This window comes from Protomyctophum parallelum (genome assembly GCF_964188405.1).
Source record: "Protomyctophum parallelum genome assembly, chromosome: 13".
In the NCBI taxonomy this organism is placed as follows: domain Eukaryota; kingdom Metazoa; phylum Chordata; class Actinopteri; order Myctophiformes; family Myctophidae; genus Protomyctophum; species Protomyctophum parallelum.
In genome coordinates, this window is record NC_139708.1 from 32,766,596 (window position 1) to 33,054,953 (window position 288,358).

The window sequence follows — 288,358 nt, forward strand, 5'->3', positions numbered from 1 at the left end:
TTAAGTAGGAAGCTAACACTCCTGAAGTCCAGCCATGTCGTTGTTAGATCGTGTCGGATTGAAACCATGACATATTAAGTCGAGTCCCCCCACCCTCCTCCTCCTCCTCTATTGAGGCAGGGTGGTCCTCATGAGCCCGTCTAGTGTGTGGGACTGTCACAACAACTTGACCCCCAGAACCGACGTTTCTAACATAATTCTGCACAGACACACGTTCAGACACACATGTGCGTGTTGGCATAATATGCACACAGATGGGCACGCATGCAACACACATATATGCGTGCAGATGCAGAATGCATGTACGCGCCACACACAGCCTACTCACACACACTCGCTAACCCCTGTCCCATCTGCAGGGGTGAGGGTGCAACGCTCCCCGAAATAACAAAGCCGCCATTGACACTGACCCTAACCTTCCTCCCACATCCCTCCATTCATCCCTCCATCCCCTCGGCCCTCATCTCCCTCCCACGTTGCCCCGGACCGGCAGCGCTGCTGGCCACGGGGCTCGGAATGCGGTTCAGGTGCAGGACGGTGCTGTTTCCAATTACCAGGGTATAAATTAGCGTGGCTCTCCGCTGTCCTTTCTCCAAACATCGCTGTCTCCTCATCCCTGTCCACCCCTCCACACTTCACTCCGATGCTGACCTCCCCTCTATCGCTTCGCCACATAAATTTCCCCCCCTTTATGGCTCTGTCGGCAACCCCTGTACTCCCCTAACTCACACTGCGGGCTCTGTTAATGCACAGGGCATTTGGTGTAAAACCCTCCATTGTCAGTCAATGAGAGTATAAATCCAAGGACATATAGGCTATATACTGTATATATATATATATATGTGTGTGTGTGTGTGTGTGTGTGTGTGTGTGTGTATGACTTTGAGGGGAATATGCCTCCCGGTTTTACCACAAGTCTGGTTGCCGTAACTCAGCTATATCTCACAGAAGACAGGGATGGACGCGCGTGCGGCTGCGTGTCACGACAAGCTGTGCAGCGTGTGACCGTGTGGTTTAAAGTTGATATTCAATTACTCAAAAGTCAAAATCCATGCACGCGGAAATGTAGCCTTATTCCTGGATGTATTACACGGCGTATTTGCGAGCTCTTTTCCACAGGTCAGTCTGTTAAATGGAGTGTTATTTTTCCAGGGCAGAGAGATCAGCCCCCAGTGTAGCCAAGTAGGACCTGAGGTCAGCCTGGCACTGAGAGTTCACATCTGTTCAAATAAATCCTCCGCTGTGCCATCAGCAGTAAAAACACACACACATGCACACACACGCACATGCACACGCGCGCGCGCACACACACACACACACACACACACACACACACACACACACACACACACACACACACACACACACACACACACACACACACACACACACACACACACACACACACACACACACACGCACACACGCACACACGCTCATGCAGATGCACATGCATGCGCACATAATTCAGAATCCATACACATGCACACTTGAACAAACGCGCAGACATGAATACACGTGTGTAATGCAGAATCCACACAGAGTCACAGACACACGTGCACACACTCATGTGCGCACACGAGCACGCGCACACACACACACACACACACACACACACACACACACACACACACACACACACACACACACACACACACACACACACACACACACACACACACACACACACGCATTGACACACATTTGGCACACAAAAACGGCATTGTTGAGGCAGGGACGTAGCAAACAAAGCGTGTGATAATATTTCATCATAACTTTTTGTGTGGCTTTTCTTTTTCCACAAGCATTCTCGTCGTTGACACCTGTCAGCCGTGTGTGTGTTTTTTTCTTCCCGTTTGTCTTTACGAGTGCGGGCTGCTGTTACACAGAGAACACAGCATGCAGGGGGGAAATTTACAGAGCGTGTTCTCCCCCCCCCGGGCCGTTCACCGCTCACAGGGATCAAGTACTCCCAAGGTGCCCCCCTTACACCCCTACACACACACACACACACACACACACACACACACACACACACACACACACACACACACACACACACACACACACACACACACACACACACACACACACACACTAGTACCCACTAGCGCTGATGCTATGTCTTTTACAGAACCTCAAGACCTCAGCGTGCCCTCTGAGCGTTCTCTTTATGAGCCCCAACTCATCCCTCGACTTGCAGAGAAAACAAGGCTGGAGCAGATTTTTATAGATCTCTGGAGGGAAGGAGAGAGGTTTGGAGTGGTCCTGCTGCTCTCCGGGCATCCGAGAGGAATGAGGAGGAGGAGGGAGAGGAGAGAAGAGGGTATATGGGTGGTGGTGGTGGTGGTGGTGGAGACAGGAGGACTGATGGAGGAGGTCACGCCGTTTCAACACTGTTGTCCGTCATGACAGTGGTTCTCAAAGTTCTAAATGTCAAGGGCCCCTAAAGGCCTAAATTAATATGTATTCGGCTGTGGACCCCATTTGAAAAGATTAGCCTACGTGCCAGCTAGGAACCCTCATTCAAGATTTGAGTAGGTTAAAAATGTTTACAAAATATCTCTGTTGTCGGGAAGAAACCTCTTAACTCCAAATTGTTCATTTTTCAGGAAATGAAAATTATACGTTTTTCAGGAAATTAAGAAAACCTTATATTTTCAAAACAAAGCAATACTGCCCCAACAAAGTTTGTGTTGTGAGTTTATATATATTGTAAATGACCCAAGGCACTGTATTTTGTCTTTGTAATTATTTGCATGCAGGGGTTTTTTGGTTTTGAGTCCAGTGTGTGGCTGAGAGCCTGGTAACTTTCCACTGGGGGTTTCCTTGATTGGTTATTGCACTCACCTGGCTGCTCAGAATCAGAAGGAAATGTTTGAGGCAAGCAGCAGCAACAGTTTTATCTTAGCACCCAGCTAGAACGGGAACAAGGTAATGTGTTTGTGTTTTATGATTCTGTGCATTTACTTTGGATATGTTTATATTAACAGAGAGGTGTTGCTTTCATGTAAACATTGTGTTTATTCATGATTATGTTTGTGTGTGTGTGTTTTAAAGGCCCATTCTGTATGATATTTTTTTATGACCTGGTTTGTAATGTTTGTACAGTATGTTGTAAGAGCTCATTTTATCTAAACAGACGTAAAGGGTGTTCAATAGCACTGATTTATGCAAAAACCTAAAAAATGGAGTTATGAGGTTTCCTCCCGACAGCAACAATATTCAACATTATTCACATTTTCTCCATATTTCTTGGAAATAGCAGGTGCACCGGTTAACAGATTTTTATGCTATGTTAACTCATTTTGTGAGATCGCCGCAAGGACCCCTGGCGGTCCCCAGCACCCACTTTGAGAACCACTGTGACGTCTGCAGCAGAGGAATATGCACTGAGGTACCACAAGCTTCAGAGGAGTAGAAGTAACGAGAGATGGAGAGAAAGAAAGAGAGGTGGACAGAGACATCGAGAAAGAGGGATGAAGAGAGTGACACAAACAGACTGAGGGATGGATAGCATGCAGACACATGGAGGGCGTAAACTCCCATGCATGCGCGCTCACGTGCGCTCCCTCCTCCACTGTAGTCCCATGCCTCTTAAGATAAACACAGTGGTTCACTTAACAGCTTTCACCTCTCCCCTCCCCTCCATTCATCCTCCACTCCATCCCTCTCTCCTCCTCTCCATTCTCTGCCTCTAAATCTCAGTCCCTGACTCACCCATACATTCATTCTCACTCTCACTCTCACTCCCTCCCTCCCTCCCTCCCTCCCTCCCTCCCTCCATCTCTCTCTCTCTCTCTCTCTCTCTCTCTCTCTCTCTCTCTCTCTCTCCTATGCTCCAGATGTCTGGCCCGGCAACAGTGCAGTGAATGAGGGGGGGGGGGGGGGGGGGGGGGAGACACACGGTTAAGAAGTAGGGGTCTCCAGCGTGGACTGGAATGCTGCCCCCACCATCCATCTCCATCAGCGTAGACGCATTTGTTTGACTTGAGATGTGATTATGTTTTCTCTTCCCCACACCTGCAGCTTCCTCTGAACCCCCACCCCCCCCCCCTTCAGAAAAAACCCCTTGGATCCCAGACCCAGACCCGTGTTCTCTCTCTCTCTCTCTCTCTCTCTCTCTCTCTCTCTCTCTCTCTCTCTCCCTGATCAATCACTTCGGCTTGGAAAAATACTGATCCAGCTGCCACCGGTGGCTGATTCCCAGCCACGTTTTAATGTTCTCTGCTGGTGGCTCTGACGAGGGGCCGGGGGACGTGTGTGGGAAAACGAGGGACACATGAGCAACATCCTGAGCAGTAGTTTTGTGTTTAAAGAGCGCGCCAACAAACACTCCAGGGCCAGGACGTGTTAGAATCCAGTGAAGTCATGCGATGAAGTAATCATGCTCAGTTCGTTGTTTGTCATCACCATTGGCTGACTGATCATTATTAGGCTGTCGCCTGGGGGCATGAATGATCCCATGCTCTTCATATCAGGGTACGTTTTGATGTTGAGACGTGTGTTCAAGTGCCATTACTCTTCACCTTAATGGCCTGATGTCATCATGCGATGAAAATACAAGCTCACAACATGTTGTGAACTTTATCTTGTAGATTGGCTATTTGTGTTGCACAAGACCAGTGTACGACATCATGTGTATAAATTACGGAAAGCGTAAGCCCTGACTCACACCTTTCGATCTAGCATACAACATTGATGCATGCTAGATGTATGGGACTTGTTTACTGATGCAAGCTCCCAATCAAAAACGACAAAGTTGGCCCAGGCCGTAGCGTAACGGTCTGGGCACCGGACTGGTGATCCAGTCGCGGTGTGCCGCGGGTTCGACTCCCGGACCCGACACGGCCTTTACCGCATGTCATCCCCCCATCTCTCTCCCGTTTCCTGTCAGCCTACTTTCTATCCCTTAAAAAAATCAATAAAGGCGTAAGCCACAAAAAAATATCTTAAAAAAAAAAAAAAAAAAAACGACAAAGTTGGTGCTATTTCCATTGACTATGCATTGGGCTGAAGGATTTAGAACAGCAGTTGTAATAGACATTAGTTAGTAGCAGTATTGCACGCTCTGCTTGCGCACAGATAGGCCATGTGTGGCCTACTTGTGTGTGAGGCGCAAGTTGGCATCTCGAGAGTGCATTTCTAGTTTCAGTTTGTAATAAAAATAATCAGGCATGACATTCGTGTGATAAGCATACGTTTGCCACAAGAAATGAAAAGTTTCACAAATACATACCGTTGCTATTACCAAAGCACAGACATACCGTCTTATTTCCTAGCTTTGCCATTTTTGCAGAGACTTTAGGTACAGGCATGTGCCATTTTGTGTGCCGAATTTAAATACACCTATACTTCACAGACACCATGGATACTGACGTGATAATGACCACTAGAGGTTCAGGCAGCGTCACTGCCTTCACATCTAAAGATTGGGCCGCGTTGCGTCCCTCACTGAACCAACAGTGCCCACTTGTCCGGTTAAGACTCACCAATGGCTTCCGCGTGCGGTTATAGGTTAAGGTTTGGGGAAGGATGTCGGACCAAAGTAGTGTTATGTCGGAATGTATGTTAGTAGACCAAAGATATATATGCACCCAGGATACTGATATGACACTAATCACGCCCACTAATTTGAAGCCAATTACAGCCTGATAAACAGTATGAAATCTAAAAACGCTGTTTGGCGCTCATTTTCACATGACTCCCAAGATCATTTGTACCTACTTTTGTAGTAGAAAAACCTTTCTACCTCCCATCATCCGGTCTAGTGCATGAGTTAGCAACCAGTCCTTCAGGACACTAATGCTTATACGTAAATAATACATATACGATGATATTGTAAGCTTGTGATCTGCTATATCATCATTATGACAAAGTATAAATCAGGCTTTAGCCACTGAATCACAAGACACAGTCTACTTGTTCTTGAAGAGTATTTGAAGCTGTCCCATGGGATGTTGGATTTCAGAGTAACACAAGCTGAACACACAGCTTTGACCTCTGGAGCTTTGTGCTCAACCCACTCAGCCACTGACACCAAAACACACTTCCTTTCCTTTCTTCAACCGTTTTTTAAGCTTTCCCCCAGGCACAATGGCTTCCAAAACACGACTTTTACATTGTTTGGCTATAAACAGGCCAGGAACAAACAACCTGAGCATCTTCATCCAAGTCCTGAACACACTGACGCCAAGACAACTTCTGTTTGTGGTATTCTTAAGCTTTCCCACTGGGATAAGTTGTGCTTACCGGTATATTATTCAGTCAGTCAGCCAGCCAGTCAGTCAGTTTCTCTCTCTCTCTCTCTCTCTCACATACGCACACACGCACACATTTAACATCTTTATTTGCATACACATTTAACAAGAAATTCTTGAACACAAACAATAGTAGATGCGCAAACTTGGAAATCTGTGCTTCAGGATACAGATCTCGGGTACAGGAAGCATCGCCTTCTCCATAATGGCGACTGCCAATTATCGCAGACACTGAACAGAATTTTGCCAATGCCTTATAGCTCTCGGCTTGTGTCTTACTGCAATCCCCCCCTGCAGTCCCCTCACGACTGATTTATGGACATTGCCGATGCTTCCAAATATGAACACAAGTAGAAGAACACTGGAAAGAGATGGAAAGCGGAGGAGATTCTCAGAGAGCATGGTGGCACTCTGTGATAAGCTGCTGTCTAAGTGAGCCACAGGTTATGGGTTCAAGTCTAGCTGAGTTCCTTCCTTCTACTCTTCTACTCTCCAACATGTGGACCACATTTTGGAGAATAACACCCAGAAGAACAATGGAAAACTGAGGAAATTCTCAGAGCATGGCTCTCTGTGATAAGCTGCTGTCTATGTGAGCCACAGGTTGTCTGTTCAAGTTCAGCCCATAACCCATGGCCTCGGATGGCATACTATAGAATGCTGTTTTCTACATTTTTGAGGATTCGAAATAAAAGACGGGACAGACGGCATATTATAGCATTCCGTTTTTCATCATTTTTGAGGATTTGAAAAAAAAAGACAAAAATCACTCCGACACCATGGATTATAGCCCATGGTCTCGGAGTGATTTTCGTCTTTTTTTCAAATCCTTGTTTTTCATCATTTTTGAACATGGGCTATAGCCCATGGTCTCGGACGGCATACTATAGCATGCCATTTTTCATCATTTTTGAAGATTTGAAAAAAAAGACGAAAATCACTCCGAGACCATGGACTATAGCCCATGGTCTCGGAGTGATTTTCGTCCTTTTTTAAAATCCTGGTTTTTCATCATTTATAGCTCATGGTCTTGGAATGATTTTCCTCTTTTTTTCAAAACCTATTTTCTCATTTATAGAAAATTTATATTTATATCATTTATAGCCCATGACAGTTACAGGTATGGTTTGTGCGATATGATGGCATTTTTACTGTTGAAAGAAATGTAAATTAATGTGATTGCTGTTGGACCTGTAAATTACAACAAAACAAACTAAGGCACTGGTTTTGGTACTTCCTGGTTTACCAGAACGGGGTTCAACTCCCTGCGGTTCCCTGCTCAATTTGTTGTATTTAAATGGTTTATTTTTATATTGTGTTGCCGTTTCATAGATGATAACCCAGTGACAAGCCCGAAGGGGTTCCTTGCCCCTTATTGTGTCTGTTTTTCTCTTCTCCTTCCGCCAAAAATAGCAGGTCTGGCTGAACCGTGGTGTCGGGTTTTCGCGAAACTTGGCAATATGGTAGAGGGCTATGCCAAACGGAAGCGGAAACGAAAGCCCACCACCATTGGCCAAAGGGTGGCGCTATAGCACTAAAACTGAAAATGCAAACTTTAAACAGGAAAAGCTCAGGAACCGTTTTACCGTGAGCAATACAACTTTGATACACATGTGTGTCCTTCATGCCGAACAACCTTCGTGTTCATCGTCTCGGAGCGCATGCTATAGGGTGCCATTTTTCACGATTTAGGAGGATCTGAAAAAAAGCTGAAAATCACGGAAAAGCGAAAGGCTATAGTCCATGGTCACGGACCTCATACTGGTCAAGGTCTTTTATACTGCTCAAGGTCATTGATATTGGTCAAGGTCATTGAGGTCACCTATAGTGAACGATTCTTCATCATTGTTGAGGATTTGAAAAAAGGTGAGAATCAAGGAAAAGCGAAAGGCAATAGTCCATGGTGTCGGAGGGCATGCTATAGTATGTTGTTGTTTTTTACGATTTCCGAGGATTTAAAAAAAAAGGTGAAAATCGCGGAAAAGCGAAAGTCTATAGTCCATGGTCACGGACCGCATACTGGTCAAGGTCATTTATACTGGTGAAGGTAATTTATACTGGTCAAGGTCATTTATACTTGTAAAGGTCATTTATACTGGTCAAGGTCATTTACTAGTCTTAAGAAGGTCATTTATACTGCTCAAGGTCATTGATATTGGTCAAGGTCATTGAGCGGCGCGCTATAGTGGTATAGAAGGTGAAAATCGCGGAAAAGCGACAGGCTGTAGTCCATCGTCTCGGAGCGCATGCTATAGTATAGGGTGCCATTTTTCACGATTTCGGAGGATTTACAAAAAAGGTGAAAATCGTGGAAAAGCGAAAGGCTATAGTCCATGGTCTCAGAGGGCATAGAGCTGCCATTGAGCCCCATTATAAATGTCTCAAATTTGAAAGCCTTATAAGTGAAACGTTCCAGCATGTGTCTCCACAGTAAGCTGAATAATAAAAAGTGTGAATGGAGTTTCTTGGTGAAAGTGATTTTTTGACGTGCCAAAATCTGCCATTGAGCCCCATGTTAAAAGTCTCAAATTTGAAAGCACTATATATTTCTAAAACTATGACACCTTTCAAAGATTCCTTTTCAGGCAAACATGTCCACCGTAAGATGAACCTAAGTAGGCCAGAATGGGGTTGGTAGGTTTAAGTATGTAAGACTAGTAGCATGCCAAAGTTTGTGCTATTGCCATAGAGAATGCATTGGGCGTTTAAGTTAAATAACTCAGAAAGTACAAAACATTTCAAAGTAAAACGTTCCAGCATGTGTCTCCACAGTAAGCTGAATAATAAAAAGTGTGAATGGAGTTTCTAGGTGAAAGTGATTTTTTGACGTGCCAAAATCTGCCATTGAGCCCCATGTTAAAAGTCTCAAATTTGAAAGCACTATATTTCTAAAACTATGAAACATTTCAAAGATTCCTTTTCAGGCAAACATGTCCACCGTAAGATGAACCTAAGTAGGCTAGAATGGGGTTGCTAGGTGTAAGTATGTAGGACTAGTAGCATGCCAAAGTTTGTTGCGGAGGATGAGACATCATCCTCTGCAACACCCATTCTCATACACCGCTATACTTTTAAGTAGGTTGCGGTAGAGAGAACGTCTGGCATGGGCTATAGCCCATATCGTACGGCATACTATAGCACGCCGTTTTTCAACATTTTTGAGGATTTGAAAAAAATGAAAAAATGAAATAAACGATGGCTTATATCCCATCATTTTTTTAATTAAAAAAATAATAATCCTAATTTTTCATCATTTTGGACCATGGGCTATAGCCCATATCGTACGGCATACTATAGCACGCCGTTTTTAATCATTTTTGAGGATTTGGAAAAAATGAAAAAAACGATGGGTTATAGCCCATCGTTTTTTGAATTTTTTGAAAAAAAAAAAGAATCCTAGTTTTTCATCATTTTGGACCATGGGCGCCCATATCGTACGGCATACTAGCATGCCGTTTTTCCACATTTTTGAGGATTTGAAAAAAATGAAAAAAACTATGGGTTATAGCCCATCGTTTTTTGAATTTTTGACTTTTTTTTTTATCCTCGTTTTTCATAATTTTGGACCATGGGCTATAGCCCATATCGTACGGCATACTATAGCACGCAGTTTTTCATCATTTTTGAGGATTTGAAAAAAATGAATGAAAAAAACGATGGGTTATAGCCCATCGTTTTTTGAATTAAAAAAAAAAAGATTATCCTCGTTTTTCATCATTTTGGACAATGGGCTATAGCCCATATCGTAGGGCATACTATAGCACGCCGTTTTTCATCATTTTTGAGGATTCGAAAACATTTAAATGCCAAAGTTTGTTGCGGAGGATGAGACATCATCCTCTGCAACACCCATTCTCATACACCGCTATACTTTTAAGTAGGTTGCGGTAGAGAGAACGTCTGGCATGGGCTATAGCCCATATCGTACGGCATACTATAGCACGCCGTTTTTCAACATTTTTGAGGATTTGAAAAAAATGAAAAAATGAAATAAACGATGGCTTATATCCCATCATTTTTTTAATTAAAAAAATAATAATCCAAATTTTTCATCATTTTGGACCATGGGCTATAGCCCATATCGTACGGCATACTATAGCACGCCGTTTTTAATCATTTTTGAGGATTTGGAAAAAATGAAAAAAACGATGGGTTATAGCCCATCGTTTTTTGAATTTTTTGAAAAAAAAAAAGAATCCTAGTTTTTCATCATTTTGGACCATGGGCGCCCATATCGTACGGCATACTAGCATGCCGTTTTTCCACATTTTTGAGGATTTGAAAAAAATGAAAAAAACTATGGGTTATAAACCATCGTTTTTTGAATTTTTGACTTTTTTTTTTATCCTCGTTTTTCATAATTTTGGACCATGGGCTATAGCCCATATCGTACGGCATACTAGCATGCCGTTTTTCCACATTTTTGAGGATTTGAAAAAAATGAAAAAAACTATGGGTTATAGCCCATCGTTTTTTGAATTTTTGACTTTTTTTTTTATCCTCGTTTTTCATAATTTTGGACCATGGGCTATAGCCCATATCGTACGGCATACTATAGCACGCAGTTTTTCATCATTTTTGAGGATTTGAAAAAAATGAATGAAAAAAACGATGGGTTATAGCCCATCGTTTTTTGAATTAAAAAAAAAAAGATTATCCTCGTTTTTCATCATTTTGGACAATGGGCTATAGCCCATATCGTAGGGCATACTATAGCACGCCGTTTTTCATCATTTTTGAGGATTCGAAAACATTTAAAAAATTAAAAAAACGATGGGTTATAGCCCATCGTTTTTTGAATTTTTGAAAAAAAATATATCCTCGTTTTTCATCATTTTGTATGTAGGACTAGTAGCATGCCAAAGTTTGTGCTATTGCCATATAGAATGCATTGGGCGTTTAAGTTAAATAACTCAGAAACTATAAAACATTTCAAAGTAAAAAGTTCCAGCATGTGTCTCCACAGTAAGCTGAATAATAAAAAGTGTGAATGGAGTTTCTAGGTGAAAGTGATTTTTTACGTGCCAATGTCTGCCATTGAGCCCCATTGTAAATTTGAAAGCACTATATTTCTAAAACTATGAAACATTTCAAATATTCCTTTTCAGGCAAACATGTCCACCGTAAGATGAACCTAAGTAGGCTAGAATGGGGTTGCTAGGTGTAAGTATGTAGGACTAGTAGCATGCCAAAGTTTGTTGCGGAGGATGAGACATCATCCTCTGCAACACCCATTCTCATACACCGCTATACTTTTAAGTATGTTGCGGTAGAGAGAACGTCTGGCATGGGCTATAGCCCATATCGTACGGCATACTATAGCACGCCGTTTTTCATCATTTTTGAGGATTTGAAAAAAATGAAAAAATGAAAAAAAAACGATGGGTTATAGCCCATCGTTTTTTGAATTTAGATTTTTATTTTTTTATCCTCGTTTTTCATCATTTTGGACCATGGGCTATAGCCCATATCGTACGGCATACTATAGCACGCCGTTTTTCATCATTTTTGAGGATTTGAAAAAAATTAAAAAATGAAAAAAACGATGGGTTATAGCCCATCATTTTTTGAAATTTTTTTTAATCCTCGTTTTTCATCATTTTGGACCATGGGCTATAGCCCATATCGTACGGCATACTATAGCACGCCGTTTTTCCTCATTTTTTGAATTAAAAAAAAAAAGATTATCCTCGTTTTTCATCATTTTGGACAATGGGCTATAGCCCATATCGTAGGGCATACTATAGCACGCCGTTTTTCATCATTTTTGAGGATTCGAAAAAATTTAAAAAATTAAAAAAACGATGGGTTATAGCCCATCGTTTCTTTAATTTTTGAAAAAAAATATATCCTCGTTTTTCATCATTTTGTATGTAGGACTAGTAGCATGCCAAAGTTTGTGCTATTGCCATATAGAATGCATTGGGCGTTTAAGTTAAATAACTCAGAAACTATAAAACATTTCAAAGTAAAAAGTTCCAGCATGTGTCTCCACAGTAAGCTGAATAATAAAAAGTGTGAATGGAGTTTCTAGGTGAAAGTGATTTTTTACGTGCCAATGTCTGCCATTGAGCCCCATTGTAAATTTGAAAGCACTATATTTCTAAAACTATGAAACATTTCAAATATTCCTTTTCAGGCAAACATGTCCACCGTAAGATGAACCTAAGTAGGCTAGAATGGGGTTGCTAGGTGTAAGTATGTAGGACTAGTAGCATGCCAAAGTTTGTTGCGGAGGATGAGACATCATCCTCTGCAACACCTATTCTCATACACCGCTATACTTTTAAGTATGTTGCGGTAGAGAGAACGTCTGGCATGGGCTATAGCCCATATCGTACGGCATACTATAGCACGCCGTTTTTCATCATTTTTGAGGATTTGAAAAAAATGAAAAAATGAAAAAAAAAACGATGGGTTATAGCCCATCGTTTTTTGAATTTAGATTTTTATTTTTTTATCCTCGTTTTTCATCATTTTGGACCATGGGCTATAGCCCATATCGTACGGCATACTATAGCACGCCGTTTTTCATCATTTTTGAGGATTTGAAAAAAATTAAAAAAACGATGGGTTATAGCCCATCATTTTTTTAATTTTTTTTTATCCTCGTTTTTCATCATTTTTGACCATGGGCTATAGCCCATATCGTACGGCATACTATAGCACGCCGTTTTTCATCATTTTTGAGGATTTGAAAAAAATAAAAATAATTAAAAAACGATGGGTTATAGCCCATCGTTTTTTTATTATTATTATTATTTTTTTGAATCCTCGTTTTTCATCATATTGGACCATGGGCTATAGCCCATATCGTACAGCATACTATAGCACGCCGTTTTTCATCATTTTTGAGGATTAAAAAAAAAAAGAAAAATTAAAAAACGATGGGTTATAGCCCATCGTTTTTTTTATTTTTGATTTTTTTTTAATCCTCGTTTTTCATCATATTGGACCATGGGCTATAGCCCATATCGTACGGCATACTATAGCACGCCGTTTTTCATCATTTTTGAGGATTTGAAAAAAATGAAAAAATGAAAAAAAAACGATGGGTTATAGCCCATCGTTTTTTGAATTTAGATTTTTATTTTTTTATCCTCGTTTTTCATCATTTTGGACCATGGGCTATAGCCCATATCGTACGGCATACTATAGCACGCAGTTTTTCATCATTTTTGAGGATTTGAAAAAAAATTAAAAAATGAAAAAAACGATGGGTTATAGCCCATCATTTTTTGAATTTTTTTTTAATCCTCGTTTTTCATCATTTTGGACCATGGGCTATAGCCCATATCGTACGGCATACTATAGCACGCCGTTTTTCATCATTTTTGAGGATTTGAAAAAAAAAGAAAAATTAAAAAACGATGGGTTATAGCCCATCGTTTTTTTAATTTTTGATTTTTTTTTAATCCTCGTTTTTCATCATATTGGACCATGGGCTATAGCCCATATCGTACGGCATAGCCTACTATAGCACGCCGTTTTTCATCATTTTTGAGGATTTGAAAAAAAATAAAAATTAAAAAACGATGGGTTATAGCCCATCGTTTTTTTAATTTTTGATTTTTTTTTAATCCTCGTTTTTCATCATATTGGACCATGGGCTATAGCCCATATCGTACGGCATACTATAGCACGCCGTTTTTCATCATTTTTGAGGATTTGAAAAAAATGAAAAAATGAAAAAAAACGATGGGTTATAGCCCATCGTTTTTTGAATTTAGATTTTTATTTTTTTATCCTCGTTTTTCATCATTTTGGACCATGGGCTATAGCCCATATCGTACGGCATACTATAGCACGCCGTTTTTCATCATTTTTGAGGATTTGAAAAAAAAAAAAAAAAAAAAAAAAAACGATGGGTTATAGCCCATCGTTTTTTGAATTTAGATTTTTATTTTTTTATCCTCGTTTTTCATCATTTTGGACCATGGGCTATAGCCCATATCGTACGGCATACTATAGCACGCCGTTTTTCATCATTTTTGAGGATTTGAAAAAATTTTAAAAATGAAAAAAATGATGGGTTATAGCCCATCATTTTTTGAATTTTTTTTTAATCCTCGTTTTTCATCATTTTGGACCATGGGCTATAGCCCATATCGTACGGCATACTATAGCACGCCGTTTTTCATCATTTTTGAGGATTTGAAAAAAATAAAAATAATTAAAAAACGATGGGTTATAGCCCATCGTTTTTTTTATTATTATTATTTTTTTTTAATCCTCGTTTTTCATCATATTGGACCATGGGCTATAGCCCATATCGTACGGCATACTATAGCACGCCGTTTTTCATCATTTTTGAGGATTTGAAAAAAAAATAAAAAATAAAAAACGATGGGTTATAGCCCATCGTTTTTTTTATTTTATTTTTTTATTTTTAATCCTCGTTTTTCATCATATTGGACCATGGGCTATAGCCCATATCGTATGGCATACTATAGCACGCCGTTTTTCATCATTTTTGAGGATTTGAAAAAAAAATAATAATAAAAAAACAATGGGTTATAGCCCATTGTTTTTTTAATTTTTGAAAAAAATTATATCCTCGTTTTTCATCATTTTGGACCATGGGCTATAGCCCATATCGTACGGCATACTATAGCACGCCGTTTTTCATCATTTTTGAGGATTTGAAAAAAATTAAAAAATTAAAAAAAACGATGGGTTATAGCCCATCGTTTTTTGAATTTTGATATATATTTTTTTATCCTCGTTTTTCATCATTTTGGACCATGGGCTATAGCCCATATCGTACGGCATACTATAGCACGCCGTTTTTCATAATTTTTGAGGATTTGAAAAAAATGAAAAAATGAAAAAAACGATGGGTTATAGCCCATCATTTTTTGATTTTGGATTTATTTATTTTTATCATCGTTTTTCATCATTTTGGACCATGGGCTATAGCCCATATCGTACAAACATTTCAAAGATTCCTTTTCAGGCAAACATGTCCACCGTAAGATGAACCTAAGTAGGCTAGAATGGGGTTGCTAGGTGTAAGTATTTAGGACTAGTAGCATGCCAAAGTTTCTGCTATTGCCATAGAGAATGCATTGTGTTGCGGAGGATGAGAGGAATGCTCTCATCCTCCGCAACACCCATTCTCATACACCGCTATACACCGCGAGGATATGGGCTATAGCCCATATCGTACGGCATACTATACTGTAGCACGCCGTTTTTCATAATTTTTGAGGATTTGGAAAAAATTAAAAAATTAAAAAAACGATGGGTTATAGCCCATTGTTCTTTTTTATTTTTGAAAAAAATAATATCCTCGTTTTTCATCATTTTGGACCATGGGCTATAGCCCATATCGTACGGCATACTATAGCACGCCGTTTTTCATCATTTTTGAGGATTTGAAAAAAATGAAAAAATGAAAAAAAAAACGATGGGTTATAGCCCATCGTTTTTTGAATTTAGATTTTTTTTTTTTTATCCTCGTTTTTCATCATTTTGGACCATGGGCTATAGCCCATATCGTACGGCATACTATAGCACGCCGTTTTTCATCATTTTTGAGGATTTGAAAAAAATGAAAAAATGAAAAAAACTATAGGTTATAGCCCATCGTTGTTCGAATTTTCTTTTTAACCTTGTTTTTCATCATTTGGGAGCATATCGTACGGCATACTATAGCACGCCGTTTTTCATCATTTTTGAGCCCCATTGTAAATTTGAATGCACTATATTTCTAAAACTATGAAACATTTCAAAGATTCCTTTTCAGGCAAAATTGTCCACCGTAAGATGAACCTAAGTAGGCTAGAATGGGGTTGCTAGGTGTAAGTATGTAGGACTAGTAGCATGCCAAATGTTGTGCTATTGCCATAGAGAATGCATTGGGCGTTTAAGTTAAATAACTCATAAACTACAAAACATGAAAATAAAAAAAAGTTCCAGCATGTGTCTCCACAGTAAGCTGAATAATAAAAAGTGTGAATGGAGTTTCTAGGTGAAAGTGACTTTTGACGTGCCTATAGAGCTGCCATTGAGCCCCATGTTAAATGTCTCAAATTTGAAAGCACAATATTTCTAAAACTATGAAACATTTCAAAGATTCCTTTTCAGGCAAACATGTCCACCGTAAGATGAACCTAAGTAGGCTAGAATGGGGTTGCTAGGTGTAAGTATGTAGGACTAGTAGCATGCCAAATTTTGTGCTATTGTCATAGAGAATGCATTGGGCGTTTAAGTTAAATAACTCATAAACTACAAAAGATAAAAATAAAAAAAAGTTCCAGCATGTGTCTCCACAGTAAGCTGAATAATAAAAAGTGTGAATGGAGTTTCTAGGTGAAAGTGACTTTTGACGTGCCTATAGAGCTGCCATTGAGCCCCATGTTAAATGTCTCAAATTTGAAAGCACTATATTTCTAAAACTATGAAACATTTCAAAGATTCCTTTTCAGGCAAACATGTCCACCGTAAGATGAACCTAAGTAGGCTAGAATGGGGTTGCTAGGTGTAAGTATGTAGGACTAGTAGCATTCCAAATTTTGTGCTATTGCCATAGAGAATGCATTGGGCGTTTAAGTTAAATAACTCATAAACTACAAAAGATAAAAATTAAAAAAAGTTCCAGCATGTGTCTCCACAGTAAGCTGAATAATAAAAAGTGTGAATGGAGTTTCTAGGTGAAAGTGACTTTTGACGTGCCTATAGAGCTGCCATTGAGCCCCATGTTAAATGTCTCAAATTTGAAAGCACTATATTTCTAAAACTATGAAACATTTCAAAGATTCCTTTTCAGGCAAACATGTCCACCGTAAGATGAACCTAAGTAGGCTAGAATGGGGTTGCTAGGTGTAAGTATGTAGGACTAGTAGCATTCCAAATTTTGTGCTATTGCCATAGAGAATGCATTGGGCGTTTAAGTTAAATAACTCATAAACTACAAAAGATAAAAATAAAAAAAGTTCCAGCATGTGTCTCCACAGTAAGCTGAATAATAAAAAGTGTGAATGGAGTTTCTAGGTGAAAGTGACTTTTGACGTGCCTATAGAGCTGCCATTGAGCCCCATGTTAAATGTCTCAAATTTGAAAGCACTATATTTCTAAAACTATGAAACATTTCAAAGATTCCTTTTCAGGCAAACATGTCCACCGTAAGATGAACCTAAGTAGGCTAGAATGGGGTTGCTAGGTGTAAGTATTTAGGACTAGTAGCATGCCAAAGTTTGTGCTATTGCCATAGAGAATGCATTGTGTTGCGGAGGATGAGAGGAATGCTCTCATCCTCCGCAACACCCATTCTCATACACTGCTATACACCGCGAGGATATGGGCTATAGCCCATATCGTACGGCATACTATACTGTAGCACGCCGTTTTTCATCATTTTTGAGGATTTGGAAAAAATTAAAAAATTAAAAAAACGATGGGTTATAGCCCATTGTTTTTTTTATTTTTGAAAAAAATAATATCCTCGTTTTTCATAATTTTGGACCATGGGCTATAGCCCATATCGTACGGCATACTATAGCACGCCGTTTTTCATCATTTTTGAGGATTTGAAAAAAATGAATGAAAAAAACGATGGGTTATAGCCCATCGTTTTTTGAATTAAAAAAAAAAAGATTATCCTCGTTTTTCATCATTTTGGACAATGGGCTATAGCCCATATCGTAGGGCATACTATAGCACGCCGTTTTTCATCATTTTTGAGGATTTGAAAAAAATTAAAAAATTAAAAAAACGATGGGTTATAGCCCATCGTTTTTTGAATTTTTGAAAAAAAATATATCCTCGTTTTTCATCATTTTGTATGTAGGACTAGTAGCATGCCAAAGTTTGTGCTATTGCCATATAGAATGCATTGGGCGTTTAAGTTAAATAACTCAGAAACTATAAAACATTTCAAAGTAAAAAGTTCCAGCATGTGTCTCCACAGTAAGCTGAATAATAAAAAGTGTGAATGGAGTTTCTAGGTGAAAGTGATTTTTTACGTGCCAATGTCTGCCATTGAGCCCCATTGTAAATTTGAAAGCACTATATTTCTAAAACTATGAAACATTTCAAATATTCCTTTTCAGGCAAACATGTCCACCGTAAGATGAACCTAAGTAGGCTAGAATGGGGTTGCTAGGTGTAAGTATGTAGGACTAGTAGCATGCCAAAGTTTGTTGCGGAGGATGAGACATCATCCTCTGCAACACCCATTCTCATACACCGCTATACTTTTAAGTATGTTGCGGTAGAGAGAACGTCTGGCATGGGCTATAGCCCATATCGTACGGCATACTATAGCACGCCGTTTTTCATCATTTTTGAGGATTTGAAAAAAATTAAAAAATTAAAAAAAACGATGGGTTATAGCCCATCGTTTTTTGAATTTAGATTTTTATTTTTTTATCCTCGTTTTTCATCATTTTGGACCATGGGCTATAGCCCATCGTTTTTTGAATTTAGATTTTTATTTTTTTATCCTCGTTTTTCATCATTTTGGACCATGGGCTATAGCCCATATCGTACGGCATACTATAGCACGCCGTTTTTCATCATTTTTGAGGATTTGAAAAAAAATTTAAAATGAAAAAAATGATGGGTTATAGCCCATCATTTTTTGATTTTTTTTTTAATCCTCGTTTTTCATCATTTTGGACCATGGGCTATAGCCCATATCGTACGGCATACTATAGCACGCCGTTTATCCTCATTTTTGAGGATTTGAAAAAAATAAAAATAATTAAAAAACGATGGGTTATAGCCCATCGTTTTTTTTATTATTATTATTTTTTTTTAATCCTCGTTTTTCATCATATTGGACCATGGGCTATAGCCCATATCGTACGGCATACTATAGCACGCCGTTTTTCATCATTTTTGAGGATTTGAAAAAAAAAGAAAAATTAAAAAATGATGGGTTATAGCCCATCGTTTTTTTAATTTTTGATTTTTTTTTAATCCTCGTTTTTCATCATATTGGACCATGGGCTATAGCCCATATCGTATGGCATACTATAGCACGCCGTTTTTCATCATTTTTGAGGATTTGAAAAAAAAATAATAATAAAAAAACAATGGGTTATAGCCCATTGTTTTTTAAATTTTTGAAAAAAATAATATCCTCGTTTTTCATCATTTTGGACCATGGGCTATAGCCCATATCGTACGGCATACTATAGCACGCAGTTTTTCATCATTTTTGAGGATTTGAAAAAAAATTAAAAATTAAAAAACGATGGGTTATAGCCCATCGTTTTTTTTATTTTATTTTTTTATTTTTAATCCTCGTTTTTCATCATATTGGACCATGGGCTATAGCCCATATCGTATGGCATACTATAGCACGCCGTTTTTCATCATTTTTGAGGATTTGAAAAAAATAAAAAAATAAAAAAACAATGGGTTATAGCCCATTGTTTTTTTAATTTTTGAAAAAAATAATATCCTCGTTTTTCATCATTTTGGACCATGGGCTATAGCCCATATCGTACGGCATACTATAGCACGCCGTTTTTCATCATTTTTGAGGATTTGAAAATTTTTTAAAAAATTAAAAAAAACGATGGGTTATAGCCCATCGTTTTTTGAATTTTGATATATATTTTTTTATCCTCGTTTTTCATCATTTTGGACCATGGGCTATAGCCCATATCGTACGGCATACTATAGCACGCCGTTTTTCATAATTTTTGAGGATTTGAAAAAAATGAAAAAATGAAAAAAACGATGGGTTATAGCCCATCATTTTTTGATTTTGGATTTATTTATTTTTATCATCGTTTTTCATCATTTTGGACCATGGGCTATAGCCCATATCGTACAAACATTTCAAAGATTCCTTTTCAGGCAAACATGTCCACCGTAAGATGAACCTAAGTAGGCTAGAATGGGGTTGCTAGGTGTAAGTATTTAGGACTAGTAGCATGCCAAAGTTTCTGCTATTGCCATAGAGAATGCATTGTGTTGCGGAGGATGAGAGGAATGCTCTCATCCTCCGCAACACCCATTCTCATACACCGCTATACACCGCGAGGATATGGGCTATAGCCCATATCGTACGGCATACTATACTGTAGCACGCCGTTTTTCATAATTTTTGAGGATTTGGAAAAAATTAAAAAATTAAAAAAACGATGGGTTATAGCCCATTGTTCTTTTTTATTTTTGAAAAAAATAATATCCTCGTTTTTCATCATTTTGGACCATGGGCTATAGCCCATATCGTACGGCATACTATAGCACGCCGTTTTTCATCATTTTTGAGGATTTGAAAAAAATGAAAAAATGAAAAAAAAAACGATGGGTTATAGCCCATCGTTTTTTGAATTTAGATTTTTTTTTTTTTATCCTCGTTTTTCATCATTTTGGACCATGGGCTATAGCCCATATCGTACGGCATACTATAGCACGCCGTTTTTCATCATTTTTGAGGATTTGAAAAAAATGAAAAAATGAAAAAAACTATAGGTTATAGCCCATCGTTGTTCGAATTTTCTTTTTAACCTTGTTTTTCATCATTTGGGAGCATATCGTACGGCATACTATAGCACGCCGTTTTTCATCATTTTTGAGCCCCATTGTAAATTTGAATGCACTATATTTCTAAAACTATGAAACATTTCAAAGATTCCTTTTCAGGCAAAATTGTCCACCGTAAGATGAACCTAAGTAGGCTAGAATGGGGTTGCTAGGTGTAAGTATGTAGGACTAGTAGCATGCCAAATTTTGTGCTATTGCCATAGAGAATGCATTGGGCGTTTAAGTTAAATAACTCATAAACTACAAAACATGAAAATAAAAAAAAGTTCCAGCATGTGTCTCCACAGTAAGCTGAATAATAAAAAGTGTGAATGGAGTTTCTAGGTGAAAGTGACTTTTGACGTGCCTATAGAGCTGCCATTGAGCCCCATGTTAAATGTCTCAAATTTGAAAGCACAATATTTCTAAAACTATGAAACATTTCAAAGATTCCTTTTCAGGCAAACATGTCCACCGTAAGATGAACCTAAGTAGGCTAGAATGGGGTTGCTAGGTGTAAGTATGTAGGACTAGTAGCATGCCAAATTTTGTGCTATTGTCATAGAGAATGCATTGGGCGTTTAAGTTAAATAACTCATAAACTACAAAAGATAAAAATAAAAAAAAGTTCCAGCATGTGTCTCCACAGTAAGCTGAATAATAAAAAGTGTGAATGGAGTTTCTAGGTGAAAGTGACTTTTGACGTGCCTATAGAGCTGCCATTGAGCCCCATGTTAAATGTCTCAAATTTGAAAGCACTATATTTCTAAAACTATGAAACATTTCAAAGATTCCTTTTCAGGCAAACATGTCCACCGTAAGATGAACCTAAGTAGGCTAGAATGGGGTTGCTAGGTGTAAGTATGTAGGACTAGTAGCATTCCAAATTTTGTGCTATTGCCATAGAGAATGCATTGGGCGTTTAAGTTAAATAACTCATAAACTACAAAAGATAAAAATAAAAAAAGTTCCAGCATGTGTCTCCACAGTAAGCTGAATAATAAAAAGTGTGAATGGAGTTTCTAGGTGAAAGTGACTTTTGACGTGCCTATAGAGCTGCCATTGAGCCCCATGTTAAATGTCTCAAATTTGAAAGCACTATATTTCTAAAACTATGAAACATTTCAAAGATTCCTTTTCAGGCAAACATGTCCACCGTAAGATGAACCTAAGTAGGCTAGAATGGGGTTGCTAGGTGTAAGTATTTAGGACTAGTAGCATGCCAAAGTTTGTGCTATTGCCATAGAGAATGCATTGTGTTGCGGAGGATGAGAGGAATGCTCTCATCCTCCGCAACACCCATTCTCATACACTGCTATACACCGCGAGGATATGGGCTATAGCCCATATCGTACGGCATACTATACTGTAGCACGCCGTTTTTCATCATTTTTGAGGATTTGGAAAAAATTAAAAAATTTAAAAAACGATGGGTTATAGCCCATTGTTTTTTTTATTTTTGAAAAAAATAATATCCTCGTTTTTCATAATTTTGGACCATGGGCTATAGCCCATATCGTACGGCATACTATAGCACGCCGTTTTTCATCATTTTTGAGGATTTGAAAAAAATGAATGAAAAAAACGATGGGTTATAGCCCATCGTTTTTTGAATTAAAAAAAAAAAGATTATCCTCGTTTTTCATCATTTTGGACAATGGGCTATAGCCCATATCGTAGGGCATACTATAGCACGCCGTTTTTCATCATTTTTGAGGATTTGAAAAAAATTAAAAAATTAAAAAAACGATGGGTTATAGCCCATCGTTTTTTGAATTTTTGAAAAAAAATATATCCTCGTTTTTCATCATTTTGTATGTAGGACTAGTAGCATGCCAAAGTTTGTGCTATTGCCATATAGAATGCATTGGGCGTTTAAGTTAAATAACTCAGAAACTATAAAACATTTCAAAGTAAAAAGTTCCAGCATGTGTCTCCACAGTAAGCTGAATAATAAAAAGTGTGAATGGAGTTTCTAGGTGAAAGTGATTTTTTACGTGCCAATGTCTGCCATTGAGCCCCATTGTAAATTTGAAAGCACTATATTTCTAAAACTATGAAACATTTCAAATATTCCTTTTCAGGCAAACATGTCCACCGTAAGATGAACCTAAGTAGGCTAGAATGGGGTTGCTAGGTGTAAGTATGTAGGACTAGTAGCATGCCAAAGTTTGTTGCGGAGGATGAGACATCATCCTCTGCAACACCCATTCTCATACACCGCTATACTTTTAAGTATGTTGCGGTAGAGAGAACGTCTGGCATGGGCTATAGCCCATATCGTACGGCATACTATAGCACGCCGTTTTTCATCATTTTTGAGGATTTGAAAAAAATTAAAAAATTAAAAAAAACGATGGGTTATAGCCCATCGTTTTTTGAATTTAGATTTTTATTTTTTTATCCTCGTTTTTCATCATTTTGGACCATGGGCTATAGCCCATATCGTACGGCATACTATAGCACGCCGTTTTTCATCATTTTTGAGGATTTGAAAAAAAAATTAAAATGAAAAAAATGATGGGTTATAGCCCATCATTTTTTGATTTTTTTTTTAATCCTCGTTTTTCATCATTTTGGACCATGGGCTATAGCCCATATCGTACGGCATACTATAGCACGCCGTTTTTCCTCATTTTTGAGGATTTGAAAAAAATAAAAATAATTAAAAAACGATGGGTTATAGCCCATCGTTTTTTTTATTATTATTATTATTTTTTAATCCTCGTTTTTCATCATATTGGACCATGGGCTATAGCCCATATCGTACGGCATACTATAGCACGCCGTTTTTCATCATTTTTGAGGATTTGAAAAAAAAAGAAAAATTAAAAAATGATGGGTTATAGCCCATCGTTTTTTTAATTTTTGATTTTTTTTTAATCCTCGTTTTTCATCATATTGGACCATGGGCTATAGCCCATATCGTATGGCATACTATAGCATGCCGTTTTTCATCATTTTTGAGGATTTGAAAAAAAAAATAATAATAAAAAAACAATGGGTTATAGCCCATTGTTTTTTAAATTTTTGAAAAAAATAATATCCTCGTTTTTCATCATTTTGGACCATGGGCTATAGCCCATATCGTACGGCATACTATAGCACGCAGTTTTTCATCATTTTTGAGGATTTGAAAAAAAATTAAAAATTAAAAAACGATGGGTTATAGCCCATCGTTTTTTTAATTTTAGATATTTTTTTTAATCCTCGTTTTTCATCATATTGGACCATGGGCTATAGCCCATATCGTATGGCATACTATAGCACGCCGTTTTTCATCATTTTTGAGGATTTGAAAAAAATAATAATAATAAAAAAACAATGGGTTATAGCCCATTGTTTTTTTAATTTTTGAAAAAAATAATATCCTCGTTTTTCATCATTTTGGACCATGGGCTATAGCCCATATCGTACGGCATACTATAGCACGCCGTTTTTCATCATTTTTGAGGATTTGAAAAAAATTAAAAAATTAAAAAAACGATGGGTTATAGCCCATCGTTTTTTGAATTTTGATATATATTTTTTTATCCTCGTTTTTCATCATTTTGGACCATGGGCTATAGCCCATATCGTACGGCATACTATAGCACGCCGTTTTTCATCATTTTTGAGGATTTGAAAAAAATGAAAAAATGAAAAAAAACGATGGGTTATAGCCCATCATTTTTTGATTTTTGATTTTTTTTTTTTTATCATCGTTTTTCATCATTTTGGACCATGGGCTATAGCCCATATCGTACGGCATACTATAGCACGCCGTTTTTCATCATTTTTGAGGATTTGAAAAAAATAAAAATAATTAAAAAACGATGGGTTATAGCCCATCGTTTTTTTAATTTTTGATTTTTTTTTTTATCCTCGTTTTTCATCATATTGGACCATGGGCTATAGCCCATATCGTACGGCATAATATAGCACGCCGTTTTTCATCATTTTTGAGGATTTAAAAAAAATAAAATAAAATAAAAAACGATGGGTTATAGCCCATCGTTTTTTTAATTTTTGATTTTTTTTTAATCCTCGTTTTTCATCATATTGGACCATGGGCTATAGCCCATATCGTACGGCATACTATAGCACGCCGTTTTTCCTCATTTTTGAGGATTTGAAAAAAATAAAAATAATTAAAAAACGATGGGTTATAGCCCATCGTTTTTTTTATTATTATTATTTTTTTTTAATCCTCGTTTTTCATCATATTGGACCATGGGCTATAGCCCATATCGTACGGCATACTATAGCACGCCGTTTTTCATCATTTTTGAGGATTTGAAAAAAAAAGAAAAATTAAAAAATGATGGGTTATAGCCCATCGTTTTTTTAATTTTTGATTTTTTTTTAATCCTCGTTTTTCATCATATTGGACCATGGGCTATAGCCCATATCGTATGGCATACTATAGCATGCCGTTTTTCATCATTTTTGAGGATTTGAAAAAAAAAATAATAATAAAAAAACAATGGGTTATAGCCCATTGTTTTTTAAATTTTTGAAAAAAATAATATCCTCGTTTTTCATCATTTTGGACCATGGGCTATAGCCCATATCGTACGGCATACTATAGCACGCAGTTTTTCATCATTTTTGAGGATTTGAAAAAAAATTAAAAATTAAAAAACGATGGGTTATAGCCCATCGTTTTTTTAATTTTAGATATTTTTTTTAATCCTCGTTTTTCATCATATTGGACCATGGGCTATAGCCCATATCGTATGGCATACTATAGCACGCCGTTTTTCATCATTTTTGAGGATTTGAAAAAAATAATAATAATAAAAAAACAATGGGTTATAGCCCATTGTTTTTTTAATTTTTGAAAAAAATAATATCCTCGTTTTTCATCATTTTGGACCATGGGCTATAGCCCATATCGTACGGCATACTATAGCACGCCGTTTTTCATCATTTTTGAGGATTTGAAAAAAATTAAAAAATTAAAAAAACGATGGGTTATAGCCCATCGTTTTTTGAATTTTGATATATATTTTTTTATCCTCGTTTTTCATCATTTTGGACCATGGGCTATAGCCCATATCGTACGGCATACTATAGCACGCCGTTTTTCATCATTTTTGAGGATTTGAAAAAAATGAAAAAATGAAAAAAAACGATGGGTTATAGCCCATCATTTTTTGATTTTTGATTTTTTTTTTTTTATCATCGTTTTTCATCATTTTGGACCATGGGCTATAGCCCATATCGTACGGCATACTATAGCACGCCGTTTTTCATCATTTTTGAGGATTTGAAAAAAATAAAAATAATTAAAAAACGATGGGTTATAGCCCATCGTTTTTTTAATTTTTGATTTTTTTTTTAATCCTCGTTTTTCATCATATTGGACCATGGGCTATAGCCCATATCGTACGGCATAATATAGCACGCCGTTTTTCATCATTTTTGAGGATTTAAAAAAAATAAAATAAAATAAAAAACGATGGGTTATAGCCCATCGTTTTTTTAATTTTTGATTTTTTTTTAATCCTCGTTTTTCATCATATTGGACCATGGGCTATAGCCCATATCGTACGGCATACTATACTGTAGCACGCCGTTTTTCATAATTTTTGAGGATTTGGAAAAAATTAAAAAATTAAAAAAACGATGGGTTATAGCCCATCGTTTTTTGAATTTAGATTTTTTTTTTTTTATCCTCGTTTTTCATTATTTTGGACCATGGGCTATAGCCCATATCGTACGGCATACTATAGCACGCCGTTTTTCATCATTTTTGAGGATTTGAAAAAAATGAAAAAAACGATAGGTTATAGCCCATCGTTGTTCGAATTTTCTTTTTAACCTTGTTTTTCATCATTTGGGAGCATATCGTACGGCATACTATAGCACGCCGTTTTTCATCATTTTTGAGCCCCATTGTAAATTTGAATGCACTATATTTCTAAAACTATGAAACATTTCAAAGATTCCTTTTCAGGCAAAATTGTCCACCGTAAGATGAACCTAAGTAGGCTAGAATGGGGTTGCTAGGTGTAAGTATGTAGGACTAGTAGCATGCCAAATTTTGTGCTATTGCCATAGAGAATGCATTGGGCGTTTAAGTTAAATAACTCATAAACTACAAAAGATAAAAATAAAAAAAAGTTCCAGCATGTGTCTCCACAGTAAGCTGAATAATAAAAAGTGTGAATGGAGTTTCTAGGTGAAAGTGACTTTTGACGTGCCTATAGAGCTGCCATTGAGCCCCATGTTAAATGTCTCAAATTTGAAAGCACTATATTTCTAAAACTATGAAACATTTCAAAGATTCCTTTTCAGGCAAACATGTCCACCGTAAGATGAACCTAAGTAGGCTAGAATGGGGTTGCTAGGTGTAAGTATGTAGGACTAGTAGCATGCCAAATTTTGTGCTATTGCCATAGAGAATGCATTGGGCGTTTAAGTTAAATAACTCATAAACTACAAAAGATAAAAATAAAAAAAAGTTCCAGCATGTGTCTCCACAGTAAGCTGAATATTAAATAGTGTGAATGGAGTTTCTAGGTGAAAGTGACTTTTGACGTGCCTATAGAGCTGCCATTGAGCCCCATGTTAAATGTCTCAAATTTGAAAGCATTATATTTCTAAAACTATGAAACATTTCAAAGATTCCTTTTCAGGCAAACATGTCCACCGTAAGATGAACCTAAGTAGGCTAGAATGGGGTTGCTAGGTGTAAGTATGTAGGACTAGTAGCATTCCAAATGTTGTGCTATTGCCATAGAGAATGCATTGGGCGTTTAAGTTAAATAACTCATAAACTACAAAAGATAAAAATAAAAAAAAGTTCCAGCATGTGTCTCCACAGTAAGCTGAATAATAAAAAGTGTGAATGGAGTTTCTAGGTGAAAGTGACTTTTGACGTGCCTATAGAGCTGCCATTGAGCCCCATGTTAAATGTCTCAAATTTGAAAGCACTATATTTCTAAAACTATGAAACATTTCAAAGATTCCTTTTCAGGCAAACATGTCCACCGTAAGATGAACCTAAGTAGGCTAGAATGGGGTTGCTAGGTGTAAGTATTTAGGACTAGTAGCATGCCAAAGTTTGTGCTATTGCCATAGAGAATGCATTGTGTTGCGGAGGATGAGAGGAATGCTCTCATCCTCCGCAACACCCATTCTCATACACCGCTATACACCGCGAGGATATGGGCTATAGCCCATATCGTACGGCATACTATACTGTAGCACGCCGTTTTTCATCATTTTTGAGGATTTGGAAAAAATTTAAAAATTAAAAAAACGATGGGTATATGGGTATAGCCCATTGTTTTTTTTTATTTTTGAAAAAAATAATATCCTCGTTTTTCATAATTTTGGACCATGGGCTAAAGCCCATATCGTACGGCATACTATAGCACGCCGTTTTTCATCATTTTTGAGGATTTGAAAAAAATGAATGAAAAAAACGATGGGCTATAGCCCATCGTTTTTTGAATAAAAAAAAAAAAGATTATCCTCGTTTTTCATCATTTTGGACAATGGGCTATAGCCCATATCGTAGGGCATACTATAGCACGCCGTTTTTCATCATTTTTGAGGATTTGAAAAAAATTAAAAAATTAAAAAAACGATGGGTTATAGCCCATCGTTTTTTGAATTTTTGAAAAAAAATATATCCTCGTTTTTCATCATTTTGTATGTAGGACTAGTAGCATGCCAAAGTTTGTGCTATTGCCATATAGAATGCATTGGGCGTTTAAGTTAAATAACTCAGAAACTATAAAACATTTCAAAGTAAAAAGTTCCAGCATGTGTCTCCACAGTAAGCTGAATAATAAAAAGTGTGAATGGAGTTTCTAGGTGAAAGTGATTTTTTACGTGCCAATGTCTGCCATTGAGCCCCATTGTAAATTTGAAAGCACTATATTTCTAAAACTATGAAACATTTCAAATATTCCTTTTCAGGCAAACATGTCCACCGTAAGATGAACCTAAGTAGGCTAGAATGGGGTTGCTAGGTGTAAGTATGTAGGACTAGTAGCATGCCAAAGTTTGTTGCGGAGGATGAGACATCATCCTCTGCAACACCCATTCTCATACACCGCTATACTTTTAAGTATGTTGCGGTAGAGAGAACGTCTGGCATGGGCTATAGCCCATATCGTACGGCATACTATAGCACGCCGTTTTTCATCATTTTTGAGCATTTGAAAAAAAAATTAAATTAAAAAACGATGGGTTATAGCCCATCGTTTTTTTAATTTTTGATTTTTTTTTAATCCTCGTTTTTCATCATATTGGACCATGGGCTATAGCCCATATCGTACGGCATACTATAGCACGCCGTTTTTCATCATTTTTGAGGATTTGAAAAAAATTTAAAAATGAAAAAAATGATGGGTTATAGCCCATAATTTTTTGAATTTTTTTTTAATCCTCGTTTTTCATAATTTTGGACCATGGGCTATAGCCCATATCGTACGGCATACTATAGCACGCCGTTTTTCCTCATTTTTGAGGATTTGAAAAAAATAAAAATAATTAAAAAACGATGGGTTATAGCCCATCGTTTTTTTTATTATTATTATTTTTTTTTAATCCTCGTTTTTCATCATATTGGACCATGGGCTATAGCCCATATCGTACGGCATACTATAGCACGCCGTTTTTCATCATTTTTGAGGATTTGAAAAAAAAAGAAAAATTAAAAAATGATGGGTTATAGCCCATCGTTTTTTTAATTTTTGATTTTTTTTTTAATCCTCGTTTTTCATCATATTGGACCATGGGCTATAGCCCATATCGTATGGCATACTATAGCACGCCGTTTTTCATCATTTTTGAGGATTTGAAAAAATAATAATAATAAAAAAACAATGGGTTATAGCCCATTGTTTTTTTAATTTTTGAAAAAAATAATATCCTCGTTTTTCATCATTTTGGACCATGGGCTATAGCCCATATCGTACGGCATACTATAGCACGCCGTTTTTCATCATTTTTGAGGATTTGAAAAAAATTTAAAAATTAAAAAAAACGATGGGTTATAGCCCATCGTTTTTTGAATTTTGATATATATTTTTTTATCCTCGTTTTTCATCATTTTGGACCATGGGCTATAGCCCATATCGTACGGCATACTATAGCACGCCGTTTTTCATCATTTTTGAGGATTTGAAAAAAATGAAAAAATGAAAAAAACGATGGGTTATAGCCCATCATTTTTTGATTTTTGATTTTTTTTTTTTTATCATCGTTTTTCATCATTTTGGACCATGGGCTATAGCCCATATCGTACGGCATACTATAGCACGCCGTTTTTCATCATTTTTGAGGATTTGAAAAAAATAAAAATAATTAAAAAACGATGGGTTATAGCCCATCGTTTTTTAATTTTTTAAATTTTTTTTAATCCTCGTTTTTCATCATATTGGACCATGGGCTATAGCCCATATCGTACGGCATAATATAGCACGCCGTTTTTCATCATTTTTGAGGATTTGAAAAAATAAAAAATAAATAAAAAACGATGGGTTATAGCCCATCGTTTTTTTAATTTTTGATTTTTTTTTTAATCCTCGTTTTTCATCATATTGGACCATGGGCTATAGCCCATATCGTACGGCATACTATACTGTAGCACGCCGTTTTTCATAATTTTTGAGGATTTGGAAAAAATAATAATAATAAAAAAACAATGGGTTATAGCCCATTGTTTTTTTTAATTTTTGAAAAAAATTATATCCTCGTTTTTCATCATTTTGGACCATGGGCTATAGCCAGTATCGTACGGCATACTATAGCACGCCGTTTTTCATCATTTTTGAGGATTTGAAAAAAATGAAAAAAAAACGATGGGTTATAGCCCATCGTTTTTTTTTGTTTTTTTTTATCCTCGTTTTTCATCATTTTGGACCATGTGCTATAGCCCATATCGTACGGCATACTATAGCACGCCGTTTTTCATCATTTTTGAGGATTAAAAAAAAAAAAAAAAAAAAAAACGATGGGTTATAGCCCATCGTTTTTTGAAAAAAAAAAATCCTTGTTTTTCATCATTTTGGACCATGGGCTATAGCCCATATCGTACGGCATACATACACATACATACATTGTAAATTTGAATGCACTATATTTCTAAAACTATGAAACATTTCAAAGATTCCTTTTCAGGCAAAATTGTCCACCGTAAGATGAACCTAAGTAGGCTAGAATGGGGTTGCTAGGTGTAAGTATGTAGGACTAATAGCATGCCAAATGTTGTGCTATTGCCATAGAGAATGCATTGGGCGTTTAAGTTAAATAACTCATAAACTACAAAACATGAAAATAAAAAAAAGTTCCAGCATGTGTCTCCACAGTAAGCTGAATAATAAAAAGTGTGAATGGAGTTTCTAGGTGAAAGTGACTTTTGACGTGCCTATAGAGCTGCCATTGAGCCCCATGTTAAATGTCTCAAATTTGAAAGCACTATATTTCTAAAACTATGAAACATTTCAAAGATTCCTTTTCAGGCAAACATGTCCACCGTAAGATGAACCTAAGTAGGCTAGAATGGGGTTGCTAGGTGTAAGTATGTAGGACTAGTAGCATTCCAAATTTTGTGCTATTGCCATAGAGAATGCATTGGGCGTTTAAGTTAAATAACTCATAAACTACAAAAGATAAAAATAAAAAAAAGTTCCAGCATGTGTCTCCACAGTAAGCTGAATAATAAAAAGTGTGAATGGAGTTTCTAGGTGAAAGTGACTTTTGACGTGCCTATAGAGCTGCCATTGAGCCCCATGTTAAATGTCTCAAATTTGAAAGCACTATATTTCTAAAACTATGAAACATTTCAAAGATTCCTTTTCAGGCAAACATGTCCACCGTAAGATGAACCTAAGTAGGCTAGAATGGGGTTGCTAGGTGTAAGTATGTAGGACTAGTAGCATTCCAAATTTTGTGCTATTGCCATAGAGAATGCATTGGGCGTTTAAGTTAAATAACTCATAAACTACAAAAGATAAAAATAAAAAAAAGTTCCAGCATGTGTCTCCACAGTAAGCTGAATAATAAAAAGTGTGAATGGAGTTTCTAGGTGAAAGTGACTTTTGACGTGCCTATAGAGCTGCCATTGAGCCCCATGTTAAATGTCTCAAATTTGAAAGCACTATATTTCTAAAACTATGAAACATTTCAAAGATTCCTTTTCAGGCAAACATGTCCACCGTAAGATGATCCTAAGTAGGCTAGAATGGGGTTGCTAGGTGTAAGTATTTAGGACTAGTAGCATGCCAAAGTTTGTGCTATTGCCATAGAGAATGCATTGTGTTGCGGAGGATGAGAGGAATGCTCTCTTCCTCCGCAACACCCATTCTCATACACCGCTATACACCGCGAGGATATGGGCTATAGCCCATATCGTACGGCATACTATACTGTAGCACGCCGTTTTTCATCATTTTTGAGGATTTGGAAAAAATTTAAAAATTAAAAAAACGATGGGTTATAGCCCATTGTTTTTTTTATTTTTGAAAAAAATAATATCCTCGTTTTTCATCATTTTGGACCATGGGCTATAGCCCATATCGTACGGCATACTATAGCACGCCGTTTTTCATCATTTTCGAGGATTTGAAAAAAATAATTAAATTTAAAAAACGATGGGTTATAGCCCATCGTTTAAAAAAAAAAAAAATCCTTGTTTTTCATCATTTTGGACCATGGGCTATAGCCCATATCGTACGGCATACTATAGCACGCCGTTTTTCATAATTTTCGAGGATTTGAAAAAAATAATTACATTTAAAAAACGATGGGTTATAGCCCATCGTTTTTTGAATTTTTGATTTTTTTTTTTTATCCTAGTTTTTCATCATATTGGACCATGGGCTATAGCCCATATCGTACGGCATACTATAGCACGCCGTTTTTCATCATTTTTGAGGATTTGAAAAAATAAAAAAATAAAAAAACGATGGGTTATAGCCCATCGTTGTTCGAATTTTCTTTTTAACCTTGTTTTTCATCATTTGGGAGCATATCGTACGGCATACTATAGCACGCCGTTTTTCATCATTTTTGAGCCCCATTGTAAATTTGAATGCACTATATTTCTAAAACTATGAAACATTTCAAAGATTCCTTTTCAGGCAAAATTGTCCACCGTAAGATGAACCTAAGTAGGCTAGAATGGGGTTGCTAGGTGTAAGTATGTAGGACTAGTAGCATGCCAACTTTTGTGCTATTGCCATAGAGAATGCATTGGGCGTTTAAGTTAAATAACTCATAAACTACAAAAGATAAAAATAAAAAAAAGTTCCAGCATGTATCTCCACAGTAAGCTGAATAATAAAAAGTGTGAATGGAGTTTCTAGGTGAAAGTGACTTTTGACGTGCCTATAGAGCTGCCATTGAGCCCCATGTTAAATATCTCAAATTTGAAAGCACTATATTTCTAAAACTATGAAACATTTCAAAGATTCCTTTTCAGGCAAACATGTCCACCGTAAGATGAACCTAAGTAGGCTAGAATGGGGTTGCTAGGTGTAAGTATGTAGGACTAGTAGCATTCCAAATTTTGTGCTATTGCCATAGAGAATGCATTGGGCGTTTAAGTTAAATAACTCATAAACTACAAAAGATAAAAATAAAAAGAAGTTCCAGCATGTGTCTCCACAGTAAGCTGAATAATAAAAAGTGTGAATGGAGTTTCTAGGTGAAAGTGACTTTTGACGTGCCTATAGAGCTGCCATTGAGCCCCATGTTAAATATCTCAAATTTGAAAGCACTATATTTCTAAAACTATGAAACATTTCAAAGATTCCTTTTCAGGCAAACATGTCCACCGTAAGATGAACCTAAGTAGGCTAGAATGGGGTTGCTAGGTGTAAGTATGTAGGACTAGTAGCATTCCAAATTTTGTGCTATTGCCATAGAGAATGCATTGGGCGTTTAAGTTAAATAACTCATAAACTACAAAAGATAAAAATAAAAAGAAGTTCCAGCATGTGTCTCCACAGTAAGCTGAATAATAAAAAGTGTGAATGGAGTTTCTAGGTGAAAGTGACTTTTGACGTGCCTATAGAGCTGCCATTGAGCCCCATGTTAAATGTCTCAAATTTGAAAGCACTATATTTCTAAAACTATGAAACATTTCAAAGATTCCTTTTCAGGCAAACATGTCCACCGTAAGATGAACCTAAGTAGGCTAGAATGGGGTTGCTAGGTGTAAGTATGTAGGACTAGTAACATTCCAAATTTTGTGCTATTGCCATAGAGAATGCATTGGGCGTTTAAGTTAAATAACTCATAAACTACAAAAGATAAAATAAAAAAAAGTTCCAGCATGTGTCTCCACAGTAAGCTGAATAATAAAAAGTGTGAATGGAGTTTCTAGGTGAAAGTGACTTTTGACGTGCCTATAGAGCTGCCATTGAGCCCCATGTTAAATATCTCAAATTTGAAAGCACTATATTTCTAAAACTATGAAACATTTCAAAGATTCCTTTTCAGGCAAACATGTCCACCGTAAGATGAACCTAAGTAGGCTAGAATGGGGTTGCTAGGTGTAAGTATGTAGGACTAGTAGCATTCCAAATTTTGTGCTATTGCCATAGAGAATGCATTGGGCGTTTAAGTTAAATAACTCATAAACTACAAAAGATAAAAATAAAAAAAAGTTCCAGCATGTGTCTCCACAGTAAGCTGAATAATAAAAAGTGTGAATGGAGTTTCTAGGTGAAAGTGACTTTTGACGTGCCTATAGAGCTGCCATTGAGCCCCATGTTAAATGTCTCAAATTTGAAAGCACTATATTTCTAAAACTATGAAACATTTCAAAGATTCCTTTTCAGGCAAACATGTCCACCGTAAGATGAACCTAAGTAGGCTAGAATGGGGTTGCTAGGTGTAAGTATTTAGGACTAGTAGCATGCCAAAGTTTGTGCTATTGCCATAGAGAATGCATTGTGTTGCGGAGGATGAGAGGAATGCTCTCATCCTCCGCAACACCCATTCTCATACACCGCTATACACCGCGAGGATATGGGCTATAGCCCATATCGTACGGCATACTATACTGTAGCACGCCGTTTTTCATCATTTTTGAGGATTTGGAAAAAATAAAAAAATAAAAAAAACGATGGGTTATAGCCCATTGTTTTTTTTTTTTTTTGAAAAAAAAAATATCCTCGTTTTTCATCATTTTGGACCATGGGCTATAGCCCATATCGTACGGCATACTATAGCACGCCGTTTTTCATCATTTTTGAGGATTTGAAAAAAAAAGAATAATAAAAAAACGATGGGTTATAGCCCATCGTTTTTCGATTTTTTTTTTTAACCTCGTTTTTCATCATTTTGGACCATATCGTACGGCATACTATAGCACGCCGTTTTTCATCATTTTTGCCATTGAGCCCCATTGTAAATTTGAAAGCACTATATTTCTAAAACTATGAAACATTTCAAAGATTCCTTTTCAGGCAAACATGTCCACCGTAAGATGAACCTAAGTAGGCTAGAATGGGGTTGCTAGGTGTAAGTATGTAGGACTAGTAGCTTGCCAAATTTTGTGCTATTGCCATAGAGAATGCATTGGGCGTTTAAGTTAAATAACTCATAAACTACAAAACATAAAAATAAAAAAAAGTTCCAGCATGTGTCTCCACAGTAAGCTGAATAATAAAAAGTGTGAATGGAGTTTCTAGGTGAAAGTGACTTTTGACGTGCCTATAGAGCTGCCATTGAGCCCCATGTTAAATGTCTCAAATTTGAAAGCACTATATTTCTAAAACTATGAAACATTTCAAAGATTCCTTTTCAGGCAAACATGTCCACCGTAAGATGAACCTAAGTAGGCTAGAATGGGGTTGCTAGGTGTAAGTATGTAGGACTAGTAGCATTCCAAATTTTGTGCTATTGCCATAGAGAATGCATTGGGCGTTTAAGTTAAATAACTCATAAACTACAAAAGATAAAATAAAAAAAAGTTCCAGCATGTGTCTCCACAGTAAGCTGAATAATAAAAAGTGTGAATGGAGTTTCTAGGTGAAAGTGACTTTTGACGTGCCTATAGAGCTGCCATTGAGTCCCATGTTAAATGTCTCAAATTTAAAAGCACTATATTTCTAAAACTATGAAACATTTCAAAGATTCCTTTTCAGGCAAACATGTCCACCGTAAGATGAACCTAAGTAGGCTAGAATGGGGTTGCTAGGTGTAAGTATTTAGGACTAGTAGCATGCCAAAGTTTGTGCTATTGCCATAGAGAATGCATTGGGCGTTTAAGTTAAATAACTCATAAACTACAAAACATAAAAATAAAAAAAAGTTCCAGCATGTGTCTCCACAGTAAGCTGAATAATAAAAAGTGTGAATGGAGTTTCTAGGTGAAAGTGACTTTTGACGTGCCTATAGAGCTGCCATTGAGCCCCATGTTAAATGTCTCAAATTTGAAAGCACTATATTTCTAAAACTATGAAACATTTCAAAGATTCCTTTTCAGGCAAACATGTCCACCGTAAGATGAACCTAAGTAGGCTAGAATGGGGTTGCTAGGTGTAAGTATGTAGGACTAGTAGCATGCCAAATTTTGTGCTATTGCCATAGAGAATGCATTGGGCGTTTAAGTTAAATAACTCATAAACTACAAAAGATAAAAAAAAAAAAAAGTTCCAGCATGTGTCTCCACAGTAAGCTGAATAATAAAAAGTGTGAATGGAGTTTCTAGGTGAAAGTGACTTTTGACGTGCCTATAGAGCTGCCATTGAGCCCCATGTTAAATATCTCAAATTTGAAAGCACTATATTTCTAAAACTATGAAACATTTCAAAGATTCCTTTTCAGGCAAACATGTCCACCGTAAGATGAACCTAAGTAGGCTAGAATGGGGTTGCTAGGTGTAAGTATGTAGGACTAGTAGCATTCCAAATTTTGTGCTATTGCCATAGAGAATGCATTGGGCGTTTAAGTTAAATAACTCATAAACTACAAAAGATAAAAATAAAAAAAAGTTCCAGCATGTGTCTCCACAGTAAGCTGAATAATAAAAAGTGTGAATGGAGTTTCTAGGTGAAAGTGACTTTTGACGTGCCTATAGAGCTGCCATTGAGCCCCATGTTAAATGTCTCAAATTTGAAAGCACTATATTTCTAAAACTATGAAACATTTCAAAGATTCCTTTTCAGGCAAACATGTCCACCGTAAGATGAACCTAAGTAGGCTAGAATGGGGTTGCTAGGTGTAAGTATTTAGGACTAGTAGCATGCCAAAGTTTGTGCTATTGCCATAGAGAATGCATTGTGTTGCGGAGGATGAGAGGAATGCTCTCATCCTCCGCAACACCCATTCTCATACACCGCTATACACCGCGAGGATATGGGCTATAGCCCATATCGTACGGCATACTATACTGTAGCACGCCGTTTTTCATCATTTTTGAGGATTTGGAAAAAATAAAAAAATAAAAAAAACGATGGGTTATAGCCCACTGTTTTTTTTTATTTTTGAAAAAAATAATATCCTCGTTTTTCATCATTTTGGACCATGGGCTATAGCCCATATCGTACGGCATACTATAGCACGCCGTTTTTCATCATTTTTGAGGATTTGAAAAAAATGAAAAAATGAAAAAAAAACGATGGGTTATAGCCCATCGTTTTTTGAATTTAGATTTTTTTTTTTTTATCCTCGTTTTTCATCATTTTGGACCATGGGCTATAGCCCATATCGTACGGCATACTATAGCACGCCGTTTTTCATCATTTTTGAGGATTTGAAAAAATAATAATAATAAAAAAACGATGGGTTATAGCCCATCGTTTTTCGATTTTTTTTTTAACCTCGTTTTTCATCATTTTGGACCATATCGTACGGTATACTATAGCACGCCGTTTTTCATCATTTTTGCCATTGAGCCCCATTGTAAATTTGAAAGCACTATATTTCTAAAACTATGAAACATTTCAAAGATTCCTTTTCAGGCAAACATGTCCACCGTAAGATGAACCTAAGTAGGCTAGAATGCATGGGGTTGCTAGGTGTAAGTATGTAGGACTAGTAGCTTGCCAAATTTTGTGCTATTGCCATAGAGAATGCATTGGGCGTTTAAGTTAAATAACTCATAAACTACAAAACATAAAAATAAAAAAAAGTTCCAGCATGTGTCTCCACAGTAAGCTGAATAATAAAAAGTGTGAATGGAGTTTCTAGGTGAAAGTGACTTTTGACGTGCCTATAGAGCTGCCATTGAGCCCCATGTTAAATGTCTCAAATTTGAAAGCACTATATTTCTAAAACTATGAAACATTTCAAAGATTCCTTTTCAGGCAAACATGTCCACCGTAAGATGAACCTAAGTAGGCTAGAATGGGGTTGCTAGGTGTAAGTATGTAGGACTAGTAGCATTCCAAATTTTGTGCTATTGCCATAGAGAATGCATTGGGCGTTTAAGTTAAATAACTCATAAACTACAAAAGATAAAATAAAAAAAAGTTCCAGCATGTGTCTCCACAGTAAGCTGAATAATAAAAAGTGTGAATGGAGTTTCTAGGTGAAAGTGACTTTTGACGTGCCTATAGAGCTGCCATTGAGCCCCATGTTAAATATCTCAAATTTGAAAGCACTATATTTCTAAAACTATGAAACATTTCAAAGATTCCTTTTCAGGCAAACATGTCCACCGTAAGATGAACCTAAGTAGGCTAGAATGGGGTTGCTAGGTGTAAGTATGTAGGACTAGTAGCATTCCAAATTTTGTGCTATTGCCATAGAGAATGCATTGGGCGTTTAAGTTAAATAACTCATAAACTACAAAAGATAAAAATAAAAAAAAGTTCCAGCATGTGTCTCCACAGTAAGCTGAATAATAAAAAGTGTGAATGGAGTTTCTAGGTGAAAGTGACTTTTGACGTGCCTATAGAGCTGCCATTGAGCCCCATGTTAAATGTCTCAAATTTGAAAGCACTATATTTCTAAAACTATGAAACATTTCAAAGATTCCTTTTCAGGCAAACATGTCCACCGTAAGATGGAATGCTCTCATCCTCCGCAACACCCATTCTCATACACCGCTATACACCGCGAGGATATGGGCTATAGCCCATATCGTACGGCATACTATACTGTAGCACGCCGTTTTTCATCATTTTTGAGGATTTGGAAAAAATAAAAAAATAAAAAAAACGATGGGTTATAGCCCATCGTTTTTTTAATTTTTGATTTTTTTTTAATCCTCGTTTTTCATCATATTGGACCATGGGCTATAGCCCATATCGTACGGCATACTATAGCACGCCGTTTTTCATCATTTTTGAGGATTTGAAAAAAAAAGAAAAATTAAAAAATGATGGGTTATAGCCCATCGTTTTTTTAATTTTTGATTTTTTTTTAATCCTCGTTTTTCATCATATTGGACCATGGGCTATAGCCCATATCGTATGGCATACTATAGCACGCCGTTTTTCATCATTTTTGAGGATTTGAAAAAAAAATAATAATAAAAAAACAATGGGTTATAGCCCATTGTTTTTTAAATTTTTGAAAAAAATAATATCCTCGTTTTTCATCATTTTGGACCATGGGCTATAGCCCATATCGTACGGCATACTATAGCACGCAGTTTTTCATCATTTTTGAGGATTTGAAAAAAAATTAAAAATTAAAAAACGATGGGTTATAGCCCATCGTTTTTTTAATTTTAGATATTTTTTTTAATCCTCGTTTTTCATCATATTGGACCATGGGCTATAGCCCATATCGTACGGCATACTATAGCACGCCGTTTTTCATCATTTTTGAGGATTTGAAAAAAAAAGAAAAATTAAAAAACGATGGGTTATAGCCCATCGTTTTTTTTATTTTTATTTTTTATTTTTAATCCTCGTTTTTCATCATATTGGACCATGGGCTATAGCCCATATCGTATGGCATACTATAGCACGCCGTTTTTCATCATTTTTGAGGATTTGAAAAAAAAATTAAAATGAAAAAAATGATGGGTTATAGCCCATCATTTTTTGATTTTTTTTTTAATCCTCGTTTTTCATCATTTTGGACCATGGGCTATAGCCCATATCGTACGGCATACTATAGCACGCCGTTTTTCCTCATTTTTGAGGATTTGAAAAAAATAAAAATAATTAAAAAACGATGGGTTATAGCCCATCGTTTTTTTTATTATTATTATTATTTTTTAATCCTCGTTTTTCATCATATTGGACCATGGGCTATAGCCCATATCGTACGGCATACTATAGCACGCAGTTTTTCATCATTTTTGAGGATTTGAAAAAAAATTAAAAATTAAAAAACGATGGGTTATAGCCCATCGTTTTTTTAATTTTAGATATTTTTTTTAATCCTCGTTTTTCATCATATTGGACCATGGGCTATAGCCCATATCGTATGGCATACTATAGCACGCCGTTTTTCATCATTTTTGAGGATTTGAAAAAATAATAATAATAAAAAAACAATGGGTTATAGCCCATTGTTTTTTTAATTTTTGAAAAAAATAATATCCTCGTTTTTCATCATTTTGGACCATGGGCTATAGCCCATATCGTACGGCATACTATAGCACGCCGTTTTTCATCATTTTTGAGGATTTGAAAAAAATTAAAAAATTAAAAAAAACGATGGGTTATAGCCCATCGTTTTTTGAATTTTGATATATATTTTTTTATCCTCGTTTTTCATCATTTTGGACCATGGGCTATAGCCCATATCGTACGGCATACTATAGCACGCCGTTTTTCATAATTTTTGAGGATTTGAAAAAAATGAAAAAATGAAAAAAACGATGGGTTATAGCCCATCATTTTTTGATTTTGGATTTATTTATTTTTATCATCGTTTTTCATCATTTTGGACCATGGGCTATAGCCCATATCGTACAAACATTTCAAAGATTCCTTTTCAGGCAAACATGTCCACCGTAAGATGAACCTAAGTAGGCTAGAATGGGGTTGCTAGGTGTAAGTATTTAGGACTAGTAGCATGCCAAAGTTTGTGCTATTGCCATAGAGAATGCATTGTGTTGCGGAGGATGAGAGGAATGCTCTCATCCTCCGCAACACCCATTCTCATACACCGCTATACACCGCGAGGATATGGGCTATAGCCCATATCGTACGGCATACTATACTGTAGCACGCCGTTTTTCGTAATTTTTGAGGATTTGGAAAAAATTAAAAAATTAAAAAAACGATGGGTTATAGCCCATTGTTCTTTTTTATTTTTGAAAAAAATAATATCCTCGTTTTTCATCATTTTGGACCATGGGCTATAGCCCATATCGTACGGCATACTATAGCACGCCGTTTTTCATCATTTTTGAGGATTTGAAAAAAATGAAAAAATGAAAAAAAAAACGATGGGTTATAGCCCATCGTTTTTTGAATTTAGATTTTTTTTTTTTTATCCTCGTTTTTCATCATTTTGGACCATGGGCTATAGCCCATATCGTACGGCATACTATAGCACGCCGTTTTTCATCATTTTTGAGGATTTGAAAAAAATGAAAAAATGAAAAAAACTATAGGTTATAGCCCATCGTTGTTCGAATTTTCTTTTTAACCTTGTTTTTCATCATTTGGGAGCATATCGTACGGCATACTATAGCACGCCGTTTTTCATCATTTTTGAGCCCCATTGTAAATTTGAATGCACTATATTTCTAAAACTATGAAACATTTCAAAGATTCCTTTTCAGGCAAAATTGTCCACCGTAAGATGAACCTAAGTAGGCTAGAATGGGGTTGCTAGGTGTAAGTATGTAGGACTAGTAGCATGCCAAATTTTGTGCTATTGCCATAGAGAATGCATTGGGCGTTTAAGTTAAATAACTCATAAACTACAAAACATGAAAATAAAAAAAAGTTCCAGCATGTGTCTCCACAGTAAGCTGAATAATAAAAAGTGTGAATGGAGTTTCTAGGTGAAAGTGACTTTTGACGTGCCTATAGAGCTGCCATTGAGCCCCATGTTAAATGTCTCAAATTTGAAAGCACAATATTTCTAAAACTATGAAACATTTCAAAGATTCCTTTTCAGGCAAACATGTCCACCGTAAGATGAACCTAAGTAGGCTAGAATGGGGTTGCTAGGTGTAAGTATGTAGGACTAGTAGCATGCCAAATTTTGTGCTATTGTCATAGAGAATGCATTGGGCGTTTAAGTTAAATAACTCATAAACTACAAAAGATAAAAATAAAAAAAAGTTCCAGCATGTGTCTCCACAGTAAGCTGAATAATAAAAAGTGTGAATGGAGTTTCTAGGTGAAAGTGACTTTTGACGTGCCTATAGAGCTGCCATTGAGCCCCATGTTAAATGTCTCAAATTTGAAAGCACTATATTTCTAAAACTATGAAACATTTCAAAGATTCCTTTTCAGGCAAACATGTCCACCGTAAGATGAACCTAAGTAGGCTAGAATGGGGTTGCTAGGTGTAAGTATGTAGGACTAGTAGCATTCCAAATTTTGTGCTATTGCCATAGAGAATGCATTGGGCGTTTAAGTTAAATAACTCATAAACTACAAAAGATAAAAATAAAAAAAGTTCCAGCATGTGTCTCCACAGTAAGCTGAATAATAAAAAGTGTGAATGGAGTTTCTAGGTGAAAGTGACTTTTGACGTGCCTATAGAGCTGCCATTGAGCCCCATGTTAAATGTCTCAAATTTGAAAGCACTATATTTCTAAAACTATGAAACATTTCAAAGATTCCTTTTCAGGCAAACATGTCCACCGTAAGATGAACCTAAGTAGGCTAGAATGGGGTTGCTAGGTGTAAGTATGTAGGACTAGTAGCATTCCAAATTTTGTGCTATTGCCATAGAGAATGCATTGGGCGTTTAAGTTAAATAACTCATAAACTACAAAAGATAAAAATAAAAAAAAGTTCCAGCATGTGTCTCCACAGTAAGCTGAATATTAAATAGTGTGAATGGAGTTTCTAGGTGAAAGTGACTTTTGACGTGCCTATAGAGCTGCCATTGAGCCCCATGTTAAATGTCTCAAATTTGAAAGCATTATATTTCTAAAACTATGAAACATTTCAAAGATTCCTTTTCAGGCAAACATGTCCACCGTAAGATGAACCTAAGTAGGCTAGAATGGGGTTGCTAGGTGTAAGTATGTAGGACTAGTAGCATTCCAAATGTTGTGCTATTGCCATAGAGAATGCATTGGGCGTTTAAGTTAAATAACTCATAAACTACAAAAGATAAAAATAAAAAAAAGTTCCAGCATGTGTCTCCACAGTAAGCTGAATAATAAAAAGTGTGAATGGAGTTTCTAGGTGAAAGTGACTTTTGACGTGCCTATAGAGCTGCCATTGAGCCCCATGTTAAATGTCTCAAATTTGAAAGCACTATATTTCTAAAACTATGAAACATTTCAAAGATTCCTTTTCAGGCAAACATGTCCACCGTAAGATGAACCTAAGTAGGCTAGAATGGGGTTGCTAGGTGTAAGTATGTAGGACTAGTAACATTCCAAATTTTGTGCTATTGCCATAGAGAATGCATTGGGCGTTTAAGTTAAATAACTCATAAACTACAAAAGATAAAATAAAAAAAAGTTCCAGCATGTGTCTCCACAGTAAGCTGAATAATAAAAAGTGTGAATGGAGTTTCTAGGTGAAAGTGACTTTTGACGTGCCTATAGAGCTGCCATTGAGCCCCATGTTAAATATCTCAAATTTGAAAGCACTATATTTCTAAAACTATGAAACATTTCAAAGATTCCTTTTCAGGCAAACATGTCCACCGTAAGATGAACCTAAGTAGGCTAGAATGGGGTTGCTAGGTGTAAGTATGTAGGACTAGTAGCATTCCAAATTTTGTGCTATTGCCATAGAGAATGCATTGGGCGTTTAAGTTAAATAACTCATAAACTACAAAAGATAAAAATAAAAAAAAGTTCCAGCATGTGTCTCCACAGTAAGCTGAATAATAAAAAGTGTGAATGGAGTTTCTAGGTGAAAGTGACTTTTGACGTGCCTATAGAGCTGCCATTGAGCCCCATGTTAAATGTCTCAAATTTGAAAGCACTATATTTCTAAAACTATGAAACATTTCAAAGATTCCTTTTCAGGCAAACATGTCCACCGTAAGATGAACCTAAGTAGGCTAGAATGGGGTTGCTAGGTGTAAGTATTTAGGACTAGTAGCATGCCAAAGTTTGTGCTATTGCCATAGAGAATGCATTGTGTTGCGGAGGATGAGAGGAATGCTCTCATCCTCCGCAACACCCATTCTCATACACCGCTATACACCGCGAGGATATGGGCTATAGCCCATATCGTACGGCATACTATACTGTAGCACGCCGTTTTTCATCATTTTTGAGGATTTGGAAAAAATAAAAAAATAAAAAAAACGATGGGTTATAGCCCATTGTTTTTTTTTTTTTTTGAAAAAAAAAATATCCTCGTTTTTCATCATTTTGGACCATGGGCTATAGCCCATATCGTACGGCATACTATAGCACGCCGTTTTTCATCATTTTTGAGGATTTGAAAAAAAAAGAATAATAAAAAAACGATGGGTTATAGCCCATCGTTTTTCGATTTTTTTTTTTAACCTCGTTTTTCATCATTTTGGACCATATCGTACGGCATACTATAGCACGCCGTTTTTCATCATTTTTGCCATTGAGCCCCATTGTAAATTTGAAAGCACTATATTTCTAAAACTATGAAACATTTCAAAGATTCCTTTTCAGGCAAACATGTCCACCGTAAGATGAACCTAAGTAGGCTAGAATGGGGTTGCTAGGTGTAAGTATGTAGGACTAGTAGCTTGCCAAATTTTGTGCTATTGCCATAGAGAATGCATTGGGCGTTTAAGTTAAATAACTCATAAACTACAAAACATAAAAATAAAAAAAAGTTCCAGCATGTGTCTCCACAGTAAGCTGAATAATAAAAAGTGTGAATGGAGTTTCTAGGTGAAAGTGACTTTTGACGTGCCTATAGAGCTGCCATTGAGCCCCATGTTAAATGTCTCAAATTTGAAAGCACTATATTTCTAAAACTATGAAACATTTCAAAGATTCCTTTTCAGGCAAACATGTCCACCGTAAGATGAACCTAAGTAGGCTAGAATGGGGTTGCTAGGTGTAAGTATGTAGGACTAGTAGCATTCCAAATTTTGTGCTATTGCCATAGAGAATGCATTGGGCGTTTAAGTTAAATAACTCATAAACTACAAAAGATAAAATAAAAAAAAGTTCCAGCATGTGTCTCCACAGTAAGCTGAATAATAAAAAGTGTGAATGGAGTTTCTAGGTGAAAGTGACTTTTGACGTGCCTATAGAGCTGCCATTGAGTCCCATGTTAAATGTCTCAAATTTAAAAGCACTATATTTCTAAAACTATGAAACATTTCAAAGATTCCTTTTCAGGCAAACATGTCCACCGTAAGATGAACCTAAGTAGGCTAGAATGGGGTTGCTAGGTGTAAGTATTTAGGACTAGTAGCATGCCAAAGTTTGTGCTATTGCCATAGAGAATGCATTGGGCGTTTAAGTTAAATAACTCATAAACTACAAAACATAAAAATAAAAAAAAGTTCCAGCATGTGTCTCCACAGTAAGCTGAATAATAAAAAGTGTGAATGGAGTTTCTAGGTGAAAGTGACTTTTGACGTGCCTATAGAGCTGCCATTGAGCCCCATGTTAAATGTCTCAAATTTGAAAGCACTATATTTCTAAAACTATGAAACATTTCAAAGATTCCTTTTCAGGCAAACATGTCCACCGTAAGATGAACCTAAGTAGGCTAGAATGGGGTTGCTAGGTGTAAGTATGTAGGACTAGTAGCATGCCAAATTTTGTGCTATTGCCATAGAGAATGCATTGGGCGTTTAAGTTAAATAACTCATAAACTACAAAAGATAAAAAAAAAAAAAAGTTCCAGCATGTGTCTCCACAGTAAGCTGAATAATAAAAAGTGTGAATGGAGTTTCTAGGTGAAAGTGACTTTTGACGTGCCTATAGAGCTGCCATTGAGCCCCATGTTAAATATCTCAAATTTGAAAGCACTATATTTCTAAAACTATGAAACATTTCAAAGATTCCTTTTCAGGCAAACATGTCCACCGTAAGATGAACCTAAGTAGGCTAGAATGGGGTTGCTAGGTGTAAGTATGTAGGACTAGTAGCATTCCAAATTTTGTGCTATTGCCATAGAGAATGCATTGGGCGTTTAAGTTAAATAACTCATAAACTACAAAAGATAAAAATAAAAAAAAGTTCCAGCATGTGTCTCCACAGTAAGCTGAATAATAAAAAGTGTGAATGGAGTTTCTAGGTGAAAGTGACTTTTGACGTGCCTATAGAGCTGCCATTGAGCCCCATGTTAAATGTCTCAAATTTGAAAGCACTATATTTCTAAAACTATGAAACATTTCAAAGATTCCTTTTCAGGCAAACATGTCCACCGTAAGATGAACCTAAGTAGGCTAGAATGGGGTTGCTAGGTGTAAGTATTTAGGACTAGTAGCATGCCAAAGTTTGTGCTATTGCCATAGAGAATGCATTGTGTTGCGGAGGATGAGAGGAATGCTCTCATCCTCCGCAACACCCATTCTCATACACCGCTATACACCGCGAGGATATGGGCTATAGCCCATATCGTACGGCATACTATACTGTAGCACGCCGTTTTTCATCATTTTTGAGGATTTGGAAAAAATAAAAAAATAAAAAAAACGATGGGTTATAGCCCACTGTTTTTTTTATTTTTGAAAAAAATAATATCCTCGTTTTTCATCATTTTGGACCATGGGCTATAGCCCATATCGTACGGCATACTATAGCACGCCGTTTTTCATCATTTTTGAGGATTTGAAAAAAATGAAAAAATGAAAAAAAAACGATGGGTTATAGCCCATCGTTTTTTGAATTTAGATTTTTTTTTTTTTATCCTCGTTTTTCATCATTTTGGACCATGGGCTATAGCCCATATCGTACGGCATACTATAGCACGCCGTTTTTCATCATTTTTGAGGATTTGAAAAAATAATAATAATAAAAAAACGATGGGTTATAGCCCATCGTTTTTCGATTTTTTTTTTAACCTCGTTTTTCATCATTTTGGACCATATCGTACGGTATACTATAGCACGCCGTTTTTCATCATTTTTGCCATTGAGCCCCATTGTAAATTTGAAAGCACTATATTTCTAAAACTATGAAACATTTCAAAGATTCCTTTTCAGGCAAACATGTCCACCGTAAGATGAACCTAAGTAGGCTAGAATGCATGGGGTTGCTAGGTGTAAGTATGTAGGACTAGTAGCTTGCCAAATTTTGTGCTATTGCCATAGAGAATGCATTGGGCGTTTAAGTTAAATAACTCATAAACTACAAAACATAAAAATAAAAAAAAGTTCCAGCATGTGTCTCCACAGTAAGCTGAATAATAAAAAGTGTGAATGGAGTTTCTAGGTGAAAGTGACTTTTGACGTGCCTATAGAGCTGCCATTGAGCCCCATGTTAAATGTCTCAAATTTGAAAGCACTATATTTCTAAAACTATGAAACATTTCAAAGATTCCTTTTCAGGCAAACATGTCCACCGTAAGATGAACCTAAGTAGGCTAGAATGGGGTTGCTAGGTGTAAGTATGTAGGACTAGTAGCATTCCAAATTTTGTGCTATTGCCATAGAGAATGCATTGGGCGTTTAAGTTAAATAACTCATAAACTACAAAAGATAAAATAAAAAAAAGTTCCAGCATGTGTCTCCACAGTAAGCTGAATAATAAAAAGTGTGAATGGAGTTTCTAGGTGAAAGTGACTTTTGACGTGCCTATAGAGCTGCCATTGAGCCCCATGTTAAATATCTCAAATTTGAAAGCACTATATTTCTAAAACTATGAAACATTTCAAAGATTCCTTTTCAGGCAAACATGTCCACCGTAAGATGAACCTAAGTAGGCTAGAATGGGGTTGCTAGGTGTAAGTATGTAGGACTAGTAGCATTCCAAATTTTGTGCTATTGCCATAGAGAATGCATTGGGCGTTTAAGTTAAATAACTCATAAACTACAAAAGATAAAAATAAAAAAAAGTTCCAGCATGTGTCTCCACAGTAAGCTGAATAATAAAAAGTGTGAATGGAGTTTCTAGGTGAAAGTGACTTTTGACGTGCCTATAGAGCTGCCATTGAGCCCCATGTTAAATGTCTCAAATTTGAAAGCACTATATTTCTAAAACTATGAAACATTTCAAAGATTCCTTTTCAGGCAAACATGTCCACCGTAAGATGGAATGCTCTCATCCTCCGCAACACCCATTCTCATACACCGCTATACACCGCGAGGATATGGGCTATAGCCCATATCGTACGGCATACTATACTGTAGCACGCCGTTTTTCATCATTTTTGAGGATTTGGAAAAAATAAAAAAATAAAAAAAACGATGGGTTATAGCCCATCGTTTTTTTAATTTTTGATTTTTTTTTAATCCTCGTTTTTCATCATATTGGACCATGGGCTATAGCCCATATCGTACGGCATACTATAGCACGCCGTTTTTCATCATTTTTGAGGATTTGAAAAAAAAAGAAAAATTAAAAAATGATGGGTTATAGCCCATCGTTTTTTTAATTTTTGATTTTTTTTTAATCCTCGTTTTTCATCATATTGGACCATGGGCTATAGCCCATATCGTATGGCATACTATAGCACGCCGTTTTTCATCATTTTTGAGGATTTGAAAAAAAAATAATAATAAAAAAACAATGGGTTATAGCCCATTGTTTTTTAAATTTTTGAAAAAAATAATATCCTCGTTTTTCATCATTTTGGACCATGGGCTATAGCCCATATCGTACGGCATACTATAGCACGCAGTTTTTCATCATTTTTGAGGATTTGAAAAAAAATTAAAAATTAAAAAACGATGGGTTATAGCCCATCGTTTTTTTAATTTTAGATATTTTTTTTAATCCTCGTTTTTCATCATATTGGACCATGGGCTATAGCCCATATCGTACGGCATACTATAGCACGCCGTTTTTCATCATTTTTGAGGATTTGAAAAAAAAAGAAAAATTAAAAAACGATGGGTTATAGCCCATCGTTTTTTTTATTTTTATTTTTTATTTTTAATCCTCGTTTTTCATCATATTGGACCATGGGCTATAGCCCATATCGTATGGCATACTATAGCACGCCGTTTTTCATCATTTTTGAGGATTTGAAAAAAAAATTAAAATGAAAAAAATGATGGGTTATAGCCCATCATTTTTTGATTTTTTTTTTAATCCTCGTTTTTCATCATTTTGGACCATGGGCTATAGCCCATATCGTACGGCATACTATAGCACGCCGTTTTTCCTCATTTTTGAGGATTTGAAAAAAATAAAAATAATTAAAAAACGATGGGTTATAGCCCATCGTTTTTTTTATTATTATTATTATTTTTTAATCCTCGTTTTTCATCATATTGGACCATGGGCTATAGCCCATATCGTACGGCATACTATAGCACGCAGTTTTTCATCATTTTTGAGGATTTGAAAAAAAATTAAAAATTAAAAAACGATGGGTTATAGCCCATCGTTTTTTTAATTTTAGATATTTTTTTTAATCCTCGTTTTTCATCATATTGGACCATGGGCTATAGCCCATATCGTATGGCATACTATAGCACGCCGTTTTTCATCATTTTTGAGGATTTGAAAAAATAATAATAATAAAAAAACAATGGGTTATAGCCCATTGTTTTTTTAATTTTTGAAAAAAATAATATCCTCGTTTTTCATCATTTTGGACCATGGGCTATAGCCCATATCGTACGGCATACTATAGCACGCCGTTTTTCATCATTTTTGAGGATTTGAAAAAAATTAAAAAATTAAAAAAAACGATGGGTTATAGCCCATCGTTTTTTGAATTTTGATATATATTTTTTTATCCTCGTTTTTCATCATTTTGGACCATGGGCTATAGCCCATATCGTACGGCATACTATAGCACGCCGTTTTTCATAATTTTTGAGGATTTGAAAAAAATGAAAAAATGAAAAAAACGATGGGTTATAGCCCATCATTTTTTGATTTTGGATTTATTTATTTTTATCATCGTTTTTCATCATTTTGGACCATGGGCTATAGCCCATATCGTACAAACATTTCAAAGATTCCTTTTCAGGCAAACATGTCCACCGTAAGATGAACCTAAGTAGGCTAGAATGGGGTTGCTAGGTGTAAGTATTTAGGACTAGTAGCATGCCAAAGTTTGTGCTATTGCCATAGAGAATGCATTGTGTTGCGGAGGATGAGAGGAATGCTCTCATCCTCCGCAACACCCATTCTCATACACCGCTATACACCGCGAGGATATGGGCTATAGCCCATATCGTACGGCATACTATACTGTAGCACGCCGTTTTTCGTAATTTTTGAGGATTTGGAAAAAATTAAAAAATTAAAAAAACGATGGGTTATAGCCCATTGTTCTTTTTTATTTTTGAAAAAAATAATATCCTCGTTTTTCATCATTTTGGACCATGGGCTATAGCCCATATCGTACGGCATACTATAGCACGCCGTTTTTCATCATTTTTGAGGATTTGAAAAAAATGAAAAAATGAAAAAAAAAACGATGGGTTATAGCCCATCGTTTTTTGAATTTAGATTTTTTTTTTTTTATCCTCGTTTTTCATCATTTTGGACCATGGGCTATAGCCCATATCGTACGGCATACTATAGCACGCCGTTTTTCATCATTTTTGAGGATTTGAAAAAAATGAAAAAATGAAAAAAACTATAGGTTATAGCCCATCGTTGTTCGAATTTTCTTTTTAACCTTGTTTTTCATCATTTGGGAGCATATCGTACGGCATACTATAGCACGCCGTTTTTCATCATTTTTGAGCCCCATTGTAAATTTGAATGCACTATATTTCTAAAACTATGAAACATTTCAAAGATTCCTTTTCAGGCAAAATTGTCCACCGTAAGATGAACCTAAGTAGGCTAGAATGGGGTTGCTAGGTGTAAGTATGTAGGACTAGTAGCATGCCAAATTTTGTGCTATTGCCATAGAGAATGCATTGGGCGTTTAAGTTAAATAACTCATAAACTACAAAACATGAAAATAAAAAAAAGTTCCAGCATGTGTCTCCACAGTAAGCTGAATAATAAAAAGTGTGAATGGAGTTTCTAGGTGAAAGTGACTTTTGACGTGCCTATAGAGCTGCCATTGAGCCCCATGTTAAATGTCTCAAATTTGAAAGCACAATATTTCTAAAACTATGAAACATTTCAAAGATTCCTTTTCAGGCAAACATGTCCACCGTAAGATGAACCTAAGTAGGCTAGAATGGGGTTGCTAGGTGTAAGTATGTAGGACTAGTAGCATGCCAAATTTTGTGCTATTGTCATAGAGAATGCATTGGGCGTTTAAGTTAAATAACTCATAAACTACAAAAGATAAAAATAAAAAAAAGTTCCAGCATGTGTCTCCACAGTAAGCTGAATAATAAAAAGTGTGAATGGAGTTTCTAGGTGAAAGTGACTTTTGACGTGCCTATAGAGCTGCCATTGAGCCCCATGTTAAATGTCTCAAATTTGAAAGCACTATATTTCTAAAACTATGAAACATTTCAAAGATTCCTTTTCAGGCAAACATGTCCACCGTAAGATGAACCTAAGTAGGCTAGAATGGGGTTGCTAGGTGTAAGTATGTAGGACTAGTAGCATTCCAAATTTTGTGCTATTGCCATAGAGAATGCATTGGGCGTTTAAGTTAAATAACTCATAAACTACAAAAGATAAAAATTAAAAAAAGTTCCAGCATGTGTCTCCACAGTAAGCTGAATAATAAAAAGTGTGAATGGAGTTTCTAGGTGAAAGTGACTTTTGACGTGCCTATAGAGCTGCCATTGAGCCCCATGTTAAATGTCTCAAATTTGAAAGCACTATATTTCTAAAACTATGAAACATTTCAAAGATTCCTTTTCAGGCAAACATGTCCACCGTAAGATGAACCTAAGTAGGCTAGAATGGGGTTGCTAGGTGTAAGTATGTAGGACTAGTAGCATTCCAAATTTTGTGCTATTGCCATAGAGAATGCATTGGGCGTTTAAGTTAAATAACTCATAAACTACAAAAGATAAAAATAAAAAAAGTTCCAGCATGTGTCTCCACAGTAAGCTGAATAATAAAAAGTGTGAATGGAGTTTCTAGGTGAAAGTGACTTTTGACGTGCCTATAGAGCTGCCATTGAGCCCCATGTTAAATGTCTCAAATTTGAAAGCACTATATTTCTAAAACTATGAAACATTTCAAAGATTCCTTTTCAGGCAAACATGTCCACCGTAAGATGAACCTAAGTAGGCTAGAATGGGGTTGCTAGGTGTAAGTATTTAGGACTAGTAGCATGCCAAAGTTTGTGCTATTGCCATAGAGAATGCATTGTGTTGCGGAGGATGAGAGGAATGCTCTCATCCTCCGCAACACCCATTCTCATACACTGCTATACACCGCGAGGATATGGGCTATAGCCCATATCGTACGGCATACTATACTGTAGCACGCCGTTTTTCATCATTTTTGAGGATTTGGAAAAAATTAAAAAATTAAAAAAACGATGGGTTATAGCCCATTGTTTTTTTTATTTTTGAAAAAAATAATATCCTCGTTTTTCATAATTTTGGACCATGGGCTATAGCCCATATCGTACGGCATACTATAGCACGCCGTTTTTCATCATTTTTGAGGATTTGAAAAAAATGAATGAAAAAAACGATGGGTTATAGCCCATCGTTTTTTGAATTAAAAAAAAAAAGATTATCCTCGTTTTTCATCATTTTGGACAATGGGCTATAGCCCATATCGTAGGGCATACTATAGCACGCCGTTTTTCATCATTTTTGAGGATTTGAAAAAAATTAAAAAATTAAAAAAACGATGGGTTATAGCCCATCGTTTTTTGAATTTTTTAAAAAATATATATCCTCGTTTTTCATCATTTTGTATGTAGGACTAGTAGCATGCCAAAGTTTGTGCTATTGCCTTATAGAATGCATTGGGCGTTTAAGTTAAATAACTCAGAAACTATAAAACATTTCAAAGTAAAAAGTTCCAGCATGTGTCTCCACAGTAAGCTGAATAATAAAAAGTGTGAATGGAGTTTCTAGGTGAAAGTGATTTTTTACGTGCCAATGTCTGCCATTGAGCCCCATTGTAAATTTGAAAGCACTATATTTCTAAAACTATGAAACATTTCAAATATTCCTTTTCAGGCAAACATGTCCACCGTAAGATGAACCTAAGTAGGCTAGAATGGGGTTGCTAGGTGTAAGTATGTAGGACTAGTAGCATGCCAAAGTTTGTTGCGGAGGATGAGACATCATCCTCTGCAACACCCATTCTCATACACCGCTATACTTTTAAGTATGTTGCGGTAGAGAGAACGTCTGGCATGGGCTATAGCCCATATCGTACGGCATACTATAGCACGCCGTTTTTCATCATTTTTGAGGATTTGAAAAAAATTAAAAAATTAAAAAAAAAGATGGGTTATAGCCCATCGTTTTTTGAATTTAGATTTTTATTTTTTTATCCTCGTTTTTCATCATTTTGGACCATGGGCTATAGCCCATATCGTACGGCATACTATAGCACGCCGTTTTTCATCATTTTTGAGGATTTGAAAAAAAAATTAAAATGAAAAAAATGATGGGTTATAGCCCATCATTTTTTGATTTTTTTTTTAATCCTCGTTTTTCATCATTTTGGACCATGGGCTATAGCCCATATCGTACGGCATACTATAGCACGCCGTTTTTCCTCATTTTTGAGGATTTGAAAAAAATAAAAATAATTAAAAAACGATGGGTTATAGCCCATCGTTTTTTTTATTATTATTATTATTTTTTAATCCTCGTTTTTCATCATATTGGACCATGGGCTATAGCCCATATCGTACGGCATACTATAGCACGCCGTTTTTCATCATTTTTGAGGATTTGAAAAAAAAAGAAAAATTAAAAAATGATGGGTTATAGCCCATCGTTTTTTTAATTTTTGATTTTTTTTTAATCCTCGTTTTTCATCATATTGGACCATGGGCTATAGCCCATATCGTATGGCATACTATAGCATGCCGTTTTTCATCATTTTTGAGGATTTGAAAAAAAAAAAATAATAAAAAAACAATGGGTTATAGCCCATTGTTTTTTAAATTTTTGAAAAAAATAATATCCTCGTTTTTCATCATTTTGGACCATGGGCTATAGCCCATATCGTACGGCATACTATAGCACGCAGTTTTTCATCATTTTTGAGGATTTGAAAAAAAATTAAAAATTAAAAAACGATGGGTTATAGCCCATCGTTTTTTTAATTTTAGATATTTTTTTTAATCCTCGTTTTTCATCATATTGGACCATGGGCTATAGCCCATATCGTATGGCATACTATAGCACGCCGTTTTTCATCATTTTTGAGGATTTGAAAAAAAGAATAATAATAAAAAAACAATGGGTTATAGCCCATCGTTTTTTGAATTTAGATTTTTATTTTTTTATCCTCGTTTTTCATCATTTTGGACCATGGGCTATAGCCCATATCGTACGGCATACTATAGCACGCCGTTTTTCATCATTTTTGAGGATTTGAAAAAAAAATTAAAATGAAAAAAATGATGGGTTATAGCCCATCATTTTTTGATTTTTTTTTTAATCCTCGTTTTTCATCATTTTGGACCATGGGCTATAGCCCATATCGTACGGCATACTATAGCACGCCGTTTTTCCTCATTTTTGAGGATTTGAAAAAAATAAAAATAATTAAAAAACGATGGGTTATAGCCCATCGTTTTTTTTATTATTATTATTATTTTTTAATCCTCGTTTTTCATCATATTGGACCATGGGCTATAGCCCATATCGTACGGCATACTATAGCACGCCGTTTTTCATCATTTTTGAGGATTTGAAAAAAAAAGAAAAATTAAAAAATGATGGGTTATAGCCCATCGTTTTTTTAATTTTTGATTTTTTTTTAATCCTCGTTTTTCATCATATTGGACCATGGGCTATAGCCCATATCGTATGGCATACTATAGCATGCCGTTTTTCATCATTTTTGAGGATTTGAAAAAAAAAAATAATAAAAAAACAATGGGTTATAGCCCATTGTTTTTTAAATTTTTGAAAAAAATAATATCCTCGTTTTTCATCATTTTGGACCATGGGCTATAGCCCATATCGTACGGCATACTATAGCACGCAGTTTTTCATCATTTTTGAGGATTTGAAAAAAAATTAAAAATTAAAAAACGATGGGTTATAGCCCATCGTTTTTTTAATTTTAGATATTTTTTTTAATCCTCGTTTTTCATCATATTGGACCATGGGCTATAGCCCATATCGTATGGCATACTATAGCACGCCGTTTTTCATAATTTTTGAGGATTTGAAAAAAAGAATAATAATAAAAAAACGATGGGTTATAGCCCATTGTTTTTTTAATTTTTGAAAAAAATAATATCCTCGTTTTTCATCATTTTGGACCATGGGCTATAGCCCATATCGTACGGCATACTATAGCACGCCGTTTTTCATCATTTTTGAGGATTTGAAAAAAATGAAAAAATGAAAAAAAACGATGGGTTATAGCCCATCATTTTTTGATTTTTGATTATTATTTTTTTATCATCGTTTTTCATCATTTTGGACCATGGGCTATAGCCCATATCGTACGGCATACTATAGCACGCCGTTTTTCATCATTTTTGAGGATTTGAAAAAAATAAAAATAATTAAAAAACGATGGGTTATAGCCCATCGTTTTTTTAATTTTTGATTTTTTTTTTAATCCTCGTTTTTCATCATATTGGACCATGGGCTATAGCCCATATCGTACGGCATAATATAGCACGCCGTTTTTCATCATTTTTGAGGATTTAAAAAAAATAAAATAAAATAAAAAACGATGGGTTATAGCCCATCGTTTTTTTAATTTTTGATTTTTTTTTAATCCTCGTTTTTCATCATATTGGACCATGGGCTATAGCCCATATCGTACGGCATACTATACTGTAGCACGCCGTTTTTCATAATTTTTGAGGATTTGGAAAAAATTAAAAAATTAAAAAAACGATGGGTTATAGCCCATCGTTTTTTGAATTTAGATTTTTTTTTTTTTATCCTCGTTTTTCATTATTTTGGACCATGGGCTATAGCCCATATCGTACGGCATACTATAGCACGCCGTTTTTCATCATTTTTGAGGATTTGAAAAAAATGAAAAAAACGATAGGTTATAGCCCATCGTTGTTCGAATTTTCTTTTTAACCTTGTTTTTCATCATTTGGGAGCATATCGTACGGCATACTATAGCACGCCGTTTTTCATCATTTTTGAGCCCCATTGTAAATTTGAATGCACTATATTTCTAAAACTATGAAACATTTCAAAGATTCCTTTTCAGGCAAAATTGTCCACCGTAAGATGAACCTAAGTAGGCTAGAATGGGGTTGCTAGGTGTAAGTATGTAGGACTAGTAGCATGCCAAATTTTGTGCTATTGCCATAGAGAATGCATTGGGCGTTTAAGTTAAATAACTCATAAACTACAAAACATGAAAATAAAAAAAAGTTCCAGCATGTGTCTCCACAGTAAGCTGAATAATAAAAAGTGTGAATGGAGTTTCTAGGTGAAAGTGACTTTTGACGTGCCTATAGAGCTGCCATTGAGCCCCATGTTAAATGTCTCAAATTTGAAAGCACTATATTTCTAAAACTATGAAACATTTCAAAGATTCCTTTTCAGGCAAACATGTCCACCGTAAGATGAACCTAAGTAGGCTAGAATGGGGTTGCTAGGTGTAAGTATGTAGGACTAGTAGCATGCCAAATTTTGTGCTATTGCCATAGAGAATGCATTGGGCGTTTAAGTTAAATAACTCATAAACTACAAAAGATAAAAATAAAAAAAAGTTCCAGCATGTGTCTCCACAGTAAGCTGAATATTAAATAGTGTGAATGGAGTTTCTAGGTGAAAGTGACTTTTGACGTGCCTATAGAGCTGCCATTGAGCCCCATGTTAAATGTCTCAAATTTGAAAGCACTATATTTCTAAAACTATGAAACATTTCAAAGATTCCTTTTCAGGCAAACATGTCCACCGTAAGATGAACCTAAGTAGGCTAGAATGGGGTTGCTAGGTGTAAGTATGTAGGACTAGTAGCATTCCAAATGTTGTGCTATTGCCATAGAGAATGCATTGGGCGTTTAAGTTAAATAACTCATAAACTACAAAAGATAAAAATAAAAAAAAGTTCCAGCATGTGTCTCCACAGTAAGCTGAATAATAAAAAGTGTGAATGGAGTTTCTAGGTGAAAGTGACTTTTGACGTGCCTATAGAGCTGCCATTGAGCCCCATGTTAAATGTCTCAAATTTGAAAGCACTATATTTCTAAAACTATGAAACATTTCAAAGATTCCTTTTCAGGCAAACATGTCCACCGTAAGATGAACCTAAGTAGGCTAGAATGGGGTTGCTAGGTGTAAGTATTTAGGACTAGTAGCATTCCAAATGTTGTGCTATTGCCATAGAGAATGCATTGGGCGTTTAAGTTAAATAACTCATAAACTACAAAAGATAAAAATAAAAAAAAGTTCCAGCATGTGTCTCCACAGTAAGCTGAATAATAAAAAGTGTGAATGGAGTTTCTAGGTGAAAGTGACTTTTGACGTGCCTATAGAGCTGCCATTGAGCCCCATGTTAAATGTCTCAAATTTGAAAGCACTATATTTCTAAAACTATGAAACATTTCAAAGATTCCTTTTCAGGCAAACATGTCCACCGTAAGATGAACCTAAGTAGGCTAGAATGGGGTTGCTAGGTGTAAGTATTTAGGACTAGTAGCATGCCAAAGTTTGTGCTATTGCCATAGAGAATGCATTGTGTTGCGGAGGATGAGAGGAATGCTCTCATCCTCCGCAACACCCATTCTCATACACCGCTATACACCGCGAGGATATGGGCTATAGCCCATATCGTACGGCATACTATACTGTAGCACGCCGTTTTTCATCATTTTTGAGGATTTGGAAAAAATTTAAAAATTAAAAAAACGATGGGTTATAGCCCATTGTTTTTTTTATTTTTGAAAAAAATAATATCCTCGTTTTTCATCATTTTGGACCATGGGCTATAGCCCATATCGTACGGCATACTATAGCACGCCGTTTTTCATCATTTTCGAGGATTTGAAAAAAATAATTAAATTTAAAAAACGATGGGTTATAGCCCATCGTTTAAAAAAAAAAAAAATCCTTGTTTTTCATCATTTTGGACCATGGGCTATAGCCCATATCGTACGGCATACTATAGCACGCCGTTTTTCATAATTTTCGAGGATTTGAAAAAAATAATTACATTTAAAAAACGATGGGTTATATCCCATCGTTTTTTGAATTTTTGATTTTTTTTTTTTATCCTAGTTTTTCATCATATTGGACCATGGGCTATAGCCCATATCGTACGGCATACTATAGCACGCCGTTTTTCATCATTTTTGAGGATTTGAAAAAATAAAAAAATAAAAAAACGATGGGTTATAGCCCATCGTTGTTCGAATTTTCTTTTTAACCTTGTTTTTCATCATTTGGGAGCATATCGTACGGCATACTATAGCACGCCGTTTTTCATCATTTTTGAGCCCCATTGTAAATTTGAATGCACTATATTTCTAAAACTATGAAACATTTCAAAGATTCCTTTTCAGGCAAAATTGTCCACCGTAAGATGAACCTAAGTAGGCTAGAATGGGGTTGCTAGGTGTAAGTATGTAGGACTAGTAGCATGCCAACTTTTGTGCTATTGCCATAGAGAATGCATTGGGCGTTTAAGTTAAATAACTCATAAACTACAAAAGATAAAAATAAAAAAAAGTTCCAGCATGTATCTCCACAGTAAGCTGAATAATAAAAAGTGTGAATGGAGTTTCTAGGTGAAAGTGACTTTTGACGTGCCTATAGAGCTGCCATTGAGCCCCATGTTAAATATCTCAAATTTGAAAGCACTATATTTCTAAAACTATGAAACATTTCAAAGATTCCTTTTCAGGCAAACATGTCCACCGTAAGATGAACCTAAGTAGGCTAGAATGGGGTTGCTAGGTGTAAGTATGTAGGACTAGTAGCATTCCAAATTTTGTGCTATTGCCATAGAGAATGCATTGGGCGTTTAAGTTAAATAACTCATAAACTACAAAAGATAAAAATAAAAAGAAGTTCCAGCATGTGTCTCCACAGTAAGCTGAATAATAAAAAGTGTGAATGGAGTTTCTAGGTGAAAGTGACTTTTGACGTGCCTATAGAGCTGCCATTGAGCCCCATGTTAAATGTCTCAAATTTGAAAGCACTATATTTCTAAAACTATGAAACATTTCAAAGATTCCTTTTCAGGCAAACATGTCCACCGTAAGATGAACCTAAGTAGGCTAGAATGGGGTTGCTAGGTGTAAGTATTTAGGACTAGTAGCATGCCAAAGTTTGTGCTATTGCCATAGAGAATGCATTGTGTTGCGGAGGATGAGAGGAATGCTCTCATCCTCCGCAACACCCATTCTCATACACCGCTATACACCGCGAGGATATGGGCTATAGCCCATATCGTACGGCATACTATACTGTAGCACGCCGTTTTTCATCATTTTTGAGGATTTGGAAAAAATTAAAAAATAAAAAAAACGATGGGTTATAGCCCATTGTTTTTTTTTATTTTTGAAAAAAATAATATCCTCGTTTTTCATCATTTTGGACCATGGGCTATAGCCCATATCGTACGGCATACTATAGCACGCCGTTTTTCATCATTTTTGAGGATTTGAAAAAAATGAAAAAATGAAAAAAAACGATGGGTTATAGCCCATCGTTTTTTGAATTTAGATTTTTTTTTTTTTATCCTCGTTTTTCATCATTTTGGACCATGGGCTATAGCCCATATCGTACGGCATACTATAGCACGCCGTTTTTCATCGTTTTTGAGGATTTGAAAAAATAATAATAATAAAAAAACGATGGGTTATAGCCCATCGTTTTTCGATTTTTTTTTTAACCTCGTTTTTCATCATTTTGGACCATATCGTACGGCATACTATAGCACGCCGTTTTTCATCATTTTTGCCATTGAGCCCCATTGTAAATTTGAAAGCACTATATTTCTAAAACTATGAAACATTTCAAAGATTCCTTTTCAGGCAAACATGTCCACCGTAAGATGAACCTAAGTAGGCTAGAATGGGGTTGCTAGGTGTAAGTATGTAGGACTAGTAGCTTGCCAAATTTTGTGCTATTGCCATAGAGAATGCATTGGGCGTTTAAGTTAAATAACTCATAAACTACAAAACATAAAAATAAAAAAAAGTTCCAGCATGTGTCTCCACAGTAAGCTGAATAATAAAAAGTGTGAATGGAGTTTCTAGGTGAAAGTGACTTTTGACGTGCCTATAGAGCTGCCATTGAGCCCCATGTTAAATGTCTCAAATTTGAAAGCACTATATTTCTAAAACTATGAAACATTTCAAAGATTCCTTTTCAGGCAAACATGTCCACCGTAAGATGAACCTAAGTAGGCTAGAATGGGGTTGCTAGGTGTAAGTATGTAGGACTAGTAACATTCCAAATTTTGTGCTATTGCCATAGAGAATGCATTGGGCGTTTAAGTTAAATAACTCATAAACTACAAAAGATAAAATAAAAAAAAGTTCCAGCATGTGTCTCCACAGTAAGCTGAATAATAAAAAGTGTGAATGGAGTTTCTAGGTGAAAGTGACTTTTGACGTGCCTATAGAGCTGCCATTGAGCCCCATGTTAAATATCTCAAATTTGAAAGCACTATATTTCTAAAACTATGAAACATTTCAAAGATTCCTTTTCAGGCAAACATGTCCACCGTAAGATGAACCTAAGTAGGCTAGAATGGGGTTGCTAGGTGTAAGTATGTAGGACTAGTAGCATTCCAAATTTTGTGCTATTGCCATAGAGAATGCATTGGGCGTTTAAGTTAAATAACTCATAAACTACAAAAGATAAAAATTAAAAAAAGTTCCAGCATGTGTCTCCACAGTAAGCTGAATAATAAAAAGTGTGAATGGAGTTTCTAGGTGAAAGTGACTTTTGACGTGCCTATAGAGCTGCCATTGAGCCCCATGTTAAATGTCTCAAATTTGAAAGCACTATATTTCTAAAACTATGAAACATTTCAAAGATTCCTTTTCAGGCAAACATGTCCACCGTAAGATGAACCTAAGTAGGCTAGAATGGGGTTGCTAGGTGTAAGTATTTAGGACTAGTAGCATGCCAAAGTTTGTGCTATTGCCATAGAGAATGCATTGTGTTGCGGAGGATGAGAGGAATGCTCTCATCCTCCGCAACACCCATTCTCATACACCGCTATACACCGCGAGGATATGGGCTATAGCCCATATCGTACGGCATACTATACTGTAGCACGCCGTTTTTCATCATTTTTGAGGATTTGGAAAAAATAAAAAAATAAAAAAAACGATGGGTTATAGCCCATTGTTTTTTTTTATTTTTGAAAAAAATAATATCCTCGTTTTTCATCATTTTGGACCATGGGCTATAGCCCATATCGTACGGCATACTATAGCACGCCGTTTTTCATCATTTTTGAGGATTTGAAAAAAAAAGAATAATAAAAAAACGATGGGTTATAGCCCATCGTTTTTCGATTTTTTTTTTTAACCTCGTTTTTCATCATTTTGGACCATATCGTACGGCATACTATAGCACGCCGTTTTTCATCATTTTTGCCATTGAGCCCCATTGTAAATTTGAAAGCACTATATTTCTAAAACTATGAAACATTTCAAAGATTCCTTTTCAGGCAAACATGTCCACCGTAAGATGAACCTAAGTAGGCTAGAATGGGGTTGCTAGGTGTAAGTATGTAGGACTAGTAGCTTGCCAAATTTTGTGCTATTGCCATAGAGAATGCATTGGGCGTTTAAGTTAAATAACTCATAAACTACAAAACATAAAAATAAAAAAAAGTTCCAGCATGTGTCTCCACAGTAAGCTGAATAATAAAAAGTGTGAATGGAGTTTCTAGGTGAAAGTGACTTTTGACGTGCCTATAGAGCTGCCATTGAGCCCCATGTTAAATGTCTCAAATTTGAAAGCACTATATTTCTAAAACTATGAAACATTTCAAAGATTCCTTTTCAGGCAAACATGTCCACCGTAAGATGAACCTAAGTAGGCTAGAATGGGGTTGCTAGGTGTAAGTATGTAGGACTAGTAGCATTCCAAATTTTGTGCTATTGCCATAGAGAATGCATTGGGCGTTTAAGTTAAATAACTCATAAACTACAAAAGATAAAATAAAAAAAAGTTCCAGCATGTGTCTCCACAGTAAGCTGAATAATAAAAAGTGTGAATGGAGTTTCTAGGTGAAAGTGACTTTTGACGTGCCTATAGAGCTGCCATTGAGTCCCATGTTAAATGTCTCAAATTTGAAAGCACTATATTTCTAAAACTATGAAACATTTCAAAGATTCCTTTTCAGGCAAACATGTCCACCGTAAGATGAACCTAAGTAGGCTAGAATGGGGTTGCTAGGTGTAAGTATTTAGGACTAGTAGCATGCCAAAGTTTGTGCTATTGCCATAGAGAATGCATTGGGCGTTTAAGTTAAATAACTCATAAACTACAAAACATAAAAATAAAAAAAAGTTCCAGCATGTGTCTCCACAGTAAGCTGAATAATAAAAAGTGTGAATGGAGTTTCTAGGTGAAAGTGACTTTTGACGTGCCTATAGAGCTGCCATTGAGCCCCATGTTAAATGTCTCAAATTTGAAAGCACTATATTTCTAAAACTATGAAACATTTCAAAGATTCCTTTTCAGGCAAACATGTCCACCGTAAGATGAACCTAAGTAGGCTAGAATGGGGTTGCTAGGTGTAAGTATGTAGGACTAGTAGCATGCCAAATTTTGTGCTATTGCCATAGAGAATGCATTGGGCGTTTAAGTTAAATAACTCATAAACTACAAAAGATAAAAAAAAAAAAAAGTTCCAGCATGTGTCTCCACAGTAAGCTGAATAATAAAAAGTGTGAATGGAGTTTCTAGGTGAAAGTGACTTTTGACGTGCCTATAGAGCTGCCATTGAGCCCCATGTTAAATATCTCAAATTTGAAAGCACTATATTTCTAAAACTATGAAACATTTCAAAGATTCCTTTTCAGGCAAACATGTCCACCGTAAGATGAACCTAAGTAGGCTAGAATGGGGTTGCTAGGTGTAAGTATGTAGGACTAGTAGCATTCCAAATTTTGTGCTATTGCCATAGAGAATGCATTGGGCGTTTAAGTTAAATAACTCATAAACTACAAAAGATAAAAATAAAAAAAAGTTCCAGCATGTGTCTCCACAGTAAGCTGAATAATAAAAAGTGTGAATGGAGTTTCTAGGTGAAAGTGACTTTTGACGTGCCTATAGAGCTGCCATTGAGCCCCATGTTAAATGTCTCAAATTTGAAAGCACTATATTTCTAAAACTATGAAACATTTCAAAGATTCCTTTTCAGGCAAACATGTCCACCGTAAGATGAACCTAAGTAGGCTAGAATGGGGTTGCTAGGTGTAAGTATTTAGGACTAGTAGCATGCCAAAGTTTGTGCTATTGCCATAGAGAATGCATTGTGTTGCGGAGGATGAGAGGAATGCTCTCATCCTCCGCAACACCCATTCTCATACACCGCTATACACCGCGAGGATATGGGCTATAGCCCATATCGTACGGCATACTATACTGTAGCACGCCGTTTTTCATCATTTTTGAGGATTTGGAAAAAATAAAAAAATAAAAAAAACGATGGGTTATAGCCCACTGTTTTTTTTTATTTTTGAAAAAAATAATATCCTCGTTTTTCATCATTTTGGACCATGGGCTATAGCCCATATCGTACGGCATACTATAGCACGCCGTTTTTCATCATTTTTGAGGATTTGAAAAAAATGAAAAAATGAAAAAAAACGATGGGTTATAGCCCATCGTTTTTTGAATTTAGATTTTTTTTTTTTTATCCTCGTTTTTCATCATTTTGGACCATGGGCTATAGCCCATATCGTACGGCATACTATAGCACGCCGTTTTTCATCATTTTTGAGGATTTGAAAAAATAATAATAATAAAAAAACGATGGGTTATAGCCCATCGTTTTTCGATTTTTTTTTTAACCTCGTTTTTCATCATTTTGGACCATATCGTACGGCATACTATAGCACGCCGTTTTTCATCATTTTTGCCATTGAGCCCCATTGTAAATTTGAAAGCACTATATTTCTAAAACTATGAAACATTTCAAAGATTCCTTTTCAGGCAAACATGTCCACCGTAAGATGAACCTAAGTAGGCTAGAATGCATGGGGTTGCTAGGTGTAAGTATGTAGGACTAGTAGCTTGCCAAATTTTGTGCTATTGCCATAGAGAATGCATTGGGCGTTTAAGTTAAATAACTCATAAACTACAAAACATAAAAATAAAAAAAAGTTCCAGCATGTGTCTCCACAGTAAGCTGAATAATAAAAAGTGTGAATGGAGTTTCTAGGTGAAAGTGACTTTTGACGTGCCTATAGAGCTGCCATTGAGCCCCATGTTAAATGTCTCAAATTTGAAAGCACTATATTTCTAAAACTATGAAACATTTCAAAGATTCCTTTTCAGGCAAACATGTCCACCGTAAGATGAACCTAAGTAGGCTAGAATGGGGTTGCTAGGTGTAAGTATGTAGGACTAGTAGCATTCCAAATTTTGTGCTATTGCCATAGAGAATGCATTGGGCGTTTAAGTTAAATAACTCATAAACTACAAAAGATAAAATAAAAAAAAGTTCCAGCATGTGTCTCCACAGTAAGCTGAATAATAAAAAGTGTGAATGGAGTTTCTAGGTGAAAGTGACTTTTGACGTGCCTATAGAGCTGCCATTGAGCCCCATGTTAAATATCTCAAATTTGAAAGCACTATATTTCTAAAACTATGAAACATTTCAAAGATTCCTTTTCAGGCAAACATGTCCACCGTAAGATGAACCTAAGTAGGCTAGAATGGGGTTGCTAGGTGTAAGTATGTAGGACTAGTAGCATTCCAAATTTTGTGCTATTGCCATAGAGAATGCATTGGGCGTTTAAGTTAAATAACTCATAAACTACAAAAGATAAAAATAAAAAAAAGTTCCAGCATGTGTCTCCACAGTAAGCTGAATAATAAAAAGTGTGAATGGAGTTTCTAGGTGAAAGTGACTTTTGACGTGCCTATAGAGCTGCCATTGAGCCCCATGTTAAATGTCTCAAATTTGAAAGCACTATATTTCTAAAACTATGAAACATTTCAAAGATTCCTTTTCAGGCAAACATGTCCACCGTAAGATGAACCTAAGTAGGCTAGAATGGGGTTGCTAGGTGTAAGTATTTAGGACTAGTAGCATGCCAAAGTTTGTGCTATTGCCATAGAGAATGCATTGTGTTGCGGAGGATGAGAGGAATGCTCTCATCCTCCGCAACACCCATTCTCATACACCGCTATACACCGCGAGGATATGGGCTATAGCCCATATCGTACGGCATACTATACTGTAGCACGCCGTTTTTCATCATTTTTGAGGATTTGGAAAAAATAAAAAAATAAAAAAAACGATGGGTTATAGCCCACTGTTTTTTTTTATTTTTGAAAAAAATAATATCCTCGTTTTTCATCATTTTGGACCATGGGCTATAGCCCATATCGTACGGCATACTATAGCACGCCGTTTTTCATCATTTTTGAGGATTTGAAAAAAATGAAAAAATGAAAAAAAACGATGGGTTATAGCCCATCGTTTTTTGAATTTAGATTTTTTTTTTTTTATCCTCGTTTTTCATCATTTTGGACCATGGGCTATAGCCCATATCGTACGGCATACTATAGCACGCCGTTTTTCATCATTTTTGAGGATTTGAAAAAATAATAATAATAAAAAAACGATGGGTTATAGCCCATCGTTTTTCGATTTTTTTTTTAACCTCGTTTTTCATCATTTTGGACCATATCGTACGGCATACTATAGCACGCCGTTTTTCATCATTTTTGCCATTGAGCCCCATTGTAAATTTGAAAGCACTATATTTCTAAAACTATGAAACATTTCAAAGATTCCTTTTCAGGCAAACATGTCCACCGTAAGATGAACCTAAGTAGGCTAGAATGCATGGGGTTGCTAGGTGTAAGTATGTAGGACTAGTAGCTTGCCAAATTTTGTGCTATTGCCATAGAGAATGCATTGGGCGTTTAAGTTAAATAACTCATAAACTACAAAACATAAAAATAAAAAAAAGTTCCAGCATGTGTCTCCACAGTAAGCTGAATAATAAAAAGTGTGAATGGAGTTTCTAGGTGAAAGTGACTTTTGACGTGCCTATAGAGCTGCCATTGAGCCCCATGTTAAATGTCTCAAATTTGAAAGCACTATATTTCTAAAACTATGAAACATTTCAAAGATTCCTTTTCAGGCAAACATGTCCACCGTAAGATGAACCTAAGTAGGCTAGAATGGGGTTGCTAGGTGTAAGTATGTAGGACTAGTAGCATTCCAAATTTTGTGCTATTGCCATAGAGAATGCATTGGGCGTTTAAGTTAAATAACTCATAAACTACAAAAGATAAAATAAAAAAAAGTTCCAGCATGTGTCTCCACAGTAAGCTGAATAATAAAAAGTGTGAATGGAGTTTCTAGGTGAAAGTGACTTTTGACGTGCCTATAGAGCTGCCATTGAGCCCCATGTTAAATGTCTCAAATTTGAAAGCACTATATTTCTAAAACTATGAAACATTTCAAAGATTCCTTTTCAGGCAAACATGTCCACCGTAAGATGAACCTAAGTAGGCTAGAATGGGGTTGCTAGGTGTAAGTATGTAGGACTAGTAGCATTCCAAATTTTGTGCTATTGCCATAGAGAATGCATTGGGCGTTTAAGTTAAATAACTCATAAACTACAAAAGATAAAATAAAAAAAAGTTCCAGCATGTGTCTCCACAGTAAGCTGAATAATAAAAAGTGTGAATGGAGTTTCTAGGTGAAAGTGACTTTTGACGTGCCTATAGAGCTGCCATTGAGCCCCATGTTAAATGTCTCAAATTTGAAAGCACTATATTTCTAAAACTATGAAACATTTCAAAGATTCCTTTTCAGGCAAACATGTCCACCGTAAGATGAACCTAAGTAGGCTAGAATGGGGTTGCTAGGTGTAAGTATGTAGGACTAGTAGCATTCCAAATTTTGTGCTATTGCCATAGAGAATGCATTGGGCGTTTAAGTTAAATAACTCATAAACTACAAAAGATAAAATAAAAAAAAGTTCCAGCATGTGTCTCCACAGTAAGCTGAATAATAAAAAGTGTGAATGGAGTTTCTAGGTGAAAGTGACTTTTGACGTGCCTATAGAGCTGCCATTGAGCCCCATGTTAAATATCTCAAATTTGAAAGCACTATATTTCTAAAACTATGAAACATTTCAAAGATTCCTTTTCAGGCAAACATGTCCACCGTAAGATGAACCTAAGTAGGCTAGAATGGGGTTGCTAGGTGTAAGTATGTAGGACTAGTAGCATTCCAAATTTTGTGCTATTGCCATAGAGAATGCATTGGGCGTTTAAGTTAAATAACTCATAAACTACAAAAGATAAAAATAAAAATAAGTTCCAGCATGTGTCTCCACAGTAAGCTGAATAATAAAAAGTGTGAATGGAGTTTCTAGGTGAAAGTGACTTTTGACGTGCCTATAGAGCTGCCATTGAGCCCCATGTTAAATGTCTCAAATTTGAAAGCACTATATTTCTAAAACTATGAAACATTTCAAAGATTCCTTTTCAGGCAAACATGTCCACCGTAAGATGAACCTAAGTAGGCTAGAATGGGGTTGCTAGGTGTAAGTATTTAGGACTAGTAGCATGCCAAAGTTTGTGCTATTGCCATAGAGAATGCATTGTGTTGCGGAGGATGAGAGGAATGCTCTCATCCTCCGCAACACCCATTCTCATACACCGCTATACACCGCGAGGATATGGGCTATAGCCCATATCGTACGGCATACTATACTGTAGCACGCCGTTTTTCATCATTTTTGAGGATTTGGAAAAAATAAAAAAATAAAAAAAACGATGGGTTATAGCCCATTGTTTTTTTTTATTTTTGAAAAAAATAATATCCTCGTTTTTCATCATTTTGGACCATGGGCTATAGCCCATATCGTACGGCATACTATAGCACGCCGTTTTTCATCATTTTTGAGGATTTGAAAAAAATGAAAAAATGAAAAAAAACGATGGGTTATAGCCCATCGTTTTTTGAATTTAGATTTTTTTTTTTTTATCCTCGTTTTTCATCATTTTGGACCATGGGCTATAGCCCATATCGTACGGCATACTATAGCACGCCGTTTTTCATCATTTTTGAGGATTTGAAAAAATAATAATAATAAAAAAACGATGGGTTATAGCCCATCGTTTTTCGATTTTTTTTTTAACCTCGTTTTTCATCATTTTGGACCATATCGTACGGCATACTATAGCACGCCGTTTTTCATCATTTTTGCCATTGAGCCCCATTGTAAATTTGAAAGCACTATATTTCTAAAACTATGAAACATTTCAAAGATTCCTTTTCAGGCAAACATGTCCACCGTAAGATGAACCTAAGTAGGCTAGAATGGGGTTGCTAGGTGTAAGTATGTAGGACTAGTAGCTTGCCAAATTTTGTGCTATTGCCATAGAGAATGCATTGGGCGTTTAAGTTAAATAACTCATAAACTACAAAACATAAAAATAAAAAAAAGTTCCAGCATGTGTCTCCACAGTAAGCTGAATAATAAAAAGTGTGAATGGAGTTTCTAGGTGAAAGTGACTTTTGACGTGCCTATAGAGCTGCCATTGAGCCCCATGTTAAATGTCTCAAATTTGAAAGCACTATATTTCTAAAACTATGAAACATTTCAAAGATTCCTTTTCAGGCAAACATGTCCACCGTAAGATGAACCTAAGTAGGCTAGAATGGGGTTGCTAGGTGTAAGTATGTAGGACTAGTAGCATTCCAAATTTTGTGCTATTGCCATAGAGAATGCATTGGGCGTTTAAGTTAAATAACTCATAAACTACAAAAGATAAAATAAAAAAAAGTTCCAGCATGTGTCTCCACAGTAAGCTGAATAATAAAAAGTGTGAATGGAGTTTCTAGGTGAAAGTGACTTTTGACGTGCCTATAGAGCTGCCATTGAGCCCCATGTTAAATGTCTCAAATTTGAAAGCACTATATTTCTAAAACTATGAAACATTTCAAAGATTCCTTTTCAGGCAAACATGTCCACCGTAAGATGAACCTAAGTAGGCTAGAATGGGGTTGCTAGGTGTAAGTATGTAGGACTAGTAGCATTCCAAATTTTGTGCTATTGCCATAGAGAATGCATTGGGCGTTTAAGTTAAATAACTCATAAACTACAAAAGATAAAATAAAAAAAAGTTCCAGCATGTGTCTCCACAGTAAGCTGAATAATAAAAAGTGTGAATGGAGTTTCTAGGTGAAAGTGACTTTTGACGTGCCTATAGAGCTGCCATTGAGCCCCATGTTAAATGTCTCAAATTTGAAAGCACTATATTTCTAAAACTATGAAACATTTCAAAGATTCCTTTTCAGGCAAACATGTCCACCGTAAGATGAACCTAAGTAGGCTAGAATGCGGTTGCTAGGTGTAAGTATTTAGGACTAGTAGCATGCCAAAGTTTGTGCTATTGCCATAGAGAATGCATTGGGCGTTTAAGTTAAATAACTCATAAACTACAAAACATAAAAATAAAAAAAAGTTCCAGCATGTGTCTCCACAGTAAGCTGAATAATAAAAAGTGTGAATGGAGTTTCTAGGTGAAAGTGACTTTTGACGTGCCTATAGAGCTGCCATTGAGCCCCATGTTAAATGTCTCAAATTTGAAAGCACTATATTTCTAAAACTATGAAACATTTCAAAGATTCCTTTTCAGGCAAACATGTCCACCGTAAGATGAACCTAAGTAGGCTAGAATGGGGTTGCTAGGTGTAAGTATGTAGGACTAGTAGCATGCCAAATTTTGTGCTATTGCCATAGAGAATGCATTGGGCGTTTAAGTTAAATAACTCATAAACTACAAAAGATAAAAATAAAAAAAAGTTCCAGCATGTGTCTCCACAGTAAGCTGAATAATAAAAAGTGTGAATGGAGTTTCTAGGTGAAAGTGACTTTTGACGTGCCTATAGAGCTGCCATTGAGCCCCATGTTAAATGTCTCAAATTTGAAAGCACTATATTTCTAAAACTATGAAACATTTCAAAGATTCCTTTTCAGGCAAACATGTCCACCGTAAGATGAACCTAAGTAGGCTAGAATGGGGTTGCTAGGTGTAAGTATTTAGGACTAGTAGCATGCCAAAGTTTGTGCTATTGCCATAGAGAATGCATTGTGTTGCGGAGGATGAGAGGAATGCTCTCATCCTCCGCAACACCCATTCTCATACACCGCTATACACCGCGAGGATATGGGCTATAGCCCATATCGTACGGCATACTATACTGTAGCACGCCGTTTTTCATCATTTTTGAGGATTTGGAAAAAATAAAAAAATAAAAAAAACGATGGGTTATAGCCCACTGTTTTTTTTTATTTTTGAAAAAAATAATATCCTCGTTTTTCATCATTTTGGACCATGGGCTATAGCCCATATCGTACGGCATACTATAGCACGCCGTTTTTCATCATTTTTGAGGATTTGAAAAAAATGAAAAAATGAAAAAAAACGATGGGTTATAGCCCATCGTTTTTTGAATTTAGTTTTTTTTTTTTTTATCCTCGTTTTTCATCATTTTGGACCATGGGCTATAGCCCATATCGTACGGCATACTATAGCACGCCGTTTTTCATCATTTTTGAGGATTTGAAAAAATAATAATAATAAAAAAACGATGGGTTATAGCCCATCGTTTTTCGATTTTTTTTTTTAACCTCGTTTTTCATCATTTTGGACCATATCGTACGGCATACTATAGCACGCCGTTTTTCATCATTTTTGCCATTGAGCCCCATTGTAAATTTGAAAGCACTATATTTCTAAAACTATGAAACATTTCAAAGATTCCTTTTCAGGCAAACATGTCCACCGTAAGATGAACCTAAGTAGGCTAGAATGCATGGGGTTGCTAGGTGTAAGTATGTAGGACTAGTAGCTTGCCAAATTTTGTGCTATTGCCATAGAGAATGCATTGGGCGTTTAAGTTAAATAACTCATAAACTACAAAACATAAAAATAAAAAAAAGTTCCAGCATGTGTCTCCACAGTAAGCTGAATAATAAAAAGTGTGAATGGAGTTTCTAGGTGAAAGTGACTTTTGACGTGCCTATAGAGCTGCCATTGAGCCCCATGTTAAATGTCTCAAATTTGAAAGCACTATATTTCTAAAACTATGAAACATTTCAAAGATTCCTTTTCAGGCAAACATGTCCACCGTAAGATGAACCTAAGTAGGCTAGAATGGGGTTGCTAGGTGTAAGTATGTAGGACTAGTAGCATGCCAAATTTTGTGCTATTGCCATAGAGAATGCATTGGGCGTTTAAGTTAAATAACTCATAAACTACAAAAGATAAAAATAAAAAAAAGTTCCAGCATGTGTCTCCACAGTAAGCTGAATAATAAAAAGTGTGAATGGAGTTTCTAGATGAAAGTGACTTTTGACGTGCCTATAGAGCTGCCATTGAGCCCCATGTTAAATGTCTCAAATTTGAAAGCACTATATTTCTAAAACTATGAAACATTTCAAAGATTCCTTTTCAGGCAAACATGTCCACCGTAAGATGAACCTAAGTAGGCTAGAATGGGGTTGCTAGGTGTAAGTATGTAGGACTAGTAGCATGCCAAATTTTGTGCTATTGCCATAGAGAATGCATTGGGCGTTTAAGTTAAATAACTCATAAACTACAAAAGATAAAAATAAAAAAAAGTTCCAGCATGTGTCTCCACAGTAAGCTGAATAATAAAAAGTGTGAATGGAGTTTCTAGGTGAAAGTGACTTTTGACGTGCCTATAGAGCTGCCATTGAGCCCCATGTTAAATATCTCAAATTTGAAAGCACTATATTTCTAAAACTATGAAACATTTCAAAGATTCCTTTTCAGGCAAACATGTCCACCGTAAGATGAACCTAAGTAGGCTAGAATGGGGTTGCTAGGTGTAAGTATGTAGGACTAGTAGCATTCCAAATTTTGTGCTATTGCCATAGAGAATGCATTGGGCGTTTAAGTTAAATAACTCATAAACTACAAAAGATAAAAATAAAAAAAAGTTCCAGCATGTGTCTCCACAGTAAGCTGAATAATAAAAAGTGTGAATGGAGTTTCTAGGTGAAAGTGACTTTTGACGTGCCTATAGAGCTGCCATTGAGCCCCATGTTAAATGTCTCAAATTTGAAAGCACTATATTTCTAAAACTATGAAACATTTCAAAGATTCCTTTTCAGGCAAACATGTCCACCGTAAGATGAACCTAAGTAGGCTAGAATGGGGTTGCTAGGTGTAAGTATGTAGGACTAGTAGCATTCCAAATTTTGTGCTATTGCCATAGAGAATGCATTGGGCGTTTAAGTTAAATAACTCATAAACTACAAAAGATAAAAATAAAAAAAAGTTCCAGCATGTGTCTCCACAGTAAGCTGAATAATAAAAAGTGTGAATGGAGTTTCTAGGTGAAAGTGACTTTTGACGTGCCTATAGAGCTGCCATTGAGCCCCATGTTAAATGTCTCAAATTTGAAAGCACTATATTTCTAAAACTATGAAACATTTCAAAGATTCCTTTTCAGGCAAACATGTCCACCGTAAGATGAACCTAAGTAGGCTAGAATGGGGTTGCTAGGTGTAAGTATTTAGGACTAGTAGCATGCCAAAGTTTGTGCTATTGCCATAGAGAATGCATTGTGTTGCGGAGGATGAGAGGAATGCTCTCATCCTCCGCAACACCCATTCTCATACACCGCTATACACCGCGAGGATATGGGCTATAGCCCATATCGTACGGCATACTATACTGTAGCACGCCGTTTTTCATCATTTTTGAGGATTTGGAAAAAATTAAAAAATTAAAAAACGATGGGTTATAGCCCATTGTTTTTTTTTATTTTTGAAAAAAATAATATCCTCGTTTTTCATCATTTTGGACCATGGGCTATAGCCCATATCGTACGGCATACTATAGCACGCCGTTTTTCATCATTTTTGAGGATTTGAAAAAAATGAAAAAATGAAAAAAAACGATGGGTTATAGCCCATCGTTTTTTGAATTTAGATTTTTTTTTTTTTATCCTCGTTTTTCATCATTTTGGACCATGGGCTATAGCCCATATCGTACGGCATACTATAGCACGCCGTTTTTCATCATTTTTGAGGATTTGAAAAAATAATAATAATAAAAAAACGATGGGTTATAGCCCATCGTTTTTCGATTTTTTTTTAACCTCGTTTTTCATCATTTTGGACCATATCGTACGGCATACTATAGCACGCCGTTTTTCATCATTTTTGCCATTGAGCCCCATTGTAAATTTGAAAGCACTATATTTCTAAAACTATGAAACATTTCAAAGATTCCTTTTCAGGCAAACATGTCCACCGTAAGATGAACCTAAGTAGGCTAGAATGGGGTTGCTAGGTGTAAGTATGTAGGACTAGTAGCTTGCCAAATTTTGTGCTATTGCCATAGAGAATGCATTGGGCGTTTAAGTTAAATAACTCATAAACTACAAAACATAAAAATAAAAAAAAGTTCCAGCATGTGTCTCCACAGTAAGCTGAATAATAAAAAGTGTGAATGGAGTTTCTAGGTGAAAGTGACTTTTGACGTGCCTATAGAGCTGCCATTGAGCCCAATGTTAAATGTCTCAAATTTGAAAGCACTATATTTCTAAAACTATGAAACATTTCAAAGATTCCTTCTCAGGCAAACATGTCCACCGTAAGATGAACCTAAGTAGGCTAGAATGGGGTTGCTAGGTGTAAGTATGTAGGACTAGTAGCATGCCAAATTTTGTGCTATTGCCATAGAGAATGCATTGGGCGTTTAAGTTAAATAACTCATAAACTACAAAACATAAAAATAAAAAAAAGTTCCAGCATGTGTCTCCACAGTAAGCTGAATAATAAAAAGTGTGAATGGAGTTTCTAGGTGAAAGTGACTTTTGACGTGCCTATAGAGCTGCCATTGAGCCCCATGTTAAATATCTCAAATTTGAAAGCACTATATTTCTAAAACTATGAAACATTTCAAAGATTCCTTTTCAGGCAAACATGTCCACCGTAAGATGAACCTAAGTAGGCTAGAATGGGGTTGCTAGGTGTAAGTATGTAGGACTAGTAGCATGCCAAATGTTGTGCTATTGCCATAGAGAATGCATTGGGCGTTTAAGTTAAATAACTCATAAACTACAAAACATAAAAATAAAAATAAGTTCCAGCATGTGTCTCCACAGTAAGCTGAATAATAAAAAGTGTGAATGGAGTTTCTAGGTGAAAGTGACTTTTGACGTGCCTATAGAGCTGCCATTGAGCCCCATGTTAAATGTCTCAAATTTGAAAGCACTATATTTCTAAAACTATGAAACATTTCAAAGATTCCTTCTCAGGCAAACATGTCCACCGTAAGATGAACCTAAGTAGGCTAGAATGGGGTTGCTAGGTGTAAGTATGTAGGACTAGTAGCATGCCAAATTTTGTGCTATTGCCATAGAGAATGCATTGGGCGTTTAAGTTAAATAACTCATAAACTACAAAACATAAAAATAAAAAAAAGTTCCAGCATGTGTCTCCACAGTAAGCTGAATAATAAAAAGTGTGAATGGAGTTTCTAGGTGAAAGTGACTTTTGACGTGCCTATAGAGCTGCCATTGAGCCCCATGTTAAATGTCTCAAATTTGAAAGCACTATATTTCTAAAACTATGAAACATTTCAAAGATTCCTTTTCAGGCAAACATGTCCACCGTAAGATGAACCTAAGTAGGCTAGAATGGGGTTGCTAGGTGTAAGTATGTAGGACTAGTAGCATGCCAAATTTTGTGCTATTGCCATAGAGAATGCATTGGGCGTTTAAGTTAAATAACTCATAAACTACAAAAGATAAAAATAAAAAAAAGTTCCAGCATGTGTCTCCACAGTAAGCTGAATAATAAAAAGTGTGAATGGAGTTTCTAGATGAAAGTGACTTTTGACGTGCCTATAGAGCTGCCATTGAGCCCCATGTTAAATGTCTCAAATTTGAAAGCACTATATTTCTAAAACTATGAAACATTTCAAAGATTCCTTTTCAGGCAAACATGTCCACCGTAAGATGAACCTAAGTAGGCTAGAATGGGGTTGCTAGGTGTAAGTATTTAGGACTAGTAGCATGCCAAAGTTTGTGCTATTGCCATAGAGAATGCATTGGGCGTTTAAGTTAAATAACTCATAAACTACAAAACATAAAAATAAAAAAAAGTTCCAGCATGTGTCTCCACAGTAAGCTGAATAATAAAAAGTGTGAATGGAGTTTCTAGGTGAAAGTGACTTTTGACGTGCCTATAGAGCTGCCATTGAGCCCCATGTTAAATGTCTCAAATTTGAAAGCACTATATTTCTAAAACTATGAAACATTTCAAAGATTCCTTTTCAGGCAAACATGTCCACCGTAAGATGAACCTAAGTAGGCTAGAATGGGGTTGCTAGGTGTAAGTATGTAGGACTAGTAGCATGCCAAATTTTGTGCTATTGCCATAGAGAATGCATTGGGCGTTTAAGTTAAATAACTCATAAACTACAAAAGATAAAAATAAAAAAAAGTTCCAGCATGTGTCTCCACAGTAAGCTGAATAATAAAAAGTGTGAATGGAGTTTCTAGGTGAAAGTGACTTTTGACGTGCCTATAGAGCTGCCATTGAGCCCCATGTTAAATATCTCAAATTTGAAAGCACTATATTTCTAAAACTATGAAACATTTCAAAGATTCCTTTTCAGGCAAACATGTCCACCGTAAGATGAACCTAAGTAGGCTAGAATGGGGTTGCTAGGTGTAAGTATGTAGGACTAGTAGCATTCCAAATTTTGTGCTATTGCCATAGAGAATGCATTGGGCGTTTAAGTTAAATAACTCATAAACTACAAAAGATAAAAATAAAAAAAAGTTCCAGCATGTGTCTCCACAGTAAGCTGAATAATAAAAAGTGTGAATGGAGTTTCTAGGTGAAAGTGACTTTTGACGTGCCTATAGAGCTGCCATTGAGCCCCATGTTAAATGTCTCAAATTTGAAAGCACTATATTTCTAAAACTATGAAACATTTCAAAGATTCCTTTTCAGGCAAACATGTCCACCGTAAGATGAACCTAAGTAGGCTAGAATGGGGTTGCTAGGTGTAAGTATGTAGGACTAGTAGCATTCCAAATTTTGTGCTATTGCCATAGAGAATGCATTGGGCGTTTAAGTTAAATAACTCATAAACTACAAAAGATAAAAATAAAAAAAAGTTCCAGCATGTGTCTCCACAGTAAGCTGAATAATAAAAAGTGTGAATGGAGTTTCTAGGTGAAAGTGACTTTTGACGTGCCTATAGAGCTGCCATTGAGCCCCATGTTAAATGTCTCAAATTTGAAAGCACTATATTTCTAAAACTATGAAACATTTCAAAGATTCCTTTTCAGGCAAACATGTCCACCGTAAGATGAACCTAAGTAGGCTAGAATGGGGTTGCTAGGTGTAAGTATTTAGGACTAGTAGCATGCCAAAGTTTGTGCTATTGCCATAGAGAATGCATTGTGTTGCGGAGGATGAGAGGAATGCTCTCATCCTCCGCAACACCCATTCTCATACACCGCTATACACCGCGAGGATATGGGCTATAGCCCATATCGTACGGCATACTATACTGTAGCACGCCGTTTTTCATCATTTTTGAGGATTTGGAAAAAATTAAAAAATTAAAAAACGATGGGTTATAGCCCATTGTTTTTTTTTATTTTTGAAAAAAATAATATCCTCGTTTTTCATCATTTTGGACCATGGGCTATAGCCCATATCGTACGGCATACTATAGCACGCCGTTTTTCATCATTTTTGAGGATTTGAAAAAAATGAAAAAATGAAAAAAAACGATGGGTTATAGCCCATCGTTTTTTGAATTTAGATTTTTTTTTTTTTATCCTCGTTTTTCATCATTTTGGACCATGGGCTATAGCCCATATCGTACGGCATACTATAGCACGCCGTTTTTCATCATTTTTGAGGATTTGAAAAAATAATAATAATAAAAAAACGATGGGTTATAGCCCATCGTTTTTCGATTTTTTTTTAACCTCGTTTTTCATCATTTTGGACCATATCGTACGGCATACTATAGCACGCCGTTTTTCATCATTTTTGCCATTGAGCCCCATTGTAAATTTGAAAGCACTATATTTCTAAAACTATGAAACATTTCAAAGATTCCTTTTCAGGCAAACATGTCCACCGTAAGATGAACCTAAGTAGGCTAGAATGGGGTTGCTAGGTGTAAGTATGTAGGACTAGTAGCTTGCCAAATTTTGTGCTATTGCCATAGAGAATGCATTGGGCGTTTAAGTTAAATAACTCATAAACTACAAAACATAAAAATAAAAAAAAGTTCCAGCATGTGTCTCCACAGTAAACTGAATAATAAAAAGTGTGAATGGAGTTTCTAGGTGAAAGTGACTTTTGACGTGCCTATAGAGCTGCCATTGAGCCCAATGTTAAATGTCTCAAATTTGAAAGCACTATATTTCTAAAACTATGAAACATTTCAAAGATTCCTTCTCAGGCAAACATGTCCACCGTAAGATGAACCTAAGTAGGCTAGAATGGGGTTGCTAGGTGTAAGTATGTAGGACTAGTAGCATGCCAAATTTTGTGCTATTGCCATAGAGAATGCATTGGGCGTTTAAGTTAAATAACTCATAAACTACAAAACATAAAAATAAAAAAAAGTTCCAGCATGTGTCTCCACAGTAAGCTGAATAATAAAAAGTGTGAATGGAGTTTCTAGGTGAAAGTGACTTTTGACGTGCCTATAGAGCTGCCATTGAGCCCCATGTTAAATATCTCAAATTTGAAAGCACTATATTTCTAAAACTATGAAACATTTCAAAGATTCCTTTTCAGGCAAACATGTCCACCGTAAGATGAACCTAAGTAGGCTAGAATGGGGTTGCTAGGTGTAAGTATGTAGGACTAGTAGCATGCCAAATGTTGTGCTATTGCCATAGAGAATGCATTGGGCGTTTAAGTTAAATAACTCATAAACTACAAAACATAAAAATAAAAATAAGTTCCAGCATGTGTCTCCACAGTAAGCTGAATAATAAAAAGTGTGAATGGAGTTTCTAGGTGAAAGTGACTTTTGACGTGCCTATAGAGCTGCCATTGAGCCCCATGTTAAATGTCTCAAATTTGAAAGCACTATATTTCTAAAACTATGAAACATTTCAAAGATTCCTTCTCAGGCAAACATGTCCACCGTAAGATGAACCTAAGTAGGCTAGAATGGGGTTGCTAGGTGTAAGTATGTAGGACTAGTAGCATGCCAAATTTTGTGCTATTGCCATAGAGAATGCATTGGGCGTTTAAGTTAAATAACTCATAAACTACAAAACATAAAAATAAAAAAAAGTTCCAGCATGTGTCTCCACAGTAAGCTGAATAATAAAAAGTGTGAATGGAGTTTCTAGGTGAAAGTGACTTTTGACGTGCCTATAGAGCTGCCATTGAGCCCCATGTTAAATGTCTCAAATTTGAAAGCACTATATTTCTAAAACTATGAAACATTTCAAAGATTCCTTTTCAGGCAAACATGTCCACCGTAAGATGAACCTAAGTAGGCTAGAATGGGGTTGCTAGGTGTAAGTATGTAGGACTAGTAGCATGCCAAATTTTGTGCTATTGCCATAGAGAATGCATTGGGCGTTTAAGTTAAATAACTCATTAACTACAAAACATAAAAATAAAAAAAAGTTCCAGCATGTGTCTCCACAGTAAGCTGAATGATAAAAAGTGTGAATGGAGTTTCTAGGTGAAAGTGACTTTTGACGTGTCTATAGAGCTGCCATTGAGCCCCATGTTAAATGTTTCAAATTTGAAAGCACTATATTTCTAAAACTATGAAACATTTCAAAGATTCCTTCTCAGGCAAACATGTCCACCGTAAGATGAACCTAAGTAGGCTAGAATGGGGTTGCTAGGTGTAAGTATGTAGGACTAGTAGCATGCCAAATTTTGTGCTATTGCCATAGAGAATGCATTGGGCGTTTAAGTTAAATAACTCATAAACTACAAAACATAAAAATTAAAAAAAGTTCCAGCATGTGTCTCCACAGTAAGCTGAATAATAAAAAGTGTGAATGGAGTTTCTAGGTGAAAGTGACTTTTGACGTGCCTATAGAGCTGCCATTGAGCCCCATGTTAAATATCTCAAATTTGAAAGCACTATATTTCTAAAACTATGAAACATTTCAAAGATTCCTTTTCAGGCAAACATGTCCACCGTAAGATGAACCTAAGTAGGCTAGAATGGGGTTGCTAGGTGTAAGTATGTAGGACTAGTAGCATTCCAAATTTTGTGCTATTGCCATAGAGAATGCATTGGGCGTTTAAGTTAAATAACTCATAAACTACAAAAGATAAAAATAAAAAAAAGTTCCAGCATGTGTCTCCACAGTAAGCTGAATAATAAAAAGTGTGAATGGAGTTTCTAGGTGAAAGTGACTTTTGACGTGCCTATAGAGCTGCCATTGAGCCCCATGTTAAATGTCTCAAATTTGAAAGCACTATATTTCTAAAACTATGAAACATTTCAAAGATTCCTTTTCAGGCAAACATGTCCACCGTAAGATGAACCTAAGTAGGCTAGAATGGGGTTGCTAGGTGTAAGTATTTAGGACTAGTAGCATGCCAAAGTTTGTGCTATTGCCATAGAGAATGCATTGTGTTGCGGAGGATGAGAGGAATGCTCTCATCCTCCGCAACACCCATTCTCATACACCGCTATACACCGCGAGGATATGGGCTATAGCCCATATCGTACGGCATACTATACTGTAGCACGCCGTTTTTCATCATTTTTGAGGATTTGGAAAAAATTTAAAAATTAAAAAACGATGGGTTATAGCCCATTGTTTTTTTTTTTTTTTTGAAAAAAATAATATCCTCGTTTTTCATCATTTTGGACCATGGGCTATAGCCCATATCGTACGGCATACTATAGCACGCCGTTTTTCATCATTTTTGAGGATTTGAAAAAAATGAAAAAATGAAAAAAAACGATGGGTTATAGCCCATCGTTTTTTGAATTTAGATTTTTATTTTTTTTATCCTCGTTTTTCATCATTTTGGACCATGGGCTATAGCCCATATCGTACGGCATACTATAGCACGCCGTTTTTCATCATTTTTGAGGATTTGAAAAAATAATAATAATAAAAAAACGATGGGTTATAGCCCATCGTTTTTCGATTTTTTTTTAACCTCGTTTTTCATCATTTTGGACCATATCGTACGGCATACTATAGCACGCCGTTTTTCATCATTTTTGCCATTGAGCCCCATTGTAAATTTGAAAGCACTATATTTCTAAAACTATGAAACATTTCAAAGATTCCTTTTCAGGCAAACATGTCCACCGTAAGATGAACCTAAGTAGGCTAGAATGGGGTTGCTAGGTGTAAGTATGTAGGACTAGTAGCTTGCCAAATTTTGTGCTATTGCCATAGAGAATGCATTGGGCGTTTAAGTTAAATAACTCATAAACTACAAAACATAAAAATAAAAAAAAGTTCCAGCATGTGTCTCCACAGTAAGCTGAATAATAAAAAGTGTGAATGGAGTTTCTAGGTGAAAGTGACTTTTGACGTGCCTATAGAGCTGCCATTGAGCCCAATGTTAAATGTCTCAAATTTGAAAGCACTATATTTCTAAAACTATGAAACATTTCAAAGATTCCTTTTCAGGCAAACATGTCCACCGTAAGATGAACCTAAGTAGGCTAGAATGGGGTTGCTAGGTGTAAGTATTTAGGACTAGTAGCATGCCAAAGTTTGTGCTATTGCCATAGAGAATGCATTGTGTTGCGGAGGATGAGAGGAATGCTCTCATCCTCCGCAACACCCATTCTCATACACCGCTATACACCGCGAGGATATGGGCTATAGCCCATATCGTACGGCATACTATACTGTAGCACGCCGTTTTTCATCATTTTTGAGGATTTCGAAAAAATTAAAAAAAACGATGGGTTATAGCCCATTGTTTTTTTTTATTTTTGAAAAAAATAAAAACCCCTTTTTCATCATTTTGGACCATGGGCTATAGCCCATATCGTACGGCATACTATAGCACGCCGTTTTTCATCATTTTTGAGGATTTGAAAAAAAAAAAAAAAGAAAACGATGGGTTATAGCCCATCGTTTTTTGAATTTAGATATTTTTTTTAATCCTCGTTTTTCATCATTTTGGACAATGGGCTATAGCCCATATCGTACGGCATACTATAGCACGCCGTTTTTCATCATTTTTGAGGATTTGAAAAAAAAATAAAAAAAAATAAAAAACGATGGGTTATAGCCCATCGTTTTTTTTTCTTTTTTTTTTTTTTTAATCCTCGTTTTTCATCATATTAGACCATGGGCTATAGCCCATATCGTACGGCATACTATAGCACGCCGTTTTTCATCTTTTTTGAGGATTTGAAAAAATAATAATAATAAAAAAACGATGGGTTATAGCCCATCGTTTTTTTAATTATTTTTTTAACCTCGTTTTTCATCATTTTGGACCATATCGTACGGCATACTATAGCACGCCGTTTTTCATCATTTTTGCCATTGAGCCCCATTGTAAATTTGAAAGCACTATATTTCTAAAACTATGAAACATTTCAAAGATTCCTTTTCAGGCAAACATGTCCACCGTAAGATGAACCTAAGTAGGCTAGAATGGGGTTTCTAGGTGTAAGTATGTAGGACTAGTAGCATGCCAAATGTTGTGCTATTGCCATAGAGAATGCATTGGGCGTTTAAGTTAAATAACTCATAAACTACAAAACATAAAAATAAAAATAAGTTCCAGCATGTGTCTCCACAGTAAGCTGAATAATAAAAAGTGTGAATGGAGTTTCTAGGTGAAAGTGACTTTTGACGTGCCTATAGAGCTGCCATTGAGCCCCATGTTAAATGTCTCAAATTTGAAAGCACTATATTTCTAAAACTATGAAACATTTCAAAGATTCCTTCTCAGGCAAACATGTCCACCGTAAGATGAACCTAAGTAGGCTAGAATGGGGTTGCTAGGTGTAAGTATGTAGGACTAGTAGCATGCCAAATTTTGTGCTATTGCCATAGAGAATGCATTGGGCGTTTAAGTTAAATAACTCATAAACTACAAAACATAAAAATAAAAAAAAGTTCCAGCATGTGTCTCCACAGTAAGCTGAATAATAAAAAGTGTGAATGGAGTTTCTAGGTGAAAGTGACTTTTGACGTGCCTATAGAGCTGCCATTGAGCCCCATGTTAAATGTCTCAAATTTGAAAGCACTATATTTCTAAAACTATGAAACATTTCAAAGATTCCTTTTCAGGCAAACATGTCCACCGTAAGATGAACCTAAGTAGGCTAGAATGGGGTTGCTAGGTGTAAGTATGTAGGACTAGTAGCATGCCAAATTTTGTGCTATTGCCATAGAGAATGCATTGGGCGTTTAAGTTAAATAACTCATTAACTACAAAAAATAAAAATAAAAAAAAGTTCCAGCATGTGTCTCCACAGTAAGCTGAATGATAAAAAGTGTGAATGGAGTTTCTAGGTGAAAGTGACTTTTGACGTGTCTATAGAGCTGCCATTGAGCCCCATGTTAAATGTTTCAAATTTGAAAGCACTATATTTCTAAAACTATGAAACATTTCAAAGATTCCTTCTCAGGCAAACATGTCCACCGTAAGATGAACCTAAGTAGGCTAGAATGGGGTTGCTAGGTGTAAGTATGTAGGACTAGTAGCATGCCAAATTTTGTGCTATTGCCATAGAGAATGCATTGGGCGTTTAAGTTAAATAACTCATAAACTACAAAACATTAAAATAAAAAAAAGTTCCAGCATGTGTCTCCACAGTAAGCTGAATAATAAAAAGTGTGAATGGAGTTTCTAGGTGAAAGTGACTTTTGACGTGTCTATAGAGCTGCCATTGAGCCCCATGTTAAATGTTTCAAATTTGAAAGCACTATATTTCTAAAACTATGAAACATTTCAAAGATTCCTTCTCAGGCAAACATGTCCACCGTAAGATGAACCTAAGTAGGCTAGAATGGGGTTGCTAGGTGTAAGTATGTAGGACTAGTAGCATGCCACATTTTGTGCTATTGCCATAGAGAATGCATTGGGCGTAAGTTAAACTAGAAAGCAGTTCCCTGCAGAAACTGCGTGGGCTCGCCAAAAGACGCAATGTATATAATGTACAGTAGAAAATGTATTAAAGCTGAAGGAAAAGTTTAAAAAAGAATGTATAAAAATTGGTAAAAAGAATAAGCATAAATAACTGCATAAAGCGGAATAAAGTATGTGGAAGTAGTACGATGCCCAAAAAGTGGCAGAATAAAGTAAGTAAAGTATTACTGTCTACTAATGATTTGTAATGTATGAATAATGCTTTACAATGTATTCTTGATGAATTAAGAAAAGGTAAAAAAGAAAAAGAAAAAAAAGAGTACATCCAATGGAGTATACATATAAAAGCATCCATGAGCTTAACAGAAATAGCATACTTTTACATGTAAAAAGAAGGTTCAAATAGCATATAGGCCTATCTTTAAAAGCATAAACACAATGATTATTGATAATGGTCTAAGATTTTTCTTTAAATGTAAAAAAATAATAATATTAAGTTCTTTATTAAAAGCCCTGTAATTAAGCCCTTATATGTCTCAGCTGTGGAAGTGTAAAAGCCTGCCAGCACTATGACTGGGAGTGGCGCGCAACTTGAAGGTCTGCTATTTTACAATGGTCCTGAATGGGGGGAAACTATGCCCGAACAAATTGCTCTATCGCAAAAAGTAAAAGTCGAATGCAAATATTTTTTTCGCTGTGAGTGGCCTGAGATATTGAGGTACACCATGTGCGATTGTGGTGTTGGTACGATCGAAAATGTGGTTATAAGAGCGAGTTAAGAATTGTCATTGCGATAATTTCCTCGTAAGAATTTTACAATGGAGGTCAATGAGCAGCTTGACTGTATTTGTGTCACTTAAAAGGCCGTAGTTCACATTCTGTATGTCTCTGTGCTTTGGTGGTCACATTGTGTGAAAGAGGACATGTGTGGCTACAAAATGACCAAAGAACATGCGTGTAAAATGAATATTTTGGCCGGGACGACAATTAGTTTGGTAAATTTTCAAGGAAAGATTTTCTGTCTTCCGCACTCTAGTCAAAGAAGCCCCGCACTCTAAGTTGGCACTAATTAGGCGAAACGGCCTGCGATTGAACTGCGATTTCGGAAAAAACGTTTAACGTATTCGAATACGGTTTGAACCACGAAAAAGTATGAAAAATAAAAAAAATAAAAAAACGATGGGTTATAGCCCATCGTTTTTAGAATTTTTGAAAAAGAAAATATCCTCGTTTTTCATCATTTTGTATGTAGGACTAGTAGCATGCCAAAGTTTGTGCTATTGCCATATAGAATGCATTGGGCGTTTAAGTTATATAACTCAGAAACTATAAAACATTTCAAAGTAAAAAGTTCCAGTCTCCACAGTAAGCTGAATAATAAAAAGTGTGAATGGAGTTTCTAGGTGAAAGTGATTTTTTACGTGCCAATGTCTGCCATTGAGCCCCATTGTAAATTTGAAAGCACTATATTTCTAAAACTATGAAACATTTCAAGTATTCCTTTTCAGGCAAACATGTCCACCGTAAGATGAACCTAAGTAGGCTAGAATGGGGTTGCTAGGTGTAAGTATGTAGGACTAGTAGCATGCCAAAGTTTGTTCTCATACACCGCTATACTTTTAAGTATGTTGCGGTAGAGAGAACGTCTGGTATCGTACGGCATACTATAGCACGCCATTTTTCATCATTTTTGAGGATTTGAATAAAAATAAAAAAACGATGGGTTATAGCCCATCGTTTTTTTAATTTTTGAAAAAAAAAAACATCATTTTGGGCCATGGGCTATAGCCCATATCGTACGGCATACTATAGCACGCCGTTTTTCATCATTTTTGAGGATTTGGAAAAATATATATATATCGGAAAAGCGACAGGCGGAGCGCATGGTATAGGGTGCCATTTTTCACGATTTCGGAGGATTTGAAAAATAGGTGAAAATCACAGAAAGCGACAAGCTAGTCCATTGTCTCGGAGCGCATGCTATAGGGTGCCATTTTTCACGATTTCGGAGGATTTGAAAAAAAGGTGAAAATATCGGAAAAGCGACAGGCTATATAGTACATCGTCTCGGAGCGCATGCTATAGAGTGCCATTTTTCACGATTTCGGAGGATTTGAAAAAAAGCTGAAAATCACAGGAAAGCGACAGGCTATAGTCCATCGTCTCGGAGCGCATGCTATCGGTTTTCATTTTTCACAATTTTGGAGGATTTGAAACAAAGGTGAAAATCATAGGAAAGCAAAGTCCATCGTCTCGGAGCGCATGCTATCGGTTGCCATTTTTCACGATTTCGGAGGATGAAAAAAAGGTGAAAATCACGGAAAAGCGACAGGCTATAGTCCATCGTCTCGGAGCACCTGCTATAGGGTGATAAATCATGTAAATACAACACATTGAGCAGGGCACTGCAGGGAGTTGAACCCTGTTCTGGTAAACCAGGAAGTACCACACCAGTGCCTTAGTTTGTTTTGTTGTAATTTACAGTTCCAACAGCAATCACATTCATGACATTTCACCATGGTCTATAGCCCATGGTCTCGGAAGGCATGCCGTTTTTCATCATAAACACACACACACACACACACACACACACACACACACACAATTTTAGACATTAGATGGCAAAAAAAATAAAAAACTAGAACTGCACTCTGTCGAGTGCATACTTGCTTGTTGCACACTAGTAGTGGCCAACTAGTGCGCAAGCAGAGCGCGCAAGTACTTTCGACCGCTGTAAACTGTCAAATATCACTATATCTGTGAAGGAACGTTTGAAATGTATAATTATTAGGTGTAACTATTTGCTACCTACCTACTTTATGCATATATGCATATTATGCAGATCAGGCACAATTTGCTATTTTATTTTACTGATTATGTATACAGTAGGCTATACGTATGACTAGCTCTAAATGATGACGTAAGACATACATATACATATACATATACTATATAGAGTATGTAGTTGTAAGTTGATTAGCGGTATACTGTGGTTACTTTGCGCCAAAAACCGCGACAGCCAACCCGCCATTTTATGCGTATGCCAATAAAACAGCAGATTTGTGCCTGGTTTGCTGGGACCAGACTACACAAATGACCATATTTCTTACGTCATCATTGAGAGTTAGTCATACATATACACACCACGTACTCTGGTCCCAGCAGATCAGGCACAATTTGCTATTTTATTTTACTGATTATGTATATAGTATACGTATGTCTAAATGATGACGTAAGACATACGTATACATATACATATACTATAGAGTATGTAGTTGTAAGTTGATTAGCGGTATACTGTGGTTACTTTGCGCCAAAAACGCGACAGCCACCCGCCATTTTATGCGTATGCCAATAAAACAGCAAATCTGTGCCTGGTTTGCTGGGACCAGATCACATAAATGACCATATGTCTTACGTCATCATTGAGAGCTAGTCATACATATACACACCACATACTCTGGTCCCAGCAGATCAGGCACAATTTGCTATTTTATTTTACTGATTATGTATATAGTATACGTATGACTAGCTCTAAATGATGACGTAAGACATACATATACATATACTATATAGAGTATGTAGTTGTAAGTTGATTAGCGGTATACTGTGGTTACTTTGCGCCAAAAACCGCGACAGCCACCCGCCATTTTATGCGTATGCCAATAAAACAGCAGATCTGTGCCTGGTTTGCTGGGACCAGATCACATAAATGACCATATGTCTTACGTCATCATTTAGAGCTAGTCATACATATACACACCATGTACTCTGGTCCCAGCAGATCAGGCACAATTTGCTAGTTTATTTTACTGATTATGTATATAGGACACGTATGACTAGCTCTAAATGATGACGTAAGACATATGGTCATTTATGTGATCTGGTCCCAGCAAACCAGGCACAGATTTGCTGTTTTGTTGGCATACGCATAAAATGGCGGGTGGCTGTCGCGATGAACGAAGACTGGGCGAAATTATTACTTGCGCGCTCTGCTTGCGCAAGTAACAAGTAATAACCCTGAGGGCGAGAAGCAGGCGAGGTCGCGTGCATGCATCCGCCTCGTTGATGGCAGACTGCTGGGCGAGCGCTGGCGCTTTGGCTTGGGGGGGTTAGATGTGTACAGGGTTTAATGAGGTCAGATCAACATACAGTATGGAATGTCAGAACAGGACACAGAGTGTACAGGGTTTGATAAGGGCCCAGGTAGGGCCGGGCCTGTTGAGAACTCGAGTTTTCGCCGGCTGCCAGGCGCAGCTGCACTAATAACTTTGGGGTAGGCCCATCTAGAGTTTTAATGGACATGTGAGCCGTTGAAAACTCTAGTTTTCGCTGGCTGCCGGGTGCGGCTGCACTAATAACTTTGGAGCAGGCCCGTCTAGAGTTTGAAATTTTAATGGACAGGTATGTAAAAAAGGAGACATCGAAGAAGAGGATGGATGAATGGGGAAGGATCAACATATGGAATGTCAAAAGAGGTTCTGACATATATCCATATATGGAGATCTAAGAGTTTGAGGTTTGAGGTCAGATGTAGAGTTGCTGGCCAATATTGATGACATCAGGGATCTCCATTTTGGGCTTAACTGCGACAGCAGGTTGCATTTACTATGACATCAGGATCTCCACAGCTCCATCCCTGATGATGTCACATGATGTCACAAGACCTGGGCACCATATGTGCCCGACACGGGAAATGCACGATTCCATATTTAACTGAGACCTTTGGTCGCAATAAGCGATTACATTCAAAGACGTTTGGTCATGTTTAAATTGACATGTTTAAATTGTTGATGTTTCATATTAATTGTTGATGTGGAGGATATCAGCCTCCTTTGCCTCCAAATCATGAACTCCACATGACACACAAACTGCCTTTGACTGACTGCTACGTCTGCAGGCCTCGGGGAGGTGTAAGATCAGGCATAAGTATCACTTACACGGCTAAAGTGGAATCCGAACAATCTCATAAACCCCCTTTCAGTGTGATGATGATGACGACGACGATACCCCCCTTGATCTGCACACACATTGTGTCGCTTGACAAACTGTGGTTCAGCGTGGATCAAATGCGCCTATAACGTTTGAATTTATCATGCACCCTCATTAGTCAATGGCACTCAGCAAGTTGTAGTGTCTAATTCTGCAGGGCGAGGAGGGAGGGGGGCCAAACATAGCTCCGTTAAGTTTCAACGCGGTGGGCCGCCCCCGCCGCTGGAAGCCTCTCAAGCCCTTCCAGACATCTGACAACAGACGCGTTTATTTATTGACTTCATTTGGCTTACGGGGCGGCCTTTACTGCTCCCCGAAGCAATGCTGAGTTAATGTAGATCTGAACATCGGAAGACAGAGAGAGAGAGAGAGAGAGAGAGAGAAAGAGAGAGTGCGTGTGTATGTTTTCCCTCCTTTAAAACCCATTCCTAAGTGTTTAAACACCCGGTGTAATGACGCGCTGTTGTGGAAGTGAAAGACCATGCAGGACTTTTTTTCCCCCTTTTTTCCCTCCAAACTGTCCCTGTGGGCTTTTCCTCTGCACAGAGGAGAGAGTGAACAACTGAGGTCAGAGATTAGAGAGAGTAGGAAGACCTGTTAATCAAAATGAATGAGCACCTCTCACGGTCCCTGCGTCGACATGCGGCCACATGGCCATTCAGAGTCAGAGCACCCTGCTCTGCCTCAGGCACCACAGCTCCAATGTAAAGAGAGACTCCAGACTCTCTCTCTCCCACCTCCCGCACACAGCGTGCAGCTTGCACCAAACCAAGGCGGCTTGGCTGCAGTAGACAGTCTATCAGTTGTTTCCTGAATGCTCGGCTCTCCAGCATGTTGCACACATCAGGTCTTATAACAGGGTCACAATAACATGCATGGAATGAAACCATTACATGCCATCTTTTCCCCCCTTTCATTATTACTATTGAGTTCGGATGAAAGATAGTAAGTGGGATAGCAGGGTTTATTTCGCAGAGTTTTTTATAAAAAAAATTACAACTTTAATGGCTCAGAATTCAACTAAGCCCAAGTGAAATATGAGTATCATTGGCCAAGAAAGCTAGCGTAGAACATGAGTGTTTTCATAGGCTCTACGGAAATCATATGAACTTGGAAGAGCAGAGCACATATTATAATGATCATTTCATTAAAAGAACCATAATTATCGGTGGCTATGGTTTGTATTTCCCAACAGTTATTATTACGCGACTGTCTTATGCCTTTTGAGGCTCATCTTGTTTTTGCTGTTTCTTGTTTTGCTTTTGATGGAGTGAAGTGATTGAATTTAGTCTCTGTCTGTCTCTCTCTCTCTCTCTCTCTCTCTCTCTCTCCCCTACTGTTGCTCCTACTGCGTTTCACAGAACGCCTTCGAAAACCCAGCAGCTTTTTCAAATTTGGGGCTTGCGACACTCAGCCAAAAGCCGCAAATTACCCCCCTCCAGCAGCAGCGAATTAGGAACAATTTTGTGTTCGCTATAAAAAAAAGAGAGAGAGAAGGGAGGGAGAGAAGTGAAGGGAAAATATAGCTTACACCAGGGACCACCAACAGAGGCACGATGGGATGAACAGCTCGCTGGCCGACGGTTTGGGTGGCAGGGTGGTGCTGCAATGCTGCAGCCCCACTGATCTTCACAGCAATCAATCCTATCATGCACATTTACATAACAGAGCACAACATCCATTATCCGACGTAAAGGCCTGAATTATTGGATTTATGTTGGTGTTGCAGGATGTTTGCAGGGCCTGTGAATTGGCTTTACATCTCCCTGAACACACAGAGACCTGCAGCATTGTTATAAGATAACAGAAATGCAGAGACAGACAGACAGACAGACAGACAGACAGACAGACAGACAGACAGACAGACAGACAGACAGACAGACAGACAGACAGACAGACAGACAGACATCCTTGCAGTTTGATCATGACACAGAGATATGGGGTGACAATTCACTGCCTGGACCATTCCATTCCTTCTGCTCTTCTAGGAGGGTGGGATTTTTTATTTCCCTGCTGTGCGGTTGGTCCTTAACTCCAGAGCATTAACGTAAAAGAAGGAGGAAAAAAGGGGGTATTTTTTCTTGTTTCTTACAAAGCGTGAGGTTTGGCATGCCCACTTAATCTGCTTCCACTGAGCCAGTCCATGTTTTTCCCATTCTGGTACTGCTCTCTATTCCCCCCTTTTAAAATCCATTTCCAAGTTGTAATATGCCACTGCAGACGTTATTGAGTGGAGAAAACCAAATGTGATCTGGAGAGAGGGACAAAAAGAGAGTAAAACAGAGAGAGAGAGAGAGAGAGAGAGACCAAAAGAGAATTGGAGAAGAAAGAGAGGAAAGTGACAGAATTAGAGAGAGGAAGAGAGAGAGAGAGAGAGATGGAGAAAGTGTGAGAGAGAAAGTCCAAGTGAGTGAGGTCTCCAGCTGTTAACGGCCTCGATTCCTAACTCCACCTCTCCTCCATGGCGGTGTCTGCATGGTGCAGCAACGCGGCCCACTCTGTCTTGGTCAGAGATCAGTGAGACAGGGCGGGCCACATCCAGGCTGGGGTTACTGACTGTGTCACTCTCATTAAGCCGTGCACAGCCAGGCCAGGACTATATGAGTGTAACAAGAGCTCGCCTGGCTATGGTCTGACCCCTCTCTGACACATCTTGGCCCAGATGTTAATTGTGTTTCCTGTACTCCTTTTGATTAAATGACAGCGAGTTTTAAGTCTTTGTTTGTACGGCTAATGGCTCTCATTTGGCGCAATAAGTGGTTTCAGGGGCTGCCGTGGGTGACATCAGCATCCCGCTGCCTTTGATCTCAGGCATGTAAAGGGTGAGCAAGTGAGCGTTTCTTCTTCCTGGCCCATGGCTTTTTGCTGAAAGCAGCAGTTGGTGGCCTAGTACCTGCGGCGTGGGCAAAGTCTTTCTGAAGTTCTGCAGGCGGTAACGCCCGGGCGCACGCTCATGCGTGAACCTTGAGAAGAGGGTGTTTTGCTTTGCACGACTCCCCCCCCCCCCCCCCCCCCCCCAAGACACGTGCCACCCATTGGAGTGCCCGGCCTGCATGGGCAGGGTAAGGGCATGAGGTCGCCAGCTGGAAAACAGCTGGAGTGCCAGCAGGAAGATTGAAAGATCATGTAGCGGAGTATACGGAGGAAGAGGGGGGTCAAGACCCAATGCCACCCAATGAACTGCATAAGCGGCTGTAATGCAGGCTCTGTGTATGTTTGTCATACAGATGTCGTAATGAGGAGAATCTGCAATAAAAACTGTGGGGTTTCTGATGTTACTTGTTGTTGCCGTTTGATATCTGCATCTTATTACAAGTGGAAGTTGTGCATTTCCTCAGGAATATGGCTTTTGGAACAAGGCCATGCATGGTTAGTCAATCAAAAGGACACGCTGAGATGTTTAACAAAACTAGAGCCTATTCAGACAGAATTATTAAGGAGCAATATACAGTACAGCACGTACGCATTGTACAGTGTATCTTGAAATAAGCCAGGATGGCACAGACAAATCACAAGCTGATTTCTGAATCGTTCCCTCTACACAGATGATCACATAATTTGCTTGTCATGCTGTTCTTTTTTCTTTTGTCTGTCCCTCTCTGTCTTTTCATCTTCATTCTCCCCTCTACTCCTATCTGCAGATCCGTCTCTCGGTCTCTCCTTCTGCCCCTCTCTCTAGCACCCTCTCTCTCTCCCTCGTTCCCTCGCTCCCTGTGTGTGCGTGGCTAAGGTGTGAGATCATTTTCCTTCTGGGTGGCTTTCCTGCTATATGTCACTGTCATCTGCTGGCACTGGGGCTTGAGGGGGGGTCCCTTTTCCAAAAACACACCGCACTCCGCTCCACCACCGCGAGCATAATAAATTCTTGGGCACGAGACTGGAGAAGGGGGCGCACCAGCAGAGCGCCGTGTTTTACTGGGCTTGGCAGTGCAACACATGGGCCGGTGAGAGAGGGGGGTGAAGATTTATAATTGAATAACTCTCCAAAAGCAGGGCAGCAGGGATCGGCCCTGCCAGGAAAAGCAAACGCCAAGGAGCGAGCGAGGCCTGTGGAAGTCAGCCATTAAAGTGAGAGGAGGGGGGCACCTCGGCTCTGATCTGCTTCAGCAGAAAGGTGCTAGATTTACTAAGGCTAACTGAAAAACCACAACACCTATTTAGTATAAGCCTCTCTATTCACGCCACTCCGAGGCGCTCTGGCCTCCGTGCAATGCGTCCAGCTGAAATCACGCCACAGGCTGGCTCGGTTTCTGTTTTTTTTCCGTTTCAGCCTGCAACGGCCTCACAGCCCACCCTCAAACAAAAGCGGCCTATAGGAGGGACAAAACATTTGAGGGGAATTTATTCCAAATCGTGCATTTCAAACCCACAGAAACAACATAGGAGCATTGTGTTATTTTCCCTCCAACCTGCCTGAACTTGCAGGGGGTATCCCAGAATGCACCGCTCTCCTGCCTATATGACTTGGCATCGTGGCTGTTGAAGCTGAGCGAGGGGAGCGAGGTAGCAAGGCGGGGGTGCTGAGGGAATTAGTTTATCTTGCCTGTTTGGCTTGGCATTAACAACCGGAGAATGGGAGCGTGGCACAGCGGCAGAGTTAAGCATGAATGGACTTCTGACTGAATTGACTCACTTTTCCCAGGGAAAAAAAAACCTGTCTGTACATCAGAGGGAAGATATGAGTTATGATAACTCATAACCGATAATCCACGTGGAACTGAGCAGAAACACTTCAGCAGTGCAACGTAGCACGCACCATTGATCAGTTGTCACATAAACGTACATTCATCACGTCCACCCTTGTTATAAATAACATTTATGTGACATTGATTAGAGTTTTCAGCAGTGACGTATTCAATTTAAAGGCCCTGGGGGTCTGTGTTGGTACATTTTCTTAGGCCTTTGGTTGTTTGTTTTATTTTACAGATTACAGTACAGTTCCAGGAAAGTGTGCTCTGTCTTAAAATGGGGATTATGCTAAAATGCGGAATGAAGAACTGGGCGAATTCTCACTGCTAAACTCGTACAGATGCAGAAGCATATTTACCAAAACGCCCTCCGTCACCTTCAATGAGGCATGAAGGAACGAGGGCCTGACGCAACATATCAAGCAGACGATTGGCAACTTTTACCTCCCCTAGAGTGAATGATTGATGGTTAATGATGCACACTGGCAGTTTACACTCCGTTTTTCTCACACATTCTTTCACACATGCACACACACAAATGCACGCATGCATGCATGCAAGTATGCATGTCGCTCGCTCGCTCGCGCACACACACACACACACACACACACACAGTTGAATACATTTACTGATCTTTAGCATATATGAATTAATGACACACTCCCACACGCACGCACCCACGCACCCACCCACCCACCCACCCACCCACCCACCCACCCACCCACCCACACACACACACACACACACACACACACACACACACACACACACACACACACACACACACACACACACACACACACACCGAACTTCTCTTTGCTGCCTCTCTAGGTCGTCCTCAGACGAGCCTGGTGGCATGTTAATTCTAATACTCACTGAGAGTCTGCTACGGACCTACTGGTTCATAATGAGAGGTATTGATGGCAGACTATACTGCTATGTCTGACTCATCCCTGCAGTGGAAGACGATGCTGAACTACGTATACATCAGACCAAATAAACAACCTGCATGTGTGTGTGTGTGTGTGTGTGTGTGTGTGTGTGTGTGTGTGTGTGTGTGTGTGTGTGTGTGTGTGTGTGTGTGTGTGTGTGTGTGTGTGTGTGTGTGTGTGTGTGTGTGTGTGTCCACACATGCATTATTCCATGTGTGTAATTTCAATCAATGACATATACGGTATTGCCAAGCATAGAATGCATACAAACACAAAGCTAGGGTGGTTTGTATGTCTAAGCCTATCTCACACTCATACAACATCCAGAGAGTTTTAATTTAGTTTAAATGTAACTCTGAAATGAGACGTGCAAGGGTCAATTTTTACGTCTTCAGAGTTAAATTAAACATACATGGTATATTAACATTTCCTATCAGATCCATTTTAATGGCAAATATGTTGAGGTTTATGGTGTGAATCGCATAGAGGGTCAATTTAACCACCGTTCTCACCACACCGTTTAAGATTAGCACTAATAATAGACAATGGTACGGAGTTATGAATCTTTTTTTAAAGAAAAACAATAAAAATCCAACCTCGAAAAAGGATCAAATAAAACATGCAATAAAATCGAGCGAGTCTCTACATTTCCTGGGAGGAGAGTGAAAACACACAAAGAGAATCATTGTGTGTGTACATTTGTACTCTTCCTTTGCAAGCGGGGTGACTTAACAATTGGCCATCAGGTAACAATCTTTTTATTTGTTTCAGTCCTTCGCTTGGTGCCAAAGCCTGCAGAAGGACTGCAGCAGAGAGCGTGGTATATATGATCCATCAGCCACGTCCAATAATTGGAGAGCAGTAATCCATCTAAAGCAGACTTTACAATAGAATTGAATAAATACTTCCATGCTCTAAAACATAGAATTATTTTATTGCTGTTCAAGTAAATAAAAAAAGAAATGTCCAAATAAATCTGTGCATCTGCACAAGCCAAATAAAGAAATGATTAGAAAGTGCTTTATACGCGACAGTGTTATAATGCATGGAACATATAGTTTCAGTGATGAAATCTGAATTTATAGACTAACTACCTCTACCGGTATGCATATTTCCAGATGAAGCATGTTGAGGTCTAAAATATGTGTATGCTTATTGTTCTACTGACTACACAACTGTATATGTTCTGTATACATACAATGGAACACAAAAAAAGGAAGAAGAAAAAATAATTTCATAGATTACGACTATATAAAATATTGTTTCTCATTCTGTAATTCATAACTTAAGCTTGCCAGTGAAATAAATAAATTAGTGTGTCCTTATCACAGATTGTTTCATAATAAATTATATGTTTTATATATATATATATATATATATATATATATATATATATATATAAATAACACAAGTTGGCATATAGTCTATGTTTAAAATTATTTAATATTGTATAGGTTATTAAATGTATTGTTAATCATAGCATTACATTATCCTGAACATTATTCTCCATTAAAGTTTATGGAGTTCAGTTTCAAGTTTTTGTCTTTTGAGGTAGGCCTATATAGCTACTTTTTGAAGATCACATATAATTGGCTTTGGTCAAAGCGAAATTCATACACAACTTGCTGTTATAAGTAGCCTGCCTAATACCTCCATAAGTATGGCTTTTCAAGATTCTTGCACATCTTAAAGCTCTCTGAGGCCTACCGATGTATATTTAAACACATATTTGAATAGATCGTCAACCGGCAAATATTTGCATGTGGCGGAGCATTTTATATGCTCCATCAAGATCATGCCCGCCGTTGCTAACATATTTTCAGCGATATCCCAAAAATCCCTTGCGGGAAGGTTTTGGAGGTAAACGACCAAATAGCGGGTTTATGATTACCTCACAATCCGACATGAACAGATGAAGTCTTTGACATGAAATGTGTTGTACAGATTTTTTCCCATCTTGGTTTGGGAACTTGGAGAGCGGTGTGTGGCCCCGGCACTCCGGCAGGCAGAAAGTATAAGGCAATTATAGGCGTGCACTGCACACATAAAGTCTATAGTAGTTTGATGTAGATTATATGAATGCAATGCCACTGATTGAACGCGACCGGCGCACACACGCACGCGCGTGTACACACACACACACACACACACACACACACACACACACACACACACACACACACACACACACACACACACACACACACACACACACACACACACACACACACACACACACACACACACACACACACACACACACACACACACACACACGGGTAGGCCTAATGATCATATATGACTGCATGTTGAGTTGTTGATTTTAATGATCATTGGCAATTGGCATGACCTGACCGAGTATCATATAGCCAGTCAATTTATCTCCATGCCTCCAATATCGGGTGGAAACCTTGTATGTCCAAAACGTTCCTATTTTATTACTTATTTATTTATTTTAATAAAAGGACTCCAGGAGTGAAAAATACAAAATAGCTTATCTGCTATTTTCAGCCTATATACACTTGTGCGATACTTATCATCAAGTATAGGGCATTGCGGGGGAAAAGCATAAAGAAGTTGAAATGGAGTTTATGCCTGACAGCAACGAACTCTAAGGTGGCCTGTGGCTTGAAACAGTGACGTGACGGTGCGTCCATGTGGGTCTTTAACCGTGACCTTCACCAATTAAACCTTATTTTATAGCTACTTTGTCATAAATTATGATGGTGTCGCGCGCATCGGAAATATATCAAGCTGCACGTGTTGCATGGGCTTTGTGAGCTTGTAGATCAAAACGTTTTGCTATTTTTGGACATTTCTTTAAATGTTTGAACATTTGGCCAAATGACATGCATGTCCAAAGTAAGGACGCCATGTTGAAAGTGGTTTATGGCTATATTGGCTATATTCAACAAGTACAAAATCCCACTTGTTTAGATATCTTAATCTCGCAAAGCATGTTCGTTTGTTGTATAAATATTTTTCTGTATATTGGCATGACACATTTCCCTCAATTTCAAGTCAGCCTCACTTGTCAACTCATCAAAGATCTCTTGGGCATTTTCTATATTATTAACTTGGTATTTTGCAAACGTTTGTCATTTTTATTATTTTATTATTATTATTCATGACAATTGTGCATTTATTCAATAGCCAATTGAATGAATGTGCGTCATTAAAGGCGATATAACAAATGTATGCTAATAAAGTAATAGGCCTAAACTAAATTTCAGCCAAATTCCTATAAATAAATAATAAAATATGTAAACAAAAATATATATATGAGATGAGTGAGTAATTAAGATTTATTTTTAACATTTTAACATGTATAGGCTTCAAAACTTGAATAATATTGAACCTATATTTGAATAATAAGATGCAACTGAAAGCATACATTTAAATAATCATTTTTTATTTTATTTCTTTCCAAAAGAAATTCTGGGAAACTCGTCAATTAAATATTTGAACGAACAACTATATTTCATAATCAAATAAAAGCGCCACATGTTAAAATAAAAAACGTGCCAGCAATGTAGGGAGGAATTGCTTTAAGCATATCTACAACACTCAGTCTCATTTTAGTATTTTACAAATCCGTCCAATTTCCAACACCGGTGGAGTGTGCTTCTTCGACTGTCCCTTAATTCCTGAGAGATTACAAACGAAACAATGATTAAACTCAGAGATTGACATAACAAGAAACTATTCATGAGCACTATTCAAATGTTTGACCAGGTCAGACGTGGCGCGCTGAGTCTGTAATTTGTGATATTCTTGGTGTAAACTGAGGAGATGCGGGGACGCCGCCGGGTGGAACAGCGCGTGATGGGAAGGGTAGTGTGGCGCGCTGGAGCTCAGGGGAGACGGGAACGCTGGACACTGCACCGGGGAAAAGGGCTCCACCACGGCGGAGGGATGAAGCTGCTGGGACTGCAGGAACGCCTTGGCCGCGAGGGCATTCCGGGAGAAGAAGTTGGAGAGCGCCGGCAGGATGCTGCTGACAGGTGGGATGGTGGCGGGGCCGCACGGCGAGTGCACGTGGTGATGGAAGCCCAGCGGGTATAGCTCCAGGCTGGGTAGCTGCAGACCGGCCGCGTTGAGTCCGTACGCGTGCGGGAAGTTGTGGTATCCGCTGGGCTCCAGGTGCTGCTCCTTGAGGACTCCGAATCGAAAGTGTTGCCGCTTGAACCTCTTCCTCCGACGCAGAAAGCTCCCGTTCTCGAACATATCCGACGAGTTGGGGTCCAGCGTCCAGTAGTTGCCCTTGCCCGGGTTGCCGGGCTCCCTGGGCATCTTGACGAAGCAGTCGTTGAGGGACAGGTTGTGTCTGATGGAGTTCTGCCAGGCCGGGAACTTCTCGCGGTAATAGGCGAAGCGGTGGCTGATAAAGTCACATATCTCGCTGAGAGTGAGCCGCTTCTTAGGACTCTGCAGTATGGACATGGTGATCAGAGCGATGTAGGAGTACGGAGGCTTCACCGACGTGGGACTCTTGGTCTTGTTCGCAGGACTGTCACTGGACTGTGGGCTGTAGCTGTCCCTGTCCTTGTTGCCCTGGCTACCGGAAGACACCGCCGACGTCTCCGTGTCGGGGTCTTCATCCACGGCTAAGTGGTGGTGCTCCTCTCCGCTCTCCTTGAGCCCCTCTCCCACCACGTCGATAACAATGTCTTCCATGAGGTCGAAGTCCAATGTCATAGTTAGTAGAGCTCCGCGGACAGAGCCAATCCCACCTGACAACAGGTGGCGAGAATGATAGTTATGTTATTGAAGAGGGACAGATGTTTACGCGCAAGTCATCTCCATTCACAAAAAAAGTGAACGTACAATCCGCGCACGGAGCCTCCTCCTACTTTGCTAAATCGACAAAACAACCTTTCCAAGCCACAAGACATCCGCACCGACGCACCGCAATCCAAACGGATATCCTACCTTTTTTACGCGAGAAAACGGTCGCGGGGAATGTGTGTAAAGCGTATAAAAGTGTCCGTCTTCCCTAGATGTCCAGCATCTTCTGGATCCTTTGCTGCCTTTCCTGTTGGAGCTTCAGCGATGTGTGGGTCGGGTGGCTGTGATGTCATGTTGAGCCACGAGGAAACGGCTCCTGACCAATGGAAACGACGCAGAGGTACCAGGGAGCGCTACCAGCCAACAGCCCATTCTCATCATCCCATCAATCAAAACTTACAGCTCCATTCAGTCAAATGCCTCTTTACGCATGGAATGACAACGAGTCTGCATGTGTAGGCTATTTGTCAGAAAGAATTTAGTCTGTAACCGCAAAAAAATGTTAATTTAAGTTAAATTAATTAACAAGGTAAACGGTGAAATAGTATAATATATAGGGCTAGTATAGTGCAAGAATATACGCCAAAGCTAGCCTACAGTATATATACTAAAAAGTAGAAATAAGAAAAGAGTATTTTCCTGGAAATATTTTCAAGTGATAATTTCTGTAACTTTATATTTTGGTTAATTAACTGCATTATTTGGCCTTGCGTAACGTTCCATTTTAAAATAGGCTTTACGCAAAATAATTAGGCAATCTAAACTAAAGACAAAACAAAATAAAAAACACCCCTAAAAGTGTGTCTGCTTGTGTATATTAATCTATAACAACAACAAAGGAAACAGGAGAGATATTTAGCGAATTGCAGTATATATCTGGAGAGAGACATCTCACTCCCTCTGCAGGGTGCAGCGCGTGTCAAAGGGGAAAGTAATCGACGCGAGCCAGAGGCTTAAAGCCTAAGCTATAAACACTGTGCTGGATAGCCACGTTTACGCACAATTATATGTTATCAGTAAACCTACAGCAAGGGATAATGCGGCAATGACTGATTTTGTAGTGACGTTAAAACAATAATTTGTACAGTGTATAGCCCTCTCTGAATAAAACTAATAACATGCGGATTTATTATATTAAATCAACTAAAATGCACTGGGCGGTTTATATTTTCCATGGAACGGGTACAATGTATCGTAGAAATAAAAGACAGGACTATATTGCTACATTTCACCATATGCCAAATGGGGAATAAAAAAAACATTTGTTCTGGTGCATAACCTGTTCATTTTGGTCCTGAAACCCTATACGCCCTGTGCGCTCTATTTGAACGCAAACCGACTAAAGTCCCCCTAAACCTGTCAGATTATCTTCTTTAATAATGGGCGACTGAGACCATGGTAATATTAGGGATGAAAGTAATAGATTTTCACTTGCCCAGACATAAAAGGCGAGTCGGGAGTGGAGGGCGCTTTTGGTATTGTTCGAAGGCCCCTGGTTGTTTGTGTTTAATGATGGGACCCTTTGTTGGGGATTCCCACATTTCCTCCCTCTAATCGTATTGATACCTCGGGGCAGCGGCCGACTGGGGCGGGTGTGGGTGGGCCACGGCACCGACAAAGCTGCAGATGATTTCCCAAATTCATCACGCATGTCCCGAGATTGGAAACAGGCCCAACACTGTGGCTGAAAGCGAGTTGTGTGGTTTCAGTATCTGAAGAGGGTTAAAAAAAGAAATCCGGCTGCATTTCCACAGATAGGTGCAATAAAGTTTTTTTTACCCTTGGAAAATAAGAGGGGGGAAAACAAAGAAATATTTAAATGCCCAATGCCACATTTTGAACCAACACTATGCCGTTGGTATTTCATCAAAAACGCATGTTGTGTGACTAAGAAAAGCTTTTCCAATATTGTTTTTTCTTAGGTTATACTCTGAGAGTAGCTAATGCATGCAATGCACAATAAGAGTCTTAAGTCAAATGGGTCAGATACAATTAAATCATTCATATTAAATCATGCCTATTGGCTAAATGTATATACAGGCCTATAATAGGTGTTAGCGAGGTAATAAAGGTGGTCACGCGGTGGTCACATAACCCAAACCGGTGATAAATCGTTCGTCGAGCATGGATCTCGTCCCTCCTGCATGACATTTTTGGGCATATTTCTTTTTATACTAGAACGAGCTGAGCCTGTGACTGAAGTTGCAGTGTTTTACTTCTTCATCTAAACTTCCCGTTCCGTCAAAACCATTTGCACGGTCCCGAGTCCCGAACGTGATAAAAAACAGAGTGTGGTTTTCATTGAGAAAATGTCGAGACAACTTCAAAGAACTATAGGTTGTGTTTTTTGGGGGGCATTTTCACATAAACACCTCCTCGTATATTTTAAAAACTTGGCAATGCTAAATAAACAATAGCCTAAGCCTATATATGCCTATAGGCCATAGTTCAAATCGACAAGAAACAAACGCTATATCTACCCAACATCTATCCATCCATTGATTGATTGATTGATTGAATAGTTTATTAGACAGAAATGTAAAAAACAGCAACAGAGTATAGTCAAACATTTAGTCCAAAAGGAATCGCAAAAAAAGTCCTTGCGGTCTTGTTTCCATGCATTTAGGCCCTATATGCAATCAATTCATAGACATGACATGAAGAATAACAACAAAATTCAATATCATCATCCATCCATCCAATAATCATGTCTGTCTGTATATGTCAGTGTCTGTCTCTCTGTCTGTCTGTCATCTATACCATAATGTGTGTGTGTGTGTGTGTGTGTGTGTGTGTGTGTGTGTGTGTGTGTGTGTGTGTGTGTGTGTGTGTGTGTGTGTGTGTGTGTGTGTGTGTGTCTCTCTTTTCAGATTATACAGCTAATATACTTGTTATCATCATGTTGCTGATGAGGACAGTAGAGCAGTGACCATTTGAGAGTATAAGTTGTACATTCAACCACAGTCTGGAAGAAGCATTCCTTAGGCTTAGTGCTAAAGTAGACTACCAACGGATGCTATTATAGGCTACAGCTTGGTTACAAATATAAACAGCTTGTGCTCATATTTGGAAGCCTCGGTAATGTCCATACATTTGTTGTGAGAGGCCTGCAGATTGCAGGAATGCTAGAGCTTGGCTAAATTCTGTTCAGTGTCTGTGATAATGCACTTGGCAGTCGCCACTGGAGGAGACAATGCTTCCTGTATCCTGAAACACGTATTGTTGGGCTTCCCAAGTTTGTGCATTCACTACTATTTGTGTTCAAGAATTTCTTGTTAAATGTGAACACAGAGAAAGAGAGATTATTTTGTGTGTGTGTGTGTGTGTGTGTGTGTGTGTGTGTGTGTGTGTGTGTGTGTGTGTGTTCTTAATAAGTATAGGCTACCATTAAAAAAATCAGGCCTATATTTCCCATAGCCAATGCAAAACATATGCATGGTGGGCCTGCAAACACTGAACAAGACTTGGATGGAAAGACTATAGAGTATCAGCAAACAGACTCAGAAATTGTCATAGTGTTGTTGGGTACTTCTGGAGAGATTCATTCTATAGTGCCCAACAATTTATGCAGACCTTGTTGTATAATTATCATTATTAGTTATGATTATAACAAACAAAAACACTTACATACATGAGCTTGATGTTTGCCTTGATGCCTTAAATTGACATCCAGCACCTGCAGCCTAAATACAGGCAAGAGATGTGCACACAAGCCTCTCTGTGAACGATACTGTATAGCTTGTCACTGTGTTCCTTTGTTATTTGAGTAGCCTACCTGATATATTATAGTATTGCGATACTTTAAATCTAATATCTTTATTGCTATTTGGATTCCGGGATGGGTACACATGTTTATTTTCTATTCTTTGCAAAGCCAGACAATTGATGAGTTGAGTTGACTGTTGTGTCCTCACTTGCCCTTAGCCTATCAGTGTGTAGATGGTGAACTAAACGTATGTGTGTATACTGTATACATAGGCATGCATATGCCCATTCCCATTATGTCCTGAAAATACAGAGGAGCTTTTTCAGCATCACCAGTGTGCAGACTATTTTGTAACCCAAAATGTACCATATTATAGGTTAATTAATTATTATCTGCAAGGGACCCTGGAATGAGAATGAGAAGATAGGTTTTGGTTTATATTATTAAATTGTCTAATTATCATAATTGTAGGCCTGTAAAGAAAACAAAAATAGATTTGTTTATTGAAAGATTAGGCTACTTGTAAAAATGTCAAGTGAATTGAAATATAGTAAACTAAACTTTAGCCAGCCTACTCCCTCGACCTCACTTTGAAAACCACTGCGTGACTGCGTCTTGTTGTTTTGAAAGTCCATGTGTGAACCTCATCAGCTCAATTGCTAGACTGGGCCTGTCTGACTTATACAACCGACCTTAAATTTGATCATAATTTACACGTCGGCCATTTTGCTCTTACGTCATACCAGGAGGATGGAACCCCCCCCCCCCCCAGGTATGACGTAATGCAACCTCCTGTAGGCCTATATATACATAGTGTATATGTCGCAGTTTGTGTCCATTGGGTTTTACAAGATAGACCGACGTTACCATCTCTTCGGATGTGACAGCCACAGCAGAGCAACACAACTGAATATCCCCTGAAAGTGACCACAGGTTTACAACAACAGCAGCCCAAGAGCCCACAGGCACACTGCACAGTGAGTGCACAGTCTGTCCAGTGCTCAGTAGAGAAATGAGGCGAGTTAGGCCGACTAAATGGAGAACGCCGCCATCTGGTGGGGTACAAGTAGCCTACATTTCAGTTTTTTTAGTTCAGTTTATTTATTTTGGTCATTAAAACAGATTAATACAGTGCCTGCTTTGGGGTTTTTTTTTGCAAAAGAAACATTGACCAAAAAGGTGTAGGCTGAAGCCTAAGCTTATTGTGCCTACCCTTCTAACATATAAATGGCTTTCATAGGTGAAATAATACAACAAAGTAAACACAACAGATCTAAGCTAACTAGATAAAGTGGGGGCACTCGGGGGGCACAGGTCTCCACCAGGGCAGGTCAGGTTGTGGCCCCCTGGTGGCGCTATAATAGGCCAATGTGAAAAGGGTGCCATTTCTTTTTATGCCTTGGATGGAGGCATTTTTTCCCAAAAATGCTTTTGCTAAAATCCACCTGTTGGTGGCGCAATAACAGGCCAATGTGAAAAGGGTGGGATATATTCCTCAGCCTAGTAGGAAAGTCTGTGAAAGATTTCACGTAAGTTGCTCGTTCATGATTTGAGGCATTTTGTTCAAAACGGGCCAATCCTGCAAACTTTGAAAGCCAATGTTAGCCAATTACGATGGAATATGAAATATTGGACAGACCGTCTTGAACACATGACTGTGTAACGATTTGCAGGGTTTTTGGACAGAATCTGGAGGAGTAATATCCAAAAATGTGTTTTACAAAAGTTGGCCTCCTGGTGGCGCTATAACAGGCCGTTCTGGAAAATTTGGGGCAGAGGTTCATCGTTGGCATGAACCTCTGGAGTGTGTATGCATCGACCGGGTTAACGGTGCCAGAGATTAGCTGTACACAGACGGACGGACGGACGGACACACACACATGCACACGCTCACGCACACACGGAGTGCAAAACATACTCTCTCCCCAATGCCTTTGGCCTGGTGGAGACAACAATGTGTAGCATAGGTAGGACAAAGGCTACTAATACTGCTAGATATTGTGTTCTTCAGAAGTAGTAAGGTCCTGTAAATAATGAACACAGTAGCTATTCTGTTTTCTTTTCGTCTTTCCAACTGGGATGCATGTGAATTACTCATTTAGACGGTGACCTGTATTTAACAGATCATAACCAACAACCTGATCTCAGAAAAAGTAGGTTGTAGTCAAAAAGAGCAGATTGGTCTCACATGTGACAACTGACAAGCTGATTTAACTGATTATAACAATAAACATGTTGTGTTTTCTGTCTCTTCAGTCACAGATTAAATCAACATCATCATCATAGTCTTCAAAAGGATCAAAACAGACCTCTGCCTCGGGGATCAGGCCACTCTGTGACTCAGACTATACAGGACTCAATGAACCAACCTTGAGTGTAAAATAGAAACTTCTAAATAATTACTTCAAAGTTTGCATAGCCCTACTAAGCCTACTTCTCCAGCCTGGTAGAGAATGATGGGGTCCATTACACATTAAGTTCCTGAGTTCACCACGAGGGGTACTAAGCCTACTTCTCCAGCCTGGTAGAGAATGATGGGGGCCATTACACATTAAGTTCATTGAGTTCACCACGAGGGGGCGCGCGTGCATTGGGAATAGGATTGCAATGTACTGTGTTGCTCTTCTCTCCCTCCCTCTCTCTCCCTCCCTCTCCCTCCCTCCCTCTCTCCCTCTCTCCCTCTCTCTCTCTCTCTCTCTCTCTCTCTCTCTCTCTCTCTCTCTCTCAATTCATTTCAATTCAAAGGAGTTTTATTGGCATGAGAAAACGTTCACATTGCCAAAGCAGAAGTGGAAAAAAATAAAACAATGTATTTACAAATAAATATTGGATATAAATAGGAATTAAATAAAGGTGTAAACAGAGCTGTGTTATATTAACACTTTGGGTAATACTATCTTGTGAAACTATAAAAAGATTGTGCATTTTCTATCAGAGATAGTTATACAATATACATCCATATAGGAGACGTTAGCTTTATACTTTTGATAAACAGTGTACACAGCTGTCACAGCAGCTCTCTCTCTCTCTCTCTCTCTCTCTCTCTCTCTCTAATTCCTTGTAAAGAGCCACTGCAACTGCATGATTACTGGACTACCAATTAAACATATACATTTCACGTAGGATGCAACCGCAGACATAGTGTTTGTTTAATGGTTTCAATGGCTGTGGGTATTATAGGGGTAATATAGTCATGATGTCACTTCTCTCTCAGACCTCAGGATCTACTCTCTAGGTGACGAGTTACCCTGGTACCTCAGCCAGGAAATCTGTCTGGACCACATAACCTCATTAAACTGGGTTTGATTCCGCAGCTCAAGCATGTATCCAACAGACACTGTGCTGAAATAATATTTATTAAAAAAATATTGAATGTAAACGTAAGTTGGTTATTTGGAATTCATCTCTATTCTTTAAAACAGAAGACTCAAGATGAACAGGTGTCTGTCCTTCACATGCTGAGGTCAGTCCACGTTGCACTGGGTCAGAATGTTCAAATGCACCATGCCAATCAGCTGACCTCAGTCACTAGTCTACTGTTTCATGCACATGTTCGCCACCACGCCAAGCCAAAATGTCTGTGGACACTACGGTTGAACAGTCCCTTTATTATGTTCTATTGCGAATGGCAGCGTGGTTTGTCGACAGTATAGTGTTCCTGGCTGTTGTCAGAGCTCACGCAGGGCCTGATGAGGGAAGGAATGCAGATGTTTTGCTTTCAAAAGCTCAGCGTGCGTCAACAGGGACTGACAGTCAGAGGGGTCAAAGGGCCGGCTGTACAGCGGTGAGCGTGAGCCTGTTGTTAACACGTAGACTGAGAGAGAAAGCAGCCGTGGTGTTATGACTGGGCTTTACAGGGCGAGGAGAGAAGAGAAAGTAAATGTTTGTCTCCTGGAGGCCTGCCGAGTGCGCAGCCTTGGCGGATGAGGGATAGAGATAAGAGCTGTGTGATAGACTATAGGCCTTGGCTTTGCCATACCATTTATTCACTTCCTGTATCCTCCCCTCTATCAGAAAAGGATCCTCAGATGGGATGCCAACTTTATATCGTTATCGTGCATGGCTGCGACAGCGAGTTGCAGCGTGTCTCTCAGAACCACACGGCAAAGTTCAGTGGAAGAGAAAAGGTATGATGATGATTTGTTTGTCCTGAGATTTCCCTGAGGCCCAGAACAAAGGGGCGAAGCCTGAGAATGACTGATGACACAGGGTTTTCTCATGTACGTGGGTAGGCTTTAGGCCCGGGCAACCATGTACAGTTGATCCTGGCGCATAAACACACCCAGCAGGGCTTCCACCGCACGGTTCCTTTCATGAGGCTCTGCAAAGTTTGGATTTGAGAAACCTCGGGGTCAGTGGGAGAACGGACCACCTGGTTTTAGTAATCCGTAAAAACACAATTGTAAGGTAGTATGCTTTGACTGGAGCCGTCAGGGGGAAAGGATGTATGGTCAAATTTCCCCTCTTGCTACAGTATGCAAAATCACTTAACAGCTGGAGCAGAAGGTCTGAAACTATTCTCAGATTCTTTCGTAGTTCTCATTTTCTTTCATTTTCATTGGCTGCTGTATCATTGACACATAATTGTTGCTATGTGCAGAGTTAAATTGTAACATATTGTGCTCGTCAGTAGCATAGTAGTGGCTTTTAGACTTCTGGGATCACATGCTGGTCTGGGCTTCCTACTGTGTACTGTCTAGATCAGGGGTTTTCAACTGATTATGAACCAGGGACCACCACCCTGACTGAGAATCAACCTGGGGACCACCACCCTGACTGAGAATCTACCTGGGTACCACCACCCTGACTGAGAATCAACCTGGGGACCACCACCCTGACTGAGAATCAACCTGGGGACCACCACCCTGACTGAGAGTCAACCTGGGGACCACCACCCTGACTGAGAATCAACCTGGGTACCACCACCCTGACTGAGAATCAACCTGGGGACCACCACCCTGACTGAGAATCAACCTGGGGACCACCACCCTGACTGAGAATCAACCTGGGTACCACCACCCTGACTGAGAATCAACATGGGGACCACCACCCTGACTGAGAATCAACCTGGGGACCACCACCCTGACTGAGAATCAACCTGGGGACCACCACCCTGACTGAGAATCAACCTGGGGACCACCACCCTGACTGAGAATCAACCTGGGGACTGGCCACCCTGACTGAGAATCAACCTGGGTACCACCACCCTGACTGAGAATCAACCTGGGTACCACCACCCTGACTGAGAATCAACCTGGGTACCACCACCCTGACTGAGAATCAACCTGGGTACCACCACCCTGACTGAGAATCAACCTGGGGACCACCACCCTGACTGAGAATCAACCTGGGGACCGGCCACCCTGACTGAGAATCAACCTGGGGACCACCACCCTGACTGAGAATCAACAATCGACCATTGCTGTGTTGGGAGGGGGGATATGGTCGTGGTGTGGGGGAAATATATTAACCTTCCATATTAAACTCATGTTGCTGTTCATTTGAGTAAGCAGACACTTGCGATTGATTATGGGCACATTTCCTGGGGACTCAACCAGGCAATCCGGTACGGTTTCCCTTGAGATTCTAACTCACTTTTCTGTGGAAGTTCTTGACATCCGACTTCCCAGTAACTGACAACATCGACGCGTCATCATTTGTCACCAGATCATTTACTGCATTGTTTCTCAACTTGTGTTCAATACAATAAATTCAAATACGAATCTTCACTTTCCTACATTACTAAATGCATCGTCAGGGACCACATTCAACACCTTCACGGACCACCAGTGGTCCACGGACCACCTGTTGAAAACCCATGGTCTAGATGAAGAAAAACAATGGTGGTAAATGTAATACTCCCTTTTTCACACACACACACACACACACACACACACACACACACACACACACACACACACACACACACACACACACACACACACACACACACACACACACACACACACACACACACACACACACACACACACACACACACACACACACACACACACACACACACACACACACACACACAGCATTATGACAACGTTGTCAGTCTGTCAGAGTATAGAACCACAGCAAATCAGAAGAGTCTTGATCATGTGCATGAGGACTGCTTCCACCCCCCGTCATGAATACCGGTAGTTATATAGAGCAGCAACTGTTCCTTGGGTACCCTGGGAGGTCATGATCCCTGGGTAGTGTGCGTGTGTGCGCCTGTGCGCGTGCCTGTGCGTGTGGTTAGAGGTCAAACCTCTACACTGAGGGGCCTGTTGTTCTTCTAACAGGACTTCCTAATTCTACAACAGCCTCATTGGCAGAGTGACGCATGCACTTACCACTCACACATGTACAGTATGCAGGAAACCTCAAACTGTTAATGCAGTGTTTCACATTCTATGGTCTGGCCGGGCCCCCCTTAAAGGGGCACAATGATCAGATGTAGCATGCTGCACAAAATCATAGCTAACTCTCACATGTAACATCATTGTGGACAAATAAAGAAATAGGGGTTGTAGATCACCTATTTTGTCTATTTGTCATAAAAAAAATGATCTGAAAATAAAGCTGAAATTGCTCAACTGCACACAGGTCTGACAAATAAGGTTATACAGTTTGCTAAAAATGGAAAACTGGCACCACAATTCATCATGCTTTTAGAGCCTGTACACCTGACCCACCCCCCCCCCAACATATGCGCGCGCGCGTGCACACACACACACACACACACACACACACACACACACACACACACACACACACACACACACACACACACACACACACACACACACACACACACACACACACACACACACACACACACACACACACACACACACACACACACCCCCACACACACACACACACACCCACACCCACACCTCCTGACCCCCCCCATCTGTGATGGCAGCACATTCCAGGGCCCGTTCCGTGCGACATAGACAGATACCTTCCACATGTGACATTCCTTCTCCACAGCCACCTGGCTCTCTATTTCAGGTCCCCAACTGGGCCTTCATAAAACAGTGAAAGAAGATAGATACTTGGCTCCCCCGAGGCTACATAGGGGTCCATACTCCATAGTATTGATGTCACCATCAGTGTTATATTTTAAGGGGCACAGCATTGGAAACAGCCCTGTGCCCCATTGTACGCTATGTGCGTTTTAACGTTTTCGATTACAATTATTTGCAGCAGCAGCAGACCTACTGGAATGTCCCTTCATCTGATACAAGTGAAATGATTGATGTAGAAGGAATGTCTCACAGCCTGTGGTACTGTATCACTTTCAGGAGGTTCTGTGCCGAGTCGAAACCCGTTGTCTGGCGGCGTAGACATGATGCTGATTGTCCACAGCTAATGTCTTAACCACGCTATTTGTGTTGGAGCGAGACTGTTGATGTTGCAGATGTGCAGGAGTTTGAGTGATGAGAGATGAGAGAGATTTAAACTGATGTTCTGAGTCTCTCTCTCTCTCTCTCTGACACCATCCTCTCAATGCCTGGTAAAGTCATTCAGACGAAACCCTGATGCACTACAACCACAGTTCTACCAAAGTATAAGGTATGCATTACACAGACCATGTACGCTGTAACTCATCCAGACTGGCCTCACTTTCCCTCTCCATCTACCAGAGCCTAATAGAGTCCTGTTGAGAGACATCAGGAATAATCTATGTACCTGACTGTACTGTACTGTAGAATGTCCTCTTCCTCGTTCAAGGGCTAGAATGAGGAAAGGGAATGACTTTGATCAAAGTCAGATTTCTTGCAAATGTGTATGCGAGAGAATACACTCAGCTACATATTTGCGAGGTTAGGAACAGCTGAACCATCGCGAGCTGAATTTGACAGCCAAGTATTGTATTCCAAAAGTATCACCACATGGTAGGCTTCACTACAGGTAGCAGCTGTAACACTAACATTCACTGACAAATTCATGCACTGGGACTCAGGATTGGTTCCAGTGAGTGTGTCACAGTGCTGATAGTTGATGACGGGTAACAGTGCTAACTGATTCACCATGGACTCCCGTTCTTCTTCTGGGGTCTGAGTGACCCGTGATAGGAAATCCAGGTCACATTGTCTGCTTACTGTAGAAACAACAGAGGCATACATGCGTGCAATCGCCCACGTAGGTATAGGCGCACGCGCACGTGGGCGGGTGGACGGACGCCATGCACCCTCTTCCAAACCAACTCTCTCTTCCTCCCTACCCCTTTCATCCAATCTTCTGCTACACACAAACAGTAGCTTACTTGTTAGAGAGATTGAAGTTACAAGTTCACCAGTCTCCATTCACTGGTGTATATAATTTAACCCAGTGATTCCCAACCTGTGGTTGTTGCAAGTGATGGATAAAAATTTATATGTTGTTTACATGTCATGTCAAGTTGGTCACTTCATCATATTCTGTTTGTCAGCACAGATAGGCCCATATCATCATTTATCCTTGGCATAGGCCTGGTCCAGTGCTTACAGCGAGTCTCTCTCTGATGCCCTGTGGAAGTCCCTTCCGCAGCCCTCTAGCGATTTTCTCACTCCCGTGCGAGTGTTTACAATTCCCAGCAAATAAACAAAACGACGTAACTACTCACCGACACATATCCTGCTAGACCTTAAGGTAAAAGTCTATTCTCGAAGCTGGGAAGCATCTCAGGTCCCCAGCTTCTCTCTAAAATGCACTTTGTGCCATTTTAATAACGCAATGTACCCTGAATTTACCGGGCAGAGTCATTTCTTCTACTATGTCATTTCCGGGTTTTGCCTGCGCCGATCTGGTTGGATTAATTTTATTTAATGATTAAAATAGTGCATTTTAGAGAGAAGCTGCATGGGCACCTGAGATGCCTCCCAGCTCCGAGAATAGACTTTTACCAAGGTCTAGCAGGCTTTGTTTCGGTGAGTAGTTACGTCGTTTTGTTTATTTGCTGGGAATTGTAAACACTCGCACGGGAGTGAGAAAATCGCTAGAGGGCTGCAGAAGGGACTTCCACAGGGCATCAGAGAGAGACTCGCTGTAAGCACTATATTATATATATTATATTTATTTATATTATGTATTTCCTGATGCCAGGCTCAGATTTATTGAAGTCTCCATACTGCCTGCCGGCAGCCACAAACTCACAGTAGTAGCCCTGTTTTGATTTAATTCTACATACAGCTGCTCTGATATCAGCAAGTGTGACCTTGGCTAGAGTGGGAGTCAGGGAGTGCTTTTCTCTGTCAAGAGTTCACAGTGCAGGGAAAGTTATCAGCAGGTTGCCATAGCAACGCCAGCTTGCACGCTCTCCCGGCTCCAAGCGGGAACAAGGATTAATGTGCACATGAATCATCTCCAGCCAATGAACTAATGAATGAAATCAACAAACTGATGTCAGCTTTTAATTTATTGTATTGACGACAAGTTGAGAAACAATGCAGTAAATTACCTGGTGACGCGTCAATGTTGTCAGTTACTGGGAAATTGGACGTCAATCAAGAACTTAGGGCCGATTCATACTCCTATTTTAGAGCCGAATAAAAGTCGGTTCGGCTCTGTAGAGCCTACAATTTGACGTCATTTGAGGTTCGGGGGGGCGGGTACCGTCCTAAAGTCGGCTCTTCGGTGCTACTGAAAATTTCTGACGAGCCGAAATCATTTCGGCACTACAGCGCCGAAACAGCGGTAAAATAGGAGTATGAATCGGCCCTTACACAGAAAAGGGAGTTCGAAACTCAAGAGAAAACTACCGGATTGCCTGGTTGAGTCACCATTATAAGGAAAGGTAAAATCCCCCCTCCCAACACAACAGTGGTCCCCAGGTTGATTCTCAGTCAGGGTGGTGGTCCCTGGTTCATAATCAGTTGAAAACCCCTGCTCTATGAAGTTTGCATTATTTCATACAGAGGGATGGTCTTCCTGCATGCTAGGCCTTGGGCCTGTTGCACCTTCAATGGTACCCATGGTGGACTATGCATGGCAGGGTCATCCTCTTCCCTGAGCCATGCCTAAAACTGACCGCATACCAAAAATAAATATTCAAAGTTTTGCTGCGGGGGTCATAAGCTGAGGATCACTACTCATGGATGTTTCATCCCTTATCCTGGTAGTGAACAGGGACGTCTCCCTGACACCTCCTGCAGCTCAACTGATTTTGATGTTACAGTATCTTTATGTTTACACACCTTTCTGCCTTTCTGGTCACGTTTCACTTTTCTGGCAGAAAGTTGTTTATAAAGAAAGGTGGGAGCTCAGTGGCCCAGTGGTAAAGTCCATGCCCTCCACCATGGAGGTTCAGGTTGTGAGTTCGAATCCACTGTGATCAGTGTGATGCATACGGCTTTATAGGGCGTCTATGCTACTAAAATAAAAATAAAGTTGTTCAAATGGAAAAAAGGAACATAGCTTAAGAATGTTGCTTCCTTCTTCTACTCTGTTGTTTTCGTTGGTATAGGTTTTTGTTTTTACAGTCTAGTCCAGACTGTTCGAAACACATGAAGGGAAATTTTAACGTGACTTGACATGACTTGATGTATGGTCTTCAAGAATGTAACCCTAAGGACAATAATAGAAGCCCATATGCATGCACGCAGAGGCAAAAATATACACACCGAAAAACACACATGCACACAAGCACGCACACACACACTTGACACTTGTACAAACACAATTTGCTTTCTTACATATATTTCTGAAGAAAAAACAGCTCACAGTGGGTGCACACAGTCACACCCATCTCTCTGCCACTGTGAGGCTGTGATGTTGCTGTGTCACAGATGGACAGGTTATAACAAGCTCTGCATGTCAACACGATGGTTTTACATTCTGTTGACACTATTTCATAGATAGGAGGCCTGGAACTTGAGAGAAAGTGGTTTTGTGTCCAACTCCCAAGTCCCAACACATCTACACAACAAAACTTTTGGAAGTTTATTGTGCTCAGATTTTGGCTGGTGATGCTCGTGTGTTGTGTTTGTGTGAGTGTGTGTGTGTGTGTGTGTGTGTTTGTGTGTGGGAGAATGGCAATGCGTGAAATGCAAATGAGCAGAGACATGCCAATTGTGAAGAAATGTCCCCCCCCAAAGGCTATGGTTCCAGTGAAGTCCAAGCTCGCTGCGCCTTTCCAACAAGACGATGGAGCCAAGAAAAGCACAGATGAAAGGGAAGAACTCTTATCATCTGATAGCGTTAATGACTTCCAGCTGTGACACCATCCATTTCCAACGTCGTTTTCGGTTTTGGGGGAAGGAAGTGATGCTAGGCGATGCTGGCCTTGCTTCACTAACATCACTATGAGATGTTCCAATTATTTGTCATACAATCTTGTTTGCCTCATTCTTCCCTGATTGTTTGAGGGGAGCACATATATAGCTGGACTTGCAGTGTTTGCGTTTTATTTGTCTCGTCCAATCACATTCTGATTACAGTGATACACGCCAGAGCCGCAAGTAAATCACTGCCCCAAGTACTTTCCACAATCACTCTGTGATGCACAATGATGGTGCCTTCAAAACAGCAGTGATGTGTGTATCAATCAATGTGTGTGTGTGTGTGTGTGTGCGTGTGTGTGTGTGTGCATGCACGTGTGCGTGTGTGTTCGCGCGCGTGTGCGTGCGTGTGTGCATGAAAGTGTGAGTTATATAAGTTGCCTGTGCATTCAGATGTATTAATGTAGTGGTTCGCAAATACAGCTAGAGAGCGTTCCAGGGAGTGCCCAGCAAAATGAGGAACAGTTTTTTAACACATAATCACTATTAAAGGACCACTTCACCACTTTTCAACCTATCTTCATATAATAGGTCCTCATTAATAATCATGATAAAATGGCACGATTTCTTTCCACTCAGTCTGTGTCTCATAGGAGGGCTGTGGGCAGTTCAGAAACCGTCTTCCAGTGACATCATCATTAGGCAGATGTTTTTTTAAACAAGATTTGTTTACAATAATCTGAATAATGTTTAGATTTTCATTATCGTGAGAATAATATTCTCTTCCATTTTCGCATTGCAACTTTTCAGGACTAGAAAGCCTGCAATTTCTATTAGCTTGGATTCCCCATCGATGATGTCACTGGCCCACAGCCCTCCTATGAGACACAGACCGAGTAGATTTTTTTTTTTCATAATTATTAGTGAGGACCTATTATATGAAGATAGGTTGAAAAGTGGTGAAGTGGTCCTTTAATCTTTTTCGCTATTCAAAAATAGCTGGGCTTGTATAGATATAGTATTTCTGGTAGGGCCGGGACTAATTGCGATTAATTACGATTAATTAACTACAGAAAAATTAATGCATTAAAAAAAATTACGCATTTTAATCGCACTATTTTTTTCACCGCGGAACGTTGTCACTGGACAGTTTATCCGATGGTAGCGTGGATTACAGCACAGTTGTGTGTAATTATTCAATAAAGAATTATTACCCCTATTACTACAAAAACAATGTTTTATTGCTTAAACTTATGTATTCACTAGTATACCAAAATCCATTTGAAAAAATTGCTTTCTCACTGTTCTCGGGTCAAATAATGATATGCGATTAAAATGCGATTAATCTAGATTAATTAATCGCAAAGCCTCTGATTAATTAGATTAATTTTTTTAATCGAGTCCCAGCTCTAATTTCTGGAAAATGTAAAAAGAAGAAAAAAAAGATATTCTCTTATGGCGGTCCCTAGGCACAACATTCTTTTCAAATGGGGATCTGCAGTCAAATACATGAAAACGTTTGAGAAATACTGCAATAATGTGGTCGTGTGCGTGTACTTAAACCATTTTAAGACTATAAATTGTATAGTCTAAAATGGTTTATGTATGTTTGCATGTTGTAAAAAGGTGTGCGTTTTGCTCGGCATGTGCTCTTTCTGATCCCTTACAAGGGGACAGAGTAATGCCCCTCATCTCCCCTTCACCCAGCACCACACGTGTTCTCCACACAATGAAGACATTGAGCGGCCAACCCGTGCACCCTGGCACCCGTAAATCCACTGCACGGTTCACAGGAGAATTCCTGCAGTCTGTCTGGCCTCATACTACTGATCTCAACTGGGTTTAACTTACAGTACACACTCACGCGCATTGCACACACGCACCATCATGCACACATGCCCATTTACCACTGACCTTTCAATGATATCTGTGAAAATGGGACATCTGTGGGGAAATGAAAAATCTTTGCATACACAAGTTGGACCAAATGTTGACAGTAAAGATGTCATACAGCACCAATGCTGCCACAAATCATCACAGAGGAGATGCTGATGCGTGCAGCATGCGCTGCACTGTAGCACGCTGCTCTTCCCAAGCGGACGCATGCCGAAACGGATTTTACCCCCAGAGCTCTCAGCTGTCTGCTACAGAAATATATCTATATCTATATATCAGAGCTGATGATCACACCGCTCCACGGAACACCTATTGTAAAAGACCTGCTGTTTCTCATCTGTGAAAACATACACTGTGCAGACGTCCGTCCATACACACACACACACACACACACACACACACACACACACACACACACACACACACACGTGTGTGCATGCACGCACACACACACTTGTATGCACGCACGCACACGCACACACGCACACACACACACAAACACTTGTTGTTTTACTATACTTGTGAGGACATCAAGAATTTACCATATCGATTTTATGAATGTCATTCTAACTCTAACCCCAACCTAATTGTAAGCCAAACCAAGTGAGTAAGCCATCTTTTTTATCCATAAAACAAAACATTTTCTTGCAAGGAATTAACATATTCTGCTATATTTCTGGGGACATTTGACCCTCTCAACTGTAGTAATAAAAGTACACATACATGTACAGAAACAAACACACACACGCACGCACGCACGCAGCACACATACATTTGTATAACTTTCAACTTCAAATATGCCTTTCTGGCTTTCTCCATTTGGCAGGAAAGCTTTCGTCACATGAGACCAAAATCCCTCACACTACACCAGTTATGTGCTCTACAAATCTACATAATTTCCACAGCATTCCTTCTTTTGACTTTGGCATTGTGAAAAGCCAGGAGTTATCTTTTCTTCTGTCTTTGTAAGCCCACCATCCATCTGTCTGTCTGTCCGTCCGTCCGTCCGTCTTGTCTTTACGAGACGAGTCATGTGAGAAAAAGCGAAAGGGAAGTAAAACAGACCAGAAGTTCAAATAAACCATGGATGTTTGAAGTTCAAGTGACCATAAATCACCTATGTCAATGGCACATATTTGCTCTCAGTGTTGCGACCGCACTCCACTGACATGTAATTGATGTTTTAATCCCAGCAGTCTATTTAAAGCTTTACTCCCTGCCTTTCCTCAATGTTGAAGGACTCTTAAAAAAGTGGCATTTAAAAAAAGAACTGTTAGGGCTGCTCTGAGTGAGTAATAGAGTATGTATCTGTATCTGAGCAATTGTGCATGCGTGCGTGCGCGTGCGTACACCTACACGCTGTACAGTGACTGCATGGGCTACATTTATTTTTAGCTCAGCTTAACTTTGTGTGGGCAACACACTCTATGATTGTTTACTGTATAAGCATGTGTTGTTTTCAATGGGTGTGGATGTGTGCGTTACTGTGCGCGTACACATATGTATGTATGCTGCGTCTTTGTACATACATATAGTATATACATGTTTTATGTTGGTGTGAATGTGCGTGTGTGCGCACATGCATGTGCACATGTATGTCTTTCTTTGTCAGCGCGTGTGAGTGTAGCAGTGGTGATTAGAGGGAGGTACTGAGGCTGTACTGTGTTTCCCTTGGGCCCGTTCACCCTGTTATTTTCCCCCTTCTAGCCTGCAGCACCCAAATAAGGAGGGCGGGTGAATGACCTCCCTCCCACACATCGACCACAGGGAGAATGAGGCACCCGTTTTGAAACACACACACACACCCCTCTAAATGTCCCTGAAGGGAGTCGCCTGATTCGCACACCCCTTCAGGCGTCACAGAGTGACCCCCAGCAGAAATCCGAGGCTTATTAAAACAAGGCATATTAAAAAGGGAGCTATACTCCTCTGTCTCTGTCTCTCTCTCTCTCTCACACACACACACTCTCTCACACTTTGCTGTAGGGACAATCATGAAGAGTTTGTGCCAGGGACCCCCAGAAGAGAAAATATGTGTACACATTTCTTCCACATTTGTTTAAAAAAAATGAACGTCGATCTACAAGCTCACCATGCATTCTAATATGACAGGATGTTAGCTGTGTAGAATAGCCAACAGAGTTAAAGTGTAAAACAGGGTTAAAGTGGTACCGTTAAACTGATTTTGATACTATATATATAACTTTTTTGCTGGGGACCCCCTGGAATCCCTTCAAGGGCCCACTTTGAGAACCCCTGCTTTAACAGAGGCAGTTAACATGCTCTCCTCACAACATCACCCATCTGGACGCATGGAAGTCGTCAGTAGAGATGAACTGATGATGACACTGCTGCAGGGTCGAGGCCTGATGTCCTCTGAGGATTTAGGCTGCTTCCCAAATAGGAAAAGACACAAGAAAGCGTGGGTTAAGCCTGAGTTATTATACTTGACTGCGCGTGGGTGTCACACACGGAATACAGCCGATCTATGCACACATTGCATTATCCTGCGATGCGTTGTGAGCTTGTAGATCTGGTATGTTCGATGCGTGACATCCACTGCACACAACTAAGTATAAATCAGTCTTTATATAGTTAGGGGGGTGCCCATATTGACCTTTTATAAAGGCTTTCTCAGGGAAAGGTCTTCCGCTCTTTCTATTGCTGCCTTCTTTCAATGTTTTTCTTTCTTTCTTTCCTTCCCTTTTTCTTTCTATTTCCCTCCCACATCTGAGGCTCGTCCAGTTTCTCCAAAGCACCAAACATTATCCAGAAACCCCTTAAAGCAAGGCACCACCGCAAAACAAACAGGCAGAGAGTCTGGTCCAGTCGGGGCGCTCTGCGAGGGGGGGGGGGGGGGGGGGGGGGAGTGCCTGTGAAGGAGGGTGGAAGGAGGAAAAAAACAAAAGCAAACAAAAAAGAAATTACCCCACAGACAGAAACACTAGATTCCGTTTTGCTGAAAGTTTGAGGTTCGGGGCCATTTACTTTTAAGAGAGTTAAAACAATACCGGACACAGGGGAGGGGGCTGCACTCATTTGCTACATAATGGCTAGTAAAGGACGACGCGGTCCTGCCGTCTGCAGTTCGCGGTCAGATGCTTCTGACGGAACCCAACGTTCTGGGGTTTCCGAGTCTTTCCGAGTTCAAGATGCAGCTCCAAGCCTTCTGGTGTGCAGGAACTCACTAACCGCAGGGTCAGAGCTGTTGGAATACCAGAGGGACTCGAGACAAACGCAAAGCAGGAATAATGGGTTTGCTCATGAATGCCAGGGAGCTGAATGTGCTGATCAGGACAATTCTGTCTGTGCTTGAAATGATTGCTTCCCCTACGAACATCAATATTTTAAGGTTGCATTTGGCCATTGTTTTAACATAACACATTTCATTATACTGACTTAGTATTTCCAGGTTAGTCCAAGGTGTAGCCTCGGTACCAAGCTTTCATTTTTGTTGGTGCAAAAATTGAAAGCCTGGAGGAACGCATTGGCCGCTCTGGTCTAAAAGTGGGAGTCAACCCTTCCGGGTGGGCGTCGCTCCAAATGATGTGACGTAGCGCTGCACTAGGGGGGAGAGGAGGGGCCGGGGGTGACGGACAGATCGATGAGATCCAATCAGGGCGTGCGCAAATCTCAGCCGCGACCCGCCCCTCTAGACCAGAAACCTAACACGTTAGCTCAGGCTAGTCCAAGGGGTAACCGGGTCAACACAAAACCATTACTTAATTTCCACTTTCTAATTCTAATTTAGATTAAACAGAGACCAAACTGAAGTAATTGTTTTTGGAGCCAAGGAAGAGAAAATAAATATCACAGGGAACAGCTTCAATCGGTTATGTTAAAAACCACAAACCATGCAAGCCAGAATTTGGTGACTTAGACCTGCACTTTAGAATCAAAAGCCATTACAAAGTCAGGCTACTAGAATATATCAGGGAAGGGAGCTCTGGTGGTCGCAGTGGTAAAGTCCCTGCCCACCACCACAGAGGTTGTGGGTTCAAATCCACCGTGGTCGGGCTTCTAGATGAATACAGGGAGAGTATAGGGAAGCTGGGAGGGGAGAGTGACACTGGTACGTAATCCTGCAGGCACCTCTCAGTGGGGAGTGTTGGGCGGGAGGAGTAGACCCTATGTCCTCCTATAGGGGACTCCTCACTGGCACGTGAGTCAGTAGGACACGAAAGCAGTGACAACTAGAAAGGTCGCAATCTTTCAAAATTGCAAAGTGTGGTTGCCACAGTTGCTTACATAGGCCCCTCCCACTAATATTGCAAGCCAAGGCCTGTTTTGAAACCGAATATACAAAAGATATTTTGACACTACTTTTCTTTCACTTAAAGGACGAAACTGATGACAAAAAGATACAAAAAGAGAGAACTATGACTCATTTCGACTTCATGTTGACATATCCGTGGTGCAGTAGATCATATCATGAAGATGCGGTCCGGTCCCATTTAGACCTGAAGACATTTCTGCAAATGTCAGTTTTCTGAAATCCTATGTTTCTATGTCAGTCATTCTTAAAGTTTTTCATGTCAAGGACCCCAAAAATATATGTAATTGCTCACCGACCCCCATCTGAAAATGTTGTTCCAGGGACCCCCCATGAAGCAAAGATTGAGTTAAAAACGATCGCTCTGACAGAATATATATTCAAAGATTTGCACCACATTTTCACGATTTTTCAAAAATAGCAGACCTACAAGCTCGTTGCGTGGCACTCGGTGCCTCGTTATGAGCTTGTAGATCTGCTATTTTTCAATAGCTAAAGTATAACATACTTCTTAAAACACCAATATACTGTACAGTACTATGCTGCATGCATAAACATACAATTTGATAGCATACAGTAGAATAGATCACCCAGGTTTTATGGTTTTTCAATCCCCACACGTGTGCGTGCGTGTATGTATAAGTGTTGCAACACTTAAAATGTAGAATATGAAACGGTAATATCATATATCGTATCGATATCACAATATTTGGCATAAATACAGAGATATGAAATACAGAAGTTTACGGAATGTATTGTAGTTGATAGGGCTCACGTGAGTACATAACCACGTGACCGGGCTGTTTTATGCCCCCTCAATGTCGCAACTCTGTCTATACTCTATGGCTTGTAATCCAAACGTACACGTGTGTGTGTATAGGGATAGGGTGGCCTGGCTGGGTGTATGACTTGACTACCGCGGCCTGAATGATTCAGCCCTGCAGCCCTGGTGTGAGATATGATCTGGACACTGCAGATGTCAATATGAAGCATTAAGCATTTTAACAGGGTAACTTAACGATACACCCCCTCTAGTGCTAAAACCTTAATTTAGTTTTCCCTTTGGCATGGAAGTACCTTAGGGTCATAGGAAAAGTTTTATCCAAAGAGACGAGCTGCATCACCCTTCATTACTGAAATATACACGTTTTTCAAAATGGCCGCCACCATTTACAGCAATACAGCATAGCCCGTATCTTTGCTTCTGTTAAAGCTATAATAATAAAATTGATGTCAAATTGTACATTTTTGGAGCCAAGTAATCAAATTCAATAGGTTTCAAGGCAAAATAAATAAATACAAATAAAACAATCTCATTACCATAACAACAAAAAAATTGCTCATTTCCACTCATCATCATACATCATCAGCCAATCAGCTGAGCACATTCCGTGCTCATACATACACACGTACACACAAAGCTGTGCATATAGGAGTGCCGCTCAAAAAAACAATGTTTTTCTCATTACCATCACAATTGTGGTAAAATATGCACATGTAATTAATCAAATAAGTCTCAACAAGGTGACATAAAATTTCGCCCAGCATTGCACAATACAGCGGTTTCCTGCTGAGTACCATGGCCTCAGATTTGGAGATGCTGATCCTCTTCCTATGGCGACCAAACACTCGACAACAAACTAATCCAGTGAGAGTTGAAGGTCTCGGACCGAAGGTGCCATCAGGACCACATAATCTGCAAAAAGCAGTGAAGCAACCCTTAGCTCCCCGAAGCGTAGGCCTATACCCTCTCCTCGACGACTGCGTCTCGAGATCGTGTCCATGAATATCACAAACAGGATAGGTGACAATGCACAGCCTTGGTGGAGGCCAACCCCCACCACAAAAGAATATGACTTACTGCCCAACACACGGACACAGCTCTCGCTTTGGGTGTACAGATATTGAATGGCCCTCAACAAGGACCCCCTCACCCATATTTCTGCACCCTGCATCCACAAAACACATGTAGACCGGGTAACATACGCCCAGGCCTTTTCCAGGATATGTGCAAGAGTGAAGAGCTGGTCAGTTATTACACGACAAGGACGGAATCCACCTTGCTCCTCTTGAATCTGAGGTTTGACTATCGGCCAGACCCTCCTTTCCAGTACCTTGGTGTAAATTTTGTCAGGGAGACTGAGCAATGGGATACGTCTAAAATTGGCACAGAACCTCTGGTCCCCTTTCTTAAAGAATGGCACAACTATCCCAGTCTGCCACTCTTTAGGCACAGTATCAGACTTCCACGCAATATTGAAACGATCCATCCATCCATCTTCAACCGCTTATCCGTAGTCGGGTCACGGGGGCAACAGCCCACCAGAGAGCTACAGACTTCCCTCTCCAGAGCAACATTAGTAACTTCCAAGTGTTCCAAGGCCAATGAATGGTTGTGAATGAATGGATCTCCTCCCAGTGGGACGTGCAACGAGGACCTCCCTATAGGGAGACACCCAAAAGGCATCCTAACCAGATGCCCGAACCACCTAAGCTGGCTCCTTTCCAGGCGAATAAGCATCGACTCTACTCTGAGTCTCTCTTGTGTGACTGAACTTCTCACCCTATCTGTCCCTATGTTGAAAAGATGTGTCAAGTGTCAACCAATCCCCTCAACACCCAGAGCCTTCAGCATTTCTCAACGGATCTCACCAACCTCTGGGGCTTTGCCACTGTGGAGTTGCCTAACTGGCTGCTTCCCGTCAGAAATGAAGAGTGTTCTTATTTGTCTCTTTGAATAATGTCTTTCTTATTGCCCTTATGCCCTATAAGGTAAAAGCGTGGGAGGGTGTAAGTTACCCTGTTAAAATGTATTTTTTTGAATGACATTTGCATATTTGTCCACCCACTGTCATGGTAATTAGTGATTTTGTATTTTTTGCATTGAAAACTACTCAATTAATTCCTTTGTTGAAACCAATATTATAGCTCTAACAGAATGATATGAGCTATGTTGTATTGCTGTAAATGGCGGCAGACATTTCAGAAATGAAGAGTGATCATATTTGTCTCTTTGAATAATTTCTTTGCAATGTTACTTCCATGCCAAATGGAAAACTAAGTACGTTATAGGGTGGTGGGGAGGGGGTGGAAAGTTACCCTGTTAAAACATGTTTCTTCTAATGAAATGATCATATTTTACCCCTGTTGTCATGGTAATGAGAAAACGTATTGGATTTTTTTTTGTCTTGAAACATATTTAATTGGATTCCTTGACCCCATAAATGTACACTTTGACACCAATTTCATCATTTTAGCTCTAACAGAAACAAAGATATGGGCTATGTTGTATATGGCAGCGGCCATTTTTAAAAACACATGTATTTCAGAAATGCTGCAGTTGATTCACAATGCTGCTGATCAAGTCCTCCCCTAGACTGAAAGTGGATCAAATTACTCCAGTTCCCAGAGTTTTTACACTGGCTTCCTGGACTGTCAAACGATTGATTTAAAAATACTACTGCTGGTTTATAAAACATTCAATGGTCTAGGGCCAATAAACATTTCTGATCTTCTGTTTTACATTATGAAGCTATGAACCATCCAGTCCTCAGGTCGCCTGAGACAGTTCTGGCGATTTCTGTCGCCAGAACTGCAGGTCTCCAGCAACTCTTCTTTCTATTCTTTTAAATAAAATGTGATGCTGCCTTTTATTGTCTCCACCAGGCCGAAGGCATGTGGGGAGAGTATGTTTTGCACTCCGTCCGTCCGCGTGTCCGTCCGTCCGTTTGTGTGTGTGTCCGTGTGTCCGTGAACAGCTAATCTCGGCCACCGTTAACCCGGTCGATGCCATATTTTGCACACACACTCCCTGGATGCCAACCATGAACCTCTGCCCCAAACTTTCCAGAACGGCCTGTTATAGCGCCACCAGGAGGCCGCTTTGTGCAAAACAAGTTTTTGCACAGTACACCTACAGATTTTGTCCAAACATCACGCAAATTGGTACACAGTCTCTCTAGAGCCATTCAACGAAACGGGTCTTTCAGATTTATCAGACTCCATCCTGATTGGTTAAGATTGGCTTCCAAAGTTCACAGGAGTGCTCAGTTTCAAACAAAATGCTGCAAATCATGAACACATCGCGTGATTTCCCTGAAATTGTGCACCCACATTCCCACTAGGCAGGACGAAATGCCACATGAACAATTTCAACTCAGCCTCAAGGTGGCGCTATAACTGGCCGAAAAGTGTTTTTACCTCTAACTGCACGGATCTGTGGATAACCTGGTGGAGACCTGTGCCCGGAAGGGCACTTTTTCTAGTTTTGTATTCATTTCTTGTGCTGCACGGTAACTTTGTTATATTTGTATCCGTTTTATTTGAGTTTAGTCTTATTTCTATTCTGTTAAATATTTTTCATTGTATTGAAATGTCTTTGTAAAATGTGTTTATTTTGCACTTTCTGTTAATGCTCTTAATGCTTAGTGTAAAAAAAAACACACTACATTATTAATTAATTTAAAAACTCCAATTTAGCATAGAATGTCAATTAGAATAACATCCAATTGACAGCAACAACCTGAGATTAGAATACAAAAGGGACTGACCATGACTTTGTATTTATGCTGAGTTAAACAGTGTTTATCTCAGTGGGGGGTAACCTGCATTTGAAAGAGGCATGTTTTAGAGTCCCAGGGTTCCCATTCTGTCCAGAGGGACTGTGTTTACCCTGAAGAGAGACTCCATTAACAAATTAAATAGACATTATCACCTATATAGATATCATTAACACAGTGTCCTAAGCCTCCAGCCTTAACTGATTCAGATGTCTATTATGTAGAGCAGTGGTCGTTGTGAATTTAGGAGACCCTCGGTGTGGTCATAACAGTACTGGGCGGTGTGTGACAATTCAGTTGAAGTAATCCTCTGTGTAAAGCAGCAGGCCCGGGAGAACAAGATGTAGGCAGTATCATGCGACAGGTTCACAAAGTTTATTACACACAGGGATTATATAGTGATAAAAAGAGAAGGATCCGGGCACACAAAGTTAAAAAATGAGGAACGCCTTTATTAAATTAAAAGGCAACTGCCAACATGTTTCAGGGCAAGAAGATGAAGACCTGTTAGGTCGAAACATGTTGGCAGTTGCCTTTTAATTTAATAAAGGCGTTCCCAATGTTTTTACTTTGTGTACCCGGATCCTTCTCTTTTTATCATGTATTGATCCTGTTTCTTTTCTCAGGGAATATATAGTGTTGGACACATGACGTGACCATGAACATGGTGTGTAAAGTACGGTAATCATATTTGAACTGGGGACCCCCCACCCTAACAAACACTTGAAAGTGTAGAAGTTGTGGCATTGACTCGGTTTCACAGCGTTGCGAGGCGTAGATCGGCTATTTTCACAAATGTTGCCTCTTTCTCATGGTATTTGACAATTTGGCCAATGTTTGACCAGTTTTTATATTTTGCTGATTACTTTTGATGCAGTAACGGACCTCTTGTATCTTTTCTTTTCCTTTTTGAGGTATTAAAAAGGCATTACATTGTCCTACAATTGTCACTTCACTGTCATATGGGGACCACATTTTAGCTTGTAGACAATGTAGAGCTATTTTCAAATAGTGAAAATAGGGGTTACATTTTTTATGCAGATCCCCTTGAACACCCCCAAGGACCCCACTTTGAGAACCACATGGAGGGTAGATTTAACTTCACTAAACATGAATCTCATTATTAATTATTACAATTTGAGGTAATCCCAAGACTTTTACTTGCAATACAGTTGTTTAGCATGGAATTACATATAATATTACATTCCATTTATGATAGAAGCACAGCACTTGGAGATGACCATTCCTTGAAAAACACAAGGGAAGTAAATGGTCCTCTCCTAACGTGGCGGGGGCTAACGAGGCTGTCAGGTCACACCACCACTGGGAGCTCCGTGCCTTGTGTTTTCCCACAGATATTCTATACAAGTCCCTCAGCACATGTCAGCATTCCTGCTGGAACCCCCAAAGTAGCAGCCACAAATTCCTGGAGTAATTCTGCAATTGGCGGGTGAACTGCTGTTCACTCACACGCACACACACATGCGCAGTGCGCACACATACACAATTACACATACACAGTATTACACAGAATAAACACACACTTCACAAAACTGCATGTGTAATTCCCTGTGATTTAACACACTAGACCTGTAGGTGCCTGTCGGCTACTGGCCTACTTGAGAACGATGCAACTTGAGAACCTAATAATACCCGTTGTCAACTTGTCATAGCACCCGTTTTAACTATCTGTCTGTGTCCCACATGGAGATGGAGATCTCTGTATCTGCCTGTGTGTGAAAAGGGGACTGGTTAAGTAGGCTAATCAATTGTCAGGTGTGGGGTTGCCATGGCAATCAATTGGCTGAGGCAGAGGCTGGAAATTGCACAGGTGATGGGATTTAGGCTGATTAGGCCCACTGGCAGAGCCTGAGCAGAGCCTTTTGTGGTGGTTCTGGAGAACCGTGGGTCCAACTAACTCGACACCGAGCACTGCACTCCCTGTGGGGGTGTGGAACGCGTGTGTCGAATATGAAGTCGGTGGGGCAAACGGTTCTCGAGTTACATGCATTACAACCGTACACACACACACGCAGAGACGTGGCGCATTTATAGTAGGACGACACCGGTCAATGTTCTCCAGTAATTTCTTACATTAAAGGTAAAGGTAGAAGTTACTAATTATCAAAAAAAATGAACTTCCCTGTAGTATTACCCTGCATTAACAGTCTCATGCTGCTAATTGTCATAGCACCTGAACAAATATGGCCTCAACTTAGAGTATAAATATAATAGAGACGTCACCGAGAGGAAACCCTGAGGCAAAATGGACATAGTGGCCCAATTTGGTATTGCAGCTCGAGCCAGTGCTGGGCCGTTGACTATCCTTGCGCACGTTCATGTTATTGGGGTGATGACACGTGCGCACGTTCATGTTATTGGGGTGATGACACGTGAACGCTATGTTTCATACATGAACGCGCGCAAATGGCGCAATGATAGTCAACGGCCAGCACGTTCACGATTTGGCCCAATCCATCCCAGAATGTACTACCGGGAAGGAGGAGTGAAATCGCCTCATGCGCTTTTGAGCAACTTAATGCAAGTGGATGGGAGGAGAAATCCGGTGACGTCTCTATTAATATATACTCTAAGGGCCTCAAATATTCTGCCAAGTTTATTCTATGATATGGGCATTTTGTCTGGGATTGAATTAGACTTGATATTACAGTGTGTGTGGTGACTGGTCACCATGCTTCTAACCCTATCCTTCTTACACATCAAAACTACATCATGCCAAATACTTTACTGCCAGCAGTGTAATGGTGTGGAGAAGTGGACACACTTGGTGGCCCATGCTGTAAACTATGGGCAACTGGCAGCCGAGGAACACATGCAGCCCCCACCAGGTTTGAAAAGTCATGTCCACTATGGTGTAAGGAACCTTAATAAATATTTTTAAAGCTTTGGAGCATGACCCAGTGTGCAGACCTTACTTTTGTTATATCGTTACTACCTCTGCCCAGCACCTGGCTTTAAGTGAGTGGATGTGCGTGCTTTATTGTACTTTTCTACAAAGAGAAAAAGACCACTGCTCCACCTCCCGGGCCACTGCTCAAGGGATGTCACAGCCGAACACCAGTCAGGTGACTCAACATCTAATGCTATGTTCACACTGGTAACTACAAAGCTACAGTACAGTCTACCAATCATATTGTGTGTGTGTGTGTGTGTGTGTGTGTGTGTGTGTGTGTGTGTGTGTGTGTGTGTGTGTGTGTGTGTGTGTGTGTGCATGCTTTTTAAAGAAACCTAAAAAACACATATAGGTTTAAAAAGTAGGCTTAGGCTACTTACAAAAACAAACTAAACTATAGTCAAGCTAAAAATTAAGCATGAGGTGGCCTTGATACATAATGTTTATTTATTTATTTGACAGGGACAAAGCTCATTAATCAACATCAGTCAGTTTTCACATCCATGTAAATGGGCCAGAGTAAAGGTCCCCACACACCGAGCGCGAATTCGGATTTTTAAGCGGCGTTTCTCCATCGGTTTTCCGAAAAACGCAGCCGGTGTGCAACCACCTTTAGTCATAAGCTAATTTACATTGACACTGGGATGTGTACATGACAGTGAGGTAATTGCCACCACAAGGTGTTTGTATTCATGTAAGTCACATGTGCATACATTGCACATTAGAACATATAGTAGTACTACTCGCATCTGGATTATGTATAACATGTAGTCACGTAGACTCGTAGAGTGACAGGCGCAGACATGTAGAACGTTAATCAGGGGTTCACTAATGCACTACTCTTATCTGATGTACCTACGGTAGAGACGACACTAAACAGACTGTGATTCCTGATAAGATTCTTCAGCCGACCCCAAACAAGGCCGTTGCTCTGCTCTGCTTTGGCCCTGAGGGGCCCGAGTTTCACTCACTTTCACTGCATTCTGTCTTGGTTAATCACGACATCTGTGACGCTTAATGCATACTTTGTTGTATGATGGGGGTCGCTTGCCGAAAATAGCAGATCTACAAGCTCACAACGCATATGCATCCACGATGCGTTGGCAGCTTGTATATTGGCTTTTTGTCACTAGACACAGTCATACAAGAAAGTATAAATCAGCTTTAACGTGGCAGAAGGAAGCCTCGTGTTCTCAGTTTGGTAAATAGACGGATTACATTATAAAATAAACTGCACTTGATTAATAGCATGGCTCTGTTCAGAGGAGATTACTGGAGCCTGTCCGTGTCTGTGGGGACAACAATGATACTACATCGGCACGTAAGATGAACAACAGAACAATTGGGGGTGGGTTCAAAGGGGGCATGTGAGCTTGCACAAAATGACATCATGAAGTAAAGACAAGTGATCAGAGATACATGTTCTCACAACGTTTGAAGTGGGTGATGTAACGCCTCGTTCTTGTGTTCCCATCGTGTGTGAGGTTTACTGGCCCCAAGTTCCCCCTTTAAAAGGAATCCATAAATACCTACAGTTTCCCAACATAAAAACCCAAAATGAAGTTTCCAATGTCACTGGGGACGTTGTTTCAGCAGAGAAAGGATATGTGCCAGAACCTCGGCTTTGTGACGTAAACACATCCGTCTAAAGTGCTCAGTGTCAGGGCTTCGCAGAAACCAGATCTGCCAGGAGACCGACTGATAGCTGCTATCTAAGGTCTGTATAGGTCCTGTCTGGCTTCCTGGGTCGCTCTGTGAATATTCTAGAACAGTAATCGGCGCCTCATTATGGAAATGACCGTAATTACCATCTTATGACTGACTAACAAATACATTCACATCATCAACAACCAACTGGTAATTATGACTAGGAACTTTGTATTTTGCCGATAACTCAGAAATAATCAGACTAGGTGGTAAACAGTACATTTGTGTCTTAAGACTACACAAACATGGAAGCCTCGAGTCAGCGGAAGCCCAGTGTAGGCCTACCCATCAAGTACAATAATTTCCCCACATAAACAACTCTATCATACAACAAATCAGCAATATCTCAGCTCTAGCTAAGCATGCATGTGTATATACATCATTTTGAAAACTAGAGTTGGCAGTGGCCATTGCTAAGTTAAACAAGGTTACCTTGGTCTATTGGAAGATATTTAGGCCAGTCAATCTAAGATTTGACCCAAAAGAAATTGCAATATTAATTGTTCAAGGTTTTTTATGATCCTTTACTATTATATATACATTTTGGATCATGGTAAATTCAGGGGTCTAAAGTTGAAGTACCATTAAAAACCTATAAGGCGGAGAAAAAAACCCTAATTTTAATTATGCTTTAAGAAGCATGTAATGTGTCAAACTAGGGGGTTTTCATGATTCTGACTCCATTCCAAGCATTCATTTTGCACAAAAAACACTCCTTGGGCTAAAAACAGCCATAGCCACTTGCCCAAATGTGATGTGATGTGATGTAGGATCATAAAAACCTTGACCGATTACTATTGCAATTTCCTTTGAGTCAGGCCCTTTTTTAGCTTAGATTGACTGGTCGAATTGGCACTCATTAGAATGCCTCTAAAAAAAACTGTGCTATAATGTTCTATAACACACAGTAACAACTGAATTAAGACACCACAGAAACAACAAGACCATGAGCAGTGAGCTGGAAAAAGCTTTTCCTCAGGCAATAAGATTATGAACGAATGACACTCTAGGATGGTTGCCTGTATGTAGGGGCAGCCACAAACACAATCACACAACACACCCCTCGATAAACTCTCAATATTTATACAGCACATGACACATTGCAAACTCTACACACAAACATAAGCACACATTAGTGCACATAAAGTATATGCATTTCATTCAAAGGTAAGTACAAAAGGGAAAGTTATTTCATCAGGTAAGCTGGTGTGTTTACACAAAACTTGAAATACAATGCAAGCTAAAGAAACCACCACTGGCCCAGAGTTTCACTGATCTCAAATTGTCAATGCAGAGGAGGAAAATAACAAATAATTGTGCTCGTGTACATACTGTATAACAGTAAAAGGAATCTTGAATCTAGAAATGTGTGTTAATATTTACAAATATTTTAGTCAAGTTGATTTGAGTTACTCAATACAAAGAGTTTCTTTGATAATGCCGCCTTGAAGTATTAACCTGTGGTTTGATGCAAAGTTTGGATGTAAGGATGTTGGTCAGTCAGTCAGTCATATACATCAAACACATTCACACACCTGATAGGCAGCCAACAGAGACCGAGTCATCTCTAAACAAATGACACGCTTTCTGTTTGCTGTCAGGATTCTTTGTGGTTTGGTCTGAGGGTGGCAACAATAGCATTTAGCTCAACACTGCAACATTGGACCCATGTTTTCACCACCCGCTTACACTCTTTGGGTTAAAGTGACACAAAAGATTTCGCAGTGTTACAAGGTCAAATTTCACATTATGTTCTTTTCCCAGTGTAGTTTCTTGTCTGTGAGTGTGTGTGTACGTATGTGTACGTGCGGGGGTCGTGCGTGCGCGCGTGTGTACGTGTGTGTGTGTGCATGTATGTGTGTGCGTGTATGTGTGTGCGTGAGCAAGATTACAGTAATGTAGGGGGCATCGTTGATGAGTCACATGTGCTGAAACTCACCCAGCAGGAATGCAAGCAACTGCAGGCCCCTCAGCCACTGGCACTGCAAATAAAAAGGTACAATATGTCAATAAAAACCATTATGTAATCAAGTTGATAAGTAAAGACACATTTACACATCGTTGCTGTCAGGCAGAAACCTTGTATCTCCATGCTAATTTGTAAATGAATGTCAAGGTCACAATACGTCGGTTATTTTGACTATTTTATATTAAAAGAAAAGAATAATAATAATAAAGGAATGGTTTGGTTCACTAAGAACAGGACAAAGACTTATTTCTATAAAAGATTAGGTTACAGGGAATGTCAAATCAGTAAACGAAAGCAACAAAAAAAAGCATGTTAGTTAATCACATGAACCCTAGCAGTCCTATTCTGGGAATGTCATAATAGTACATTCTGTGAAAATCGTGTACATCCAGCAAAGATTTCACATCTACAAGCTCATAAAGCTCAGCAATGAGAATTGGTATAGAGTGGAAAAAGGAGGGGCCCCACGTACGTGCCCCTGGGGGACCCCAGTCAACAATGTATATAGGTGGTTAAAGCTTTCATTTGTCATGGTTGACAGGTTACATAACGGAATAAAAATAAACGAAGAATGTGTTTTTGATTTTCTCTTTCTTTGTTTGGAACAAGGTCATTGAGGGACAACAGAGACTATGTAATGAAGCAGTGATGAGGGATTTGCCTGTCTCTGGAGCTAAGGAGGTTTTCCTTTGCCAGTAACACAGCAGGACAGTGAGGGAAGGGAACAGAGAGAGGAAGAGAAAACAGAGAAAATGACAAAGGACGAGAGAGAGAGAGAGAGAGAGAGAATGGAGCAGATAGAGGGAAAGAGACAGAGAGAATAGATACTGTAGAAACAGAGAGAGTCAGAGAGAGCATGAGTGAAGTAAAGAGACATTCAGAGAGAGGAGAAACATTGAGAGAGACTGAGACGATAGAAAGGGCAGAGAGAGAATGGGAGAGAGAGGTGGTTCATTTTGGCAGTGTGTTCTGCGGTTCCACCTCCACACTGTTGCAGAGAGTGCAGAGTGTTTCCTCCAGACCTGGCCGTGTGCCTATCCAAACAACCCGTCCCGTCCATGCCTTCCCCTGGCCCGGCGACCCCTCAACTGCACCCCCGACGTCACGCAAGGCTGCAGCTGCTTCCCAAAAACCAAAGGAAGAGACGGTGCCCCGTTTTAAAAGATGCCTCAGAAGGAGATATTTTTGCCCGATCACCCTTTGCCCCCGTCTACTGAGGGGGAGGGAGAGAACATGAGCCTCCATCTACAGCTGGAAGGTCAGCCTTCCTCTGGGACAATGCGAGGATATGAGTGTTTGATGAAAAGACACGATAAGGGACTGTGCTCATGCATGTGTGATTGTGTGTGTATGTGTGTGTGTGTGTGTATATATATAGGTACGTATGTGTGTGTGCATGCCTGTGTACGTGTGGACATGTATCATGAATGTATTTGCACGTGTGCTGGAGGGAGGAGATGGTTGCAATTCTCCAGACTTGAATCTTTTCGTGTCCTCTAGTGTCAAAGTGTTGCATGTTTTCGTTGTTGTTGTGGAATGTGGATAAGATGATATTGTTGATACTTTCTTATACTTTCTTATGCCCTGTTGTTATGTTAGGGTCGGCCTACATCACAGACTCCCTGTTGTTTCATGTTCTTTCACAAGCCCTTAGAGATCAGTGGTACTCAAAGTGGGAAACATGCATGTGTATGTGTGGCGACCCCGTTTTTCCTACCCAGTTCCACAGCCGTCTGCCTTGACAACTGTGTGTGCTGACTGCTGCGGGCCCGGTGTGGGCTAGCCCCTCCCACCCCTCACTGGTGCGAAACTGGGTAGGAAAAACGGGGTTGCACGTGCGTGCGACTGCGTGTGTGTGCGTGCGTGTGGGCGGGCGGGGGGGGGGGGGGGGTGATAACTCTGTAACCAGTTTGAAATATGACCGTGCCAGTTGCAGGTCCCAGATGTGGGACAGTATTATAAACATGACAAACGGCCCTCTATACCCCCCATGTTTCTTTAGCTATAAACTGAAAATGATTTTGTATAACAACTGTTTATGAGTTTTTATGGTGTTCAGGGGCTCCAGGGCTTGTCTTCCGGCCGTCACATTTTACAAACAGTTTACATTGCCCAGTAGTGGCTTCTGCATACACCAAACATACACCAACATACATCAAAATTACATGGTTTCATGGCATTGCATAGTTCTCATGCTCTGGAAATTCAATGCGTTGTTCCCATACACAGTAAAATCCACAGTGTTAAAGGTACACAAAGTTTTATGTCCCCTCGCGAGATAAATGCAACACCCAGGATTTGAACCAAGGTCTCCCATGTGGGAAACCAAACCAAACCAAATCTAAGAGATAAGAGATATTGGGCTCATGAGCTTCAGGTAGGGCTACCTGTCAATCTCTAGGTGTCCAACACCAGGGTCTGGTGTCCAACGAATACCGGAGAACTCGCCAGTTTACCAAGTCGCCACAGCGAAAATTCTTCATCAATGTCTTCATCGTTATGCTAAAATGCTGTGTAGTATGTCAAACCCACAGATGTTATAGTTCATTTCCAAAGTGATCAAATTATTTTGTGCAATTAAATGGTCAGCTAGATGATGATAAAAACATGAGTATGTGAATACCAATGGTAAGTAGGCCTACCATTTAAGGAATTGTTTACAAATGAATTACAATGTTTTGGTACTTTGATGTTTAAACTTTTAGCATTCCTACTTTCTCTAGTGTTAACTCTAAACAACTATTCTCTCTCTCAATTCAATGCAATTTAAATTAAGGTGAAGTAAAACTAAAATGCTCTAAATCGCGGCGAGTTGGTACCTGTCCAACCATTGCAGATGTGCTAGTATACAGATTGGTTAAAATAACCAGATTGCAGCTTTAATTTATCAATATGTATCTCTGAGAATGTACAAATATAACCAAATGGACCCTTAGTCATTAGGGTGCATTAAGGCTTAATGCACCTTTCTCATATATGGTTCCACCTCCAACGTCAGAAGTCACATACCTGCCACATTTCCTGTCAAATGAGAGGACATTTCCATACGCTTCCCAGAGTAGTGTCACAATGATGAGCAAACACACATCCTTCCGTGCTTATATATTATCTGCTCCCTGAACCCACATCAAGGCCTTGGCCTGTCCTCTCAAACAATAGACTCAGGAATCCCGCTCTGTTTTCCACGAGGCATCAGGTAATTTAGATTAGCTGTATCTCACTCTGTCTAGACACAAGTCAATGCTATCACTTGTGGTAGTGTGCTGTTAATGGCCATTTGAAAGTGATTGTCTGGGAGTGACACAGCAAACAGTTTGCAGGCCTGGGGAATTTTAAGTGGGATTTGCCATTACCAGGGTTTTGCTTTCTTGTAAGTGAGAAGCCTATCTTGTAAAATGGGAAATAAATGGTTATAAATGAGAGAGCTCTCTCCCTTAAACAGAGGAAATCACAGATAGGGAGAAAGGGAGAGTAAGACAAGGAGAGGAAGATTAGCCACTAAAGTCTATTGCTCAGGGTCCCCCTGCATGCAGGGATCTGTACTTGGCCCCTCCTTTCCCCCCCTCTACATCAAACCTTTTCATCGAAAATAGCCGATCTACAAGCTCACATTTGTGTTGTGACACGTTCACCTATTTTCGCAGAATGCCTGCTTATTAGGATGTCATGTCCATCACTTTTTTTAATTAAGAAAAAAAAACTAAACAAAAAGGAGCTAGGAACTTCTCCTGTGGTCCACCCATTCCTGGTACAATAAAGGTCCAGTGAAAAAATCCCATTGTGGGTGTATGGGATTTTTCTTTAATGAAATTCACCCGAACACCTGCCTGGGATTTGAGCAGGGAAAAAAACCTACATTCTATGATGTCACTGAGCATCATGAAGCGGTACTGAAAGACCCACCCACCAGGGTTAAAGTGGTTACCCTGCCACACACTGTGTGTTAATTCCAGCATGGTTGTGGTGTGGTGATTTTAGCAATAGATACTGTATACTATTACTTCTATCAGAGATCAAGGAGCAAGGAGACTGGACCTTAGACCACACCCAGCACACCCACTCATTCCACTTTACAGACAGGAGCAAATTGGTAAATAATGACTTCCTGACTTCCTGTGAAAAAAAGCATTGCAAACGTAATACCATTTCCTTCCATGTTCTCTTATCTTTCCTCTGGGCCAGTGCACTCCGTGCAGCAAAATAGTTAGATGTGTCAGAAAAGTCCAAAGCAAGCAGTCATTTTGTTTCACGATTGGTCACACTCTTGACTTCCTTACCGATGTCCATGTGCAGTAATAGGAGTGGAAAACATGAAAAGAAAAGGTAAAGAAAGGGCGGCAAGGGAGCGGTTGAGGGTGGATAAAGTGGGCCCTGCAGTTTTTTGATGTTTTTGTTTAGTTTTTGGTTTTGCGGTGGGAGCAGGGGGTAATTCTACCATACTTTTATATGTAATCATCTGGCCACACATCCAGAGTGACAATATGAGTGGCTAACCAAGCTTTATTGTGTGTTCCAGCCCTGCCTTCAGTCGGCAGGTCATGAGAGAGAAAGTCATATTTTATGAGGGGTTTTCAAGCCTGGATTATGGTCTTTTTTTTGTTTGCCACTTGCTAACCACTATGCTTACTTCCTTCAGAGGAAGTAGAGATGAGAAGAACTGACGCAGTGTTCATAGACGTGTGATTGGGTCCTATAGAGGTGAAAAGCATGTGACAAGCTAGCCCCATCTGTGACCTCACCCTTTGCTGTACTGTAGCTCCGGGACTCATGAGTTCACCATCCACATTTTTAGGTGCTAGTATTTTTGACCTATTTTAGTTTTTTATTATTATATTATGCTGTAATACAACAGTTTGAATCAGGTGTTCATTTCTATTATAAAAAAAGAAGACAAAAAAAAACATTGCTATGGACTGGCAGAGCGCTCTTTCATGTTTTGTATTGTGAATTAAACGGTTTAAAATTAAATTAAAAGGTTTGCAGCAAGACAAAGCAACACCGATACGATGCTCATTGTGGTCTGAAAGGTACGTGTGAAGTGAACAGGAAGACGTCGTCTGACTGCTGCAGACAGAAGGGTATGATCAATCATGAAAATAATAAAAGATCATTCTGTGTTGAGATACTAACACGAAGGCGAGGTGGATGTTTTGGACATTTTGAACACACCCATTAAAGGTCTGGCCCCAAAAAACCTGAACTTTGAACATTCAGTATAGATTTTCTGTTGTCTGGGGTTTTATGAATATTAGCCTCAAAAGGTGCTCTGATTTGCCTGTGGATGGTGATGTCATCAGAAGAATCAAGATGCATTTCAACTAATGAAAAGTAAAAAATATCTTTCTATATTGCTGTGCAATGCATCCCTGTTCTAAATAGCACGCTGCAAAATTAACTCGGTGTAAAACTGGACCTGTCTAATTGGAGAGATTACTGTGTGCAACTTCAAAAAAGTAAACAAAACATACGCATAGGTTGTATTCAAGTACCACAAATAGCTGCAACAGCAATAGAACAGCCAATGGTGTATTTGTGACGCAGCAACATTGCCCTGATGTGCTGTGTAATTAGTCCATTCTAAAACTAGTACAGTCAAACAGCTCATAAACTCATGGGGGAAACGGACACACCCACCTCACAACAGAGTAGCCTACGGTTCCCAAAGTGGGGTCATTGATGGAGTTCCAGGGGGTCCCCAGCTAAATGATAGTTTGGAACCAAATGGACCCTTATGGGTCTGTAACTCTGAGAGTGTACAAATGGAACCAAACGGACCTGTTAGGGTCCATTTGGTTCCATTTGTACACTCTCAGAGTTAAATTAACATTGATTTTACAACATAAATTGGGGGTCCCAGAGATAGAAATGCCATTAAATGGGGGTCCGTAGACTAATATGCATGTCAAACTGGGGGTCCTTGAAATTAAACGGGTTGAGAATCACTGCTAGAGCCGTAAAAACTGGCATATCATTTCAAATGGGGGTCCGTGGGCTAATTAGTGGCAATTTGGGGGTCTTTGACATGAAAAAGTTTTGGAAACACTGGCCTACACAGTAAAAAATCCTCATGTACATATCACCTACTTGATGTACAGTGCGTATGCATATACATTATCTCTAATTTAGCAAATTCCCCTTTGCTGCTAAGATGTTTTTAAAGAGGGTTAGAATACCTTTACATTTTAAACTTATTTTTAATATAATCTTATGTTTTGTATTAATTTGTTTTAGATACTGTGTGTATTTGTTTATTATTATTATTACTACTACTATTATCTTTTATATTAGATTGCTGTTGTGACCACAGTCTTGTGGAACATTTTGTACCTGTATATGAACACCTCTTTATTCTCTTGATTGATTCTTGAATTTATCCCATTTGGAACTCTAAGTTAAATTAAAAACTCTTGAAATCCTGTGGAAAACAGCCACACCCACGCCAAAGCGGAGTGGGCTAAAGAGGCCAGTGACACTGTTAACATCTCTGCCTCAGCATGAGCTCCATACAATACACTGGCCAGGAAAATGTCACTTCCCCCATGCTGGGATGCTGTCACTGAATACAAATACACCAGGCTGCAGCTTCCAGCAATGAATAAAAAGATGTCATGACTCATCACCATTAAACAACGGTTTCTAATCTACAGTATGTCCAAGCGCGGCAGGGTACTGATCTAGTCCAGTACGGACTTAAATCCATAGTGATCATACCAAACATTACCCACAATGATTTTTATTAAAACCTTAAATAAAAAGCCTGGGGGACACATTTCTTTCAAGTGATGTCAGAGAAGCAAGTTATCATTAACAGACCGTGGGATTTTGTCTGCAATCTGACCTCGTCTTGCCTCAGTAATTTCTTGAAGGTGTTTCGGATATAGTGATACATTATACAACCCCTCCGGCCTTCATACATACTTGCCAGACAGGTTTGTCATTCATTCATATTTTCTTAATTTCTTAGCAAGGACAGCACACATCGATTCAAATCTCTATTCTGTAAAGTTACACAACTTCACATTTTTCCAAAATGTGCCAATTCACTCAGACACTATGAGTGAATTGGCACATTAATGAATTGCATTTTCATGGCGCTTTTCTATGCACTACGTGCCTACTCAAAGCGCTTACAATGGTTCATTCATTCATACATTGGGAGGTGAAGCGGCAACCAGTCGACGCCAGCGTCCTCACTTCCCACATTCACACACCAATGGTGGCAACTCATTGGAGGCAATGTAGGGTTCAGTGTCTTGCCCAAGGACACTTCGACATGTGGACAGGAGGAGCCAGGATTTGAACCGCCGACCCATGGATCATTGGACGACCTCCTGAGCCACAGCCGCCCAGAATTCACCCAGAATAGGCCTATGCCAATTCACCTTCTGGATTGGCATATTCAGAATGTGAAAACAGACATGGATTTGCCATGGACTTTTTGACGCAGCATGTTTCCCTCACATGCCGTCAGTGTCAGGTGAAGATATTCAGTGGAGGGGAAAAAAATAGCAGACCAAGAATAGAGCCCTGGGGGACCTGGTCAACTAAATATACAGGATTTAAGCGATTAAGTGATTATGTTGTTTTGTTGCTGGCACACAGAAACACCTAAAACTAGAAAGGTCGCAATCTTTCAAAATTGCAAAGTGTGGTTGCCACAGTCGCTTACATAGGCCCCTCCCACTAATATTGCCAGCCAATTACAATGTCACGTCACCCCTGTGATCATGCATAACTACTTCGGAGGAGATTTATATCCCAAAAATCATGTTTTTGCGACAAACGGTAAGGGCCCCAGCACGAAAACGGACGAAAACGGCCTGTTTTGAAACCGAATACAAAAGATATTTTGACACTACTTTTCTTTCACTTAAAGGAGGAAACTGATGACAAAAAGAGAGAACTATGACTCATTTCGACTTCATGTTGACATATCCGTGGTGCAGTAGATCATATCATGGAGATGCGGTCCGGTCCCATTTAGATTTAGAATTTCTTTCCTGACGCAAATGGGCGTGGCCTATATGTGGAAATGCATCATGACCCAAGGAATCCATGGAAAAAGAAAATTTGATGTTACGACTTACGGTTCAAGAGTTCTAGGGAAAAACGTAAACTGGGCTGTTATAGCGCCACCATGAGGCCGACTGATGTATTTCCTTTTCAATTAATTTTCATAATTATTATGAACCTCCCTCCCAAGTCTTGTAAATATAGCGCTTACGGTCTCCAATGGAAAAAAAATACTCGAGTGTGTGCGGAAAAAACTGTGGGAGGAGTAGTGCGGCAAAGTATCGCTCATTTACAATAACAATAGTCTGGTTGCCCTGTTAGGGCAACCACACTAATGAAACACACCCGCAATTAATGTTACTAACTTCAGCTGTGTTTACCCGTCAAAATGGGTGCATGCAGTGCCAGTGAATAGTGCCCCCCTTCCTACTAAGACAGCCATTCATAGCAAGTCAAAACAACCAAGTAGGGAACGAAATGTGGTGATCTCCTGTGGGAAATGAGCTGACGATGCAACGAAGACCAAACAATATGGGCAAAATACAATCAGGCACAAATAAAAAAAGGAAATGCATCAGATGGCAGGGCCTTTCGGGGACAGGACATTTTGACATGATAACAATGTACTGTTTGCTGACCCCTAAAAATTAAGTTCGGAAGTTCAGTGGAGATCCTCATCTCTCTTTTCCTGGTCTTATCATGAACTGATAGCCTATAGCTGAACTGGAAGAGCAGTGCAGGAAGGCAGCCTGGCTGTGGGAGACAAATGTATGAGGGGGAGATTCCAATTCACATTTTATATCTACTGGGAGTTCAAAGGTCCTGTGAGAGAAAGGAGTCCTGTTTACTGATAAGTTGACAAACAGAGATATTAGAGAGAGTAGGTGCTAGGTGGAGCTATCATGCAGATCACCACTTGCAAATGGCAAGTGGCGGTCAGGTCTGAATACAATGAGTGCATATCAGCCAGTCAGCAGGAGGCTCCAAGATTCAAGATGCTGTAATTTGTTACTCATTATACAAGTACTGTATGTGCAATGAAATGTTGTGTGTCCTGCTCCATTAGAGGTTCTTCTAAGAGATCAAGGTCAAGGTAAACTTTATTGTCCACAAGGGAAATTTGTCTTGGGCTTTCACCCCAGCTACAGCCACACATAAAACATCAATGACAGACAAAAATACATTACAGTAAAAGGCATTCATCGGCATGTGTGAAACCGCAGTGGAATTGTGCTTTGAATGCAGTGCACCTTACATCATGTGTAACAATGGAAACGCCTGCTCCACCCAGAACACCTCACCATCTATATCAAACCAATGTGGTTAAGTCATTACAAAGTCCTGAGTTCATGCAGAGCCAAATAAGGCAACCCACAGAATGGGTTCAAAATGGTGCATTGTGAGCTTATACTGTAGATTGGCTACTATCGTTATATGATATATAAACAGAGAGTAAAAAGAAGAATGTACAATCTATCCGCAATTTAAAAAAACAACAACTATATAATAATGTGCACAGCCAAATCCCTGCTTTACAATGGACATCAGTCAGGGTAAATAAGTGCAGGTGTCTAATCCATAGATTCGCAAATTATGGGTTATACTATAATATGCTTCCACTTACAAATAGAAATGAATGGTTTCTCCATAGTTGTAGGCATCATTCTAGATGGTAAAATAGTTCTTAGAAACTGAGCAAAGGTGAAGGGACAGCATGTGCTGTATGCTGCTATTTGTGTACAGGTGGCAGTGACCTGCCACATACATTTCAATGGTAAAGTGTGAAGTGTCACAGTAGCTGAGTAGCCACTGTATGCATATATTTTGTAAGTGCATGTACTGTGTAGACAGCATCATGCAATCTCTCTACTGTAAGGTGTTATTGCTACTGCTTTAAATATGTCTACCTAATAGCTAAAGCACTGACTAAAAAGGTGATGCCAAATGAAGCATAATGTGTGAGATAGTGTGTGAAAGAATGTCTAATGAAATTTCAACTAATAGGTGTAGGACCCAAATGGCAACTTTGATAAAAGAATAGTCTTATTTAACACAATAATAGCCTGTTCTGGCTCCAACTGGTTTCACAGATTTTGATTTCAAGATCATGTAAATCCCTTGGGTCTCCTATTATGCCTGCAATGGCAAGAGGAGGCAAATCAGATGAGATATGTACTGTACCTGTTTAACGCTGACCACCAGACCAGTTTCAAATGAAACCTTTTGGGTCTGTAACTCAGAGAAAGTACAATAATTGGAACCAAATGGACCAATACATAATTATATAGTTATTATAAAGACGATTTCAAATTATCAAGTATCATTATCAAGTGGGGTCCTTGGATATTAAAATGGTTGAGAATGGCTACAGTACTTAATGAGAGTATCATACCCTGCAGACGTACAGTAGTCTGGTCTGCACACACGGCTCAGCTAGTCAGCCACATAAAGCCATGGGCTGCTGCTCAGTGTAAATATTTCACCTCTCATCGAAATACTCCCTCTGTCCCCCTTTTTTTTAACTGGCACAAAGACCAGCTGGGGAGTCTGCGAAAACAAACCGCCGCTTTGTCTTTTCTCAGTGGCCCGGTTTGCATTGCTCTGCATCAGCCCTTTCATTTCACAGGTGTGTCTGCTGTCCGCCAGCTGAAGCCCCAAATTTGTCACTGTGCTATTGTCTGTGCTCACTGCTCTGACAATGACACCCGTTTGCGACTCAGTGGCAATTACTGTAGTGTAACAAGAGTTTGTCTGGGACCGAAGGGGACATGCGTGCCTGTCTGTTTGTTGGTGTGTGTGTGACGTGTGTGTGTGTGTGTGTGTGTGTGTGTGTGTGTGTGTGTGTGTGTGTGTGTGTGTGTGTGTGCATGCGTGTGTGTCTGCGTGTGTGCGTGCGTGTGCACTGTGCATGCAAGGTTACCTGTATTTAAATGCTCATTAGTGTGTGTGTTGTAGTAGTCATAAAGGCAATGGGCTTCTACCCTCTCTTTATGGCCACAGTCTCAGCTATTCAGTGAGGCCGGGGCACAGCCAGGAATTCATGAGTAATGTACATGTGATTAATGAACCCACTCTTGTTACTTCACTGAATAAGAGACCATAGAAAGAGGGAAATTGTAACATAACAATAATAAACCATATTTATGAGTCAGTGTGTTACAATTTAACATTTGGGGATTTTGGTCTTTTAGCCTCTTGTCCGGAGAGACTTGTAAATAAGAAATAAAGTGGAGTTAACGGCATGAACCCTAAGCCAACAACAGGGCAAACCTGGTATCTATCTAAATAACATTGTAACCATCTGTCTAAGTAAACAGCATAGATAATATTTCTCACCAATATATACATATTCTTTTTACAAGAACAGGCCTTTGGGTAAGTTGAGTGTGAGGCTGTGGTGGTACATTGCAGCATGTGTGGCTCTGGAGATAAGCGGCGAAAACAAATCACTGTTCCACTGACAAGAAAACACATAAGTAGTGCTGAGAAACTGGGGCACCACTCCCCCCCCCCCCCCCGTTTTGATTTCTGTAAATGAGTCAAAACCAAAGGGCGGAAGCAACGTACGTATACTGTATGTTTGATATCTGCCGCTAAGTGATGTCTCTATAGCTTCTATATCTGCTGCTATATATGTATTGTACTGTATATACAGTATCTGCTACTGCTGCGTGTCTCTACTTGCACAAGAGACTGATATTCTGCCATTCTTTATTTGTAATTTGACCACTCAACTGTCTGTATATTTATTGTGTCTTGATATTTGAATTGTTTCCTTTGTTTTGTCCTCAATTTTAAGATTATTTATGGGAGCTTGTACAAAAAACAATCTCAATTTTGAACACCTGTAAACTTGTGATCTTACAATAAAGTTGGAATTGAAAAATAATTTTGGGGGGGGGGGGGGGGTTTTATAATGGGCATGTTGTGGTGCATCTGTGTTGTGCGTTTCCTTCCACTTGTTGCCATACAAACGGAGGATAAGTCAGGAGCTCCTAATAACACATGTTGGTCACTCTGCCTTCGTTTCCTGAGGAAATGCCCCTGGTTCCAGCTTGCATCCCACCCCCAACCAGCTCTAAAATATTCTCATAATGAACGATGGCACCACGGGTGAGGGGAGAGGTCTAGTTGCTTCTTTCTCTCTCTACTGGGGTTCTTACGTTTGTAAAGGAAGAGAGGGAGGATGAGTTTTGCTTCAGGAGTGAAATTAAATAATGTTCCTTCAAGTGTATCCAACCACCACAGTTCCCATAGCCGACATTGTATACCCATTTCCTGTCTGGAGCAGTAATTAAGGGAAACTCGACCCTCAAATAGTTACTTTCACAATCTACTATAAATATATGTCAGTAGAAGGAAAAAGCAACATACCTCATCCTTGGTTTATACCCCACACAGAGACACACACTCACATACATACAATACAGCTCTGTTACAGTGTTTAACTGTTAGACTAACAAAAAGGACAACTTTACAAGTACATGATTTAAGTACTGTAGTAGAAAAACAGAAATCGGCATTCATCAGCAGAGTGATTATTAAGGGCCACATATAATTGCTAGAGTCAAGCAGGCTAAGGCTAATTTAATATATTAGATTGTATTAGATTAGAATAGATTGATACGTATGTTGCCATGCTGTTGTATGGGTGAACAGTCAAAGTCAGATGACTATATGCAGTTGGACGGACCCACAGATCTGGAACTTGTGACAGACCGTCTTATAACACACATGATGGAGGGAACAAGACTTGGATATGAGGTGATAAAAATAAAAGAGGTTTAGGGTAATTAATGGACGATTTTGTATAAAATCCTATGAGTTTGATTTTATTTCTCCTTTCCTTTGTGAATAATACATGTGTATTATTTTAATGTTCAGAATAACTGCTTTTCTTTAACAGACCAAATTAGCAGAGCATGATTCAATGAAAGTTTTATCCTCAGAATTTCTCCTTGGTATCAGTGATGCCCCCTCCCCTCTCCAAGTTGTTTGCATGCATGCATGAGGTAGATAATCTTACCACATGAGATAGCTTGAATATGAAGTTAGCTAAACATTAACAAGCCTTTTTCAGGTGGGCATAGATACCGGGTATGGGCTTATTGGGTTTGTTTATGGTATAAGTCTAAGTCATTGTGCATACGGGTTTATGTCTGAGTCAGAGTGACATCCTCCCATTAGGCAATTTTAATATAGGATAGGTGGAATTGTCAGTCCAATCTTTCTCTCTGTCCAAGAATATCAAAATAATTTTCCGGGACAGATATTATTTCTGGTAGGCCATCGTTAAGTTTAGGTATGGCTTTATTTTGATAGCAACTATGAGAGAGAGTAGGACAGGATGTCACAGGAAAGACAGACCAGATCAGATCAGAACAGAGATCCTCATCATCGGCCCCGAAAGTATCGCTAATGCCATTCGGATATCCCTGGGCCCTTTGGTTTCTAATATTAAAGACTCTGCTAGAAACCTTGGTGTCTTCTTTGATAGCCGCATGAACTTAGAGTTTCATGTAAAGAAGGTCACCCAAGTCTTGTTTCTACCACCTACGTAATATCTCTAAAATAAAACCACTCCTCTCCACTCAAGAGCTAGAAAGAATTATTCATGCTTTTATCTCTTCCCGGCTCGACTACTGTAATGGACTACATACTTCCCTCACCGCGCCATCTATTCACCAACTACAGTTAATTCAGACAAGGGCCTACTGAAAATTCTGGCGACTAAACGGATAACTAAGGGTGACCGGGCATTTGCCGTAGATGCTCCCACACTGTGGAATGCCCTCCCCCTTTCTATAAAGAATGCAGAGTCTGTTGAAATTTTTAAGAAGTTGCTGAAAACATATTTATTTCGTTTGCATTTTTACCTTTTTGTACAGGCCATTGTTTTGTTGTTTTTCGTTTGCTTTTCTTCTTGTTGTGTTATTAATCTTGTGTTTTATTTTGATTGTTTTTTACCTTGTTGACCACTGTACAGCACTTTGTTACTTTTGTTTTGAAAAGTGCTTTATAGATAAAATGTACTTACTTACTTACAGACAGATTGGTTGGGTGTTTTAAACTTAGATTAAGTAATCCTTGCATGAGGCCCATAGGGCAGAAGCCTATCTCCTGTTTCTGTAGCGTAAGGCAGCTTGATGTACAAGTACACCCCCTGGACATGACGCTAGTATGTCACAGGGACTTACCCCCAATCCAACCCTTGATGCTGAGTGCCAAGCAGGGAGGCACTGGGCCCCATTCTTCTACTTTGGTATGACCCAGCCGGGGATCAGTCTCAGGGCGGACACTCTAACCATAAGGCCACGGAGCTGGTAAGTTTAGATTAGGCACATGGTTAAGTTTAGGCATAGGTTTAGTATGATTTAAAGTTTAGTTAAGGTTATTCACTGTAGTATGGTTGTCCATTTTCAACCTGGCACCCCTATTTTGGGCATTTCATTGTAGCCGGAAACCAAAAGTCTCATGCCACATGACATGTTGCATGGTGATGTGTTGTGAGCTTGTAGTTTAGCTATTTTCTCTGATCTGTTGTACAACAAAGTAGCCTATGCTGGGTATAATAATTAGTTTTCCATCTCTCCGAGGAGCCTTGAAGAGACATCAGATCACTCCTCAATTCTGTTGTTGTAAGCTCACAGGTGCTTTGATGGAAAAAAATAGAATTCACATAAACAAGACTATAACGTGCATGAATGCTACAGCAAAGAGGTGAACTGCTTGAGGGACAAACAGCGTTCCTACGAACGAAGGTTATATATCCTTTGAGGAGCGACATGTGCTCGCCAGACACGCTCCTCTTTCTACGCCGTCTCCCACATACTTGGATGCTAACCGTTTACCACATGTCAGTGGGGATGGAGTGAGGCTCCTCCAACTAAAGATGGTTTGGAAGCATGGACATCTCATTAAAACCACTGGCATCCAAGTGGAGTCGAACCCCAACTCTCCTCCCCAAGCCTGCCTCCCTTAAGCCCTCAGAAGCGTCCCAGTAAAACCTCCTTTTTCAAACAAACCCACTCTCATCTTATTCTTTAGACATCATTTAACTCCAACCCCGTCGTCTGTTTACAGTGATTAAAGTGGGCCTGTCTTACGCTGGTGAGAGAACAGTGTGTAAACATATGATTCATAATTAGTGAAAGGGGAGAAGATGGAGGGCGAAAAAAGGATTGGGAGAAATTTGGTTTGAATTGATACAAAACTGGGATACTAGAAACCTTTCCAATGAAGGATCAAGGAAATATGGGGTCCCAAATGGTAATCAGGATAATAACAGCCAACATATGTTCAAATAAATCGCTGTCTCCACCGATGATACATTGCTCAATTCAACCCCAACCGATCAGCAAAAATAAACAGGAGGATGAGGTTGTACAGAAAGACTTAATTACCAAGGAATATCAACAAAGAGCGTAATGCAATATGACTGTTTGGCACGGCACAGTTCCTCATGTCGAATTGTTGAGATGAGGTAGGATTTGGAGGAGCTTTCCGAGGATAATTAACTCGTGGACGACATTTGCGCTTCCATGGCCCCTCTCCCGGCCCAAGGCAGATTGCTGTAGGGGTTTGTGACGCAGGCGGGTATACAGTTACACTGCACCGCTATAGGGAATGGAAAGAATATGCTCCTTGTCCCCTGGATGCGTTTTACAGTGGGATATTTCACATAACTCCACAGTAACACCGCTGGCGCTCAGGCACAGCAGGGGTTGCTGGGGGTCCCCTGGCTGCCATGTGTCGGGCCCCATCACCGCTCTACCGCCCAGGGCTACAGTACGCGCTATACGGTACAACGTAACTGGGTCCCACAGCTGTTCCTCATCTCCTATGCCTTGTCTCTTTCCAACACGTATGTGTTTGACATGATACACGATCGAGGAGAGACCGCCATGACATGACAGTCAATCTGCTGAAGTAACTAGAACTGCTTTGTGTAGAGGGAAGTAGTCATCTTAATTGCTGCTGGGGGTGGAGGTGGGAGGCACTAATAGTCATGTAGAGTCAATGGTACAGCTGTATGTCTGTAACTTCATGCTAAATCACATGTATGAAGTGTTGAGACTCCACGCCAGTATAATAACTCAGAGAGACTGTACAATGAAGAATGTGTGAGTTTGAGTGTGTGTGAGCCATATGCAATGTGCATTATTGTGTATGTGTGAGTGGTCGCCAGACTGAGCAGGCTCAAATAGGTTCCAGAGGGTGAACATGTGTCAGCCAATAACAACACAAAGACATGAACAAGCTGGCCAATCCACCTCCTGTATATGGGTTTATCAACTTTACTCGCACCAGAGACAACCGCCAAGCTATTGTACCATATTAAGAATATTTTTACACTTAATCTGTTCCTCATGCTTAACCATGATAGAATAAAGCAATCTACTGTATATGCTCACAACGTGTCAATCTTCGTTCCTACTCTCACCTATGGTCATGAAGTGTGGGTCATGACAGAAAGAATAAGTTTATGAATACAAGCGGCCAAAATTAGTTTTCTTCAACGGGTGGCTGGCATCTCCCTTAGAGATAGGGTGAGAAGTTCAGTCACACGAGAGAGACTCAGAGTAGAACCGCTGCTCCTTCGCCTGGAAAGGAGCCAGCTTAGGTGGTTCGGGCATCTGGTTAGGATGCCTCTGGGGCGTCTCCCTAGGGAGGTCCTCGACGCACATCCCACTGGGAGGAGACCCCGGGGCAGACCAAGGCGCAGTTGGAGGAAACACATCGCCTTGGAATGTCTCGGAATCCCCCAGGAGGAAGTCACTAATGTTGCTCTGGAGAGGGAAGTCTGGAGCACTCTGGTGGAGCTGTTGCCCCCGCGACCCGACTACGGATAAGCGGTTGAATATGGATGGATGGACAACGTGTCACGATGCAATGTGTTGTGAGCTGTAGATCTGCTATTTTTAGACAGTTTATAGTCTTTACATATACCCAAAATAGGGACACGAGTTTGAATGTGGTTCATAACTTCATACTCATGCTTCACAGTACAACGGAGAGGAGAACCAGCAGAATGGGGAGAAATGGATCAAAATGACCTCTGTTCCTACATCAAATCCCCTGTCTACCATTCCCAAAACCACCCTCATCTTTTCCTCGTTAGACTTCACCGAAATGATGAAACTGCCTTCACACACTTCAAAGTGTCCAAACAAAGAACATTTTGCATTGTAAATCCAAGTCAACCGACGTGCTTCCCAACAGCCCAATGTTCCCTCTCAAGTCTTTTTTTTTTAACAAGAAACCAGAGATGGGAATAACAATACTTTTGGTTTCAGTTAAGTACAGGATCAGCGGAACGTGCCCGGCTGAGGCGCTCTCTGATGGTCTGGCTAAGCCAAACAGCATGCTGGTTCCCCCTGCATGGGCCCTTCACCACTCGCTCACAGAGCGCTCTTGTAATGACCGGTTCATGCTCTGCTTTTAGGAAAGTGCTGTGAAACGATACTAGGGCCCAGGGCTGTATGTTTAATTCAAAATATACTTCTTGTATAGGCAGAGAGAGAGATTGACATGCATGGGCAGATAATCACACTAATACAGTACTATGTAGCTTCTAACTACTGGCAGCGTGGATGATAGTAAGTCCATAATAGAACTATAATAATACATAATAATAAAGAATATTAAGTGAGAATCATCAAACTGAAGAAGAATATAAATACAAAATAAAATCTCAAATGAGCACAAGAATAAAAATGTGATCAAAACAAGGCTCAACGTGTATGAAATGCGTTTTCTATTGTTTTCATTTGGAGGGCTTCTTGCGAGTTCATATTCACATTAAAGAGCTTCATCAAAATAATAATTATTTATTTGATTCATTACCTTGCTGCTTTTGGTGAGTAAATTGTTATTAACAGACTAATTTGTTTGGTTTCCTGTGGTGGAAGACAGTTTCCCATGGCTCTCCTCATTCATTATGAATTATTGTTTGAATAGCTTGAATAGCTCACCACATGCTTCTGGCAGACAGAGCCAATCTATTTGTATTCAAGTATTATTGTAATAAGAGTACTGGGATATCTGTTTATTTGCCAGGCCCAGCACTATAAAGGAGAGTCAATCTTTGACAGTTTCTGAGATAAATTAAGAAGTGATATGAATAAGTGAATCTAAATTTAAGGCAATGTTTGTAGTTATTACATTCATTCAGTCGTATAAGTAATACAACCTTTTCTTTAAATTAGTGAAGATCTGCTGGACTGTTCAAATCGGAGAAATGCTGAAAAAGTCAAGGTGTTCTTTGGTATACCGGGTGAAGTCAAAGGAAAAACTATGGCTAATGCATAAAAAGCACCTACATGTTGCAGCACACGGCCTTCAAGGTGCCTAAACATTAGTGAAGAAAAAAACAAGACATGCTACATGTATGCTACAAAATAGCCTATAAAACACATGCATAAGTGAATAACTGCAACACTGACGAGCCTGAACAATGAAGAACTTGTAATTACTTGCAATGTGATTTAACGATAAAGATTGATTCTGATCAGCAGACATTACTACACGAACATATTAATAAAAAGTATTTGTAAAAGCACCATAAATAGGTGAAATCATAGGTTTATTATAATAATAGTTTATAATAGCAGGTGAATAAAATAAAATAAGAGGAAAAACCCAAAGACAATGTACACTGCAAATATATCTATACACACCATGAGTAGTTTAAAAGAGTGCAGGTCGCACATCTCCTAGCCATGATGCAATCATTTAAATGAAGAGACACCAATGTTTCGACAGGGTAGCAGACCATAAACCAAATAGAAAATAAAATATATTTTGAAAACAAGAGGCAGGCATACTAAAAATTAAGGTAAAGCTCACATCAGCACAAAATATACACAATCTCCCCCTTATACATAATAAATTACTTGTTTGAATAGATTTCACTAGTAACACAATTCTCTGCCGACAATATCTATTTTGTTGATTGCCCAGATGTGGAAGTGAGTTCCTAACTTCCTATGGTGCCAAAATGTATTTCAGTTCTAATGTAAACAACAATCCTTTTCTATAATACAGAGAAGCCAATAGCCTGAAGTAACAGACTTTTCATAGATTCTCACTTGAGGCCATAGAACTGAGAGGCCATAAAACACAGTCGCCCTGGGCACAAATCCAGCGACCTTGGAACGGTCTCTACCTGGTATTCCTAAACATAACCTCAGTAAACTATGCTTAAACCTAGCCTTATTCATAACCTTAACCTCAGTAAAACGATGCCATAACCTAACCCTATTCCCAAACTTAACCTCAGTAAAACTATGCCTAACCCTAAACTTATTTGTAATCTTATCCTCAGTAAAATAAATACAAGAATACAAGAAACGCCCCAGCGTGCGGTTGGCGGGGAACAAATGGTGGCAAGCGTGCATGGGGTGGGCCTTCTGGTTACCGTTTGTTCGCATCGCAACAAATACTACAAATGTGATTTGTGTTTACATATTCTGTGTTCATGTTTAGCTTGAAAAGAGCAGTAGTTACAGGGGTTGGGGGTGAACTCGGTGCCCCCTCTCTCTATTGCATTTCACCTTATCAACCTTGTGACATTCAGCTGCTTGTTTCATAGAATAGTCTTCCTGACAGGAAGCCAGCCTCTCGCGCCGCGGCCTCAGGCCAACACACAAACGCGGTCTACTTAACAGTCTTATTTTTATTGGAGGTGAAACGTTTATACAATGGTTTGGTGAATAAAGATGTATGTGCTGATTGGCCGGGGGGGGGTGAATGTTGAAAGGTAGGGCTATAGAATACACACAATGGGGTGGTGTAATAGGGTATTTTTAACCATGACGCTAAATACTATGACACCGCAATTGCATCCTTTACTATGTTGGTGAGATCGTCTCAATTTATAGGCCCTTCTGGCTATTCCAAGTATCTGTGTAATAGATATATGGGCTATTGTATTACTAATTTGCCTCTACCTGTTGGCTGCCTGGCTTCCTTGTGATAGAGTCCTATAGGCTTTCATTCAGCGCTGTAGTCAGCTGACACACAGGTGGAAACATTCATAAGTCTCTTGCAGGAAAAGCACCAAATAAAAAATCACTGTGTGGCTCGAATGAACAGAGAAATGGTTCTGATCAACACTGGATCACTTGAGCAGCATCATACATGGATTTCTACGTTTCATCTCCTGTAAGTGGTACCAGGGGGAAACCCCAATGGCCCAAGGTCGAAGGGCCAATTGCAGAGGAAGGATGTTGGATTTTCCCACCCGTCTTCGTCATGAAAACAAGCCACGCGGTTCATCATTTCACCCCACGTTCCTCCACCCCATACAGCAGCCTGTGAGGAAGTGAGCGGAGCTCTTCCGAGAATCGACCTCCCCCCGTAAACAAGTGGAGTCGGTGGGCCGTTGGTGTTTGGCAGTGAGAGTTTGAATACATCTCACCAGGCCTTAGCTCACTCTCATGACTCACCCCTCCCAGACCACCAACCCCCAGCCTGTCCGCCCGCCCCCACCTCCACCCCACCCTCTTCTCCAATGTGGGAACTTTCTTTCTTCCATCGTTTGCTCCAAGATGAACTCATCCCAAAACTGCCGCGCTGGGAACAAAACAACCTTTCATGAGGCTCTGCATCTACATCTCTCAAAAATCACATATGTAATATAGCATGACCAAACCCGTCACTGACCACTGCGTGGTACCCAGTGAATTGTAAAGGGCAGCCTGTCTTTTGGGGAGCATGTGAGTCACGGGCGAAGATGACGTGCAAGATATTGGATGGTGTTGCACGGCTGACCTCACAGTCAACAGTACAAGAAAAGAATGCCTTTCTCTTTCTTGCTTGACCCTGTCTGCCCTGAAGGCTTATCAAAGAATGTAGGATGGACAGAGAGTGATAAGTTGTTTAGGGGGAGGGTTAAATGTTGCAAGCGTGAGAATGAGGGCGACAAGAATTCCAAAGAGTTCACCCGTGAGACCAACATGAAACATTGTGTTGGACATTGCAGCTCTCGTTTCCATTGGTTTAGTAGCTGCTCCAAGGAGGTAGAACCATTCTGAGGGGAGCATTCTGAGTGACTGAGCAAACCATACACATTTTGATCCGGAGGCCAGCGCACACCAAAACACGATTATGCACAGATTGCGCTGTTAATCTTGAGCGACAGGCGTTATGATGTTTTGACAAACACAGCTGTTGAGTACATTGAGTCCAAGTCATGAATATGCAGGAAAAGCTCAAACAAAAGACATATCTGCTTTATCTAAAAATGGAAGCCGTTGCCGGCAGCTTTCAACAAAACAGAATAACTCTCCAACATGATTAGTGGAGATTTAGAGGATATGAAGAGGTTTGTTTTTGCCTATAGACAAAATGACATTCACATATGCAGGGTTTATGTATATAATAAGAGTGGCCCCAAATGGCAGCCTCTTCCTGTGTTTATTTGTAGCAGAACATCCCCACTGATTTCTACAGCGTCGACCCCAACAAAGGTTTTTCCGTCTCCTGTCTCCTTAAGAGAGAGAGGGGGGGGAAAGGCGGAAGAAAATCTACTTGGGGAAAGATTAAACAACTTTGTTGTAAGCAATGAAATACATGAATGCATTCTACTCTAATTTAGATTTTTTTTCTCTCTTTTTTTTTAACTGAGCAGAGACTATAAAGACCGCCTGGCTTTAACACAAAAGGGAAACTTCAAGAGTGCTTTTTCCTTGTAAAACATGAGGTCGGGATCACGGCACGCTATTAGACAATCAGCTCTGGTAAACGATTTTACCAGTTCTAAACACCCACTATATAGACCGCATTATACATAGGCAGCACTTTGTGCTATCATTTGATGACCTTATTTAAAATGGAAAGAGTTGACTGTCCACTCTTTTGATACATTTTTATTTACAGCATATTTAAATCCTGCGTGTTAATTTAACTCGCAATATTTACACTCAGTTACACAGTTGAATTGGGGCGTAGGCCTGAATGATGGTGATGTTGAATGGGGTTGCTCTCATACGAATGGCAATGAGTCTGCTTGAGACTGGCCGGCAGTGAGATGCTACAGAAGACTCATGGGTATCTCCTATACCCAACATGTCACAAACGAGGAAGTACGGCAAAAGATCAGCCAAGCCATCGGCCGACATGATGACCTTCTGACCATTGTCATAAAGCGTAAACTGAGGTGGTACGGACACATCACCAGATCCTCAGGCCTTGCAAAGACCATCCTGCAAGGCACCGTACGAGGTGGCAGGAGAAGAGGTAGACAAAAGAAAAGATGGGAAGATAACATCGGAGAATGGACACACTTGAAACTCAGCGAGGCAATGAGAGCTGTCGAGGACAAAGCGGGATGGAGAGAGCTGGTCAACAGATCGTCTGTGGTGCCCCAACGACCCTACGAAGTTACGGGATAGGTGAGGTGAGGACACAGTTGAATTAACCTACAGAGAAGGGAGAAGGTTCTGGTGGGATTCGAACCCATGCAGTGGCTCCAGAGAAAGGGCTCGTTACTTGACGTACTTAATTTTCTGTGGTATTGCATTTCCATAAATTTAGCTACTTGTTTTTCATGACAGAGAAACACGTGACTCACATAAAAGGTTTTGAAAGAGGACAGACACTGTTCCAGAAGACGTTGCTTTGAGTGAAAAAGCCTATATGTAAGGAAGGGAATAAAAGGGCAGAATTTTAATACAATGACTGGAGGCATCAATGCCTGCTGAGGACCAAGTGTTTCAGTCAAGAAGGGGATGGTGGGGTGTGGGGACAGACATGCAGAGCCTCTGGGTGCCAGAAACGGAGCTGCTAGGAGGGTAGTGAGGGTCATTTTTGCCATGACAATTAGTACAGTGGAGTGGACATAACAGTAATGGAAAGGAAGCAACTCCAGGATTTTCATATGTTCCTCTGATTTCCTGTCACTAGGGAACTGGTGCTGAGGTCATGGTTCTGCAACAGCTGCAGCGGTGTCATCGAAAACCTGGACTAGGACAGAGCTATTTTTAGGATTCCCATAAAACATCAGCTTGTTGGATGGTATGATACACCGACATTTTAATTAAAAACATTTGTGCTTCTTTCTGTCTCTGGGATAAACAAGAGACACGCACGCACGTGCACACACACACACACACACGCTCATAATAAAAAAATACAATAAAGAATGTCTTATTTTTCTTCATTAAAACTGTATCTTACAGTGAAAGCATGCTCTAATCAGTGCTTCGTTAGAAAAACACTAACAGTTGACTGTAGGAAACAAAGATGTGTGAATGTCATTGTTTCCCTGTGTGAAGCTGTGTTTTCGAACTGTAAACAAGAGGTGGGATTGTTATTCTCAGGTGAGAAGAATGTTTGGCACCAAAAGAACACTGTCACTCTGTAACATGTTGTAGTCTGATCGCAAGGCCTTCATATGGAGTGTGTGAATTAAATGTAATATTAGTCTAAATTAATAATATTAACATCATTTATGTAAATACATATTTCCAACAGCAACTAAACAGTAAAGGGGGGGGGGGGGAGTTAATTTAATTTAATTCAGGGAGTGTACAAATGAACACTGGATTAACACTGGAAAAACATTAAAAAAAATATATATATATATTACTTCTAACAAAAACAAGCATTTCCGAACATGCCAGAGACCAGACAGACAACATGTAGGCCCCCACTGTCCACACAAACAGTAGCCTAAATAAGCAGCCTATCGGGAGGAGGGTTCAGTCCTAAGTGACTTCCTCTCTGGAAGAACACTAACGTCATAGGAATAAATCACCTTGTGCCAGAAAAGCACTGGACAGAAAGTACTGAATACAAAACACCTCCTAGCCAGTGGATTGTTTGGCTGCAGCCTGGGGGAGGTGGGATAGAAGTGGTGACTGAGAAAATACATGAGTGGGGAGTCCTGCTGTCCTTTCTCTGTGTGTTAACTAATCAGGGGTGGTGCTCTGAGCTCTTGTCATGGTGTCCCTGTGGGGGGTTAAATGACACTTGGTTGACGATCCTGCTGAAGCACACCTCTCAGCCTCAACAACGGTGTCGCTGGGTGGGCCGAGAAAGATCGGGGGTCAAGGGGACAGAGAGCAAGATGGCACTTAAAAGTTAGCACCAGTCTTCCTCAACCATGCAGACAGCTGCCCACTGTAATTCACTTAAAGGGTTCAAATGGAGAAACCTTCTGACCCGAGACAAGCAGGTGAGGTGAGAAGGGTCGTGTCAGCTCATCACTTGAAGGTTAAAAAAGAGGAACATTTCTGCCAGGGTACAGAGGGCAAAACTATTTATAGATCGAAGCATTTGGACAAAGAGGCCTCAGAAACCAAGACAACCTAGGGCTCTGAATCTCTCAAATCCAATGATGTTTGCATGCAAACAGGATTTATCGTTAAAATAAAAGCTGGTCCCGATGTGGAAGTGAGTAACTTTGACGATGACGTCCAGGCTCCACGTCAGTCTGGAATGCACAATGCCAGTGTCGATTCCATCCAATGACTTCATCGATGTTTCTTAAGGATATCCCCCACTTTTCTAGGCACAATGAGGGAGCTTCCTGTTTAGAGAAAGTCCAGTCCAGCCGTCACTCACCCACCCTTGACTCACGCAATCTCCACACTCTTCTGTAGCCAAAGTTGGTTTCAATGCCTTTTATAAAACCTTGTATGTAAACACAGGTTTGATGTTGTGGCAACAATCTGTAATGTGTGTGCGGATGTACCACATCAAACATTATGTAACAAAAAATTAGAAAATATTTTATTTCCGCACACCATCGTACAACAAATAAAAAATACGTCTTGGTCTTGGATTACATTGGACATTGGATTACATTGGACATTGTGTAAAATAAATGTAATGTGTCATAAAGAAAAGAGCATTTCTCCAATATACTCTTTTGAGTTTTGTTATTAATGCAAGCTGCTGTATACTCCCACAGCTGCTCTATAGGCTACATCTCCTTACAACAGTCGTTTACCGGATTTTGCTCTTTGTGCTAAATAACCATAAAACCGTCATTACCCTTTTCATGTCATGCACCCCTTTGTCATGCACCCCTTTTCATGTCACGCATGAACCCCTGCTTTAGAAGCTTGTCCATAATCTCTCTGTATTAACCTTATGGCACCGAAGGAGTTTGTGAATGAGTTTGCCCCACTGAAGCAGTTGAAACTTGAAAAAGGCCATATTTGGAATGGGATCAACAACTATCCTTGCCCTGGTCCTATATCGCCTTATATGTCCTAGTCAAGTGGAAGATACAGCTTGCCTTATCACTCTCTGCATAGCCTTACATATCTGTTAGAAGCTGTTTCCACACCAGGCAGTGATACTCCCTGACAGGATGCTCTCGACAGTGCTTGTGAAATAAGTCATTAAGATCTCTGGAGATATCCTAAGTATTTTTTCCACCTTCATATTTGTAGCAGTAAAACCGTAACAAAGAAACAATAAAGAATAGCAGTAATAAACAATGACAAATAATGATAAAGAATAGCATTAATATGAGAATAATTGGTGATCAGTCATGTCAGGCCAATCACTGTTGTAACAAAGAAAAAGTAAATTAAAGGGATATTTCAATTTCAAACAAAATAATCACACCAGTGTGAAGTGAGTGGTGCAACTCCGTGTGGGGGTCCCCGGGGGTGGGGTTCCAGCGTGCCGCCCCGCGTCCGAAACGTTTGAGAAATGACAAAGTTACCGTGTGCCGGTCCCTCTACTGTACTGTACTGTCACTGTACTGTACTGGCACACCCGAAATCAGATATATACAGTTAATGTGTGTGTGTGTGTGTGTGTGTGTGTGTGTTAGGTTGCGCACAAATGGTGAAAAACAACCATGCTGTTTTCGTGCTCATACCCATCCAGGCAGGCACCCACCCATGCAGCCAGCCACCCACCCATAGCTCCGTAGTGGTTGCACCACTCAAATATATATATATATAATTTTCATTCCAGTTAATGTTATTTGAAAGTGAAATATACTTTTAACTAACAGGGCTAATAGATCCATGCACATTGTGCAAGTATAAATGAGATACTTGTTCCAATTACCTTCATTGGGATGGTCAAATCAGCAGCAGCCATGGTCCAGAATGAGCTCACACAATTGATTTGATCAGTTTGCCACTTCTGTTGAAGAGAAACATTCATTGTCAGAATTTTAAGAATCCTTCTCATTTTACAACAGGAACTAATCATTACAGTTTTGTTGTCCTTGAGTCAACATGGACTTTTGAATTTTTTAATAACACAGAACTAAATTAAAGTTCTTAGAGATTTGGTGACTTTTAAAGCCCAACCCGCATCGATAAATCCCCATGCAACATGTAGTTTTGTATTGAGTTGTGCTTGAAATATACTGTAATTCTCCAATCTCTTAATAAATACTTCAATCAATCAATCGAGTCTTGCAAAGTCATACAACTATTCCACAATCTCCACATTTATGACGGAAGCATTTTAAATTTGCGAGAGGCAACAGTCTGGCCATACGATACCGGTATGCAACTTGCGACCATTATCCGCAATGGCAGTTTCAAGGAGTTGTGACTAGTTGCAAGGAGTTGCAACCTGTGTGGTTTGGGAATACACACTGCTGAGCACTTGTGTACAAATAGTGTAACACATCCGACATGAAACTTGCTGTGTCACCAGCTTCATGTTGTCGAGTGGTGTATTGCTCTTTAATAAAAGAGAAATGAAATGGGCACAGGCGCATCTACTAGCCTACTGGCAATATTTAACATTGGCTTTAATCCCTAAATAACATAGAACTATACATTACAATGATATGTTTTTATGTTTTACTGTCAGTTATGTCAGTTATGTCCTAGTAGCAAGTAAAACAAGTAGGCCTACACGTGACATAATGTAGGCCAGGGCCTACTCCCATTTTTGGAAAAAGAAACAGTAGAGGACTAGAGGTCCATTCGGATGATAGCAAGAAGCAAGCCTATTAAAAACTGATTTTTTTTAAAGTAGCCTAGTCACAATAAACATGATTTCGCTTGCCTAAGTTTTACACCATCTTGACTTTTGACCATAAGCTCTTGATACGGTCAGTTAAATAAATACTAGTAGAAGGTCACTCTCAGACAGTGCAAGCTATAGCCTGCTAGGTGAGTCTGAGTGAGAGCTTCCTGAGTATGACAACCAGTTGATTATTTGTCTATACTTTTTTAGGTAATTTCACCAACTCGACGGCATTTCACAGGTCCAGTCCAGTTCAACTGTCTGGATATGTCGCAAAGCAGTTCGAACTTCCTTCCACGTTGCACAAATATATAGTCAGTCAAGAGGTCATGACCCTTATAGCTCTATGGTCATAACCGGTCTTAACGGTATATGCCTAACCTCTCCTCAGGGACGGATTAACCCACACGAGGGCCCCTGGGCCGGTAATATTTGCAGGGCCACCATAGCGCACGTGCGTGTGACATTTTCGTGTTTTTATCATCTTTTTAACCTAAATTTAAATAAATCAACAGCCAATGAAGGGCCCCTGGAGCCCTTCTCAGCGCGTCAAACCTAGTACATCATGGTCCAATTTCCCCGAAGGGCCCCAGAGAGCAAAGGACCACAGCTGGGCCACGGCCCCACTGGCTAATTTGTCCCTGCCTCGCCTCACCAGGCGTTTATGCCTATGGTCACGACTCATAACAAATAACAATATAATTAAGATAAGTGATTAGCAGCTCAGCTGTATCAGTATGTTTCATCACTTCATTTGCTATTAAAATGAGCTTACCTGCTCCTGCATGCATGAGGCAGTGGGGGGGGGGGGGGGGCGGGGGCGTCAAAGCTGAACTTCCTATCAGTCTAATCAAAATGGGTTAAAGGTTGGCTCGAGAGAGTCGAGACAGACACGACTCCGTCAAATTGAAAGGAAAGGAGGGCGCCGTTTTTCCTAATTTTGTGACGACGGGTTATCAGATTGGCTTGCTTTTGATGGACCAGAGCCGAGAGCTAGTTATTACAGGGCTAGAGGTATGGACCAGCCGCAGGTATCCGTGGTTATCCTAGCCTCGGTCCCACCGTCCCAGGCTTACTTATCTGCGAAGTTAACTGTGGTTATCCTGGCTATCAGCCCGGCCAGCAGCTTGTCCATGCGTGGCACCATGGTAGCGAGGATGCTGCCCCGGCCCCACCCACAGTGAGATGGCAATTTTGTCTGCTGCCTGGCCGGGTTACAATCTGCATGCCATTGGGAACCCATTCGGTGTAAAATAAAAATAACAACAACGTAAGAATTAGAGCAGGCTAGCATAGCCACAGGGCAATTGACTATAGCGCTAAGTAAGCGGGCGGGCCTATGGAACACAGATTGCTTACATGGGTGCTGTGATTCAACAGTGATTGGCAGCAGTGGCACCACATAGCCCAATTGATTCCAGCTCTCTTCTTACTGATTAACTATATCCTATAACTATATCATTGTTTTGTTTTGTTTACTTCTTTATTTTCCAGCGGCAAAGTCATGGGAAAAAGAGGTTTTATATTAACTGCAAAAAACCTGAAAAACGAGTCATGCTTTATGACTAGCCTGGCCTACTACAACTTTGCTCATAAAATTAAAAACAGATCAAATCGCTTATGGCAGATAAATTGCATCACTCAAATGCACTACGTGCCAAACGCCCGAGGATAACCCGATAAAGTCCTCATTTGCATACATAAGTTATTATCATGGTTGCCTGCAGGCTGGGGTAGCCTGATAACTCTTTGCTTTAATTGATTGCTGCTGCCTGCAACCCGTAAATTAATTAATTTAACTTGTTAATTTAACGTCGAGCGTGTGAAAATGGAACCAATTAATGACCCATAAGGGTCCACTCCATTTACAGTACACTCTCAGTTAACACTGAGGATTTTGCTGTGTAAACTTTAAACTGTTCAGAAGAACCCACGGGGTCATGGAGGAGGGAGGGAGGTAAACCGTTGAAGGGTAAAAGAAAAGACCAACCCACTTCATGTTGAGTCCTGCCCCGCACTCACATCACATTCTAATGTCACTTTGGCCTGTGTTGATCGACAGAAGGAGCGTGTGTTCTTCTCTCTGACCGTGGGATAACTGCGAATTCACAACTTTCAACAGGATATTCTCTACTTTTTACAGGTGCGTTTGCTCAGATTCATCTGTGCATCTCTCTCTACTATATGACAACGGTTTGTAATTGGGCTATGTGATAGTAGGCTAGTATATTGGCTGCCGTATCAGTTATATTACTTTAATCTGTGCTATCCATTATTTTGGAGACAAGACTAAATGTACCTAATTACAACTTTTTCCTCGTGTCTACGAATGTGCAAGACTGACATTTCTTCTTTAATACTGAATGGCTACGTGCATTTTTTATAGATTAATTAACTACCGGTAGGCCATTATACTAGGTTCCGTTAATCGCGCTTATAGTTATAAACTGCGTTGGGTTTCTAACTCACTTAACTGATTTAAATAGGCTACAATCACCTCGGGGGGGAAATAACACAAGGACGCATAATTAGAGCGTAATATGCACTCTAATATACGTGCTTGTGTTTTACAATGTTGGTAGCCTGTTATGAAGAATCGTTTCATAATATTTTAATCATCTTGTACTTGTCTAACGTTACCTTTACCCGATCAGCTGTTTGGCATTACAGCCATATACAGGGATGGGATGTTAGTCTATTCACAATATTGTAAATGGGCCTACAGTATGTAGATGGCTAATGGATCGATTGTCTGCTTTTCATTCTTGTTCTGTTCCGTCTTATAGTACCAACATAATAAACTAACATTGGATTTATTTTTATTTTTATTGCATTTTCTAGGTTTTTGGGGGCTGACATTGGCTCTCATTGCCTCCCCTTAGTGGACACATTAGGCATTGAAGAACCGTGATTCAACAACACAAGGAAAAGGACTTTAAAAATCCCAAGATTCCTTGGCTTGGCTTGCCTTTCTCCCTGAGGAATATAATTGTTTCTGTATTTGTTTTTTTAAATGGTTTTTGAATGAGAAATCATGCACCACCTAAGGACTATATGACATTGAAAGAGTGGATGTAAAAAACAAAACAAGACACGGACAGAAGGCAACAACTTCCCATCACAAATAAAAAATAAATAAAACATGGCTACGGAAGCCTCCCATGCCGCATACGCTGCTGTGGCCCCCTCTGCGGTGCCCATCACCCCATCAGGAGGCTACCTGGACCGGATGTTCCGGGCATATCAAAGCAACGATGTCATCATGGAGCATTATAACTTCACAGGCAAACTAAAGGAAAACAAATACAGGGACGGACTCAAACCTGAGGCCATCATCTTCCTGCTGGTCTGCCTGCTCATTGTGCTGGAGAACGCTGTAGTGTTACTGGCTATCTGGAAGAATAAGAAATTCCATCTGCCCATGTACTATTTATTGGGCAACTTGACTCTCTCTGACCTGCTAGCCGGCTTTACTTACATGGTGAATATTATAACATCAGGAGCCAACTCGCTAAAAATGACCCCCGTGCTGTGGTTCCTGAGGGAAGGGGGTGTGTTCATCATGTTAGCTGCCTCTGTCATCAGCCTGCTGGCCATTGCCATAGAGCGTCATGTTACCATGGTACGGATGAAGCCCTACCAAGGGGACAAGCAGGGACGGATGTTTGGTCTGATTGGAGCTAGCTGGGTGCTGTCTGTGTTGCTGGGCGTCTTGCCCGTCCTGGGTTGGAACTGTATGGGCAATCTCGAACAGTGCTCCACCGTCCTCCCCCTCTACGCCAAAAGCTACATCCTTTTCTGCATCACAGTCTTCAGTGCCATCCTGCTCGCCATCGTGGTGCTCTACGTGCGCATCTTTCACATTGTCAAGTCCAACACCCAGCGGCTGGGATCGGGACCGCAGCGCAAAGGCTTGGCCCGCAAGTCTCAGAAGTACATGGCTCTGCTAAAGACGGTCACGATCGTCCTTGGAGTGTTCATCGTGTGTTGGCTGCCCCTTTTCATCCTCTTGCTTCTGGACTTCAGCTGCAAGACCAATGAGTGCAAAGTGCTCTTCAAAGCAGACTACTTCTTAGGCATCGCCATGTTCAATTCTCTCCTCAATCCCATCATCTACACCCTGACCAGCAAGGACATGAGGAAAGCCATCCTCAGACTGCTCTGCAGACACTGTCTACTGACTAAAGATGGACATGTGAAGAAGATAGGAATCCCTTTCCTGGAATGCAGCACCAGTAAGGCTGATGCTGCATCTCACAGACTGGAGGGTCTGGAGACTACAGTCTCTTCCGGAAACTTCACACCATCCACTATTAAATCTTTCTACCCAAGAATGTCTAAGACTTGACTGCAGCTCAGTGACTTAATATACAGAGAGTTGGACCACCTGGTCCTCTAGTCTATAATATAATGTACTATTGAGAACACATAAGGAATGTCACTCAGTTTTGGCATTATTCTCACTCAATTTTGACATATACACAGTTAATACTGTAACATGTGGCACTATATCCTTTCATAGATGGTGAAAGGCTGTGCAACATGGTTCTATGTACTTGGAGTGCAGATGTCAGGACCACACGTGTACCGAACTGGCAATTAATTTTGTCAGTGCTTGGCTTGGTCAACAGAATACAATAAAAAGAACCATGCTGAAGGTTTAACACAAAAACGTAAATGGATGATGAACAGCCAAAGAATCTAACATGAGATTCATCCTTATCTCTTCTCCTCCTGTGGTCAACACATAATAACATGTTGTTAAACTCTTGAGCATCCACACCCAAAAACTGCAGCCAAAGCCATGTAATTTCTGTCATCTGTACTTGGGAGAGCAGGAATTCTGGGTAGAAGTCCCCTCGACCAAGATCAGAGGCTTTGGTGGCTTGGAGATGCACATACCACGTCATATGGAGGCTTGAGGTGGTTGTTCAGAGCTTTGGAGGTCCCTTCAACATATGTAGCACCAGACATGATGGGGAGCAATAAAGCTAATGATGGAGGGTTGTTGACGCCTTCCTGGTTTTATGGACAAGAATGTGGCGATCACATGCCAAAAGTCCACAGCAGATTGTGGACAAAAACAAGATTTCTAAGAGTACTGCTCTTGGGGAAACGTTTAGCTCTTACGCAATTATATTTATGTATAATTCTTCCTGTATAGTGGTAGTGACATTATGATCAGTATATGATTAGTTTCTCCCACAGAGTATGTGCAAAGAAAACCACACAATGCATAGGCTGTGATGTTGAACATTTTCATGCCGATGAACAAAATCAGATTGTACATAAAACATTTCCATTTCTGTCATACTGCCAAACAGTCTCCCTGAGCTTATCAGAGGTATAATCAAAGCTGTATTTAAGTTATGATGCCAATGTTTTATATGTACATTAAAATGACAATAAAGTTATTTTATGTTCTGTGTACCCATGAACTAAATACCTTCTAAATTGCACATTTTCTTTGCCTCTTTCAATAAGTTAATCTTATGAACGGTTATTTTACTAATAAGAAATCAAAACTGTAAAAATAAGACCTCTTTAATCCACTATTAGCTACTATTACAGAATGCATATGTATTTGACCAACTGTTCAAACTGACAATTTTTAACATGGATGAAAGACAAAGAATAACGTCTAAAACCCTGTCTTCGAGGAGGCATGCGACTGGTTAAGATGGATGAATCAGCAGCAATGGGGTACACTATTCAATGCCCTACTTGCAATGATAATGTCATAATGTGTGGATGCTGATGTGAAGTCATCCACACATCGAACTACATGGCGATGCCATTATAGGGTATTGGTTCTCAAACTTTTCAGATTGTGACCCCCCCAAAATAATTAAATGATAAAAAGAGGTTGCGAATCAGCAATGGTTGTGTCAAACCCAAATCCAGTATACATAAAAAAATAAAATACATCCAAAAATTAAACAAGCGGTGGACAAAGTACTCACATATCCATTTCTTTATTGGCACACACCAAAAAGGAACGCTTATGCGTTTCGGCTATGCTCTGATGAAGGCTGCATAGCCGAAACGCATAAGCGGTCCTTTTTGGTGTGTGCCAATAAATAAATGGAAATGTGAGTACTTTGTCCACCGCTTGTTTAATTTTTGGATGTGCTACCTTTTTGGAATTTTTTAATTCCCCCCAAAATAATATTTGAACCGGGGACCTCCACTTGGATTTTTAGGGGTTGAGGATTACATTTAGTTTTACTCTGTTCCAGAGAGTGAAAATAGCTGAATGTCTATATACTGTATAATGTATTTCTTTTCCTTTCTTACATTATTTGACAATTTAGCCAATGTTTGACCAGTTTTTATACTAGTTTGTTGATCACTTTTGATGCAGCAATAATCGTCTTTTTTAGGTATTAAAACATCTTAGTCTGTAAATGGTCACTTTACTGTCATCTGGATTGAGAACCACTGCTAAAGGCACATTCCAGCGACTAAACTTTACATCTGTACAATTTCATTCCAATCTTGAGTGACAATTTGTCTATCCTCATGTTCAACAACGTTAAGGACACATTAATGGATCTGCAGTGACACCTAGTGGCAGAAATTTCAGCACAGTATATTGCAGGAGTTGTTTTTATTTAGTACTACAAAAAGGTAGGAACACTCATGTAGGGCTGCAACTACAGATTCTTAGCGATGATTACTTTTGTGATTACATCAACTAAAATGTTGTAATCGTGACAGCCCTATCTATAACAAAACAGTAAATATACAGAATATACAGGTGAAAACATTTGAACTGTCAAGGAGTAGATGCAACCCAAAGCTCTCCGATGTCTTCTGAACTAAATGGTGGTCTACCACTCGGTGCTTATAAGGGCCCATAGCTGGTTGCTGACTTCACAAGGAGATACCTTAGAGGTATCTATGTTGATGGGAATGGCCAGATCACCATAGTGCACTAAGAAGAAGAGAAACAGAAAGAAATACTGAATACCCATGAAAACATAGTGTAGCTATTAGAATTGAAGAGAAACTGATTGAGGGCAAATACCTCCTTTTAAAATGTTTGGCATGGTTTCGAATTCCCACTTGATCTTGGTTATGTTGTGGTATAGCCTAGCGGTGTGCCTGGTGAAAAAACAACAAATCAGCTAATCAACAACAAAATTACAATTTAATTTAGGTATCTTAGCAGAAACACTTTCATCTAGACTAGGGCAACTTACAAAAGTGCAATATCGGAAGTAATTGGTATGAACCCGTCATTAGCCAACAAACAAAAGGTAAATGGTCCATTAAATAGAAAACAAAGCAAAGAACATCTGTTGCTTAAGGAGTGGAAGGGTTCCATTTTGATCCCAGGTAGGTATGAGCAAAAAAAAACACTGAACCCCTAATAGACTTAACCCCCAAATTAGGTAACCGGAGTCCCTCAGGGCTCAATACTAGTGTATTTTCAGTTTTGTATATGGTAGTGGGGAAGCTTTCCCCCACAATACCGATGCTGAGGTTTAAGTGGCTAATGAACAGGCAGGATGGTATGACTCCACCGTATGTGTAAGTAAATGGCTTGTGCTCATAGACTGTAAAAAATATGGACAAAGCGTTCGCCGGGTCTAACATGGACGTAAAATGAAGCCTGTTATTCCTGCACTGTAAGTCGCCATCTTTCTAGATCCGTTTGGTACCAGCTGGCCATTGGCTGGCTCCGTTTTGGACCAGCTGGCCATTGGCTGCCCAGACAACGAGGCGGGACTTCCCCCCTTCTTCTCCGTTGGTTTTTATTTTGACTCGAGTGGGAGGGGAATCCCGATCATAGACTGTAACGGTAGCCACGCCCCTCAGAACATACGCAATGTTTTTTTTTCTTTATGGTCATTTTTAATTAATGGGACCATAATTTTCCAAAAAGAATATTATGACATTAGAAATGAGACTTTAAACTAGTGACTGGAAGAAGAAAGTATTCATGACCATGTTTATTAAGGTAATACAGTCTAGGTGAAGTTGGGCCAAAATACATGGGCCTCTATGGAGCTATGGGGCTTTTTGGGTCCAGTCCAGCGCCACAACAGGCCATTATATGAACTACCGATTTCAAATGAGGCTTCACGAAATATCTGGCTGACTGCCCCCCTGCTTGTGCTACATAGTACAGTAGTCCAAATACAGCCCATTTACCACTGAATAAGTAACAGGGATTGAGAATGAGATGACTCATATTACAGTTCTTCTGTGTACACCTCGTAATTAGGGCTGTCACAATTACAAATGTAAGTTGAGGATTAATTGTTAATTGTGTTTTTTTGCATTGAACATAATTAGAACATTCCAATTTATTTCTGCTTGCCTTTTAGGTTTCATAATCAAATTGCACAGGGCAGATATGACAAATAACTTAAATATACAAAGAAATTACTTATAATTTGTAATATTTGTCTTTCCAAAATAGCAGAAATAGTTGATCTACAAGCTTACAACACAGTGCTGGTTGACATAGTGCTGCACAATAAATTGGGAAAAATACAGATTTAGAGATCTCGGACCTATGAGATCTCATTTCAAAATTTGAGCAAGAATCGTGCATCGGGCCGTCCAATTCATTACGCTTATGTTTTGCTACAAGAGAGAGATTTTAAGAGACGTTTAAGTCAACCACTTTGATGTTGTCCATTTAAGCCACAGTAGTTGGCTCCATGTGCCACGTTTTGGAATGTAGTAATGTTCAGCAAGTACAGACTAAAGAAAGACAATAAATATTTATAGAACATTTTTTTATCGTGTAAGAATAGTCTCAGAGGCACTTGACGTCAGGCATGTAGCCATGTAAAAATCATGTTCTACTTGCTCAAAGGTCATGCACCCTTGCCCAAAAAGTAAATTGTCCATTATAAAATGATAGGTAAAATATGTAATTACTTGCACAAGCAGAGCGCGCAAGTAATAGTTTCGCCCGGTCCGTATGCACCGTCCCAGCCAACCCGCCACTTTTGATGCGTATGCAAATAAAACAGCAAATTGTGCCTGATTTGCTGGGACCAGATTACATACATGACCATATTTCTTACGTCATCATTGAGAGCTAGTCATACATATACTATATATATGTAATTTGTAAAATAAAATAGCAAATTGTGCCTGATTTGCTGGGACCAGAGTACATGGTGTGTATATGTATAACTAGCTCTCAATGATGACGTAAGAAATATGTGGATTAAAGGACCCAATGCCAGAGTGTAATTGGTCTTCGATTGTGACGTAATGACGATATGTTTTAGTGTTGGGAGGATTAAAGGTAATGTTCCTGTGTATACATGTATGTAACCTGGTCCCAGCAAATCAGGCACAATTTGCTGTTTTATTTGCATACGCATCAAAAGTGGCGGGTTGGCTGGGAACCACAGTATACCGATAATCAACTTACAAATTACATATATATAGTATATGTATGACTAGCTCTCAATGATGACTTAAGAAATATGGTCATGTATGTAATCTGGTCCCAGCAAATCAGGCACAATTTGCTGTTTTATTTGCATACGCATCAAAAGTGTAGCTCTCAATGATGACGTAAGAAATATGGTCATATGTATGTAATCTGGTCCCAGCAAATCAGGCACAATTTGCCGTTTTATTTGCATACGCATCAAAAGTGGCGGGTTGGCTGGGACGGTTTTTGGCGCAAAGTAACCACAGTACACCGCTAATCAACTTACAAATTACATATATATATAGTATATGTATAATTAGCTCTCAATGATGACGTAAGAAATATGTGGATTAAAGGACCCAATGCCAGAGTGTACGGTAATTGCTATAAAAGAAGATATTTCCATTAAAATAATTCAAAATGAAATCAGGATATTAGAAAGAGTAGAACACGTATGCATACATGTAAAAGATAAATATCTATATATCATTCTTATGTACAGATCACCTAAAACAGACCTTTCGAAATTAAACACATTTCTCGAAAACATGGTAAAGTATCTATCATCTCCGACTTCTGCAATTATGATAATAGGAGATTTCAATGAAGACCAATATAGTGAGAAAGGTAGAAGTATAAAGACCTTCATGTCAAGATTAGGCTTTAAACAATTAAATACAAATCCAACTAAAGATTACGGAAGTATTTTAGATCATGTATATTTTAACAAATGTGAAAGTATTATTACAGAAATTGAAGTTAGAGACACATATTACTCTGATCATGATTTAGTATTAATATCACTATAGTCCAAGATTAAATACATTTAAAACAATTGACAATTTACAATAAATAATAAAATAATTATACTGTATACGTGATAACATATTTTAATTCAGTTTATATACCTTTTTTTCCATCACATATCAATGATTTATTTTTCTTTGAAAATCTAGAATATTTCTAAATTGATAAAACTGTATTTCTTATATAGATAGAAACTTGAACCATACTTAATAATACTAGGTGTTTACATGCATAAAGTAGGTAGGTAGCAAATAGTTACACCTAATAATTAGACATATCAAACGTTCCTTCACAGAGATTTCACAGTTTACAGCGGTCGAAAGTACTTGCGCGCTCTGCTTGCGCACTAGTTGGCCTACTAGTGTTCAACAAGCAAGTATGCACTCGACAGAGTGCAGTTCTAGTTGCAGTCTAATTTTCTGAAATCTACATTTCTGCCTTGTCCCGAACTGTAGCGCAATACGTTTGCATCCATTATGTTATCACTGAAGGCAACGGTACAAGTCAGCTGGCCGATGGGAGAAAAAGATGATTATAAATTATAATGGACTCACTGAGCATCTGGGATGATTTCTGTAGTTCCTTCTTCCACCTCCTGCTCCAGCATCTGAATCTCTTGTTCAGAGGATTTCAGCTTTTCTAGCTCCCTCTGCAGGAACCTGGTGGGTGGGCAGGTTAAGAAACATACCCGTTTTTTCCCACCCCATTGGTTAAAAACAAAGGAAAAAGAAGAGCCCTTATTAACCACTTATGCCCCATATACAGTACTTTGTTGTGAGCCTGAGCATTACGTGTTTAACAAGAAAACGCTTTTTGAACAAGCAATTCACTACAATATTCACTACAAAACAAATAAAACCCCAAAGAAAAAACTTTGGAAATCTGGCGAGCGAACCCGGCCATCACCAACGCTTATATCTTTTCTACGTCCAAGCATAGACATGTTAACGCCCCGCCTGCCTCTGATTGGCCTACCGACACTGCCGGCCTTACCAGAGTTTCCTCCGAGGTGGAAGATACATGTATGCTGGATAGTCTTCCGCGAGGTTACTCCGTGGTGGGAAATAAAATAAATAATACAAGTACGATATAATACAAGAGAATGACAGCTTGGCACGCGCGACAGTAACTTTTGTAGACGAGGCAAACTAATATTGTTTATGCCGTTGGCCTGTTTATTTGTATACATGTGTAAACTTGAAACATTATTGTACTGTAAAAAGGTCTCTTTTCCCTTGATCTTTTTTAGTGAGTATTGGTTTACCATAATTAGATTAATTATATCGTACTTGTATTATTTATTTATTTCCCACCACGGAGTAACCTCACGGCAGACTATCCAGCATGTATCTTCGACCTAAAAAAAGAAACCACACACACACACACCAAGTTATCAATCAATCACACTCCACCATGTATAAAGGATACTCAATATCTGAGTCTTTATTTTGGCTCATTTTTGTTAATTTCCTAAGCTGGTCGTCCAAACTCTCAAGCTCCTCCACTTGTTGGGCTCTCTTGTCTTCCATGTCCAGCAGCTTCTGGCCCAGGTTCTGCTCAGACACAGACAGATCTGGATAGAAATGGCACAGAAGGAGATGACATTAAGATCTATACAGAAATGGTACAGATGACCTTAGAGAAAACTAGAAACTCTGCAGCAGTACAGCACAGACCTGTATAATAAAGCCCAACTCTGTAATACTTCCATCCTCAGAGTTATGAGTTGTTATGACAATTCTTTGTCTAATACCTACTAGGCCATTTCATTGTCTCCACCAGCCGAAGGCATGGTGGGAGAGTATGTTTTGCACTCCGTCCGTCCGTCCGTCCGTCCGTCCGTGTGTCCGTGTGTCCGTGTGTCCGTCCGTCCGTGAGCAGCTAATCTCGGCCACCGTTAACCCGGTCGATGCCACATTTTGCACACACACTCCCTGGATGCCAACGATGAACCTCTGCCCCAAACTTTCCAGAACGGCCTGTTATAGCGCCACCAGGAGGCTGCTTTGTGCAAAACAAGTTTTTGCACAGTACACCTACAGAATTTGTCCAAACATCACGCAAATTGGTACACAGTCTCTCTAGAGCCATTCAACGAAACGGGTCTTTCACATTTCTCAGACTCCATCCTGATTGGTTAAGATTGGCTTCCAAAATTCACAGGAGTGCTCAGTTTCAAACAAAATGCTGCAAATCATGAACACATCGCGTCATTTCCGTGAAATTGTGCACCCACATTCCCACTAGGCCGAGGACGAAATGCCACATCAACAATTTCAACTCAGCCTCAAGGTGGCGCTATAACTGGCCCAAAAGTGTTTTTACCTCTAACTGCACGGATCTGTGGATAACTTTGTATGCCAACTCCCTAGAGGCCAAGGAAAAACCTTTGCCTGGAAATTTTCCCATCTGCTCTTTATAGCGCCACCAGGAGGCCGGCATATGTAAAACACATTTTCTATTATTACTCCTTCACATTTTATCCTAATTTCACGCAAATCGGTACACATGATCTCCATAGTCATGTGATCAAGACAGGTTTGTTTGATTTCTCATATTCCATCCTGATTGGCCACGATTGGCTCCTACAGTTTTCAGGAGTAGCCCGCTTTGTACAAATCGCCACAACTCCTCAACGCAGCGTCCGATTGCAATGACATTGTGCACCCACATTCCCACTAGGCCGAGGACGAAATGCCACATGAACAATTTCAACTCAGCCTCAAGGTGGCGCTATAACTAGCCGAAAAGTGTTTCACCTCTAACTGCACGGATCTGTGGATAAGTTTGTATGCCAACTCCCTAGAGGCCAAGGACAAACCTTTGCCTGGAATTTTTCACATCTGCTCTTTATAGCGCCACCAGGAGGCCCACATATGTAAAACACATTTTCTATTATTACTCCTTCAGATTTTATCCAAATTTCACGCAAATCGGTACACATGATCTCCATAGTCATGTGATCAAGACAGGTTTGTTTGATTTCTCATATTACATCCTGATTGGCCACGATTGGCTCCTACAGTTTTCAGGAATAGCCCGCTTTGTACAAATCGCCACAACTCCTCAACGCAGCGTCCGATTGCGAACTGTGCACGCATATTCCCACTAGGCTGAGGAAGAAATGCCACTTGACAGTTTTCAACAGCCTGATGGTGGCGCTACAACAAGCCAAGTCGCGTCATGCACTCGCACACACACACACACACGCCAGGGAGCAGGGCTAACTAGACCCCCCACTGGTCAAAATCTGTGCTTGAACAACCTTTGGCAATTCTCATTTTAAATCTATACATTTACACTTAATACAATATTTGTTTTGATTGCCCTGGTGGAGACCTGTGCCGATTGGCACTTTATCTAGTTCATGTATGTAATTTTACACACCATTTCCATACATGCATCAAAGTCATACGATTTGTCACACACGTTACCGCAGTGAAATTTGTTGATTCTAATCAATTACTTTTGTGATTGATTGATTTATTTATTACCTGTTTGCAAAGAGTACAATGTGGTACAATGATGCTAAAAGGATAACATAAAAAGTAATGAGGGCATGATTCTATTATGGTCCTATGTATTAATCGAGAGGCGCATAAAAAAGAAATGTATAACCACTTTAACCACATTTTATACTCTTTTGTCCAAGCCCAAAAGAAAAACAGGAATAAATTATGAATCCATTTAATATTGGTTCGTTCCTACTTGCCATTTAACATCTGTTTAACACACTCCTTCATTTCCATGTCCTGTTCAATTTTCTCCTTAACTGCAGCAGTCACAGGCTCCCGGTCTTTTGCAACATCGCTTATCAAGTCAATCAAGTCGTTTCCCGTCTCCACCAGGTCTTGGTGATCAGCCATGTTTGGTGACAGCTGCAGAGGGGAGAAAATTAAATGTTATTGAGCGGTTTGCATTGCAATCCAGCTGAGAAAAACCTTTATCATATGTATATTAATTAAACAACATATCTCTCTCACACACACACATTTTACAAGAAATGTCTTGAACACAAACAACAGTGGATGCGCAAACTTGAAACAACTCTACAACAAGTGCTTCAGGATACAGATCACGGGTACAGAAAGCATCGCCTTCTCCATATATGGCGACTGCCAATTATTGCAGACACTGAACAGAATTTTGCCGATGCCTTAGCTCTCGGCTTGGGCATGATGAAACATATGAATTTATGTCCTTAGCTAATAGGTCAACAATTCTGTCGTTCCTAGCAATGTACATTCCATTATATACATAGCAGCCATTAAGAATAAGAATATGTGACAGTGTTTCTGTAACTGGAGTGTGGTCATGGTGCAGAGTAGACAATGAGGAGGAAACGTGTTATACCACAGAGAGAGATTGAGTCTGGTTGGAAGGACCTGTAATCTGGCTTTGACTGTAAAGGTGACTATATCCTCATCAACTGCATAATTCTTGAATATTGTATGAGATACGGTGTGGTCTGCATCGGGAAGGAAAGCTAGCTTCCCCTGTAATTTTAAACCAGTCCAGTGTTGTTTTTGCTGTTGTAACATTGTAAGGTAACACACACACACACACACACACACACACACACACACACACACACACACACACACACACACACACACACACACACACACACACACACACACACACACACACACACACACACACACACACACACACACACACACACACACACACACACACACACACACACACACACGAGGGCGTGTCACGACAAACCAAGCAAATAAAACATGCGGTTACATTTGAAAATAAAAATTATATGAAATCGCAGCTAATTTTTTTTAATGATGTTTATGATGTTTACGTTTTAACGTTTACGTGGATGGTATCACACAGTAACGTCTTCGTCATACCGGCCAGAAAAATGCTATATCTTCGTGGTACTGTTCTTACATACAACTGTCAAAGCATTTAAACAGGTCGATGTGTACAAAGAAACACATTTCTTCCGGAATATACAGCGCAACAATGTAAAATACATACCACAATATTTATTTCTTTTCCGCGATTCAAAACTTCCCCCTGAGCCCTCCTTTCAGCGCGCGTCAACGTCACATCCGGGATGGATGGAACTTTCTTCTTCTTTTTTACTTTCCAGCAGTGTAGACGCCGCCAGGCATATATTATTACTGCCCTCCACAGGTCGGAAGTATAACTAATTTTATTTCCTCAATGTACTGCAAATTATTTAGAGTGCCCATCCAAATGTAGCTTGGCTAATAATAAGCAAGACTAATATCACACTGTCATTTTTTTTGCCAACGGCTGATTCGGGCAGATTCTGCTAATCCAAATGATCCCCCTGGCCCCTATTGACATTTCTGTTCTATTTACAAGCTCAGAGATCCACCCCCCCCCCCCTGTTGCCGTGGTAACCGCAGCGAGACCCCCGGCCCCATGCTCTATGAGCGCGACATTTGAAAAGTAACCGGAAGTAGCCGTTCAACCTTCATTCTGATATTCTTCACCGAGTAACAGAGTCGCTCCAACGGAGTTCTCTTGCCTGAGATCATCTATCAACGTTAACACAACTACACCATTACAACTTAAAAGTAACAACCAACCTGCAGATCAACAATACAACATCATACAGCCTTGTTTCTAAACCCAACCCAGAGAAGAGTACTAGTAGCAGCAGTCAGTTAGCAGCACTAGCAGCCAACCGCCACCATGGGTCACCGTTTTTTCGTCCATAGGACCGTAGGCGACTACAGTGACATACGCAGGAGGGCGAGACCCCCAGCCCGCAGAAGGCGAGTGAGTCCAACCGCCAACGTGGAAGCCCCACCGCTGCAACAATCCGTTGTTGAGGTTGATGTCCGTTTCAAGGAGGACACTTCTTGCCTGGATCCTCCAGGCATCGACGGAAACATCTCTCCTCTGAGCAGGAGCAGTGGCTGGCTGGTCTTTTTACTTTTGTTTTTGGAGCTTTGCTACACATCGAACAACCACGATCGAACCGGCGGAAGGATGTCCTGATTGTAAGAGCCAAGAGGCCGCCACCAGGCCTGAGGCCTCCCTGCTGGAACCTTTACTTTCAGAATGAATGAACTGCATGTAAATAGTTTTACATACCGGGTATGTACTGTATATGACTATATGTTACTATCATGTTTAGGATGTATTGTTAACGTATTTATCTGTTTAATGTGAGAGGACCTCAACGGACTTTTGTGTAATCCTCGATTTATTTAAAAATGTTGCTTTTCTAAATCAAATCTGTTCCCAATCCATGTGGCAGCCAACGGCTACAAGGCAAGCAAGTAAGCAACCCAGAACCCACTAGCCCCATATGGGACCTCAGTCAGCGAAGGGACTGAGGTCCCATTTGGGGCTACCCACTAGTGGTGCTAGTGGTTAAGTGCCTGGCCTAAACTGTTAAATCATAAATGTAGGCTACTGCAAATTATTGTCAGAGGTTATTGTTTTACTGTAAAACAATGACCCCTCAGACAATAATCTGTAGGCATACTGTAGGCTTGTAAATATTGTTATAGTGTGTGTGTGTGTGTGTGTGTGTGTGTGTGTGTGTGTGTGTGTGTGTGTGTGTGTGTGTGTGTGTGTGTGTGTGTGTGTGTGTGTGTGTGTGTGTGTGTGTGTGTGTGTTATATTGACTTATCTCTAATCGTTTTCTAATCGAAGTTTTGTAACTTCAATACAATATTTTTGTAAATATCAATAAATCAAAAGTTCTGAATTCTGAAAACTCTTTGCAATGTTTATTTATTTTTTAGAAAAAGGGATTAAACATTATTGTATTAAGCATTGAAGATGGAGTGTAATTGGGGTCAGAGATAAATGTTCGTCTGCATCATACAGACACTGCCATACATATCAAACATAACTTACATGAAAAGAATATCCCTGAAATGTCTAACCACTCTAAACCAAGGGTTCCCAGTTGATTAGCTTAATGTGCAACATTGTTTTTTAATTCAACAGTGTGTATATATTAAACTTGTAACTTATGTGAAGATAACATACCGTATATATGGTATGTTATCTTCACATTAAAGTTAAAATTTGAATAACTTAAGGCAGCCCTTAATACCAAATTGTCACGTTGATTGTTAGAAAGTCAACGTGTTCCTGGCAGCAGTAATAACACTCAATCCAGGCATTTCACAAAATCAAATTCTTTAATCTTTGAGAAAACGGATACAAAGAAAATAAAACATTAAGGGTATATTCAGTGATTTCACTTAATTCAAATATCACTTATTTCTTTGTTTTGTTGTGATAATCCTCTCTACTATAGAGTGTGCTGACCATATAAGGAGTTCCTCCCTGTCCCCAGTTAACCCCTGGGGGTCAAAAAACCTTAGGTTTCGTTTTTGGCTCTCTATCCTGATTGGATGAAAGGCTTAGGTGCCAGCCAAAAACAAAACCTAAGGTTTTTTGAGTGAAATCACTGAATATACCTTTAAATTAAATAAAATGGCATCTTTCGAGAAATGGTTTCTTTGTCCTAAAGGAAAATGAAATCAAATGCGAAGATGGATAAAAGCATAAGACCCCATTTCTTATTCACAGGAGGGTAGTGCAATAAACAGTTACAAGTAGAAAACTGAGATTTATAAACGCATCAGCGGGTTAGTTAGTTGACTACAAAAACTGCTCTGCATATAATGGAGAAACATTGATTTCCAATTTTTTGTACTTTAATCCACAAAGGCAAATATTGTACTTTTACTCCACTACCTTTATTTGAAAATGTAGTTACTAGTTACTTAAATTTTCTCTTACAATTTACAAAACACATTAACCACTTCAGCCCTATTATACATTTCGAAAATTTGAAAACAGCCGCAGATCTACAAGCTTGCATTTTCAAAATATGTTTTATACATTTGAAATGAGACATTCTGCATAATGAGTACTTACTTATATGGACCCTATAAATCAAAATGTGTGTCTCTGGTCTGGCCCATGGAGTAATCATCATTGGATCAATAAAAATATTTTTTCCCCTCATTTTCTGAATGACCAAACATTGCTACTGATGATGTCACAAGCAGGCAGTGTGTTGTGCACAGGAACAGAGTATTGACAGGTTGAACTGACCATTTTATCATGAACATATAGTGAGGACCAACTATATGAAGTCGTCCTTTAAAATTGTTTAAACATATTTTAGCACTTCAATTATAGTAACATACATAAATTGCATAAATGTATTCCACATTTCTCTTATCTTAATCTAAAATGACATGCCCAAAGTGGTTAATGTAGTCATACATCTGTACCTGGTTCCTTGGTACTGATACAAAAAAATAAACCCCCAAAACAGATAGGCAGACAGTCTGCCACCCGCGATGGGATTCCAAAACTACAAAAGGATAAATTGTCAGTAGTCAATGAATGACGTGTGAGGTTAAACTCCAATCCGAGTCTCAGAGTGACTCTGTCCATCAGTCCGTTCGTCCATCTGTCTCTCAAAGTGAACCGTTACTTGACAAAAACCAAACTAATGGACCATCTATATATATATATATCTCTCAAGGCAGTCGGAGGAGCATGTGTTCTGATGGCATAGTGTTTTTTCCAGAATAAAGTTGTTTGATGTCTGACAAAAAGAAAAAAAGACCAGCCGCTGCAACAACCTGTTGTTCAGGTTGATCTCCCTATCAAGGACACTCCTGGCCTGGGACGTGGCTCAGCGGTCCAGGCAGGGTTCCACGGGTTCGACTCCCGATCCCGACGGCCTTTGCTGCATGTCACTCCCCCATTTCCTGTCGGCCTACTGTCTGTCCCTCTATAAAAAATATAAAATAAAGGCGAAAGCCACAAAAACAAACATTTATGGAGGACTTGCATTGATCCTCCAGGCATCGGAAACATCCCTCCTCTGTGCAGGAGCAGTCGCTGGCTGTTTCTTTTAAACTTTTGTGTGTTTTTGGAGGCTTTGCACGATAAAGTGAACTTTTACTTGACAAAAACCAAACTAATGGACCATCTATATCCTATATAATTTAATGTGAGAGACAAAGCATGAATTACTTTGTGAAAAGAAGCAGCTAGTGACTCCATGTGGTTGGTTGGCAGTGCCAGCGAAAGGGACAATACAAACTAGCGGTTAATTGGCATATTAATGATTAAATTGGGAGAAATGGAAAACTTTGGCAATTACAAAAAGCTGCCAACGCAGCTTTAAACTGCATTAAATAACTATCATACTTTGCTTTTCTTCTTCTCCATTTTCTCCTGGATCTTTCGTTTCTGCTTTTGAAGCTGTCTGAACAGCAGTCTCTTTGGGTTCAGTCCAAAGGCTTTGAGTCTTTGTCCACTGAACTCACGGCCGCCCATCTTCACTCGTATGGGTCTCGATATGAGGTGGCGACCCGGCTGCCTGTGTTTCTTGTTGGGTAGTTTTAACCCCCCAGTTCTGCTGTCATCCTCTGCTCGATCTGCCGATTTCTCATTGGTAGTGAGCGATTCAGAGTTCTCTTCAGACTTCATCTTCTTCTTGGGCATTAAGAAATCATCATCGTCGTCGTTTGCATCCAGAAGCTCAACGTCAGCTTTGCCCAAAGTTCCTTCTGCAGAGCTGCCACCGGAGATGGCCAGACTGGTCCCTGGTTCCCCATCCACCTCTGCTCCGCTGCCTTGCTTCTCAGCACTCTGTCTGTTCCTGCCCACCTTGGACGTGCCCTCAGTCTCCTCCTCGTCCTTCCTACAAAAAAACCCAGCCAGAGACGTTTTTGGTCAAATTAATTTCCATAGTGTATGGCTGCATACAATAAAGGCAATGTCATATCAGTACTCACTCAGTATAGAGGGAAGTCAGAATTTGCCTCTTTTTCTTTTCGTTCTTTCCCCTCATTTCATAGTTCTTCAGCTCATGCAATTCTTCCCTGTCAGACCTAGGACAATATACGGGTGAAATGATTAATCAAATAAACGTTCAGCAATCCATTGGGTTAGTGCATCAAGCCCTAGTTGAGAGTAAAGACATTCACTGTGGGCAGCAGCACAGCTGGACGATTTCTAAATATACCAAAAGAGTTAAGACATGCTCTACATTGATATTGAGTGTCAAAGGGTGCTTTGCAGTATTTTTTTCCTCTGCTTCCAGTCGGATAAAAATACCAAAAGACTTGACTATAGTCTTGATTTCTTATCTTCGTCTGTGAAAATGTTGGACCATCAGACAGAGTAGTTTACATATTGCTACAGGGCCACAAGCTAAAATATAACAAGATTGCAATCAAGTGAGTGGCTTGTCATTATCAATCTATAAGTTTTCATGTGAAGGGTAGCATCTGTACCTGTACATGCACGTCTTCTTCAGAGAACACCAACGGTTCAGCTCCTTCTCATCAGCTTTCATGACCTTTGGAGGGAAACCGAGTCTTCCATGAATCTACTGAGTTACCAACAGCAACATTAAATATTGAATAGATCATGGTTCTCAAAACATTTTAATGTCTGAACACACCAAACTTAGTGCATTTGGCCACGGACCACCATTTTAAAAGTTGTTGTGGCAGGGACCTCCATAAGAGAATATTTGTCAAAAATAGCAGATCTACACGCTCACAAGCACTGCATCACAACACATTGTGAGCTATAGATCGGCTATTTTTGAAAGGCCAAAACAGGGCATAAGTGCTGTTCCTCATTTTGCTGAGGCCCTGAAGGACCCCTGGCAGTCCAGGACCCCATTTTGAGAACCAGTGGAATAAGAGCATAAACCATTCATACAGGGATGTATAAATTGCCTAAAATACAACTGTTGTGTAGCTTATAAAAAGGTAAATTGGCTGTAAACTCACATGGGAAGAATCTTAAAAGACCTTCATAAATGTGTCTGGCATTCGTTTATTCTTTCCATGCATCAGACAAATTCATAAAGTGTGCCTTGTATTTTTTTCAGGTTAGTTATAATAACCTACACTGATTTGATTCAATGCATCTTCACAATGCTGTGCAATCACACATCTATGTTTTTTTGGCACACGCCAGCACCACAAAAAGTATCTTTGATTTCACAATTGCCGTTTGTCCTTGTCTGCTCAGAGAGAAGATTAAAGTGAGATCATTCCCTGGTCAGAGCTATCCCCGTAGGGCAGCAATACCAGATCACACATGTAGACTCATCAGTGCAGGACTAGGGAACCACAACATTGGTAAATTAAATGAATACATCTACACTCCCATCAAATGTTCAAAAGAGTTCTTCTAAAATGGCCCATTTATCTAAAGCCAAAATATATTATTTATTAGAGTATAAACCTGATAAGATAACTCAGATTTTATGACACAAGGTGACATTAATTTCATACCTCGTCTGTGGTCAGGCCAAAGTCGTTTGCCAAAACCTGCCTGTAGCGGAAACGGCAGGGGATGTCATCAATGATGTCTTCATAGTCCAGCTTGTAATACTCATCCAGGTACTGCTCAAAACTCTTCTCCTCTGAAAGGAATGCATAATATGAATCTAACATTTACAACAATGCGCATCTCGGGTTGGCTTGTTGAATATAAAATGTATAAATATATATTATTAAAATTATACTTCATGGAATCTGTCTAATCCGCTTTTTCTCCTCAGTGGGTTGAATCAACATGCACTGACATGCACTGGGCATTGACCATTGGCATATGAGTGGGTGAAAATGGTGGGTACAGGCTAGCGTTTCGATAACTTTGTTTCCATTTTCCATTAAAATAAACTAAAATTCTAATTATAGCTAAATACAAATAACACATACAATTAGGGACATGAATGTGACAGGGACTCATTGACACTTACGAGGATCAAATGCAGGCTTTTCTTTAGTGATGACCTCAGCAAAGTGAGACTTCTTTCTCTTCTTTCCCATCTGCGGGGCAGCCTCTTTCTTCTTCATCTGCCTCTCCTTCTTTTTCGACTTCTTGGAGGCAGTGTGTTGACTGGGGTCATAGTCTGCATCCATCTGTTTTCAACAGATTCAGATTATGAGCATCTCACACACAACCAGCACCAGCAAAAAAGGCTGTTCTGTCCAAACATGAGAACCTCGAACCAAGGTGACTCACATTGAAATCTGCATCCTCACAGTTTGGATCTTGAGCTTCATATTCTTCTTCCTCCCCACCACAGTCTTCCTTTTCTCCCTCGCCCGTCCACGTGTCCCAGTTCCAGTGTTCTGTAACACACACACACACACACACACACACACACACACACACACACACACACACACACACACACACACACAATGTTTACATCTTGATAGAATGCCTGTCCAGAGAGACCAATACATTACAAGACAAGTAGTGTCAGGCACAAGTCTCACCCTGCTTTAACCACTTAAGCTCTATTTTATACTTTTTTGAAACAGTGAATAGCAAGCTCACAGGTCTGATTCTCTTGTAGAAACATTTCCCTTTTCATGACCTGTGATCCAATTGCCATGGAAATTGGCCAAATTAGCCTTGTGCCACCAGGCTTTCCCCAGTAACTGTGGAAAATCTGGTTTCTATTACACATTAGCCATGCTGATCCGGGCTAGAGCTCGCCTACTGTATCTGGTCATTTGCACGCACATATTGCACCGCAAAGCGAATTTATTCCAGACTAGACCCAATTGCTCCCAAAAGCAACCTAGTAGTCTAAAAAAGGTTTCATGTCATTCAGTGCAACCATTTCCCTATACTGTATTAGAGTAACCATCCAACAGACAAACACCTTCAATTTCGTCGTCATCAAACTGGGGCTTTTCTCCTTCTTCATCACCATAATATTCATCGCCAAACATTTTCTGTAGAAAGATAAAAGGAACAAAATGACTCAACTAACAATGATTGTAATACAGACTAATTTGTCATATGACTTCTGTGCATGGCTGTATAGACGAATCCACGGAGCCGTGCCATGTGGGCCAGCTGTATGCAATCAATGATGCAGTGTCAAGCTGAGCTTAATGTGGGGCGCCCACTGGCCAAGTGGTCCAGGCGCATGCCACATATAGGCTCTGGCCTGACAGCGCGTCATGTGTTCGAGTCCCGTTCATGACAACCTTTGCTGCATGTTACTCCCCTTCTCTAACTCCCACTTTCCTGTCTGTCTTCAATAATAACTATCCATAAAGGCAAAAAGCCAAAAAACTAATCTCCGCAGCTATGATTGCGCCCAGGGCCGCCTGTGCGGATTTGTCTATATGCACTGTTAGTGGAGGGAAGGTGGTCAACAAATTTCCAGGGATGGATTATTGGAAGGAATACTGTACACATCAGTGTGGAGAATTGAACTGTGTACGTGATCCAAGACTAACACTCATTACATTTTATCTTTCAAACTATGCAATTAATTTACGAACTTGAAAAATAAGTTAATAAAGTACAAAAAACGGAAAATGCTCATCTCAATTTATATGAACTCAGACAGACGTCAGGAAATTGCTTGTTATGTTTTAACTGCTGAGTAAACATATTTTCATTTTACAATTAAATAATATTATCCATATTATGGAACAAAAGACAGTTTACGTTCATTTTGGTGACATAGTACATATTAGAAACGTTTGCAAACATATTGGTCAATTCTATAGATTTATCTGTGGATCGATTCGGCAGCTATTTGATCAAAGGTTATCAGCAGTGTTTTCACCTGCATGAGCTGGTCGTGGTGCTGGGGGTCAAAGTCTCCCTCCAGGTCTTCCTGGTTGAAGGCCAGCTGTTCGTTCCCCGACAGCTCCTTCAGCCTCTGCAGCTTCTCCATGATCTCACTGCGCTTCAGGTTCTTCAGCTGCTTCAGCTGTTCCTGCTTCAGCTCTTTCTCCTGAAAAATGAGGAAATGCAGCAGCAGTTCAAGGAGTAGTTCAGCCAAAACAATGACTTTGTTTTCTATCAATTACAGACACCACGAAGCCTTGAATTCATGGAGATCGTTTCGTTTTTGTCTAAGCCAATAATTTGTAAGTAATTTTTCAGGTGAACTACCGGTAGTCCTTTAAAAGCAGTTTATAATTATCATTTTCCCAAAAATATTTATTTTCAGTCTTACGCGTCTTCATTTGCAGGATAAAAAATAATGAACAATACAAAAGTTATTTCTATCCAGTGTTGCATTATAAATCATACCAATAAGAATCCGAAAACCTCAAATGAATTGAATGAAAACTGCATTATATGACATCCCAACGCTACATCCACTAAATCAGGGGGGTAAAGCAATTATTAGAGATGCAGAAAACCACTGGCCGACAGATCACAGTTGACCATTATCACAATGTAACAATGACAATTGTGGCCCAGGCGGTGGCGTAACCGTCTGGGCACCCGACTGGTAATCCAGTCGCAGTGTGCCGCGGGTTCGACTCCCGAGCCCGACACGGCCTTTACTGCATGTCTTCCCCCCATCTCTCTCCCGTTTCCTGTCAGCCTACTGTCTGTCCCTTCAAAAAACCAATAAAAGGCGTAAGCCGCAAAAAAAAACAATGACAATTGTTACATTGTGACATAGTTTTTTGTGTGTCGGCCCAATGATCAGAGCAATGGTGAATGGCCCAATATGGACGGAGACAGATACTCAGACCCACCTTTATCTTCCTCTCATTCACTTCGTCCCGTTTCTTTTTCCTCCTGTCGTCTTTGGAGCGGACGGAGGTGGCAATGTTGCGTGGATAGGTTTTGATCTGGAGGGCGTCTGGCTCCTCAAAACGGAAGTTGTAGCTTCTCTCAAAGTCGTCCTGCCGCCGAAGGAATGTCTCCCCTTCCTCCTCAGAGTCGTCCACATCATCCACCACTTCATCATAGGTAGGGATCCTTCAAACGCAACCAGGAATAGTTACAGTACAGTCAAAAGGGAAGAATGGAAAAATGTAACAGCAAAATTTAAAACTAATTAGAACAAAGCTAAAGTTGGCTAAATCAAACAGATTACTTTACTGTAGTATTGTTTTACTCATTGCTCACTTGATCATAATATGCCATTTTGGAAATGGTGACAGGTCTGTATTGTGTATAACATAAATGGCAAATAACAGAAAGAAGGAATCAAAACACTCCCCTCTGGTGGTGTAAAAGTCAACATGTAGATGGGCTGTCAACTGACCTGTCATCATCATCTTCATCGTCCAGGTAGGTTTTGTTGAGGACAAAGTCTCTGAGGAAGCGCTCCTTGGAGTCCAACTCTGGGTCATTCCAGTAGTCCCTCAGGTACTTCTGTATCAATGCACACACATCGCTGATCAGTTTGCCATCACCAAATTCAATACTGTTCAGTCATTTACTATTTAAATCAATCTTACAATGTGATGAAATGTGAAGCTTTGTTTTCATTTCACAATGAAAAATAATTTAAATAAAATAGTTAACAGAAAAAATAGCAAGAAGAAATAAAAGGAAAATAATAAAATAAATAAATCTAAGCATATCCGAAAAGGAGTGAGAAGAAGTAAAAACTTATAAACTCCCACCCCTCTTTAACTGAAATTACTTTTCAGTTACACATACATCCATATTATACGTAATCCAAAGATTGTCTATTTATATAGACAATTTAATACCCATATAACAAAACATTCTACACAAATATAATATAATATAATATATAATATACATAAATATAATATATTTTGAGTACTCGTGAAATCAATTTTCTTCCTCCCTGTATCTTGAAAATATCATGTTTTTGTACATTGCTTTAAATTGATTGATGCTTGGACATTGCTTTTGTTCCTTGCTCAAGCTGTTCCAAAGTGTTACACCAGAAATGGAAATGCAGAAACTTTTCAATGTGGTATTACGATTTAAAGTTTTAAAGTTGAGTTCTCCCCTCAGATTATAACCCCTCTCCCGATCATGAAACAGATTTTGAATATTTGCTGGTAATTTATGGTTCTTGGCTTTGTACATTGTTATTGCTGTCTGGCACGCTACAATGTCTGTGAATTTGAGCAATTTTGATTGTATAAAAAGTGGATTTGTGTGTTCCAGATAACCAACCTTGTGAATAGTCCTTATTGCTCTCTTTTGCAAAATGACAAGTGAATGAATTGATGTTTTGTAGTTGTTACCCCATACCTCAGCACAGTAATGGAAATATGGCAAGACTAAGGAACAGTAGAGGGTGTGAAGTGACTTAAGATCTAGAACCTGTTTTGCTTTATTTATGACTGCTATACTTCTAGCTACTTTATATTTTACGTTTGTGATGTGTGTTTTCCAGCTAAGCCCATCGTCAATTGTCACACCTAGAAATTTGTTTACTATAGTAAATGATACAAAAATGAATCGCTATAAAATTATGTAAAATAATACATATTTAGCCCCATGCTCGAATGCCCCCGCCCCCTGTCAAAAACAGCTAAAATCCCTAAAACTCATCTTTTACTTTCTCTAATAACAACCTAAAACATGAACCTTGGTTGAAAAAAACTAAAGTTGTCCTTTAAGCTGACAAGAGAGCTTTCAAGATGCAGAGTTTGATCTATGCGCAGAAAAGCACGGGGCTCTTTCAGGCTACATTCAGTGATGCACTCTCACCATGTCCTGCACCTCTTCTGGTCCATCCAACTCCTTCTCGCCTTTCAGCCACTCCACATAATCCTCCTCTTCTTTATCCTAGACACAGAAGGATGTCACACGCACACCAACAGTGAATCAGCTGCTGACCTGTTATGCGTACGTTACTAAATGTCGCTGTCGAGCGGAACCCTTTGTCCAAAAGCTTCTCTTTTCAGGAAATGGAAAAAATAACCTTTGTTCCAATGGATCCAATGTAGCTCTTGTTACTTGCGCAAGCAGAGCGCGCAAGTAATATTTTCGCCCGGTCTCCTTCGTCGTGACAGCTGTTCCGCCATTCGAGGCTTACGCAGAAAAACATCAAATCTGTGCCTGTGTTGCTGGACCAAATGACCACAAATGACCATATTTCTTACGTCATCATTTAGAGCTAGTCATACGTATACTATATACATAATCAGTAAAAAATAAAATAGCAAATTGTGCCTGATCTGCCGGGACCAGAGTATGTGGTGTGTATGTGTATGACTAGCTCTAAATGATGACGTAAGAAATATGGTCATTTGTGGTCATTTGGTCCAGCAACACAGGCACAGATTTGATGTTTTTCTGCGTAAGCCTCAAATGGCGGAACAGCTGTCACGGTTTTTGGCGCAAAGTAACCACAGTATACCGCTAATCAACTTACAACTACACACTTTATACAGTATAGAGTATAGAGTATATATGTATACGTATATAGTATATGCCTATATACTATATATATACTATATATATTTCTTACGTCATCATTTAGAGCTAGTCATACGTATACTATATACATAATCAGTAAAAAATAAAATAGCAAATTGTGCCTGATCTGCTGGGACCAGAGTACGTGGTGTGTATGTGTATGACTAGCTCTTAATGATGACGTAAGAAATATGGTCATTTGTGGTCATTTGGTCCAGCAACACAGGCACAGATTTGATGTTTTTCTGCGTAAGCCTCAAATGGCGGAACAGCTGTCACGGTTTTTGGCGCAAAGTAACCACAGTATACCGCTAATCAACTTACAACTACACACTTTATACAGTATAGAGTATAGAGTGTATACGTATATAGTATATGCCTATATACTATATATATACTATATATATTTCTTACGTCATCATTTAGAGCTAGTCATACACATACACACCACGTACTCTGGTCCCAGCAGATCAGGCACAATTTGCTATTTAATTTTTTACTGATTATGTATATAGTATACGTATGACTAGCTCTAAATGATGACGTAAGAAATATGGTCCCAGCACTGGTCCCAGCAGATCATAAAATAGCAAATTGTGCCTGATCTGCTGGGACTCTAATTTCACACGGGTGACTTTGTAATTATGATAATAGGAGATTTCAATGAAGACCATAATACTGAGATAGAAAGAAGTATAAAGACCTACATGTCAAAATTAGGCTTTAAACAATTAAATACAAATCCAACTACAGATTACGGAAGTATTTTAGATCATGTATATTTTAACAAATGTGAAAGTATTATTAAAGAAATTGAAGTTAGAGACACATATTACTCTGATCATGATTTAGTATTAATATCACTATAGTCCAACATGAAATAGATTTAAAATAATTAACAATTTACAATAAATAATACTTTGTTAATACAATAATTATACTGTATAATAATTTTAATTCAGTTTATATACTTTTTTTTTCTAGGTGTTTACATGCATAAAGTAGATAGGTAGTAAATAGTTACACCTAATAATTAGACATTTCAAATGTTCCTTCACAGAGATATTGAGATTCCACCGTTTACAGAAAAATTATACTGTATAACATATTTTAATTCTGTTTATATACCTTTTTTTTCAACACATATAAATGATTTATTTGTCTCTGAAAAACTAAAAAGGGATCCAGAATATATCTACAACGATAAAACAGTATTTCTTATATAGATAGAAACTTGAATCATACTTAATAATACTAGATGTTTATATGTATAAAGTAGGTAGCAAATAGTTACATCTAAACATTAATCATTTCAAACGTTCCTTCACAGAGATACTGAGATTTGACATTTTACAGCGGTCGAAAGGACTTGCGCGCTCTGCTTGCGCACTAGTTGGCCATTTATGGCCTACTAGTGTGCAACAAGCAAGTATGCACTCGACAGAGTGCAGTTCTAGTTAATGCTATTTTAGCTACTATTGCACAAATGTAGTGACGTACAAAATAAAACACAGATGGATACATGGTTTCTGCCCGACATAAGCCAAGTGGACACATTCCCGGCCCTCCACTGACTGACCTTCTCATCCTGGGATTTAATTCTCCTGGTTAGAAGCTGGGATTCTCCCTCAGTGTCCTCTTCGTCGCTCTCCTGGACAAACTTACGGAGGCTGCAGAAGTGAAGGGCACGTCATTAACAATATTACGTTCATTAAGCCAACTACATTTCAACAGGTCAAGAGTTTGTCCATTGCATGTGATCCACTAACTAGTAACTACTAAAAGCACTAGGCAGCCACTGAGCAGCACCTGGGGACCAGATTTAGCTCTAAGGCCTTGCTAAAATGCACAGAGTCTTGTCTCTAAAGAATAAAGGAGTACAGCCACACACTCGTAGCTGCCGATGCCAATAGTTTATAGTGGTCATAGAGACTAGAAACACACCCGTTTCAGACAGACTAGGCTTCCTTCTTCAGGGGGAGTCTGTCTGTCTGTTGGGTCGCAGAAAACGCACATGAATGTGGGGAAAATATGTCCTCCACACAGAAAGGCACCAGTCAGGTTTGAACTAGCGCATACCTTCTGTAGGCAACAAGTTCTGCTAACCAATGAACAACCCTACAGTATGTGGACAGGGCTGAAAACACTGCTCTATGGTTGAACCTTATATCTCCCAACATGTGGCTTGCGGCTTTCAGTTTACACAATACACACACAATTAGACTCAACAGACAAACCTTCAAGCTTCTTTGTGTTTTTTTGTACGAATGTACTAATATGTGTTCATGTATAGGCAATTTTATCAATCAGACCTCTCTTTCAGCTCCTTCTGCTCCTGCATGTAACTGGGAGAGGCAGCTCGCTTTAAAAAGAAGAAAAGAACATACAATGAAATCGCTACCACCATATACAACATTTCTGAATGAATATAATAACAATGCATCCTACCTCTCTTCTTTTGGCAGCCTCTTCATCATCGTAGTCTTCTTCATCGTCATCATCTTCATATTTACTGTGAATAAAATATGAATCAGCTGGTTGTTTGTCATATATTTTTTTAAGGCAGTGCACAGTCAACCTATTTTATACTTCCGACTATTCAAAAATCTATACGCTTCAAACTAAGATCATTGGCACTCTGAACTGAACCACTGACATTACACCACCTGACCCCCATCCCTGGTCTGTGTTTAACTATTTCTAGAGCCTGATGAAGCCCTTGCAGCGTCCACTCTGTAGGCTGACCGGTCGGTACCGAGCAAGGAGAGCGCCCGGCACCTGAATGACATTTCGTTTACAGATGCTGTCAAATGGCTGGATATACATGCCTATTGTAAAACCTTGTACAAGAGTAGATCACTTACCCTCCCTTCTCTAAGATGACTTTACGTTCATAGTCCTTCAGATACATTGGCTTAATGGCTTTTGAGGTCGAAGGTTGGCTTTTGCTTGTGGATGCATCTGTATGTCAGAGATTGATATGTGATTTACTGACAAAAAAGAAACAGCACCCAGGCTTTGTAAAAGTAAAATGACAAAGCAACACATCTGCTTAGATATGTTATACTATAGTACTCGACTATGTTTTTCAAGTTAAACATTTTCCAAGAGCCAGATGCAAACCTTTATTGATCAATAGGGAAATGCAGGTACATAATGCATCCCACTCTTTCCCAATCTCAAAATAAAACTTTAATTTTCATATTTAATGGACTGGAAATAAAAATGTCTGGGTTTCCGAGGCTACCACCCACCAAACAAACAAACAAAAATTGTTGTGCATGACATTACCTTCTTCTTCAGTGTAGAATTTGGCATCTTCCTGATATATCTTAGGGTCTTTCTTTTTTAACAGTGACAATGTTCTGTAGAAGTCCCTTTCAACGTTAGGGTCAAATTCCTGAAGGTAAATAAAGTCATAAGAATAATGCATCGTTGAACAGTTCTCTGCAATGGGCTAGTGTTGGATTCTGATACAGTTAACCCCTTAATCCCAGTATTCTGGAGAAAGCCTTCACTGAATATAGCAGATCTAATTCAGCTATTTTCAGTGGATATTTAATTAAGGGCCAAAACACCTCCTCCCACGGGGAAACCCGGGCCTCCCGGGTGAAAGTCCAACATCTTAACCACTAGACCAAAAGGATATCCCTTTGGTCTAGTGGTTAAGATCATAAGATGTTGGACTTTAACGCGGGAGGCCCGAGTTCGAATCCCGGGCGTTACATACGTACAAATCTGGGATCGGCGAGGGCCAATCAGGTGCTACACGCCAATCCGTTACCATGGAGAGGGACCGCCCACAGGTGGTATCTATTTTCCATGATAAAAGGAACATTCTTATACCAAGCAGAATAAATACAGCTACAACAAAGTATATCAATCAGTAGAGAAAGGCAATATATATAAACAATAAACAATTTTTTTCTACTGCATAGGACATAGGTTATGAAACCGGTATAGCAGATATATAAATTGCACATAGACATTGCACCACTATGTACTAGGGGCTGAATTAGTGCAATTACCAATACAAAGAGTGACAGTCCTTAAGTGACAGTCTAATTTTCTATTATTCCAGTAGGCTATGCAGATCAACTGCATTGCAATAAAACACATAGACGAGTTTGTCAAATGACAACCTGCTTCATTTAAGCAGCAGCTGCATTTGACATAATAACATACAGTCAAAATATCAACCAGTACAACTTGTTATTTAAAGTTGTTTCACGAAATATACCCCTTATTTAGCCCCTTTCGGGACTGTTGTCTTGTTATCTTTTCTGTATTTGGGGAGACGGAAATACAAATACAGAAACCTAGCCCCTTTCGGGACCCTACGTAAAACTTTTTTGATATTTTGTTGAGTTTTACGTTGGGTCCCTGCTCGCTACTGTACTTTCGTATGGAAATTCCTATATGCGGATATGGAGATTCTCTCTAAAATAGGACCCGCGGCATGTGACGCCATTATTTTCCTTGAGTTATTCTGAATTCGGTAACTTTAAGTAGCTATACATCCCGGTGCGAATATCTCCTGTGGCGCGGAAGCCGTTAAGTATTTTTAATCTTTGTTTGACCGATTTGGTCGCTTTATTTCTTCTTGTTTGTTTACCGTTTATTGTACCGCCTCCCGGTGTGCGGTTGGCTTGTGAGGCTACGTCCCTGCCTCTGATCTGCTGTGTCATAGCTATAGCGCCACTAGCTAGCCAGATAGGCGGTACAATGAGGTGTCAATAAACAAGAAGAATCCAAGCTTCCAAATCGGGCAAACATATATTAAAAATACTTAACGGCTTCCGCGCCACAGGAGATATTCGCAAAGGTATGTATGTGTACTTATACTTTACATATTCAGAAAGCCTCATACTGAAGAATATCGTCAAAGAGCGCGGGGAGGCGTTTTAACATGTAAACATGAGCCAGTAAATGTTTTAATCAGGTGGCATGGACGACGCGGAACAGGACCCAATGCACTGGGTCGAACAAATGTCAGAAACTTCAGTAGCATTTGGGTTCTGCTTGGAGGGCTAACAGAAACCCAGAGACCCAAATACAGAAAAGGTAAACAAGAGTCCCGAAAGGGGTTAACGCCTTATTGAGCATTGAGACAAATCTGTAAATATGCATTATCAGTAATTATGACCTTTTAGACCATATGCAGTGCACCATGCTGTCACTCGAGTAAGTGAGTGACTGAGTATGTATTATAATACTTACCACCTCACTGTCATCAGAACTAGAGTCTGATGAGCCTGACTCACTTCGATCAGCTTCATCTCCATACCGGTCCTTCACTACAGCAACACAACACAACACCACACATTACGCAAGGCTGTATATTCACTGTCGTTCGTGCAATGAATATACATTTTCAAACATTTACACCTTATATAACGTTACACGACAGAGGAGCACTAGAGGAGCCCATGCTATGGATGCTAGCATGCTAGCTTACAATATACACACTTACGCCTTTGTAACTCTTCTTTTTGACGGTATTTTTCATATTTCTCCGCGAACTTGGAATTGATCTTCAATTCCGATGGACCGGGCATGGTTTGATGTAAACGTTTACTCTTATTTCAATAAAGTAGTGTACTTAAGCAGGAAAAGTAGCCTAGTTCTTGTTGTTAAGCATGTGTAAAGAGCTACAACCATCAACCACGTGGTTTCCGGTGAACACAGTTAGTTCAGTATCCTCCGAGGTGGAAAGCCTGGTGACGCGAGGTTAGTTTCAGTACAGAGTTACGGTACACACATATGTCCACACGGGGGCGCACTAACACATGTGTAGGCTATTGTTTTTATTTTGTTGTACTTGACCTGGGGCCTATTTCACGAAACTTGGATTAGAGATTAAGCCGGGCTTTAACACATATCCTGGCTTAATATATCCTGGATCAGTGCTTAACCGGTTTCATGAAAGCTGGTTGATCTTGCCAGATTAACTTAACCAGTTAACCTGGATATGTTTAGGCTTGATTCGGTTTCATGAAAGTGATGCTACATAAGTTACCATGGAAACTAATGCTTTGGACTTAGCCTGCTCCGGACCAGGCTAACAGCCTGGTTTAACCTAATCCTGATGTCTTTACTGTTCATTAAGCAGTCAAACTGATCACAAACCAATGATGTTTTCCAGATTTATTCAATTATTATGGGTTTATGTTGCCTTATTTGTATCGGTCTGCATTAAAGGACTAATTTAAGCACTATATAAAATCAAATAACCAAAATATATAGGCTGCACAACATCATGACAGCTTGTGAGCTTGTAGATCAGCTGCTTTTGGTGAATGTTCCCCATGAATAGGTTTGCTGTCGTGCAAGTGCACGGTTAAGAAGAATTATTATATTATATTATATTATTATAATTTTTTTTTGTAAAAGTGAAAACCACTAAATATTACCATTACTCATTGTTTTACAACATATTACCATTGTAACATTTCACCCACTACTAGTCCTACATACTTACACCTAGAAACCCCATTCAAACCTATTTAGGTTCATCCTACGGTGGACATGTGTGCCTGAAAAGGAATCTTTGAAATGTTTCATCGTTTTAGAAATATAGTGCTTTCAAATTTGAGACATTTATAGGCAGATAGTGGCACTTAAAAAAATAACTTTCACCTAGAAACTCCATTCACACTTTGTAAAATTCAGCTTACTGTGGAGACACATGCTGGAACTTTTTACTTTGAAATGTTTTGTAGTTTCTGAGTTATTTAACTTAAACGCCCAATGCATTCTCAATGGCAATAGCACAAACTTTGGCATGCTACATGAACCCATGACCCGGACCTGTCTGGACAACAACCCCCTTCCCCAAAGGTAGCTCCCTCAGAGGAGGGAGTTATGGCCAAATATCACAATGCGACAATATCATTATGCTTACAATATTAAGAATTCTGTTTTAAGTTAATAGTAGTGGTAAAATGTAAACTATATTTTTGGGGTAGTTAATCATTCAGTCTATCCACTATTGAGAGTATGTTCTCTCTTTAATTACAGCAGCAGTATTTATTTTAGAAGCTTAAGTCCTTGTATCAGTAAGTCTTGAATAGATTAGTAAAGATAATGAGATATACAGAAGGGGGCTGTAATGCAACTATTAAGGATGCAAACTGCCATAATACCGCATGAAGAAGAAGGATCAGTAAATCTGTGATCCACATAAGGGGTCTAGAGACAAAAAGCCAGACTGTCTATTAAGCCAGGCTTGCTGATCCCGGCTCGCCAAATCCACCAATTCTGAGCCTCGCTTGGCTTTAGTGGAACGGAATAAACCAGGCTGTAAAGATCAGGATTTTAAAAGCCTGGCTTTGGGCTAAATCCTGGATTAGTTAATCCAAGTTTCGTGAAATAGGCCCCTGCTTGATTGATTGATTGATTGAAATATTTATTAACAGTTTGTAGAATTTACAGTACATTTTAAGCACAAACTCAATACAAAGACTGTCAACTGTGAGTGGATGACCCAATTAAGCATTACACTTGTTTACAACAGGGTCCACATTGTTCAATTCATCAAAACATTTAAAGACATACAAACATTTAGAGACATACAAATAGACATTTCTATGTAGCTAAAGTACAGAACAGGAATTCATCATATGGGAAGCAAAAAAGGGAAAAGATACAATATACAGTGAGGGAAAATGGGGGGGGGGGGATTCAGATTTTACAGAGGCCAGTTTCGAATTGCAGCCATCCGTAGGTGCCCTTTGAGAGCGGTTTTGAAGGAGTCAAGGGATTCACATGTCTTAATGACTGTTGGTAGGGCGTTCCACATTTTGGTGGCATAGGAGCGAAAAGAATTGAGTCCCTTGTTTGTGCCGAATCTGGGTTGTACATGGTTTGTTGCACTCCCTCTGGTGTTGTGGGTGTGGACTTCGTTTACATTAAGGAAGTATTTAGACAGGTACATGGGTATCTTGGTGGTGTATCGAATCTTGTGGACCAGACCCATTGCAAGATGCTGTACTCTGTCGTCGACCCTAAGCCATCCCAGCCTGTCAAAGTGGGCAGGGGTGAGGTGGGTTCGGGGGGTGAGGCCAAGTAGGAGCCTGACCAGTTTGTTTTGGGAGGTCTGGAGCCTTGTTTTAAGGGCCTTTGAGGTGCTGTGGTACCAAGAGGTGGATGCATAGTCAAAGAAACCTTGTACGAGGGCTCCTGTTAAGGTCTTCAAGGTGTTTTTGCTGACCAGTGAGGAGATCCTGTTCTTTGATTGACTTTTTTTATTACGTTGGTGGCCATTTTATCACCGGAAAGATTGGCCTCCAGGATGGAACCTAGGTAGGTAGGCTTGACCTTTCATTATTAGGCTACGAGTCTAGACGTGGCCTATTTCACATTAGGATTCTTCTTATTGTTTCACTATCTATGCGTGTCATGATGACGATGCCAGCCAACTGAGTAGGCCCAAGGCCTACGATGCCAGGTGTCAGGCGTGTATATCCATATAGGCTATGATGTCAGTGCTGGATATTGCTGTTAACTTGTCTCCATATATGGAGCTCTAGGTGAAATGAAATCCTTCGTAACAATGAATATATATAATGAACTGAATATCTTTTTTGTTCTTCTGAGAAATGTTGAATGTTACTGCAGTTCATGCAGTGTCCTCTTCAACAGTCAAAGCCATCATGTTGCTATTTAAACGGCTTGGGATATCCGTGGATATGCACAGCTTGGTTCTTAGTTCAACAGTCAGTTCAGTACAGTTCTTTATTTTGTTTTACAACTTAATGTATAGATTTGACTCACAACTCGTTACCTGCTCATTATGTGATTGTGTGAAGTGAGAGGCGCTTTTATCGTCATACATCATCATACACCACATTCCGTGCTCAGCCCATCAAATCATCGTTATTTGGTACAAACACACAAAGCTGGCCATAGCCTCAAAAATTATAAAAAAAGGAAAAATAGCAGATCTAAACAAAATGGAAAATAAATGAAAACTAAGCTATGAAGACTGAAACTAAGACTCAATATATTGACAATTTTGTCAACAAATAAAAACTAGACAAAAATGTTAGGGAGGGACTAGAGTGACTAGAGTGTTGGTAACATGTGTGCTCTTACTACACCATTTTGCACACTAGATGGCTCCACTCAACAAGACCAACTACATAATGTCAGAGCTGCAACGTGGGCTAGTGGTTGGGGGTGTTATGGGTTGTTTTTGTCTCTGTAGTGACTGACCATAACCTCTTGAACCCTACTCTCCCTATTCTGGTACAAACATGGGCGAAACCAGATCTACAAGCTCAGTGTTACTTTGTGAGGTTGTAGATCAAATAAGTATAGGGTTTATGTGGCTAAACTGAAGTCTGCATACACAACACCATTCATTGCTGTCGGGAGGAAACCACCTAACTCAATTTTTGAGGTTTTTGCTATATACAACCTTTACGTCTGTGTGTTTCGAAATATTGAACCAATGGAAAGCAGTAAACGCTTTGGACAAAACCTCTTAACTCCATTGGACCCTCAAACTGTCCGCTAAAGCAGCTAACTCCACCACCTCTCCCTGTCTCATGCAAGTAATTGAATCTAAAGTCACAACACCAACTTTGATGAGGCAGCATTACTTTGTTTTCAAAATATACGGTGGAAAATTTTACATTTTGGAGTTAGGTGGTTTCTTCCGGACAGCAGAGATACACACACCCACAACTGTGGAAATTGATCCCGTCATCTTTCAACTTCGTAGGATTAGGTATGTTTTGTCTCTGTGGGTTTTTTAGCCTAGACTGTAGCTGAATTCCCTCCCAGGATGTGATATTGTCATTGGACCTCCATGCCTCTGATCTCTGTGCTCTTCCTCGGAGGGCAGCCGTTGACCCCGACACCCCCTATATCCTCTCTTCCCTTCACAGGGATTTAGCGGCAGCTAGGGGCCACATACCATGACACCTGTCCAAACACTGCAGCTCATATCTCAACTGATCTGCCATTCATTCCAACCTCACGTGAGTTCAGAACTCACTTGAGCTTTTAGAATAGGACACTGGATTGGATTGGATTGGATTGGATGCTATTCTCTGAGCATGCCATTTCCTGTCGGTTTGTCCTTGCAGTAAGGGAGTCTTATTTAGGGTTGTTTATGTTTATATAACGTACAGTATGTTTGACTATTTAGAGGTTCTTGGCAAGTTTGTTTCCGACAAATATTTAGTTAGATTTAACACTGGCCAGGAGGACAAGTTATACAGTAGCCTACATTTTTTCGACCTGTCTTATCCTCAGTTACGAGGCCAGGATGATAAGGCCAAATGTGAGTTTTCACAAGTTATTTCAAAGTAGAAAGTTAAACAATTGCTCACAGTATCAGCCACTATTACAGACGGGAGATGCAGAAAATGTTTCCTGCTGCCCAGTGCTATTTTCAGTGGATGATGGATAACCACACACGCATCAACTGATGTCCAAGGTGAATGCCCCTGCATGTGAAAAATCAAGCACAGGCATGGAGCCAGGATTTATTCTGTGTCCTTAAATTCACTCTGCAGTCTGCACTGCAATAGGTTTTCTGCAAAAAAAAAAGCAGCCCATAACATGATGGAATATATTCCCAGTATTTTGCCAATTTGGTCAGGGTTATTAGAGTAGTGGCCAAATAAAGACAAATTATTGATGTTCTGAGGAAGAGATAAGATGGTGTTTGCATTGGCTCATGGTGAAGTGCAACAGTAAATGCATAAAGAAACGCAAAGCTGTAGGGAAGTTGTCTGTCACGTTAGGGGAGGATCGTGGGGTTGGGGGTGCGGTTGGGATTTCCGCCAGGATTCCTTCTCTGTCCTTGTGTACCCTCTGCACTGCAATACATCTGCTGAGAAACAGCAGCCCATACCATGGAATATGATTCCCTAGCCAAGTTTTGGAGCAGCCGTTGCCAAATAAAGACTTTAGTGGAACTGGGAGAACCTGATTTGACCTGAGGAAGAAGGGTGGGCAGGGAATAAGAAGCTCCAGCATACAGTATGTTTTGAGTGTGTCAGGCTGTCAGCAGCAGAAAAGAAGGCTTGCTTCCAGCATATACTGGAAGAACCAGAAGGTGTGTGCTGGGCGTTGTTTATGCTGGCCCATGGTGACAGTGTGTCTGCTTGTACATCATGAATAATGTAATGCTGAGTGGGGGTCAGGTTAGGGGTGGATTGTGGGGTTGGGGGGTGTGGTTGATACTTTGTGGTTCCTCCTCCATACGAATAGAGCAGAAAGAGAGAGCCACTCACCTTTCCTGTACGCCCCAAAACTGATATTTGGCTTCTGCCTTGGGCTATAGTTTATACATATAGTAAAATCATCAGTGTTTGTATACTGATATAGTAAGAACAATGTCCCTTACGGGTCCAGCCATTTCTTCACTCAGAGGTAAATGAACTCTTTGACGTCTACTACTACAAGATTTGTAAGGGAATTCCTCTCTCTCTTTCTCTCTCTATGAATATGACCTATCTTTTCATGAAATTCCATGTCAGGGGGCCCACGAGAAGGAAGAGTAATTAGTTCGTCTCATTAGGCGATCCGAGGTCCATTCTGGGCTCGGGCACCGTTTCAAAAATAACTTTCCATGCCTTGCAGTTTTCTCTGGGGTGGGTCATCAAGAACCCAGTTTTTCCAGAGGCCCCTGAATGTAAGCCTGTCAACTTATATTAAATGCTCACCGGTGTTTGGTTGTTCCTCTCGGAGTGGGGCCTGCATTAAGAACACAATCTCTCATTCACAACAGTCTAGGGTACAGTACAAGCTGTCACACATTTTTATCGATAGAATTTATATGAATGAATGAATGAAAAACTTTATTCTAAACATAACAAGTCAAAGAATAAAATAAAAAAAATAAGTGCAATATAGAAAACAAAAATAATATTCCCAAAGTATAAACAAAAAAACAAAAAAGAAAAACAAGCCACACTGGCTGCAAGTATAATTATTTTTTCTCTTCTTTTTTATTATTATTATTATTATTTTTAAACTTTTGTATGTTCAGAAAGGAGTAGGTTGAAGTAAAAAACTTATATAACCCTACCCCTTTATAGCTTAATTTCAGAGAAACAGAGAAACCAAGTACATTAAATAGTGTAATAGTGTAAGTCATTGTATATGCTCTATAATATATTCTATTCAATATATCATATTATGATCAATAAAAAATAATTTATATATTTCATATATTTCATATAATACATACATAATGGTATATTATATATATATATATATATATACATACAATCAATTAAGTACAATTATCTAAATGATAAGTCAGTGTTTTGTAACTCTTCCTCTCTATACCTCTTAAATATATAATTTCAACGAGGGGTTTATTTTGTGGTACTACACATCTTTTGTCTATAACAGTGGTTTTCCACCAGTGGTCCTTGAAGAGGTTCCAGGTGGTCCCCAGCTAAATGATATGGAAGAGGTTCCAGGTGGTCCCCAGCTAAATGATGGCAGAGTTGGCAACCAAATAGACCCTTATAGATCTTTAACTAGTAACATGAAAGCAAATGTACACATATTTCACGCTCTCAAGAGTTAAACATCACTTAATTTACAAGAAGTCTACACAATAGAGAAAGTAGAAGAATTTAATTGTCATTTTGATCAACGTTTGCCTGTTATCTCTTCTAATGGTACCCCATCAATACAGCATGGGGCAAAATCCGACAACAACAAAATATTCAAAGTTTTGGGTCTGAACGGCCAAATCTCATCAAATGGTGGTCTGTGGCTCAAATGCCAAATATATAATGGACCTTGATGTGAAAAGGGTAGAAATCCACTGGTCTATAATATAAACCTGTCTATGGATCATGACAACAACAGGAGGCACTGCTTTGAAGGAAGTCAAGGACTTCAAGTACCTAGGCTCATGGGTCAACTCAACCGAATTGGGAACTTGCATGGAGGGCCCTAAACGGCATGGTCAGTGTATGGAACTCCAACCTCCCCCGTCAAACCAAACTCAGCTTCTTCTACGCAACGGTAGAGTCTGTTCTCCTATACGGCGGTGAATGCTGGACCCTGAAGCCAACCCTGCCAAAAGTCTCTCGATGGGTGCTACACCAGAATGCTGCGTGCAGCACTCTGGTGTATAGAGCACACATGTTACCAACAGTCTAGTCACTCTAGTCCCTCCCTAACATTTTTGTCTAGTTTTTATTTGTTGACAAAATTGTCAATATATTTAGTCTTAGTTTTAGTCTTCATAGCTTAGTTTTAATTTAGTTTCCATTTTGTTTAGATCTGCTATTTTTCCTTTTTTTATAATGTTTGAGGCTATGGCCAGCTTTGTGTGTTTGTACCAAAGATTTGATGGGCTGAGCACGGAATGTGGTGTATGATGATGTATGACGATAAAAGCGCCTCTCACTTCACACAAGTGTGATATATATATTTTTTCACCTATAACGGCATGCTAAAGGGACGCCAGGTTGAAAGCGTTCTTATCATCTTACAACATCGAGGAGGGAATTCGGTATAGCTTGGAGCAGCTATAATTACTTTATTCAATGGTCATCTAATCTAAGGAATTAGATGATGTAATGATGATGTAAAACAAACGGTGTCCAAAACAAACATTAAATTCTCTTTATTGTTAATGGGATTTAATGTTTGTGTTAGGGACAAAACAAACATTAATTTCTCTTCATTGTCAATGGAGTTTTTAAAACAAACTAAACAACAAACTAAAAACGCCCCTCAAAAAACAATCTTTGTTTCTGGTGTGAAAGACAAGGTCATATTAACAGATCGGATTGTGAAATAGGTTTGTGCCATGAAGCATCTTTGAATGAGTGGGTGTGTGTTTGTGTGTATAGCGCTCATTCTGCCTAGTTCAAGGCTGTTTGTCACTTTTATCTCTTTAGGTGCGCTTTATCTCTGGGTTGTGTGTAATGGTATCTTATTATTATGGTGAACTGTGTTATGGCTCTGCCAGCCTACGTTTGAAACTTTGAACTTGAGATCATGTGCAGGTCCTAAATCTTACACAGTAGGGGTGTCAAACCTTTTCAGGTGAGGGCATTAATGGCCTTATTAATGCATTTACTGCCCATTTGTTGGTATTTTTATGATTTCCTATGACTTCTCAGCCAGAGTATAGCCTAGTAGGCTATTAAAGTAGACTTGAAAATAAATAAATAAATAAAAACACCAAGGATGACGCAACAATTAGAATTAGAATTAGAATAGGCTAATTGGCAGTTGGAGCCAAACATCTGCAAGTCATAGGCAAGTCATTGTCAAGTCATTCTGTGTGTGTGTGCGCGTGTGTGTGTGTGTGTGTGTGTGTGTGTGTGTGTGTGTGTGTGTGTGTGTGTGTGTGTGTGTGTGTGAGGAGTGTGTCAGGAGGAGTACACGTGTGCAAACTAGTCTCTTTCTCTCCCCGACCCCTCCCTCTCTCTCTCTCCCTCTTTAGGAATATACCTCGCTCCCTCTTCCTCGCTGCAAGGGTTAAACCAATACATCCATCATGGGGGTTAAACTCGTAGTAAAAGTTAAAAGCGCCCCCCCCCCCGGAAGCCCCTCCCCTCATTGTAAAGCCATGTATCTCAGGAATCACACCACTCCAAATCCCGCCTTCCCCTAGCGGGGCCCCTCCCACCCTGGACCACATTGAAATGGGTCTGATGTTGTTGCCAAACATTACAGTGTGAGTAGTGCGTGGGGCCAGCATCCTTCCATACAGCCTCCTCAGCCAAGCCAGGGAGCATCCAACAGCCAGGCGGACCTCAGACCAGCTTCAGGACACCGGACCTCCTGAACACCCCAAAACAGCACAGTCTGTAGTCAGTAGAGCAAGCAAACAGAACAGGCACACCATCACCATCATCACCCACATCAGAGTTGCACTCTTATTTATTTGGCCATAGAAGGGAAGGGGCTCTGGGACTGAGAGAGCGTGTGTTGATGTTATCAACTCGGTTGAAAGATATGGACCGACTGCTCTACGTGTCACTGGCTTTTCTCATCTGTCACATTGTCCAAACAAGTAAGCTATATTTAATGTACTGCCTTTGATTTGCAGGATATATTATTTATCATTCCGTTTGAGAGCTATATTTTATGTACTGCCTTTGATTTGCAACATATATTATCATTCAGTTTGAAAGCTATATTTTATGTACTGCCTTTGATTTGCAGCTTATATTATCATTCATTTTAATTAATTTATCTGTTAAACTGCGTGGGTGTTGAATTACTTATTTATTGAACTATTAATATTTTATAGGTTAATAAATCCTTTTCTATTTCCTTTATAGCCTACATTTAGTTAATTAATAGCCAATTATTATCTGTTTATGGGTTTACTCCTCTGACGGCATGATGGGGGAGGGGCAATATTTTTCAAAATGTAGGTCAATTTTTTTCCCTGCCGTGTCCTGAAAAGACTCGAGGGCACGAGAGGGGCTGGATTGTAAATCATATTTTGTCAGAAGCTCAGAAAACATCAAAATAGTGTATATTACCATCACTCGTAGCTTTTATTTCTCAGTAGGCTATACATGAAACGTTTTATAAATGTATTCATATATCTTTTGCTTTGTATTGTATTTTGCCGGCATTCGTAAAGAATCGACCACGCTTTATGCTTCTCATTGGTTGGTACTCAAATTACTAGAGGTTCAGTGGCCAATGAAGTTTGACTCGGTATGTGACCACTGTATGATTCATATTCCATCGGGTGTAGCAGCCTGCCAATGCCTACAATGTAAAAATGTATTAAGCAACTGCAACTTTCTTTTTTGGGGGCAAATGATACAGTCTTGCGTGCCTATAGCTAAAGCTGCAGTTGTCAAAAACCTGCAGTTGTCAAACGAGGGTTTCTGTAAATCCGGTTGTTGAATGCAGGGAGGGGGCGATGTTTCCATTGTTATTATTTATGATGTGAGAAAGTATGCTATTTATTTACAAACACACCATTGAGTTTGAGTAACATAACAATTTAAACGTTTTGAATAATTAGATAATCTGTAATTGTTAGCTCTTACAGGTGCACACAAATAGCCTAGTCTTACCCCCCTCCATTAGGATTATAATTGTCATGGTGGTGCTCACATGATGCAATATCCAGCCTGTTTCAAGTGCTGCATGGCTTATCATGGTTATTCTCAATCAGTTTAATTTCAAGGATCCCCAGTTTGATTGTGCATTACTGTAGGTACGGACCCCCATTTGATTCCATTCCTGGGAACCCGATCTAGTGGATCTACACTGTTCACTTAACCCTGAGAGTGTACAAATATAACTGAATGGACCCCTTAGGGCTTAGGCCCTTACGATCCAATTGGTTCCTATCAATCATTTAGCTGGTGACCCCCTCCCCCTGAATGGAACCCCCTCATAGACTCCTGTAGCCGGTCCCCGGAACCCACGTTGGGAACCACACACCACCCCTTATGTCCTGCAGGGCTCTTTACTAGTGTCTTTTCAGTTTTCAGTTATTGTGGGGAAAGCTTTTGCAGAAAATAGCCGATCGACAAGCTCACAATGTGATTGATTGATTGATTGATTGATTGAAGAATGTATACAGTTTGGAGAATTACAGTACATTACAAGCACAACTCAATACAAAGACTGTTAACTGTGGACGATACTAAAGCATTACACTTGTTTACAATAGGGTCCACCCTTTTCAATTCATCAGAACATTTACAACCTGTAACTTGCATATCAGTCGATACTGAGTACCGTTGCAACAATAAAATCTATAGGAATAAATAACAATCTCATTAATAATGTAAAAGTTCAGCCACAAGTTAGTAAAATAATAATGTAAATAGTATAGTAAGAGTATAAACAAGTAGTGTAACATCAACTGAAGCATTTAAAATACAAAATAATTGTATAGGCTACTGTAAATGAAACCATGTGATGAATTACATCATGTCAGAATGGTATATAGACTATATTAGACTGACATACTCGCTGATACCGATACAAGTTTTGGCGCTTTTTTCTTCGAATACTGCAGGTTTTGGTCTTTTGGAAGTGGAACAACATTCAAAGGTCTTGCCTCACGTTTTTGTGGCGCCCCAAAAACACGACGACCCCCAAATCACTGAAATGGACCGTGATTCCCTCACACCCACCTTCCTTGACATATATTTGTCTCGAGGCAACATTCCAAACTATTGGTTTTCCTAGAATCACGTTTTGGGCTCGACTAGTGTGTTGGGAAAAGACAGAGAGAGAGGGCGCATGGTGGGACGTGTTGGAACTGGTTCAGTTTCACAACAGAACCCTGTGTTGTTGTGGTTTGAGGACAGCAGCACCAGTCAGTGTTGGCTCAGTTCTGCCGTCCATTCTCTATCCCCCCACATTGTCTATTGTTTTATCAGGACACCCGCACATATTGAGCCTTTCTCCAGAATGAAGGCTTTTTATTATTTACGGCATGGCATGGGCCGAGTATAGTGGAAAAAGATGAATCTGTTCAAATGAAACCGTTAATCGCTTAAACAACTAAAGGCTCTGTACTTGGTCTGCTCTTTTTTGCCCTCTAGTTTACACCAAATCTCTTTGGCTAAAATAGTAGATCTACAAGCATTGGGAGTTTGTAGATTTATTATTTTGGCCAATTGTTCCCCCCAGAACAGGGATCCTATAGGCTTCAAGTGTCTGCGGCGGCACAGTGTATACTGCAGAAAGTGACTCTTAAGCAGCCTCTTAATCTGTGTTAATCTCCATCTGGTTAAACATGTGATGCCCAGCTTTAAGTCCCATATGTCCGCAGTTCAAGCAAGGAGACCTAATTAAAGTTGTGAAGCCAAATGGCTTATCAGATTGTAGGAGATTATAGTTTCCTCTCAGGGTATAAACCTGACATAAGAATGATAGCAGATCGATTAGGTACACCAGACATCAGAGACAGCATGCACTGCAAGCATGTCACAGTTCCCTCCTGTCAATAACCCTGTCATCTTGTGGGCCTGTTTTGAACTTCTGGACTTTAAGCCCCAAAAAATAAATAAATAATTGAATTTACATTTGGAACGATGAGTCATCACTTTCTTTAAAGAGCCCATGTATTAAGACAAGAGCTGGATAGTGTATAATCTTTAAGTTTTAAAGCTGTATACCAAGGAAGGAATATTTTGCCTATCTTTAGCAAAGATAGCATGCAGAGTCAGGTGGTGTCTGTGTTTAACCCTATGTTGTATTTTGTTGTCCCACAAGGGAATCCTAGACCAGATTCAAAGTGACTCGTGAGGTTCTTGGTGGCTATCTTTATGAATTACAGTCAGAATTGTTTTAATAGGTTTTAATAGGTTTGTTTTAATAGTATGTTTGCACATGCAGTATCCATACAGTATTCATGCAGTAAAGACAGGACAACGCTATTGCTATGAAGGTGATAAGGTACAGGAACCACATGGAGCCATAAATCCATGGTGTTTACAAATATAACCGGATTTGTAGCAATAAAGATTGTTAGTAATTTCAGTCATATCAGTCTGTATCAGGCCAAGAACCATTTGTGATTTAAACCTCATGCTTCTGGAATATTTTGCCTGGTGAGGATTTCAGCTTGACATTACAACACTGTGGGGGAAAAAAAGAAAAGAAAAAGCACCCTCGCTACTGTGGTCACCAGGCATTAACGTGCAGAACAAGCTAGAACCAATCACACTGCTGTTGGAGTGATTCTTTGACCCCTCCCGCTGATCTCCGACAGGAACAGGTGTCCATCCAGGGTTTCAAGGCCTGAGGGGGGCAGGTTAAGAAATCCCAAGGGCCCAGGCTTCCTCTCGTTAGAGTGCTCTCTCTGGCCAGGGGCTCTGATGTACAGTATCTTAATTGGTTCTTTCTTGCAGCTGGGATCCATTAGAGCCGGGCTGGGGGCTGCAGAGACGAACCAACCTCTGAGAGGCGTAGAATGTCTTTGTTCACTGAATCTGAATGAGCTCAATTCAGACTCAGTATGTGTTTGCTGACATGGAACCACAACAGTGTCAAAAGAAATATGCATTGTTGTACTTGTAAGACCTGTCGAGTCTTGAAGATGAGTCGTTACTAATCTCTCTTTACAAAGCTGTAGTGTCTTGAACTTGCCAGTAGGATGTATATGTCTGTATGGTGTGTGACTGTACAGAAGGGTCTTGTCAGAAGGTCATACATCAACAGCACTTATATTGTACCTCAACCCATCCCCCTGCTCCCATGGTAGCAGGTTATCATCATGTATACCACGGCCCACTGCACAGGCCCTCCCTCCCCCCACTCACTATGAAATACGGTTCAAAACACAACCGTGGCCAATAGTAACCTCTTACTTGAAGCAGTACCTTTTTTTACATGGGACATTCCAGGTCACCGAGGAAAGATATTTGAGAACCGCCAGCTCGGCAGTTGTTCTCAAATACAACAACTGCCAGATGTCGTATGATAGAACCATCGCCAGCATATTCTATTTCAGAACCCGCTTCTATAAACAATTTATTCCTCGAGGGCTACTCTCGCTTTCCAAGCTAATTTCTCTTCACGTGCAGTCGTCAGACTCACGTCAGTTTGCTTATGTTGACTAACCCTGATAGATGATGGCTGAAAACAGCTGCACGTTTGGCTCAACCTGTGCCTTTTTTGTCACAGGCGGACTGACAACGTGTGGGAGCAGCCAGTTCCAGTGCGGCAATGGGAAATGCATCACAAGCCGATGGGTGTGTGATGGAGCAGACGACTGCGGAGACGGCACTGATGAGGTTTCTCAGACCTGCTGTGAGTGTCACATTGCACAGTGCACCATGTGTGTCATATGGGCAGATCCTTCACCTGTTTAATAAGCAGTAACAGCAGGAGGACAGAGATTCTCAGCCTTTTGAGTTTGAAGGTCCCCCGTTTTGATATGCATTATTAGGCAAAGGACCCCCATTTGATACCCTTTGGGACCCCAGATCCTCAGTATTAATTTTGTACACTCATGAATAAACTGAGGATTACAGGGAACCCTCTGTTTTGGTTTTGATGTTCTTTTTTGTTTGTTTTGTCTCCAGTGGACAAAACATGCAGACCAACAGAGTTCAGCTGCGGCGGGAGTCTAAACCAGTGTGTGCCGAACACCTGGCACTGTGATGGAAAGGCAGACTGTGAAAATGGATCTGATGAGGAGGACTGTGGTGAGTTGGACTAGTGTTGAGGTCTCACTGTGGCCATACTTATCCCTTCATTATTTACTCCTCAAACGTCTCCTCTTTATTATGGTTTTGCATAATTCCTCAGTCCTATAACCTACGCTAACGTAACCTACCGTAATCTAATCTATACCCTATTCTAACCTAACATACGCTACTGTATGCTACAATATCCTAGCCTAAATTAAAATAATATAATCTACCCTAACCTACCATAATTTAATCTAACCTTCCGTAATCTAACCTAGTATTTATAGAATACTTAATCTAATCTAACTATTAGATTATGTATTCTATAAATTATCTATTGTATTGTCTGTTTTTATTTTTGAAATTTTGTGTGGACCCCACCCCAGGAAGACTAGCAACCACTTTGTGGAAGCTAGTAATGGGGATCCAAATCAAGAATCTAAACTAACTATAACGATTTTCCTCCTCTTCCCTCCATCCGGTCCTTGTGTTCTTTCCCGCTGGTACAGCCCCCAAAGAGTGCACAAGCACAGAGTTCCGCTGCGCAAGCGGACAGTGTGTGTCGACAACGTTTGTGTGTGACGACGAGGCGGATTGCGACGATGGCAGCGACGAGGCCAGCTGTCCGCCCAGCACCTGTAGTACCTCTGCCTTCCAGTGCAACAACACTGTGTGTGTTCCCCGTCTCTGGGCCTGTGACGGAGATGCCGACTGCTCTGACGGCTCAGACGAATGGCCAGAGAACTGCGGTGCCAAGAAACCCACCAGCGCCGCCACTCATCACTGCTCTCCCCTGGAGTTCCACTGCCGCAGCGGGGAGTGCATTCACAGCAGCTGGAGGTGTGATGGAGGGGCCGACTGCCTGGATCGATCGGACGAGGCCGACTGTAGTAAGTGGACACCCCATTACTATTATTGCCTTATTATTATATTATATTATTTTTCATGTTTGGTCTTAACTGTTCTACAAATAAAGGTATCCGCTAAAATGTTTTATGTTGACCTTGAGCTGTGTCACTTTGTCCATTGTTGTAAACCATATCGTTGTCTTATTCTCTCTCTCTCTCTCTCTCTCTCTCTCTCTGTGTCTCTCTCTGTGTCTCTGTCTGTCTGTCTGTCTGTAGCTCGCCCCACCTGTCGTCCAGATGAGTTTGAGTGTGATGATGGCACCTGCATTCCCGGCAACCGGCAGTGCAACCATCAGTATGACTGTAGGGACAGGAGTGATGAGACAGGCTGTGTTAACGGTATGCCATACCATCTGTTTTTGGAATACATCACATCTGTATTCGTATTTAGTGTCATGAATTCATTGTTGCCCTGTCTTCTCCACAGCGACACATTGCGAGGGTCCAACCAGGTTCAAGTGCCGCAGTGGGGAGTGTATCACCATAGAGAGAGTCTGTGACAGAAAGCGCGACTGCAGGGATTGGTCAGATGAGCCTCTCAGAGAATGTGGTGAGAGGCGAGATTTAAATGACTCAGCTAATTGCTAGCTTCATGTGTCTAATGAGGGTGTAGAATGCTAGTCGCTGACTGACCTGACCTGAGGATCATTTTGGTTCTTTGTGTGCTGCAGGTTCCAACGAGTGCCTGTACAACAATGGCGGCTGCTCCCACGTCTGCAACGACCTGAAGATCGGCTTTGAGTGCAGGTGTCCGGACGGTTACCGCCTAGTTGATAACAAGCGCTGTGAAGGTACAACACCACAGACAAGAATGAACACTTTATTTTCTTTCTTTTTTCCACACAAAACAAAAGAAAAAAGAAATACTGCATTTTTCATATATTACAGATTAACACAATCTATAAATTCAATATTTGAATTCCTCATACATTGGCAATGGGCTGGAGGAAGAGATCCCACTTTTCGTAAAACTTATCTTCTTGTAGTCTGAGTATGAATGTTAGTTTTATCATGACATATTTCCCCATTATGAATCAATACTTTCAACCTGATGTCCCTATTTTGGTTTATTATAGGAAAAGAATCTTCCAAACCTTTCCAGAATTTTCTAAATTTGTTTTTTTAACACATATTTATATATATACAGTTTTGTACTGCATCATACGATGCAGTACAAAATATGGCTTTATTGGTTTATCTATTTGTGTCAGCCCAAGGTACATGAAGTCACTTGTTAAGTAAACAATACTTCATGTCCATGCCAGCGTGACGATCATGCCAATGTGAACTTCAAACATTTACAATCAATTTATTCAGTGGCGCAAACCCCTGTGCTGGCAACAGTAGGGTGGGTGAAAGGGAGTGTGTCTGCTGCTGACAAATGTCAATGTTGATGACTCAACACTGTTCCCACTCTCAGTGATGATGGTTGATGCCGGTCAAAAAACAGACTATATATTTCTACTGTTCATCCTTTGCAGATATTGATGAGTGTGAAAACCCGGACATCTGCACCCAGATCTGTGTCAACCAGATAGGTGGCTACAAATGCGAGTGTCAGGAGGGTTACCAAGTTGACCCAGCAACCAAAACCTGCAAGGCCATTGGTAAATTTAATCTTTTGGAGTTTGCTGTAGTTTATTTAACATTATTTCAGTTTATTTAATTATATTTCCATTATTTTCCCACTATTAGATAAGTATTTGCCAGCTTAAAACAAACACTCATGCTCTTGTTTGATTTGGTAGGAACCATAGCCTACCTGTTCTTCACCAATCGTCATGAGGTTAGAAAGATGACTTTGGACAGAAGTGAGTACACACGAGTCATCCCCCGTCTGAAGAACGTGGTGGCTCTGGACATGAACATGGCAGGCAAGGAGATTTACTGGTCGGATATCTCCCAAAAGAAGATCTACAAGTGAGCAGGAACCTCTTCTTTTTACTCCCTATACTGCTGAATGGGCCCATTTAATTTGTTCAACACCAACATGAAAAAGATCTTTCTCAGTTCCAATTCCTCAACTTTTCTTTTTCCATCTTCCCTGATGAATCCAGAGCTCCCATGGACACGGCTGCAGACCCCACCCAGCACCACGTGGTGATTGACAGTGACATTGACGCTCCCGAGGGCATTGCCTACGACTGGATCCATGGAAACCTGTATTGGACGGACAGCATCCGCAGCACCATCTCAGTGGCCACTGCTGACGGAAGCCGCCGCAAAACCATCTTCCACCAGGGCTTGGCTAAGCCTCGCGCAATAGTGGTTGATCCCCACAGCAAGTAATACCAATAGCCTATACTTTCCACTCTTAACTGTTTCAGTGACGAAATCATACAGTATACTATATAAATCACACTCGTAGTATTGTCTGTCTTTCTGTCCCATCATTTGTTACAGCACATATTATGATATGATATGATATGATATGATATATTTTCCTCTGTGTTCATATAGCTTCATGTACTGGACAGACTGGGGAACTCCAGCCAAGATTGAGAAGTCAGGGCTCAACGGAGGAGACCGCTCTGCATTGGTCACCGACAACATTGTGTGGCCTAATGGAATTACACTTGGTAAGCGCCAACAGCTGACTTCTCATTGTCCGTGTGCACGTTGGAATTCAAGTTTCAATGTTGCCCATTATTTTGCGTGTCTTAAGTACCAGGTCTTATTCCCTAACTTGAGTAAACTAAAGACCTGGAGGCGTGATCAATGCCATTTGGCTATTCTGAGTGGCCAAAGAGCATTGATCACGCCTCCAGGTCTTTAGTTTACTCAAGTTAGGGAATAAGACCTGGTACTTAAGACACGCAAAATACAGCCATTTAGTGTTTTGCTTGTCTAGTCTAACCTGTTGTTATCCCCCCCCCCCCCTTCCTTCTCCCCTAGACCTGCTTAACCACCGGCTGTACTGGGTGGACTCCAAGCTCCACACCCTTTCCAGTATCGATGTGCATAACGGAGGGCGTCGTACGCTCATCATAGATGAGAACAAGCTGGCCCATCCTTTGGGCATCACTGTTTTTGAGGTAAGATCATCCAGTCCACTCACAATTGGCTCTGTGCAGAGCTGGAGGGACCCCTTTTGTTGTTAGCATTATGTTATGCTTTAGCTATTGAAAAATAGCAGATCTACAAGCTCATAGCGCGCCACCGAGTGGCGCGCTACGAGCTTGTAGGTCTGCTATTTTTGAAAAATCAAAGAAACACTGACACCGCAGCAGATTTAAACCGTAAACAGTCGTGCAAGTTACCAGTTGAAATCTGCTGCCGTGTCAGTCAGGCAGAGCTATGAAAATCTGATACCCAAGATGGGTTATGAGTTATGACACCTTTGGGAAACCTTTTGTGTACCTATGTGCCCTCAGCCCTATGTTGCCTCAACTATCCCTAGTGAAAGAGACAGAGAGTGAGAGAGTAAGAAAGTAGGGGAATAAGTGTCTATGGAAAAGGAAGGAGGGTCAGAAGGTGACAAAGAGAACGGGAGGAGGTAATGTGGAGCAGACCGTGACAAATACCGCTGTACCATAAACCGTTTACTGCAGCTATAAACGGACTAATAGCGATGCATAACTTAACAAGTTTCAACGTTGCGTCCCTAGCTTGCGCATGCCATTATTGTAGGTGACAATTTTCGAATTCTCCAAAAGAGTGAAAATAGAAGATCTACTGTACAAGCTCACATGTTTTGATGCTATGTGTTGTGAGCTTGTAGATCTGCTCATTTTTCTACTTTCAAAATATGTTCTTAAGGCTTAAAGGAATAGTTCACCCCCAAAATGACCTTTTTTCTATTGAATACTCACTGCACAATGGAGCCTTGAATTCATGGATAAATAGTCTCTTTGATTACTCTTTAAAAGTCTTCATGGGTTGTGTAATTGATAGAAAATAAGTAATTTTTGGGTGAACTTTAAATGGTTAAAAAAGGGATTCTATGAGGCGCCTGCTGGCCAAGTGGTCCAGGCGCATGCCACATATAGGCTTTGACCTGACAGCGCATTGCGTGTTCAAGTCCCGTTCATGACACCCTTTGCTGCATGTCTCTCCCCTTCTCTCTCTCCCTCTTTCCTGTCCATCTTCACTTGATGCTATCAATAAAGGCAGAAGAAAATGGGATTCTAAGCTCATTTTATTTCACTTAATGCATTGCGATCAGTACCTTTTATGTACCTTTTACCTTTTATGAATTCTTAACAACGTACCTTGCTGTCCTGCATTCGTCTAGGAAAGAGTGTTTTGGACAGACGTCAGCAACAATGCCATCCTGAGTGCCAACAGGATAACCGGGGGTGACATCAGAGCCTTGGTTGAGCACCTGTCATCTCCAGAGGACATTGTTCTGTACCACAACCTCAAGCAGCCTGCTGGTAAGCACACTTTTCTGGGCTTCAAACCTCTTGTCACGATGTGGTTCTGGAGATGTAGGACTCAGGTGCAGAACGAACCACAGGAAGGCAGGCAGATGGCAGATGAAGTTCAAATGATATTTATTATTAATAATAATAATAAAACTTTATTTGTATAGCACCTTTCATGACATGAAATGCAGCTCAAAGTGCTTTACAGAACAATGGAGAATAAAAGAAAAGCAAGGCAACGACATTAAAAAACAAGCAGTAATGCAATACAGTGAGGACATGAATAACAAAAAATAAAAAATAAAATATCAATTAAAAGCAATGTTGTAGAAGTGGGTCTTGAGCTGAGCTTTAAAAATGTCTACAGAGGCTGCCTGACGAAGGTACAGTGGGAGCTTGTTCCATGCCGACGGCCCGTAGAAGCAAAAAGCTGCTTCCCCGTATTTTTTAGTTGCCATTTTTTTAGGCAAAGCGAGCAGGCCAGCAGTGGAAGACCTTAGGGGGGCGGTTTGGGACATATTTAGGCAGGCAGTCATGTAGGTAGGAAGGTGCGAGACCATTGAGAGCTTTATAGACAAGTAAAATAATTTTTAAATCAATCCTAAAAACAACCGGAAGCCAGTGCAGTGATGCCAAAACTGGAGTAATATTTTCTCTCATCTTAGTTCTAGTTAAAACTCTGGCTGCTGCATTTTGGACAAGTTGTAATCTGTCAGTTGTTTTCTTAGGCAGTCCTGAAAAAGGTGCATTGCAGTAATCAAGCCGAGAAAAAACAAAGGCGTGGATTAGCGTTTTTGCATCGTCCAAGGACAAATAGGCTCTGATTCGTGCAATATTTCTAAGGTGAAAAAAGGCAATCTAGGTAACATGATTAATGTGTGAATTAAAATTCAATTCAGAATCAATAATAACCCCCAGGTTCTTTACTGTACTGCTACTTTCTAGTCAGGTTGCCAAGTCTGCTTATTATTGATTCTTTCTGCTCACTAGAACCGATTATGAGAACTTCTGTCTTATCCTCATTTAGCTTGAGAAAGTTCTCACTCATCCTACATTTGATGCTAGACCGACAAGTCAATTGGCTAACACAGGACATACACGGACGGGCTTTACACACCATAACATAAACTATAAACTGTGAACACTGAATACACAGAGGCTTAAATAGACACAAAGACTAACTAGACACAGGTGCAACATAACTACAAACAACACATGATTGGCTGACACTAAACAGGACACAGGTGAAATACAATTACAAAGCAGACTGGTGAGACAAGGCAGGAGACACAAAACAAGGCAGACAGGAAATCACAGAACACTACTACAAAATAAGGTACAGAACACAAATACAAGTAATAAGTCCTAAAACACAAACAAAGTCCAAGGGCAGAGGAGCGTACCGTGACACCTCTCATAATTTCCATCAGGCTGCAAGGCTCTGTCTTTCTTGCCTGTGTATGTTTTCAATTGTTTTCAATGGGAGTGTGACAAGGTGCTGTGCACCTTTGACGTTTTCATCTGGTCATCAATAGTCAAATATTCCACTTGGGTTGGGTAGAATGCTGCGCTCATCACTGTCACTTTTTATTCAGCCATCCAATCACATTGCAGGAGAGGCAGGACAAACACCACAATGACCGGCTGTAAATGAAATGTTACTGGAAATGTTTCCTATTTCACTATTTATTTATTTATTTGAATATTAAACATATTATTTGTATTGTATTTTTCACAAAAGCAAACCAGTACTGTATATTTACAATATTAAGCAAGTTGTGATACAGTGTCACTCAAGCCAGCAGCTGTGGACGGCAGGACAGCTGACAGGCAAATACAGACACTTGGTGCCTGTCTCTGGCAGCTTGTCTTGTCTGTAAATTCTGTGTAGCCTACCTCTGCATATTGCAATGGTCATCCATTTGTAACTGTGCTGTATCTAGTATAAATCCTATGCTCTATCCATCTATAGCCTCTCTGCAAAAGCATGGAAGTGTGTATATCAAATATTATCCTGTCCATTGCAGGAAGGGATGTGTGCAGGGCGGCCAATGGTGGCTGTGAGTTCCTGTGTCTACCAGCTCCTCAAGTAGGCAGACATTCCCCAAGATACACTTGTGCATGTGCTGATAACATGATGCTAGCCAGAGATATGAGACGATGTGTACCAGGTAAGTCAATTGACTTAATCGAAGAATTAACTAAAACAAATTGTATTAAGGCTAATTCATACTTTTCCATTCAACATAAACACGTCATCTTTGATGAACGACACACAGGGTCATAATAGTTGCATTATTAGCACCAAACAACACACACATTTGTTTTGACTCATTCTTCTTCATGTTCCAGCTGTACCAACCCAGGTTTCTACTGTGACCACCACAATGCAGCCACTACCGGTGCCAGATAGGACTACACCCAAGCTCCTGGTCCCCACCACCACCAGGGCACCTGTAATAATCCCCAGCACCAGCACCGCCAAGGCTGCGCCACACTCCACCCCCAAGACTGTGGTGAAAACCACTGCAGCATCACCTGTAGCCAGGACAACCGCCCAGCAACCAGTGAAGCCTTGGGTCTCTCAGACCACTAAAGCAGCCCAGACGACTGCAAAGGCTCCCGTCAACTCGCATGGTAATTGTTTTTTGTTATGTTCGTACTGACTGTGTCATGGAATGTGCTATGTTACTTTTGTGTTACGCTTGTGTTTCTTCACAAACACCTTCAAAGCACTGTTAGCACAGTATATGAGGCGTAATATTAAATGGAAGAGGGTAGGCTAAATGCAATAGAGACAATAATGCTATTGGTATTAAAAAGATAATTAAATTGCTAACGGTAGACAGCATTGCCATTGGTGTAGAAGTTATTAGCTTGAAAACATTTTGGAAGCTAACTATAAATTTCCCAAAAAGCATTAAATGGATTTTTGAGTAGTTTGTTGTTTCAAAATCCATCATTTGTGTTCATGTATTGGAACATGGTCTGCAAGTGTAATGTATTGTTGTATTTCTCTCCTCGCCAGGTGTACCTCATGTGGTCGATGCCATACTCGAGAGAGTCGAGCCTGCTCCTACCACCCCAACAGCCCTATATATTGTATTACCTTTAGGTTAGTAGCTTTAGCATCTCATACGCTTCTCATCTCTGAACACATTAAATACTGATGAATCAATACAAGAGAAACGCACAATAAATAAGTAAAGTATAACAATTTTCCTCTCCCGCTGGCATTCAGTGATACTGTGCATGGTGGCATTCGGTGCTGTGCTCATATGGAGGAACTACAGGCTGAAGAACACCAACACCATCCACTTTGACAACCCTGTGTACCAGAAGACCACCGAGGACCAGGTGCACATCTGCAGGAGCCACAGTCCAGACGGGTACACCTACCCAGCGGTAGGTTTGGTCTTGTTTGGTCAGACTGACCCAGGGTCAGTCTGAGGTTATATAACCCATTACCTGAGGCCAATTCTACAAATGCCTTCTAAAAGGTACAAGCCGCACTGAGAGCTTGTACCTGGGCTATTTTTGAGTAGCCAACGCAAAGAAAAGGAAAATAAATGTGTATTCATATAGCACATTATAGCACAAGGCAATTCAGTGTGCTTTACATTAAACATTAAGCAAAGGAAACACATAATTGATAGTACAATTTAATTCAGTAAAAAGGAAGCCAAAGAAAATAAGTTAAACACTGAGAGATACTTAATAGGAAACAAACATCTGTTCAGGACACAACATAATTTAAAAGGACATCGTTTAATGGTTGGCTTTCACTTTTGCTACAGTACTGTAAACTGTAGTAGATCACAGTTAACGATTAAAGTGTCATTCTTTTTTGTTTTGGTCCAAATGATGTGACCCAACGAGCACATGCAAGGTTGAGGCATAGTAGTTACCTTATTTGGTTTTATTAGTGGGATCACTCACATTCCTGTGTATACTGTATATGCCAGGTTAGCCACGCCACAGATTTTCAGCACTTCATGTACATGTAATTGGTCTTCACTAATGCTCATTATGATATGGTACCATTTAGTAGCAGAAATAGTACCATTTTATCATGAGCATTATTTAGGACCAGTTATATGAAGAAGAAGTCGAAAATGGGTAAAGTCGTCCTATAACCTTGACATTTATGGAGAGATGAATGGCGTTCTAGTGCTCAGCATGATGAGATTTTCTCCTCTTTCTCTCTCTCTCTCTCTTTCTGAATTATTCTCAGATAGCATCAGACGATCAGCAAAAACCTCTTCGCTGATGAACATTTCCTCTACTCTAGTGTGTCCTTTATTTTTGTCTCTTGACTCATCTCTAATCTGCTATCTCTAATCTAACACTTTCCCATTCTAGCCTAATCTAATCTCCCTACTGTAAACGTTAATAGTATTTAACCACACTCATTGCCACACATGACTCAAACATAACATGCTTTCTTGAATAGGATGGCCTTTCACCCTCACCCATGTTGTGTATTAACACATTTGTGTATTGTATTAGTGTATTACTGATCTAATTTACACCTTTTTTGTGTCCCATCAGAAACAAATTGTGAGTCTGGATGAGGAGGCCGACAACCCAGCCTTCGAGAACTGAAGACCACAGGAGTAACAGAGCCTTGATAATAAGCTATGTTGGACGTTGTTTTATTTAAATATTTGAAGGTTAAATATTTTTAACCTCACAGTCAGCCACAACAAAATTGAAGAAGAAACCAGTTATGGTTATATAATGCAAGCTCGAACCATGATATCCTCACAGACAAACAGGTGCTCTAACAAGCCAAACACCACGGCGAAGGAACGAAGGTTTTGCATATCCGTCGCACACAGTGTTCATCCACATCCACAGTGGACCAGCGTGAAATTTGGGGTGTTATCATTCCCAGCTAAACGCTACAGTACTCACCCGAGACTCTTTATCCAAACAATGATGCCTTATTGTAACAGAAGACTGTCCTTGTGTCAAAGCCACAACATGAAAGAACAGCATTGACTTGGAACAGAAGTGACCTCTATTCTCAACTTCCACCGTCATTTAATGCTACTAATGGAAGTTCTCTGTCAGCTCTCGGCACGTGGAGTTCAACAATGATCTGTTGTAAATCACTAGCATAGATGTTTATTTTGATGAAAAGTGAGTGATCCTTTGCTCAAGGAAAGTGATCATGCCTTGCACTATTTTCAAATAGATTATATTTTTGTGCTTTACAAAACTAAACAAAAACTTTAACTTGAGAGTTTGTCCCACAGCAAACACTACCGCTGAATATAGATGAATGGGATTGGTAATTATTGATTATAATTCATCATGTGTTGTTATAACCAGTCTGACCTCAGTAAAATGACAGAATGAAGACTAATTTAGCTTTTAACACCAGCTATTACCTCAGCCATGGAGCAGTGATGTTATCCAGTGGGACCTATAATGCCAGTATAGGTCCCACACAAGCACAAGCATGCATGTGCGTACACACACACACACACACACACACACTGTAACACACCTATCCATTGTTTATGTGCCTTGGTTATGGTTCGATTAATGACCTGTAAACTTGACCACCAAATGAGTTCAGTCACTGGGGCTCTAGCTAACTGGCCAAGCAGCCATCTGATAAATCTGTGGGCTCTTGCGGTACATTTCTGTCTAACTGGAGGTCTAGATACTAGAGATTAGTGTTGAAAATTCACCCCGTCTTTCTTTCTCCCCTTTTCCCTCATTGCCCAATAGTTTCCCCACTCTATGGATCACTTAAGAGAAATGGGAAACATTCCTCAGTGGAAAACTTTTCCACTGAGCAACATGGGCATTAAAATACATGTGAGGTGAAGCCATCTGATCCTATAATGAATAATGATCAATGGAGCCACGATGTACAGTGACTAATGTGCAACAGCACACAGGCTGCTGTGTATTCACGTTCTCCCATAGGACCTGCAGATTCATTTGCTTTTGTTCTCACTTGCATTCTTGGATGCCTGAAAGGCTTTCCTACACAGTTCTCACAAGATATCTAGGATTGTTTTGTATCTGTGACAAGTTTTTGTGCCTTTTTAACCACTTAATGTGTAGTACCCTAATGTTGGAATAGGGTGTTGAATGTTGAATTCCAAGGATTTGTATAAAATCGACATGCCTGTTTGTTTACAATTATATATACGTACAAAAAGTGTGTATATATAAATGCGTAAAGGGAAGTGACAGTGTTACAAGCATTCTTGTAATCAGATTAAACCTGACAGTAATACTGAGTGTTTCACACTGTAGCAGGGTTTTTCATGTCAGGGCTGACAAGAAATGCCCGAGAATAATTCACAAATAATCGTCCTTTTACATTGTCAACTAACAGTGCGGATAGAAAATGTGTAAATACATTGTTCATAAATGTAAATATTTGCTTTTGGGTCATAATGTTATTGTGTAGTTTGTATTTGCTGTACATAAATAAATGCTTCTATTTATTCTAGACTTCCTCAGCCTTCAGTTTTGTCTCGAAAACGATGGCTTCCATGTCAACGTTTTGCCAGAGGAGTGATCAAGTTCATAGCTGAATGGGTAGAGAGGCCACCTGGGAAAAAGAAGTTTCCCAGGTTCAAGCCCTGTCAATGTGTCAAGGTGTCCTTGAGCAAGACACAGTGAGGCAGGGCTGAACATTTTCCCTGTGGGATCAATATTTTGAACAGTCATGTAATAAAGTTAATTTGCCATTTAAAGATCAATCAAAAAATGTTTCTGTACAAGTGTGAAGTAAGTAAAGCTATATGTAAAATACATTCCCTATAGTTTTGTATTTCCAAACTGATTTGATTTATAAATAAACTGTTCTATTAAAGATACCTGTTTGAGTTGTCCTTCCCATCTTCTCCAACAATCGGTTTCATTTAAAATAACTATGTTATTACTAAAATAACATAGCATTCCATGTTGTACATTCCATATATTAAAACACACCATATTACATGAAATGTTATCTAGATTTATTTTTCATCTTTTCAGTGTTGTCTGACTATCATGCATGTAGTTAAGTCAAGTCACTAGTATCCTGTTTAAAACCTCTTAAACCCCAATCCCCCGCCGGCGGGGGCAGCGGCTGTCCACCTCATGAACAGTTCTCAGCGGGTAACTGGGGCTGGTCAAGGTCTCTGCAGATTCCAACTCCGATATTTTTGATTTTCCCTCCTGGAAAGAGAGGTTACTGTAGTGTATTTCAGCTTCTGTACATTTGGTATATGTCACATACAGTTAGTCAATAACTGGGTCAGTCATTTCCGCCCTGTGGAAATTTCCATGAGTGTGTGTGTGTGTGTGTGTGTGTGCCATGTGAGTGAAATGAACCCACCATGTTATTGTTTTGGAATGCACACATACTGTAGTCGTTATCACCGGTGGGAATAGCCCGTTTCTGATAAACACGCATGTTTCCAAACATTGTGAAATAACAATGTCCCGCCGTTGAAGTCTGATGTGTCACAGACTGTGACGTCTTGGTTGACATATCATGAACAAACAAGGCTGTGTTTTTACAGAGGTTATTGAACTTATTTAAGAAGATGTGAAAACAGAAGCTTCGAAGACTGCAGACCCATGATGACATGCATGACCATGCACAATGAAATGTGAACCTGTATGATTAAACATACACCTGTATGATTTGATTAAACATAGCCTAAAGGCTGCTCAAAAGGTAGATAGTGATCTATCAGTATATCACAAAGGCTGTGCAGGTATAGACCACATGACATGACCCTGAAACATTTATATAATTTAATCCTTTATAAAGAATAATATATATGTAAATTAAGATAACTTGATTGACTGACATCAAAGAGGGCCTGTAAACTCAAACCCACAAAGCAATATTTCGTTTTCAAGAGCGTTGCGCACAAACTAGCATTACAAAGTAATATACCTTACAATAATATCCCCCCCCCATATTTCCCATTCCAAGTGTCTTTGTCTTGTAACGCCAGCGTCGCTATTCCAAAGTCTATTTTTGCCATTGGGATATTTCTTTTGGATGCATCTCTAATCTGAGATGGGAAAATAGATAAATATGATTACATATTTTCTTAACACACTCTGTGATGAAATGATGGTGCAGTTGACAGTCCAATGCAGTTCATGAGCAGCCACTTTAGCTGGCATTCCCCCGTCAGCACTGACGCAAGTACTGTACATACATGTACAGTTGAATTATTGTCCTCCTGGGACGAGCCTCCTCCTCCATCTTCTGTCTAATCGTTGACCCCATACCTGCCCACCACAAAACAACAAAACAAACTGATATGACTACTACCATATATGACTCATCTAATTCCAACACACTTTGCCAGTTTGGGATGGATCAGGGTACAAAACAGGGTTAAGACCCGACCAGGCCAGGTCAGGTTGTGGCCTCCTAGTGGCGCTATAATAGGCCAATGTGAAAAGGGTGCCATTTGTTCTTACACCATTGATGGCAATTGGATGATTTGAGGCAATTTGTTTTGTTTTTTCCCAACAAGACGACACCACTAACAATGATGGACATTCATGAATGGACTGGAATATCATGCTTGATAATGTTACGTATGAACCTCTGCACTGTGACTGTAATCTGCAAATTAAAATTAAGTTAAAGGGATATTTCACTTTCAAATAAAATAAACTGTATAAAATATATATAACTAGAAAAAGTGCCCTTCTGGGCACAGGTCTCCACCAGGTTATCCACAGATCCGTGCAGTTAGAGGTAAAAACACTTTTCGGCCAGTTATAGCGCCACCTTGAGGCTGAGTTGAAATTGTTCATGTGGCATTTCTTCCTCGGCCTAGTGGGAATGTGCGTGCACAATTTCACGGAAATCACGCGATGTGTTCATGATTTACAGCATTTTGTTTGAAACTGAGCACTCCTGTGAACTTTGGAAGCCAATCTTAACCAATCAGGATGGAGTCTGATAAATCTGAAAGACCCGTTTCGTTGAATGGCTCTAGAGAGACTGTGTACCAATTTGCGCGATGTTTGGACAAAATCTGTAGGTGTACTGTGCAAAAACTTGTTTTGCACAAAGCGGCCTCCTGGTGGCGCTATAACAGGCTGTTGTGGAAAGTTTGGGGCAGAGGTTCATCGTTGGCATCCAGGGAGTGTGTGTGCAAAATATGGCATCGACCGGGTTAACGGTGGCCGAGATTAGCTGTTCACGGACACACGGACGGACGGACACACACACACACGGACGGACGGACACACGGACGGACGGAGTGCAAAACATACTCTCCCCACATGCCTTCGGCCTGGTGGAGACAAATATATTAAAAAGTAATGAAAAAATCATGGCCCCCTCATGCATTAGAATGTCCTACAATAGGGATAAATAGCTAAAAGTGACGCTTTGTGGTCTTTGGGAGCAATTCCTTAGATGGTTGGAAAATACATCTTGTGATGAGTCATGTTTCCGAGAATTCCAGATGCGCACGCACGCACACACGCACGCCATAACTCAAGGTGTTTTGCATACAACGTGAGGCTCAAGCCGATGTGACCAGAAGCTCACGTTTCTTGGAAGCAATATATAATGTGAGTGGTTACCTGGAACCGAAGCAGAAGAAAGACAAGAAGGCCTATCAGTGAGGGGGAAGTCTTCCCTCCAACCTGTGGGCGGTCAGAGGGCAAACCATCACGCTCAACTTTAAGGGTTAGACCCACGTCATGCACCAGCACTCTATGGAGGCTCCCAGCCCAAGTTCAAGGCTTCAGAAGGCCAAATGTGATTAGTCAGGTGAGATAAGCGACAGGTCAAGAAAACATCCAATATAACTCACATGAGTAGTGTAACATATAGGTCATCAAGAACACAACAACGTGCGTCTGTCTACCGGTATTACAATTTATTTTGGGTGGATACTCTCACTTTTTGCTCATCTTTACAAACATGTATCTGTCTGGTTCAGTATTTTTGTAAATCCTAAGTAGGCCATATCATATAAGCAGTGAGGTCTGTGTAATTGTCAGCTATTTTAGACTTGTGACAGTGTTGTACGATGAAGTATAAATTAGTTGTAATTGGACAATTGTCAGTTCTGTTCTGGTTTAAATACAGATTTTTCACTGCCACAGGGTTGTTGTTTTAGTTGGCATGAGGCAGCAGAAAGACAGAGATTTTCAAAGAAAGATTCTAACATCATTAATCATTAACATATCAAAAGGTCAAATGCAGTGCAGTTCAGTCTTTCCTGTAATTACCAGCGGTGAACTGAACAAATACAATGTTTTTTCTGATTTCTGCATTTGTTATATTATACTAATGGAATGGCTAATTAATAATTGTAGCCTTGTATCTAAATATGTATGTTTATCTGTAATATAAATGTAATATAAATTATTTCTCTTCCATTTGTTTATTGCAGGTGCACTTTATATGGGGTTTAGAAACGTCTTTATTATGTATATTCATTGTCCCGATGTTGCATGATATAGATCATTATCAACAACCTGACAGAAGTGATACACACATGATATACTGTATAGCATCCACTTAGGTGCCCTATCTCTGGCAAAACTTCACCTTTGTCTAAACTGAACCTGCTCTAGATTCTTCCAAAGTCCCGGACTACACTTATAGTGAGAAAATATAAATCAGATTTAGATAGCTAGCAAGAGAATCCAGCTCTGCATTCTTGTGGGCCAAAGCACATCCTCTTTCAAACGCACACCGTGGCAGCCAAACCTGTGGGCTGCTCAGATGTACGCAGGAATGCGCTCATAGACCACTGCCCCTTTTGGCTAGAAGGATGTTTTGTTGGAAACGTTTATTCCCCCACGCACAGATCATCTACAGTACTGTAGCCCACTGGACAAGCACATATCATACACACCAGATCATCTACAGTACTGTAGCCCACTGGACAAGCACATATCATACACACCAGGTCATCTACAGTATGCTGTAGCCCACTGGACAAGCACATATCATACACACCAGGTCATCTACAGTATGCTGTAGCCCACTGGACAAGCACATATCATACACACCAGATCATCTACAGTACTGTAGCCCACTGGACAAGCACATATCATACACACCAGATCATCTACAGTACTGTAGCCCACTGGACAAGCACATATCATACACACCAGGTCATCTACAGTATGCTGTAGCCCACTGGACAAGCACATATCATACACACCAGGTCATCTACAGTACTGTAGCATACTGGACAAGCACATATCATACACACCAGATCATCTACAGTACTGTAGCCCACTGGACAAGCACATATCATACACACCAGGTCATCTACAGCAGCGGTTCCCAAAGTGGGGTCCGCGGACCCCTAGGGGTACGCGACGCATAGCCAGGGGCTAGTGAATCATGGTGTGTGTGTGATATGAAATGTCCAGTACCTCCCCAGTGCCTCCCCAAGTGCCACCCCAGTGTCTGCCCTGCAGTGTCTGCCCAGTGTCTGCCCAGTACCTCCCCAGTGTCCGCCATGGTGCCTCCCCAGTGTCTGCCCAGTGGCTCCCCAGTACCTCCCCAGTGTCCCCTGAGTGCCTCCCCAGTGTCCCCCTGAGTGCCTCCCCAGTGTCTCCCCAGTGCCTCCCCAATGTCTCCCCAGTGGCTGCAGTTTCTCCCCAGTGCCTCCCCAGTGCCTTCCCAGTGCCTCCCCAGTGTCCCCTCAGTGCTTCCCCAGTGCCTCCCCAGTGTCCTCCTGAGTGCCTCCCCAGTGCCTCCCCAGTGCCTCCCCAGTGTCCCCCCAGTGCCTCCCCAGTGCCTCCCCAGTGTCCCCCTGAGTGCCTGCCCAGTGCCTCCCCAGTGTCCCCCTGAGTGCCTGCCCAGTGCCTCCCCAGTGTCCCCCTGAGTGCCTGCCCAGTGTCTCCCCAGTGTCTCCCCAGTGTCCCCTCAGTGCCTCCCCAGTGTCTCCCCAGTGTCCCCTCAGTGCCTTCCCAGTGCCTCCCCAGTGTCCCCTCAGTGCCTCCCCAGTGTCCCCCTGAGTGCCTCCCCAGTGCCCAGCCGAGTGCCTCCCCAGTGCCCCCCTGAGTGCCTCCCCAGTGCCTCCCCAGTGTCCCCCTGAGTGCCTCCCGAGTGCCTCCCCAGTGTCTCCCCAGTGTCTCCCCAGTGCCTCCCCAGTGCCTCCCCAGTGTCTCCCCAGTGCCTCCCCAGTGCCTGCCCAGTGTCCCCCAGTGTTCCCCCAGTGTCTCCAATAGCAATACAAGAGCAATAATACAAATACTTATTAATTAATTATTGAATCAAATTAAATAATTCATCAAAATGTTCGACGCAAGAAGGCCCCCCTGCGGCCTGCGCCCAGCACCATGCCAAAGCTTTTTCCTGCAGGAAACACTGCTTGTGGTTGTAAATATATTGTTATCTGTGTTGCGAGGATGAGGGGGTACCTGGAAAAATATCTACCCCAAAAGGGGTACCTGGTTCAAAAAAGTTTGGGAACCCCTGATCTACAGTACTGTAGCATACTGGACAAGCACATATCATACACACCAGGTCATCTACAGTACTGTAGCATACTGGACAAGCACACATACACACCAGGTCATCTACAGTACTGTAGCCCACTGGACAAGCACATAATTATCATACACAGATCATCTACAGTACTGTAGCCCACTGGACAAGCACATAATTATCATACACAGATCATCTACAGTACTGTAGCCCACTGGACAAGCACATGTCATACACACCAGCAGCTCATAGTCACCCTGTGATACTACTGGTTAAGAGAAGGGCCTTTTAAAGACATGTTAAAGTAGAAAGTAGCACAGGTCAAAAGGTTTAGCCTACTCAACTGAGACATTATTTGTAATGTACATCTTTACCAATGCCCTGAACATTTCATATCTTGGATCTGATCTGTCAGTTGTAAAATGTGTATAATTTAGATAAGCGGTACAGTATCTAAATAGACTAGACTAGATAGGCAAATATAATACTATACTTTCAGTGTGTATTGTGTATATATATACACATGCTTCTGTGGTTCTCATGTTGTTTATGCTGCTACAAAATATCCTCATTTACCATAAGCACCAAAGCACAACAAGAGGAGTTGGAGTGTACTTTGACCACTATAGACTGAACCTACAAATGTGTACACTGACAGTTTGCGTAGGTGGGAGTGAGTGTAGGTGGGACTTATTTACTTTCCCACAGCAGTTCAGCATAGAGGGGGGCAGACAGGGACATAAACAGACTGCATTCAGTCTCATACTAATGTTTTGCATATTAATTGTGCCTCAGTATGATCAGTAGCATTTAGTGTATATGTTTGCCAAACATTGATGTTCAGTAAGAGATGTAGTTATTTTTCTGAAAGGATTTTACAGCATTGAATTTACAGTTTGACAGATTATTTGGGTTGCCAGGGAATTGATTTATTGTACTCTGTTAACAGGGGAACCCTTGGACTCCTGGTTTTATATTAATATTAATAATAATGTCACCATCAGTCATATATCTAAATGTGTATGTCAAGTCAGGTCACCTCTCAATTCACAGATTACCTTGCAGGGCAACATAGGACAATCCCGATAAAACAAGAGAGAACAATCACATCATTAAAGATATGGGTCTGTTTGAATGAATTGCAGATATGTACATACGAACACGCAATGTGTACGCTCATTCGCTCTTTCATTCACAAGGAGTGTGTATATGAGGTGTGTGTGTGTGTGTGTGTGTGTGTGTGTGTGTGTGTGTGTGGGGGGGGGGGGGGAGGTAACAACAACGTATGTGAACATAGACCATTATGTCTCTCAGGAAAGATATCAATTTAATGAGATGCTGTGCTGATTAAAAAAATGGGTGTTAAATTATCTATAATCTGAAGCACCCTCGAAAACTATGGACTTCAGACTGAGAATGTATATGTTGCAATAACAATAAGAGTAATAACTGTTTATTGCCATATCTGCTATCAACATTCCTAGAAAGTAGGAAGTGAAGCCAGATCCTTGACATTTCAATGTGTGATATATTTGTTCTTATGCAAGCTGCTGAGTTCTCATGTAAGACTTCAAAGACAGCCTCTCCCCCCCAGCTCCACCAATGCCAAGCGCTCACATCCTTGATCAGAATGATTCACTCTGCAAAAACATGTTTCCCATCATCTATATTGTTTGTTTTTGTGGCATATTTACACACTTCCTATGGGTGACTGACTGATAACCATTGATAAAGAAGTTCTTTATCAATGGTCATCATACTGTGTCTCTATTGACACAGTATGACGACAGAGTTCTTTAAAAGAACTCCGTCTCATACTTTGTCAATAGTCACGTACATATATCGGGGAATATGGAAGTAAACAACAACTATGTGGATTCTATGAGCTGATATAGTGTGGAGAATAGGATAGCTTGTATTTATTTATATTTCAGCAGTCGTATTGATGCCAATTTCTTCCTGATTTTACCCAATATTGCTCAAGTTCATTTCCTTAAATAGCAACAGTAGTAGCAACAATAGGCTTTGACTGTTGAAGAAGACACTGCATGCACTGCAGTAACGATCAACATTTCTCAGAAGAACAAAAAAGATAATCAGTTCATAATATATTGTTACTAAGGCTTTCATTTCCAAGCAATATCCACTCCAGCACTGACATCATAGCCTATATGGATATACACGCCTGACGCCTGACATCGTCATGGTGATAGCAGGCCTTGGGCCTACTCAGTTGGCTGGGATCATGACACGCATCTAGTGAAACAAAATAGGCCACGTCGGCTACGAGCCTAATAATGAAAGGTCAAGCAGGTCAAGTACAACAAAATAAAAACAATAGCCTACACATGTGTTAGTGCTCCCCCGTGTGGACATATGTGTGTACTGTAACTCTGTACTGATGCTAACCAGACATACATATCATGCAGTTGAGTTCAGCAAGTCATAGATAGACCCTTAGACCGTGACACGTTGTGCATGCCTAGAGGTTGAGAAACGAACTGCTGGTGCAATATGCTTATGCACAATTTTGTATGTCAAATCTATACATTAAGTTGTAAAACAAAATAAAGAAACTGTACTGAACTGACTGTTGAACTAAGAACTGTACTGAACTGACTGTTGAACTAAGAAGAGAAACACTGAGGAAACAAGGCAGGTGTTTTGTATGTCTGGTAGGAAGGCATGTCACGCGTAATTGTAGAACGCAGGGCATTCACTGTGAAGAGTGCGGGCGCAGACACCACAAAACATTTTGCAATCAAACAGCCAGTCAATATACAGCGCATGATAGACGCGCCGACCACGGCAACGACAGACAGGCTGACCAGTGTTGTTTCAGATGCAGTTAGTAGTGTAGCAAGCAACTCTGACAATAGTACAGTATTACTGCAGACAGCTACCATTTGGATAGATGCACCAACGCAAAGCCAAGTAGACAGGTGCCTATTAGATGGGGGTAGCACCCGCAGTTTCATTAAAGAGGATATTTCCAGAGCACTTAACCTGCCAGTTATAGGTAAAGAAACATTGAATATGTATGCGTTTGGTTCCAAAACACCCCAGAGAATTACCTGCAGGAAAGTGAAGGCTCGTTTGAGAAATATTAAGAACAAAGCATTGATGTCCATTTATTGGAAACACCCAAGTTGAGCTCTATGATTAAAGCGCCAAACGGAAAGATAAGGAGGGACTTGGAAGCAAAAGGAATGCCCATAGCAGATGTACCCATCATAGGGATGGATGCAGTGGAATTAGGAGTCCTAATTGGCAGAGACCAATATTGGAAAATGGTCAGAGGAAAAATGGAGAGACTGAATGAAGGACTAGTTGCACTGGAAAGTGTATTTGGATGGCTGGTGCAAGGAGAAGTCACCACGCTAAATATCATAACTGAAGTTGTGGACATTGAAGTGATGCACATCAGCGTCGGAGTGTATCCCAACCCGTGCATATCCACGGCTTCCCAAGCCGTGCATGCCTATTCCCACTATAGGCTGAGGAAGAAATGCCACTTGAGTTTTCAAATCAGCCTCATGGTGGCTACAACAGGCCAAGTTGCGTCTCTCTCACTCTCTCACACACACACACACACGTTTAAATTACTCCTAAACATTTTGCCACACATCACACACTCGCCTATCCTCCTGGTGGAGACCTGTGCCCAGAAGGGCACTTTTTCTAGTTAATTTCTGCATCTCTTAGGGCCCATTTAACCATATAATGCATTTAGATGGCAAAAATGGCAGATCTGCAAGTTCAGTGTCTTGAATGAGATGTGCTGTGAGTGCATATTAAACTGGGGGTCTTTGAAATTAAAAACGTTTAGAATCACTGCTATAGAAGGAAATGAATGCAGTTACATCACAAAAAGTTAATTATGAGATGCCTTTATTGTACTTTTTGGAATCCAGTGACACCTACACGAGTAATAGTCCCATCCACCCCTCCCTCCCTCAACACACACAGAGAGGGAGCAGCTCCAGGATGGGACATTAACCGCGATCCTGCTTGTAGTCTTAAATTAAACACAGATAATAAAGAACGACACATCCAGGTGCATTTCCATTGACACGCACGACATGCATTCAAAAAATGAAACAAAACAAAATCAAAAGGACTCAGTTCAGGAAACAGTGACTCTGGTTCACGTTCTTGTCTCAGAAGAAACAGAATAAGACAAACAAATAATACCACTTAAAAAAAGTCAGTTGTGGTCCACGATCAGTCTAATAGCCCTGCCAATAATTATCATAGTATAGGAGAAAACAAAAGGCAAAAAGACATACACAGTTCTACTATTCATATCAGCCTGCTTAAATATTGAAGTGGAAGGTTTGTAAAGCCTTCGTTGTTGAACAGTTTTTTTTTCTTCTTTTTTTAAGTTCATCGTTTTAACTTTAATGAGAATACCTTTGTCCCACTAGAAATCAGCTCATCTAGGTAAAACTAGTGCTCCTCCTCTGGCTGTCTGCCCGTTGTGTTATCTAAAGTAAAATATATGGGGTCCAGTCGAGGGTCTTCAGTTGGCCGTTTGTCGCGTCTAGAGGTTTGTCTTTAGTCCTCCTCGCTGCCGCTGACCGAGTGTTCCTGGAGTACAGAACATAAATGGTTAACGGACTGCTACTACAAACTCCTATGTTTAAGTGCAACCATTCAAAGTTATTTACAATGTATACCGCAATATATCAGTGATATTAGACACATAAAGAGCAGATATGGTCACTTTAGTACCAGGCGAAACATAGCATGATCTGAAAGTTTATGCAATTGCAAGTGTATTCTCATTTAATGTAATGCTTTACTTAAAACATGTTTTTAAACTAATGCAAGCTCACATCGTATCATGCTTTATTCACACATTACCATAACAGACTTCGGCATACCCCCAACTGGACATATTCGAATTCTGAAGGACCCCAGGATTTATTTTACTTAACTTCACAGAAAAGGGCATTTTTCTCAGCCTTAGCAAAGAGTTCAGTACAGAGTACCATGCACCATATTGTGTTGAACTTGTATAATTCTGTCACAAAATAAAAATCAATCAATCTATTTGTCAATGGCGGTACGTGCTGTGATCTCTCACCTCTTCCTGTTCCTCTTCGCTGTCGTCATCGCTCACCACAGGTTTGGCCCGGGCGCCACGGCCCCGCCGACGCTGGCCTTTCCCCCCTCGTTCACCCTTCTCTTTCCGACTCAACTTGATCTTCACCTTCACTGAACGAGCTGTGGGAGAGACAGTGGGAGAAGGGATGGCATGAGGAGCACATTCATGCCATTCATGTCCCTGTAGGACAAGATTTCGACAGACGATGGTCATTGTGACTGGTATGCTCTTCCAGGACTCACATTCAGACTCTGAGCCTTCGTCAGCCTCCTCCTCCTCCTCCTCACTTTCCTCTCCCTCGCTGTCTTCCTCCTTCTCGATCTTCTGCCTCACGCTGGTGAAGACCGACTGAAGTACAATGGAGTCCTCGTATATCTGCAGGGAGGAGTCACAGGGAGATACTAAATGGACTAAATCACTTTTCTAAACTTTGGGAGCAGTTAGGTGTTCAGATTCTTGCTCAAGGACACTGGGATCAAATGGGAAATGTGCCGATTCCCTGACAAACGCTAGGGTTGCACAATACCTTTAAAGTCAATGCATGGGTTTAAAAATAAACCTTGGATTGAGGTCGAGAAATCTCCAGGGCTTTTTTACGTTCCAGGAACATAACAGAATTTCAATCAAGACGCAGTAGATTAGAGAAAGCCAAGACTTTTAATAGTTCTAAATCTAAAAGACTGAAATCAGTTGTGGCGATTGAGAACTTGGATCCATGTCATCTAATGTCCATCTAGTACAGCAAGGTCAATGACATGATGGCTGACACAGACACTCACCAGAGACCCCTCCAGGTTGAATGTCTGGGCGTTCTGACAGAGCAGCATGACGTCTTTCTCCAGGTCGTTCAGACTGCGGTACTTATGGCTGCGAATCCTCTCCTGCATGGAGGAAATACAAAACCATCTCATCTTATGGACTCAACAAAATAATGAAAAAATTTCAAAATGACAATGTCTTCTCTTCCTGAAATTAGTTAGTAGTTGTAGTTGGTTATAGCTAGATAGCATTCCATTTTGCTTTGGATTCCAGTTCAGACCTTGATCTTCCTGAAGTCCACAGGTTTACGGATGAGTTCGTAGTACTCTGGCAGCTCCTTGCGCGACGGCAGCTGGATGAAGACCTCACTCAGCTGTCTCCCATTAGTGCTGTAAACCAGGGAGAAAGGGAAGATGGAGCCTTAACACAACATAAGATAACATCCTACAGTTCATTTATACTTCCTCACTCAACAAAAAAGTATGTGTTTTACCCCTATTTAGTCATTTTGAACCTTGTTGCTACCCCTACTGCTGGTTTATGCATGGTGTAGGCCAGGGCAAGGGAATTGAACCAAAGACACTGCAGTGGTGGGTCAGTGTTTTAACTCTACTCCAATTACAATAATTCAATTAGCCTTTAAGCATCTTAGAACATAACATGCAGTCTGACTGAAATACTTACTGAAAAGGATGAGTTCAATACAATGTCAACAGCAACTTTGATAAACAAATTAAAACATTTCCTATGGTTGCAAACTCCAGTTATTTTCCCTTTTAATATACACCCCTCCCCATTCCTGTGTTCCATCATATCTGTACACTTCAGAACTTGAACTTGTGTTTGAACAGTGATGACTGTGCTCAACATCCAGCCTCCGGGGAAGACAAAGTATTGACGTTATTCTCCATTACTCTGTTTTACCAGAATGGTCATTACGATCTTTAAAATTAGCTTCACGTCAGAGAAAACGAGGCGTTCACTTCTTACCCGTCCTTGTACTTTATGACGGCGTCGACGATCTTCTTCATCTTCTTGGTGAGGGAGGGGGGGTTGGGCGAGAGTTTCTCAGCAGGTGGACGTCCGCGCTTCTTGGCCTTCTTCACCTCCTCGTCCTTCTCACGGCCCCGGCTCGAGCTGGGCGTGGAGGCGCCGCCATCGTGGTCACGGTCTCTCTTGCGCTTCCTGGTCGTCTTTTTGTGACGCACTTCCTCCTCGATGTCCTCCAGGTTGCCGTCCTCTATGGCCTGTTGGGGTGGAGAGGTTTTAGTGGGTCACAGGATGGCGTTGATTTAAAGGCAAAACGTAAATTGAACTGGATTGAATTGTCGGCTAAATCAACTCCACCGTAGAAATAGAGGTTTCCATCTCTTTCAGTGTAATTTAGAGATGACAGGCATCAACGTTTTAACTTGATACAGAACATTTTGCATTGTTGGACCCCAAAACAAAATTACCCTGCATAGTTGTAGCTTAACATCCAACAGAAAGTAGATGTTAATCATCATCATCATCATACTATAATTCAGTCAATGTCTGTCTGTCTGAATGCGTGTCAGAAACACCGCCGTATCTCCTCACCGCCTGCACCAATCGCTCCCACTTTACACACAGGCATTGACCATAATAATATGGAGGTCTTAACGAAGCCCTTCTTCCAATTTAACAAAACTGAACTGAATGGCATGCTATAACTCCATGGCAAACAGTCTGTGGTGAATCCTCAGAGCGTCTGACCTTGAGCCACTGTTTCTCGGTGAGCGAGTCGCTGTAGTCCACCTCCTTGCGTGCCCGGGAGCCTCGGCCGAACATCTTCTCCTCCTCCTCCTCGCATGTCAGCCTCTCCACCTCGGCGTCGTCCTTCAGGATCCAGGTGGGCATGTCGTCCTCCTCCATCAGACGAGGCTTCCTCTTGGGATTGCGGGCTTCCTCGCGGCGTCTGTCCATATCCATGCGCTGGAGGTGAAGAGAGGGGCCCCAGTGAAAGGGAGGATTGAGTCAACAGACATTAACAACTTAACTCTTGTTGATTGTATAATGAAGCACGGAGGAGGACTCACCATGAAAAGCTCAAACTCTTCCTCGCTCCTGGCGATCATCTGATTTACAGTCTCATCGTCAGGCACCTCATCTTCCTCCTGTACACGAACCAGAAATATTGTTTTAACTTTGTGTTATCCTACCCGTTATTCTGTACTGTTACCTGCATGTTTTTCAGCCTTACAGCAGTGTTTTGTCAAATGAACGTCTCCCATCCATCTTTACGCTCCATTGCAGATCTAACAGCTTTCAATCATCTACTATTTTCAGGAGGCTTGAAAATCTAATTTAAAGTGGTCTCTACATATGGGCATGTTAAGACTCCCAAGCATGGTCTCTACATTTTTCTTTAGCAGTACTAGACTAGTTATCTATTAAATAGTGCTCTTAAACCTAACTAAAGGGAAAATAATTTGCAGAATAAAAATTCTAAATAGCACTTGTAGAAGACCATAAACCACTGTTAACAACAATTATCCATAGCCGTAATAAAAAAAGAAAACATACCGGAGGAGGCATATCTGCCATGGGAATGGCCTCGTCCTGCTCCTCGTGTTCCAGGATAGCCTGAAGGAATGCCCGGCGCTCACAGCCTGACGACTTCTGGTCAAACATGCCAGCCTGGATGACCTTTTGGTCTACATTTAACTTGTATTTGGCCGCAGCCAGGATCTTCTCTTCCACACTGTTAACAGTGCAGAGGCGCAACACGCGCACCTCGTTCAGCTGACCGATACGATGGGCTCGGTCCTGGGCCTGTAGGTCCTGTGGTGGAGGAGACGCGACGCAAAGAGATGGGTGAGTGGTTTACTCTACGTGAGAGGTTTGTTTGTTCCCCTCACGGATGAGTGAAGTGGAATCCAAAGCAAAATGGAATGCTATCTAGCTATAAAAAGAGAATATACATTGGCTGGATACTTGAGCACAATAAACGAACCAAAACCTAGGAAAGCCTTGACTAGAGCTTTGTGAACACAGCCTTGCAATAGAGAAAGGCCGCCACAGACAGACCCTGCTCTCAAGGGAAGACAGACTATGCACCCACTGCACAGAAAATGTGGTGGGAACTGAGATAACAACCTGCCCACTATACAAATATATCAGAGACACATACTTCCCACAGATTACAAACACACAAAGTGATTTTGAAAACATGAACAACAAAAAACTCCCATACCTTTTGGGAGAAATACAACAATGTGCAAACAGCAGCAAGATTGTGAACTGCTGCAATAAAAGAAGGTTAGCCAATGGAATGCATCCACCCTAACTTAGTACTACTAAAATGGGGTAAAACATTGTGCTATTCGTTTCAAAAATAAATGCACCAAGTCTCTGTACGTACGTCTGTCTGTGTCTAATCCACGTAACTCAAGAACCGTTCACCACCCCAAAAAGGCCTCTGCAGGGGCCCAGGCTCCATATATGGAGCTTGCCTCTTCTGACGTACCAACGGGCCCCTCTGTAGAGGCACCACTCTAGTGTATATAACGATGCAATGTGACATAGCTCTGTACATAGCTCTGTTTACTCAATGCTGTACCCTGCTCCAACTGAATATACTTTCCCCATTTTCAACAGTTTTATAATATTTTGATACTTACTTTGGCGATGTAAACTATGTTTTCTCATGCCAATAAAGCTCATTTGAATTGGAATCTGAAGCAGCATGCCTGGGGTAAAGGTCCAGCAGCTAAATTAATATTAAGAACAAGAAAAGGGACGTTTATGGCACCCCAGGCTACAATGCCAGCCTGACGCAGGTTCGAATCCCGATCCCTTTGTTGCATGTCACTCCCCATTTCCTGTCAGTATACTCAACTGTCCTATCAATAAAGGCATAAAATTCCCAAAACATATCGTTAAAAAAGAAAAAGGGAAGTTTATATGGGAAACAAATGATTTCCGAGTTGTGACCTTGTAGATTGGCTATTGGCTACTATTTCAGAAACCACTTTAAATAGGGCTTAAGTAGTTAAATTAAATAGGACTTACTGGTAAGTGGTTAATTAAAAAAAGGGGTGAATCTTGCCACAGTAAGATAAAACATTGAATGTGAATATCCTATAGATTAAGCCATTTTGGGCGGGAATCCCTTTGTGTTTTAAACATTATGTTATAATTTAGCTATTGAAAAATAGCAGATCTACAAGCTCATAGGCGCTACGAGCTTGTAGGTCTGCTATTTTTGAAAAATCGTGAAAATATTTATTTCAGAAAACTGGAGGATTTAGAATATCTTTTTAAAATTTTGAGGTCAGGCCTAAATCGGTTAAGGTACACTCTGTTTTGTGTGGCATACCTGGTGAGGGTTCCAATCGCTGTCGAAGATGACGACAGTGTCGGCAGACTGCAGGTTGAGGCCCAGGCCTCCAGCCCTGGTGCTGAGCAGGAATATGAAAAATTCTGAGTTCGGGTCGTTGAAGGTCTTCAACAGCGTGCCACGGTCCTCTGCCTTGGTGGTTCCTACAGTCAAACGCAACGAAAATTATTACAAACCAAAAATACATCAATCCTCAAATACAAAGACAATACATATAATGATTGTGTCTCCATCTGGTTTTGCAACTGGGACCAAATATTGTGTCTAGCTATTGCTTGTGTGTCTTCTGTTAGTTCTGTTCCGTCTCTTATAATTTGTTTACAGATGGAGCACACCATAGTAGGTACAAAAAAAACGTCTTTATTTATACAGACGAATGAAGAAGTCTTTTTGTACATACTATGGTGTGCAGGCTCCATACATCTGTAAACTGAAGTCTCTTTATCCCAGCACCCACCCATCTGTGCGTATTCTACGTCCTCTCTCTCTTATCATTTGTAACAAGTAGCGCATTCACGTCATTTCAAATCAAGTCCATTTAATAATGTTTTTACACTGCACTTACTTGGAGTGTGTCACCAATAAAGTCAGGCTGATCTGGGTTTAGTCCAATCAGAACACACAGCTGCCGTGTTAACAGCCTCTCAAAGCCAATCGATGACTCTTATTTGACCAACCCTGCCTACATTATTTAACCCTTTACTCGCTGGATGTTTTCAAGACTTGCAACACAGCGTTTTAATGAGAAATGATCATTTGTATTGGATGAATAGGCTATTCAAATAGGTATTCAAATTGAAGAAATCTGTGTTCGTGAATGCCCTACCGTCCAGACGCAGGTACTTGAAGTTGCGGTAGGCAAAGTAGTCCTCCATTATGGTCATAAGCGACGTCATCTGACAGAAGAGAAGCACCCTGTGGTTGGAGACTTTCAGTTTGGGCAGAATACGATCCAGGACCTCAAACTTCCCAGAGGCACGGTACAGCTCAGGGCTGCAGACACGACGAAAACTGGGTTAGTATTTTAACACCACCACATGAAACCAGTAAACACTTTCAACATGGCATCCGATGTCTATCATATCCCACAGGGGAACTTCAGTTTTCAGCTTCACCCAGCTGAGTGCCGCCCACGGAGGAGCACAAATGGGTGTGTCTTGCTCAGAGACACTTCGACACTTTGCAGAGAGCTGGAATCGTATCCTGGGACCTCCAAAGTCCGAGGCGGGCTCACTAACCAATCATGTCATAGGCAAATAAGACGACATCAAAGTCTACTTACCCTGACACTATTCCACCAGTGTAACCAAGGTGCTCCGAGAAAGACTCCTATAAAATCAATGACAAACATAACTGAATTAAAATGAGTGATTTAAGAATTGTCCAGTTATGTTGTTGGCATGTTGGACACCATACCTCAATGTGTTGGAACATGTACGGGTGGTTGCAGATCTTCCTCAGTTGCATTATAGTGTTCATCAGGGTCTTCGTACCGCCTTTACCCTGCAAGACAAAAACAAAATCATTTTGAGGCCGTCCTCAAATAAAGACATTCTTAGACCACTACTAGTCACAGGTTTCGCTGACTAACTGCTTTGTTTACAAAATAAATATGTTGCGATCTACATAATGGGCTTTAGTGGTTAAAGTGGCCACGCATGAAAGAGCTCTTATGACAATTCCACTCACACCCTTACCTTCTTGTCTTTTTCTGAGCCGTCGGTGAGCAGAACACCCTTGGCCTGCATGTGTCTGTACAACACCCTCTGTAAGGCTGACATGTCGCATTTGATCACATATTCCACCTGTAAACCAACAGAGAAATGTTTAGCAAAACAAATCTCAACACAACGATTAAGCCGCGTGAATTTCAGTCCAATGTAAAAGAAGCTGACCTTCTCGGGCAGTTGGGCCTCAACTTCCTTCTTGAGTCGACGCAGCAGGAAGGGGCGGAGTACCTTGTGTAAACGACGGATGATCAGGATGGTCTCTTCTTCATTCAGGTCCACCTGGAGGAGAAATGTTCAAAACCTACGGTCAGTCTGGGTATGAAATAATGCAAGGGGAACACAATACTAGTATACAATACTTTCATTCACTACATTAATTACTCAATTCCTAAACTAAACCATAAAAATATGTCTTTAAAAAACATGTTGCACATGCAAACAGATTGCAATGTCTAAATCAGGCAACATGCCCCTTTGACCCTCAATATTACGCAGCAAACTTTAGCCCTTACCCCGACTTTAAATTAAAAAGCTACCTTTGCAAATCAAGTATGAGCATGATGTCCAAACTTTTCCTCATTCTTTCACAAAAGAAATGGAAGTACAAGATCTGGCACACAAAAGCTTACCTTCTCTCCGGTCATGGCGAAGGGTGCGTTGAACCACTGTTCAAAGGTGTTGCAGCTCTTGAAGATGGTAGGCAAGAGGAAGTTGAGCAGCGCCCACAGCTCGGGCAGCTTGTTCTGCAGCGGCGTGCCAGTCAGCAGGACGCGCCGTGGGGCCAGGTAGTGTGTGTTTAAGACCTGGGTCAGCTTACAGTGATGGTTCTTCATGCGATGGCCCTCATCCACGATCATGTACTTCCAACGGAGCTGTGGGGTTAAGTACAGTCCAGTGAGCTTCACTAAAGTTTATTAACCAAAACAAACCTTAAACCTGGTGTCCCTTATTTTGTGAGCCATTATTTGCTTTTAAATACATTGAAAGAAACAGGAAACATTCGCCAAAAATTCAAAATGTAAAAAATGAATAAAATTAAATCAAACGTATTGCAACACATTTACAAGCTCACAATGCAACGCTATTGAGGTTTAAGTGGTTATAGATGGATGGCAACGAGAGTATTGTGTTGGACAGACGAGGCCCAACGATCATCTTACCTTGGCCAGCACTTGCTTGTCCTTGATGATGTACTCGTATGTGGTCAGCAGCACGTTGAACTTGCCACTGCGGAGGATGGGGAGAAATGCTCGACGAGCCTGAGGCGAGCCCTGGGAATATTTTTAAATGACGGGAGATAATGCACACCATATATTTAGGTGTTGGCAGTGGAATATTAAATACATTTTAAAACCAGACATCGTACACTCTGGATGCTCCATTTTTTATCATCATTTTGGCTGTAGTCTGATAATCCAGGTCAAAACATATAAAGATAGCCATGAAAATAAACATGATTAAATCATTTTCTGTTTACTGACCAGAGTACCTGACCGTGACTTCAGAGACTCTTAATATCATAGATCGAACATGACACGCCCCATTCTTAAACAAAGTAATTGAAGGTTCCCAAAGAGCTACTAACCTTGTAGGAGACTTTCACCACAGACGGTGCCCACTTATCAAACTCGTACACCCAGTTGGAGAGAGTTCTGAAAACGCCACAAAAAAAGATAGTCTTACAACATGCTGCCCTCTAGTGGCAATAAGAAAAGGTTACATGCTGTGGAGCTTACTGCTTTTCTGCTTTATAGATTTCTGTTACATTACCAATATCAATAGTCGATTGATTCAATGTATTTGAACTGAGATATAGGAAATATCTGGCCTTTGGAATGTGAATCTCATACTGGGCCTGGACTTACGAGAGTGGTACGATGATGAGGAAGGGTCCGTTGATGCGTTTCATCTCCATGAGGTATGTGATGAGGGCGATGGTTTGGATGGTTTTCCCCAGGCCCATCTCGTCGGCCAGGATGCCATTGAGGTTGTTGTTGTACAGAGACACCAGCCACTCCAGACCTTTGACCTTTGAAGAGAAGCGGCCAGTTACTTTCAGAATCAGAATCAATCTTTATTGTCACATCACAAGTAATGGGCCTACGTGTATAATATAGAGTCTCTATTAAAACAAGAGACAAATTCAGTTCAGTCTGTGCAGTGTCACCAGACCTAGTTCTTGTTCAGCAGTCTAATTGTTGACAAATAGAAACTGTTCAAGAGTCTGGTGGTGCAGCTCTTGATGCTCTGGAAACGTTTGCCCGGCCGTGGGCGCGGCGCGGCAGTGGGTTGAACAGGCTATGGCTGGGGTGATGGATGTCCCTGATGTTGTTTTCAGCCTTAGCCACACAACATCTCTTGTGAATTTCCTGGAGCGGAGGAAGCTCCCCTCCCACGATGTGCTGTGCTGTTTGCACCACCCTCTGCAGTGCTTTCCCTTCTGCAGCGTTGCAGTTTTTACAGCCAAATGTAATTGTTTATATAAACTATCTGAGGTGATCAGCAGCGCACCTGGTACTGTTTGAGCTGCCCGTTGATCAGCAGTGATGACTGTTTCTCCACCGTCTCAGTGACAGCATGAGCCACAGCGTAGTAAGACTGCAGGCCCCTGGCGAAGGCTGCATTGCCATACTCGTCATCCACATCCTGTTTGGCATGTCTGGTAGCACAGAGAAAACACACTTAGAGCTTCTTTTATTGTCAACAAAAAACAGCCTGTGGAGTTAGACTCAAATTATACTATGAACCACAATCTTGCCTACAGCATCGGATTTAAAAAGCAAGTAATAAGGTTATTTCCCCAATTATAGTAAGCAAACAGCATATTATTCAGTCAAGCTAATAAACCGAGTAATATGTGGAGCTATATGAATGATCAAACTGTACTAATTTGTTTTTACCAATAGATACAGTAAATGGATTAATGGTGTTGCAGCCCGCTCATAGCGCGCCACCAAGTGGCGCGCTATGACCTTGTAGGTCTATTTTTGAAAAATCGTGAAAATATTTATTTCAGAAAAGTGGAGGATTTAGAATATATTTTTTTAATTTTGAGGTCAGGCCTAAATGGAGAATATATCTACTAGCAGTCACATCTCTCTAACAGAGAATATATCCATTAGCGGTCAGATGTCGGAGGTCTTGAGCACTGTTCTGCTCTAACTCTGAAAGTGTACACTCAAGAGTTAAATAAACACTGGGGATTTTACAGTGTAGATGGTCACAGAGATACAAAATTATATCAAATGGGGGTCTTACTCGATGATGTGCCTAACGTCCCCTTCATCGCAAACTTCGGCACCGTCGGGGTCAGGAATCTTGATCTTCTCCTCTACGGCTACGGCTATAGCGGTGGTGGACGGCTGGGCCTGCTGCATGTCCTCCTCCTCCTCCTGACAGGGACAAAACACCAGAGGTGTCAAACATTTGTAGAAGTCACGCGTTAACAATCCATTTGGGTATCTTCAGTAGTGACAAACCTCCTCTTCCTCCTCTTCTGAACCACTTTCTTCACTGTCTGACCGTGGAGCCACTTCGTACCTGAAGGACAGAATAGGCGGTTAGGATTTTACAGGGAAATGAAATTTTGCGTCTGTGTGGCCTCTTTGTTGGCTTGGTGCCGACTTCTGCTTCTCTTCTTGTGCCCCGATTTGCTCAGGCTAAAACAGAGCTTTCGCCTCAACAACTCCCTCCGCCTCACCAACTCCCTCCGCCACCAATTCGACATGCTCAGTCGGGTGAATGGCCACTGCTCATGGCCGAATATCACTGAGACACACCGCCAAAACCATTGGCTTTTCAGGCAATGACATCGTGGTTTGATGGACTTAATGTGTGTGTCAAACATTCAATTGATTAGGGGTGTGCCAGAATATGACTGGATAGTGTGTCCCAAAATCCCAAGTTGAATTTGCATGTCTTTCCACCGTGCCCCTGTTTTGCTACACAATCCGGTCCAAAAATACTGACCAAAAACATTCAATTACAAAAAAAACAAGACCAAGAATCTCCTTCAGCATGACGCAGACGGGTGACATACCCAGGGTTCATTTCGAGCCAGGCTTCCAGCTGACCTGCCCTGGGTGCCTCCATCCCGGTCAGGGTGTTCCCGGTGTCAATGTGGATGACCTTTACCGGCAGGTCACTCATCTGACTGGTCTCGTCCAAAGGCTGGGAGAGAAGGGAGGGGGCGAGAGAGACCGGGTGAACGGCGTGAAGGAACATGGTGAAAACGCAAAGTGGTTGAGTATATAAAGAAAATAAACAATGGTAACCACTTATGCCCTACATATTTCATCACATGATTGTGATTTCATCACACAAATTGCGAGAATAGCCAATTTGTGTGCTTATAGATTGGACATTTTTGGCGTTAAAAAAAAGGGGTAACACAAGGTTTAATGTGGTAAAACAGGAAGATAAATTTAAACAAATTCTCCTCCAAACTCACCTCTCCGTCGGGGCCCATTGCAGAAGAAGCACCTTCTGCATTCTCTGGCTTCTGAGGAAAAGTTCGGAAAGATCGAAAAGACATGCATAAAAAACCAATATGTATATTGAATTAAATATACATACTTCAATTTAAAGTTCATTTCACCTTCTTCTTTTTCTTCTTCTTCTTCTTGTCTTTGAGAGCCTGTTCAGCCTTGTGCGCCCGCACCAGATCTGTGAGGTTGGCCACGTACTCGTCCGTCTGTTGCAGTAGGTAGGCCAGACGCTTGTCTTTCTTCTGGTCAATGAGTTTACGATAGCCTTCTTCATCCTCGGCCTGGATTACAACACACAAGACATCTTTATTATGCGTGCTGGGTGCCATCAGATCATCATGACGGTTAGGTTTTAGAGCATCGCTATGTCTGTTCTTAAATGACAGATCAAGTTTAGCTATTTTTCAGTTTTCTATAGCCGCTTATTTAAAAATGTTAAACTGTGCATTTCTAAATGTAATGCCTGACTTGTCAGAATGTTATGATTTATTCCAATTAAATACTTATTTTCTTTTGATAGTAATACTGTGGTTAAATGCATTGCACATGCTTTCACAGCATGTAGCCCTCACCATGAGCCTCCGCATTCTCTCCTTCTCAATGCGCTCATTCTCTTTCTTCTGCTCGCGCTCAGTGTTGGCGTGGTATGTGGCCACGGCTTTGGTGGCCTTCTGGATCTTCCCTGTGATGGAGCGGTGATACTCCTTGAAGTCCTTGGCGTGCTGCAAAATGCTATTGAGGTATTCCTAGTGAAACAATGACACACAAGACCACCGGTTACAAACATTGGATATTGGTTATTATCTGCTCTAGAACAGATGTGAGTTGTATTGTATGTCTGCCCAAATTCACAGACAAAACAAGATTGATGATCAGACAAAATGCTACAAAATATGCAGACAAAATATGTGCGGGCCCCTGGGCCCTTAGTGAAAGAAGCCCAATGTATCTGCAACAGTCCCAGCTCTCTGTGTACCTGGTGTTTCTGACGACGTTTGCGCTCCTGTTCAATCTTCTGCTGTTTCTCCAGTTTCTCTGTGATGCGGGCTTCACGTAGTGACTGCCGTTTGCTGCGCTTGTAGGCCTTAGCATTGAGAGCAGTCTCCAGAGCTGTGTCACGACGCATGCATACCACCACCTCCTGACGCAGCTGTGGGTACAAAATAAGTTGTGAAATTCAGTATCGAGGCATACAATGTTGCCTCGTATTCACACACACACCCTGACACCTGACATAAGCGGCAGCCATGCAAGGTGTCAACCTGTATTAGATGAGCCGGTAACGAACAGAGAACCTTCCAGTTCTCAGACGACCACTTTGGGCCACTGCCACCCCTATTAGCGTTGGGATCCTGCTGGGTCTATAGTATAATTCATAAAATAATTACATTTATTTTAAGCGACATAATTCCTGCCTACCTGTCTCTGGAAGTTAAGTAGCCTCAGGGCCTTGAGCTCGATGTTGGCCTTGGTGCGCAAGTCTCCGGCCAGGGAGCCTGGAAGATGTTCCAGATCTTGGATGCGGTGCGCAATACGAGCCTGAAGCCTGATGCACAAAATACAAATTTTATATGAAAAAAAAAAAGAAACATTTCAAATTCACAGGCGCTCAAACACCAATAGTAAGTCCAACTGGGTAGATTCAGCACATCCTGTATCATCATCCTGTCATCCGTCGTTTACGATTACGAACACGAAGTTCACAAAGTATCTCAAGCCGTTTCTATACAGTACAGAAATGAGCTGAATCACATGGGTTTTCTCCAATTAAATAAAACAAACTTTGATTTAGAAAATGGTTGACTCAGTAATGTCAGGAACTTCCTGAGATCGACCAGACCAGTGGTATGGTCTGGTTGAAATGACACTCTCAGTCTGTCTGCAAAAATAGCCCATCTACAAGCTCAAAACTACGTGTCATCTTGTAGATCGGCTAGTTTCCGCGAAGACATTTTAGCAGAGTGAAATCCCTGGGGGTCAATTCAGTATAGGATTTAAGTGGTTAATGGAGCGCCTCCTAATGCTGACCTGTACTCTCTCTCCTGGAGGATCTCTACTGGGTCCAGCCCGCGGGGCTTCTGGATGGGGGTGATACGGTTCTGTTTCTGGTGAAGCATCATAGGCGGAGGCTGGGCAGGCTGCCCTGGAGACTGAGTCTGTGGAGGCATGACCGGGGAGGCAGCAGGTGGCACAGAGGGGGGAGCAGGAGAGGGTCTCCCGGTGGGCTGAGGGGGAATCAGCTTCTGGGGGGCACTGGATGGCGCAGCAGCATTCACCATGGGCCCTAAAAACACATGATTCACAATGGGACATTGTGAATCCTTTGCTGTGTGTACAAGAGTTCAAAAGCATGGCCTCTCTAAAATCAAAAGCAAGTTTCAGTTCAGGGAATAGTTTTTTGCATGCCTGTTCTCTGCTATGGGCAGTGTTGGTATGTTGAGGGATGCCTTGGGAGGGTGACACCGTAAAAAGATTGTTTAAGTTGGTCAATTGGTCAAGACTAGTCTTACCTTCGGGCCATGATTTGGGAGGTCCGTTGGTAGGTTGACCTGGCATGCCTGGAGGAACACCTGCAGGTCCAGGAGGAGGCATATTTGGACCTACCATGCCTGCAAACATAAATGTTATACATGAGAACAGAATGGTTTCAAAATGGGGAGGCAAGACCAACATAATCACATCTTGCCACCAGGGGTCTCTGTTCAGCCTTCATACACATTCTTTGTTTGACACCATTGTGTTGTCTTAAGGTTGATATTTCAGTAGAAATACATATTATGGAAAATAAGAACTCACCATGCTGTCTGTTATAGTTAGCTTGAGCAAAGTTGGCTTGAGCTGGTCCTGGACCAGCTCCTGGTACAGCTCCAGGCCCAGTGGAAGGTGGCATGTTGGGCATGGGTTGCTGCTGCATGCCTGGCATGGGCCTCTTGCCTTGCACAGCCATCTGCAGGTGCTCTGGTAGAGGCTGACTGCGTGCCAGCATCTTGTAAGCCATGATCTGGGCCCTGAGTTGGTGCAGCTGGTTCTGGTTAAAAGGAGTGGGTCCGCCTGCAGCACCTGGTCCCCCTGGTCCCACTCCCACAATGCCAGGCCCACCTGGGCCCTGGGGACCACTGCGGTTCGGCTGGCCCATGCCCTGGCCAGGGTCCCCGCTGCCCTCCATCGGGCCACTCCCAGGGCCAGGGGGGCCTACAGGCATCATGGGTGGGCCAGAGGGTGGGCCATTGGCTGGGACAGGGCTTGGGGCATGTTCTGAGCCCCCCAATGGAGAGGGATAACCTAGGAAGAACAAGAGCATAAATATGGTCAGTTAACGACCAGGAATATGTGTTCTAATAGTTGTGAAGAGCAATTCAGCTTATAGGAAACCATTTCGTCCGGATAGCTCAGTTGCTAGATCACTTGCCTATACCTTGCTGCTACAATGTATGAGGAACAAAATATTTACTCTCATGTACACAAGATGCAACATTACAAAACTGTATTTGGCCTTCAAATATATAAACCTTCCCAGAGTAAAACGTCTTATACAATGTCTGGTACTAAACACAAAAATAGAATACACATAAATGAATGTTTTCCAATGTAACGTGTTAACCCATGACCTAATTATCAGCGCTGATACTTTATCGTATCGACCATAAAAACCAGAACAAACCAATAAAAGATTTGCGACCTTTGTCATAAAATCGGTTTACAAATAAAAGACATACGATAGGTTGTTTTCTAATCACTTGCTAGTCGATGTGCACAGTACATAATTGAAAGTTATCGCTAAATTTGGTTGCCAGACAGGAAAAGGTGGAGTCTCGCGATATGTTCAGAAATATACTTTGTGAGATACCTAGATACCTCTATACAATTATACACATAGAAAAAAGCAACACAGCAGAAAAATGTTTGATATAATTTTATTTTCCTGAGCAAAGTATTTTAAAAAGTCTCAATCGTTCAGAAATAGTGTTGGTTGATTGGTTCATTTACAATTACAATTTAGGCATTTAGCAGACGCTCTTAATCCAGAGCGACTTACATTTAAGCAAGAACAAAAGCATGGGAATACATCATATAAAAGCATTTATCATGAAACATGATAAATGCTTCATGATAAATGCTTCATAAGCTGTCCAGCCGGCACTCATAGGGCTGTATTTTGCGTGTCTTAAGTACCAGGTCTTATTACCTAACTTGAGTAAACTAAAGACCTGGAGGCGTGATCAATGCTCTTTGGCCACTCAGAATAGCCAAATGGCATTGATCACGCCTCCAGGTCTTTAGTTTACTCAAGTTAGGTAATAAGACCAGGTACTGAAGACACGCAAAATACAGCCCATAGACTACAAAGTAATTTCACCGAACTTCCAGTGCGAGTTCGACACCCCAGTGCGACAAATCTCCCGGCTGGAATTGCATGATAACGAAAATGACGTCAGTAGGTGCTTTTCCATCAAGACTTTGCAAAAATAGGAAGCGATAAAATGAGCTACTTGGGAGATATTAAATAAGCAGTAGGTGGCGCTATTTTGCCAGTCAAGTGAGACAAATTTATTTTACCATTTGATGTTAGTTAAGACACTACCCGATCTGAAATCTTATGTCTCACACACTCTTTTAGGCTATACAAAATTATTATACACGGACTGCCCGTTTGGCAATTGCTCTGCAAGTCCTCTGTCCAGAGGCTGTCTTTCAATCAGGCTCTGTTAAATAAATAGGGGTGTGTTGTTGACTGGACGTGATGTGCGAGGACGGTAAATCTTTGGCCGTGTTGATGTCGCTTCTGTTGTTTTGGATAAATATCACTTCCATGATCAACTCTCTCATCGGGGGAGAGCAAGAGCTTGCAGACAGATAACCTTGCATGTTTTCTTTCTTTTCTGTTCAAAAGCAATATAATGAGAGTTCAATGGTTTCTAATTAGAAATCTTTTCCGCAAAGTGTTTCCATGCCCCATTTGCGCATTTCACTTTTTCGAAATAGCCCAAAAATCCACCCTCTGCAAGCACAAGGAAGACTTTTCGCATTTTGAGGCGTTTCCATTCAGGATTTTATTCGCAAGAGCCTTATTTATGGAAACATGCTTAGTGTCATCTTTTTATATACCTTGATCTGAACCGATCTGTGCATCTATTCTAAACCAAACACAGCGGTAACCAGAATGCTTGCCTTAACACAATATAGCCAAGACGTCCACAGACATCCTAGGAACTACCGCATGTAGTGCCCAGGACGTGTGTGGACGTCTTGGTAAAAAAAACAATAATGTCAAAATGTGCGTCTAAATGTGGGCACCCCACTTCGCTATTTTGAAAGAATGATAGGGCACATTATGTGTTAAAACACGCTTGCCCTAGTTTTTTTTCCACCAACCTCACGCCAACCACTCGTTGGGGCGGTTCTTGTATTCGTTTTACAAAGGATAAGGTTATCGTTCAGGGTTAAGCATAGTTTTACTGGGTTTAGGTTTTGGCACAGTTTTACTGGGTTTAGCTTTTGACACAGTTTTACTGAGGTTACGGTTAGGAATAAGATTCGTTTTTAACATTTTACTGAGGTCACATTTAGGAATACCAGGCAGAGACCATTCTGCCGGCTGTATGCCCGAGGCGACTGTTTTGAGGCGAGCATTCTAATGAATTGCATTTTTATAGCTAGCATTCACGCAAACGACATGCGTTTGAGTGTTCTTGGTCGAAATTTTATATGGCACACCCAGCTATTTCAGTCAGAACACTAAAGTGCGGGACACACTGGTTGGGAAACTATGTAATGTTGCTCCAATGTGAAAGTCCTACCCTGTATGGACCTTGTCAATTGTGTTCAATGTTTACACTCTGCATCATAACTTGTCATAGGCACCAGACATAAAAATTCACATGAACCTCACATTTTTCATTATAAAGTGATTTTGATCCGATTAAGGAAAAGACCACCACAGTATGGCAACATGTCAAATACTGACATGAATATGTTGTGTGGACATAATGAAAAATGGAAGCATCAACAAACCATTCAGTTTCCTAATATAATCGGATGCATACAAATAACACCAGTCTAGACTCCCTCTCCACTAGTCTCCCTCTCTGTTCTGTTTCCAAACCATCCTTTCCTAGGTGACAGAGTGGGTATTTGTTTTGGTACCATATGTGACTGTTGTGTGAAAGGGGAATTCCCCCCCCCCCACCCCCCCTGGCTGTCTGCTGAACCTGTTAACTGAGAAAACCTATGGCAAACAAGAGGACGAACTGGCTGGATGGGTTCACATGCACACATTGTGCTCGTTTCTCTCTTATGTTATGGTGGTGTTGTTATAATTATTGTAATTCAAAACATAATGCAGGCTAACATCCGCTTTAACATCTAACATTCTGCAAGCATTTTAAGTACAGGAAAATAATGTGTGGCGATTGCATGGCTGCACCTGATCCTTTTCAGTTACATCCAATTTTATAGCTTCGATTCTGTCTGCTCATTTTCACGTATCATCACTTCATTTGTTTATCCTGCATGAGTTCCCTCTCCTGATTGATGAAATTGGTATCCTGACATGAAAATGTATTTTCCGTTTAATAAAAAGCTGAAGAGAAGTTACTAAACAAATACTCTACAGCAATGATTACAATGGAAATATACAGCAATTTAACACTTAATTTAAAGGTATATTCAGTGATTTAACTTAATTCAAATATCACTTATTTTTTTGTTTTGTTGTGATAATCCTCCCTACTATAGAGTGTGCTGACCATATAAGGAGTTCCTCCCTGTCCCCAGTTAACCCCTGGGGGTCAAAAAACCTTAGGTTTCGTTTTTGACTCTCTATCCTGATTGGACGAAAGGCTGGGTCCCACAGCCAAAAACGAAACCTAAGGTTTTTTGAGTGAAATCACTGAATATACCTTTAACTAAAACAATGCAATTTACATCACCTTTAAAGGAGAATTCCATACTAGAAGGCTTTCATACCTTAATTTGTAACCAAAGAGGACCAGGTGTTATTTTGTGCAAAAGCGCATTATTGGCTATTTCCCCTACCATAAGCCCTCAATCAATTGCATTGAATGGGGCTATGGGGTGTTGTGCTAATTCGCTTATTTCCATCGCTCAAAAATCTTGTTTGTATATATCCTCTCTTCATAATGTAAATAGTATCCCAAGCGGTGCACTTTACTACTTATTTCGATGGAAATAAGCGAATTAGCACAAAAACCCAACCCCCATTGAGGGCTTATATTAGGGGAAATAGCCAATAATGCACTTTTGCAGTTTGCACAAAATAACACCTGGACCTCTTTGGTGGGAACTGCAAATAAAAGGTAAGAAAGCCTTCTAGTATGGAATTCTCCTTTAAATCTTTAATGACAAGAGGGCAACCATAGCCCCAGGAGGATCACACATACAGTACATCTCGTCTATATTCCACTTTGATGTGATTGCGTACAGTCTATTGATTCTTGTAATTGCCTACAAAAATCATGATATATTTCTTTTACAAGCTCTTACAATACAACATTCTATTTTGGAGCTTTCACCAATCAAACCAACCAATGTGATCAAGACGAGATGAATGTGTTATATTTGATTGCACAACCAATGGAAAAAATATATTCATAAAACAGGAGTCTGTCTGATACCTTGGGAATGCTGGTCCATGGGGCTAGGCGGGGGTCCCATGCCACTGAGACCACCTGGTCTCATGCCAATCCCCTTCATTTGGGCGTACCGAGCATCTTCAGGCATTCCCTTCTCATGCATGCCTTCCATGGGCTACAGAGGAAAGACAGAATGCATGACAATGTAGCCAATATAATAGCAGTCCATAAAACAATTACCGACGTGAAAGCTGAACATTTTATATTCGACAAAGCTACAATTGAAATTAATTGGGAAAGAAATCACTGCGCTCTACTGCGGTTCTCTTAACTTTCCAATAGTGGGAAGTTGCACCTAGTTAGCACCTTGCTGGCAAGATGGCCACAGTCTGCATAAGATCTATATATATATATATATATATATATATATATATATATATATATATATATATATATATAGAGATACACACACACACAGATTCTTACACTATTGGTCAAATTTCCCCCCGGTGTACATTTCATATAATAATTGTTACTTAGTGGACGTTGAATGAATTATCTTTGGCCTGCGGGATGATATTTAATTAGTATTAGAACTGGCCCTCTGGTATATTGCACGGACCACCATAATACTACAAGTCCCACAATGCACTGCGAGTGCATTGTCAATTTGTCACGTATCGGGGGCCCGCAAGCGCAAGCATGCGTCTTCTCTTCACTATTGATCAGCAGTGAAAGTATATCACTTGTGATCAACTTTCAGCTACCCCTCTCCCCAAAAATGGCCCGTGTGTTGAAACACAGTCCGGCCCTCGACTTGCACCAATTTCTTTATTTTGGCACACTGTGTATTTAAGTTTGACATCCCTGGTATAGAGGGTATGCATGTGACATCATCATACCTGGAAGTTATATGGGAACGCCTACTGAGTGGCAAATAAATGACTTTCTGGCCTGGCCCTTGACAGCACATACATCCAAACTGAAAAGTCCCATCGGATTGCGTTCATCAAAGTTAAACTCACTTTGCCACTCATTATATAAGCATACTCTATTAGGGGTCCTGTAAGTCCCAAGTGAAAACCGTAAACCTTCGTACTTTGTGCATTTGGTGCATGTTGTCCTGAGGATATCCTGTGGGTCCCTGTGGAGGATGAGGGTGTCCGGACCCAGGAGGCCCTGGGCTGGGGCCCATCATGCTGTGGGCAGAACCTGGAGAAGGACCAGGCCCAGGGCTTGGGCCCATCATGGCTCCTGGAGAGGGCCCAGGGCCTGGGGATGGCCCTGGCCGAGGTGTCCCTCCCATCGGTGGGTCTGGGGTGGACATCTCTCAGCAGAGATCAGGAATGTGTGACAGCAGCAAGCACTCCTCTGGAAAGGCAAGAGGTTGTCATCACTAGTCTACTCACTACTAATCACTACACGGCATGCAAGCTTCAGAGCCATAGAGTAAGACAGTTACCCAAACTCTGTTCACTTCATGGGGCCAGTCCAATGGCGGCTATTCTACATAGACTTCTATTGGTTAGTCCCTATTTGAAGGCTTCAAATAGTGACAACCGGAAGTTTACGGAATGCATTGGAGTCTATATGGGCTCATGAGAGTACATGAACCACGTGACCGGGCTGTTTTCTGCCCCTCAATATCACAACTCTATTAGATGACTCTGGCCAGATTCTTCCAAGATGATATTGACTTAATTTTCAGTCAGACATCATTGGTAGACACAAATTACATTTAAACAAACCTCCAGTTCAGGGCAAATAGATTTTAAACAAGTATTTGTCACTATTGCACCTCTTCATTAATGCAAGGCACACAAATAATATTTATAAATAAATAAATCCATTATATCCAGTTGCAGGTTCAAGCACTGACAGATCCTTCTTCCCATCAGCCATCATCAATAACAAACAATAAATCTAACATTTACCAAATTAATTTATACACCAACTTTCAGAAGTGAAAATGAAATGCTCCTGATTGCAGTGCACTTGTAATACATAAGAGTAGCCAATACACATCAATGGAACAGAGGTTTAGACCACCCAAAAGGAAATAAAATAACTAAAAGCCTTTAAGCATTTTGTTACTTTTATTGCAATATAAAAACAAATACATAAAGGAGTTGCATTATTATTCGTTAATGTCCAGTTTCATACGTATTCCCCTTTTTTTTAGTTATATAAATATGCAACATTACTTGTATATGTATTTATTTTTATATACGTTTGCATCATGATATCTCCCTTTAAGGAAACACATTAAATAATGTCTCGCCTTAGAAGACAACGCTGAACAAAACACCACACAGTCAGAGCTGGATACCGGGCTGTTTTTTTTTTTTAATAACAATACATAGTCATGTGAAAATAAACACTGTCTATTACACTCGTCGTTTGCTGCACAGTTGACCGAATGTTTATGTTTAACAACAACACAATGTTTTGTTTACTCTAACAGACAAATGGCTAAGCTATCGCTAGCCAGGCCTAGACAGCTTTTGTTGTCATGTTTGTTGTTATTATCATCATGTTCTACTTCATTTAAAGTTTAACCCCCTTTAAATGGTCCTATAACTTAAAGTCACTCGTCGGAGACCGTGGCCAGCCCTTACAGAACAGCTACAGTGTGATTAAACGCAAATAAAGCCTTTCTTAGCACTCTCGGGCTCGGTGAAACCGGCTGCTAATGCCAAGCCACAACAGACAACATTGACTGGCTATGATGATGAGAAATGCTAACGCTGCTAGCCTGTTAGCGGTCTAGGTTGAGCTAGCCTAGCCGACCATGCTCTCTGCGACCAATTCTATGTGCGCAGACTGCGCTGTTCAGCGGCCGTTTGGGTCCAAATGCGGCGATTAAAGGCCAAGGTGAGCGCATCAGTCAGTCATCCACCGTGGCTGATTGATCCCACGCGCCTCCCGTACCTCCGCTCTACAATAAAAACATTTCCAACAAACACATCGGCTCATTCATTGCTCTCACTCTGCTCTGCTGCCGCGCCACTGTACACTGTACTGTCTCTCAGCTCTCATTGTTCCGCCATCAAAACCAACCACATAAAAACCACATAGTAATATAATAATGGCTGTTTCACAGGGATCAACGTTACACAAAAAATAAATATCGCTGGACTTACTCGAGCACCAAGTTTCTGAGGAATAAATGATGCCTCGCCGGGTGCAATGTCTCTTGGTTTTACTCCTTCTGCCCAGAAACAAAGAGCGACCTACCCTGGTTTTTTGCATCCACCTCCCCCCTCTCTTCCTCGGCTACAGTCTCTAGCGCCCCCCCTGTCTGTCTCTGTTTCCGCATGCCCACTGATGATGGCTCATGGCTGCGTTGCAGAGAGGAATGCAGCGACCGACCGTGCGTGGGGGATGGGTGTTCCAGTCCAGTTGAAAAGCACACGTTATTACAGGGGGGGAATGGGAATGATGATCGCTCTGTACGTTACTTAGACTAATGTTTAATTATTTAAGTTATGTGGGAAATGAATAGTTTCCCCATCGGTTAGGCAAAAATAATAATAAACCAATTAAATTACTACAAAATGAATAATTGCACTCCCAGTCCTAGCTCTGGTCCATAGCTCTAATGCCATTTCATTTCATGGCATTCGAGCTATGGATCAGAGCTATCCCAGTCCCCATTTACAGTACATTTGAGTAGGGTACTTTGTGTAGATATAGATATGCTGCTAAGATATGCATTTGATATATAACATGAAATGTAGCATGCCTCTTAGTGGAAGAACAGAGGTGGGTGTTAGCAGCTAATTATTAAGCGTATGCACACTTTGCACAGCAATGACAGCATAATATATGCCGTTGCACTATGATCTGTGTGTGTGTGTGTGTGTGTGTGTGTGTGTGTGTGTGTGTGTAGGCCTACATGCATACAGCAGCATACTGTATACAGCCCCACCCCCTCTATCTCTATCTGGGTAGGGTACATGAGAACATGTACCATTGTATGTGGGTGGTCAGCAACTTGACTTCTGAATGATCGATCTTAAGTCAGGTAAGGTCAGGTGGCTGAGAGTGGTGGCTTACTGGCTTTAAGCCAGGTTGCTGCTGGCAATAAAGAATGTCACAGAGATCAGATCAGGGAGGACTGCTGTTTGGAGATGTCTCTCCTCTGGTTTGTCACCCAATGACAGGCCACCTAGTGTCCATGGGGGAGAGTTCTCTTGCTCATACTCTTGGGTACTTATTCACTACAGCCTTCAAGCATTAGGAACAGTTCTTGTCATCCTGTGTGCCTGTTTGTCTGCGGAGGAGCAGAAGGAAGTGCCTCATAATAATACTGTAGACTTTGCACCACTTTATGATTTTATATCATCTGCATCTGGTTTAAAAACAGCAACACAGGCCCAGGCCGTAGCGTAACGGTCTGGGCACCGGACTGGTGATCCAGTCGCGGTGTGCCGCGGGTTCGACTCCCGGACCCAACACGGCCTTTACCGCATGTCATCCCCCCATCTCTCTCCCGTTTCCTGTCAGCCTACTGTCTGTCCCTTAAAAAAATCAATAAAAGGCGTAAGCCGCAAAAAAAATATCTTAAAAAAAAAAAAAAAAAACAGCAACACATGATGATAGTCATTATGATAGATATATACCTCTCCATCTTGGACTGCCATTACAACATCTTTGAGGTTGACCTGGCAGTGCCAAGTGAAGCGTGGAGTCTCTAAAATATATTGGACTTTTTTCTCTGAAAAGCAGTTGGTAGTGAATTAATAAATTAAGACAATGAAAGCAGCTCTTTATAAACAATGTTGTCAGTAATTCGTTCTTCATATCCCACAATAAAAACGTTCACATGGGGGGGCAGGCATGTCAATGAGTCAGGCATGTCAACTTGTTCATTTGTTGATGATTGAGAAAGCCAGCATGACACAATCTTAACTCTCCTACCATTAGGCCCAGTGTGTAATGGTCCTGCATGGTTGTCAGCTCAGTCCTGGTGATGTGCTGCCTCACCTTCCATAGCAAGCAGTGAGTCACTTCACACCACCTTAACAACAGTGACAAAGCTGAGGAACCTGTAGCTGTTCACTAACTTAACTTTCCACTGGAGCGCAGTTTATCTAAATGTGGGCATGTGCTGCTTGCAGATGGTGCATTCACCCAGTAGGGCAGGCCCCCTAGTGCCCATAATCTGGATCAATAAGGGACTATTATGCTAAAGAGTACAGATTCCAGCCCACTGGTGCTCCTGAGGTCCTTGCTTATAGGCTAGAACATGAGGCGCTTGGCTCTGCTGGCCTGCACAAGATCTTCAGGCAGAGATGTGTGGCCACTGGCCAGGGCAGGGAAGGAACGCTCCCCAATGATCAGGACCCGGTGACGCACTTGCAGACTGATACCATTGTGGGAGGCTCTCCCTAAACACAGCAGATTCTGTGTGCAACTGATGCTGCCTGAACTTCAGTACCATGCCCATCTGTATTTTCAGCAATATGGCAGACAAGAGGGCCTAAATTCAGCAAAGCCCTCCCAGATGATAGATACATTATTTTCAATAATTAAATAAGTGCACTTTGCTTTATATGCCTTTTCATACCCAATTTAGAGTATTACAAGACATTTAGCATTTATAAAATGTTTATTCATGTGAACCTTTGGCAAAAACTACCCACAGCATAGTAATGTTTGAGCAATCTTGACTATTAAATGTAACAGTATTCTAATACCATTTCATTATATTCAGAAACCATTTCCCCAGGAATCTGAAGTGCAAGTCATACGGCCAAAGGAATCTAATTTCCCAATCCATTCAAACACAGCACATCCTGTCATATGACATCAACCCATGGTCCAATGACTACCCCAGAGTAGTTAGTTTGATCTTAACACAATATTATTTCCCAGAATGGGGAACTTTATGTTGACTAAATAATCACAAACTTGGGACAGGATTGTGTAATAGTGCACTCATAATAGATAGAAAAGTAAAAAAAAAAAACATATTAAAAGCATCATCATTCATATTCACCTAAGACCGTAAAAAACAATAAATAAAAACCAAATAATTTCTTTTATCAAAAAAGCTTATAAATTATGTTCTTGGCTCACAATATTGTTTTTTACCTCCCCTTTAGGTTATAGTCTGTGGATACAGACAACATTGTCCATCCATTCTTGTGCTTGTCAGTATTTGCCACAAAAAGCTCTGTTCCGCACGTCAGCTGAAGACAAAGATCACTTTATACCAGTGAGTGAATGTTGTCTGTCATAGTTCATAATAGAACAAACTCATCAATGCTGTTGCTGGTGTTAGTCTTAGCTAGTCTCCGCTGCTCCTTCCTCACGATACAGGCGATGTTTGTGGGTGTAGCATTTCCTCCCAACTCCCAGCCTGGAGCGCTGTGACCTTCTGCGAATGTGAACATGGGGTACTGCTCTGGAGATGTTGACAGTGCCTTGGGGGAAGCAAAGATAAATGAGAAATAAATTCATCCTCCAAGAGGAGTTTTTACTTTCCAACATTTCTTTTTTAAAGACATACGACAAAGTGCTACAAAAGTGCTAAAAAAATAAAATAAATTGGCCACCATATTGACACCAGGACCAGGTTTAATGTGGTGACTGAAACAGTACGTTTTGCAATTTTAAGACATCTTATTCATATTAGCTATTCATATCAGTTGCATCCAATATACCGGTAGAATTATATGAAAAACCAAACAAACAACCACAAAACACCCTTTTATCCAGCCAAAGCTTCACACACATAATTTTACATACTGCAATGACAGTTGAGCACAGTGAGTCAAAGTCCTTCTGGCCCTTGGCATAGAAGCCAAACGTGCAGCTGGGGTCCATTCGACTGAATCCCATCTTCCGGGGATACTTGCAGTGAAATGACTGCAAGAGGTGTTGAGGAGAAGTTAACTGCAAATGAGGTCTCATTAAGTGCAGAGGATAATCATTTCCATACCTGTGCAAACATGGCTGTTTCCCCTTTCAAGAACGCACATGCGTCCGTAATGCGTTTACATTACGGACTAATACAAGTATTCAATCAATCAAATCGCATACACCTATTTGTCTGTCAAGGTTCCTCTGCAGTTTACAGTAAACAGGCCAGAGAAAGCAGAACTACATTAAACAGGCCAGAGAAAGCAGAACTATTTAGAGTAGACAATGGCATTTCTCCTACCTCCAAGGGGAAGTCCTCCTGTGTGATGTCCACAACAGGCTGACAGTAGTGCGGGTCCAAATACAACAGATGGTCATCTGATACAAGATACCAGAGGAAATGGAGTGACTTACAACTCTGACTGTACACAATAGTAATTACAGCAACATTACCAATTAAGATCCAATATTTCGTTTGAGGTGTGTGTGTGTGGGGGGGGGGGGGGGGCTATGTGGGATTGTGTGTAGCTGCGTCTACAGGCAGACAGACAAATGTACACACATACCTTGGAAACCAACAAAGAACAAGGAGTGCTTTGGTTTTCCTCCGATGATGCCGATGCAGCATTCTAATGCCAAGAGATTCTATGGACAGGAATATCGAATGATTGGATGTTGTTTGGACTCTACTCTACAATCCATTCACTATACTATTCTCTATAATAGTTTCTCCCAAAATGTGCACATAGAATCAAAACTTTAAATCTCATACTGTACAGTATGTTACACATGGAAATGAGGACATCGTACAGAAGTACATGTTAATGCAGACAAGCAGAGGCTGCATAATTGCGTAATGGCCCATATATTGGCCAAACCGAAATATAAGTCAGGGTCTAGATATTTTCTACAGATTGTGTTACCTTGACACATGCAATGTAGTTTGGGTTGAGGTCTTGTCCTCCCAGACGTACAGGGACCAGGATGATGACTGACCTCCAAGGCTGACTGGTTCCTCTTGATGTGTGATGTCGCTCACCCAACGCTCTCACGTCCTCTTTGTAAACTGCAATGGGACAGCAACAACCGGGACAATTTTAAATAAAAGAGGTATGGTGGGGTTCAGGTACGAGTTAGCAGATATGAAGATAAATAAAAGTGAGAAAGGCACTCACTGGTGCAGTCCTGTGCAACGTAAACTGCCAGAGTGGGAATGTCAACAGATGCAGCCACAGCTTTACTGAAACAAAAAGTTATCCTGCATCACTAAAGGACCATGCAGCAATGCATATTGCACCTCAACAAAAGTAGAAAAATTAAACATTTTCCAAATATATATGTTTATTTATTATACAAAGTTCACACAAAAAGCAGCCATTTCTTATTATTATTGTTTTTATATTTTCACAATCTCATACACAGATACACCGGCTTCTTTCTAATGTTTTGATAATTCGCGCGACAGATGTATGCATATGACGGGCCTTTGACGGCATAGCGTTTAATGTGACGAATATAGTGTATTTAATTAAGAAGATGATCAGATAATGTAATTGTGAAAATAATAATAAAATTATTGAAAGACAGAACTAGTGTATTGTCTGCTAGCGTGCTGCATGCTTATGTTATGGATATACATACAGTTGACATTTACATCTTTGTCAACAAAAATACTTATTACTTATACACGCACAAATAAATTGCATTAAACAGTGGTGCCGGGCGGGTCTTTGTGCAACCGCTCCGGCATTGGAAAATAAGCTTTTACTTCCTCCGGGTTTGTTCTCCACACATTTCACACTGCCCATAGTTCATCTGCTACCCAATTAATACATCACTGTGTCACGTTTGTGTATGAATAAGCGGTCCACATGGAACTCCAATTGAGTCTCAACAACATAACATTTCTGATGACATCATGGAACCCCAGATTTCCATTATTTTGTGGGTAGTCGTATGGTAGAGGGTGGAAATCACACTGGGTACAATTAATTATTGAATATAAATGGATGGGGCACGCATTCCCAACTTGCATCACTCCCGAGTAGGCCTAGGCCTAGTAGGTTATACATTATGCTTTTTTACCTGTTGTCAAACAACAATGCATTTTCTTTCCCGACTTGCAGCATTCCCAGTAACGTTGTTCTCAACATGCGTGGTTCCCGAGTAGGCCGGTGGACTAGTCTAGTAACACCAATAGATTGAAGGTCAACAGTGTTATTTAAAATAACATAAGCAGCAAGTCTCACCGGAGCATGTGTGCCACGATAGCGGGGCCATACCAGTCACCGGCCTTTTTCCCTGAGCTTTTACCTAGCTCCACCAACTGGTGCACCCCAAAGGGGGCTGTGGGGTTGTCCACGAACCAGGACACCACCCGTCTGTGTGTAGCCTCCTGTTGAGCCTGTGTGTCTGGCAGGGAAGCCAAGCTCATTTTTCGACCCCTTCTTCGAGGTGCCATCCATCCACTTTCTACTGGCCGTGACACTTGGAGATCAATGTCATCCCTGACCCTATGGTGGCTCAAAGACCAGGTCCACCCTGGGAATGAGGACATCGTAAAGAAGTACATTTGAATGCAGAGAATGATCACTTTCTATGGTCAGGGTTAGGATGACATATTGAAAATGGTTGCTCAAAAAAGTAGAAAATGCATTTCTACCAATGTATTCCCGCCCCAGATGTTGTATTACTTTTTCTTGTTTGAAAATGTAAACGGCAACTGTCTCTTAGAATTAAAACACAATTCATCCCATCCTGTGCTGTGCCCCACCAATGCAGAGGGCTATTAACACATAATGCTCCACTAATCTCTCCACTGTCTTTCTAGTTTCTGGCTTTGGAGTTTCTAATTTTCACAAATGTTTTTGGACATCAAAGTAACCTTACATATGAGCATACTACCTCTGTGTATTTCACAGCACAGCCTAAAAAAGAATGTAGTTTGGGACTTTTAATACGTGCAATATGTCTGTGTATGTCTGTGCAGTGTGCACACCTGAGGGCAGCAGGTGTAACAGCAGGCCCTGTGCCAGCAGCATCTGTCCAGTACGCAGAACACACCCCCAGCCTCCGTCAGTGGTCAAGGCAGTGCCAGACAAAGGCAGGAAACCTCGTCTGTACGTCAGCCATGGGAGAGATGAGAAAGATCGACGGAAACGCTCCCTCTCCACTTACACAAACACAACAGAACAGAACCTCAATCAGAAACGACAGAAACCTGAAGACAAGGGGGTTTTGAAGCACAGCTGCAGATTGGTCTCGGTGTGTTGTCGCATACAGGTGCTCTTTGGATGGTTTAGTAGGTGTGCTGCAGTTAATTCATTCTAGTAACTGGCTAAATTAAAATGAGCTAGGTCTCACCTTGATTACTGAGCAAGTAGGAATGACCAAGCATTGTCACAGGAGAACTTTTTTTGAAGCGAGATTTCTGTTTCAAAGGCCAGCCTGAGGTAGAAAAAGATAGCAAAACTCTGAAAAAGAAACAGGGAAGGTCTCTCTTGCTAAAACACAGCAGACGTTTAGAATGTAGGACAGGTAAACATACCATATTTGACACTGTTCCATGCCGAGATCAGCTTGGATTTGAGTTTGCCAATTTCCACCTGCCCCTGGTCATCCTTAAACTCTTCAAAGCATTGGGGCGCTATGGACTCAGTGGAAAGGTGTAGCCAGTCATCTATGATGTTTTCCTCGTCCTCTGTGGACTGGCCCTCACAGGGAGAGGATGACGAGCAGCTGGGATTCATAACTGTGGTTGTCTGACTGACTCAAGACTGTGGAGAAATGCTGCTTATTGCCATAGTAACCTGTGCAAAAGAAAAAAGATAACAAGAGCAACTGTGGCTAGATGCTATCTGAACTTCCTCACACATTCTGTATGTGTTTCTGAGTGTGATATTAGTATTTAGGACAGTAAATCTTTAACTTTATCTTTGTGTTTGTGGAAGTAGTGGAGCCACATGATTAGTACCGTGTGACTTGAGGAACTTTTGTATGCAATTATGTGTGTATATATGTATGTATATGTATATATATATATATATATATGTATATATGTATATATAGTTAAGTATACTGTACAATTCAACACAATAAAAAAGGACAAAATATTCTATAATTATTTAAAAAGAAATGTCCATGTAATGAACATCTCATTTCATGAAGTTTATGATTACAAAAAATGAGGGTACTTGAGGCATTGCCGGTTTCACAGACTTCCTCAATGTTTGCCACTTTCTTGTTATTTGACATTTTGGCCAATGTTTTCATATTACAGTTTGTTGATTACTTTTGAATTTTGATCCGGTAATGGTCGTTTTCGATTATTTCTTGGGGTATTAAAAAGACTTAGATACCCGATGAAGGTCGTTTAGAGCGAAACGTTGTGCTTAAAGCTTAAAATGTAGGCCTACTTAAATTGTCCATTCACTGTCATCTGAGTAACTCACCATCCTGTCAACATTACAGCCATTCTTCGTCAGTTAAGCAAGAATGGCAGTATTTATTTACAGTTTGGAGAATCACAGTACATTTCAGAGTGGACGACACCATAAAGCATTACACTTTTACAATAGGGATTAGGGACCACCTTGTACGAGGGCTCCTGTTAGGGTCTTCAAGGTGTTTTTGTTGACCAGTGAGGAGATCCTGTATATATAGGAATCTTGTTCTTTGGTTGACTTTTTGATTACGTTGGTGGCCATTTTATCACCGGGAAAGATTTGCCTCCAGGATGAAAGTTAATTTAGGTAGTTAATTTAATCTTTTCGATCAATGTGTGACAGTGTGACAGAATGCAGACCAAGCTTAGTGTACGTTAATAGCTTGTGTTGTCTCTTGCACATCCCACTATGACTTCACTTAGTTATTTTTATTATTTTACAGTACTATTATGGAAATCAGACGTCTAGTAATCCACTAATCAGCAGCACTGGAGAACTCATTAAAGGCAAGCATCGACTTGGCAGCTTGGCAGACGTACCGCCAGTACCCAGGGTGTCCCGAGAGGGGCTACGCCAGTAGCAAAGCTAAAATAAATACACAGTCCAGCTTTATTCTCTTACCTTCATTCAGATCGATGTAATTCGTCGTCTCCACCAAGACCACAGCCTTGTCTCATACTGTTTTGCTATTTTGACTGATTTCGGCTATGGATTTACGTTTCGTTTACGATAGTACTACTCGATATTCGATAAGAACTCGCGCTTACTTCCTGTTAACTTCATAACAACGTGTATCTGTACCGTGATTGGGCAATAGATGACCAATCATATCTGTCCACTTTAAAGTCCTGGGATTTTCAAAAAAATTATAATAATACAAAATAATAATTATTCTTATTATTATATCAAATTTGGATCATGGTAAATTCAGGGGTTGAACATTGGAGTACAATTGAAAACCTATATAAGTAGCCTACTACTTGAGTTATTTTGTTAATTTGTTTTACTTACTTTACTGGACAGTAACCTGTGTGTGTGTGTGTGTGTGTGTGTGTGTGTGTGTGTGTGTGTGTGTGTGTGTGTGTGTGTGTGTGTGTGTGTGCGCGCGTGCGTGTGTTAGTGTGTGCGTGCGTGTGTTAGTGTGTGCGTGTGTTTCGACCGGTTGATCTCTCGCTGGACGATGTTTGCCTGTTTCTGGCTACACTATAATATGACTGTACAGTATAGGCCTACAAAGAATAGAAAAAGACATTGATTTGTTTCTCTGTTTATTACATTTGCACTATGGGCTCTTCTTTTGCATTAGTTTTTCACAACAGTGACTGGAGCATGTGATATGGACGAACAGCAGTGAGAGAGATAATTCATAATTGTGATATAAAAGTCATACAGTGAGAAAAATGGACATAACAGTAATATTGCAACTCTCAGTTTTATGGAATGGCAGAAGTAACCCAGCACAAAACAGTTCAACCACACAGATTTGGTAGATTCTCTCAGTTTTAGATTGACAATTAAGAGATTTCAAATTTATCTGAGCAGCAAAGCAAAAGTGAACCAACCACTGACATAAAACTTTGAATAAATGAAAATGTATAATAAATAGATTAAAAAATAAACAAATTTGACACAAATTAAAGTGCAATTTCCACACCTCAGCGCACACACAAATATACAGGCATTTAACATCTAAACGTGACTTTCTTATCTGTTAAAATGCACACAGCATCATGGATCGAATGAATATAGGTCTTATCTCATATGAGCTAGGACTGTCCAGGAAATTCAACTGTTTTGAGAACAAAACAAATGTATATAAACGAGTAAAAAATAAATAAAGATGATATAATGTTACATCCAAATTATTAAAAAATAAAATAAAAGATGTGCAGGAATTGGTTAAGGTTCTCCACAAATGTCGATTAATTATCACCAAACACAGCTCATTTTCAGCCCAGGATCTTTGTTGGGATGTCATGTGTTACTGCTGACCACAAGATGGCAGCCTAACATAGGTCTGAATGGTCTGAATCTGGTCTCAGCATCCTGACGTGGGACCTCCAGTCTACTATAACTGCGGGCACACTAGGATTGCATATTATCATTATAAACCGTAAACAACACCTCACCCCTAAATGAAAACACTGGCACATTTCATCACACGTTACATTATACAATGCTACTTTTGCATACATGGAAGGGAGGGAGAGCATGTGGGGTGCTAGCCTAGTTTCCTATATAGTGCTAGTCTCATTATGCTTCTTTGTGTATTTTACTGTCCGACCAGATTCACAGGAATGCATACAAAGACTCCTCTACATCTCAACACTAATGTATTCACTTTCAAAGTATAGGCTATACATTTCACAAAAGGTCAATGAAGAGAACTTGTAAAATATAATTCGATTGCCAGGCTTATTGCGACACAAGCCATTATACCCTCATGACCGCCGTCTTGTCTTGAGCACAATGTAAACTTTTTTTTTTAAATAGGGACACACCAAAAATGGCATCAAAAGCACAAAATCTGTGTAGTGTCCTTGTGCAAGTTCCAATAGTCCACCTCCTTTCAACAACAATTCAGCCCTTAAATAGACCAGAAACAAACCGATTGATTCACCCTCTAAATCTTTGTCTCTGCAAGCAGGTATGTCAAACTAGTTTGTGGCATATGTTAGCACTGGACTGTTACAGATAATTATTTTCGTGTTGCCTTTTTCTACACCACACAACCTACAGTACTAAGCCCGAACACTTTTAGCAGCTGAGTGTTGAAGAAATTTGCTGGGCATTTTTCCTCCTTTCAACTAAACTAAAAGATGGCACTAAATGGTTGTATCTGAACACAGATTGACTTAAAGGATTACATTTATGGTGATAATGATGCAATATTCACATGGAGTCCAGATCGGGGAGTCCCCCCCCCCCCCCCCTTCTGTTATCCCTTAACGGGGTGGGTTTCCCACCCTGCAGAGTATTACAGTACACAAGACTAACATGGTCGGCGTGTGAATTATGGTCAATAACGGGACAGAATCCTGCCTGGTCACATGCTGTCAGACAATGTTGTTGGTGCTCTGTTGACATGTTGTTCACAGTGTTCACTACCATAAGGTCTATTTTTATAGTTTCTCATCTTTTCTTTAAATATTCTCTTTCATTTTCATGTACAATGTAGGACATGCATTATGACATACGCTTTTTGACTATATACAACACAATGTGCTGAATAGTACATACACAGAACACCATTTACACACATCAGAGAACAGTAGTTGATGCACCTTCCTTCATACCTTCTTTTATCTATTTATTATGTATATTGTTTTTTTTTGTTTTCTTTTGGCATTTATGTTATAGTTTCACCAGTCAGCAATATGTGGCATTACGATGCTACAGGATTCTTTCAAATCCAAAAAGGCATTGAGTAGGGCAGTCCAAGCTTGTCCTGTATTCCCAGATCACGAGTGATGCTTGGAGCTCCGTGTGTTCGCCTTATCGGACTGGATTAGACCAGTTGTCCCCGACGGGGATGCTGTCTGGGGGCCTCGGCGACCACCTCCGGACGAAGCCTCTGCTTTTCCTGCAGAGACACCCCGTCTTTCCTCACTCGCCGCCTTGGGGGAGTCTTTCCCCTTGACTCCTTCTTGTGTGGGGCCGTCTTTTCCCTTCATAGGCCCGAGCACAGTTTTGGCCACGCTGGTGAGCTGGGTGACAAAGCCGCCCTTGTCCCCGGGGAACGCCGGACGTGTTTTACTGGAGCAGGGGGAGGTGGACGACGGCGACATGGGGTTCTCCTCCAGGGCCTCCAGGTGGTTCCCATCTTCCCTGGCACCGCGGTAGCTGCTCGATGGGTGTATCTTTTCTCCCCTGGGTTTGGTGACGACAGTGGTGGCGAGGGCTGTGGCTGTCGTTGGAGCAGCTTGGGTCAGAGGCTGCGTTGGGACCGGAGGTGCGGGACCTTTGCCCCTGGTGGTCTCAGTTGCTTTATTATCACTGCTGCTCAGCCCTCCTTTCACAGGGTGCTCGCCTGTCTCTGTACCTCTGCATAGCATGGATGGCTCCGTGGCAGAAGATTTTTGTGCGGCGCCTTTGTCTGCACTTGCACTTCCTTTGGCTTTCTCCTCTGTCTTCTCTTGGGTTTTAGGCATTCGGATGCTATGTGTCTGGATGCTTTGCTGTTTACCGTTTAGTGGCTGTGTGTCCTTTGATATGCCCGGGGTTGCCATTGTTTTCTCACTGGCTTTAGGGGATGATCCTGTACTTGCTGTGTTAGACGTGGGAGGACTCACATTTGGCATTTTGTCCCCAGGACTGCAGGGCGTGCTTCCTGTAGTGGAGGGAACCAAAACCGGGCTAGACTTGGTCTTCACTGTGGCTAGACAGGTGTCGCTCTTTGGATCCCCAGCAGAGGGCGACGTCTTTGCCGTGTCAGTAGCACTGATGTTGGACACGGGTTTAGTTAGCACACTTTGAAATTGCGTCTCAGACGCCATGGCGTTACCATCTTTCTCTCTCCCTGTGAGCAGGGTGTCGCGGCTAAGCGGCGACTCCTGCCTTCCTAGTCTCCTCACAGGTTTGAGCCCGCCTAACTCTCCTGTGGTGGGCGGAGACGGCGAGGAAGAGGAGGACGTAGGCGAGGGCGGAGCGGGTCCATTCTCTCCCTCCATCTCCAGTAGGCTCTGCAGGCTGTGCTCGCAGTGGAAGGACTCTCTCCTGTAGTCGCCATGCGTCACCTCCAGGCTGTGCTTGCGCATGGACACCCCCCCACCCGTGAGAGGAGATGTGGACGACGAGGAGGATGATGAAGATGACGAAGGAAGGTGCGGTGCTCCCAGCTTCTCAGCCGACTGCACGCGCTGCAGCAGCGGGGACCGGGGTGGCTCGGCACTCTTAGGCCGTGGCCGGGCGATTGGAGGCGAGGAGTGCAGCTTTGCGGGGAACGTCTGTGTGGTGTTGGAGCTGCCCACAGTGTGGCCGCTCAGCGGCGGGGGTGACGAGGTGGTGGGGGAAGGGGTGTGGGCCAGTGGTGACAGGGGTATGTTGCCAGCGGACTTGCAGCGTGCAGAGCGGTACTGCCGGTGCAGCTTGGGAGAGAGGCCGTGCAGCGAGCTGGGCCTCATGTGCTGGGAGGCAGCGGGGGAGTTGGGCGTGCTGGAGGCCGGGGAACTACTCTGAGATGACGTGCCTAGGAGGAGAGGAGAGAAGAGGAGAGTCACTGTCAACTGTTCATTCACAACATTGTTTGTAGTTTTATTTATTATAATTTAAATGGATTGTTCTTGAAGAAAAATCAATTCAAGTAATAGGAATAATCGATACTTACACAAAAATACACAATACAACAGAGAGTTAGAGGAAGAATGAGAAACATGACGGGCCAGATTATGATAACTTATCCTTGCTGTGTATTTGTTCTGCATAATAGTCAAAGTAATAGTGGTTGTCAGAGCAAATAAAATCAGCTGGGCAGATAAATCTGACACTAACCGAGGTAGGGTGACTCAGGGGTGGAGCGGTAGCTCTGGGTGGGGGAGCGAGCAGAGAGGCTGTGTGTCGGCGAGGCAGGAAGACTGTCTCCAGACGACAGCGATCGGTTCAGAGACGACAGACTGCGACTGGTGTGGAGCAGGTTGGACTGTTTGGTGATCTTCCTGAACAGGGAGCTGCGTTTCTTACTGCAAGACAAACAAGAGGGGACGAATAATGACAGATGCAGTAGTCAGCAGGGCATGGCCACGATAAGGGGAAAAGGGTGATGCAGATGAATATTTCTATAACTCACTCTTGCCCATCTTTGGCTGCTGGCCTCTTGTTGCGCCGTGCCATCTTGGATTTGTAGCTGGATTTGCGAGCAGGACCAACCTTTATAGATGTGTTCTCAAAGGGAGTCGTCGTGACTGTCACTTTGTTTCCACTCTGGGAGGAGGATAAATAAATCATTATAGTATAGCAGGATACGCCAACCATTTATTAAATGAAACTGGAACTATTTTTGGAGATTTGGTTTGAATGGAAAAAAAAGTACAGTAACTGTGGTCAGTTTTACTAAGACTAATAGGTTAATAGAGGAAATAGAGGTTAAAGAACAATTTAACTTGAGCAGTTTTGACCCATTCTGTCTTCCCCTCACCTTCAGGATGAGCTCCACTACCTCGGTGTGAACCAGACCGTGGACCGACTCTCCGTTCACATGGGTGATGAGGTCTCCAGCGCTAACACCTGCGTCCTGGGCGGGGCCACCATCCTCGACGTGCTGTGATTGGATCAGAGTGCTGCTTTAGAGACTTGGTAGACGAGTCGCATTAACTAGCCTGTTTGTTTTGTTAGTGAACTGTGGTGTCAATCATTGTTTGTGGCCTGATACTCTAAAACAGTATAGACATCAAAGAGTAGGAAATTAATGCATATTTTGAGGCGCAAACGTTTTCTCAAGAGGAAATAATTTGTTGACACACACACACACACACACACACACACACACACACACACACACACACACACACACACACACACACACACACACACACACACACACACACACACACACACACACACACACACACACACACACACAATAATATAAATGCTCTCTCACCCAGACCATGTGATGCACGCTGTACACATCACTGTCTCCCATGTAGACCCGGATGGCTCGGAGGGTGAAGCCATACTTCTTGCCTGAGCGGTGGATGGTAATGGGCGAGCGCAGCACACTGACTGTAGGGGAGTAATCCCGGCTGGGGGAGGAGTCACGGGAGGAGGGGTCGGAGGAGATGGAGCGAGGTGACATCGGGCTGGCCAGTGGGGAGGTGCCATGCTGCTCCACTGTGGCAGACCAGGAAGCATGATGAGCATAGATATTGCCACAATGCGGTTTAAAGTCATACTGACTAATGTTAATTTGAGTTTTAGGTTTTTTTTGGCGACTCTTCTAGCGTCGTTGTCATTACAGTGTTTGTCTACATGGAACAACTGCTTGAAATAAAATGCTGGGTCATAGCGAGGATATTTTGGAACGCAACAAGTTGGCAGAAATGTTATCTATTAACAAAATACATTTGCGGTGCCTACATCATTTTGGCACAAAATAGTGTTTAATAGTGTTTCGAGAAGTTGTCAAAAAGACATTCATGTGGAATTGATATTGTGAAAAATATACCAGGGAAAGATTATATAAAAAATAACTAATACATAGTGTATATAGAGTATATAAATTAGTTACAAAGGGCGTGTTTGTTCACCTGCGGGGATGATGACAGAGAGAGCTGTGGCAGAAGCAGATTTGATGACTTTGGTCCCCGGCCGTGAGTTAGGTTTCTCCCCGTCAACTGAGAGTTGTGGATGGCGGACCCGTCGCAGCACCAGATCATTGGTGGCCCCTCTGGGCCCCTGGGGATCAGGCACCCCGAGAACAGCTGTGCTGCCTGGCAGAGGTGTTGACGCCTCAGCCGGCCTCAACTGCTTGTCTGTGACACGGGAGAGACATGAATGGTAACGGCGTTGACTTCTCTTGATTGTGGCATCCAATAGGGAAGATGAAGGACTTTCGGAATTTGCAATCCAAGGTTACAGTCACATGTTCTCTTACCCCCAGCGTTGAGCCCGTTGGTCTCTTTGAGGAGAGACTTCAGATCTCCCTGATTGGACATGGAGGCCAGACCTCCCTCCAGTGAAGCTCCCCTGGTTTTGACCTGTGGCTGCCGGGTGGGGAAGGGTAGCTCAGGGTCGCCCTCTAAAGGCGAGGCAAAGCGATGCGTGTCCATGAGGGCTGAAAAGCGCCGGCGGGCTCCGGAAGGTGGGCTGGAGTCACTCTCTGTGAAGGAGGACTCGGAACAGGACAGCCGCTTCCTGGATAACGAAGAACACATGTGTCAGATTAGAGACACTATAACGTCCACCAGTCAAGTCATTATAGATTAAAGTAGATTCAATGATAACAATCTGTTCTATGTATATGTCATGTTAGTGATATGATTAATTAATGATTTTCTTTTTACTGTATATCAGAATCCACAATAACACCCAGATCTTTTACCTTGCTTGCTGGGTTAACTTTATTACATAATTTATATATAACAGTGTATTACTTCAAGACCTGGTAGTTCATTGCAACGTAGCACTGTGTCACCTTTATTGTATCACCTGCACGGCTTGTTTACATTCAGATTTAGTTCAGCACGGTGACCAAATGTTTTTCAGTTCACTCTACACGTACATAAGTAAGTGACTTTTTGAAAGCAGTAAAACACTTACATCTCAGGGGACCCAGTCCTCCAGGTCTTGTCCCTGAGGGTGAGACTGCCCAGACTCTCTCTCTTGGCCACCCGGTCCTCCCTGGGGCCCTTGTGCTCCCGTCGAGTGACGGTGGGCGGTTTGTGCTCCAGCTGGGACAGATGTTCCATGCTGCTGTAGACCTGTTCATGTCCACAACAAATATACATTAGATGCATCATGTGGCTGTGTCTGCAGAGAGGGAATATTATAGACCCTTGCATTGTGTTAGGGTCATTTTTGATGGTAAAAAGTACCCTTTTCACATTTGATTTTTGGAACAAGGCTTCATGATATCCTCAGAAACAGCTATTTTGACGCAACCAAATTAATTCTCACCATTTTAGTTAATTCTAGTGGTCTCCATAAAAAAGTGACACCTGTGGTGTTACGGGTAAAATGGACCCGTATACATTTATGTCATGAAAGACGGTAAAAAGTATACCGTACTTTCTTTTGGTATACCGGTATCTGCAAGCCCACCTTTACATGATACATCACTCAACCGATAAATTGGATTAATAAATGTCTGTCAATCTGTTGGTTGATTTAACAATTATTTGATGAAATCTGTCAAAACGCACAAACTTGTCCTCCTCGGCTTCGTACACACATAAAGAACAACTGTGTTGTGCTCTGCCTGTGTTTCATGGCCACCTCAATGCTTTTCCAATGGAAGTCACATGGTTTGACCAAACATTTTTGTTTGATGCGGGGAGGGGGGGGGGAAATCAAACACAAGTGTTCTTCGTACACACATAGGGCCTGATTCTTCAAAAACGAAATGCGCCAGAGTGTAACGGTGGCGGAAACAGATATCGTATTTATCCGTCCGATCAAGCTACGTTGAGATGACGTGTTATTCAGAGAGTGGTGTGTAACACAGGTGCGCTGGCGTATCGCAGGTGTATGTCATACTGAATTCAGCTGGTGCAAAGTGATCGGAAAAGCACCCGACAACCTCATTTGCATTGATCCACGCCCAATTTCATACCATAAAAGGCTTCAAGCATGACTCAGCAAACAGCAGTTTGTCTGAGATCCGTCCGTCAAAAAAAGAAAAAAGGCTTTGCAGACATAGCGGCTTCACAAATTAGGCCTAAAATAAAAATGATTGCTGGAAAGAAATCACAGCCGCGGTCACTGCTATGAATATAGCCCGCACTCTATTCATTTAATAATTCTACACATGTAGGAGCAGGACAGGCTTTTATGTTATGTCGTTTTTGCACCATTGTATTACCACTGTAGGCTACTATATATGTACAAACTGACATCAATCCATCAAAGGACACCGAAGGAAATTAAAATATTTCCAAGCTTACAACGTTGCGTGCTCCGCTGAAGCAATATAATTATAATTTATTTAATTAAGTTCGGGACCAAGGCGGGTGCTCAGTGCTCACTCACACCTTTGCAGAGGTAAAACATATCCGATATTTAAAATATCGGATATATGTCAAATTGTCAATGCAAAAGTCATCTTTTGAGAGAGAGCTAGAGAGAGGGAGGGGGGCATGGGCCCTCGACACTGGTTTGCGCGATAAAGAACAGTATAGCCTATACATTCATAAGTGAATAATTATAGGCCTACCTCGTAGGCCTGGGATCCTCTTGTCTGAAGAAATTATAATCCAGTGAGTTTATCCAGTGAGTTAAACTATTCTGTGTGTGGCATCCATGTGATCAATATCAATATACATTATTATAAATTCTGTCTGTCTGTCCGTCATGTTTGTGAACAAGCGCGAGTGGAGGTGAGCTGGCTTAAAAATATGATATGACTGGCCGACTTTCAAACACGCTGACGCCATTCATTAGGCTAATGTGGTCTTCTATTTTTTATATAGGGCTAATTAGCCCTATTCATTTTCCAATGTGAATCGGATCGGCAGCATGCTGCTGTCTGCCCCCCCCCCCCTTCCCACACACACACACACACACACACACACACACACACACACACACACACACACACACACACACACACACACACACACACACCGACAGTGAACTCAAGGAGCTCCGTAACAAAACAATTTCAATAGGCCTGCCGCCTACTGCAGGCATTACTAAACTAAACAATGTTGGATTTGTACTGTGCAGAATGCAGATAAGCCTATGTTCTTATTATAATTGTGACTTTGTTTTTTAACATGCAGCGCGAGTCCGCGAGAGCCGATCTACAAGCTCACAACCGCACTTCGAGTAGAAGGCTGCCGAGTGAGCAGCCCCAATCGCGCATGATAGAAATATCCTAATGCATGCATTTAGGCATACAAGTGCACTCGGCTTTTATATATATATATATATATATATAGGCTATCTTTTTTTTATGTGCTGATCGACCAATATGTTGGGGACACATGCCTACATATTTTATCTGAGATTTGAGAACAATTTATTGATTCAGCATGAAGACTAAAGCCTTCTGAATAAATCTATACGCAAGTGTATGCTTGCATAGATTTCTCCGCCACCTAAAGAGGTCCCGTAGGATTTGGCGGAGTTTCCAAACAACCTACGTGAGCGTCAAGTTCACGGTCATTTCCATGAATTCCAAATTAATGTGGGAAATCCATGTAAATGCCTTTCCGCTGATATATTGACGTGACGCTAGCGGAAACGCGTTGAAGAATCAGGCCCATAAAGAACAACTGTGCCGTGCTCTGCCTGAGTTTCATGGCCGCCCCAATGCTTTTCCACTGGAAGTCACGTGGTTTGACCAAACACTTGTGTTTGATTGCCCCCCCTCCCCCCATCACACACAACTGTTTGGTCAAACCACGTGACTTCCATTGGAAAAGCATTGAAACACGGAAAGCACAGAGCATGTTCGTCTGATACGTGTGTACGAAGCCCTCTACTGTCATGCTGTGCTGTGCTGTGCTGTGTGGCTGACCTTGCTGAAGCGAGGGGAACAGGATGAGAAACGTCGGATCTCCACAGGTTCCTCATCATCATTGGTGTCGTCCTCATCGTAGGAGTGCACGTGATGGTAGCGATCGGAGCGTGCTGGAGCAGAGGGGACAAACATATTGTGACTATCATGGGGAAGGACAGATAAACAAGCCAAGGGACCCACAGGGGCAGAGCACTATTATTTAGACCTAGACCATAATGTAATATTGAAGTGGAGGCGCTGAAAATGGTCAATTCTGCCTACATATAGAGCCTTTATCCAAGACACTTTACATAGATTGTGCATTGCATTCACCCATTCACCCATTCACACACACACTGCTCCAGATAATTAGGATGGGTAAATGCAGAGGTAATATTACACGTATGTACACATGTACAGTGACAAATACCCCAAAAACATCTACATAATTTATGTAATTTCTTATCATCAGGCTGAATTAGTCTTGCAATATTGCTGGAAAACGGCCCAAAATGTAATTCTGCTAAAACTGTTAATGGAATTGATGGCAGTGGACGGCAATGTGATGGTTATTCTGAAAGGCGCAGTAGCATCCCATTCTCTACAGCAACAAAGTTGGTTGTGTGCCCGGCTACCCGCCAAGCTACAAATAGGACAGCTTTTTGTATTTTAAGTGTCAAACCCAGCCAGTGTATTAATAACTCCTGCTGGCACAATGCGTGGGTGGTGGTAATGTTCAGACTGCACAGCAGGACCATTTTGTCCAGTTAACCCATTTTGAGATCAGATTCAAAAAATGTCTTCTACATCGTGACAGTTTTCTGAAAAAGTTATCTTTCTATGTCGGTCGTTCTTCGATTTCTCAAAAATAGCAGACCTACAAGCTCGTAGCGCGCCAGTCTGTGGCACGCTATGAGCTTGTAGATCTAGGTTTAGCCTGAATTAAGTTGCATTTAGCCAAACATAGCCGATCTACAAGCTCACAATGCATCCAAACACTTTGAGGTTTTAGATCTGATATATTTTTAATCAAGGGATACCACTGTGTCCTGTGTTTCATACTCTACTGCGGTACTGCCATGACATTTGAATTTCCCCTGTGGGATCAATAAAGGTCTATCTATCCATCTATCTAAGCTCTTCTAAAGCTGCAAACTCAAATGGATTTTCCTCAACATGCTGATTGGACACATTCAGCTCCAAAAAAAGCATCAATACCTGTTCCTCCTCCTAGGATACCATGATACCAGGCTTAAGGCTGCAGCATACTCCAAAGGAACAAGACAGGGCTTGCCGACATTGAATGACAAAACCATGTTATACTTACTAATCGTTAGAACCTCATTGAATGCAAGACCCTGTCCAGTCAGTACTCTGCATAGCAACACCATGGTTCCCTCAATGCGAGCCACTGAAGCATTGTGTATAGCTCGGTTTATGAAATTATTTTCATCAACCTCCGACATGCCTTGACAGAATTTATCTTGGAGATTTTGCCATTTCTGGCGACAGACACAATGGACAAAGTGTGTACTATCTCTCAGTTCATTGCCATTTGGTTGTGTTTGTAGACACTCATAGAGGGATTATCCACACAGACAACCTTCCTTCAAAACTGTCCATGGTACGTTGCGGACAGGTGACGGAAATAAAACAATATAAATCATGAGGGCGTTCTGTCTGAACAATCACACATGATGTTTGGCTGGGAGGTGTTCGGCTATAGTTAGAACATCTTAGAGGCGCACAAACCACTGAAAGGCACTGCCTTTCTGATTCTATTTAGTGCCGTCAGATAACTCACGAATAGATTTAACCAACATTTATTATAGAATCAGAATACAAGTGTGCATAAAATATATTATCTTGGTGTTCGGCTCTGCTGCAATTTTCTCCCTGCTCGGCACAATTAAACACCATCATTAAACATAAAGAGCAGGGAGATAGATATACAATAACAACCCCCCCATGGGGAACAGAAATAACAGAGCCCAGCACCGGTGGTGCTGGGGTGGCGGTGAGAGCAAACCATGCATAACAACAAGCAGGAACCATATGCAGAAGGAAGGCAGGAAGAATGCATGCAGTCTAGGTGAGCATAAATACCCCGCCCAATTGGTCAGCTGACTGCCACATCAGCGTATGATGTGTGGGTCTTGCACACTGAATACAACCACATAGTAATGCAGCATATTAACCCCTCGGATACAATGAGCATAGCATGAAGCCACTTGAGTATATCTGACAGAAATAATTCTGGAAGCTACGTATCATTTGTTATTGACCCACCCTATAGCCGAAACAAAGTTTGTGTTTGGTTGGAATATGCTGCAGGCTTTAGTAGTGTTGCACGGCAGAAAATTGGGGACTGGGTACCGCGAACCCCCCCTGGAACAGATCCCATTCTTATATGACAGTGCATTGAGAATAATTTGGTTAGAGTAGGCCCAGAATTCCTGGCAGCGCTGCTTGCACACTCACTGTCAAAATAACTAGTGTCCTCCTCCGACTCCAGGTGAGGGATAAACTCTGCTTTTTGTCTCAGAAGGCTGTTCCAGTCCAACTCTGTGAAGAAGGAATGCTGCTTCACCTCGAACGCACCTCCTGGGGCAGGAAGAGAGGGGGACGAGAGACAGACAGGAAGAAAGAGAGAGAATGAGAAAGAGAGGAAACGAAGAAGGAGGGAGAAATCAACATATTAGTCTTAACCTCAGTATTAATCAGAATGAATCCCCCAAACCCTATTAGTCTCTTAAGCCAGAAGACTATTCCACAACCTTCAAATGCTACATACAATCTGTAACTACGCCCCCTGAAAGCAGGCCCAAATGGAACTTCGTTAATTCATTCTCCATCAGTAGTAGTAGTAGTAGTAGTAGTAGTAGTACAGAAGATGTTGCAGCTAACCTGTGCCCAGTCGCACCAGAGGATTGGTCTGCAGCAGAGTGGAGATTAGATGCTGGGCGTCGGCAGGGAGAACGTCATCACCCTCCGGCCACACAATGTCATCTGCAGCACACAGTAGACAGTCTCTGATTTTCATTAGCAGATCTCCAACGCGTCGCTTTGCGTTGTGAGCTTGTAGATCTGCTATTTTCACCACTAATTAAATGTTTTTTTTTATTATTTTGAAACGAAAGAAAGGGGCCATTAACAAATTGGTCTGGGACCCAAACATTGGTTGCTTTGTTTAGGACTCAGGTGAGGGCTTGGACCCTTGTGTCCTCACCTGTGAGGACCTGTGCGTGGACCCTTGTGTCCTCACCTGTGATGACCTGTCCAAACAGCTCCTCTGTAGTGTCTCCAAAGAAAGGCACACAGCCCACCAGGAACTCATAGAGGATGATGCCCATGGCCCACCAGTCCACAGGCTTCCCATAACCCTGGCGAAGAATCACCTCAGGAGCAATGTACTCTGGTGTTCCACACACCTGAAAGAAAGAAGGCCACAGTTTAGCTCCACATGCTTCTCTTATACAACAATAATATTGACCTATATTATAGGTGAGAGCTCCTAATCATAAACTACCCCAATCCTATCCGACATTATCTGCCTGTTAAGGATTAGTGAATTCCATGCAGTCAATAGCCAATCTCTGCAAATAAAGGAGAAACAGCGCCCTCTTCGATTATACTTGAACGTCTCCTTTGTCCATCAATAGCCGTGTGATTTGTAATGGGTTTGTTTCCTTTTGTTGTTGGTGGCTCACTGTACAGGGTAAGGGTCATTTGATAGATAATTTCTATCTGTTTATATTTTATGCTTGATTGATCATTTCCTTTGACCTTTTGACCCTTTTAATCTGGTAGTGACTTCACGTTAGTGAGAAGTATTCTTGTACTGTCTCTGTCTCCCTACATGAATTTGACCTCGCTGTATGACTTTCTTATCAGCCAGGTGCCATGGCAACCGGGCCATACCCCCTTCCCAGCTCGCCGAGACGGCAAGCTGAAGATAAATTTATCCTGTGAGGCCGAGACAACCTCTGTGTTTTGTAATTTTCCATTTCAGTATATTTCCATACTTTGAGTACGATACTCCTCGTGTCGTGCCACGTCGCTTTGTACCATCCTCCATTTTGTATTGTAAAAGTATATATACCGGATTCCATTTTGGGAGACGGTAGAGAGAAACCCAACCTACCAGATCCCTCACGGGAGCTGGCTCTGTATTTGATTATCATGCTGTGTTTGTGAATCCTGTTCTATTTCTCTCTGAAACGATGATATAAAACGACAAAAAACCTAGCTCTGCTCTGGACTTCTCTTCTTGGGGGTGCATTCAGGTAATATCTTGGTTATGGGGTAATCCTTCCTGTTCATATTGGCTATTTACTTAAAGTATTTTGGTCAAAGCTAAAGTTAAGTATAAGTATTGTAATGGGATTACTCCTAAAGTATTATTGTGAGCCTTCCGGAGCATTTTGGTTCTGTTCCGGAGCAGCTCGCAGCTTCATTTAGCCCTCTGCTATCGAAGATATTTTCATAACTTATAGTTACAGGGGCTTACAGTCCCCCCTGTCATTTTTTATCATGATGGGATAAAATACCCATCATCATTCAACAGTATAAATACTGTAGATCATTCTGAACTGAGCTAAAATTCACTGCTCCTGTGTCCCAACAACCATGCTTACTTTCACAGTTACTGTAAGATTATAACAACTTAACAATAAGCTTGGACATTGTCTGGTTAAGTGCAGTTCAGTGTTGTTTAAAGACTGAAACGCCGAGCCAGGAAGGGAATATAGAAACTTTGAACAAATTGGCAGAGTTTCCAGAAAGCGAGTGGGAGGCATGTGAGCAGAGAGAGTGAATGTTTGTGTCCAGCTGATGGGATCGCTGCAAGAATGCCAAGACCAGATGAAAGCACTGCTTTTGGTTTTCATGGGCAGATGGCTACGCTATGGAGTTGGTTTTTGGCCACGGACCTGCCTGTTCCAGAAATAACGAGGCCTTTGGAATTCAAGCATACATTTTGAGAAGAAGAGAAGAAGCCTCATCTAACAACGGAACTGATAATAATATCTGAGAAGCTATTGGCTAATTCTTCTGTTAAATGTTTATCGTTTCATCTCTTTGCGTTCTTCTGGATATGGCTGGCATGCAATTAACGATCAATCTGCATAGAAATAAACAGATCAAACACATACTGCTTGCATCACTTTAAAAATAAATGAAAATTAAACACAAATTAATATTAATGTCTGAGACCAAAGGTAAAATGTTTTTAATTTGGCCATGCAATGTTAATTAAAGGAAGATTGGGTATGTTCCCTACAACAAAATGTCAAAATAGAAGATAAAATAAAAGAGCTTAAAAGAGTACACGTACATTTTTCTTTGGCAATTCTTGCTTTTACTTATAGATAGTAGGCCAGCAAAGAGACAAGACACTGAAAGGAGTTAGGACATGCAACACAGGTCTCCAGTCTGACTAGTCAACACAAAGAGACAAGACACTGAAAGGAGTTAGGACATGCAACACAGGTCTCCAGTCTGACTAGTCAACACAATGAATATACTGGCGTGTGTCTCCTTTACCTGTTTATCCAGGAACTCGCGGGTGTCCTTCTCTATATGGCCCTCATACAGGTTGGTGGTGAGACTCATCAGACCCATCTTGGACAGGCCAAAGTCTGTCAGCTTGATGTGGCCCATAGAGGTGATCAGCAGACTGCAGACACACAGTGATGACGCTCGTTCAACTTCAAAAAGCTTTATTGTCCATAAGTACAATCAAAGTGGAAACCGTGAACAAGTGGTTCTAAAACCTGAATTCTCATGTTGCGTTGCACACCGGTGTAGCGTGCTGAAAATATAGCAATCTGCATAGCAATAGCATCTGTATTTTCATCTCACCCCATTTGAATTATCGATAGCTGGCTTGTGCTATGACATTTTAACAATGTTACTATAACTTAAGAATGTTGGTTAGTGTACTTTTATAACTATTAATATATATTGTAATATTCCTTTATCAAATATGGTCTGTCAGAGCATCTCACAGTACAATACAATGAATACAGGATCCTGACCTGCTGGCTGAAACACTGTTATAAATGAAACAGCCCACATAAGAAAGTGCCATCCAATCTATTTGTGCCGTCTATTTGAGTCTTGACTCGCATTCATTTTGTATTGTGCTTTAGTGACAGCGCCGTGAGCACAAAATAAACTCAAGCGTTTATTTTGCATGACTCGCATAATGATTCACATAATTACTTTGCACACATAAAGCTATAGCTGTAACATCTTACTTGTCAGGTTTGAGGTCTCGGTGCACGATGCCATAGTTGTGTATGTACTCCAGAGCCAGAACTGTCTCAGCGAAGTACATGCGTGCCATCTCCACCGGCAGAGCACCAATGTTCTTCAGTAGGGTGGCACAGTCTCCTCCTATTGAAGCAGTTTATATTGTACACCGTGAGGTACTGAATGTCTGTCTGTCTGCCAGCCAGAATAATGTGATATGACACTAAATTGGCTACTGACAATACTAATTACCATAAGACTTCCCATGATTACGCTTGCCCTGGCCTGGGCCGTTTCATATTTGAATTATGCTAATGAGATTAGATTACCCACTAAGCATCTTTAATCTTTGTGAGTATGACAACATTAATTTATTGATGGTTCCTCATGTTGCTGTTGTAGACATTACAGGCAGCTCAAGCATAGTGCATGTATCTATTGTGTATCCCACTCAAAACCTTGTACGCCAGTAATGCAGTTTCCCTAGGGCCTGTCTGACAGATCTATTGTTGGGTGTTCCAAAACGCCCTTCAATTGAATGCAGACAAAGGTGAAGTTCTCCTATTTTGAGATTCTAACTTGGTTGAATGGATCTATCACCACTTCCTCAAGTACTGTATTGCAGTGGTTACAGTACTGAATTACAGTACTGAATTGAGTTCTACACACACAGGTACCGTATGTACAGTATATCCAGGCTCACCTTCCACATACTCCATGACCATGCAGAGGTGTCTGCGGGTCTCAAAGGAGCAGAACATGGACACGACAAACGGGTTCTCAGCAAAGGTCAGGATGTCTCTCTCCACAAAGGCCTGCTGGATCTGGTTCCTCAGGATCAGGTTCTGCTTGTTGATCTTTTTCATGGCAAAACGCTGCCGCGTCTCCAGGTGACGCACAAGGTACACAGCCCTGACATACAGACACACACACACACACACACACACACACACACACACACACACACACACACACATGCACATACAGACATGTATTCAATTATGTGTCATGCTCATCACACTGCACTGACTGCAGGTGGTTTAGATATTGTTTGCATACGCTGTATAGCAATTGCATACGTTTAATCTGTCTCTCATCCTCACACAGAAGTGCACGTACACAGTCAGTCATACACACACTCACTTACTCACGCACTTACTCGCGCACTTACTCACGCACGCACGCACGCACGCATGCACGCACGCACGCACGCAGGCACCTGCTGTGAATGCAAGTGATTCTCATTTGCGTGTGACTGTGTGTCACAACATGACCATTAGCATTCATTAGTGCCCTTCACTCACCCGTACGCTCCGTTACTGATCAGTTTGATGGTCTGGAAGTCAACCTCTTCTGGTGGTTTCATGGTTCTCATCTTACCCTGGAGCCAGAGACACATGCCAAATGACACAAACCCCATATGGCTGATAGTTTTCTATATCCAAATCACATTTTATGTATCCTTGAAGAAGGCTACAAACCAAAATGTTCCTTTTGTTGTTACTGTAATAAACAAACATATTAATCCATGTTTTTTTCTTCCTCGTCCCTTACTCTCTTTTATATAATAAATATTTGACAAAAGATACAAACTCTGCCTCAAATATTCATGCCTTGTTCATTCAACTTGTTTCTTTTGGAGTGGTACTTCTGTATAGACAAACACTGTAATTATAACGGAGCTGCGAGAGGTGTCTCCAAAAATACTACTAAAATGAATGTTTATGACTTCATGACTTAAATCCTTCTCGTCTAATTGTGTAAATATCGGTACTTGGAGTCTATCCGTCTCTAACGGCAGAAGGGTGGCTCATTTGTAGCCCAACATTTATTCAACAAATGAAAACAAATGGACTCAATTATCTGGATGCCAAGTCATTAGTTCTCAAATTGAGAGAGGAAAGCATTGCATGGGTTGACAGATTGGGGGGTTGAGCTATGGGAGGGTTGACGTATGAATCTCCATTATTTAATCCCACCTCTGTAGAGTCATCCGTTTCAGGTGTGAGGAGTCCTTCACTGTCATAGCTGTCCAGGTTGACAATCTCTGATAACGTAACACAAACATCAATTAACTTATTATGTACTGTACGTATGCATGACATGTATGCATGTATGTACAGTATCTATCTAGCTAGCTAGCTATCCATCCATCTCACCTTCAATAGGGTCCCTGGTCAGTCCCAGCTGACTGATGATGTAACGAGGAATGTCTGTCTTCATGAGGTGTCCCTCCTTGGCGTGGTCCTCTGCTGCCTCCAGCAGGTGATAGAATTCCTCTGGATTGAACTCCTGAAAACAGGTGACACGTTACATTAGTAATTAATGTTACATCAGCATCCTGCGTTCGACAGAGAGGGTATAATCTGGAGGTCAAGACCAGACAATGGCCTTGTGGTTAGAGTGTCCGCCCTGAGGTTGGGGTTCGGTTCCCAGCCGGGTCGTACCAAAGACCCAAAAATTGCCTCCCTGCTTGAAGGGTTGGATTGGGGTGTCAGATCAACCACAAGTAATTCCCGAGCGCGACACAGAGATGAGGTCAAATGCGAAGAACAAATGTCACTGCGGTGACGTGTGTGACGTGTAGGACTTTGACGTTGGTGGGTATTTGACCTCTACAAGGCTGCCTTGTATGTCAATTGTATTTGTGTAATTTTAGAGTGGCGCACGCACGCACGCACGCACGCACGCACGCACGCACGCACGCACACACACACACACACACACACACACACACACACACACACACACACACACACACACACACACACACACACACACACACACACACACACACACACACACACACACACACACACACACACACACACACACACACACACACACACACACACACAGTTAATCCTAGCTGAAGTGACGTGTGTGGTCAGTCCTATGAGCCACAGTGGGGGGGGGGGGGGTCGGTAGGGAGGGTCATTGGCTGGTATTAGTAGAACTGTAGCGAAGCAAATGGAACTTTAATCTAAATGCAAATGTCTTCTCTAGCCAGACGGATCAGGTCTGTTACACTGTCAGTTCATTTTCTCTCGCCCCTGCTGTGCAATATTATCAGTCTTTTAAAATGCTTTTTCAAATTGGTCCAGAAAGTGAGTACATGCGTGCGGTACATGTACTCACATTAATTTGCCTCCCATCCACATGGAGTATGTAGAAAGGGAGACAGTGTGTGTGTGGTCAAGGATGGTGGAACGAAGACTGAACTGAACACGACAACCCACGAGGAAATCGATATTCCTAAGTGTAACAGCTTTTGTTTTGCTGCAGTTGCTTTGATGCGTGCTTCTTGGGATGTGAAGGGAAGCAGAGGGGTGTGTGTGTGTGTGTGTGTATGTGTGTGTAGGAGAGAGAGAGAGAGAATGTGTGTGTGTGTGTGTGTGTGTGTGTGTGTGTGTGTGTGTGTGTGTGTCATCTCACCAGACATTCCAAGAGCCTGGCGGGACGTGAGATGATGATGAGGAGCTTCTTTACCAACTCTGTGACGAAGGCTACCTCTGTGCTCTCTGAGCGGTCGTATGCCTGAGAGAGAGAGAGAGAGAGAGAGAGAGAGAGAGAGACAGAGAGAGAGAGACAGAGAGAGAGAGAGAGAGAGAGAGAGAGAGAGAGAAAGAGGGAGAGAGAAACAAATGAGAAGAGGTAGCAGCAGAGGGGGGATTTTACTGTGTACAACAGAGGGCAATGCATTGCAGTTCCACTGGGGCGGAATGGAAGATAAACAAAAAAAAACGATCCAAAAGGCATTAGATTTCAGAACACTCTTAACGCAGCGGGCGTGGTGGATACAATCAAACCCAAAGCAGGCCACCCAGAGAACTGGTCAGAGTGATTTAATCAACATGGGGGACGCGGATAAATCTTTTGAAGCCTCCTATCTGCTCAGAGAAATAACATGCGCAATTAGTCTCATTTACTGCTGTCGAATCCTCATCCCTCTGTGAAGCCCCAGTGCTGCCGAGTTAAATGAGACCGATTGAACTGAAGCGACTTCTCAAGAGCCGAGCTCAGAACCCCCGTAAACCCTGGTATATCACATACATTCCATGGCATGGGTCAGTAAGTGGTGCGTTCAGCGATGCATATGTGTTTGCAAATGTTTGCATGCTGTCAAGAGCGTTAGTGAAAAAAGCTCTGTTGATGTTTGAGATTTATTGGATCGCAAATTGTACAGAAGTACGCAGATGGCGGCTCAAATTAACAATGTCCAGAAAATGCCATGCCGTGTGCCCACGCTGAAGGTGTCAGTCGTGAAATGTGTAAGTGTCAGAGTCAGGTTGACACTAGCTAAGAAGCAGCATTCTGGGTTACACAGGCACATTGTAAGTTAAATGTTTATCATCAGTTTCTCAATTGTAAAATACTAGGATTTTTGTCTAGTTGAGAAGAAAAAAATTGGTGTTACACGAAAAACTATGACCCATAAAATTAGGTAATGGCAGTCTGCCTTCCCACCATGCACCTGAAACCCAACATGCATTTTACTGTGTGACGTGCGTGTCACGTGATCAGGCTTAGCCAATCGGCGGAAAGAATTTGCGGCGCGATGCTAGGGGGTAATATTATTAAATACGAATACGGCGCACCGTGGCGTTTGGAGATAGAACTGGTAGTAGTGTGAGCCCATTGCTACGGAAGAGGGGGGGCGTGGAATTAACGTAAATATAGCCCAGCCAGTGTGCTTTCTGGTTTAGAGGGGCGGGTCGCGCATGGAGCAAGCGGTGGATAATATTGGTTCACCGATCTGAGGGCACACCCCTGCCCCCCTCCGCCCCTCCCCTCCCTGGTAGAAAACAGCGGAGAAAACTGACGTCACCATTATTTCAAGCGAAGCCCCTCTGCACTGTAGTTCACTCCCACTCCTAGACCAGGAAATGTGTCTCGTTGCCCCAGGCTTTCATTTTGCGGCGAATGCGAACGACTATAAAAGCCTGGGTACCGAGGCTAACGCAAATATGATATACAGTATGCGTATATATTAGGGCCGATGAAAAAATTGAAAATGAAAAAATTGAAAAAATTGCTTTCTCACTGTTCTCGGGTCAAATAATGATATGCGATTAAAATGCGATTAATCTAGATTAATTAATCGCAAAGCCTCTGATTAATTAGATTAATTTTTTTAATCGAGTCCCAGCTCTAGTATATATGTGTGTTTCACTGACGTCGTTGAGCAGCTTCTCCAGGTTCTCCTGGAGCTCAAAGAAGTAGATGGTGGTGATGAGGCCGTCCCTGGCCTTGGCCAGGCAGTCTCTGGACAGCTCGGCGATCTGGTGGTGGATGAAGCTGAGCACGCCGTCCGCCAGCGGGAGCACGCTCTCTGGGGAGAAGTTCTGGATGAACTCCGCCAGCCGGCCTTCCATCTGCGCCGTGGCCTGGTGGTGAAGAGCAGCATTAGGACCGGATCTGTGTCACCTTAGCTTTTAACCGGTTTAACCATTATTTTATACTTTAGCTATTCAGACAAAAAATCAAAAAGAAAAATAAAGCCTCCGCTCATCTGCTGAATGATTTAGGTGAGGTGCTAGAGTCACAAAAGTATAGAAAGTAGTAGATAATATACAAGCTCATATATTAGAATATATATTCTTTCACAGCAAACGTTTTTAACTCAAATCTTTGCTTCTGGGGGTCACTGGAACAAAAATATTTTGAGATGGGGGTCGGTGGCCAAATATATAATTGTGGGGCTCCTTGACATGAGAACCACTGACATACATTTAGAAACATAGGTTTTTCAGAAGACATTGTTTAGAAGACATTTCTTTTAGAATCTGCCTCAGGTCTTAATGGGTTACAGACGGGGTCGAGGGTGGATCATGGGTTAGGCGGTAACAAGAAGACTCACCCCGGTGCGTGCCCGTCTTTCCTCCCGGAATTGTCCCCAGTGAGGGGGATAACTTTGTAATATGCTATTGGCTGTTTGTATTCTTTTTGGGAAAAATATAAAAAGATACTCCTGTGGAAAGGCTATATTATATTACTTATATTGACCCTATAAACAATTTAGTATTATTTAGTGTAAGGTTTTGCCCCCTCAAATGGTATACCTCGTCAGATAATCCCCACATATCCTACAACAACTTCTGTGAACAGACCTCACTGTAGTAGCTTTTCATAAATTATATTTGTACTTAGGCTGTCTGCTGTCATGAAAGTTTATAGTTAGAGAAATTCAAAATCCAGCCGTCTGCTGTCCAGCCTCTCCCACCCCTCACTGGGGAAAATTCTGGGAGGAAAACAGAAACGGGGTGAGTCTTCTTGTATTCGGTTAGGCACCGAGGGTGGCCGTGGATTGGGGTAGTGAGATAGAGAGAGGAGAAGGGAAGAGGTAATGAGAGGACATAAAAGGTTACGTTCATGTGAGAGGAGGCTCATGGCTAATTTATACACAATCACATGACGGTGTCCCGTGCCAAATATAGATTGATTGAAATATGTATTAACAGTTTGTAGAATTTACAGTACATTTTAAGCACAAACTCAATACAAAGACTGTTAACTGTGAGTGGACGACCCAATTAAGCATTACACTTGTTTACAACAGGGTCCACATTGTTCAATTCATCAAAACATTTAGAGACATACAAATAGACACTTCTATGTAGCTAAAGAACAGAACAGGAATTCATCATATAGGAAGCAAAAAGGGAAAAGATACATACAGTGAGGGGAAATGGGGCGGGGGGGGGGGGGGATTCAGATTTTACAGAGGCCAGTTTCGAATTGCAGCCATTGCAGCTCCTTTGAGAGCGGTTTTGAAGGAGTCAAGGGATTCACATGTCTTAATGACTGTTGGTAGGGCGTTCCACATTTTGGTGGCATAGGAGCGAAAATAATTTAGTCCCTTGTTTGTGCCGAATCTGGGTTGTACATGGTTTGTTGCACTCCCTCTGGTGTTGTGGGTGTGGGTAGATCAGCTTCAGACTTCAGTCAGAGGTTCAGAACTTGACTCGCTCATAGTTGTTTTTTCTGTGACTCGTTGCAGGATTAGTGCGAGGTGAGAAAAGCCCAGCTTTGAACCTCATTTGAACTTGTGGATTAAAGCAAAAAAAAAAAAAAAATCTCATGACTGAAACGTTTGGTCAGGTCAAATCCCAATCTGTGATTTATGAAAACACCATGTGCGCGCACGCACGTACGCACGTGCACACACACACGCACGGTCGCACGCACACACGCAAGCAAGCACAAGCTCTGTTTCCTGAACAATAAGCACACTATGTGAATGTATGTGATGTTTTGGTATTATCCTTCTAAAATCCTGCTGTTCTACATACAGCCAAGCGGTTGAAGAAATCACAGATTGCGTTAACCTTTGCCTTTATTAAATAGTGGAGAACATTAAGGTTTGTGGAAGACTCTGAACACGTGTTCTATTGCTAGTATGACCATGCACTTCAACTACTCTTTCATCTTAAAATAGCCATTTATACACTCTCTGAATTTTGTGGCATTGTGTTAAGACTCTATGGAATCCAAAACACAAGGCTCCAGCTTCCTAAGGCCAGACAACATCGGTCTCGCTGCCTTTGAGCCCATTTCCTTTCAACTTCATCAGCCTCAGCAGTGTCAATCCCTAATGGCACTAATGGCAACTGAGTTAAAAACGCAAAGGCTGTGCCTCCCCTTGTGATAGATAGTGGGTGACATTAATATTCTCCTCACAGCGTAAACCTCACAGGGCCGGGCACAATGATGTCATCCTCTCGGGGCCTCTTTTTTTCATCTGTCTCCTGATGAGGGGGTTATGAAACCAACACCCAATATCAATAGAAGCTAATTTGGGCTCTGTGATATCACAGTTTGGAGTTTATAGGATCATTAGATGAGCTTGTGTGTGTGTGCGTGTGTGCGCGTGTGTGTGTGTGTGTGTGTGTGTGTGTGTGTGTGTGTGTGTGTGTGTGTGTGTGTGTGTGTGTTTACCTTGGGAAAGCGTTCTTTGTACACATGGTTCATCATGACTATCTCATTGTCGTAACAGGAAGGGGAGCGTCCAGGGCTGTGGAAAGGAAATAAGACAAACATAGTTGGCCTACTTGTGTTTTTCTATTGTCTAATATGCCATACAAATAAAATCTATTAACACTTACTATTTCCCTGTAAGTCAAACATGATACAATGATAAAATAGGCTACTTTTTTTTTAAGTTATGAGGAAAATATCCACTGACTTGCTCACAGTACAGTGCATTATTCCTGCTTATATCTCTTTTAACTCGTCTCCATAATTGCCAAAAATATTAAATACTGTTGGAAGTCTTCCATGATTGTCTTTCATTCGTTCATTGTAGCTACAGTAAGTGCAGAAACGTATTTCTGTCACCAGGTATAGCTAATTAGTACATATGTATAATTTGTTGGGGCGAATTGTCAAATTCATAATTTTTTTTGGCATGTCCATTTAATCTGTTTAAGCAGTGTGACCGATAATTAATCTCGAGAATTGATTGCATTTCAACCATCCTTTTTTTTTTTAATTTATATTTTTTGTCCCACGATTTTGTAACCCATTTTTCACCCCTGTGTCAATCATCCTGTGATGTGATCCTGGGCTCTACACACCCTCCGCCAACCTAGGGAGAGCAACGGACTTAACTCATGCTTCCTTCATGCTTGAGTGTCCAAGTTGCTCCTTTACACCTGACAGGGGGGAGTTTGCATTTCTTTATAATTATGTATTTGAACAGGACTGGTGACTCAAATATGGCATTTGTCTATTCAACTGCACCTTGAAATCTTTCTCTTAAATGTGTCACCTATATCCTTATCCTAGTATACAGTAAATGCTTAATACCCACATATATGGGCGGTTGGATACAATTGGACACATGTGTCCAATTACAATTGGACACATTACCTACCGTAGCTAAAATAAATTATTTTTATTTATTTATTGAATATAAATGAGCAATATATTTGCAGAAGGAGGAGAGGACACAAACATTGTAAGCCTTTTATTTAGGTGCGCAGTGCACCTAAATAAAAGGCTTACATGTCTGTGCTGCTCCAGTGTCCTCTCCTCCTTCTGCATTAAGTGTCCTTGTTCCTGTGATGCACCGGACCAGCCGCTTCAGGCTCGAGGCGCGTTGGTAGACTCCCTTTGTTCTTGAGCAATATATTTATTATGGTTTATCTCTCAACCATAGGGATTCCGAATCCCCCATACATAAACAGCAGATCCAAAACAACGGGTGGTAGCTGGGGTGGTGGAGGGTGAGCAGCAGTGTTTGAGCAAGATAGCAGTGGTGAGAGCAGCAGCAGCATGACAGCAGCAAAAGTTTAAAACAAAATAGCAGATCTACAAGATCTATAGCAGATCGTAGCGCGCCACTCGTGCTATAGATTGTAGATCTGCTATTTTTCTGCTTGTAGATCTGCTATTTCTTTTAACACCAAAAAAGGTTCTGCCCAAAATGGGTTAAATAGAGCGGTCTGTTACTGCTAGTCTCGCTACCCAGACCTTTACTCCAGTGGGAATAAAAACAATTATTATTGCTAATGCTATCCTACTGGTGCTTGTAGGACGGAGACAGAACACACACAGCAGTTTATATGTGAAAACTTGAAACGCTTGTAAAATCACCAACGTAAGATGAACACTGTCGGCCAATCACTAGACTAGTCGCTGCTGACCTGAGGCTGCGTGAGCGAGGGCGCATGTTGTGAGGAGAGCAGCGGCCGCCGTCGTCATCCGTGATGCTCTCTGTGCTGCCGAAGTGCTTGGACAGGAAGTGCAGCTCGTCCATGGTGGGCTGGAAGGGCAGCTGGTGCAAGCGCTCCTGAGAGGAACTGGAGGACTGTTGTGGGGGTCCGTGGGGATTCAGAGGAGGAGGAAGAGACCGGCAGAGAGGGAGAGAAGGGAGAGGGAGGAGGAAGCAGGAAGATGACGTTAAAGCCGAGTGACTCAGCGCTCCTGGTGAGTCGAGACGTGTCCACGTGGCTGTGATGAGTTAAGTCAACCTGGTCCATCTGTCTCTAATCTCTGGCTGTGCTGTGTAGTGTGTATACAGGAGTACACACCCACAATATATCCATGAGACAATGACTTCATTTCACTTTTTTTCATGCATTCTTCATGTAACCACAAAACACATGCCACTATCACTATGACAGCAATGACACTAAAATGACAGCATTTACACTTCGTCACATAACTCTGTTCTCACTCGTTTGAAAGGCCTAACAATTTACTGGTATATTTGATTTAGGCATCCTGTGGGAACAGGCGGCAATTTTGAATGCCGGCATATTTTGTACCTTCCATATTATATTACATCATCCTACCTAGTCAGAATGCCTGCATCGTTATCCCATCACAATCACATGAGTGTGAATGAATGCATCACTTTACCGACACCGCCATGACAGTGTGTCATGATGATGCTTCACTCTTGTGTGCGTGTTGGCGGAGAGAGAGAGAGAGAGAGAGAGAGAGAGAGAGAGAGAGAGAGAGAGAGAGAGAGAGAGAGAAAGAGAGTGTTGTATGCCGGGTGAACTTGGGTTGAGACAGCATTGGATATAGTGAGAGAGAGCATGTATTTATTTTACTGGGTTGAGAGAGCATGGGTTATAAGTTAACTTATAATGAGAGAGAGTGTGTGTGTGTGACAGCAAAGTTGCCTGCACTCGGGGTGAAACTGTTCAATGAACTAAATGCTTTCTATGAGCAACGCTGGCACAACTAAGAGAAATGTGAAACATGTATTTGAAGTGTCCATCTAGACTACGACGCAAGTTGAAGTAGCGCAACTCCTTTCAGTACATTGTGTACGTGAGAGAGAGAGAGAGAGAGAGAGAGAGAGAGAGAGAGAGAGAGAGAGAGAGAAATAAGAGCCCAGGTGCAGACCTGTGAATCTGGGTCAGCAATATGGCCACCTAGAACGGATAGATGTACCACGGTCTTAAAGGGATAGTTCACCCAAGAAAGACTTATTTTATATCAATTACCCACACCATGGAGCCTTGAATTCATGGAGATTATTTTGTCGCATTCCTGAGCCAATATCTGTGCCATCAAATTATGGCTTTAGGAATGCATTGTGAAATCCATGATTGGTCGGCGTGATGATGTAAGCGCCCCTCACTTCACACGGGTCTGATTTTATTAAAATAATATATAATAGAATATATAATAATCATTTAATCCCCAGATTCCCCACACTGTGAGCGCTGTTAATACCGTGCCTGGGGAGAGTCAGGGTTTAAGTCTGTTGCTCAAGGACACTTTGACACATACACTGGGCGTAGAGGGCGAACCGGGGACCTTCTGATTCCCAGACGGCCTCTAGTCTACTCTCTACCCCTTCAGCCATGGCATCTTTCTATAGGGTGGACATCTACTGGCAACCATGAATCTGTCTCAGCCAAATACCCACCTCGCCTCAACAGCCTCATTTGCCTTCAGTCAAAGCAATGAGACCTGGACCTTCACCACTCACTTCGCTAATTGCACAATCAATCGGCGATCAATCGCAGGTGAAAGCCACACGGAAAGAAGCCACGCCAACAGGCTATAGATGCCAGCATGGAGCTAGGAAGACGTTTGTCATGGTCGTTGCTCATCTGTTTCATGTCATTTAGAGGTTGTGTAAGGACTAAGGATTACATGGATTATGTGTCTACTGAACTGTCGACCTACTTACCTGTCCACCTACTTGCAGTACCGGCCTGCATGCCCCCAATACTGTACGTGGGACTCATTTAACATACACATTTGCACTCAAATGACTAGATATGTACAAATACAGTATATATCTCTGCTGTCGACTCCAAACTCCAAAATGTTCAATTTTCAGGAAAAAATATCCAGCTCAAGTGGAGTTATAGAGGTTTTGGCCGAAGCTCTTTTAATACTTTCATTGGTTCAATATTTTTTTAACCAACACATGGACGTAAAGAGTGTTCATGTTCAATAGCACTAATGTATGGAGGAAAAATAATCTATCTGGTTTCTGCCAGACAGCAATGATATAAGCATTTCTTTTCAATTAAAACATTAATCACTCAATCAAAAACCTTCCATTCTATCTAGCCTGATCATACTATCTGAAAAAAAAAGCTGCAAAAGTTGTTGTTGCTGTTTTCTGCCCAACAGTGACGATAGGGAGACTAAATAGAAGCATGTACACTTTGTGTGTGAGAGTGCACGCTCTGTACACTTTGTGTGTGAGAGTGCACGCTCTGTACACTTTGTGTGTGAGAGTGCACGCTCTGTACACTTTGTGTGTGAGAGTGCACGCTCTGTACACTTTGTGTGTGAGAGTGCACGCTCTTAATCCAGAGCGATTACATTGATTCATTCAATTCCGGTTTCTGCCCAACAGCAACGATTTCCACTGGAGGAGACCTGTGTCTTTCTCCGTCTAGCCAAATTATATACAAACATGTGTGTACCGTGGAGCTGGGCGTGTTGGTTCCATATCCAGAAGAGGGCAGAGATGCCAACGACCATCGCCGACCATCCGCTCTGTAGAGGATGACAGATGTACACGACATACAGTAAACACATGCTGTACGCACACT

General features: G+C 40.6%; 8 protein-coding genes across 11 annotated transcripts in view; 2 read left to right on the forward strand and 6 right to left on the reverse strand.

The window, feature by feature from the left end:
• Positions 1 to 569: 569 nt before the first annotated feature.
• kri1 (KRI1 homolog) lies at positions 570 to 190,854 on the reverse strand. Of its 2 annotated transcripts, XR_014570111.1 has the most exons (19): positions 190,675 to 190,854; positions 190,422 to 190,498; positions 188,493 to 188,601; positions 188,066 to 188,162; positions 187,650 to 187,713; positions 187,514 to 187,563; positions 186,781 to 186,871; positions 184,491 to 184,568; positions 183,058 to 183,167; positions 182,543 to 182,768; positions 181,612 to 181,782; positions 180,691 to 180,763; positions 180,039 to 180,148; positions 179,773 to 179,935; positions 179,303 to 179,433; positions 178,286 to 178,350; positions 177,785 to 177,880; positions 175,624 to 177,690; positions 570 to 586 (listed from the first exon to the last, which is right to left on the reverse strand). XR_014570111.1 is itself a non-coding variant. In XM_083779389.1 (18 exons), exons 1-18 carry the CDS (start codon positions 190,757 to 190,759, stop codon positions 177,189 to 177,191), a joined length of 2,298 nt encoding a protein of 765 aa, XP_083635515.1. In that variant the 5' UTR covers positions 190,760 to 190,854; the 3' UTR covers positions 175,447 to 177,188. The 2 variants fall into 2 exon arrangements, 1 of the variants encoding a protein (XP_083635515.1); XM_083779389.1 differs by lacking the exon at positions 570 to 586 and having other exon boundaries at positions 175,447 to 177,690.
• Positions 97,335 to 98,925, reverse strand: foxd7 (forkhead box D7). The gene has a single exon (XM_083779465.1). The coding sequence runs from the start codon at positions 98,499 to 98,501 to the stop codon at positions 97,506 to 97,508; it is 996 nt and encodes a 331-aa protein (XP_083635591.1). The 5' UTR covers positions 98,502 to 98,925; the 3' UTR covers positions 97,335 to 97,505.
• s1pr5a (sphingosine-1-phosphate receptor 5a) lies at positions 159,817 to 163,213 on the forward strand. The gene is made up of 2 exons (XM_083780773.1): positions 159,817 to 159,926; positions 160,625 to 163,213. Exon 2 carries the CDS (start codon positions 160,926 to 160,928, stop codon positions 162,129 to 162,131), a length of 1,206 nt encoding a protein of 401 aa, XP_083636899.1. The 5' UTR covers positions 159,817 to 159,926; positions 160,625 to 160,925; the 3' UTR covers positions 162,132 to 163,213.
• Positions 163,842 to 173,071, reverse strand: spc24 (SPC24 component of NDC80 kinetochore complex). The gene is made up of 6 exons (XM_083779741.1): positions 173,001 to 173,071; positions 171,712 to 171,877; positions 169,428 to 169,572; positions 168,554 to 168,658; positions 164,814 to 164,890; positions 163,842 to 164,720 (listed from the first exon to the last, which is right to left on the reverse strand). The coding sequence occupies exons 2-6, from the start codon at positions 171,863 to 171,865 to the stop codon at positions 164,617 to 164,619; spliced, it is 585 nt and encodes a 194-aa protein (XP_083635867.1). The 5' UTR covers positions 171,866 to 171,877; positions 173,001 to 173,071; the 3' UTR covers positions 163,842 to 164,616.
• A 9,049-nt stretch (positions 190,855 to 199,903) lies between the features above and the next one.
• On the forward strand, positions 199,904 to 217,074 carry ldlra (low density lipoprotein receptor a). Its single transcript, XM_083779585.1, has 18 exons — positions 199,904 to 200,211; positions 204,813 to 204,938; positions 205,214 to 205,336; positions 205,831 to 206,211; positions 206,446 to 206,568; positions 206,657 to 206,779; positions 206,901 to 207,020; positions 207,711 to 207,836; positions 207,978 to 208,149; positions 208,287 to 208,514; positions 208,690 to 208,808; positions 209,125 to 209,264; positions 210,464 to 210,605; positions 212,624 to 212,767; positions 212,949 to 213,233; positions 213,625 to 213,711; positions 213,838 to 214,001; positions 215,148 to 217,074. Exons 1-18 carry the CDS (start codon positions 200,130 to 200,132, stop codon positions 215,199 to 215,201), a joined length of 2,739 nt encoding a protein of 912 aa, XP_083635711.1. The 5' UTR covers positions 199,904 to 200,129; the 3' UTR covers positions 215,202 to 217,074.
• Positions 217,075 to 226,927: 9,853 nt separating this feature from the next.
• LOC310869689 (transcription activator BRG1-like) lies at positions 226,928 to 250,370 on the reverse strand. 3 transcript variants are annotated; one of them, XM_083780528.1, is made up of 34 exons: positions 250,238 to 250,370; positions 248,194 to 248,465; positions 247,137 to 247,269; positions 242,299 to 242,784; positions 242,013 to 242,111; positions 241,531 to 241,786; positions 240,922 to 241,048; positions 240,479 to 240,652; positions 240,075 to 240,248; positions 239,613 to 239,783; positions 239,466 to 239,513; positions 239,055 to 239,185; positions 238,495 to 238,555; positions 238,274 to 238,407; positions 237,527 to 237,674; positions 236,881 to 237,044; positions 236,601 to 236,667; positions 236,176 to 236,286; positions 235,645 to 235,887; positions 235,181 to 235,294; positions 234,983 to 235,090; positions 234,702 to 234,788; positions 234,568 to 234,614; positions 234,112 to 234,278; positions 233,265 to 233,428; positions 231,470 to 231,727; positions 230,983 to 231,060; positions 230,660 to 230,878; positions 229,913 to 230,169; positions 229,203 to 229,311; positions 228,943 to 229,044; positions 228,406 to 228,538; positions 228,143 to 228,282; positions 226,928 to 227,643 (listed from the first exon to the last, which is right to left on the reverse strand). In XM_083780528.1, the coding sequence occupies exons 2-34, from the start codon at positions 248,419 to 248,421 to the stop codon at positions 227,611 to 227,613; spliced, it is 4,971 nt and encodes a 1,656-aa protein (XP_083636654.1). In that variant the 5' UTR covers positions 248,422 to 248,465; positions 250,238 to 250,370; the 3' UTR covers positions 226,928 to 227,610. The 3 variants fall into 3 exon arrangements, with proteins under 3 accessions (XP_083636654.1, XP_083636655.1, XP_083636653.1); XM_083780529.1 differs by having other exon boundaries at positions 238,274 to 238,404; positions 239,466 to 239,516; XM_083780527.1 differs by having other exon boundaries at positions 239,466 to 239,516.
• Positions 250,371 to 252,689: 2,319 nt separating this feature from the next.
• LOC310869045 (cysteine protease atg4da-like) lies at positions 252,690 to 259,163 on the reverse strand. Its single transcript, XM_083779622.1, has 11 exons — positions 259,031 to 259,163; positions 257,512 to 257,773; positions 257,328 to 257,411; positions 256,963 to 257,136; positions 256,214 to 256,505; positions 255,140 to 255,204; positions 254,888 to 255,030; positions 254,531 to 254,609; positions 254,266 to 254,342; positions 253,851 to 253,970; positions 252,690 to 253,525 (listed from the first exon to the last, which is right to left on the reverse strand). The coding sequence occupies exons 2-11, from the start codon at positions 257,711 to 257,713 to the stop codon at positions 253,343 to 253,345; spliced, it is 1,419 nt and encodes a 472-aa protein (XP_083635748.1). The 5' UTR covers positions 257,714 to 257,773; positions 259,031 to 259,163; the 3' UTR covers positions 252,690 to 253,342.
• A 2,292-nt stretch (positions 259,164 to 261,455) lies between these two features.
• The window catches only part of LOC310868611 (microtubule-associated serine/threonine-protein kinase 1-like), a gene marked incomplete at its 5' end in the record, with an annotated part of 61,916 nt that continues 35,013 nt past the window's right edge, over positions 261,456 to 288,358 (reverse strand). Inside the window, 23 exons of the mRNA XM_083779067.1 lie at positions 261,456 to 263,597; positions 263,900 to 264,087; positions 264,195 to 264,328; positions 264,543 to 264,665; positions 265,008 to 265,237; positions 265,654 to 265,878; positions 266,001 to 266,260; positions 266,666 to 266,826; positions 269,586 to 269,698; positions 272,049 to 272,171; positions 272,475 to 272,576; positions 272,833 to 272,998; positions 275,112 to 275,244; positions 275,828 to 275,966; positions 276,526 to 276,734; positions 277,127 to 277,203; positions 277,802 to 277,869; positions 277,982 to 278,114; positions 279,258 to 279,359; positions 281,000 to 281,209; positions 283,761 to 283,836; positions 285,470 to 285,633; positions 288,230 to 288,302. Of these exons, the coding sequence (XP_083635193.1) occupies positions 261,871 to 263,597; positions 263,900 to 264,087; positions 264,195 to 264,328; positions 264,543 to 264,665; positions 265,008 to 265,237; positions 265,654 to 265,878; positions 266,001 to 266,260; positions 266,666 to 266,826; positions 269,586 to 269,698; positions 272,049 to 272,171; positions 272,475 to 272,576; positions 272,833 to 272,998; positions 275,112 to 275,244; positions 275,828 to 275,966; positions 276,526 to 276,734; positions 277,127 to 277,203; positions 277,802 to 277,869; positions 277,982 to 278,114; positions 279,258 to 279,359; positions 281,000 to 281,209; positions 283,761 to 283,836; positions 285,470 to 285,633; positions 288,230 to 288,302 (4,936 nt within the window). The 3' untranslated portion in view covers positions 261,456 to 261,870. The remainder of the gene's footprint in view (positions 263,598 to 263,899; positions 264,088 to 264,194; positions 264,329 to 264,542; positions 264,666 to 265,007; positions 265,238 to 265,653; positions 265,879 to 266,000; positions 266,261 to 266,665; positions 266,827 to 269,585; positions 269,699 to 272,048; positions 272,172 to 272,474; positions 272,577 to 272,832; positions 272,999 to 275,111; positions 275,245 to 275,827; positions 275,967 to 276,525; positions 276,735 to 277,126; positions 277,204 to 277,801; positions 277,870 to 277,981; positions 278,115 to 279,257; positions 279,360 to 280,999; positions 281,210 to 283,760; positions 283,837 to 285,469; positions 285,634 to 288,229; positions 288,303 to 288,358) is intronic.

What these genes read in the sequence shown, in the direction of transcription:
- foxd7 (XM_083779465.1), bottom strand. Translation starts at nt 98,501, where the DNA reads ATGACATTGGACTTCGACCTCATGGAAGACATTGTTATCGACGTGGTG.
- LOC310869689 (XM_083780527.1), bottom strand. Translation starts at nt 248,421, where the DNA reads ATGTCCACCCCAGACCCACCGATGGGAGGGACACCTCGGCCAGGGCCA. An exon ending in TACTTAACTTCCAGAGACAG is followed by an intron (nt 240,653 to 240,921) that starts GTAGGCAGGAAT and finishes TTGTACCCACAG; the next exon opens with CTGCGTCAGGAGGTGGTGGT. An exon ending in TCGCCATGACCGGAGAGAAG is followed by an intron (nt 235,295 to 235,644) that starts GTAAGCTTTTGT and finishes TTTCTCCTCCAG; the next exon opens with GTGGACCTGAATGAAGAAGA.
- spc24 (XM_083779741.1), bottom strand. Translation starts at nt 171,865, where the DNA reads ATGGCTGATCACCAAGACCTGGTGGAGACGGGAAACGACTTGATTGAC. An exon ending in TGTTAAACAGATGTTAAATG is followed by an intron (nt 169,573 to 171,711) that starts GCAAGTAGGAAC and finishes ATTTCTATCCAG; the next exon opens with ATCTGTCTGTGTCTGAGCAG. An exon ending in GCCAAACATTTTAAAAGGAG is followed by an intron (nt 164,721 to 164,813) that starts GTATTTGCCCTC and finishes TCTTCTTCTTAG; the next exon opens with TGCACTATGGTGATCTGGCC.
- ldlra (XM_083779585.1), top strand. Translation starts at nt 200,130, where the DNA reads ATGTTATCAACTCGGTTGAAAGATATGGACCGACTGCTCTACGTGTCA. An exon ending in TCCCAAAAGAAGATCTACAA is followed by an intron (nt 208,150 to 208,286) that starts GTGAGCAGGAAC and finishes TGATGAATCCAG; the next exon opens with AGCTCCCATGGACACGGCTG. An exon ending in CAACCTCAAGCAGCCTGCTG is followed by an intron (nt 210,606 to 212,623) that starts GTAAGCACACTT and finishes TGTCCATTGCAG; the next exon opens with GAAGGGATGTGTGCAGGGCG.
- LOC310869045 (XM_083779622.1), bottom strand. Translation starts at nt 257,713, where the DNA reads ATGAATCCCAGCTGCTCGTCATCCTCTCCCTGTGAGGGCCAGTCCACA. An exon ending in CTACTTGCTCAGTAATCAAG is followed by an intron (nt 257,137 to 257,327) that starts GTGAGACCTAGC and finishes TGTTTGTGTAAG; the next exon opens with TGGAGAGGGAGCGTTTCCGT. An exon ending in ACTACATTGCATGTGTCAAG is followed by an intron (nt 254,610 to 254,887) that starts GTAACACAATCT and finishes TCCTGTCCATAG; the next exon opens with AATCTCTTGGCATTAGAATG.
- kri1 (XM_083779389.1), bottom strand. Translation starts at nt 190,759, where the DNA reads ATGCCCGGTCCATCGGAATTGAAGATCAATTCCAAGTTCGCGGAGAAA. An exon ending in GTCATCTTAGAGAAGGGAGG is followed by an intron (nt 187,714 to 188,065) that starts GTAAGTGATCTA and finishes TTTTATTCACAG; the next exon opens with TAAATATGAAGATGATGACG. An exon ending in CTGACTTCCCTCTATACTGA is followed by an intron (nt 177,691 to 177,784) that starts GTGAGTACTGAT and finishes GTTTTTTTGTAG; the next exon opens with GAAGGACGAGGAGGAGACTG.
- s1pr5a (XM_083780773.1), top strand. Translation starts at nt 160,926, where the DNA reads ATGGCTACGGAAGCCTCCCATGCCGCATACGCTGCTGTGGCCCCCTCT.